At 35.2% G+C, this 214,165-nt stretch overlaps 7 protein-coding genes across 31 annotated transcripts; 2 read left to right on the top strand and 5 right to left on the bottom strand.

Annotated features, from left to right (window-relative positions):
- Positions 1-528: 528 nt before the first annotated feature.
- On the bottom strand, positions 529-33,435 carry LOC106060039 (mucin-17-like). Of its 8 annotated transcripts, XR_008778099.1 has the most exons (11): positions 33,295-33,424; positions 27,246-27,428; positions 17,711-17,862; positions 15,140-15,290; positions 14,339-14,473; positions 10,986-11,101; positions 8,382-8,955; positions 6,944-7,031; positions 3,214-3,361; positions 2,750-3,009; positions 2,063-2,193 (listed from the first exon to the last, which is right to left on the bottom strand). XR_008778099.1 is itself a non-coding variant. In XM_013217804.2 (10 exons), the coding sequence occupies exons 2-10, from the start codon at positions 27,411-27,413 to the stop codon at positions 2,046-2,048; spliced, it is 1,680 nt and encodes a 559-aa protein (XP_013073258.2). In that variant the 5' UTR covers positions 27,414-27,428; positions 33,316-33,435; the 3' UTR covers positions 529-2,045. The 8 variants fall into 8 exon arrangements, 6 of the variants coding, with proteins under 6 accessions (XP_013073258.2, XP_013073284.2, XP_013073233.2 ...); XM_013217804.2 differs by lacking the exon at positions 2,750-3,009 and having other exon boundaries at positions 529-2,193; positions 33,316-33,435; XM_013217830.2 differs by lacking the exon at positions 2,750-3,009 and having other exon boundaries at positions 529-2,193; positions 8,388-8,955.
- A 20,054-nt stretch (positions 33,436-53,489) lies between these two features.
- Positions 53,490-82,734, top strand: LOC106059441 (transcription initiation factor TFIID subunit 12-like). 7 transcript variants are annotated; one of them, XM_013217073.2, is made up of 8 exons: positions 53,490-53,634; positions 62,851-63,031; positions 64,516-64,658; positions 65,211-65,367; positions 66,195-66,353; positions 67,888-68,006; positions 68,661-69,025; positions 81,913-82,734. In XM_013217073.2, exons 2-8 carry the CDS (start codon positions 62,873-62,875, stop codon positions 82,122-82,124), a joined length of 1,314 nt encoding a protein of 437 aa, XP_013072527.2. In that variant the 5' UTR covers positions 53,490-53,634; positions 62,851-62,872; the 3' UTR covers positions 82,125-82,734. The 7 variants fall into 7 exon arrangements, with proteins under 7 accessions (XP_013072527.2, XP_055885832.1, XP_055885834.1 ...); XM_056029857.1 differs by having other exon boundaries at positions 53,554-53,704; XM_056029856.1 differs by lacking the exon at positions 53,490-53,634 and adding an exon at positions 53,717-53,895.
- A 2,004-nt stretch (positions 82,735-84,738) lies between these two features.
- LOC106059977 (uncharacterized) lies at positions 84,739-131,699 on the top strand. Of its 3 annotated transcripts, none has more exons than XM_056029712.1 (9): positions 84,753-84,873; positions 85,422-85,510; positions 96,163-96,334; positions 97,417-97,559; positions 99,205-99,355; positions 103,789-103,947; positions 105,021-105,139; positions 113,275-113,876; positions 117,378-120,109. In XM_056029712.1, the coding sequence occupies exons 2-9, from the start codon at positions 85,446-85,448 to the stop codon at positions 117,425-117,427; spliced, it is 1,461 nt and encodes a 486-aa protein (XP_055885687.1). In that variant the 5' UTR covers positions 84,753-84,873; positions 85,422-85,445; the 3' UTR covers positions 117,428-120,109. The 3 variants fall into 3 exon arrangements, with proteins under 3 accessions (XP_013073170.2, XP_055885687.1, XP_013073155.2); XM_013217701.2 differs by lacking the exon at positions 117,378-120,109 and adding an exon at positions 131,164-131,699 and having other exon boundaries at positions 84,754-84,873; XM_013217716.2 differs by lacking the exons at positions 85,422-85,510; positions 117,378-120,109 and adding an exon at positions 131,164-131,699 and having other exon boundaries at positions 84,739-84,873.
- Positions 131,700-132,667: 968 nt separating this feature from the next.
- Positions 132,668-137,820, bottom strand: LOC106059998 (putative ferric-chelate reductase 1). The gene is made up of 5 exons (XM_056029714.1): positions 137,781-137,820; positions 136,611-136,818; positions 133,860-133,990; positions 133,549-133,640; positions 132,668-133,178 (listed from the first exon to the last, which is right to left on the bottom strand). The coding sequence occupies exons 2-5, from the start codon at positions 136,807-136,809 to the stop codon at positions 132,881-132,883; spliced, it is 720 nt and encodes a 239-aa protein (XP_055885689.1). The 5' UTR covers positions 136,810-136,818; positions 137,781-137,820; the 3' UTR covers positions 132,668-132,880.
- Positions 137,821-143,033: 5,213 nt separating this feature from the next.
- LOC106059952 (putative ferric-chelate reductase 1) lies at positions 143,034-157,076 on the bottom strand. Of its 4 annotated transcripts, none has more exons than XM_013217683.2 (5): positions 156,817-157,076; positions 153,046-153,247; positions 152,826-152,956; positions 146,161-146,252; positions 143,034-144,467 (listed from the first exon to the last, which is right to left on the bottom strand). In XM_013217683.2, the coding sequence occupies exons 2-5, from the start codon at positions 153,236-153,238 to the stop codon at positions 144,158-144,160; spliced, it is 726 nt and encodes a 241-aa protein (XP_013073137.2). In that variant the 5' UTR covers positions 153,239-153,247; positions 156,817-157,076; the 3' UTR covers positions 143,034-144,157. The 4 variants fall into 4 exon arrangements, with proteins under 4 accessions (XP_013073137.2, XP_013073121.2, XP_013073145.2 ...); XM_013217667.2 differs by lacking the exon at positions 156,817-157,076 and adding an exon at positions 154,548-154,677; XM_013217691.2 differs by lacking the exon at positions 156,817-157,076 and adding an exon at positions 154,334-154,619.
- Positions 157,077-158,310: 1,234 nt separating this feature from the next.
- On the bottom strand, positions 158,311-164,345 carry LOC106060150 (putative ferric-chelate reductase 1). Its single transcript, XM_013217947.2, has 5 exons — positions 163,720-164,345; positions 162,605-162,735; positions 161,340-161,431; positions 159,880-160,154; positions 158,311-158,593 (listed from the first exon to the last, which is right to left on the bottom strand). The coding sequence occupies exons 1-5, from the start codon at positions 163,910-163,912 to the stop codon at positions 158,487-158,489; spliced, it is 798 nt and encodes a 265-aa protein (XP_013073401.2). The 5' UTR covers positions 163,913-164,345; the 3' UTR covers positions 158,311-158,486.
- A 1,778-nt stretch (positions 164,346-166,123) lies between these two features.
- On the bottom strand, positions 166,124-196,200 carry LOC106059431 (putative ferric-chelate reductase 1). Of its 7 annotated transcripts, XM_056029864.1 has the most exons (18): positions 195,955-196,200; positions 195,856-195,890; positions 180,514-180,734; positions 179,669-179,808; positions 179,431-179,522; positions 179,134-179,261; positions 178,339-178,583; positions 175,467-175,571; positions 174,412-174,553; positions 174,097-174,225; positions 172,882-172,994; positions 172,568-172,654; positions 171,980-172,057; positions 171,760-171,859; positions 170,607-170,747; positions 170,128-170,163; positions 169,252-169,325; positions 166,124-168,130 (listed from the first exon to the last, which is right to left on the bottom strand). In XM_056029864.1, exons 3-18 carry the CDS (start codon positions 180,713-180,715, stop codon positions 168,020-168,022), a joined length of 1,923 nt encoding a protein of 640 aa, XP_055885839.1. In that variant the 5' UTR covers positions 180,716-180,734; positions 195,856-195,890; positions 195,955-196,200; the 3' UTR covers positions 166,124-168,019. The 7 variants fall into 7 exon arrangements, with proteins under 7 accessions (XP_055885839.1, XP_055885838.1, XP_055885840.1 ...); XM_056029863.1 differs by having other exon boundaries at positions 195,856-196,195; XM_056029865.1 differs by lacking the exons at positions 195,856-195,890; positions 195,955-196,200 and adding an exon at positions 193,317-193,456.
- Between the last annotated feature and the right edge of the window lie 17,965 nt (positions 196,201-214,165).

The following is a 214,165-nucleotide window of genomic DNA, read 5'->3' on the forward strand; positions in this document are numbered from 1 at the left end:
AGCAGTTCACACTTCTTACTTGCATGTGTGTTCCAATGTTGTTGTTTTTTACCATCATATAATTCTCTGGTTTTTACTATAAATTGTTTGGGAAAATATTACACTGACCATGGCAAACAAAATGCTAATATAGGTTACAACGCCTGTGTAGTGTTACAATCCAGGCGCCGTTACATAAATGGCGTGTCCTGCACGGTTAGCCTGGTATAGAAATGGAAAATGGCAGGGGTCCCTGTGCACGCGGTCTCTGGCCGCGAGTCTGACCCCAGCCAGACAGGACAGTGTACACTGTTCTCATTCAGGCCGGTGAAAGGGAGCTCTTGTTCACTTTTGCTGGCCTGGAGTTCCAAGAGCCGAAGCCTCAACTCTACCTGACAGTTTCAAGAAGAAGAAGAAAGTAAGCTATAATAAAATGGTGTCATAAAATATTATGAAAATAAATAAATTCAAATTTAAAAAAAAAAAAAAAAAGGTGCGTGAAGTTAAATATGTAAAAAAACAAACAACAACAACAAAAAACGTCTCTTTATATTGACTATGAGTAAGCATAGCATTGACTGTTTTATTTCAATAAAAATACATTAAAATATCACATATGTTTTAGAAAGCACAGGGTCTATCAAATACATTGAACAACAAGCGTTCAAAAGATGTAAATATATATGATGAGGTTTGGTTGGATAAACATTTCTAATTTATACACAGCAATAAAATGAGAAGTAAATATTTGTAAAATAATTCCTGTTTAATAATCAAATAATATTGTAAAAAAATGCTACATAGTTCTCATAATTTTGTAACAGTGCTAATAAATATAGACAAGGTAAAAATAGACAACTGATAAGAGTACTATAGGAAGCGATTTTTTTCCCTTGCATTTTCAATTTTCCTTTTCATAACATGTCTCTATCATCCATGTATTAAGGACCAAGATGCCTGTGTGTGATCGCTGAATGAACTCTTTATGTTGTGTCTGTTCTATTTATGTTTATGTTTCTGTTGTGTTGTCTTTATATGAGAAAAGAGTCCTTGTAATCACAACAAATTTCCATAAGGATTAATAAAGCAGTCTTAGTCTTAGTCTTCATTGTATTTCTCATTTATCAACATTATGCTTATTTGGTTTTATTGAGTCAGTTGGTACAATTTTATGTAAGTCAGAGATTGTGTATTATTTTACATGTGGTTAAAAGTGAAGACACTCAGTGAGAACGATAGGAAGCGATTCGCAACCTGACCACAACAATTCGCGAAGAAACGCAAGCTTTCTATCAAACCTTTATATTTTGGTAGTTTCCCCAAAAAGGTCTCAGTCTACATAAAGCATAAAAAGAAAAAGCACACAAATTCCACATTTTTAAGGCAATTCTTTTTCCAGATTTTAAAAAATTAAATCTGACGTTAATGAAGTCAAATACATTTTTGGTAAAATAAAGGAAGCGTGCGAATTTGATAAGGTGATATACATTATTAAAAAATTAAATGTGACTTTAATGAGGTCAAATACATTATATTAAAATATTAAATATAGCCTTAATGATGTAAAATTTTTATTTTTATTAAATATGACATTAATGAGAAAATATATTAAATATACTTTAATATTAAATTTACTTTATATTTAAAATATTCAAATTATTAATAACCATTATTAGCTCTATAAACGCAATTTAAATACGAAAAAAAAACAACACTCTATTGTCAGGCATAAGTCAGGACATCCAAGCAGTGAAATGTAAGAAGTAACATTTCAAAAACATTAAGCTTTTCAGCCCTGCGACAGGGGCGTTGAGTTTAGACTTTAAAGATTTGTTTTACTTCGATGCAGGACAAAATGTACATTGCAAAGCTAAAAAATTGCCGTCTTTAATGATCGTACGACTGATTCATCTCTTGGAGGGCGAGATTCTGTTCACGCAAAGCTAGAAGTACATCCTCATTCAGTTTTCCAGTGTCAATATTCGCAGTTTATACATATCTCAAAAGTTGTGCCGCCATTTTGCTTATCTCAGAAAGATGACCTAAATAGAAATGCCTGAACGGGCTCACCGCATCAACTTCTTTGTTGAAGTCGTACTCACTGTTGAGGCTACAGAAATGGTCCTTGGATCGTCTAGCACTAACATGTGATTAACAGGTGGGTAAACTTTGTTGCTTGGAAAGATTCGATCCAAGGTAGACTGGTTTAGTAAGCTGAAATAGTTTTAAATCCATTTCAAAGATTACGTACAGCATTAGAAATAACTACAATATTAAAACATCGACACCAGCATCAGAAACATTAGTAACATCAGAACTTGTATAATAAAATAACAACAACATTGGAAACAATCGCAATAATAAAAAATGCAATAGAAACAAGAACGATCTGTCATTAATATCGTCGCAGACTTGACACCACGAAATAATTACGCAAGACAAAAGAAGATAAATTGGGTCTGGACGCGTGTAGAAATTAGTAACTAAACTTTCTCAACATACGCAGGGCTATTGTCGTATTTTCTGGGACGTTTTTGTTTTAAATATACATATAAGGAAGTTTCGTAGCAGATTTAATCAAATATACTCGGTTCTTTCATTTGAATCGGTAACGTTGCTAGGTGCATACCATACTTGGTGACAACTATCAGGGGTGATCGAAGAAAACAAAAATGCTTTTTAGCTATACAAAACGCTTTTTTTTTTAAAAATGTTGATACGTACATTCATATGTAAAATTTCTACAAAATGTCCAGACTGGCATATCTACCTTCACCTGCAAAACGTACTTTCACCAGGTCTAACATCTGTGTACCAGCGGGCAGGCTTAGCTCTACTACTTGGAAGGTCCGAAGCCAATATTTGAATGTTGTCTTATCGTGCTACTGTCTGTGTAGCATTGAACACGAAGACTGCCGGGATACTTCACAGGTTTTGAAACATGGAAAGCATTGACAGCTGAACGTAAGTAGGAAAGGCATCGACGGACGCCATGCACACATTGCTGTCTCTAGAAAAGCAGATTTCGACCTTGGTAGCGACATTGAAAAAGCGTAAACATTAAATAAAGAGAATTTCCTTTTATTTAAGTTGTTGAAATGTCCCAAATATGAGTAACTTCACAGTAAACGCAACGATTTTCTATCAGAATGAAAAAAAAAGCTTATGAAAATTATTCTGATATCTTAAGAATTCTTTAGATCCTAATGTTTATTATATACACCAAATACATACTTGTTTTTGACAATGCTCTGTTCTGAATTGACTCTGTTACTTCCTGAGCGTTTCCACAGTAACATGACAACAAAGGCTGCTGCTACTACGAAGACGACGCTTCCTGTTGTTGCTGTGCCGATTATGACATTTTTTTCATTGTTCCCACCTGACAAAATAGAAAATCTAAACCAGCATTTTTACTGTAATGATTTAGAGAGACATTGAGAGACTAGGCTCGACAGAAAGGTCGGCGAAAGAAATAGAGACTATAGCGCACGAGAGAGAGAGAGAGTGAAGGTGGAGGAAATAAAGAGCAAAGATATAGAAAGAAAGAGAGAGACAGAGAAACACGGAGAAATTCGGGAGTTAGAAAGAAGTAAAAACTATAGAGAGAGATACTATAGTGAGAGAGAGAAAGAGACACTATAGTGAGAGAGAGAAAGAGACACTATAGTGAGAGAGAGAAAGAGAGCGCTACTAAAGTGTAAGAGAGAAAGTGGGGGAAAGTAACAAGCGAATATATAAAAATAGAGAGAGTGAGAGAAAGAAACTAATTGAAAGTGGGGGAAAGAAAGAAACAAAGAGATGGAGACAATGCGTGAGAAACTGAGAAACCAAATATGCGGAACCATTGTGGAAAAGAAAACAACAAAGTCCCACAATTAAGGCAGGCAGATTACTTTGTTGACAATGAACAACTTTGTGAGTTAAACAAAAGTTTGTTAATTGTCTTTAAAAAAAAAACTTAACAAGATTGTGTTTAGAATCCAGATCTTTATTTCTTCAATTCCCTTGAATCATTACATTACATGCTGAGGTTACAAACACATTTTAGGGTGTTAATAGATATTTTTATTGACCAAACACATATCAAGTATCATGGACACAATGTTGCTTTTTTTTTAAATTTTGATCATCAGATGCTAGTTCCTACAAATGTTCATTTCAACTGTCAGTGGAAATATTTCTTGTAAAAATAACAGCTAGAAATAATTTTTTTTTTATATCAAAGCCGAGATATGCGTAGTTAGCATAAATATTGAATTAGTTTTTAAGCCGACTACGAAAAACGTCGCAGATACAGTTCAGAGGCGTAGTGAGCAAAACGTAAGCCCGGATAAAGTACTTTATTGGCGCCCCCCCCCCTCCCATTTTCCATGAACATCATATAGGATGCGTGTTGCGCCCCCATAAAGGTGGAGCGCGGGGCATCGTGCCCCCTTGCCCTCCCCCCTCACTACGCCTCTGCAGATACTACATTCTTAATACATCAAAGCCGAAAACAAATGGCTGGAAAGGGAAACAAAAAATGTATAAAACACAAACATTAAAGAAAGCAGACAAACACAAACCTTTAAACCATTATAATAACACTTTGTTAATGATACTTTAACAAGTGAGGTCGAAATATTCCCCTCCCGCGGGCGGCGATTTAAATAACCGAAACACTGGCGCCCCCAGCACAAAAAAAAAAATAAATAATCGATATGGCTCGCATGTTGTAGTTCATTACTGCTGCATAAAGATATATTTATACAGCATGGGCGTAGCCAGGTTTTTTTTTCGCGGGAGTGGAGGTGGTGGGATTTTTTTTCTCCCCCCCCCCCAAATATATATATAATATGTGTGTGTGTGCGTATGTGTGTGTACATAATTAATTTTTAATCCATTCTGACTCTTCATTCTTTCGGAAGACGTTTATTGTACACTAGAATAGGTTCTCCCTGGAGTTAGTGGAAAAATTGTAAACTCTCCGCCCTTGCCAGCAAGGGGGTTTGGGGGAGCGTTATTGAAAGCCAACAAAATGCATACTCTGAGGTATCTACAGTGCATTATCCTGCTATTAAAAAGTTTTTTTTTCAAAAACCTAATCTGCTATTCTTACTTAGATCCTCGGGCGCCATTGGGCGCATTGGGCGGCAAGCTGCTTCCACAAAAATCTGTCACTGGTAATGCCTGAGGCCTTTTCCCACCTGCTCTGATGTCCTCCATGAAAGTGTGGGGCCAAGTTATACTAGGAGTTCCATGTTTGCGCTTTCCTCGTAATGGCCTCCATGTCATCGCAACTCTTATTATGCGTAATTCATTTTGTCGGAGAACATGTCTCGCAAACCTCATGCAACGCTCTGCAACCACCATGCTAAGGGGTCGACTTTCAGTTCGTCATATGGTTTTCTTGATTGAGACTCGATCTCTATAACTGACACCTAAAATACGTCTTAGCCATCTTCGTTGAGCCACATTTAGTCTTTTTCAATTTCGACAGATGACTATTCACTTAATTAATGGAGCCCAGCCACTGGTAGAAATTTTTAACCTCTTTTGGCTACGCTCTTGGTGACTGTAGTTTGCTTTAGATTTTATATCGAAAAGGGAAGTTCTATCGTCTAAATCATCTGTTGGGGGGTTTTAAACTAAAATATTTCTTCAATTTTTTTTTTAACTAATTCAAAACCCCCTTAGCTACTCTTATATAGAATTTGGTGAATTTAGTTTGCTTTATTGAAGAGAGAGGTTTTCAACCTTAAAACTCCCTGTAGGAGGATTTTAATCTCATAACCATCTGGAGGGGTTTTAAACTTTAAAAAAAACAAAACCTCTAGAGGAGGGGGCTTTAAACTCACCCCCCAACCCTGGATTGGCTATGCTCATTTTTGAGTGTGTAATTTGCTTTTTTTTTTATATTGAAGAGTTTTTTTTTTAGCACTAAAACCCCGTCTAAACTCAAAACCCCTTTGGCTTCGCTCATAGCATTTTGAGTTTGTAATTTGATTTTTTTTTTATATTGAAGAGGTATTTTTTGTCTTCCAACCCCGCTGAAAGGAGGGAGGGGGTTTAAACTTAAAACCCCTTTGGCTACGCTGATAGAATTTTGAGTGTGTAATTTTCTTTTCTTTTATATTGAAGAGGTATTTTGAATCTTCAAACCCTGCTAAAGGGGGGTTTGAAATACAAAACCCCTCTTGGCTACGCTCATAGAATCTGGTGACTGATGTATGGATGGTCTTATAGTGAAGAAGGGGTGTTTTATCGTAAAATTTCGGAGGGGGTTTAAAATCAAAACCCCCTTTAGCTATGCTCTTGGAATTTGGAAATTGTTGTTTACATTATTATTTTTTGTTTTGTTTTATAGAAGAGGGGGATTTAGCTGCAAAACCCACCTGTTAGGGGTTTTAAACTCAAAACCCCCTTGGCTGCGTTGGGCCAAGTGATGGTTTAGTATTAAAATATCTCCTAAAATAAACAAAATCAAAGCAAAATATCAGTCACTAAATTCCATTTCGGGGGAGGGGGGTTTGAACCCCCCCCCCCAGCTACGCCCATGATATACAAGGCTTTTTTTGTGACGGTACGCACCGGTACGGCGTACCGCACTTTTTGGAAAAAATTATAACTTTTCTTGTATTTTATAAATTTTTAGTAGATAAAAGTTAGGCAATCAACTACTGAGTACCGGCACCTAATCACTGAGTACCGCCACCTATTTTCCTTTTACAAAAAAAAAAAAGCACTGTATATAGATCTATATATTATGTTGTCATTATCAAGATACACTTGCTCTATATTGATGTATTTTGAAGCATTAGTCATAATTATATGAAAGCGAGTTAACACTTCATCAGCATACTATCTAAGATTTGATATGTAAATGTAGACACACAAAAGTATTTAGGCCTTACATTATGAGGATTCATGATATAAATATTGTATTGACTTCAGTATTGTGTGTTTATATATTTCAACCTACCTTGTTTACTATCTGAGTCTGGTGGTGTAATTTCTAGAGAGCTTGATTCTGTCCACGTGACAGGGGAGTAGACCAAAACACTGGATCCCTACGAGGGAAGAAATGTATACAGCCGGCAGAAAATTAATATTTATTATTTCATAGTTGTCAATTCGTTTTATACAAGGAAAGAAGTAAACAGCAGCTCAGTACAGTAATCTTAAAGTAGAGTTTTACATATTAAAATAAAACAATTGTTTCGTACCAATAACTAGATCTACATTTTGACAATACTGGTTCTTACATTTCTGTGTACCACTCATGATTTTGTTGCCGAGGAAACAGTGAAACGATAATTATTGCAAGGCCGGCCTTAAGGATAGGAAAACTAGGCAGCCGCCTAGGACTTGTAATTTGTGGATGCTGGACTAAAAATAAACTTAGAGAAAAAACAGCGAAACTTGGATCAGATCATTTCTCAAACAGAGTAGAGCACTAGGACTCTATGTTGACTAGTCTAACTCTTGTATCTACTATGACTCTATGTTGACTAGTCTAACTCTTGTCTCTACTATGACTCTACGTTGACTAGTCTAACTCTTGTCTCTACTATGACTATATGTTGACTAGTCTAACTCTTGTCTCTACTAGGACTCTATGTTTACTAGTCTAACTCTTGTCTCTACTATGACTCTACGTTGACTAGTCTAACTCTTGTCTCTACTATGACTCTATGTTGACTAGTCTAACTCTTGTCTCTACTATGACTCTATGTTGACTAGTCTAACTCTTGTCTCTACTATGGAAATTGCGATATCTAATGCCGGCCCTGATAATTGTGTGTATATGTGTGTTTAAAGGTATTTTGATAATACCATCATAAGTTAAACTATCAGACTATGGGTTGAAAGATGGCCAATGGTAGTGATCTAGGCCACACACGTATAAACAATATCTCATTATTCAAATGAATAAGAACTGGTTATAGAGTGATTTATTTGAATACATTTAAAATGGGTAAACCCTGTTTTGACAGTAATGGGAAGCCATGCCAATTAAAAAAAAATATATTTTTGAAAGAAACATATTTTAATGTAGGCCTAATTTATAAATTAAAAGTTCAGCGAAATTGAAGGATGTAATACGTTTTTTAATTTAAACATGAGGAAACAAATTTTGTTTTAAATTTTAACAATAGAAAATAAATTTTAAAAAGAATTAGTAATAATTAGGGAATAATTCAAAACTATAAAAAAAAAAAAGGAAAATAAAAAAAAGAAATAAAAATTAGGATACGAATTATTTAAAAATATTAAATGTTATGTAATGCTCATTTTAAAGGAGTCATTAATATACACATATCTTTGAAATCTTCATGAATGTGCAGCAAAGATTAACCTCATCTTGCTCGTAAGTTTACATAAAATTATATTAAATGTTTAATATGTTCACTACTTACGCTCACATCGGTATTGACTAATCCTAATGTACTGAAAGGAGAAGCTTCATTAGCCGTTGACGAAATAGAATTTCCAACTGAGGCTAGATCACTTGTTGCATATGTTGCTCCTGTAAAACTAATGGTCGAGTGTTTGGCTGCATCATTTTCATTTGAACTAAAACTACTTGAAAGCATTAGGCTTGAGTCATTCGTTTGTCCCAAGACTCCCAAAGTAACATCTGTGATTGATGTGAAACTGGTCAAATAGTTTGAAGCTTCAGTAACGACAGAAATAATTGTTGTCGATGTTGACGTAGCTATCAAGCCCGAGCTGTCCAGTAATGACGTCTGTATCAAGCCCGAGCTGTCCAGTAATGACGTCTCTATCAAGCCCGAGCTGTCCAGTAATGACGTCTGCATTGAAACAATGAATATACTGGAAGGTGAACTTGAAGCTGTTTCACTGTAGATGGCGCTGTATGAAGTAGTCTCTAGTTTAAAACCTGCTGAATCGCTGCTAATAACTGTGGACGGTGTATCCGTGATGGGATTCGATTCCAGAAATGTTAGATTTGTTGGGGAAATATCCACCCTGGAAAGGAAAGCAAAATGAATACCCTGAACGAAACAATGCTAACTGGATTGACATACTAGACTCTACCCACAGGCCACAACAAGCCCCAAGATAGTGAGAAATATTTCTTAGGAGTTCCAGAATGTTAGATGGCGGCTACATCAGACATTTTCAACCATTTGAATTTGTAATACTTTGTGTATCAGCAGCGGTGTCAAGCAGGGATGTGTGCTGTTATGACATGATTAGAATTTAGTATTTGTTTCGGGAATAAGGGGAAAGTTTTACTTAGCGACAAGTGACGTGACAGATCTTTAAAAAACAAGAACGCTCTATTCGACACTAGAAACACTACGTCTTTTGAAGATACAGACGGCTAATAACGAAGGACATTGGACGGATCCCTTTTTTCAGTATTAAAAGTGTTTATTTTGTTAACACTCGTGTCGACTACCTAATTTGATTGTTTCGGCCTTTCGCCGGTGTTTACTGAGTTGGTAAAGGTTACCTCCTTCTTTCTTTATTATTTGGATTTGACACGGCGGAAGAGCCATAACAGTGCTCGCACCTAGGCCTACTCTGCTAATACTTTATTTGTTAATAATGCTAATACTTTGTGCGTTGATCAGGCTGTGTGCCGATCATGCTCATACTTGTGTTGATTATTCTAATACTTGTGTTGGTTATTCTAATACTTGTGTTGATTATTCTAATACTTGTGTTGATTATTCTAATACTTGTGTCGATTATTCTAATACTTGTGTCGATTATTCTAATACTTGTGTTGATTATTCTAATACTTGTGTTGGTTATTCTAATACTTGTGTTGATTATTCTAATACTTGTGTTGATTATTCTAATACTTGTGTCGATTATTCTAATACTTGTGTCGATTATTCTAATACTTGTGTTGATTATTCTAATACTTGTGTTGGTTATTCTAATACTTGTGTTGATTATTCTAATACTTGTGTTGATTATTCTAATACTTGTGTCGATTATTCTAATACTTGTGTTGATTATTCTAATACTTGTGTTGATTATTCTAATACTTGTGTTGGTTATTCTAATACTTGTGTTGATTATTCTAATACTTGTGTTGATTATTCTAATACTTGTGTCGATTATTCTAATACTTGTGTTGATTATTCTAATACTTGTGTTGGTTATTCTAATACTTGTGTTGATTATTCTAATACTTGTGTCGATTATTCTAATACTTTATGTTTATTATTCTATTACTTTGTGCTGATTATTCTAATACTTGTGTTGATAATTCTAATACTTGTGTTGATTATTCTAATACTTGTGTTGATTATTCTTATACTTTTGTGTTGATTATGCTAATAGGCCTACTTAGTGTTGGTTATTCTAATACTTGTGCTTATTATTCTAATACTTTTGTGTTGATTATGCTAAGACGCCTACTTAGTGTTGGTTATTATAATACTTTATGTTGATTATTCTAATACTTTTGTGTTGATTCTCAATGATTCTCTTCTGTTTTTGTATTTACCACCTCACAGGTCGTGATGACAGTTCAATAATCTATAACGATAAGTATTGAGTAAAACCATATTTTGCTCTCATAATATATTGTATATTCTCCCCCTTCTGTCATCTCATAGAGCATTTCTTATTTTGATTATACAGTCCGTTATTACAGAGGCATTCTCGCCTGCATTATGCTCTATTAATATATTTAACTGGTATCACTACAGAATATAAAATCTTAGTTATCATTAGGATGAAACGTTTATATGAAATCTAGTTCGATTATAAATGAGTTTATAAACATACTTTATGAAACGACCATACAAGACATGTCAACACAACATTTCAGTATATAAAAACTAGAGTTTACTTTCATATTATTTTGTGGTAAGTACTTTTCAGACCAAAACAACAAATGTACATAAATAGAAACAATGAAGTAGACCTACCTCTTTGGTTTCAACAGAATACATTTTGTAAACCTGATTCAGGCCTATGCATTTTATTGATGGTGTAGATACATTAGCATGGTGCACTAATTTGATTTAAATTACCTGAAAACGTAGAGACCAGGTTTATTGATATTGGAGTCTGTATCTATAGTGAAAAGATCGTGGCTCATTGAAACGGGCAATAGCATCGAGTCACCATTACCTCTGTAGAATCCAACCTGGTTAAAAAAACAACAACCCAGCTTGGTTTATCAATACATAAGTAAATGCAACGTTACAAAAGACTGTTTTATGTAATTATAATGGTAGAAGTAGACAACGTATTAGAGTACAATGTTAAATCAATAAACGGACAATTCTTTGTAACTAGACAGAATTAAAAAAAAAAACATTAATGATTTATTGAAACATTAAAAGTTAAAACAGTTTTTTTTTTGTCTTTTTTAAAGCATTTTAGAATGTTTTAAGTAACTAGAATGTAATAAGTCACTGAGTGTTATAAACTAAAGGAAATTTGAGGAGTAATGGAATATGAACTAGTAGTGACTCATTCAATAACTTATAAAGCAATCAGTTATGCCCCTTGAGGGAATAGGCCACAATATTTTTCTTCCTTCTCTAGATAACTTTACAAAACGTACAAAATGTTACGATTTCTCGTGTAAGATTTATGACCCAGAAAAATAATAGACTTTGTGTATTGTTAACACTTATTGACACCATTCGTGTACCAAATATTTCAAAAAAAAGGCTTCCTCAAAAATCCTCGACTAGTTTGGTAACTAATGTTATAACAGACATTTATTATGAAATGAATTTTCCGATTTCGGGTCTAACAACCGTTAGGCCTTTTATTGTCTCGCGACCTATTGACGTCTGGCAATTTATTTTTTTTTACTTTTTAAGTAACATGGCAATGCAGCAAAACATCAATATCTGTTTTTAAGTTATGATTCTATCAATCTGCGAACTTTGGCATATCATTTAGTTACCGAATTGCGCTTCAAAACAGCATCACTTTATTAAAGGTTAGGTTTCACACACAGGAAAAAGAAAACATGGTTGTAAATGAAAGCCTAAAAAAAAGGTATAAAAATAAGCTAGTGAAAGCAGAGATGTCAACTTACACAGTATTGATTTTAACTTACAAAATACACTAAATGTTTCAGTAGTTTTCAAAGTGGAAACTAACCTGTCAGTAAATACATTATTCCCACGATCAAGAGTAAGACTAAGACTGCTTTATTGATCCTTACGGAAATTTGTTGTGATTACAAGGACTCTTTTCTCATATAAAGACAACACAACAGAAAAATACACATTAATACAACAGACACAACATAAAGAGTTCATTCAGCGACTACACACAGGCATCTTGGTGCCTTACATGTTCCCTGATCAACGAGTGGCGGTGATAAAGTTTGACCTAGTGAGGTACGAACGAGTTTTTGTATCGCTCTGTTCTTGTTTTGATTGACAGCAGTCGCCCACTTCGTGATGACCTGACGTAGTTCTGATGGAGCGGGAGGCCGTTGTCTTCCAAGATTTTTTCGATTTTCCTTAGACACTTTTGTTCAAAAAGTTCCTTTAAATGTGGTAATGTTGTGAGTGTAATTTTTATGCCCTTTTTATGATGTTTTGTAGACATCGCAATAGTTTAGATGAGGCGTTGCCTTGCCAACAAGTTATTCCGTATGTTAGCAGATTGTGTATAGTCGCGCCTTATATAGTTGTTACCAATGATTCTCTTCTGTTTTTGTATTTATGTTAAAGAAAAATGACAATTGTATTAAAGTTAAAAAACGACAGTTCAAGTTAAAGTCATGTGGCTTAGACTACAGATCTTGTCATCGGCGTTTAATACTTATCTCTGGAACTCTGGATGTTATTTTTTTTATTAGCTTTTATCTTATATAATACAGACGTTACTTCAAAAAAAAAAAAAAAAGGAGATGATTACGTTCTACGCGTCATGCATCTAGTCATGCATGTTAACCAATGGCTTAAATTCTGCCAAGTCACTGGTTTTCCTGTCTGGCTCAGGCAATCCATTCCATGTTCTAATAGCACTAGGGATGGTGACGGTAAGGGATAGCTAACTATCTTTGTAAGGATACGTTTTCTATTGTTTGAGCACTGAATACTGTGTACTTTTCGGATTACTGTCAAGTAAAGCCCTTCGCTAGAGTATCTCTGAAGTTAAGAGCCACAAATACAATTCGTTTGTCTCTCCCTATATACATCCTTGTTATGTATTCAAGATTGAACGAAGCCTGATGCACTTTCTTAGTCAGTTTTAGTTCATCACTATAATGTCATGAAAGAAAACATCGAACTGTTTTCCATCAACGTGATTACTGCTGACGAAGCCTTTCTTTTTATTGTAGGCCTACAGGCGACAGCGATTTAAAGAGAAAACTAAAAACAAGTAGAATGAAAAAAAAAATACTTTTAAATAAAAAGCTTATCTAACAGGAAGAATTCTACACTTACAGCCATAAATCCCAATACAGCAAGATTTATTTCTCTTATTGATATCAAACAAAATTAACTAATTACCACTATTAAATTGACTTATTGAATAGTTTTTTTGGGACTGATTCATGATTAGTTAGGAACAATGAATAATTGTTTAAAGTTTCAATTTGATCCGAGAATGGGAAGTGGGAGAAATAATGTGTTCAAAATGTGTACCAGACAAAGTGAGTTGATGGAAACTGGGTACAAACTAATCACACAACGCTCTTTCAAACAGAACGTTGGTACGTTCAAGGCGTGTACACGTTTTAACCAAGTCATTCACAGTCATTAGAGGCAACATTTCGAAAGTCGAAAATTGAAAACTCGATTCTCCTAGAGTAAAGAAAATTGAAAACTCGATTCTCCTAGAGTAAAGAAAATTGAAAACTCGATTCTCCTAGAGTAAAGAAAATTGAAAACTCGATTCTCCTAGAGTAAAGAAAATTGAAAACTCGATTCTCCTAGAGTAAAGAAAATTGAAAACTCGATTCTCCTAGAGTAAAGAAAATTGAAAACTCGATTCTCCTAGAGTAAAGAAAATTGAAAACTTGATTCTCCTAGAGTAAAGAAAATTGAAAACTCGATTCTCCTAGAGTAAAGAAAATTGAAAACTCGATTCTCCTAGAGTAAAGAAAATTGAGCCGCCTTCAGGCGTCACCTGATTAATAAATAGATTGTATACATTAAAACTAATAGATAATTAATCTTTAAAATCACTATAATCACTATATATTTAATGATTTTATATGTACTTGTTTATGTGTGTGTGTGCATACTGTTTATAGTACGATACAAAAGATCAAATTTTACATCACAGGATAGAAGATAGTTTCAGAAATATATTCGCCTTAGTTCTACTTTGATACTGGTAAAAGAATTGAGTTGACAGAGAGAAAGAAAGAGAAAACATTACAGTTATAAGCCTTCTTCTTTACCTTTGTTTTTATATCATAAGTGGGATAGTCGTACATAGAAATAGCGTCATAAAAGACCCACTCAATTTTGCTGTATTCAAAAGTCACCAACGTTTTATCCCCGTCCGTAGCGACGACCAACTGGAAAGTATTTTTCTGCAAGAAAAACAAACTTTTAACAAACTACGAATTAGAAATTGTAATGGAAATGAAGGAAGATACAAACTTTAATGTGTCCATGAATATCAAGGCAAGGGACAGTGAGGAATGGAGAAAGAAGGTTAACAGTTCCAACAGACTAAGGGATAGATGAAGGTGATAAATACCAAGCGCTGATCTACATCGTAGTGGTGTGGCCATACATCTTGAAGACGTTTAATATTGATCTAGTGAGATGTCCTAGCAGTGCTTTTTTTTTTTTGCAAAGCTTATAATAACTCTTTCTATCTTCTTGTCTGGTACAAATTTTTACACTTTATTCTCTACCGCTTCCATTGTCGGATCAAGTTGATATTTTGTACAGTTATTCATAGTCGATGACAATACATAAATCAATCCAGAAGTTGACCATTTAATAAATCAATGAGTGTTGTTGTTCTTTATAAATCTTTTATATAGAAATGGGAGTTAATAAGTGATTTTTGCGGTTATTTCCCTTAGATAAGCTTTTAGAACAAATATGTGTATATTTGCATGTTATATGAATGTAGTAGATCGCTTTCTTATATGAAAACACCACCACCATTTCAATGACAATGTTTACTTAGTTCAATATAACTTTGCCACCAGTTCCTTCAGTAACTTTTAAATGCTAATTTTTACCTTGTTAAAACTATATTCATTGAAAGAATCAGTTCCTACATTGTCCCAGGTGACGATCAGAGCGTAGACCGGTAAGAAGCTATCCGAGAACTCTTGAGATTTCCCCACAAGACTGGATACATCTGACAATATTGTCTCATTACTAGTCATCCTGTGGCAGTGGAAACATGTTCAGAAAAAAATATCTTTTTTTTTTTATTTTAGCTATCACAACATGGCTAGAGTCAATCAACTGTAAGAGTTTTAAAAATATTTAGTACATTTATTACAAAACCAACACTTACAAAAAAACTGACATTTACAACCACTACTTTGTGTAAAGAGTAAAAATATTCTTATGTAGTCTAATTTCTTATTTTTCAAATAAATAGATATTTTGCACTCATAGAAATCTGTGTCACTTGAGACGTTATGATAGAAAGAGTGAGTCTCGAGACCTAGCGCATAGATTCTATTATAATAAGATGACGCAATTGTTAGAGAGACAACATCGGAAAAGAAAGGTAATTAAGTAATTCTTGGGTCATGTTGACTTTCACAGAGCACTGGTGCGTTAAACAAATTGACCAGAGAGGAAAAAAAAGAGAGAAACATGACCTAGATTTGGTAGAGACCAAAGCAAAGACGTGGCAAACTAACATTGTAAACTGTAACCCTAACCTCGGAGGGGCAGTCTCAGTCAACCGGGAAAATAAGAAGATGGTATAAGGATGTGAGACGAAAGGAAAGCATCAATAATACATGATTTAAAAAAAAAAACTATTCAAAGACAGCATGTGGGACTTTCTTTCCACGCTGAGTGGGGGGGGGGGGGGGGGGGAGGGCGTGAAGTGCTGACAAGTGGTAACTTAACGGTCTTTTTTTTTTTTTTTCATCTCAATGTTTAAAAATTAAAAAAAAAGTAAATTTAGCGATTTTCCACCTTCTAATTTGGACCAGTGGGGCTGGGGGTATATGGGAGAAGGTTTTCCTTGCTGCCTTTAGGCAGCTCAGTAAAACACAACTCTGCTTGAGTCGAGTTTCGAGCCTGCAACCCCCTTGCCCCTTGATAGGCAGCCAAGCCAAGCTCAAACGTACTTAGCCTCTCGGCCACACTCCCCGATTCTAGTGTTGTTGTTTTTTTCCAGTCTAATTTCTCCGGAGAGAAACAGAAGTTAAAGTTACCCTTTGAGACCTTGCGATCTCTAGGGCAGTTGATGTTAAGGTCACCTGTTTCTTTGGTCAACGGTTAATTAGCAGGGTGTTATGTGACCAGCACAACGACCAACCGCCTTTACTTTCCCCAACTTAAGTCAGGTACCCAGTCAGGACTCAGCGGCGCCCTAAAAATCCCCAATTTCAATATCCCAGTCTTCACCGAAATTCGAACCCAGGACCCCAGGTTCGGAAGACAAGCGCTTTATCACTCAGCCACTGCCCCCTAACCCTAACCAGTGAGACATACCACCACTCTATTGACGCCTTTTGCTGAACGCGAGGACGATCTCACCCTTGATCAAGTTCATTAAAACATATTATCTTCTGCATTGAATGTCTTTCAGTATCCACCCGTCCAAACCCCATCTCAATTTAACTTTATTTGACCTGCGTTGGAGAAAAAGTCTTTGCAGATTCCAGGAAAATAATTTTTTGATCTGCTCCAAAACCAAAAGGGGGCGGGGGGAGAACACTTTCCAAGATCTATTTGCTGACTACTTGTTTTACTGACAGACGAGAGCACTTGGCTGTATGCGGCTTCGGAAAGAGACAGCTGGAGATCACAGACCGTGGACTACACATTTAAGGCCAAAAAGAAAATCCATTGTCAAAAAAACACATAGACGGTGAAAAGAAGCCTAAATCAACCAGCGGCAGAAAATGTCTGGGATGGGTTCAAATATGTAGATCGCAGCTGGGGCTCACGGGAAATAACTGCTTCCTTTGTGGACCTTTGAACTCGAAGACAAGCCTTAGTATTAGTATGAAAATATATGAAACTGTATAAGCAATATCAGGAAAAAAAATGTTACGTTGCTGCTTGTGGTATATTAGTGAAATTTTTTTGTTTTTTTTCAAAGCTTATTCTACTTACACTCATTCTGTCTGTCTAAATGTTTGTACACATTATTTCTCCGATACCAATCTCCGATCAAGCGAAATTCTGCACAATTATTTCTTTTTCCTGACAACGCAAGAATGAATTTAAAATTTAACCAATTAGTTAATTAAATATTGGTAATAAATTATTTTATTTGGTATCTCAAACAAGGGAAAGAAATTGTACTTGACTGAAGTGGTGGTATTAGTTGAATTAGTCCCCTTTTTATAGATTGCCGTCTAAGGCTTAGTAAGCACATACATGAAATAGAAACATTAGATAACTCTACAATCTTCCATGTTCATAGACTTTTCACTAGTAGAGTGGTTACCGCGTTGGCTTGAGAAGTCTGAGAAGGCTTTAGCCCACATGTTCGAATTCAGGTCGTTGCCTTTTAAAAAAAAAATATTTGTGGATGTAAATGTGAAGTGCTTTGTTTTATTTAAGTTCGTAGTTGATATATAGCTAGCAATTCTATAGCATGAACAACCTACCTGTATGTCACGTCACCTAGATGATCGGTGGATGCCACTATGCGAGACACCCATGGTCCAATCACTGGAATCATAATAACATCAGACTCATCAAAAAAATGACTATCGACGTCTTCTGTAAGATCAAAAGTGATGAAGCCATCTTTGAAAACCTAATTTGAATATATAGATATCACATGATTTAGATTATTTCTTTCTATATCACATTTTGTATATCTAATAAAGGTCATTATGCTGAGCGTATATAATGGGGCGACTAATTTTGATTCGCTCTACTAGTGTTTGCTGCAAAGTCTTTTGTTATCATTGCCGAAAGTAAAAGAAAAGATGAAGATAAAATCATAAAAGCGAGCACATTTCTCCCGATTTGTATGTGGAGTCTAAGAGATACTTAAAGAGAGCTTGTAGACCTAGAGCAAAAATCGCTTGGCAACCTATTAGTTCGAATCCCGACTGGAGCAGAGTTGTGTTTGCCTAAAGGCATCAATAAAACTTTCTCCTAGATACCCCGCCCTCACACTGATCCATAGTGAGAGCTCCGAGAATGCTGTAAAGTTGCGCTATACAAAACCATTAAAAAAAACAAACTCGTCTTGTTCATTGATTCTTGTTTTGTCGGTTTAAATAAATAATTGTACACAATTTTAGTTTGATCCGAGATTGGGTGTCGGAGAAATAACGTCAACAAACTTTTTACCAGACTGACACAGTGAGTTAATATAAGTTTTGTAATAATTAGATTTATGATATGCTTGTATTTTGATTTATTTTTATGTTCTTTATTAAATCTAAAAATTTCAATTATTAAGGAAAAAATACCATAGACAAACAAAACACAATGACACAAAAAATTCTGTAATCGTATTTCTTTTCTAGAGGCGCTACATTCTTAAATTTAGTTAAAACGATGGGGGGAAAAAATTGAATAGAAAATCTTTGCTCGCTGACATCATTAACCAAACGAAAACACGCCATGTCTCGGTAACAGTGAAGGCTTACATTAATATTCTTTTGAAGGATTTATAGCTTCCAAATTGTCTAGTTTGAAGATTGAAATAACCCTCTGACACGCGATTATATTACCCCAGTTTAATGTCTAGCCCCCACCAGGGGAGAATAAAAAAAAAAACCTCAAGCAACTTGGATGGTATTGCACAGAGTATAATATTGCAGTTTATGAATAAAGAGACGAGCGTATCTTTTCTATTGTTACAGATATCTTCAACCAAAAGAAAAGAAAATGTAGCAGGCCCTCTGATCTTTATTAATAAAGCTTTAAGTGACTAAGACATAGCGTGTTAGAAGTGTGTCAGACCCACCAATCAAACAGTCCAACACACAACCCACACACAGACTTACAGGTGAACGCGTGATTAAATGACTTTGAAAGATTAACTGAGTGTGAAGAGATTAGCTTTTATACGAATTTAAACCCTGCTAAGCCCTTTTAACAAATTAAGAAGCAACTTAACTAAAGATTTATTACAGAGGATGTTTTTCATTTTCAGTTTAGAGAACTGTAACATTAATGAATCTTAAATTTTCTATACAAATATTGCCTACGTACCGGAAGAAATTATAAATAATTTAATGTGTATGGTTGGGACAGATCCCTGGTGTGCCTTAGAACTCGCTGAAAACATTTGGATAATTCCAAACACAAAACGTAAATCTACCGAAATGATTCTCAAACAATTTCCAGTCATACAATAAATGGTAACAAAAACTTCCGAAGTCGTTTTTGTTGAGTTCTTCTCAAACAATATTGAGGTCTTTTAGGAAATTATTTTATTTTATATACGTTTACTAGATGTCGCTAATAATAAAACAAGCCCTTTATTTATTTTTTTTTTTTTGGGGGGGGGGGGGTCTTTTACTCCGTTCTACAGGCATTGACTGACAGTGTGAAAATGTTATTTCTCAGGCACCCATCTCGGATTACGTTGACATTTCGCACAACTATTTCTTTTATCTGACAACATAAGAATCCAAGTTTTTTACAAGGCTTACATCAACTCACGGTGTCTGTCTAGCCAAAAGTTTGTACACGTGATTTCTCCAACACCCAACCTCGGATCAAGCTCAAGTTTTGCACAATTGTTGTTTTTTTTTAAATATATATTTTTTTCATTTTGCTTGTTTAACACTTGGGTAGACGTGAACGAGGAATTAATGTAAAAAGCCGCTTCGCTAGAGAAATATGCTTAATATAGCTAGCAGTTTTCTATAGTTTTTTTATTTGCTGACATTTCAACATAAAACGTAATCCGAGTTATTAAAGTTTACATTGTTTTTTTTAATGTCCTCCTTTTCAAGGTTATGTCCTCCTTTTCGTCCTCCTACGGATGTGCTGGTATCCGGTAACCTTAGTTTTATTTACCTGTGATGTTTGATTTGTTCATAATGAACATTTAATTATTAACATTCAATGTCCACAAATCATAATACCGTATTTTCGCACATATAATCCGGGGGTTAAACAAGCTTTAACAGACAAACACCAGTTGTGTGGGGCCACTGTGGGGTATACCAAGGTGAAGGGGTTTACACATTTTATTTTACTCATAAACATAGCATAACGGAAAATAGGGTCCTATCTGTGGGTCTATATACATCCTCTAGTTCGTTGTGTGGTTGTGAAATGTGCATCTCATTGAAACATGGCTAAATTAACTTATTCCCGACACATCAGTAGAGACTGATGCGTTTCTTTTGTACAGATCAGACAGGACAACATATAGTGGCAAAACAAGAGGAGGAGGACTGGTCATTTATGTCAATAAACAGTACTGCTGTGTCAACAATATCTCAATCAAAACTAAAGTGTGCACGACCGATATTGAACTTCTATGTAACAATCTCAGGCTATATTACCTGCCGAGAGAGTTTACACAATTTTACGCCATACTTGTGTATATACAACCCACAGCCAACACAGAGAAAGCAGCAAAACATTTACTAGAAATTGTACATATCCTTTGGATTATAAGTTCTGATGCTGTCCGACTAGTTATGGGAGATTGCAATCATCTTTGGTTAGCTCAACACTTGTCAACTTATAGTCTTAATTGTCCCACAAGGCACGATAAAACATTGGACATGTGTTATGGCAACATAGAAATGGCCTACACATCTCTATCGTCATTTCCCCTCGGAGAGTCGGACCACACAATGATCCATCTTACACCCACGTACAAACCGGTTTTAAAAACAAAACCCGAAGTACAGTCCATCCAGTCACGGTCTGATGACGCTGTTGTCTGGAGCAGATTGGGGCATGTTTGTAAACAACTGCCGAGACAGATGAACTTAACACAACTGTTAATTCGTACATCCAGTTCTGTGAAAATATAATTATATCAAAGAAGAAAATTAAAAACATTTAGCAATAATAGACCCTGGATGACCAACATTAAAAATTAACATTCTGTCTTCATCGAGAAGTACATAGAAGTCTTATAAGCGCTGGTTAGGAGTGTCTGTGTTTTTTTCGTGTGTGAATGTTGTTCGTATGTGCATGTATATCGTGCATCTATACTGTTATTGTACAGGAGTAGTCAAACTGAATTTCCATTTGTTTGGATCAATAAAGTTATCTTATCTTATCTTATATAAGCTCAAGAAAACAAATAGTAACAATGTGTCAGAGAATCTTTCAAATACCAGTAATAAAATGTGACAGCTTCACGGCAAGTCACGATTTGCACAGGCGGGGTATATAAGGGTGCGTGTTGTGCGATTTTATGTCTTATTTCGTAATTTGTGCGGGGTATACACGTGTGCGGGATACAAGCGCGTAAATACGGTAATGATCCGAAGATGAAGAAAGAGTGTAGTAGTTCACACAATCTTTCTTCTGAACATTATAAAATCTATTCTAAGAAGTACATTGAATTACTCATGTCCAATGCTGGTGAAGTGTTTCACAATTTTTGTACAATACCTCTATTCAAGGCAAACCTTTATGAAGGGTTGGCTGTCACTGATCTCAAAAACGAATCTACCAAAAAAAAGAAAAAAAGTATGAATTCCCGCTGGCTGAATTGATAAATGCATACGTTCAGGCATCTGACTGTGTCAGGATCACGGGTTTGAACCAAATTTGTATCTTTATTATCATTATTTTTTTTTTTTTAATTTTAAGACGTTACGTCCTTTTGTTCGTCTTTCACGCTCAGATATTAAAAACTATAAATGATATTGATCAACTCCGATTTTATGATATTTTGCAAAGCTCTGCTGCAACGTTTTAATTTGTATTTTCTAAAAGCGAACAGTTTAATTTTTGAAATGAAATATAAAATTCGTTTTTTTTTCCCACAAAAATATACTATTTTTGAATAAAAAAATTTCAAACTTTTGAAAAAGCATAGGCCCTACTCAAAGAGTGTATTGGCTAAAAAATGCATATAAAGTTACAAAGAAAGAACTATAAATGACTCTATACAAACAATTTGTTGTTAATTAACCAATTTATTCAAAGTATTTTATCCACACATTTGCTTTAGTTATAAGTCCATAAATGGGATTACTTTTTTTTATCACGCAGCCCTGGCCTGTCGATTTGCCTCTGAGCTATGAATGAAGCCAAGATCTAGATTATTAATGAATAATTGGAAAACATAAATATTAAAGAGAGATTTTAAGATGAAGCTTGATAGAGACGCGATATGATGTTGTTATCAATCAGATTATCCATCATCTTTAGATCTAGATCTAGATTAATCTATCTTTATTTCGATCTAGATTCTGATATAAATAAGTCTTTCATCTGTCAACATTTTCAGTCAATTACTCTATGAGTATTATCTTAAGTAGATGAATGCAGATAGACATATCTAGTTTTTTTTTAGTTAAGTATATGAATTGGTAACATTATCACAGATAATTGAAAAATTGAAAACAACAATTAAAATATCAATATTTAATCATATATCTATTAATAATTTAAATCTGTAGGCCTCTATTAGCAGAATACAAATCAATGTAACCTGTAACTAAGCAATATAGTATTGATGCTCGACCCAGGGCACTTTGACCAAGGAAGACTATTTTGACCAACATGTAAATTGGGGTCCTCCTATGAGTTTGAGTGAAACACAATCTCACTTGTTAATCTAGTTATAAGTCTTTATATGAGATACTGGGTATTATCTTATAGTCATCAGAAAAAAGAATAACTCTTTAAATGTGTTTTTTACCTAACTTATATCAACGCCTTAGTTTGTGTATCACTAATCAAGTGGATTGGATTTATATCTATGTCAAACTTATCTAATGTTCCTTTCAAGTTTTTCTCTTTCGCCACGAAAATAAAAGTATTTTTGCGAAAAGGGATTTACCCGTTTAGCCGATACATCCATATATATTAAAAACGAAAGAAGCGCGAGATGAATGGGATATATAGTACAATTAAAACGGGTTTACCCGATTTGTTAAAGGCATGGGATTATAAAGTTCGAAGATATAAGAAACGAACTTATGTAAAAAAGCTATTGAAACACAAATTTAAAGGTTAATTTTAATAAATAATGAAATCAGTAGACTATATTTCATATTTTTATGTGTCAAAGTAAAAACTATCTGTGCGAAGTGTAGTTCTTAAAAATGGATCTAGAATATAGATCTAGATCCTTTCGAGTTTGTCTCATGTAAACATGGCATAGATCCATGATATAGTAATACTTTCATAGAGTTGGGCAACGTTTTTTTAAGGGTCTTAATTTTGTTTTAAGGATACTATACAATACTATACATACGTCACGGTTCCAGGTAGTATCCAAGGAACATTTATGCCAAGTTTTATCAAGATTGGTCAAAAGGTTTTGATTTCTATTAAGGACATACATACACCCATACATGCATAGGCCTTACTTTCTGCTTTATAGTATAGATAGCCGGTCAAACGTGAAATCCGAAGCGCGGAGAAGTTTCCCTCCCCCTAAGCCTCTTTACTAGATATGTAAGCCTCTTTACACCTGTCTCCTCATGTCTCCTCATAATTCATGGTCGAATGAAAGCGTTAAAACCGGTATCACCACCTCTTCAGTTTCCAACGGTAAAAGATTTGCAAGATTTCTTTACCTTTTGTTGAGCTGCTGACTTTTTAGATTGTGGAAACGAAGGAGACCCGATAAAGGATACACATGAAAAAAAAAATATCAAAGAAAAAAAACTAAGAAAAATATATAAAAATAACAAAGCTTATTTAAAGGGCAAGAACTCCGCCCTTCTTAAAACTTTATCTATCAATAATGTACAAGTTATATCCCTTATTCAATATCAAATTAAATAATTTAATTACCATTAGTTAATTGACAAATTGGTTAATCTTTTATTTATTCGTGTTTTGTTTGGTACTCCAAATACTTGTCTTAAGTATCAACTTGATAGGATAATACGTCATGGAGAACTAGCGCTAACAATTATCAAAGAGGACTAAACCCAACAAAATTAGCCATATCTGTGAATACTGAAGGAATAGTTTCCCTTGTTGGTATCAAACAAAATAAGTAGTTACTAATGATTAATTGACTATTAAGTTACTTTTTTTATTGATTCATGTCTTGTCTATACCAATGAATAATTGTGCTAGTTTCAACTTGAGCCGAGAATGGGTGTGGGAGAAATAACGTGTACACACTTTTACCAGACAGACGTAGGGACAGAATGAGTTGATATAAGCTTTGTAAAAAAAAGCTTATACTAGGTGTAGCTGTATCAATTAGTTTGCATCAGTCATGCCATTAAGTTTGCAATAAATCTAGACCAACATCAAAAAATCTGTGCGATTAGAAATATTTTTACCAATTGTTTTTGTTTAGCGCAATTTCATGCTTTTAATTTTCTCAATGCGCTATGATTCCAATGATCCCATCACTTATCTGGACTATTTTGGAAAAGAAGGGGTCAGGGAGAAAGAAAGGGGTATCTGTGTAAATGTTTCTATGATCGCTTTTTAAATGCATTTTATATAAAGAAAACGTTGTACGATGAATTCGAAATCGAGGACTCAAGCCTCCACAAGCCAACACACTAACCACTGTATAAAAGGGAATAATTCAACGTATTCAACGTATTACAAAATAAGTAATTACCAATTAGTTAATTATCTAAGTGTCGTTTTGTTTTATTGATTCTTGTTTTGTCAGGTACAAGAAATAATAGTGCAAAAGTTCAACTTGATCAGACATTGGGTGTGGGGAAAATAACGTGTACAAAAGTTTTACAAGACATAGTGAGTTAATATAAGCAAATAACTAGTATTTATATCTTTTTTTTATCTATATAGACTAAAGCAAGAAAACTCCATAAATCAGACTCCATTTGGTATCTCAAGCCGTCTGAAGGGCCTGGACTTTTGCAGATGATATAGAAGTATTCGGGAACACAAACAAATGTATACAAGGGATGATGGAGAGCCTCGACAGAGGTGCACTTAAAATCGACCGCGTCCTCATGATAAATCTTAATAAGGCCTTATATAGCCCTATATAACTCTATATATAGCATGCATTTTACAGTTCCGTTGTACAGATAAAAAAATGCTGATAAGAATTGACATATTTAATTGTGCAAAGTAATAAGAGGAATTGGACAAACAGTAACTAATTATAATGAAGTTTTTTTGTCTAATTCTGAAGAAGACATACGCTTATTTTTTTTGTATGTCAGCTTTTAGTTTGTAAGGCATAGAAAGACCGCATCACAAATGAAGAGAGTATAACACAGCAATAGGACGATGGCCTGCTAGGCACTATAAAAAAAGGCATACTTAATCTCTCTCTTTCTCTCTCTCTCTCTCTCTCTCTCTTTCTCTCTCTCCAATCTGTCAATTATAAGTTACAACTTTAATTGAAGCCCCCCCCCCCACATTTATATATAACTAAATTTATGCCCCCCTCATTTATATAGAACTAAATTGAATCCCCCCCCCTTTTATATAGAACTAAATTGAAGGCCTCTCCCCCATTTATGTAGAGCTAAATTTAAAACCTCCCTTCTTTTATTTATATAATAATAAGGCTTGTCTTCGAGTCCGAAGATTAGTGAGGAATGCAGTATTTCCCGTGGATGCGCAGCCCCAGCTGTGACCTACATATTTTGCCACATCCAGGGGGATGGCAGCAGGTAGGGTATAAGCCAGGACGACGGGGGATGGCAGCAGGTAGGGTATAAGCCAGGACGACGGGGAATGGCAGCAGGTAGGGTATAAGCCAGGACGACGGGGAATGGCAGCAGGTAGGGTATAAGCCAGGACGACGGGGAATGGCAGCAGGTAGGGTATAAGCCAGGACGACGGGGGATGGCAGCAGGTAGGGTATAAGCCAGGACGACGGGGAATGGCAGCAGGTAGGGTATAAGCCAGGACGACGGGGGATGGCAGCAGGTAGGGTATAAGCCAGGACGACGGGGGATGGCAGCAGGTAGGGTATAAGCCAGGACGACGGGGAATGGCAGCAGGTAGGGTATAAGCCAGGACGACGGGGAATGGCAGCAGGTAGGGTATAAGCCAGGACGACGGGGGATGGCAGCAGGTAGGGTATAAGCCAGGACGACGGGGAATGGCAGCAGGTAGGGTATAAGCCAGGACGACGGGGAATGGCAGCAGGTAGGGTATAAGCCAGGACGACGGGGAATGGCAGCAGGTAGGGTATAAGCCAGGACGACGGGGAATGGCAGCAGGTAGGGTATAAGCCAGGACGACGGGGGATGGCAGCAGGTAGGGTATAAGCCAGGACGACGGGGAATGGCAGCAGGTAGGGTATAAGCCAGGACGACGGGGAATGGCAGCAGGTAGGGTATAAGCCAGGACGACGGGGAATGGCAGCAGGTAGGGTATAAGCCAGGACGACGGGGGATGGCAGCAGGTAGGGTATAAGCCAGGACGACGGGGAATGGCAGCAGGTAGGGTATAAGCCAGGACGACGGGGGATGGCAGCAGGTAGGGTATAAGCCAGGACGACGGGGAATGGCAGCAGGTAGGGTATAAGCCAGGACGACGGGGGATGGCAGCAGGTAGGGTATAAGCCAGGACGACGGGGGATGGCAGCAGGTAGGGTATAAGCCAGGACGACGGGGAATGGCAGCAGGTAGGGTATAAGCCAGGACGACGGGGAATGGCAGCAGGTAGGGTATAAGCCAGGACGACGGGGGATGGCAGCAGGTAGGGTATAAGCCAGGACGACGGGGAATGGCAGCAGGTAGGGTATAAGCCAGGACGACGGGGGATGGCAGCAGGTAGGGTATAAGCCTTTGGCCAATGAGACAACTGAACGACAGTTCAGTGCGCATACCGCACTACCAGGAAGACGTACAGTCCTACAACTTAGATGACAAGCTTTTGATTCTTCATAAACATTCACAAAAACTAGTAATCTGCTCCACTATTGAAGGATGACATATTCTTAACATTTGTTGACTTGATTGGGAGATTGTGACAAAAATTATTATATCAATTTAGTTCTATATGGATCATTCAAAAAGTTCTACAATACTAGTTATCAGATCTAACGTGGCCATGATGAGTACTTACTTTGTACGAGTCTTGATTACTGCCATAGAAAGGTAAAGGAAAGGGGAGTTGGATGCTTTCAGAGCTTGCTCCAGTCAGTGTCGTATCGCCAAATGAAAATCCGTAAGGATATAGGGCGTGTGCAGCATGGACACAAACCATAAACACAATATGCAGTTTATTTTCCATTCTAACAAATGTCTGCTGTAGATTTAAAAAAAACAACACTTTATTTTGTACAACGCTTACATCAACTCACTTTTTCTATCTGTATCTCTGGCCAAAAGTTTGTACACGTTATTTCTCCGACACCGAATCTCGGATTAACCTGAAATTTCTTTTACCTGACAAAACTAGAATCTAAGTTTTAATTAATTTTTTATTTAATTAACTATTGGTAACAAATTATTTTGTTTGGTATCAAACAATAGAAATAAACTGAACTTGACATAAGTGGTGGTTAAGCTGAATTAGTCCCTTTATAGGTCGCCGCTTTAAAGTAAGTTTGAAACAAACAGGTAACTATAGGTAACTATACAATCCTCTTTTTTTCGTATTAACCTCACTAGCAGAGTGTTTAGAATGTCGGTTTTAGGAGGATTCAGCCATGAGTTCAAATTCAGGTCGTTTCCCTTTTTTTTTTGTTTAGGCTATAAACAGTTTTAAAAAGCGATTCCTCTAATATTCACCCAGGTATCCCTTCCTTTCCCCTCCCCTCCCCCATTTTCTCCAACTGGTCCAAACTGTATAAAATTCTTATGATAGCCATTTAGATCTAGACCTAAGAAGACAATGCGCTAAATGTTCCTCAACATTAATTTATTAAACTCTTGAATGAATAATATGCCTATAATGCGAAAATACCATAGGACGTCTAGTCCTACCATAAGACGTCTAGTCCTACCATAAGACGTCTAGTCCGTTCAAGAGAAATAGTTTCTCTTTCTCTTGCCAAACTTACATTTATTTCTTTTTTTACTTTGGAAAAGTGCAACGGTCAAACTAGAGTTTCCCCCTGTGGTCAACAAGCTAGTAATTCTTTTCTCAGCGATATACATCAACTGTTAAATTTCTATAAAAATCGTTAAAGCCGTTTTCGAGATCCGTGTCAAGGTTCCGGGTTTCACGTAAATACGAGTTAAACAGGTATTGTAAAAATTATAACCCATCTTCCTCTCCCCCCAAAAAAAGATAAATAAATCTAGCAACACTATGTGATAAAACCACATCATTAAATAATGACGTCAATATCAAGGGAATAATTAAAACTTATTTATCTGCTTACATGAGTTAAACATATTTCATATCAATCTACCTGCTCATTTTATATGTTAGAGTGAATAAAATATACAAAACTACATTTTATATCTTTTTTTTATGATTAACCCTTGTTGTTGTCATTCAGATGACCACAGAAATACAAAGATTATCTTTTTGTGTTATTTGTGGAAGAGAAGTGAACACATTTGTGTGTGTATACAATTGGACTATATATCTTCGTATTTCTGTGGTCTCTATATTTTGCCCTACACAACTTTTTTTTTGTTGTATTGTATTAAACAAAAATTTGTCAAAGTAGGCTGGCCAAGCTATATTTCTATATCTAGGAGATTATGGATTATAAAATGTCGTTTTCAGCTTATAGCTTATAGATCTAGCTCTCCACCGAGTAATTTTAATGCATTGCTACAGATACGGCAACACTCCAACAAAAGAGATAATCTAACATGCAGCGAAGATCCAATGGCCAAAACCAAATCCAAATGGATTAAATCTAATTGATCTAATTTATTTGTAAAGGATCAATCTCTTATTTAAGATCCTTAAGTAGAAAACATTTCCGTGAAAAAAAAACAACCCTCCTTTAGTTGAGTGTTTCATGGTGGTAGTGTCAATTTTGCATTTCACGCGATAATATGAAAAACTACTTATTAATTGTTGTTTCAAATTATGTCCAACATATATGCGTACTAAATAGATGTTTTCTCTTTTTTAAAAAAAAACAAGGTTACAAAAGACAGTTTGTGTGGAAACACAAACTCAAAATCGGCCCCCGAAGTAAAATGTTTTACATAATTCGGATAATCCTTCAGAGTTGAAGATAGTTTACTTCGTAGTCCAAACCTCCCGCAGGACGACGGGGGATGGGAGCAGGCAGGGTTTGAACCTTCGATCGTCGATAAATCCAAACGACAGTCCAGCGCGCAAACCGCACGATCAGTGGTCCACCCAGGTAGGCTTCAATATTTTCAGAAAGAACATCCGAATGAAATTATATCAAAGACAAATGAGAGATAAGAATGGAGAAAGAAGGTTAACAGATCTTGTGTAGTGCCCCAACCGTCCCGCAGATCAAAGGATACGTGAAAGTGAATGTAAAGTTAGATGTGAACCTGGCCTAACTAGTTTGTGGTCTATAGGGCAGATGATGTAAAGTTCATCTGTCGTTGTGGCCTACGGTTAACGAGGGTGTCATGTAGCCAGCACAACGACCAACCGCCTTTGCTTTTCCCCAACTAATGTCAGGTACCCATTAGAGCTGGGTAGACACAGAAGTTGAAAATCCCAGTCTTCACCAGGATTCGAACCCGGGACCCTCGGTTCGAACTAAATAAGTTAATTTCTTTGAAAAGGCTCAATCTCATTTTCGAATTCTAAAAAAAAAAAAAAAAAAAAAATTCCGCTATATAGAAAAAATGTTCACGAAAATGATGTTTATAAGAATACTATTCGTCTTAAATTAGGTTTAACATATAATGCATACTAATTAGCTTTTTCTTATAAAAAACTTCTTGCATAATTGATTTTTAAAAATTAGAATTTTCGCTTTCAGGAAAAAAAAAAGTAGCCGTTGCATCAGAACTTTAAATGGTCTAAAATATTTTGAAGTCGGATTTTCAATATCTCTTCTAGTTTACGAGATCTAAACGGGACGGACGGACAGACGGACAGACATTTCGCACAAAACTAATAGCGTCTTTTCCCCTTTCGGGGGCCGCTAAAAACAACATTTTTTGTGTGTGTAAATGTAGAAACTAATGTGACAGAACTTACTTAACTTAGCATTAAAAATGCAAAACCCTTTTTTTTACAAAAGAAATCTAAAATCATTTGCATAAATGTGTTCAAAACATCGTTGATAGTCTACCCCCATACTAATCAGCCTCCCGTGTTTGTTACTATTAATAGTGAATAGTTGTAAAAGTGGTGTATATTTATGAATAAACTGCTTGCATAAGTGATTTTAAAAATTAGATTTTTCGCTTTGAGAAAAAAAAGTAGCCGCTGCATCAGAACTTTGAATGGTCTAAAATATTATGATGTCGGATGTTTACTATCTTTTCTAGTTTACGAGATCTAAACGGGACGGACGGACGGACAGACACTCCATACAAACACAAAACTAAAAGCGTCTTTTCCCCTTTCGGAGGCCGGTTAACATGTAAAAAGCCAAGTGTTAGAAGATATGAAGAGCCAGTATAAAATACATCATCATGAAATACCTCCATGGATGAACTAAGACGTCCACCAAGGCATTGCAGTTTATCAAAAGAACTAGATATACATCAAATCACAACATAAAACTAATATTTCTTCTTCTTCTTCGTTCTCATTTTTATGTTGGAGCGTTCAGATGACTAGACTAATATATGAGATGAACTGTGCAGCTCTCCATATAGTTTTCTTTCTATTGGGGTGTTTTTGGGTCAGTGTCTTGTACGGGCCTCTTGGTAAAGAGAGCAGTTTTGGAGGACATGGTCATCACTCTCTGGTGACACTCCACATGGGCAAATTTCACTTGTTCCTATTTTGAGCTTCCGATACATATGTTGTCTCATTCTGTTGTGTCCGGTCCTGAGTCAAAAGATTAGACGTTGATCTTGTCGGGATAGCTTATAAAAGGCGTCATCTTTCTTGTGATTTGGATGAGAGCTTGTCCATTTTTCATTTATTTTATTTACTATTAGTTTCTTCATTTCTTCTGGATAGAGTGCAATGTTTAATTGAAAACAAAATTATTTTTAAACTTTGATGATAGAATATGAATCCTTTATATGCGAATCTCAAAACTCAAGATAGCAGCGAGAAACGAGAACACAGACTAAATAGATACATGAAAATTCTCGCAACTAAGTACTCAAAAGTAACACGATAGCATCGCACGAAAGTAGAGACACTCTCGGACAGACGACTATAAAGTAAATTAACAACAATACATACACAACTAAAACATGTAACCAGCAGAGATGCAACAATAGCATTTAAACACTCAAACATAAGTCATAAAATAATGATAGAAAATAACGGCACATTTCTTATTCTGCACAGAAGTAATATTTCTTTCCACGTATGAAGACCTGTAAGAATCATCGAATAAGTAAAGTTAAAGTCAGTAATTAACAAAAACAATCAAGTGACATGGGTACAATTGCACCCCCCCCACCCCACTCGGCCGACGAATTTTAATAGAAAAATCACACAATTTGTATACGAATTTATTAATAATATGTACTAATTATTTTATCTTTCAACCATTTTAGATAATTTTGCACTTCCTCTCTAGTATGTTACTGATTTGGTGGGATGGGAAGGTGGCGATGGCTCAATCCCGCCCCCCTCCCCCCACCATAAAATTTCGAGTGGGGGAGGTGGTTAAATTTATTTGTAGAAATCACAGCTTATTAAGAGAATCCATTAAATATCTATATAATTAAAAGTTGTTATGGATATTTTTACCGATCTTTATATTATGTCGTTCCCCTGTTAGCCGATTGGGTGGGGAGGTGGTGGCGAGTACATCTACTGCGGTCCTACTTTTATTTAAAAATCATAGTTTGTGGACAAAATTAGTTGAACTACTATATCATTTTTATATTATGTCGCTACACTTCTGATATGTTAGCCGATTCGGTCAGGTGGGGTGGGGCGATAGCTGCTACGGCCCTCCCTACTCTAGCCCTCTGAGTGGGGGGAGAGCGGTTTTATTTTTATGGAAAAATCATAGTTTGTGAACTTCGTTTCTGCAGTGAAGAATGCAAGAAAACGCTTTTGGCTTCGGGGCTTCTAGAATATATATATATATCTTTACGCGCGTTTATGCTTACTGTTAGGGTTTACTGGGCGTTTGGGTTGGGGTTTGGAAAAAAATCGCCCCCTCCCCAACTTCAAAGTTCTAGATCCGCTAATAATTTTTTCTATCTATCTATCTATCTATCTATCTCTCTATCTCTCTCTCTCTCTCTCTCTCTATATATATATATATATATATATATATATATATATATATCATTATCTATCTATCTATCTATCTATCTATCTATCTATCTATCTATCTATCTATCTATCTATCTATCTATCTATCTATCTATCTATCTATCTCTCTCTCTCTCTCTCTCTCTCTCTCTCTATATATATATATATATATATATATATATCATTATCTATCTATGTATCTATCTATCTATGTATCTATCTATCTATCTATCTATCTATCTATCTATCTATCTATCTATCTATCTATCTATCTTTTCCGAATATTTTCCGAAATTAATGTCTCCTCATGACAATATAGTATTGGCCAAGATTTCAAAATTCTAAAACAAATTTTGTCTACAAACTCTTAGATATATCCTAAATAATTTAATTAATTTCTACTTTAAAAAAAATTTTTTAATATTAAGTATAGATAAATTATATGTACAAAGAATTATTATTGAGTATAAATTTGTATTATTTACAGAAATTTACGGAAATGAGATGAAAGCAAGAAATATTTATTGTGGAGAAAAAAAAAAGAACGAACTGAATGAAAACATCCTAATGATAGGTATAGAAATACATTATTCACAAAAATAGCAATAAGCATTTGGGTGGGATACAATAGTACTACTATCAATGAGTAATCAATTATAAACTTGTGAAAAAAAAATGTTATACCTGTGTTTAATAGCCCTTAACAGTGTCTTAATAATAATATAAAAAAGCAACAACAAAAACATAATATAGTTAAATAACAACAACTTAAGTTATAGCTGGTTAAAAAAAACACTCGAAAGATTATTACACTAACTGTATGAAAATGTTTTCCTACTAAGCAGCGCTGTCTCCTGTGGGGCCGAAGTCTAGAATGTCAGGTTAAATGGTTTCCATTCAAAAAGACCACCCTACCAGCAATAAACTGATGCGACTGGAGTTTAGAACACGCAGCACCATGCGATCAGGTTCCAGGCGTAAGGGTGATTGACGGGCGGTAGGCGGCCCTTTGAAATCGGCATGCTTAGAAAAACAGTGGAGAATGCGGGATACCTTTGCACTCAACCGTCGAGTAAGTGCATGTTTGTGGAAGTAGGGCCTCAGTTGTCTTTGTATATCCTTATTCCATTCATACACAATAATCAGAAGAAGATAAGGCTTTCGAGTCTGTTCATATATATAATTAGCACTTCCTTTGCTGAGTCCACTCAATTCTAATGGGTACCTGGCTTTACTTGGGAGTAAAGGCGGTTGGTCGTTGTGCTGGCCACATGATACCTTGCTTGTTAACAGTTGGCGATAGAAAACAGATGCCCTTAATATCATCTGCCCTATAGATTGCAAGGTCTGAAAAGAGAACTTTATTTTTAGGGCGCTCGGTGGCTGAGTGGTTAAACACTTGAAGTCCTGGGTTCGAATCTCAGTGAAGAGTTATGAATTTTGGTATTTTTAAGACGCCCCTGAGTCCAAACTCTAATGGATACCTGACTTTAGTTGGGGAAAGTAAAGGTGATTGGTCGTTGTGCTGGCCACATGACACGCTGCTCGTTAACCATTGGCCAAAGAAAACAGATGCCCTATACATCGAAAGGTCTGAAAAGAGAACTTTACTTTTTACTTTTTGTTTTGCTTTACATTTGGATGCTGTGAGTGTCAATCTCCCACTTCTTTCAATTTATAGAAGACGGCAAAACAAACTGACAGAAGCTTTTCGTATTGTTATAATAAGAGTGGAGACGATAGGCCTAAACGTATTCAAACAGCGCAACACTATTTCCTTGTTTCTCTGTCAGTATGTTTTGTTGTCTTTTGTACGAGAAGTTTAGTGTGCAGATCATAACAAGATGTTCAAGAAAACTTTTAAGTTTAAACATATATTAAAATATGTAGATGTAGAATTCTTTCTTTATGACTCCAAATTCGCAGTTTAAAGTGATTTCTCGATTTAATACAGAATCGTAAATGTAAACAAGGTTAAAAAGACAGTTTGTGTAGAAACATAAACTAAAAATCGGCCCCCGAAGTGGTCCAATAAGGTAGGTAAAAAGGCAGGTTTCAATATTTTCAAAAAGAATATCACAAATTATGAACTATAAACCATCAACAACTACAACCCTATCTCCGTCAATCCAAAAGGAAGAGACTTGCTCGTGTCGTGTTGCCGATACTGTTGTAGTGTTAGTTCGACTAACGACTTGTGCCACAGGATTCGGAGATTTATGAATGTCATTATTATTACATCGTTAAAATTCACATGTATTCAACGAACGGTTAGTTATGAAGATAAAGTTAAATCCTAAGTGTCATTTACAAAGACGGCATCACGAATGAAGAGACTAGAAACAGGATTAATACAGCAATTGGTCCCAAAGATGACCTGCTAAACACTGTCACAAAAGTAAACTCAAACTCTATGGCCACTTCACCAGCTCCTCAGGACTAGCAAAGACCTTCCTTCAGGGAACAGTACCGGGAAGAAGATGAAGAGGAAGACACAGAAAGCCATGGGAAGACAACATCAAAGAATGGACAGGCCTGCCAGTGAATACAATTCTGTCAAAGACAAAGGACAGAGAGGAGTGTAGAAAGACGGTTGACAGATCTTGTGTGGTACCCCAACGAAACAATAGACCATGGTGAAGGTGATAAATACCAAGCGCTGATCTACATCGTTGTGTCGTGGCCACACATCTTGAAGATGCTTAATATTGATCTAGAGAGATTTCCTAGCAGTGCTAATTTGACAAAGCTTATAATAACTCACTCCATCTTCTTGACTGGTACAATTTTTTTGTACACGTTATTTTACACCTCTTCCATTCTCGGATCAAGTGGATATTTTGTACAGTTATTGAAATAGTGCAATCATTGAAATAGTGCAATCTTTTAAATACCTTGGTACTATCCTAGACAATAAACTAAATTTTACTGCAAATAATGATTATATCAGCAAAAAAGGGCAGCAAAGATTACGATTACTGAGAAAACTGTCCTCGATTAATGTTAGCGAAAAGGCCTTGGCTATGTTTTATCACGCTCACATCTGCAATATTTTAAGTTTTAGTATCACTGTCTGGTATAGCAATCTGAGCACTAAAAATAAAAATAAACTTCATAGAATCTTAAATGCTGCTGGTAAAGTCATAGGCAAAAAAAAACAAACCCCATTTGGGCAGATATTTGAGACAAACATCTATTTAAAAAAAAAGCTAAAAAGATTCTAGAAATAAAAATCATCCTTTGGGTCAGGATTTTGTGATTTTACCATCACACAAGAGATACAAGACACACGATAGATAGCAAAGACAAACAGACACAAACACTCTTTTGTTCCCCTGGCAATCAAATCACATAGGAACAATCTGATATAAACTTATCATATGTAAATTATGAGTGAGTCTGGTGTAAACACTGGCGGATCCAGGGGGGGGGTGGTAGGGGCGATCGCCCCCCCCCCCACTCGGCCGACCCCCCCCCCCCGAAAGGGGGGGGGCGGACGAACTTTAGTATAGGATTCACACAATTTGTATACGAATTTATTACTTATGTTAAAAATATATACTAATTATTTATATTTCAAAATATTTTTAGATTATTTCGCCCCCCCCCCTCTAGTATGTTGGCCGATTTGGTGGGGTCGGGAGGGGGCGATGGTATCAATCCCGCCCCCCCCCCCTACACTTTCGAGTGGGGGGGGGCGGTCCAATTTATTGGTAGAAATCACAGCCTGCTAACAAATCAATTAAATATCTATATCCTTGTAACTTGTTATTGATATTTTAACCGATCTTTATATTATGTTGTTCCCTATTTGCCGATTGGTGGGGGAGGGGGACGAATACCTCTTCTGCCCTTCCCACCTAAACCCTTTGAGTGAGGGGGGGGGGGCAGTCCGTTTTTATGGAGAAATCATAGTTGTGAACAAAATTAGTTGAATTAATATATACATTTTATATTATGTCGCTCCCTTTCTGGTATTTTGGCCGATTCGGTGGTGTGATGGGGGGGGGGGGGCGATTGCATGTACTGCCCTCCCCACTCTAGTCCTCTGAGTGCTGGGGGGGGGGGCGGTCCTATTTTTGTGGAGAATCATGTTTTGTGAATACAATTAGTTGAATATCTATATAATATAAACTACGTATTGATATGTGACCCATTGTAAATATGTCGTACCACACTCTAATCTCAAATTGTATCATTAGTAAATTTAAATGAAAAAGGGTTGTACCAGGTGGGAGGGGCGATACATGCAATCGCATTTCCCCCATCGGACAAATCAATACTTTTTCTTTTTGTATTATAGTTAAGAAATTACAAAATTAAAAAAATCTGTCACTAATATAAATTATAAATTATAAATTATAGAAATTAAATTCTTATATCGAGTCGCCCCACCCCTATTCTTTAATGCCAAATGCAATTTTTAGCAGAAATTATTAAAGGAGCTAGGATTAATCGTTTTCCCTCTACCGCCATTCCCATTTCCAGACAGAGTTTTTTGTAATTTCACATGAAGTTATCATAAGTATTTTAAGAAAGATTTTGCATTAGAAAAGTTAGAATTCAAACGAAATTTTTCAGTATAAGAGTCATGATTGAGATGAGTTCTAAACTCAAATAACATTTTCATAGTCACCTTTTCCCAACCTTTACTCAATCTGATATTTTTCTAGCTAAATAAATTTGGGACTATAACTCACAATTTATACCAGAGTTTTCTTGAATACTATTTATCGAATAAGTTTTTTTTCGGCGGCGTTCCTCAAAGCATAAATCTAAATACGTGGGGTATCCTATCTTTTCAAGGAACAAATCGGTTTTATTTGCAATGTATTATGGGCCTATAAATTCAAATTAGAATATTTTTCAAGTACAACATTATTCGAAAGGTCGTTTATTAATAGTATGAATAATGAGCTTCAGGTCAGGAGAATGCGTTTCTGCAGTGAAGAATGCAAGAAAACACTTTTGGCGTCGGGGCTTCGCCCCGAACTTCATTTATGGGTAATGAGTTGTAGATGTCAGGAGAATGCGTTTCTGCAGTGAAAAAAGCAAGAAAACGCTTTTGGTTAACTATTTAATAAATCAATTTAGTGGTAATTCTTTTTACATTTTCTTCTATATAGAAAAGGGAGTTCATGAATGATTTGCGGTTCTTTCCCTAGATAAGCTTTCAGAAAAAATATTTTTATATTTATAGTGTTATTGAATGATTATCAAATTGATCTAATTGTTTTGTAAAGGGCCAGTCTTTCATTCAATGCCTCAACAGATATTGCTTCTCCCTAATAATTTTTTTCTCTTTATTAGGATGAATCAGTTATGTTTATTCTTCATGGTAGGTCACGTGAATAATACGAAACCTCTTATTAATTGTTGTTTTAAATTTTATTAAGCTTATATGCATACTAAATGGATTTTTTTCTCTTTAGAAAAAAAAGTGAAATTTTTTTTGTAAAAGTAGGTAAATAGTAAGACAGAACTTATTTAATTTAGCAATATGATTGTCCAAAAAAAATAATTCTTTTTGACAAAAAATCTAAAACTGTTTGCATAAATCTGTTAATGATATGGCAAAGCAATGATCACTTTACCAAGTAGCCTCCTGTGTATTTTTTACTATGAATAGTGAATAGTTTGTAAAAATGGTCTATTTTTATGAAAAAAAAAAACCTGCTTGCATAGTTTATTTTAAAAATTAATTTTTTCTCTTTCAAAAAAGAAAAACGTAGCCAATGCATCAAGACTTTGAAAGGTCTAAAATATCAAATTTTCAATATCTTTTTTAGTTTACGAGATCTAAACGGCACGTACGGACGAACAGACAGGCCACACAAAACTAAAAGCGGCTATTCCCCATTAATGGGCCGCTAAAAATTTAGGAATAAAAACAATAGTAGAATAAGTCATGTTTATCAATAATAAGTGGAATGATTTTGTGGTGAATTTACAAAAGGTTCTCGACCCGCCATTGTCTTGTACTGGACAGAAGTATTAAATCCCAATATTTGCACCATAACTTTGAACAGAAACATTGGTGTCTACTACATTGTCAGGCATAGTATGATGTCTTGGGTAACTTTGTAATCGATTTTCTAAGGAGTGTCTTCTCAAAGGCATAGCGCGATATCAAAGTCTTTTAAAGCCAGGACATAAGAAGAACCATGTTTTGTTTTGTTTTTTGCTATGGCTATCAAGAAAGAGTCTAATTACTGTTAAAACTATAAAACTATGCTACACAACCCAGGCTTATAAAAACAAACAAAACCCTTAGACAAATAGCATACATTGCCAATCACAAATCAAGCAATAAGATACTCAGAACACTACACTCAAGCATTTTATGTGATAAGGATTTAATACCTTGATCCAACAGGTGTCAACTGATTGTTTAAAACACGTGTCATGTTTTCATGATTTCTCGACCAAAAAAAAAAATTTGGACGAATTCATATGACGTGCAGTAGCTACGTCATAGCTAAACATAACACACAAAGAACACGTGACAATATCAACAAAACACCCGCCATCTTGGAACTTACTAACAAACATAAAACTTGAACTCAACAAAACCCAAGCTGAAAAAGTTCGCCAAAGAACTAAATGATTTGACCTACAAAATAAAAATGTTCAACACTCTGACCAAAGAAAAACAAGAACTCTACGTCAATTTTGTAACTGAAGATGAGATGACCTTATTATTTAAAAGATTAAACGTAACAAAAGCTTGTGGACCAGATAAAATTAGTGGAGGGCTGATCAAGCTATGTGCGGAACAAATATCTTTTATCTTCTCTCACATCTTTAATCACTCGTTGCAAACGTGCTAAATCCCACAAATGTGGAAAACTTTAGAGATCGCACCAGTACCAAAGAAACAAAAAAATAGATAGCTTAAATGATTTCCACCCAGTAGCACTAACATCTACAGTTATGAAATGTTTTGAAAAATATATACTTGTAGCAAAGGTCAATAACAGCCTAGACCCCCACCGATTTGCAAATAAAGCAGCTAGGGGAACTGAGGATGCCGAATTTTATAGAAATGCCCGGGCCGATTTTGACACCCAGCATACAGATAAACAAACTGAGTAACTTAAATGTCAGCCCTTACGTACAAACATGGGTTCTATCTAAACTTTTTAACCCAACGTCCTCAGTATGTTTAAGTCAACAACACCAAATCGTGAACTCGAGTACTATGTACGGGTGCTCAACAAGGTTGTGTACTTTCTCCTGTACTATACACTCTTTACACTAATGACATAAGAAGCATCTATGACTCAGTTAAACTCATTAAATTCGCTGATGATACTGCCATAGTCGGTCTTATTTCAGGAGACGAAAATCAGTATCGAAGCTCTATAGAAGAGTTTACAAACTGATGCACCGACAACTTTCTAGAACTGAATGTCACAAAAACTAAAGAACTTATAATAGATTTCAGAAAGAAAAAACAAACTAAACGTGAACTGCAAATAAACACTTCATCTAAAGAACAAGTGAAGGCATATAAATATCTAGGCGTTATCATTAATAACAATCTCATATGGGAAGACCATCTTGGAACTCTGACAAAGAAAACAGCCATGCGACTTTTTTTGTATACAAACTCAATAGCTTTAAACTAAATAAGAAGATACTAAATACTTTTTACGCGCGACTATACAAAATTTGCTAACATACGGAATAACTTGTTGGCAACGCTTCATCTAACCTGTTGCGCCGTCTAGAAACCATCATAACATTACCACATTTAAAGGAACTGTTTGAACAAAATTGTCTAAGAAAAATCGAAAAAATAACGGAAGATAACGGCCACCCGCTCCATCAGAACTACGTCAGGTCGTCGCCAAGTGGGCGACTGCTGTCAATCAAAACAATAACAGAGCGGTACAAAAACTCGTTCGTACCTCACTTGGTCAACGCCACTCGTTGATCAGGAAACATGAAAAGGACCAAGATGCCTGTGTGTAGTCGCTGAATGAACTTTTTATGTTGTGTCTGTTCTATTTATGTGTATGTTTCTGTTATGTTGTCTTTATATGAGAAAAGAGTCCTTGTAATCACAGCAAATTTCCAAAAGGATCAATAAAGCAGTCTTAGTCTTAGTCTTAGTTTTAGTCTTAGATGAGACATACGGGTTAAGAAAAGAAGAAGACAGGGGGGGGGGGTGCTTAGACTTAATCATCGTAACAGGCAATGGAACAATCAGATGAGTCATGGCACATATAGCTCCAGTACAATGCATGGCACTTAGAGCTCTAAGACACTTCATGGCACTTAGAGCTCCAGGACACTTCATGCCACATAAGCTCAATTACATTTCATGGCAAAGAGGGATACAGGGTATTTCATGGCAAAGAAAGCACCAGGGCACTTCCTGGCACATAGAGCTCCAGGAAATCTTCACAACCCTCCCCATAGTCTTGCTGAGAAAGATTCTTAGGGTACGTCATCTCTCAGTAGTCTTGACTCCCTCTCGATGATAGTGAAGTTTGAAAAGCACAAAGTTTGTATCCAGTGTTGTACCACTGCCAATGGGAACTAGCTTCGGGCTTCATTGAGCCTGAACTGTAGCAAGAGATATGACTATTGCTTGGTTCAACCAACCTTGAGGCTTATCATTAGACCGATGATATTCATTTTTTTAGGTGTTTAGCAAAGAGTTTGGGCCCCGTATTGCTAATGTGTGTATTAGTCTGTCAAGTGCCCAGCCCATCTCCTGTCAAGTGCCCAGCCCATCTCCTGTCAAGTGCCCAGCCCATCTCATAGATTAATTTCTCAAGAGAAAAACAACAACTCTGACATACGACTCCTCACTTGTGCAAGATAAATTTCACATCTAGAGGTTCAAAACAGAGGATTGTTTCTAAAACAACGTTACAATTAGATAAAATGTTTGTTACCAAACATGTCACACTTAGGCCTTTTTACAAAGCTTTTATCAACTCACTCTGTCTAGTAAAAAAGTTTGTACACTTTATTCCTCCCACACCCAATTTCGGATCAAGCTGAAATTATGCACGATTATTTCTTTTATCTGACTACACAAGCATCAATGAAAAAAACTAAACAATTAGTTAATTAACTATTGGTATTATTTTTTATTATCTTGAACAAGGGAAAGAAATTGTACTTGCAGATGTGGTGGTATAAATTGAATTAGTCCCCTTGAATATGCGTAAGTCCTGGGTGAGCACGTTGTTGTTTTTTTTTAATGCGAACCCAATAACATTGACGCAAATACCCCTTTCGCAAACACTCCCCCTACGCTTTTCCCATACGGGTCCAGGCAAATGATAGGATCATAGCGTTTTGAGAAAGCTTAAAGCATGAAATAGTGTTAAACAAAAACAATAGCTAAAACATTTCTAATCGCACAGATTTATTATTGTTAGTCTATATCTAATAATACTAAGGCTTGTCTTCGAGTCCGCAGATTAGTGAGGAATGCAGTATTTCCTGTGGCTGCGCAGCCTCAGCTGTGACCTACATATTTTGCCACCCTCAGGGCAAGCACAACCATTATCCGCAAGTGGTCGATTTAGATTTACTTTTCTGCGTTTGTCCTTGGCAGCGGATTTTCTTTTGGTCTCAAATGTGTATCCCGCGGCCTTTGTGAGTGACCTCCAGCTGTCTCGTTCTGAGGCCGCATGCAACCAGGTGCTCTCTTCTATGTCACCTAATGACGCCTAAGCTGGTCTTTGAAGCGTTTCCGTGGGGCGCCTCTGTTACGTCGACCACCTTTTAGCTCACCAAAAAAGACTGCTTTTGGCATACTTTCGTCTCCCATATGGGATACGTGCCCTACCAGTGTAACTATCGGACCATAAGAAGTCCCTCTATACTGTACATACCGCATTCGCAAGGACATCGCTTTGTGAAGTGCGGTCTTGCCACCGTAAGTCCATGGTGGAGCGCAAGCATCTTTGGTGAAAGCGCTCAAGTAGTCTTAGCTGTTTTCTGTATAGTGTCCATGTCATAGATCCATAAAGAAGGGTTGAGAGAACCACCGCCTCGTAGACATTGTTTTTGTAGGCAGGGGAGCGATCTGTTCCGCCAAACTCTCGCCTGAAGGCGTCCAAAAGCGCTACTGGCCATGGCCAGACGGTTATCAACTTCCCTTGAAAGTGAAGCGTCATTTGATACTATACTAACCAGATATGTGAAGTGGTCTACCTCGTTAAGGGCCTGTCCCTTTACGGCGATCCTTGAGGCTGAGTAGGTTTTATTGGGTGGCTTGTAGAACACGACTTCTGTTTTCCCGAGGTTTATAGATAAACTGAAAGAGGCGGCAGCGTATGCAAATTTGTTGACCACGTTCTGGAGATCATGACCATTGTGAGCTAGCAGGGCGCAATCATCGGCATAGAGGAGCTCCGTTATGACCATCTCCTTTGTTTTTGTATGAGATAGTAGACGTCGAAGATTGAACACATTGCCGTCCGAACGAAACCTAATGTAGATGCCTTCGTGCAAAAAAAAAATACAATAAAAAACACAAAGCATCAGTCCATATCTATAAGAAATTTAATTGTATGACTGATCTAAACTAACTGATACACTGATCCCGTTTAGATCTCAGAAACTAGAAGAGAAAATGAAAATCGGACATCATGATATTTTGAGATCATTCAAAGTTCTGATTCAACGGCTACTTTTTTTCTTTTTAGAAAGTGAACCATTTAATTTTTAAAATTATATATGCAAACAGATTTTACAAAAATTATACCACTTTTCAATGAAAAACTTCAAGGGAGGTAAAGGTTTTTTTTAAAGTTTACAGACTTCTTCTTAATAACTCATAAGCTTCATTCTTAGATTCGCGCATTGTAAGGTAAAAAAATGAAAAAGTATCAATGTATTATTTTTAAAAGCAGACACATTGGAAAAGATAATAATAAAATCTCGAGATATATCTTGGAGCAGTGGCGTCACAAGGAGGAGGGGGTGCTAGGAGTGCGGTCCGCACCAGTCGACACCATTTGGGGGGATGACAACCAAGTTGGAAAAAATATAACTTGGTAAAAGCAGACAAGTGGGAAAAGATAGTAATAAAATCTCGAAATATATGCACAAATATGCCTAGACACATCTAGATGGTAGTTTAAGTGTAAATGATACAGCTTAACGTTATACAATTTCTGTCTTAAAGTATAAAAAAAGAAACCTGTTCATATGATGTTAAATTTGTTTATAATTTAAATTAAATATAATTGTAAAATTTGTAATAACATTTGAATTAATGTAATAATCATTAGGATTTTACATTAGAGTAAAAATCAATAAAAGTAGGTAATCATCTCACTAGCAAAAGTTAATGGGGAGGGGTGACACCCTGAGCTACCGCACTAGGTGCCACCGACGCTGTATCGGGAGGTTTCCATGCTGATCTTATGTAATCACTTAACTCTACTCTGCTTATTTCAGAAGAGTTAGAAGAGTCTTATTAAAAACGTTGTATTGTTCTGTTTGCTTTTATGTGAAAAATAACGCAAAATTTTTTTAATTTCTTTCAATGATCAAAACAAGAAAATGGCTTGAATATATTTTTCGTCCAATTGTGAATTTGATGGGGGCCGCCTCTGAGTTTGTGTGATAACACAATTTCTCTTTGTAATCTTTTTTTTTTCCACTTTGCTTGTTGTGTATTAATATTGTTTAAATACCACCCATGGTTATCACATTGATTTCGACGGATTTTTTTTGTGGTCATGCATGATGTAGAAACACATCAAAACACTATTGCCACACGCTCTATTAAAACGTCAAAGAATCTCGAAGGTTGAGGAGGGAGGGAAACTCCTGTCCCTTATAAAAAGAATTGTGAAACTATCCACACACCGTTCCTCATCGGGCCGTTCTATGTCTGACACCCCCCTCCACTAATGGAGTAGCGAGAAGGAATAAGGGAAGTTTAACCGGTGTTCTCGACCTTCCGCCTCGCCTCTAGCTCTAGAGTCCTTAATGTATCATACGAGCCATTGAAAATAGGAATGCAACAAATGACATCTGCTTGGATCTCTCCGAGACACTTGTTTAGACAGGTGGTGTGGGGCTTCTAAGAGCCCAGTCAATCAATTATCTCTTTATCATGTTTGTTTTCTTTTGTGTGTGGTTTGTGTGTGGTATTTATAAGAATGCTACCCCTTTCATAAAAAAGCTAGTAACATACGTTTTCCAATAGGATCAATAAATCAGTCTTAGTCTTATCTAATCTTATCAAATAAGGACGTTACTTCGAAAAAAAAAAGAAGGTGGTTACATCCTACGCGTGTCCCTAGGACTAACTAGTCATGCATATTAATCAATGACTTAAGCTCTGCCAAGTTTACAGAAAAGCGCATAATAATGAGGCTTGTCTTCGAGTCCGAAGAATAATGACAGTGACTAGGCAGTCACAGCTCCGACCTACATTTTTTGGTTCATCCTACGCAGACATAACCGTTGTCCTGCAGTGGTCAATTTAGGTTCTCTTTTCGTCGTCTACGACTGTCATCAGCAGTTGATTTTCTTTTTGTCTCAGGTGTGTATACCGCAGACTTGGTAAGTGATCTCCATCTGTCACGTTCGGAAGCCGCCTGCTGCCAGGTGTTCTCTTCGTTGTAAGTTAGAGCAAGTTGGCGCCGAAGCTAGTCTTTAAAGAGTTTCCGGGGGGATTCACTGTAACGCCCACCACCTTTCAACTCACCAACAAATATTGGTCGTCCCCCATACGGGATGCGTGCCCTTCCCAGCGTGGCTGTAAAACTATAAGCAGTCCAACTATACCAGGGGTTCTCAGCCTGTGGGTCGCGACCCCTTGAGGGGTCGATTGACGATTTGTCATGGTTTGCCTAAGACCATCGAAAATATGGATTGTATTTAGTGTATTCTTCTATTGCTGTGTATGTCGCGGCAGAGTGGGGGATAGTAAAAAGGGGTCGCTAAGCTTAAAAGGTTGAGAACCGCTGCACTATACTGTCCATACCGAAACTTGCAAAAGTATCGCTGTTTGTGCTGCGGTCTTTCCATCGTACGTTCATGATGGAGCGCAGACAATTTGGTGACAGATGCGCATAGGTGAAATATAAACATACAACAAGAACACCGTTATTTCAAAAGGGAGAAATGAATACGTCAATGATTAAACTTTCATAAGTATTTATTTATGAAATGCAGACTCATGTCCTACTTTGTCTAAAAACGACAGGCCTTCTACAGAATTATCTGTAATATATATATTTCTCTTCATGGCCCAACCATGCCCGACACCACCAAAAGTCATGGAAAGATAACTCTTTTATTTCTGCAAGTCATGTAACTTTTGCGGCGAAAGAGGAGGGGTAACAAGTAATCTTCTCTGTATTCACCCGTCACTAAATAGCAGGGCCGGACTTAAACATTGCGGGGCCCTATGCGAAGCGGATTGCGCAGGGGCCCAGTTTGGGTAGGGATACGGATGATAAGTGAAAATTTAGAGTTTGTATTAAAAAATAAATTCGTCTTTGCATTTTATTCATTCTTTACTACGTACAGAATTAGTCTTAGTCTTAATTATATGTTCGATAAAATTCATAAGCATTAAATGTAATATGGATAAATAGAATGAAAGGAAATGTTCATTACCTAGTTATCTAACTATGGAACATTACTAACCTATACTAACGAGACCAGAGGTCTCTATATTCGGAGCGTTCCATGCCATAGTTATTCAAAACCCAAAAAAAAAAAAAATCTGGGTCTGTAGAAATGAAAGTTGATAATTATAAATGGAGTCGAATGATTTGACATGAATGACAGATTAAACTTTTTTTTAAATAAATATTTCTTTTTTTTTTTTCAACAAACCAGGGAAGAAGCCGTAAAGCCTTCGCAGATTTCCATGATAATTTTCAGAGCCAGGCCGAAACGACGCTTCCCTCAAAGAAGCTCTGGACTATGAAATTGTACTTTATTTTTGGTGATGTCCTGGAAGCCCGTGGTTGTTGGAAAAGAGAGTGGATACAAATCGGAACGTTGTGGGTTACTACAACAAGATAGATAGTAGATGATTAGAGAAGGAAAGGGTATGCGTAGTATCAAGTAGATATCATTTGGTTTTAATGAACTTGTACAAATAAGATCGCGACAACTTTTATTTTGAAAGAAATATGTCCAAATAAATGACAATTAATATAATACTGTAAACAAGAACTTGCAATCCTCAAGTTGAAGAGATCGGTGTAATTTCAATAACAAAAAAAGTGTAAATCGATACGTTTTCAAGCATTAACTTTACATACGAGGATAAAAGTGGAACTACAAGAGCTCTTGGTTCATTGAATGATCTCTGTGTATCGACTTGAATCGCATGGTTCCATTTGGCCTGAACGAATGGCGGTTGTTTAGAAATAGTCTTTCTCCACGCCCTTAGGCTAGTGTTATCAGGCACTTTTAAGAACAAAATAAAAGGGCAAAGCCTTACAAAGAATGACAAAAGAAAATATTCTTTAAAAATAGGCTGTGTTTTATTATTATTATAATATTTCTCAGACCATTATTAACACGAGTTCACCATTTACTCTAAATTAGGCACGACTTTTCAAATTGCACTTAGAAAAGGCCTCTCGCTGGAGAATCTCTCTTTTTCTTTCTCTCTCTCTCTCTCTCTCTCTCTCTCTCTCACACACACACACACACACACACACACTTGCTCAATGTTTACTTTTGATAAGCGAAAACCCTTTTTCAAAATAAATCAACATTAAACGCGGAACTGCTAAAGAAAAAAATATCCTAGAAAAGATTTTGAGGAGAGGTGTTTAAACTTATCCCAATTTGGTCAATGTGTCGTGCGGTAAAGTTTAAATCTGCATACAAGAGTAAGTGTTTGTGTGTTGAAACTAGCTCATTTGAAGGAGAAATTCAGTTGATTATAAAGCCATTTCAGTAAACAACAGGATGCAACAGAGTGAATGCCGGACATTATTACAAGTTAGGCTAATGACTGCTGATTAGTCACACAGTTCCAAAATGGTAATTACAGGACGTTTGAAAATCTTCCTCAGTAAAACACTTTATAGAAGCATTAAAATATTACAACACACATCTGAAATTTATTGTATTTCTGGACAATTTCAAAGTGTAAGGGAGACTAATCGCACAAAAAAGAACAGAATGTAAATTCCTGAGAGAACGCTCCACTAATTAATGAAAAACAAAGAAGCTCTAAAGACCAAACACAAATTTTAATAGACAGACATTTAGAGGAACACAATATCTGCAGGAATATAATACACTAGTCGACCCACGGCTTAGCATATGCCGCTATTTACCGGAAGTATTCATGTAGGCAGCGTAATGTCGAGCAGAGTGTATGACTGTGCTTCTATGAGTAAGAACAACGACAAGGCGACGCCATAGTTATTCCAATGTTCGCAAACAAAGCTTACGGCCATCTTGCGAAATTCAAGAGCAACAGTTTAGTCAATGACATTTTCCCAGAAATATGCGACTGATAGAAATAAACAGTTACCTGATGCAGGAATTTCGACTACATTGAAAGACCTGTTGACTCCACGAAATATATCTAAAGCTGTGGCCATGGTTAGGAGACGAAGGGCAATAAGAAGAGGCAAAATCAAAACAAAGCTACAGAAAAAAAACACGCAACTATTTTAATGACACCAGATATTGACGTGTGTAGAAAATACACACACATAAAAGTAGTCAAATAAATAGAATGTATAAAGAGAAAGAGAACTTGTTTCCATCCCCCCCCCCTTTTTTTTTCTGAGCCGTGCTATCTGTCGCCTCGAAAGTTACCTTCCGGAGTAACTCTACTCCGACTTGCAGAAATAAAAGAGTTATCTTTCCATGACTTTATAGTGAAGTCCCGCATGGTTGGGCCATGCAGAGAATTGTATATAGAGATTACAATTTACTTGAGAAAAACAACTGAATTGGGAGTGTCTACAGTCAAAATGACGAAACCGGATGTACCTGAAGGCCGGTCTGGTTCTGTTTACTTTAGGCCCCATACCTATATCTCATTATGGGGTCCCTCTTGACCGACCCAGTGGCGTCAAAAGGGGGGGGGGTATGGGCCTCACCGGTTGACACCCAAAAGGGGCTGACAACCAAGTGAGAACAAAATTCACTTTTGCAAAATCAAACAATTTTAAAACATAATTGTCACTGCAGTTCAAAGAGGGAGAGAGAGAGAGAGAGAGAGAGAGAGAGAGAGAGAGAGAGAAGAGAGAGAGAGAGAGAGAGAGAGAGAAGGAGAGAGAGAGAGAAAGAAGGTGAGAGAGAGAGAGAGAGAGAGTCTATGTATTTCTTATACTTACTTGTAACTTTTTGTATACAGATTTAATGGGGGGCGTAGCGAGGATATGGGTGGTTTGGAGGGAGACTGTTACTTGACGTTTCATATATTTACTGTATGAATGGAGCCAAACGACTGAACTCAAACTCCCCCTTCCCCCCAGCAACGCCCATGACACATTTCCTTATCTAGCAAGATACACATGATGACGTCTAGAATAAAACGAAACATCAATGCTGTTGCACTCATGTATGCACGTGACTTTGGAGAGTGTGTTCACATCTCGTGCATCGTGCTTACATTCTACCAGATATGTCGCCCAATAACATCCAGCCCGCATTCCTCTCGAGTTAAATGTAACTCTTGCAGCCCTGTGCAATGCAACCTGAGTGCACACCGCCTGTCTTTAATCAATACATACTCTTTGTTCTCAAAATAATCAGTGATCATCTTTGTAGAACAATACAAAGATTAATAACAAGGAAGTGATGAAATTGAAATGTTTTTTCTTTCTTTTTTTTTTTTAATGAATCGTTTGCATACGGGAAGTAACTATATAATATTGACTTACGCTCATCACATAATCATTGTCTCCCTTGATCTCTTTTGATCACTCTGACACTAAAGATATCCACATGACGTTTTATGAGGTAGACTGTCATAGACATTAGGTTTTAAAAAATGGTGTACAGCCGATAAAAGGCAAGACTTTTGAAACAAGACATTACAAGCGAAAACAAATCTTGATATACCTATTTGTACACCTAAAAATCAATAAGTGACAATAAATTACAGTGACAATGACTTTTAATTGATCTGTTGATCTAACTACTTTTCAGTCTATCTGCATCAGATGATTTAGTTAGCATCGTAACGGCGTCCACCCAGCTCTAATGGGTACCTGACATTAGTTGGGGAAAAAGTAAAAGCGGTTGGTCGTTGTGCTGGCCACATGACACCTTCGTTAACCGTAATTCACAGAAGCAGATGACCCTTACAACATCTGCCCTATAGATCACAAGGTCTGAAAGGGGAACTTTACTTACTTTATCTTCTTTTTTGAAGTAACGTCTGTATAATATAAGATAAGATAAGATATCGTAACGTAGAATGAAAGACAAGAGAGCTGATTATGTAATAAAAACTTCTTTAGTTGATTGAATGGATATTATATCTTCGTAAAAGAAAAAAAAAAGAAAACAACTAATACATTATAAGAAAAAAAAAAGTGGTACAATGATAATTGTAGAAAGCCTTATTTTGATAAGCTAAGACCAAAAGCCTTTGATCCAGAACTTTGATGTAGATAAATGTAGGATGAAAAATACAATAATATATGTACTAGACCCACTAAAACAATATGAGCTTCAATAAACACAATGATTGTATTAGTCTCTATTTATGTTCTTTACTCCAGCCACTTGTTCTATAAACTGACCTCCTTTTACACACAGTCCTGACACACTGCTGTTCACTCAACCATGTACACTCAAGGTCCACTGGTCATTTCATACACAGGCACACACACTGCACTACCAGCCACTCAAAACACATTATTATCACAACCATTACTACACTAAATCACACTCAGTTACTTTAAATTTAAGCACCGCTTCTGCTCTGACCCCAAACAAATTTGTCACTACTTCACAACAGCCACAGCTGCACAACAGCTCTGTCACAGCTCCACAAAATATCCATCACAGCGCCACAAGAGCTCAAGAATTCCGTCACAGCGGCACAGCAGCTCTGTCACGGCGACACAACAGCTCTGTCACGGCGGCACAACAGCTCTGTCACGGCGACACAACAGCTCTGTCACGGCGACACAACAGCTCTGTCACGGCGGCACAACATCTCCGTCACTGTTTCACAACAGTTGTCACAGTTTCATAACAGCCACACAACAGCTTTGTCAAGGTGGCTCTGTCTCCGACACAGCTAGACAATGGCTCTGTCTCCGACACAGCTGGACAATGGCTCTGTCTCCGACACAGCTAGACAATGGCTCTGTTATAGCACCACGTCAGCGTGGTCGCGACTCTACAACAGCCACATGTTAAAAAAAACAAAAACAACGTATGACATGGTGTCATATGATTTATATGAAATCTAGTGTGCATTTTTTTTTTTTGCAATTAATTCACCTTTGAACTTGTTGACCTCTCTTTTGATATTGACTCTGAAGCTACTTTAGAAGACTCTCGATACTCTTAATGGATATAATTTATTATTTTATTTCAATGCAACTGAAACACACAATTTGTAAAAAACTATAATTACATTATTATTAATATGTAATATTACTAATTTTTTTTAAACAGGTGCCTTTATAAGCATGATAATTTTAACAAGTCTTAGGTTAATTAAAAATAATAACTTGAGCTTCGTCGTCTATTTGGAAAATGAAGGCCTACAGACTTTCACGTCGCTTCACTAAACTTTGCCTTATCGTTGGTACACAATTTCGTTAACTTACCCACTAATAAAATTTGTAACTGGTGGATTTAATTGGTGAAAAGGTTTAGATTGCTTTCGACGTTTGCAAATAGTTAAATTTAGGAACTCACGAAAATATACAGTGGAGATAATCTTGCTGTCAATCTATTTGTTTATACGACCTGCAGGTCACTTCCGACCTTTGAAATGACTTCTGACCTCTGACATCAGTGTATAATACAGCCGCAGACTATCACTTCCATCGGAATCAACGACTTTTTGCAGTGATTCGACCCATGACAAGAGCGTAAGACATGTCAATCAACGCTTTCCAAAAAGACCTACATGGTTCAACATTGTCCTACATAGTCCCAAATTGTCCTACGTTGTCCTTATTAGTCCTACATTGCCATAAACTTTACTGTATTGTCCTAAATTGTCCTACATTGTCCAGATTTGTACTGAATTGTTCTAAATTGTGCTGCCTTAACCACAATTGTCCTACATAGTCCGACATAGTCCCACATTATCCTAAATTGTCCTACATTGTTCTAAATAGTCCTATATAGTTCAACATTGTCCTACATACTAGTTTAAACGTTCCTCATTCATTCTCTGAGCCTAGAGATGACTAAACTAGAGTATTAAGCCACTGTGTACATTGCACCACAAAAATATTTGTAGACATCTTAAATGCACACAAGCTTTATAATGTACATATCTGAAGGGCTGCTAGGGCTGCTACACTTAGACATCCTTGATAGCATGGGCGTAGCCAGGATTCATATATAAAGGAGTGCGTATGTGTGCGTAAATAATTTTTATTACATTATATTGTAAGACGTTTATTGTACCCGGGAATAGGTTTTTCCTGGAGTGAATGGAAAGACTGTATACACCCCGCCCTTGCCAGCTTGGGGGTCTGGGGGAGCGCTTTGAGCACTATTTCCGGTATTTAAAACAAAAAAAGCATATTCTGAGGTATCTACAATGCATTATCGTGCAATAAAAATCTTCTATTTAATGCACTTTAATAAAGGAGCCCAACGACTGGTTGAAATTTGTAACTCCTCTCGGCTTCGCTCATGGAATTGGTGACTGTAGTAAAAAAGTAAAGTTCCCCTTTCAGACCTTGTGATCTATAGGGCAGATGATGTAAAGGTCATCTGTTTCTGTGGCCTACGATTAACAAGGGTGTCATGTGGCCAGCACAACGACCAAACGCCTTAACTTTTCCCTAACTAATATAAGGTAGCTATTAGAGCTGGGTGGACTCAGAGGCGCCCGACGATCCCGAAATTAAAAATCCCAGTCTTCACCAGGATTCGAACTCCGGTCCCTGGTTTGTAAGCCAAGCGCTTTACCGCTCAGCTTTAGATTTTATATCGAAAAGGGAAGTTTTATCGTCAAATCCATCTGTTCGTGGGCTTTAAACTAAAAAAATCTCTGGAGGTTTTTTTTAAACAAACTCAAAACCCCTTAGCTACACTCATAAGATCTGGTGGCTGTAGTTTGCTTTAGAATAATATTGAAGAAAGGGTTTTTAACAAAAAATTCAAAAACCTTCTAGAGGGGGTTTTAAACTTAAAGCCCTCTGGAGGGGGGAAACTCAAAACCCCATTTTGCTATGCTCATAGAATTTGGTGACTGTAGTTTGCTTTAATGTTGTATTGGAGAGGTGGCTTTTAGCTTCAAATCCCGCTGGAGCCGACTGGAGGGGTTTTTTTTTAACTCAAAATCCTAGGGTTTTAACTTAAAGCCCTCTGGAGGGGTTTTATAAACTCAAAACCCGTCTTAGCTACTCTCATAGAATCAGGTGACTGTTGCATGCCTTGCTATTATATTGAAGAGGGTGTTTTATTATCAACAAAATTTTAGAGGAGATTTTTAACTCTTAGTTAGAGTTCCGCTTGGCTATGCTCATGGAATTAGGTGACTGTCGTTTGTATTATTTTTTTGTTTTAGAGAAAGGGGGGGGTAACCTCAAAACTCCCTGGGAGGGGAGAGATTTTAAACTCAAAAGTCCAATCGGCTGCGCTGAGGCAAGTGATGATTTAACATCAAAATCTCACCTAAAAAAAAGTCTCAAAGCAAAAAATCTGTCACAAAATTGCGGGTGAGAGATTTCCATTCCCCAACCTCCCTTGGCTACGCCAATGCTTGATGGATCTGCAATGTTTCAAGTGGAGAAGACATGGAGAAGATATCGAGATTATGTCATTAAAAAAAAACTTTGAATAGAAAAAAAAACTGTCGAGAGCTTCGTTCCTTTACAAGTGCTTTATTTGCACAAACAAAGAGCCTCCTTGGCTAGCACGCCCTCTTCTATCACGTCTTGCCTAACCTGCAGTTGAGGTGCTATAGTACAGCGAGGCTGTTTCCTGTATTGCTGTGCTATTGTAAAAGATTTGAATCATCTAGATTCAGGTTTTTACTTTTCCTTCACATTTATTAATAGCCGTGTCGTGTTAACTAAAAAAAAGGGGCGTCTGTGTGTGTAAGTATATTTACTAGTTGCTGGTGTTTATTGTAGCGTTAACTGTAATTAGAAAACCAACAGGTGTGTTTTCTTATGGGCGTGTATGTAATTGAACAACTTTCAACAGCTATTTTCTTATGTGTTTCTCTTACATAGCTGTATATATCAAGATAACATTTGTGTTTCTCTAGACATCACAGTAGGATAAGGTAGGCCTAAGTCATAACTAAACTATGTAGGTGAACTAGTGATACTCGAATAGATTGAGGAGATTAAATAAAGCGTGTCTTAGAGGAGTTTGAAGTATTGATTTATATTACCAATAAATTGCTATTTAACGTTTAAGAGACATTTGGGCTTTCTTTTAAAATATTCACAATTTTGAATTATTCAATATACATGTTACTAGATATTACCTAACAATCTTGTTGAGTTTTAGTTTATTTAGTTTATTTATTGGAAACTAGCATTACCCACCGCTAAGACCGAAGATTCGTTCCCATGCTCATTTTTAGCGGTCCCCGAAAGGAGAAAAGACGCTATTAGTTTTGAGTGGCCTGTCTGTCCGTCTGTCCCGTTTAGATCTCGTAAACTAGAAAAGAGTGAAAATCCGACATCATAATATTTTAGACTATTCAAAGTTCTGATGCAACGGCTACTTTTTTCTTTTCTGAAACCGAAAAATCTAATTTTTAAAATCACTTATGCAAGCAGTTTTTTTCATAAAAATACACCACTTTTACAACTATTCCCTATTAATAGTAAAGAACACGTGAGTCTCGTTAGTTGCAGAGCTATAAACAATCCATATATTTAATACATTTATGCGTACGGTTTAAGATTTCTTGTCCAAAAAAATATTTTTATATTCGTATTGCAAAGTTAAATAAGTTCTGTTATTTAATTTACTAGATTTACAAAAAAAAATGTTTAATTTTTTTTCTTTAGAGAAGAAAAACTATTTAGTATGCATATAAGTTGGATATAATTTAAAACAATTAATAAGTAGTTTTTTTTACATTAAATACAGAACCGTAACACTATATACATATGCCAATCTAAAGGAATTTTTTTACTGTCTGTGGACGCTGAGGCATCATACAAGATCCGTCAACCTGCTTTCTCCATTCCTCTCTGTCATTTGTCTTTGATAGAATTTCATTCTGATGTTCTTTCCGAAAATATTGAAACATGCCTTTTTACCTACTTGGGTGGACCAACTCGGGGGCCGATTTTGAGTTTGTGTCTCCACACAAACTATTTTAGTAACCTTGTTTTTTTTTTTTTAAGGGGGGATTTTTGGACATCCCCCTTCTTTTTTTTTTTTTTTTTTTTTTTTTTTTTTTTTGCTTTTTCAATAACCTACTTTTTAGTCCGTGAACTCTAGAATCTCTTATGTTAAAACTGAACGGCCGGTTTTTATCTCTGTCATTCTTCCTCTCTCCGATTCTCTCCTCTTTCTCTCTCTCTCTTGACCTCACGCCCCTACATTTTTTTTTTTTGCACCCTGCATAGTAATCCATTTCCATATCGGTTTTTTACTAATTTGGAAAGGACCCGCTTTAAAACGCCCCTCCCCCAACAAAACTCATAACTTTAGCCCGTGAAGTTTCGTATCACTTTCCTCCCCTGACTACATAACGTGAGTACTCCAAACCAAACCTGGGGATGGGGGCGGAACCATTATTTTTTACTCGACTGTAAATATTAGTATCCCTTTAACCAGTGATGCCACATCAGGGCCGCGACGTGGTTCCATGTACAATGGCCCTCCCCCCTCTGTCAGGTCTTTAGATGAGTGACATTATTACATATTACAAATGTATTAATGTATCTAATTATTAAAACTAATTTATTTGAATTACCATATATACACCATACACACCCAGTTGTGCATAAATTAATAAACGATGTGTATGATGATTTAAATAAAATTTTGAATTTAATACAATGATATTTATACAATGATAGGATATATGAATAATGATAATGATATGAATACAAGTATATATATGATATAGTATAATATATTTTAACTACAATACTAAAATAGTATTTATAAAAAAAACAATATTGACCTCATCGATTCTCCAATTTAAGACAAAGATGCCGTCTACTTCATGTGTAGTTCATACACCAGTGACACACAAGTAGATCTATCTTCTAACCAGTGACACACAAGTAGATCTATCTTCTAACCAGTGACACACAAGTAGATCTATCTTCTAACCAGTGACACACAAGTAGATCTATCTTCTAACCAGTGACACACAAGTAGATCTATCTTCTAACCAGTGGCAACACAAATAGATCTATCTTCTAACCAGTGACACACAAGTAGATCTATCTTCTAACCAAGACAAATGTTCATCACGATGAAGAGTCAAAGTTCAAATCACAACGTCACAACATACAAGTCTGTATTTTGAAACCTACAATCTGGAATCTGGAATCTCAGACTCGAACCTCAGCCCCAACACCTGAGATGAAAGACCTCAGTCCTGTAATCTAAAACTGAGACTGACACTGAAACTTGACTCTGAGACCCTATAAAAAGATAAAGAACAGATTCTTCTAATCTTCTAATCTATATACAAAATACGTATCCAATCGTTATAGTATTATGTTGCTTATAGCTGTAGCAGCCTTGGTTTTGATTGTGCAGCCTTCTTCCTCTTCCATTACTTCTATAATATAAACCTGTGCGTCTTTCTTTCAGTTCATTTTGAGTTTCAACTTAACGCATGTCTATGTCAGCCACCCCATTCAAATGCTATGTCAACATTTCCCCAAATAGTTTCATATCTCTTCACCCTTCACAACCACACAGTCTCCTCTCTCAGATACATGTAAGGCATTATTCAGGCGTAAAGACTTCTTCTTGTGTATCTCGGTTAGTTGAACCTGTCTACAAATACTGCGCCTATTTCTTAAGGGTTGAACTTAAAGCTTGTAGAACCGTCAAGTCCGTCATACTTTTGTTCACATGCAGAACAAAGTTTTAAAACAAGAAACTTTTTTTCCCTACTAACTGAAAGGCTTTTTTTTTGGACGGTGAGGGAGAATGCATATATATATATATATATATATATATATATATATATACAGAGAGAGAGAGAGAAAGAGAAAGAGAGATTGAGTAGGTAAACTGAAAACAATAGTTTGTGTTTTGGTTTTGGTTTTCAAATGATCAGAACATCTAGCGCCTACACTGCCCGTTTTGAACGACGGTCCTACACATTGCGAACCGTATTATTCTTGTTTTCTATATGTTTTCATTTCTGTTAGAAAAAGGGTGGGCAAATCAGGAACCGCCTGTCACATGCGGCCCGCCGGAGCGTTTTGTGGGTCCGCGACACCTACAATTAGATGAATCATCAGATACATAAATGTAAAAAAAAATGCCCTTTAAAAAAAAAATGTTTAGAAAGTTTTTGAAACTTCTGTTTACAGTTTATATACGGTGTTTACTATATTTGATATAAATTGCGATCATGAAGAGGCTAAAGAAAACATTCTCTATAATTCCAAAATGTTTCACGGAAACGGGGACTTCATGTAGGTATTTATAATAACTTGTCAGTTCTCAACGAATGCAATGACCCTTTCTAGCCAGCTCTGTATACGTGATATCTTCTTTGGCCAGAAACAAAAACGTTTTCAATTTCAACAACTTCTCACTGATGTTGAATTTTTGTTACTCAAATTCTAGCAAATAAGAAGCTATGTAGTTTGCTGATTTTATTACTTCAGCTGTTTTTCAGGATCAACCATACTTCGATTGCTCAAAAACAAAATATTTTATTATAATTTGAATTTTGAAATTCATACTGTATAATTGTATTTATTTTTTTAAAAGAATACTTTCTAATTTATTAGGTTAATGGGATAATTTTCCGAACTGAGGGTACACGAATTCGAATCCTGTTTTTTGATCTGATATTTTTAAGGCGTTACTTAATGCATCTAACTTTAATGGTACCTGACATTAGTTTAGAGCAGTACATGTAGTTAGTCACATGAAACATTTGGTAACCGTCGCCATGGAAACAGAGAAGCGAAGCTTTACATCATTCGTCCTTTTAACAGCAAGGTCTGAGAAGTGCGACGTTCAGGCTCACATTGACGTATAACAATGGAGCTACTCGTAGCAACTTAAAAGTGGGGACATAAGTAAATGCAATATTGAAAGCGGTCACATAGGGAACAGGCTATAAAAGGTCATGGCACGAGTAAGGTCGAGAACTGGCAAGTTAATATAAATATCAATATGTTGTCCCCCCCCCCCCAGCCGGTATTTCTTTCTTTTTTTTTTTCTTTAGATTTAATCTCATCTCTTCAATAAGCAAATTTAATGAGTTACATAAACCCCTTCAAGATCTGCCCCACAATAGCCGTGTGTCTGTGTGTGTGCATTGTGTGTGATTCATGTCAATATTGCTTTCGAAGCAAGTGTATTGTAGTAATACATGGCTTAGCATTGACGTGATAGAGGGAGGTCGTAGTTCTGTTAGAAATAATATTTTGTGGCTCATAATTTCGTCATTTTGTGTTTTACTTAACCAAAGTACAAAAAGAGATTAACTATTATTTATTTAATAAAACAAGATTACTTAGTGAGTAATCTGAGTTTTTGAAACACAAACTCAGAAGCGGACCTCACAGTTCCCACCGATAGGTCCACGTTAAAATAATATGTACCATTGACAAGTTAATCTCACAGTTCGGGGCTATACATTAGAGTTAGGGGCTATAAAATAGAGTTAGGGGCTATACATTAGAGTTAGGGGCTATACATTAGAGTTAGGGGCTATACAATAGAGTTAGGGGCTATTCAATAGAGTTAGGGGCTATACAATAGAGTTAGGGGCTATACATTAGAGTTAGGGGCTATACAATAGAGTTAGGGGCTATACATTAGAGTTAGGGGCTATACAATAGAGTAAGGGCTATACAATAGAGTTAGGGGCTATACATTAGAGCAGTGTTTTCCAAACTTTTTCCTCCACGGAACACTTCGCTTATTGTTTAGATGAGATAATTCCCGTGGTGGTCTACTAGTTAATTATTCCAGTAGTTCATGAAACACCTGTTCAGGCCTCACGAAACACTAGGGTTCCTCAGAACACAGTTTGGGAAACACTGCATTAGAAGAATATGAAGGACTACCTCGTGGGACTAGACATGGTAGTGCAGGGAGAAACCGGGCAATGGATCCAGGAGCTGTGATGTATTTTAAACTTCAGACACTGGCCAGTTTTTGGCCTCTAATGCTGACAATAAAAGCCTTGTTCGCTATTGTGCGTTTTTTTTTCCAGTATTTAAAAGCATACCATATGCTGCGGATATCTCTTCACCAAGTCATCTATCTCTACCTGCCCCTGCCTCTAGATCTAACCAAAGGTCATAGATATTTCATTTGTCATTTACATATACATCTAGATCTAGGTCAAAATATTTACAGCACCTTGCGATCTAAAGGCTAGATGATGTAAAGGTCATCTGTTTATGTGACCCACGGTTAACGACAAGCACCACGACCAACCGTCTTTACTTTTCCTCGACTAATGTCAGGTACCAATTGGAGAAGGGTGGACTCAGAGGCGCACAAAAGATCCAGTGGAGGGGCGGTAGCTGAGCGGTAAGGCGCTTGGCTTGCGAACCGGGCGTTCCGGGTTCGAATCCTGGTGAAGACTGAGATTCTTCTTACTTCGTCTAATAGGCCTGCATTATTAAATATAAATATTAAACAGTTTTGCTTTCAATTTATTTTTTTGATGATACCCAGTATAACATAGTATCGCCTTACTAACACGATTTATATTAAAATGATTAAAAGTTAATTGTTCAATATTGTTTTCCATTCTTTTCCAATTATCAATTAACATGGATCTAGATCTGCGAACCATATAGATACATGGTGACCTCAGGTGCAAAGCAATTACAACGTATTAACCAATTAACAGTTGAAACTAAATAGCATTTCTGAATCAAACATGTTTAAAAAAACAACAACAACAAAATGACCGAATTCAAACTCGCCGCTTTTTTTTTTTTTGTAAAGTTTAAAACCCCTCCATATGGTTTTGAGTTATATATATATACTAGTGGATTGGATTTAGATGTATGTTAAACTTAACTAATGATCCTTTCAAGTTTTTTCTCTTTCGCTACGAAAATAAAATTAGATTTGCGAAAATGGGATTACCCGAAGCCGATAAATTCATATCTATTACAAACAAAAAGAGCGATAGCTTTGTTAAATGAATGGGATTATAAAGTGAACAATTAAACGAAATAATGTTTAGTACGCGATTCATGAATGAATATAGATCTAGGCCTTTAACTCGGCTGCGCAGCTTTCGTAAATGAATGTAGCTTTAAAAACCAAATTTGAATGTTTATTTGATCAAAATATGAAATGAATGGACTTTAATTAATATGTTTATGTGTTAAAGTATAAAACTATCTGTGCGAAGAGAAGTTTTATCATCTTAGAGTTGAATTAGAGTTTTAGATCTAGGGATGGGATTATAAAGTAAACAATTAAACGAATTAATATTTAGTACGCGATTCATTACGGAATTGTCTAATGAAAGAATGTTCGTCAGGAAATCTGTAATCACAGATATAAGGAACTAATTAATGTAAAAAATGCTTTTTAAACACAAAATTGAAGGTTAATTTTATTATATAATGAAATCAATGGAACTTCTTTTGTCTTTTCATGTGTCAAAGTAAAAATGTATCTGCGCAAAGTGTATTTCTTAAAATTAGATCTAGGTCTAAATCCTTTCTATCTTTTCTCATGTCAACATTGTAGACATGGCCTAGATCCATAAAATACTATAGCTGTAATAGAGTCGGACAACTTTATTTTTTTTGAGGGTCTTAAGTTTGTTTTAGGGCTACAATACATACACTACGGTCTAAGTTGGTACCCAAGGAACATTCCTGCCTAGTTTTATCAAGATTGGTCAAGCGGTTTTGATGTCTATAAGTAACATACATACATACATACATACATACCCCTCACATTCTACTTTATAATATAGATATATATAAATAATATATATATATATGGCGGGGGGGGGTGGAGAGAAAAAAATACCCCCCATGCTGCCCGCTGCCATCCCCCGAAGTCCTGCGGGAGGTTTGGACTAGGAAGTAGATTCTCTTCAACTCTGAAGGAACATCAAACAAACAAGAAGAATAACTATTTCATAATGAGCCATTAAATGGTTGGAGTTATTCACGTAGGCCCCTATATGTATTTATTTTTTTTACCAACTGTACTATCCAGATATATCTAAAATAACCCCTTTTTATTTAATGTAGATTAACATTTTTTGATTTAGTTATAATGCTTACCATGTTTTCCTATAAGTATTAAAAATGATCTTTTAATCTTTTAAGTATTTAAATAAAAATGGTGTACTTTTAATGAAAATGATACTAAATTTTTTTTTTTCAGAAGATAAAAAGTTACCGTTGCAAGATGCTAAATATGAAATCGAATTTTGAAATCTGTTCTTGTTTTTTTTTGAGATCTAAGCGTAACAGACGGACGAACAGAACGACAGAAAGACAACGCAAAAATAGTAGCAGCTTTTCCACCGTTCGAGGGCCGATAAAAATATTCGTTTTAATTCCTTTCTCAAAATCAGGTTTGAAGGTTTAGAATTAGATGAGTAATCCTGTATCTGAGATGAACTGCGCAGTGATTTTCAGATTTTGCAACTCTTCTTAAACATTTTTTGTGAGTGTTTTAGGGCGAGTCTATTGATGGGGTCTCTCATTACAGTTTGCAGTGCTGAACTACATGGTCGGCATTATCTTATGACACTATGACTTAACCCTGTGCACTCACAGGAGAGCATAGGGCCGTAACCACACCTCTCCACCGAACTCGGTTCTGAGCAGCTTTCTTCATTTGCTCCCATGTCATTCCAGTACCCTCAGCTTTACTGCTGATGACTGAGCATTTCCAGGTTTGCTTGGGTCTGCCCACTTTCCTCTTTCCTCGCGGATTCCAATATACATCGTGTTATGGAGTGTGTGTCTGTTTCTATGGTGATGCGGAGAAGATGTTAGCGATTGGTTGGTGGCTATGCAGTGTGAATGATGAAGTAAGAGCTGATTTGATGCGAGAGGGAGACAATCTAGACATTTCAAACAGTAAGGACGTGGTGTGGTTGGATTTCGTTGAACGAGCGGCTATTGCTACTAGATCTAGTTCTCATTTCAAGTTGAATTTGTCTATATTGTTCATTTGTTTATGTGGTTAGATTTTGTTGAAATAGCGGCTATTGCTACTAGATCTAGTTCTCATTTCAAGTTGAATTTGTCTATATTGTTTAATAAGAGTTATTCAGTTTTTATTTTGAAACCAAAAGAAAATCTGCTACCGAGGACAAACGCAGACGACGAAAAGAAAATCTAAATCGACCACCTGCGGACAATGGTTATGGATGTGGCAAGACATGCAGGTCACAGCTGGGGCTGCGCAGCCTCGAGAAATACTGTATTCCTCATTAATCTTCGGACTCGAAGACAAGCCTTATTATTATTATTTTGAAAAAGAAGTTTTTTCATGTTATTTTCTGTATTAATATATTATAGGCCTACCCGTACATCGGTTTAGTTGTACTAGCGATCCGGTGCTACAAGTCAACGACCAATCAACAACACATGGGCATGTTTCAATGGCTCCAATTTTATTTATTTATTCAATTGTATATATTTTTTTTAGGTTTGCACACAAATAGAAATATAGAAAAGGGGGAAAAAAGCAAATCAGTATTTAAAGAAAATATTTTAAATTTTACTTTTTAATGTGTCTAATATAAAAAGTAAAATAAAATACTTGACCTACTTATTCTAATCGAAGACATAACGATATAATGAAGAAATATTGGCGAGTTTTCTTTCTAATGATCGTACAGCCGAATGGAACTATGACACATGACTCATACTGTACACCTCACGAGCACGTATCTGGAATCCAAGACTTCCAATGTGTTACTCAATTTAACTCAACGGGCAACATTGTTTTGTTTCTTTGATGTACTCCAGTTCATTTTTTGTGTACTTCTACTCACCTATTTGTGTCGAGTACTCACCAACAAAATCAATACGATGTCCACCATGTTTTCATTACACAGCGCAAGCTGCTCAGAAATCAAGATGAAACTCATTCTGTTCACTTTGTGTTTTCACCTGGGCAATGCTTTATTATCTTTTGGGACGTCAGCAGGAGATAACGTCATGAATTTCAATACACCAGCTCTGATCAACTTAAGTCCAGGGTTCCCATATTATGGAAATACATACAATTCATTGACAGTAAGTATTTGTACAACTTCCATAAGCCCTCAGCTAGTATCTGGGTGTGAGTGTTTTACTTAATATATACTATTTCCTTGTAGTGTAAGCTCATAAAAAAACTTGTTTAAAATCAATATCACAACATGATAAATTGTCATTTCCGCTGTGTCAATCTGACGTCATTTCTCTGCAAATTTATAATGCAACCTGACAACATAAAGCGGGTCCAAAGGCAAAGTGCCCCGAAAGGTTCTGCCACATATCTGATAACAATGTCACCAATGTCTTACAAGTGCTGCATTGGAGAGAGTGAAAGTGTTTTGATTTGTTTATAAACTGTTACCCTTATCCTGACATGTGTGCAATGAAATGGACCACTTCAAGGAAATTCATTAACATCATAATCATCGTCAAACTCTGTGATGTGCGAAATTTCAAACGTTTATCGAAAATTTCCATCACAGAGGGCAGCGAAGCGTTTTTATTTGCTACTAGTTCAATAGGTATACTGTAAGTGTCAGAGGCTTGAATGCGAATACACCTATGTATAACGTTTTTTGAGGTATAATATATTTCCATATATTTTTTTTTACTTATAAACAAATTATTTATCACCGTCTGTTATATAAAAATAGTGAAGCCAATGAATTAAAACCTGACAGATTATTTCAATAGGATATACATTTTTACAGTTAATTTTTTTCTAAGATTTTAATTCAAAATCATGAAATATGACAACAGAAAAAAAGCTATACTGGTAAAGCTCTTTAAACAGTGCAAAGTCTGCATTGGGACTGGGATAATCCCTTCTACCATAATGTACAAACATTTAGGCCTCCTCTCAATTAAAAAAATAATAAAAAGGTTTGGCTTTACAATAAGTTTTGTTTGCTTTGTTTAATACTTTTTATTAATATAGAAAAGAAAAGAAATATGTCAAATATAGCTACACACAATTACTTACACCTAACTTTACTATCCTTAAAGTTTGAAGTCGAGTTGTTAGTTACCCCAATTATAAAATCTTCCCCTATCAATGCAAACGTTTCACGTTGAATTTACCTGTATCATCTCCAAAAAGTTTATCGACAACATGTTTCCGTGAAAACGTGACCTTTCAAACATACGTGCTGATAGAAACGTTAAAGGTCGTGGTGTAAAATAGAGCTCAGTGATTCACTATGAGATTGGGGAACAATTTAAAAGTCATGTCCCAAAACTAGAAGATTGCTCGCTTTTACTGCTGCTGTAAGCGAAAGACCGTGCAATTACACAGATCTATTTAATTCTTTATGAGTTTGTTTTTCTAAGCTTACATTTACTGAAGTTCTTAACGAAATTTACCTTTTCATTTTAGTTCTAATCAAAGTTTATTTCGTAATCGCTTAAACTTCAATGGCAATGTCGACTTGACATTAGACAAACATAATTTGGAGAATATTCAAGAAACATGAATAAAAGTTTTTGCATAATTAATTATTTTTTTACCTTTTTTATATCAGATACAGAAAGATGGGTTTGTGGTTTTTGACGAAACAAATGTGAAATCTTACTCCGACTTTTTAAATATCAATGACGTAAAACTTGCATCAATCGGAATCTGGATAGCACATATTGGTACAGTGAATGGGAATATTTTTTACAGGTAATTAGCCTAATATCCATAATAGTAACATCCTGAATCCTAAGTTTTGGCAATCACTTTCAAAATCTTAGTTTTCAATAAGGAGTAAAACATATCGCAGACTTCTGTGTGAAATTTGAAACCCGACTTCCAAATGAAAAGTGTGATCCTACAAGATTTGAGCCAACAGTGTCAGGGCTACGACTTTCAACATTGATATGAAGAGCCAAGCTAGACAAGTTGTGAATAAAATTAATATCTAAGTAAACAAATAAATTTCCATTTCAGACCTTGCGAACTATGGGCATATTATGTAAAGGTCATCTTGATCTGTGGCCAACAGTGAACGAGGGCTCCCTGTGACCAGCACAAAGACCAACCGCCTTTACCTTTCCTCAACTAAAATGTTTGGTAGGGCCTACTCATTAGAGCTGGGTGGACCTTGAGGCTTAAAAATCCCAACCTTCACCAGTACCCGCCCCTTCAGTTTGGAAGCCAAGCTCTTCACCATTCAGCCACCGCGCCTCCAATTAACATTGTACTCTTGTTTTTGTCTGTTTTTTTTTTTCCCAGACTGGTGAACGATCCTATTTCTATTGCTAAGACAAATATCAGCTCGATTGCAAGAAGTCTCTCAAATTTTGCTGCAGACTTTACGCCTAGTTACGTGTTGGTAGTCACGTGGTATGACGTAGGAACAGAACACTTCGGCAGTGAGGGGGACTTCAAGGTAAAACTTGTTGAAAACTCATCACTCTTTATAAGCCATAGGGCAGTTCTATATGAGAACTATGTAGCTTGAGCTTTTACATCGCGACATTTTTTAACTACAGTTCTATTATATGCTATTTAGGCCAAGACAATCCAGACAAATGCTTCACACAGGTATAAAATAGGTATAAGAATAGTGTAAGGTCAACGGTATAGGTTTTCCCCGTCTTTTTTTTTTTTTTTTATTTAAAGAGATTATTAGTCTTGTGATGTCACTCAGTGATTTACGTTGAAGTTTAAGAAACTCAAAGCGTTATCAAAAATCCAATTTTCACTGTCAACAGTCTGGGTCAAAATATTTCAACGACTGCATTTCGGTTTCTGTAAACGAACCTTGTTGTTCTGTAAACTTAGCATGCAGATCTTTTTTTTCCTGTTTTTGTGTGTGTGTACATTTATATGCATTTAAAACAAAATTTCTTATAGTTTTATATTTGTATTCACTAATTCAAACGAAAATTGTATAAATATGCAGCAGCTTGTATATTTAAAATGTATTTTTGACAAGATTTTTGTTTTATTTCGCAGTTTTATTTTGTTACAAAGTTTAACTCAACTCACTCTGTCTATCTGTCTATCTGTTTGTTAAAAAGTTAGATTTTTTTTCTCCCATTTCCCATACCCGGATCAAAAGTTGAAACTTTGCACAATTATTCATTGAACCTGACAAGACATGAATAAAGGATAAAAATTAACCAATTACTTATTTAATTGTTGGTGACTTATTTTGTTTGATTTCGTAATATGACAAATAGTGCTTATAAATATTTGTTTACTTTGAAACAGAAAAACACAATTCAGCTGATTCTCGCAACGGATGGTGTTCAGAGTTTGGCCAGCTTATTCTTTGTCACCATTGGGTGGGTCTTTTTTGAGGATATAACAAATTATGCGGCTTATCCTGACCTTAGTGAATTCCCCCCAGAAATACCCATTTCTACAAAGGTAAACCAATCTACGTTAAAGTCATCTTGTGATGTTCATAAACGGGGCGTATTATTACATTGAACTTGATTTCTGCAAAGCTTATATCAACTCCAGGGGCGGACTGGCCATATCGGCATTCGGGCTAATGCCCGGTGGGCCGGTACCCAAATGGGCTGATAGGGCCACGTAAATGCCGCATGGATGGCATGCATCAAATTGTTAAGTGTTATAAAACTTTATAAAAGGGTCCTTTGAGCGTTGTGTAAACAAAAATCGTTCACAGACTCTACAGTGTAAAACTATTTTTAATCTAACACATTTTCCAAAATACTGTGTTAGCCTACATCCGTAGATAGTGCTACTAGAAGGCTTCATCGTTTTAGGGCCTAGACATTTTGCGATTTAAAAAAAACACAAAATACCAACATATTTCTATAGAGATTTAGAGTTCTATGTATGCATGCATATCGATATATTATCATACTTAATATAAAGATTATGAGGACAGATAGGCCTAGAATTGGATGCCCATCATATGATATACAAGCTATGGACGGGATTGTATAGAAATGCCTGGGCCGATTTGGATACCCAGTCCGCCCCTGATTAACTCACTCTGTCTGTCTGGTATAAATATTGAACATGTTTTTTTCTCCCATTTCCAATTCTCGGATCAAATTAAAACTTTTCATAATTATTCATTGAACCTAACAAGACATGAATCGATAAAAAAAAAATACCAATTAGTTTGTTAATTGTCTGTGAATAAATATTTTGTCTGAAATCGAAATAAGGGGAATGAATGCTACATAAAGATATATATATGGATGTATATATGGATTTAATCCCCTTATTACGTTTTAGCACGTTTTTTTTTCTGCCACTTCCCATTATCGAATCAAGTTGAAATAGTCACAGTCGATGACAATACCAATCCAAAAATTAACCAATTAGTTAATTATTTAGTCTTAATTAATTATTAAGGGGAAGGCGATACTAGTTAAGAATCGATATAGGTTAAGATTCGATGTAGATTAAGAATAGTTACAAGTTAAGAATCGATTCAAAATGTCAATAAGTAGTGTGTATTATATCGATTAGCAATAAATTATATATAAATTATATACAAACATATTCTAATTTCCTTAAAAAAAATTACACCCGTTTCTCTCCTTTGAGATGGGGTGCGAATGATGGGTGGGTTAATCCGCCAGTGACGTTTGGTGAGATCTGTCGTATGTTTTTTTTATTAGAGGGCCAAAATAGCTGAAAAGGAAACACGCAGTTGGGAGGCTACAGTACGTTGTGTCACTTAGAACAAAGACATTTCACCATGTGGAAATATAATAGTATAGCCTTGACAAATCAAATTCGCTTACCTTTTAGTTACATCAAATATGAAAGAAATCCACGGTCATAAAATATATTCTACTTAGAGGCCTACACTTCATCCGCTATTCGTTATATTTCATACCTATATTATATATTAGTAAATAAGTTGAGATACTATATTAAATCTGATAAACTTTGTTTCTGAAACTGTTTCATGAAGGTTGGATTCTTTAAAGGCGATGGTCCCACAAAGTTCATTCTTCCACTTTCAATGACAAAAGAGTTAAAACAAATTGAGAAGTACACCAGCATTGGTGAGCCGGGTCAGTTAATATTCAGGTAAGAATTACATTATTTATTAATGCACATTCCTATATGCTTGCGAATCTTGGACACTGACTGCAGATCTTGAGAATAGGATCCGCAATGGAGCTAAGATACTACAGAATGATCCTAGGTATCACTTACAAAGACCGCATCACAAATGAAAAGATTAGAAATAAGATTAACACAGAAATTGGACCCAACGACGACCTGCTATCCAATGTCAAAAAAACGCAAACTTAAACTCTATGACCACATCACAAGGTGCTCAGGGCTCGCAAAAACCTTCCTTCAGGGAACTGAACCAGGAAAAAGAAGAAGATGCAGACAGAGAAAGCGATGGGAGATATAGCTTTAAATGTGGAGTTCTCTACCTTAAATAAGTGTTGCTGTTTTTTCTAGTTTATTTATTTATTTTTTGCTTCTTTCAATTCTATTATGACACATAGTGTCAAATTTAACAAAAAAAGTGTGCTTTTATTTAAAGAAAAAAAAAAACTACCTTACACTATTTTTATTTTTGTTAATATTTTATATATAAATTTTGAGAAAGAAAGGAAAAACCTGTTTGATCAAGACAAAGTTCGGTGGGCCTGTAAATTTTTTAGGTCAGTCTGTATTTGAACTTCTTTTCAAAATTAATGTAACATTTTTTATTTGTTTTTGCAGAGTTGATAAAACGCCTGAAAATGTGACATTATTGACTACTACTACAACATCCACTACTCCAACCACTGCCCCTACCACTACCACTACTCCAACCACTACCACTACATCAACCACTACCACTAATCCAACCACTAGGCCTACCACTACATCCACCACTATCACTACTCCAACCACTACGTCAACCACTACCACTAATCCAACCACTAGGCCTACCACTACATCAACCACTACCACTAATCCAACCACTAGGCCTACCACTACATCCACCACTATCACTACTCCAACCACTACGTCAACCACTACTTCAACACCAACACCGAGTACTACCGAGTCCAAAAAAGTTGGAATGAGCTCTACAAAGAAAGGTTAGTAATAGTTTATTGTATTCAAGTAAAACACATGTTATCTAGAAATACCACATCTACTTTATAAAGTAGAATGTGAGAATGTGAGGCGTATGTATGTTAGGAATAGAAATAAAAACCGCTTGACCAATCTTGATAAAACTTGGCAGAAATGTTCCTTGGGTACTAACTTAGACTGTAGTGTATTTATGTAGCCCTAAAACAAACTTAAGACCCTCAACAAAAAAAAAGCTGACCGACTCTATTAAAGCTATAGTATTATATGGATTTAGGCTTTGTTTACAATGTTGAAATGAAAAAAGATCGAAAGGATTTAGATCTAGATCTAGTTTTAAGAACTACACTTTGCACATAAAGTTTTTTACTTTGACACATGAAAATACAAAATATAGTCTATTGATTTCACTATTTAGTAAAATTAATCTTCAAATTTGTGTTTCAAAAGCATTTTTACATAAATTCGTTCCATATATCTGCGAATTCAGAACGTCCTGACTTACTTATAATACCATTCATTTCACAAATCGGGTAAACCCGTTTTGATCGTACTTAATATCCTTATTCATCTATCGTTCCTTTCGTTTTTTAATAGATATGAATGTATCGGCTTCGGGTAAACCCATTTTCGCAAAACTAATTTTATTTTCGTGGTGAAAGAGAAAAACTTGAAAGGATCATTAGCTACGTTTAACATACATCTAAATCCAATCCACTAGATTAGTAAACACAAACTAAGACCCGCAAGCCGCGGGTAATGTCAAAATGATTGTAATATAAATATTTAAGTATGCTAACACAATACTTAAGAATAGAAATGTAACTATATAATGGATAATAATAATAATAATAACATTTATATCTTCACTAACACAGTGTACGGTGGTGTAGTAGTTTGATCAAACTTTTCTCAAGTTGTCTACTCTCTTAGCACTGAACTCTAGAGCTTATATCAAAGCTGTGTTTTTATATTAACTAATATTCTCTGCTTTATTACTAGGTAGTGTACGGTGATCTTTTGAGGGACGAGGTGACCGAGTAGTTAAGCGCTTTGCATACGAGTCCCTATAGTCTTGTGTGCGAAGAGGGATTGGTTAAGATTTTCATTATTGAATCTCGAGGAAATCCAACGTGTTTGGGAAAGGTTTTGAACTAGCTCCTTATTGAGCACCACTTTGCTAAAGCAAAACATGAAGACCTATTTGTTTCACAATAGATTTTGTAGCCTCTCCATTGGTTTCGTTTCCTACGTGCACAGCATTATTATTATTATAGCTTTTCTCTAGCGCTACTTTCATGCTTATAGCATGCTCAGAGCGCTTTGGTCCAATCTCATTTGTGGACCAACAGGGGGGGGGGAGAGGGGTATCTAGTAGTTGGTTTTCCGTGCTGCCTTTAGGCGCTCAGTCGTGTGTCGAAGCTCGAGCGCCTTCTAGATAGCCAAGCCAAGCCAAGTTCAGGCGTACTTGGCCTCTCGACCACGCTTCCCAATGTGGTTTTTAAAGGCGCTAATAAAAAATAAAGTCATTATTATATAACAAAAGCAACTGGTCATTGTCTGTTAGACATGCTCGTTAAGCTTGCACACAGAAACATGGTAAATATGAACAAGAGAACTTAATTTCTTCCTCTCTGAGAGCTAAGCTTAAACAGGGGAGATCAATATAAAAAGAAAATAAGACTTAGTTCTTACTGTTTATAACAATTGAGTTATCTACCATGCTTCTACTACCGGGCTATGATTAACATAAGCTATAGATGTAGAGTTATTTTTTAGTGTGAGTGAAAGATGTAGATGGCAGTGATAGAAATATCTCAAGCCGATTCAAGTTAATGTTCTAACGCATTTGTGATATTTTGTTAGGGTGTACTACAATGGAAGTCTCTAGTCTCTATATAATAAACATTTCTTGTTTTTAATTTGGTTATTTTTTCAAGCTACAGGCTGTCGCTTTTGGCACATAATACGAAAATATTATCGACAGCTTTGACAACTGTTCCAACAAGAAATCTGACATTATAGTTGTTTGTTGAAGTCATCGCTTATTGCCATGAAGTGGTGAAGTAAAGAAAAACAAGCGAATAAATTGAAACTTACATTTATTGCGTTTTCTAAGTGCTTTTGTAACATTCATGAATGATTTTCTAAGTTTTTACATTGAACTGGTTAAAAAAGATACCAATTGCTAAAGATATATAGCAGGATATAACATAATTAGATTAGGATTGCATATAGCTTCATTCAATCCTCGGGGACAACGCAAGCGCCCAGATTTAAGGGCACATTTTTGGGCTTTAAGTAAAGTGGCTTGCAGCATGGTCAAAATAATTGTTAAGGCAAAATATGAGACACTTTCTGTATGTAGAGACATGTCTGCGCTTAGAGGATCCTTCTTCAGGGCGCATATGAGCTATAAGGATTACGATTTGGCCTTGCTTGAGTTTCAGCAGCTGCAGGAAGCACTAGTTGGTATTCTCAGTGCCTTAGAGGTTATTCTCCTGATATTTCCTTAAATCAGATCACTACTTTTCCTTGTCGCAGCTCATCAACAATAAGGCTTACAGCTCAGCCGTAAGTATAAAAAGGCTGGCAAGATGAAGAAATTCTGAACTCTATAATGGAATGAATTTCCTTCTGGTTATCTGAATCTGCATAAAATATCCTGATAGGATAATACTCTGCAGACGAAGTTATGTTTCCGCGCTGAATATCTTAGCCCAGTTTTATTTTGCCACGGTATTACAAACCAACCACCTTACTGTCTCTTAACTAAGAAATATAATGAAAGGTTATTCATTTTGCATGTTACCATAATTTTTTTAAAGCTTTATCTAAGTATAACTTTTACAACTCTTTGAAATTATGCTGCGTCACTCATATCGCGTATCACTTTGTTTTAAAACACTTTGGCACTTCTAAAGAAGTTTAGTGTAATAAGACTAAAAAAAGTCTAAATAAATAGATACCACTAATAAATCTAACCATGCAACTAACAACCACTAAGTTATTTTACAGATACTTTTCTCTATAACAGTAATTTTTTTTTCTAAATGGATTCTTTTATGTACTGCTACTATATGTAAAACTTCTGCCACTGGATTTACCTGGCAAGGGGCGAGAGAGTGAGGCTGATGCAGCATCTCTCTCACTTCAATACACTTTCATCGAGCGAGCCACATTCTCATCTCTCATTTTCATCAATCAAAAAGCCCTACGGCGATAGGCAGGTAGCGAAGTGGCAGGTGTGGCTACAGTGGCAGCCATAGCTACAAACCTACACGTAGCCGGCCCATACCATGTAGTCGGAACTCGGTAGCCGTCTGAGCCTCTAAGCAGCTTTGCTTACCTCCTAAGCATGAGTAAGGGGCCAGAAAAGGTGCCCTAAACATTGCCTGTCCCCCATACCCTGGCCAGTCTCCCGCGACTGGCGGGGATACCACTAATGCGGGAAAAATAAAACAAATACAAACCCCAAGAAGAAACAAATCAAAACACATGTAAAACTTATGATGTACATACAAAGTAAAAAGTATATCTGCTATTAGTCACAATCATAAGAGACATTAACATTTTCTTGATTGAATTCGTCGTTATTCATTGCCTTAAAGTAAATGAACACTAAAACAAGGAAGATTATTATTTTTTATTTATTTTTTTTGTAAATTATTCTTTTTGAAGCTAATGACATTTTGTGACAGATCGATTTCGCCCTCAATAAATAATGAATAAAAAATGTTATCCCTTCACTCCCCCTCCCCAATTTTCAAAACAAATTCTTGTTACGCCCATGTATAGATGATCTACTGAAAGATTTTAGTTTGTTGATATAGATCCAAATTTAAAAGACAGTAATCTAGACTAAAATTTTGGATGTACCTAGAGATACAGTATTGATATTGTGTACTGATAAAATATACGTACGCATTTGTCATACATTAATTCTAGCCACTCAACCCAGATCTAGGCGAATTAACGTCAACCATGTAGGTGACCCAGAGAAGTGTGCACTCTTTGGCGAGCTCCTGAACAGTTCAATCCCCTCCTTAAGTGATGAAGAAGACATCTCGATCAGATGGGAGAAATTAAGAGACGTAATCTACAGTTCGGCAATCACCGCCTTTGGGCCTCAAAAACACAAAAATGTAGACTGGTTTGAGGCGAATCTAGCACATATGGAACCTTGCATCGAGAAAAAACGATCTGCACACCTCGCTCACAAGACAAAGCCTAATCCAAAATCTTTGGAGGCCTTCAAAAGTGCTAATAAAGAGGCGAAACAAATGGCTAGAAAATGTGCTAACAACTTTTGGAGGGATACCTGCAACAGAATCCAAGACAGTCTCCACTCAGGAAATAGCAAAGCTCTATTTGATGTCATTAAAGCGGCCCTGGGTCCAACAGTGTCTAAGCCTGCCCCCCTTCTATCCAAATCAGGAGAAAAAAGTACAGATCAAACCAAGCAGCTAGAACGATGGACAGAACACTACCTCGAAGTCTATGCCACACAGAATACGGTAGACGATGTCGCCCTGGCTTCTCTACCAGATCTTCCAGTACTGGAATGCCTAGATGAGCTTCCGAGCCTTAGTGACCTCAAAAAAGCAATTAACTGCTTAAAAATTAGAAAATCTCCTGGGAGCGATGGTATCCCAGTGGAAGTAGTGAAAGTCAACGAATCACTCCTGCTCCCTGAACTCTATACTCTCCTCTGCCGCTGTTGGGAAACAGGTCATGTCCCACAGGACATGCGTGACGCAACTATAGTCACAATATACAAGAACAAAGGGGATCGGAGTGACTGCAACAACTATAGGGGTATCTCTCTCCTCAGTATAGTGGGCAAAATCTTTGCTAGAGTGGCACTATCCAGGCTGCAAGTGATAGCTTCTAGAGTCTACCCAGAGTCTCAGTGTGGATTCAGGAGTGGTAGATCCACTATAGACATGATATCTTCTCTACGACTACTGCAGGAGAAATTCAGAGAGAGAGACAGACCCCTTTACATTGTTTTTGTTGATCTGACTAAAGCTTTTGACATGGTCAGCAGAAGTGGCCTTTTCAAACTCCTGAGGAAAATAGGTTGCCCTCCCAAACTACTGAAGTTAATTGAGTGTTTTCACGAGGAAACTAAATGTACTGTCAAATTCAATGGAGCCCAATCAGCACCTTTTGAGGTTTGCAGTGGTGTCAAGCAGGGATGTGTGCTCGCACCTACTCTGTTTGGCATATTCTTCTCCTGTCTACTGCATTATGCGTACAGCGACATAAACGAAGGTGTGTTTCTCCATACAAGATCCTCTGGAAAACTATTTAATGTATCAAGGCTGCGGGCAAAAACCAAGGTTAGGAAGCTACTTGTCAGAGAACTCCTGTATGCTGATGATGCAGCTATTGTGGCTGATTCTGATATTCAGCTACAGTTCATGGTTGACAAACTATCTGCTGCTTGCCAGAAGTTTGGCTTAAACATCAGTCAAAGCAAGACTAAGATACTTGTCCAAAACACAAACACTGCACCTCAAGTAAGCATTAATGGCCAACCACTAGAAGTTGTTGATCACTTTTGTTACCTTGGCTCCATCATATCCAACAACACTCTACTGGATAAAGACATAAACAACAGGATAGCCAAGGCAATGGCCACCATGTCACGGTTGCAGAAAAGAGTCTGGGACAACATATTGCTGACTAGCAGTACCAAAGCCCTAGTCTACCGGACCTGTGTGTTGAGCACCTTGCTGTACGGAAGTGAAACATGGTCAACCTATTCATGGCAGGAAAAAAAGCTGAATGTCTTCCACCTCCGATGCCTAAGGCGGATCTTTAAAATAAGGTGGCAAGATAAGATAACCAATGAGGAAGTGCTACATAGAGCAGGATGCCAGGACATCCGCTCTGTTATCAGCAGCAGACGCCTTGGCTGGCTTGGCCACGTTCGTAGAATGCCAGTAGGTCGACTTCCACAGGACATCCTGTATGGCGATCTAATAGAAGGCAGGAGAGCCGCTGGTCGCCCACTTTTACGTTATACGGATGTATGCAAACGCGACATGAAGCTCTTCAAAATCGACACTGGCAACTGGGAAGAGGTGGCACTGGACAGATCCACATGGAGAGAGAGCATAAAGGAAGGGTCACAGATTGTCATACACAACAGAAGCAGAAAGAAGGGTGAAAATGCAACGGCGCCTGGTGATTTTATATGCCCAACCTGTGATCGGAGCTGTGTATCAAGGATTGGCCTCTTTAGTCACACAAGAAGTTGCAAAGGGAAAAGATCGTCTCTCGAGACGTAAAATGCCACAGAATTCTAGCCGTCCAGCTAATCATTTCAGATAAGACTTGCGCCAATTTTCATGTACACCACTAGCGGATCCAGAGCTTTGGAGTGGGGGGGGGGGCGATTGTTTTCCAAACCCTAACCCTAACGCCCAGTAAACCCTAACCCTATGCGTTAACGCGCATACAGCATATATATATGTAAGTAAGTATGTATGTATGTATGTATGTATTGTTGTAAACCTGGTGGTGGCACAGATGGGGGTAGAGTGGTGTGTGTGCAGTCAGACAACGTAAATCGCCCCAGGCCAGCGCTAGACGAGCAGTCAACCGTGACGAGTTACGACGGTCAGCCAAGACGAGTGTCTACATGACGGTTCGGGAAGGATCGGCGTCGTGAACAGAGCTCAGGAGCGTTACGAGGGCTGCAGTCATGTGATAACTAGAATGGTCGAGTGATCTTCCGTTCGGTTCTAGAAGGCCAGCAGGGACCCTATATAAAGGGCGAAGGTATCGTAGACCAGGGAGACACAATCTCCCGATCTACGGTTCGTTACGACGGCCCAGTACAAGTCCGAGACGAGACGGAGAGACCAGCGCAAGAGTTGATACGGCGGTACGGCTATTAACAGAGAGATATTTGTACAGTCTTGTGTTACGTGCTGCGAATTGTACAGTGTTGGCTGTTATTTATTGACATTAAACTATTACTTTATTTGGAGCCCTGAGTTGTCAAGTTCTTTCAGTTGGTGGTGTCGTGTGGTGCAGTTTATAGAGAGCCTGGAGAGGGAGACTCGTAACAGTATGTATGTATTTGTGTATGTGTGTGTGTGTGTGTGAATAAAAAAACGGAATATTTCTCAACTTTAGGCGGAAAAAAAAGTCATGCTGAGGCATTCCTCTTGCCAGCAATTGGTCTGGGAGAGCGCTGTAAGTTCTACCAGTGGGGTTAGGGTTAGGACATTTCCTTGCATTCTTCACTGCAGAAATACATTATCCTGACATGTAAAGCTAGTTATTCATCCAATTAAAAAAGGTCCTTTTAAAAAAAAAAAACTAAAAAAAAAAGTCTTGGAAAGGGGAGGGGGGTGGTAGAGTGAAAACGATTAATCCTCGCTCCTTTTTATAATTTCTGCTAATGATTGCATTTGGCATTAAAGAATAGGAGTGGGGCGACTCGATATAAGAATTTAATATATAGCATATTAGTGACAGATTTGTTTTTAATTTTGTAATTTCTTAACCAAAATACATAAAGAAAAAGTATTGGTTTGTCCGATGGGCTGAGGGCGATCTCATTTATCGATCCTCCCACCTGGTAGTACCCTTTTTCATGTTATATTATTATAGATATTATATAGATATCAACTAATTTTGTTTACAAACTATGATTTCTCTATAAAAGTAGGACGTATCCTCCCACTCAAAGGATTTAGGTGGGAAGGGCAGTAGATGTATTCGGCCCACCCCCCACCCAATCGACCAACAGGGGAACGAAATAATAGAAAGATCGGTTAAAATATCAATGACAAGTTTTAATCATTTAGAAAAAAAAATAGATATGTAATTGATTCTGTTAACAAGCTGTGATTTCTAAAAAAAGTAAATTGGACTCCCCCCCACTCAAAAGTTTATGATAAGATTTTAGCCAACACCCCTCCCCACCCAACCAGATCGGCCAACATGCTACAGGGGGGGGGGGCGAAATAATCTAAAAGTAGGTTGAAATATAAATAATTAGTATATATTATTAACATAAGTAAATAAATTCGTATACAAATAGTGTCATTTCTATACTAATATTCTTCCGACCCCCCCCCCCTAAGGGGAGGGGGGGGCGATCGCCCCTACCCCCCATAAGGATCCGCCAGTGATGTACACCTGTAACGTTTATAAGTGTGTTGATGACGTAATCGTTTATGTAATAATAATTATATTCTGTCTCTTTCTGGGTACTACATTACTTTCTGCTGGCGCGAATGTCGTGGTTCTGTGTAGAGCTTTTGACATGAGTAGCACAACAGATCTTACAATTCACGAAGTAACACATTTGTCGGCAGACATTTTTTTAAATAAAAAGACAACTTGGCGGATTATCCAGCCACAAAAGCATAGTGTACATTTTAATGATAACATCAGAAATACATCTCCATGTTCGGAACAACCAGATCGTAATACCAGGTGGGTTTTTTATAAAGAAAATTGACGTTAACAAAATATACGTCCTACCTGTTCAAGGACAGAGTTATGACTGCCTTCCTACCTCGTGGTTTCATCTCAGACCAAGCACCGTCAGAAGAACACACAAAATTGTAAGTGACTTTATGTCACAATGAGTCTCAAAACGAGGCTGTGACAACACCTTTAGTGAATTCAAAAAAAACATTTGAGTGGAGTACTGGAATTCCCCCTGAGGTGTATTTTGATAATTTTTCAAGATGATTATAATTTATAACGGCCACCCAAAGCAGAGTTTTCATTGTGTGGCTAATAAGTTTGTGATTTTTTTTTTAATGATACACACTAAATGTCATATATCTAAGAAAACAGTTAGAGCCGTCCAGTTTCTTTGTTGTTGTTTTTTTTTATTTTTTTTGAAACCATGAAGCTGATAAGAGGAATTGTAATTAGTAAAATATTTTAAAATATTTTTAAAAAAATCTTTTATTGAGTGACATTGCATCAGTTATTTTGAATCAATCATGCAATTAATTTTTAATAGATCTAGACTAACAATAACATAACTATTGGAAATATTTTAATTAATTGTTTTGTTTAGCGCAACTTTCATACTCATAGAATGCTCAGTGCGTTATGGTCCAACCACTTTTGTGGACCAGTTGGGGAGGGGGTAGACAAGTTTCAGTGCTGCTTTTCAAAAGCAATTTAAAAACATTGTTTGAGTCAGAATTAAAACTAAAGGCCTCAAGCATCCTGGATATGGTGGGAAGCGTGGTCGAGAGGCTAAGTGCGCTTGAATTTGGCTTGTCTTGGCTACCTAGAAGGGGTCTCGAGGTTCGACACCCGACTCGGGCAGAGTTGCGTTTACTGAGCGCCTAAAGGCAGCACGGAAAACCAACTACTAGATACCCCTCTCCCCCCCCCCCTGTTGGTCCACAAATGAGATTGGACCAAAGCGCTCTGAGCATCCTATAAGCATGAAAGTTGCGCTATATAAAAGCTATAATAATAATAATATGCTAGCCATTCCTCTACGTATAAAAATAAAAGGTTTTATAGTCGAAAGATAGTTTAGAGTTGTTAGCGAACTAAATCTCCACACACGGCTTGTCATTTTATATTTAAACAAAGTTAATTAATTACGTTTGATTGATTATCAAATTGGTTAATTTATTTTTTGATTATTTCATATGTTGTCATCGACGATTGATAGTTGATTATGTTGATGGCGCCATCGACCGCTTTAATTTGTCAAGAAATTCTGTCCCATGAGTCTGTTATCATTCATGTGTGTTTAATGAAACAACTTTGTAAAAAACAAAAAAATGTTCATTTTCTGTAAATCAACGACTTGAAAGTTTGTATATTTAAAAAGAACGGTCACGTGGGTTTGAAGTTGTTCAATATTTCACCAGACTTGGCCTTTTTCATTTCACTGCTGCAGTATCCCAGATAAGAGGAAGCTCTTTTTCAATGTAAGAACGGAAACAGGTAAAAATGTAGAAAAAAAAAGGAACTTCTGTATTGAAATGTTATATTTACTTCAGCGAAGTGGACATAGTTATATTCAAAACTGTTCAATTTCTTTGTTTTTTTTTTTCTGTATTCCATTAACTCCACCAATGACACACTTCAATGTCCATATGCCCATAATGTCTGCGAGCTCATGAGATAAATAGTGCCCAAGTGGCGAGGCACTGTCTGCTAGCTCATGAGACATATATTAGAAGTTGACTAGATCCACGCGGGAGTGTCGCCAAACTCTCCACAGTCACATGAAAAAGTGTTCGAGATGAACCATAGCCGCTTTACGCTTGAATGAGGTCAACAAGATCCAGATCGACTAATTGTCTACTTTCTAAGAACTGTGTGACGCAATACGTCCTCTCAATACAGAACTGACCAGTGCGGAACTACCCGCCCCCTTTTTACCACTAGTTAGCAATGTATAGCCCCCTCTCGACAATAAACTGACCAGTGTAGAACACAAACATCCTATTACACCAAGGTTAGATCCATAAACACACACACCTCCCAAGTTACGCCCCAAACGCCAAAATAAACGTACGCAGCCATTAAGTCCAGGAACATTAAAATTGAAAGTCACGCCCCAAACGCCAGAACAAACACACGCAGTCGTAAAGTCCAGGGGCATTAAAATTTGGCGTCCACGTACACCACTTTGAGTCGACACTCCTAACGCGCATGGCTATTCAAATCGCTCCCGTCCGCTGTGCCATCGAGCGATGGTCCAGCCTGATAATTGGTGCATGGTTCCGCTTTCACCCTCCTTCGCCACCCCCCTCCAGGTCGCGGGTTAAAGAAGTCAGGTGAGTGAGCCCCAAATGAAAAAAATTGTCAAATTTAACAATTCTAAATTCAAAAGACTCGCTGGCCATTGGATCGTCACTTCTCAAACGTACCGCTCGGGAACCTATAAAAGCCGGAGACGAAAGTTTCAAGTTAATGCAATTCTAGATCAGAACCACTAAGAAGTCAGAAGTCTCTCAAGTCAACGATTCATTTAGGAACTTGTGTGTGAGGCAAAGCGGGTGAGTTGGAAAAACGTTATCATTATTATTTAGTGTGTCTTCGCCTGTAACATTTACGTTCATGTATCATAACAATGTTAACACTTGTTTGTTTCCAAATATTACATTTGTAAATCTCTATGAATATGCGTTCCTCATTTACTCGTCAATGTTGACTGAACTCCCAACTGTGGACATCCACCTTACAATTTAGCTAACCCTATTATCTATTTATCCATATTCATCTGGACCTACTCACGTCTAGATTATTTCATTACCTGTGTATGGGGAGTAAGCCCACCGCGTGGCATCCTCATATTCATCACACTAGTGCCTGCCTACCCGCAGGGCACCAGCAACTGGCTGCCAGCACAACGGAGCGTCATCTCACCCCACCCGGAAGGAGAGTCTTGGATACAGATAAGTGAGAGACAGCCGAATAAGCAAACCATACTCGAGTTCTATGAGCAACATCCCAGTGATGATATTGGCTTATAATTCGTCATAAATCACCTTGTACACCCCCCCCCATCCTCATCGATTGTATTTCTTCTTAGTTATTCTTCATTAAATATTTTTTCTTCCACAAAATCATTAAGCTTTACGTTTTGCTTGTGCCTGTCTATGTGCCTATATAATACCAACAAAATATTTACCACGTTGTGGATGTAAGACTTTACCCCTAAAAGTCGCCGGCCATCATCCCCATCGGAAAGTGCAAACGGACCGATCGGCGGACTTATTCCGCCACAAACGTTCCCGTCTCCTGTTGGTTCTTTTCATTGGGTGAACTTCTCTTTTTCTCTTAAGAAACAAAACAATTAGGCTAGATAATCATGTACTTTTTAGTCCTATATACTGCCAGTAGGCTAGATAATCATGTACTTGTTAGTCCTATATACTGCCAGTAGGCTAGATAAACATGTACTTGTTAGTCCTACGTACTGCCAGTAGGCTAGATAAACATGTACTTGTTAGTCCTATATACTGCCAGTAGGCTAGATAAACATGTACTTGTTAGTCCTACAAACTGCCAGTAGGCTAGATAAACATGTACTTGTTAATCTTATATACTATCAGTAGGCTAGATAAACATGTACTTGTTAATCTTATATACTATCAGTAGGCTAGATAAACATGTACTTGTTAATCTTATATACTATCAGTAGGCTAGATAAACATGTACTTGTTAATCTTATATACTATCAGTAGGCTAGATAAACATGTACTTGTTAATCTTATATACTATCAGTAGGCTAGATAAACATGTACTTGTTAATCTTATATACTATCAGTAGGCTAGATAAACATGTACTTGTTAATCTTATATACTATCAGTAGGCTAGATAAACATGTACTTGTTAGTCCTACATACTATCAGTAGGCTAGATAAACATTTACTTGTTAATCTTATATACTATCAGTAGACTAGATAAACACGTACTTGTTAGTCTTACATACTATCAGTAGGCTAGATAAACATTTACTTGTTAATCTTATATACTATCAGTAGACTAGATAAACACGTACTTGTTAGTCTTACATACTATCAGTAGGCTAGATAAACATGTACTTGTTAATCTTATATACTATCAGTAGACTAGATAAACACGTACTTGTTAGTCTTACATACTATCAGTAGACTAGATAAACACGTACTTGTTAATCTTATATACTATCAGTAGACTAGATAAACACGTACTTGTTAGTCTTACATACTATCAGTAGGCTAGATAAATATGTACTTGTTATATACTAGTTGTTCTAGTCAAAGGGATATAATAATATAATAATAAAATAATGTTCTATGGTCTGGTAAAGGCCATGTTATTTTGTCATACATACACTGTGTAGAACCTGTAATGCTGTATTTGTTTTCTACACTTATATATACATAGAGTCACATCATACGGATAAATCTGACGAAAGCGACAGCAATGAACAAAATCAAAACAATAAATCTGGCAACACCAATTGGAAATCTGACGAAAGCGACTGCAATGAACAAAATCAAAGCAATAAACCTGGCAATCACAAGTTGCAACATAATGGGAATCATAAGCACCAAATGAATAAAATAAAGAAACAGACCTTTCAACACAAGAAATGATATTATATTGGAAATGTCGTTATACAATGTATTATGTTCATACACAACTGCTCTAATGTATGATTAGATTAGGACTTACATTGTGTTTTTCTCCGTCTGTCTGTCCGTCTGTCACATTTAGATTTAAACACACTAAAGTCAGTATTGAAAAAAAAATTGTAACGCACCATCTCACATCGCCAAAAATAATTGCATCAGCTACTTTTTGTCCAATAAAGATGAAACGTTTTCATTAAAAGTAATTATAGTGTGGAATATGAATAAAACATGTTTCAAAATAGATTTAAAAGGCAGGCTCACATGTTTTAAAATACTCAGCAAATATATTTAAATTAAATAACGAAAAACATCACACAAATGTAAATGAGGTGAATGGGGAATGGACAATGGTTCTTCAAGAGCATTCAGAGGATTTAGACTAGACTGTAATAGTTGTAATATTTGAAGGAACTTTGAAACTAACAAGCCAAATCATAATTATATATTAAATGTTTTAGAGTAGATGCCACGTTTTTGTAATTGTATACGTAGGGCCTACGCCTTTGACACAGCTTTCCGTTGCTTATTAATAGTCTATAGTGTTTTTAGACAATAAAAAGTTTCATGAAAACTATTGTTTTATTTTTATTTTGAATATACCATACAGTATACACCTAACTCTATACACTGTACGTGGTGTTTACTATACATTTACTTACGCGCTAAATAGTTAAATCAGTTTCTGTTAATAAGTAAAACAATGAACAAACAAGAAAATATTTTTTAAAATACTTAAAAAAACAATGCTTATAAGAAAATGTAGTTGTATCAATTATTTTGGATTAGTCATATTATTGAATTTGTAATAGATCTAGATTAACAATAATAAATCTGTGCAATTAAAAATACTTTTACCAGTGTTTTTTGTTTAGCGCAATTTCATGCTTTTAGCTTTCACAATACACTATGATCCTATCATTTGTATAGACCATTTGGAAAGGGCTAGTGAGAGAACGAAGAGGGTATCTATGACTATTACCATGATCGCTTTTTAAATGCATTTTTAAAAGAAATTAAATGATTGAACAACTTGGATTCGAACTCCTCAAGCCTTTTCAAGCCAACATTATAACCACTGTGCCAGAGAAGTGCTTATGAAAATAGAAGGTTTTGTACTTATCTATTGTTAGTTTTAAACTTTAAAGCAGAGTATAAAGGGGACTAATTCAACTTATACCACCAAATCAGTCAAGTACAATTCTTTCACTTATTCGATACCAAACAACAAAATATTTAATCACCAATAGTTCATTAATTAATTTTTTTTATTTTTTTCTTGTTTTGTCGAGTAAAAGAAATCCGTTTGCAAAATTTCAGCTTAGTCCTAGATTGGGTGTGGAAGAAATCACGTGTACAAAAACTTGTCACCAGAGTGTCTTGATGTAAGCGTTGTAAACAAAAGTCTTTCCATCCAGAATAAGATCATAAAGAGTAACAAGAAAACTATAATAAATAAGATTACATTTCTTAGTAAACCAACTCATCATGACCTTCCTCTATTCCTTCGTCTGTTGGACCCTTGGGACACCACACAAGATCTGTTGACCGTCTTTCTCCATTCCTCTCTGTGTTGTATTTCTTTGGATAGAATCTCTAAGCCAGTTACCGACTAAAATCTCAAAATATCTGTTATAATGTATGAAAAGAAATGGAATCTTCATAGTGGCGACATTGTTACAAATCAAACAAGAAAGTAAAACTTAAAGGTTATTTAACCTTGGTTGGCAAATATTTGAATTTGCGTCTTCTGTTCGGGGCCCTTTAATTCAAGAAAACACAAAGAAACTAGAACATGGGCAAAAGTGAGCAGTGAGATTTGTTAATTTAGAGACAATTCATGGCAGAAGATTAAAAAGTAAAGTAGCAATATACATTAAACATTAAACTACTTTTTAGTGAACTCAACAACAATATTCAGAAAGACACACCCATGAAGACACACCGATAAAGACACACCGATAAAGACACATTTGTTACTTCATATGCTACGACAATTCTTACATGTAATGGATTATATCTGCGTGCTTATGATGTAACAGTGAAAAAAAGGAGCACGGGCGGTTTTGGTTGTGTAGGCTGAGGAATTTCTGAAGAAACCACGATGTGGTTTGACGCTATTCAAGCGTAATCAAATAAATTGATTGATGTGAAAATTGATCACATCCTGCCCCGTTAACCTTAAAGTAGGAATGAAGCATAAAATGTAACATAAAAGTTATAGTTTTTTTCCTAAGTCGCTTAATATTGAAAAAAGTAAAACATTTAATACGTTTAGACACAGACGGTATAACTATTCTTTTATGACCTGACCCCCCTTTCTAAAAAAAAAAAGTAGAATTAGGTCACAGTATAGATTCATGACAATAGTGACCAAAGCACTGCGTAAGCTAGGTGTTTGAATCAACTTTATTGAGCACGTTTAGCGTATTTTGACTCCAGATTACATTCTTGTTTCTATTGTGTATACTACGCCTATATCTGGGTCAAACGTCACGACAGGGATGGACCACTGCACAAGGTAACCTGTCATTGGTTGGCCGCAGGGCGTCATACAATTAGTATGCATTTAACAAGGACATTTACTGGTTTAGATAGAAGATAGAAGACATAGCCTGGGCTACTTAGTCTGTTGTAAATATTTAGTGGATTACAAAGGATAGAATGTGTTACACTCTACAAGCTCACCCACTCCATGTGTGTACAGTGTCATGTAAGTCTAACTTTAAATGTTTGCTTTCACAAAACGTTTTATAGCACACTAAGTTAAACATTGAGACATTTTCTTCTTCAATTGAATCAAACTTCAAATGATCATTAAGAACAGTTAAAAAAAATAGTTCGTTTCTAGATACAAATTAAACTAAATGTCTGAAAAGTTACTCCACACGCTAAGGTTTATTATAGTTTGAGTTTGTTTTAGTATGGGGTTTCATGGTAACATATTTAGATCACTTTTGTAAATTATAAATTATAAACGAAATGAAGAAAAAAATCCATAGACCGTAACAGTGGAAAGATCACTCACTAATCTAAGTATATATTAACTAAATTCATTTCAAGACGTGTTGTACACAAGTCGGGCGTGACTTTGGTAGCCAAAAGAACAGGGGAACATTCAACTGTTGAGATGGGCTAGAAATATATTAATAGCAATCACTCCCAGGTGTCAAGCAAGATACACAAAGAGAAATGATATATGCGTGTAAATAGTTAAGAGGCAGAAAATATATAAAATAAAACTCATTTTGTGTATGCTAGTTTGTTCATAAGGTGTGATAAACAATGTGTAAATCACAGATGTCTGGGCTCAATCCACATGGCGTCTTGGAATCTAAAGATTTAATAAGGTAAGTAATGTTTAGTATATTATTGGCTAGCATTGCATTTACAACATCTCTCTAATCGAATATGTCGTAACATTGCTCGCTTAAAGCGCTGAATGACCTAATTTACACAATAATGAATGTAATAACTCAGGGTTATATAATAGTTATATTTAAATTTCACAAGGGCTTACAGCTACCTAAATTAATTATAGCGTCAGCCCTAACTGATATTCCTTCTTCCATAGACAACAATGTCTGATACAAAGTCTAAAATGATTCGTTTTAATGAACATTCATTACGTAAATTATGATTCCAAATATAGTGTAAATATATTGGCCGATAAAAATCACTATTGAAGATGCATTTTAGCATGTGTTTTAGTAAATCTCAAAAGTGATACTGTTAGCTTAATTAGCTGGCTGAATTAGCCAGAAAACCAACGATTTAGCAGTGGTTAAGTCAGTTAGTGAGCTGTTACATATATTTGGAGTGGGTGGGGTGGGACGCTCCCTAATGTTTAAATTCAAATAGAAAGTACATTCCTTTCTTGCTACTCGTCTTGGTGTCCCTCGGGTTCAACTGTAAATATAAAAACACAATAACTTGGTCATCACAAACACAGCTTTATTATTACTATTGGCATGTCTCACACACTGGTTGCCCTGTCCTTACCTAAGAACTAACACACTTCCGGTCATTGGCGCATACGTTCTAACTGGCATATAATATATAAGTCAAAATACATTTTAGAGACATACACATAGTCATCCGAGAAAATGTGTATACTCAATCTAAAGACATGCGATATTTGTACTTCAGAGGAAACAGAAGTCATAGCTAATCAAGTTTACGCTTCAAGAAACTGTTAAAGTGACTCTGAAACACAACAGAGAGTCAGAATACTTACAGTTAACGTAGTTGGCTAACAAAAAGTAGAATCTGACTCTAATACCACGAGTTTTTATTGTGTCCATTTCAGCACGAGAAAATCTGGTATTATGTGGAAGTGTGGTTAGGTAGCATCTATTAGCAGATATTTTGAGTTCAGTATTACATTCCAGTGTTGTTGTTTTTGTGTTATATTCTTATTATTATCTATTTATAAAAAAAAGTCAATCACCGGGAGCCACTTATACTCGCTACGCCTCTGACAACTATTTAACACTTAAAGCCCATTCTAAATATATATGCTATGAATAGTGAGAACAAATCCGTCGCACAAATAGAAAGGCTTTGGTGTAACAAAGTTTGAGAAGACTACGATTCGCGGGCTAACTCCTGCCCAATAAAGTTTTGACCAATCACATAATTTATTTTTTTTTAAATCCCAATTATTAATTCAGAATGTAAATATTCAAGTTTTTGTTTTTATAAATTGGGGAATCATTGTGACTTTACATACGCTATTAGCCTATTGGCTTCTTCAGCTGGCTTTAAATAGGCTTAAAATAGACATGTTCATCCTGCCCGCTTAGCTTTTGATTTACCGAACTTCTCCATGTTTGCTTTGGTCTTCCGACTTTCTCTTCTCCTGTACATTTCAGTCTAGTGCCCGTTTTAAACCTGTATTGTGACCATTGTGTTGGTGTGAAGTGTTTCTCTGTGTGAGTAAAACATGTCAATCTAAACAGGTCGAATTAAAAACCACGTAGTATTTTGTGATATAAACAAGTCGTATAAAACAACCACAACGTCAAGTCGACTGAAAATAGTGTAAGTTTTTTTTAAAGGTAGGTGCAAGTCCAAGTACTTTTTTTTTTAATTCTCAAGTCTAATCCCGATGTCTTACTTGTTTTCAAGTCTAATCACGATGTCTCACTTGTTTTCAAGTCTAATCACGATGTCTTACTTTTTTTCAAGTCTAATCACGATGTCTCACTTGTTTTCAAGTCTAATCACGATGTCTTACTTGTCTTCAAGTCTAATCACGATGTCTTACTTGTTTTCAAGTCTAATCACGATGTCTCACTTGTCTTCAAGTCTAATCCCGATGTCTCACTTGTTTTCAAGTCTAATCACGATGTCTCACTTGTTTTCAAGTCTAATCACGATGTCTCACTTGTTTTCAAGTCTAATCACGATGCCTCACTTGTTTTCAAGTCTAATCCCGATGTCTCACTTGTTTTCAAGTCTAATCACGATGTCTCACTTGTCTTCAAGTCTAATCACGATGTCTCACTTGTCTTCAAGTCTAATCACGATGTCTCACTTGTTTTCAAGTCTAATCACGATGTCTCACTTGTTTTCAAGTCTAATCACGATGTCTCACTTGTTTTCAAGTCTAATCACGATGTCTCACTTGTTTTCAAGTCTAATCACGATGCCTCACTTGTTTTCAAGTCTAATCCCGATGTCTCACTTGTTTTCAAGTCTAATCACGATGTCTCACTTGTTTTCAAGTCTAATCACGATGTCTTACTTGTTTTCAAGTCTAATCACGATGTCTCACTTGTCTTCAAGTCTAATCACGATGTCTCACTTGTCTTCAAGTCTAATCACGATGTCTCACTTGTCTTCAAGTCTAATCACGATGTCTTACTTGTTTTCAAGTCTAATCACGATGTCTCACTTGTTTTCAAGTCTAATCCCGATGTCTCACTTGTTTTCAAGTCTAATCACGATGTCTTACTTGTTTTCAAGTCTAATCACGATGTCTTACTTGTTTTCAAGTCTAATCACGATGTCTTACTTTTTTTCAAGTCTAATCACGATGTCTTACTTGTTTTCAAGTCTAATCACGATGTCTCACTTGTTTTCAAGTCTAATCACGATGTCTCACTTGTCTTCAAGTCTAATCACGATGTCTCAATTGTTTTCAAGTCTAATCACGATGTCTTACTTGTCTTCAAGTCTAATCACGATGTCTCACTTGTCTTCAAGTCTAATCACGATGTCTTACTTGTTTTCAAGTCTAATCACGATGTCTCAATTGTTTTCAAGTCTAATCCCGATGTCTCACTTGTTTTCAAGTCTAATCACGATGTCTCACTTGTCTTCAAGTCTAATCACGATGTCTCACTTGTCTTCAAGTCTAATCACGATGTCTCACTTGTTTTCAAGTCTAATCACGATGTCTCACTTGTTTTCAAGTCTAATCCCGATGTCTCACTTGTCTTCAAGTCTAATCACGATGTCTTACTTGTTTTCAAGTCTAATCCCGATGTCTCACTTGTTTTCAAGTCTAATCACGATGTCTCACTTGTTTTCAAGTCTAATCACGATGTCTTACTTGTCTTCAAGTCTAATCACGATGTCTTACTTGTTTTCAAGTCTAATCACGATGTCTCACTTGTCTTCAAGTCTAATCCCGATGTCTCACTTGTTTTCAAGTCTAATCACGATGTCTCACTTGTTTTCAAGTCTAATCACGATGTCTCACTTGTTTTCAAGTCTAATCACGATGTCTTACTTGTCTTCAAGTCTAATCACGATGTCTCACTTGTCTTCAAGTCTAATCACGATGTCTTACTTGTTTTCAAGTCTAATCACGATGTCTCACTTGTTTTCAAGTCTAATCCCGATGTCTCACTTGTTTTCAAGTCTAATCACGATGTCTCACTTGTCTTCAAGTCTAATCACGATGTCTCACTTGTCTTCAAGTCTAATCACGATGTCTCACTTGTTTTCAAGTCTAATCACGATGTCTCACTTGTTTTCAAGTCTAATCCCGATGTCTCACTTGTCTTCAAGTCTAATCACGATGTCTTACTTGTTTTCAAGTCTAATCCCGATGTCTCACTTGTTTTCAAGTCTAATCACGATGTCTCACTTGTTTTCAAGTCTAATCACGATGTCTTACTTGTCTTCAAGTCTAATCACGATGTCTTACTTGTTTTCAAGTCTAATCACGATGTCTCACTTGTCTTCAAGTCTAATCCCGATGTCTCACTTGTTTTCAAGTCTAATCACGATGTCTCACTTGTTTTCAAGTCTAATCACGATGTCTCACTTGTTTTCAAGTCTAATCACGATGCCTCACTTGTTTTCAAGTCTAATCCCGATGTCTCACTTGTTTTCAAGTCTAATCACGATGTCTCACTTGTTTTCAAGTCTAATCACGATGTCTTACTTGTTTTCAAGTCTAATCACGATGTCTCACTTGTCTTCAAGTCTAATCACGATGTCTTACTTGTTTTCAAGTCTAATCACGATGTCTCACTTGTTTTCAAGTCTAATCCCGATGTCTCACTTGTTTTCAAGTCTAATCACGATGTCTTACTTGTTTTCAAGTCTAATCACGATGTCTCACTTGTTTTCAAGTCTAATCACGATGTCTTACTTTTTTTCAAGTCTAATCACGATGTCTTACTTGTTTTCAAGTCTAATCACGATGTCTCACTTGTTTTCAAGTCTAATCACGATGTCTCACTTGTTTTCAAGTCTAATCACGATGTCTTACTTGTTTTCAAGTCTAATCACGATGTCTCACTTGTTTTCAAGTCTAATCACGATGTCTCACTTGTTTTCAAGTCTAATCACGATGTCTCACTTGTTTTCAAGTCTAATCACGATGTCTCACTTGTTTTCAAGTCTAATCACGATGTCTCCCTTGTTTTCAAGTCTAATCACGATGTCTCACTTGTTTTCAAGTCTAAACACGATGTCTCAATTGTTTTCAAGTCTAATCCCGATGTCTCACTTGTTTTCAAGTCTAATCACGATGTCTCACTTGTTTTCAAGTCTAATCACGATGTCTCACTTGTTTTCAAGTCTAATCACGATGTCTCACTTGTTTTCAAGTCTAATCACGATGTCTCACTTGTTTTCAAGTCTAATCACGATGTCTTACTTGTCATCAAGTCTAATCACGATGTCTCCCTTGTTTTCAAGTCTAATCACGATGTCTCACTTGTTTTCAAGTCTAATCACGATGTCTCCCTTGTTTTCAAGTCTAATCACGATGTCTCACTTGTTTTCAAGTCTAATCACGATGTCTCCCTTGTCTTCAAGTCTAATCACGATGTCTCACTTGTTTTCAAGTCTAATCACGATGTCTCACTTGTTTTCAAGTCTAATCACGATGTCTCACTTGTTTTCAAGTCTAATCACGATGTCTCACTTGTTTTCAAGTCTAATCACGATGTCTCACTTGTTTTCAAGTCTAATCACGATGTCTCACTTGTTTTCAAGTCTAATCACGATGTCTCACTTGTTTTCAAGTCTAATCACGATGTCTCACTTGTTTTCAAGTCTAATCACGATGTCTCACTTGTTTTCAAGTCTAATCACGATGTCTCACTTGTCTTCAAGTCTAATCACGATGTCTCACTTGTTTTCAAGTCTAATCACGATGTCTCACTTGTTTTCAAGTCTAATCACGATGTCTCACTTGTTTTCAAGTCTAATCACGATGTCTCACTTGTTTTCAAGTCTAATCACGATGTCTCACTTGTTTTCAAGTCTAATCCCGATGTCTCAATTGTTTTCAAGTCTAATCACGATGTCTCACTTGTTTTCAAGTCTAATCACGATGTCTCACTTGTTTTCAAGTCTAATCACGATGTCTCACTTGTTTTCAAGTCTAATCACGATGTCTCACTTGTTTTCAAGTCTAATCACGATGTCTCACTTGTTTTCAAGTCTAATCACGATGTCTCACTTGTTTTCAAGTCTAATCACGATGTCTCACTTGTTTTCAAGTCTAATCACGATGTCTTACTTGTTTTCAAGTCTAATCACGATGTCTCACTTGTTTTCAAGTCTAATCACGATGTCTCACTTGTTTTCAAGTCTAATCACGATGTCTCACTTGTTTTCAAGTCTTATCACGATGTCTCACTTGTTTTCAAGTCTAATCACGATGTCTTACTTGTTTTCAAGTCTAATCACGATGTCTCACTTGTTTTCAAGTCTAATCACGATGTCTCACTTGTTTTCAAGTCTAATCCCGATGTCTCAATTGTTTTCAAGTCTAATCACGATGTCTCACTTGTTTTCAAGTCTAATCACGATGTCTTACTTGTTTTCAAGTCTAATCACGATGTCTCAATTGTTTTCAAGTCTAATCACGATGTCTCACTTGTTTTCAAGTCTAATCACGATGTCTTACTTGCAATAAAACCAAAGACGTAACAAAGACTAAAATATTTCACGACATTTCACATCTCAACAAAATATTCAAAGTTAAAAGCGAACGCAGTACATTTGAAATCCTTTGTAATATTGTTACTAGAAATAACTAATTTTTAGTTTTCTTTCTTGAGGAATTTATTTTCGTGAGCTAGTCAATTACTTCTGATTCACCTTGTGGGATATCTGTTTAGGCACAGTTTGATAATCCCGCTATAAGACAATCATCCGCTATGAGCCATTTTTAGCAGCACAGCTAACCAGAGAAGTCATGTAAGTATAAACACAGAAAATCAAGCAAGATAACGTTGAATCCTGAGGCAATATGTGTACCATTATTAACTCTCTCGATATGATCTTTGAAAATATGTTTTTAACATTCCGTCCGCAAGAAATTGTTTCATCTGCTTTTTTGTTCTGTAGGAGCTAACATTTAGTTTCAACTTTCACTTTGTCTTACGAGTGAACCTGACATACATGAGAAATACTGTCATAAACCCATGGAGCGATTCTTTTTCTTTTAATAACTATTGAATGTGAGATTGAAAAAACAATGGAACATTTTTTTACCCGCCATTTCCCCTGCCCCTCCCCCGAGAAAGAATCTAGATCTACTAATAGAGCTACTACACTTTATAATATTCCAATGACTTAAGGACGATGCCAAAAACTTTTCTGAACAATCTTGAATCAATAATGCCCTACATTCGGAAATGCCCGAACACGCTAGTCCTTTCAAAACCGTTATTGGATCTAGATCTAAACCTAGTTATTTAGCCGAATTTAATTTTTTTTTTTTTACTTTTGAAAAATGTTATGTTATATTTCTAGGAAAATCGTTAGCGCCATTTTTGAGAATCATGGTCACACACCCACAATTCACGATGATACGAGTTGAATAGAGGTATTTTCAAAAAGCAATGCCAATGTGGGCATGATTGCTTTCTAATGTTCAATTACTAAGATTAACAACATATGTCGACTTGATTTGGTATGTTTCATTTATACTAATCACACTAAATACCTGGGTGCGCGGTGGTTGAGTGGTTAAGCGCTTGGCTTCTGAACCTTGGGATCCTTGTGTTCGAATATCGGTGCGCCCCTGATTCCACCGAACTCTAATAGGTACCTGACTTTAGTTGAGGAAAGTAAAGGCGGTTGGTCGTTGTGCTGGACACATGACACCCTGCTCATTAACCGTTGGCCAAAGAAACAGATGACCTTAACATCATCTGCACTATAGATCACAATGTCTGAAAGGGGAAACTTAACACTAAATTCCAGTAGATGTTGAAGTAAGTTTTGTGGCACCGTTTGGAATCGAAGTTCTTAAAAGACAACATAAAAGTTAGAAACATTAAGTCGGTCAATGCGAATCAGAAATGTTCGTCTAGAGCAGTGGTTCCCAAACTTTTTTGTCTCGTAGACCCCTTGCCATGTTTTCCTGTTTTCGGTAGACCCCCTGCTTAACTTGCTCAACTTGCACATTTTTGCGAATTCATTAACATTTTTTTTAAACAAATTTCTAACTGTAGTGAGTTGAAGAGTGAAAAAGTAATTTAAAACTACACAACTTAGGATATTATGTTTATTATACGAATTTGTCATTCTATGAAGTAGTCTTTCCAACATTAAATATTAATTAATTATTTAATCAATTAATTAATTAATATGCCTTAAGTATCATTGTAAAAGGTTTCGCATAGAGCAGTTTCTCGTGTATTTCTTGATCTTTCACGTGTGGCTCAAATGTTGAATCTGCTGAACTGTTTTCATTAACAGGAGATGGGTCAAAGGCGAGTAACTGGAGCCTAAACCAGTAAACTTCAAACAGGAAGGGCTCATTAGCCTTGGCTTGCTGCCCACCTAGCAGAAGGAAAACTGAATTCAAACCTCTGCTGCCTGGCTACTATACCCAAACATGGGAAAGGTCTCGTGGGTCAACCCTAAGGAAATATAAAGGAGACGGTGACCAATAGCGCCAGTATTTCTCTTTCCTTGGTGGTTCCAGGTTAGGGCTTGCCTTGTTATGTTGAATGCAGGCTTGCGAAGGGTGTGAACTATCCATCTCCAGCGTCTCTGAAGGATATCTACTTCAGTGGGCTGCTGCTTTGTTCTTTGCCACAGTTCCTCATTCAAAATCTTGTCTGGCCAGCGGATCATAAGAATTTTCATCAGGCAGGTATTGATGGATTGCTGGATTTTTTTCATGGTGGTGATGGTGGTTCACCAGGTCTCTGCGATCTGGAAGCAGATGGGCAAGACATGGCGACAGTTGGAGAGACTCGCCCAGAACCGAGATGCCTGGAGGAAGCTGGTTGGTAACCTATGCCCAGAAGGGACAACAGGCATTGATGAGATGGTGACCATTAGACAGTTTGTAGCACACAGCGCTACACCTTGTCAGATCAAACTGTATTTATGTATCTTGTAAAGATTTACATAAGAAGCTTTTAATTTTATAACTCCTGCCACCGAAGCGACCTTGAACTGTATTGTTGCTTAAAAAGAAATTATTTTAATAATAACAGATGTAGGTTTGTGAAAAACGGCTAGTAGAATCAATGTTTGACCTTTGCATTTTTCCGTATTTTGCTATAAGATGTCGAACTATGGTTTTGCAAGTCTATTTTGAACTTTGAGTGTTCGAAAGTTTTTCAAATCTTTATTTTTGTCAGGGTAGCATTGTCTCAGATGATCTTCCAGCGAACCTGGTTCATATCGTCATAAAAAAGTCACTTAGGCTTGTTCGACAAGGAAGGAATGAATCCCAATTTTATTTTTAAATAATTAATGCTGTACTGTCTACATTTCTTTTTTATTAGTTACATGTAGACAAAATTAAGCTATTTAAATAAGTATTGAAATTGATTACAACAATTTTTCATTTGAATAGCAGGATAAATATTTAAAGGATTTATGAAGGTAAAATCATATATTAGTGTATGCAATAATTACATTAGTGGAATGTGAACATTAAATGTGCTTAAATGAAATCTATTATCGTAGACCCCCGTGGGCATCTCATGGACCCCCAATTTAGTTTTTTACTTTCGTAGACCCCTTGGAGGTCTTCGTAGACCCCTGGGGGTCTATATAGACCACTTTGGGAATCACTGGTCTAGAGTCTAGATTACTCTAGATAATAAATAGGTAAATTATCTATTGGGATTGTCCACTTTGGTACAGAGTCTAGTCCTTACACTCGTAGATCAATACATACTAGATCTAGCTTACAAATATAGAATTTGGTGTCATTCCTGACTGTTGTGGTAAAGGAGTAGATAACTCTAGTTACGTTGTCTCTACGCAAAGGCTATTGTCAGATGGTTGTCACGTCAATCAGAACTTGTACACACATGCACAAACACATACAAATACACATACATATATGTGCTGGGCAATAGCAACACGTGTTATATTCGATGTGTTGAAATTTATTGAGAAAACACTCAACTCTGAACTCACTCTGTCAGTCTGTCTGTCTGTCTGGTAAAAAGTTTTGTACTCGTTATTTCTCTCACACCCACATCTCAGATCAAGTGGAAACTTTGTACAATTATTCATTGGCATAGTCAAGACATCAATCAATTAGAAGTACCAATTAGTCATTGAATTACTGGTAATTAATTATTTTGTTTGATACTAATAAGGGAGACGAATTCTTCAGTATTCACAGATATACACAGATAATATCTAGGTTTCGTCCCTTTAGTACACACACATTATTTCTCCCACACCTATTCTCAGATAGAGTTGAAACTTTAAACAATGATTTATTGTATCTAGCAAGACGCGAATCAATTAAAAAAATTAACAAATTATTCAATTAATTATTGCTATATAATTATTTTTGTTTGATATCAACTGAGGGAAATAACTTCTACATTTTTGAGGAATACAGTTTAAGTGCGGAGTTCTTCCCCTTAGATAAGTTTTATTAGTTGTTTTTTTTTAAGATTTTTTTTTCTTGGTTGTAGGCTATTCTTCTATAATGAAGCTTACCACCTACAGGCCCAATATTCCTGCCGGAGATGAAAGTCTGACCGCAAACCACTCGACCAGGCAGACATCCATATGCTAATTGTTTACAGCTTGAGTTTAATTTCATTCTAAATTACGAAGGGCAGTGCAAAAAGTTATAAAATAAAATAGCTTATAAATGATTCCGTATTTAGTTCACAAATTACATCAAAAAGGTTGCTCAAAATGGATTTGTTTCCATTTTATGAAAATCTCTAAAAAGTTTTTTAGAATGTGGAGATTATATTTAAACCAAAAAAATAAAGAAAAACTACATTTCTAACCGGGGACGAAATACGAATAATTGCTAGTTGTTGTTCATTTTTAATTAATGTTGCCTACAAGCTCAAAGTTTTTAAATGAAACCTTGTCCAAAACTACAATTGACGAGAAACATTTTTCCAAAAGGGAAGTGATCGATTATTTTAGACTTGGAGATAGTAGGTGTTGAATTTCACCATTCAATAGTCAGCTCAAGTTTACTTGACAGTGCTTTGGTCTGCATCGCTACAGTGCATAGTGTACAAATACAACCGCTTGATCCAATTGAAATGCACTAACAATATTTATTTGTATACAGATCAGCGATCATGATGAAACTATTTCTGTTCACTTTGTGCCTTCATCTGGGAGGTGCTTTACAGGCTTTTGGAACTTCTGCATTAGATACAACAATGAGTTTTGATACACCAGCTGTCGTTGAGTTGAGCCCAGGATTCCCGTATTATGGAACGACATACTCATCAGTGACAGTAGGTAGCTTTGTAGTAGTCTAGAGATATTTATACTATACTGACAACGCATGAAAAGATTCCTTCTACAGCCTATTTTGTTTAGAGACATTGTGTTGTGCACAATCTCAGCTGTTTTTGTTTGTTTGTTTCTTTGCTTTAGTGGCCCTCGAAATGGGAATAGCCGCTATTAGTTTTGTGTGGTCGGTCTGTCCGTCCGTCCATCTGTCCGTCCCATTTATATCACAGAAACTAGAAAAGAAATTGAAAATTCGACAGTATGATATAATCATGGTGTAAAGGATACTTTTTTTCTTTTCTGAAAGAAAATCGTATAATTTTTCAAATTAAATATCCAAATTCTTTTAATACAATTATTCACTATTAATGGTAAAAAAAAAAAAACCACGGGAGACAATAATACAAATGAATATATGCTCCCTGTATATTTTTTAAAATAGTTATGCAAACACTTTTGTTATTTCCAAAACTATTTCTTTTAAATATGTTTATAACTAAATCCAGTCTGGTCTGTTATGTAAGCTACTTACATTTTTATTTGAAATGTTAACGCTTGTTTTAAATTTGAAAGAATTTATTTAGTATGTATCTATATAAGTTGATTATTATTTTAAACATCATTTAATAAGCAATGTTTCATGGTATGCACTTTCAATGCAATGTGACACAGTATTGCAAAATATAAAAATTTAGAGATTTAATCAAAGGAGAAAGTTTCATGTTTGAGGCACTGCATGAGAGATTGGACTTTTAGAAAACGATCAATTAGATAAGCATTCAATCAGATAAGACACGTTCACATTGAACCATATCTTCTCAATCATCAGATCATTGAATACATATGTAAATTAACAATGTAATAATAATAAAATGAATATACGCTTGTATCTCTGTGTGGGGTCATGTCGTCAGTTAACCCAACATTATGGTGGGTACGTGGAGTATTATTCTGTTTACATGAAACAAGGCCGACCACATACAACATTTCGTCGCATCTTTTTAGAAGACCTAAAATCTGAAAAATACATGTAAAAATCAATAAACTAGAATTTCTTTATCAGCATTTCAAATACAATTTGCAGATTCAGAAAGATGGAGTTCTCGTATTTAACAATCCTGCAAAGGCATCATACAATGATTTTAGCAATGTCAATGATGTGAAACTTGCATCTATAGGAGCATGGATAGCCGATGTAGGTACAGCGCATGGGAATATCTTTTACAGGTTAGTACATATCTAAGTCAAAGAGTCATTGGCTATTTGCTGTTTCTTCTTCTTCGTAATTATCGTAAGATTTGATTTGAAAACTCTGGAACTCTAGGTCCGTAGAAACTCTATTCAATGGGCTTCTTGGACCAACTGTGATGTCTGTCTGTACATCCAAGCAGATGTACATTAGTTGCAGCACTATTTCCATTGGCTCGTATTCCTAGACGCTCGAGTTGGAGGCGAGTCCTTAGACACCCCAATCAGGTTCTGTTTTAGCTCCCTAGTGTTTTAATCGTCTCCTCTAACGACCCGTTTCTCCCGGGCGCCACTTTGAGCATGAGAACTAATGCCCGGGCTGTCTAGGTAGAGTTGACAGGTTCCTCTAGTACCAATTAAACTAAAACACCGCGATTATCTCTTTACTTCAGACAGATGTTACTTTTCAACTAAGTAGCTCATGAACTTTCTTAGATCAGCTGCGAGATATATCACATTTCTACCAAATGTAAAAAAGAATTCTGGTATTTCTTCAAATAAATATCTTCGGCATTCTTTAGGTATATGGTCATAGATTAACTATCTGATATGTGTACACTACATAACAAATCTATTTTCATAGTTACAATAATAATTAGAATATATAAAACAACTTCAAAATTTATACTAATTCAACCAAATAACATTAAGCTTACGTAACCTATCCTAAGGGGTTGACTGTCATTACTGCCACCCAAGTATTCACCCTTAATTAGCGTACAACATCCGACGACAGAAAGACCCCCGCGCATAATGTACAAGTCCTGCACCCTGAGAGGGTCGGCCATGGATGCCTTGGTGACTTAGTGTAACTTATGTTATAAAACTAAGGATTTTTAAATGACTTCAAATAGAATGCAACGCGTTTGTTTCGAAATAAACTCGTCTGAATACCAACTAGAGCACAAATTGACCCTTTCTAAATGTCTCTAAACGAACTTTAATGGTAAATGGTTCATTACTTTGTACATTATATTTTTGAGTATAGAGAAACACGAACAATATACCATAACAATTTTGGCCTAAGGATACACGTGAAACGCATAGAACGGCCATTAGCGACAAAGGAAGTCATCTATATTCTGAGATAAAGACAGAGATACTTCGTCGTTTACGAAACATTAAGGGCAACTACTCTTTCAATGAACTATAAACAGCTCGCTCTACTTCCTCTTCCATTCCCCTCCCCACACACACCGGGAGATGTGACGCGCGTCCCAAAGGGCAAGTTAATACTATTTACCTTATATAGGAGATGCTACAGACAAATTCTAGGTATCAAATTCAAAGACCGCATCACAAGCGAAGAGATTTTTGCAGCGATTTGACTCCTCGAGGACCTGCTAACTACTGCCAAAAAAACTAAAACTCTATGGCCATATTACAAGGTCTTCAGGGCTCGCGTAGACATTCCTTCAGGTAACAGTACCAGGAAGAAGAAGAGGCTGACAAATCTTGTGTGGTGCCCCAGCGGTCCAACAGACTAAGGGATAGGTAAGGTGAAGTTGAAAATGATACTAAGAAAAAAAAACGTTTAAAAGAATTCAATCAGACAGACTGATGGAGCGCGTTAATATAAACTTTGTAAACTCGATCTAGCATGTATGACATATTTGTTTTTCAGATTGAGCAACGCTCCTAGGGAGGTAGATTATGTCACCTCAATTGCACGTAAACTCTCGAATTTCGATCCCAACTTCACGCCACTGAATGTCTTGGTGGTCACGTGGGCTGAAGTAGGCACTGCCCACTATGGCTTTGAGGGGGACTTTAAGGTAAACAAAAAATAAAATGGACTGTGACTTAGATTGAATCGCTGCCTATTATTTTTATTTTTATTTTTTTAATGAATTATTTAATTATTTTAAACTTATTTTTATATTGGGGGCGCGGTGGCTGAGTGGTTAAGCGCTCGGCTCCCTAACCTGGTTTCTTGGGTTCAAATCTCCGTAAAGACTGTGATTTTGAATTTCGGGATTTTTAAGGCGTCCCTGAGTCCATCCAACTTTAATGGGCACCTGACTTAAGTTGGAGAAAGTAAAGGCGGTTGGTCGTTGTGCTGGCCACATGACACCCTGCTTGTTAACCGTTGGCCACAGAAACAGATGCCTTATAAATCTAAGGACTAAAAGGGAAACTTTGCTTTTTTTTTAAATTTTTATGTTGCTTGGCACCCTCACCCCATTCTAAATCGTCAATGTGAATTTAGAAAAATAAAAAAAGAAATAGGTTCGGGGGGGGGGGGGATTTACCATTTTGAAAAGACAGAATGTTGAAAAAACTCGAAGTTTAATATAAGACTATTACTCGCCATGTCAATGAACTGTCTATTCACCTGTGACTAATGACATGACAGAAGAAACAAAACGGAGATAGGAAGTCAACTTGGAGTATTTTCAAATTGTAAGTCTCGCTGTTAACGAGCTGCTCCAGGACTGCCCGCTAGTAAAAGTATACCAGACTCGAAGTACGTTTTGTGGGCTCAGTTCCCTTGTTTGAAAGAGAGCAATAGAAGTACCTTACAACTTAATCAACATAGTGACTTTGATTGGTACATGTCACACCTATTTTGAGCTTACAACTTAATCAACATAGTGACTTTGATTGGTACATGTCACACCTATTTTGAGCTTACAACGTAATCAACATAGTGACTTTGATTGGTACATGTCACACCTATCTTGAGCTTACAACTTAATCAACATAGTGACTTTGATTGGTACATGTCACACCTATTTTGAGCTTACAACTTAATCAACATAGTGACTTTGATTGGTACATGTCACACCTATTTTGAGCTTACAACGTAATCAACATAGTGACTTTGATTGGTACATGTCACACCTATTTTGAGCTTACAACGTAATCAACATAGTGACTTTGATTGGTACATGTCACACCTATCTTGAGCTTACAACTTAATCAACATAGTGACTTTGATTGGTACATGTCACACCTATCTTGAGCTTACAACGTAATCAACATAGTGACTTTGATTGGTACATGTCACACCTATCTTGAGCTTACAACTTAATCAACATAGTGACTTTGATTGGTACATGTCACACCTATTTTGAGCTTACAACTTAATCAACATAGTGACTTTGATTGGTACATGTCACACCTATTTTGAGCTTACAACGTAATCAACATAGTGACTTTGATTGGTACATGTCACACCTATTTTGAGCTTACAACGTAATCAACATAGTGACTTTGATTGGTACATGTCACACCTATTTTGAGCTTACAACGTAATCAACATAGTGACTTTGATTGGTACATGTCACACCTATTTTGAGCTTACAACGTAATCAACATAGTGACTTTGATTGGTACATGTCACACCTATTTTGAGCTTACAACGTAATCAACATAGTGACTTTGATTGGTACATGTCACACCTATTTTGAGCTTACAACGTAATCAACATAGTGACTTTGATTGGTACATTTCACTCCAAACCATCTGACTTATGGTGTTCATAAGTGTATTCTTCTGTTGCATAGTGATATGCTTGGGTCCATATGTGAAGTTAAGATTACTTCTCTTTAGGACAGAACAGTGATGATTAAATCGCAATAAGTACAGCTTACTTTAGCAAAAGTATTACATATAATGAATTAAATATAAGAGTTAGCCGCTGCACATACAAGTAGTTACCACACAAATACAATAATCCAAATATGAACACTGATTGATACTCTGTACTAAATTGCACAGAGTTCAAGATGAATACTAGACCTATATAACACACACGTGATTTGTGCTATCTTCACTGTCCCCATCTCGGAAGCTAAAAGGGATGGAGCGTGTTTGGACAGTCAGTCGTAATGTATAGAGGCTACGAAACATTATGCTATACGGGCCAGTCTGTTGCCAGAGCACTACGGGAGGTTTAGCCCTGCTCTGTTCCCAATCGGAGGTCATCTCAGGTGTTGTGGGAAGTCTGCAGCAGATATTTATTATTATTATTATTATGTTAGAAATGAACGAGTAGTCATTCTCTGGCGCTGCCAGGGTCGAGTTTCGCTAAAGAGAAACAAAATTCATCCTAGTCCCTTTAACAGTTTCCACTGAGGAATTTTCTGGTGATGTGGCAGGTCTGCAGCAGTACCGCCCTCTGACAGACAACGAAGATGTTCCTAGGAATGTTAAGGGCCTTGAAGGTGTCTGTGAGGTCAGTTGTTATTATCCCCTCGGTTGATATAACAATGGGGTATATTGTTATTTTGGACAATTTCCATAGACGCTTAATCTCCAAGCCTAGGTTCCCATATTTTCTTTGTTTTTCTATCTCAGTTTTTCTTAAATTATGAGACAGTGGTACGGCGATATCGATAATGGTAGCGGTTTTTTCTTTTTTATCGATGAACAGCAGATCCGGGCGATTGAAATCTACCGTTTTGTCGGTCAGAATAGGCCTATCCCAGTACAGCAGATGTTCAGTAGACTCGAGAACCTCTTTCGGAGAGTATTTATAATAAGGGGGAGTGTCCTTACCGATCAATTTGTACGTCAAAGCCAGGTGTTGGTGTATTAACTTTGCAACTTGGTTATGGCGACCTAGGTAGGCTGATTCTGATAGGGCTGGACATCCTGCCATAATGTGTTCAATCGACTCGCCCACATTTCCACATTTTCGGCATTTGTCGACAACATTGAGTTTCAGGATATGCTTCTCGTAATTTTTTGTCCTGATTACTCTGTCCTGTATTGCTGTAACAAAGCCTTCTGTTTCAGGGTAGAGATGACCTGCTTTGAGCCATGTTAAGGAAGCAGCCTTGTCGTTGTTGTCCCCATCTAATGAAGCCGGAAATTTTCCGTGGAGTGTTTTTTCTTCCCATTGGCGAATCTCATGCCCTACGTCGTCCAAACCGACATTGACATCAGCATTGTGTAGGTTCAGAGGGGTTGCATCAGAGTCGTATTTCCGTAGGAAGGAAACTAATTTGTTGCTGGAGGCGAGCAGTTTTGATCGTATTTTTAAAACTTGCATCTTACACAATTTGAAGATGTTCTGCAATCCACGACCCCCATCCTTCCTGGACAGGTATAACCTTATGGTGGAGGACTTGGGGTGAAGGCATCGAAACTTGGTTAATAATTTTCTAGTGAGTCTTGCAATGTCATGTAGGTCGGTGTCAGTCCATTTGATCACACCGAACGTGTAAAGGAGCACTGGGACGGCCCAGCTGTTTATTGCAGTGATGAGGTTACTGCCAGACAGTTTGGTGTTGAGGATTTTATTAACCCTTTGCCTATATTTACCAAGAAAGTCCTCTTTTAATTTCTTATGGTTTATCTTGGCATTCTGGTTTATTCCAAGATATTTATAAATAGAGGCGGAGTTCAATTCCTCGATGCCTTCAAATTCAATATTGGTGTTCGTTGCCTTGCCCTTTTTAATGCTTATGATGCCACACTTATCCAGGCCAAAGGACATACAGATATCGTCACTAAAGCATTTTACCGTTTTGATTAAGGTGTGTAATTTTTGCTCGGTTTCTGCGCTTTAGAACATCCATGTATAATAAGTGGGACACACATTTTGTACATTTAGTGTCAACCCTAAAACCGTTTGTAGAGTCTTGGAGTAATGTAGATAGAGGATTAATCGCTAGGCAGAACCAGAGTGGAGATAATGAGTCACCCTGGTATATACCTCTTCTTATGTGCACAGAGCCTAGTTTATCACGATTAAGGTGCAGGTTTATCTTCCAATTATTCATACAGACTTTCAATAGTTGTTTTATTCTTGGGTTGATTCTATGAATATCCAGGGTTTTTAATAGCCAATCATGCGGAACTGAATCGAAAGCTTTTTTGTAGTCGATGTAACACGTGTAAATTTCTCTTTCTTCTATTAGCTTGATGCAATATAATACCATCTATAGTTAGCTGTACTTTACAGCCCATCGACTCTTCAATGCAACCTTGTTGTTCCTCTGCTAGTAGCTTATGGGCAGAACAAAATTTATACATTTTACTTTTTAAAAGTGAAGTTAATAGTTTATACACCACTGACAGACAAGTGTTGAGTATCGTTTAAGAGAAACAAAATTCAATGTACTCTGTTTATCAGTGAATAAAATAAATTCAAAAAGGCGATGAAAAAAACAACATTTTAAACTTTGTGTGTGTGTTTTAACTATATGTAAATCTACTTTATATTAGATTGTAAAAGAAGTTTCCTAATTTTGAACAGAAAAACACAATTCAGCTGCTCCTTGCCACGGACGGGGTTCAAAGTTTTGTCGTTTTAGACTTTGATACCATTGAATGGTGCTATTTCGAGGATCTGACAAATTATTTGGCATACGGGGACCTAACCCAATTCGACATCGCCATACCGATTTCTACAAAGGTACACTCACTTTCGGTTCTTGTGATCTTTCAAAATTTTAACTTCTACACATTGTGTTATCTATTTTTTTAATACAACTAACATATAAATTTATTATTGAAGGCATTACACTCTAATCCTTGTAGTATGTAGCTGTATATGTATTATGTAACTGTATATGCCCTATGTAACTGTATATGTCCTATGTAACTGTATATGTACTATGTAACTGTATATGTACTATGTAACTGTATATGTCCTATGTAGCTGTATATGTCCTATGTAACTGTATATGTCATATGTAACTGTATATGTCCTATGTAACTGTATATGTACTATGTAACTGTATATGTACTATGTAACTGTATATGTCCTATGTAGCTGTATATGTCCTATGTAGCTGTATATGTCCTATGTAACTGTATATGTACTATGTAACTGTATATGTACTATGTAGCTGTATATGTCCTATGTAACTGTATATGTCCTATGTAACTGTATATGTACTATGTAACTGTATATTCATGAAATCACTTGCAAAGGGACCTGTCTGGAATTCCGTTTGTCGGAGCACAATTGGATAGGCACAATAGATCAGGTCATGTCTATTTCTTCTCTTTCTGTTATTGTGCCTTGCAAAAAAAAAAAGCCTTATTAAACCTTTAGCAAAGCCCCTTTTTGTGTCTCGTTGTTTAATTCCTCAAAAAAAATGTTTCTGTTCTATTACGATTTTCCTCATTTTCTTTTTTTTGGTTCTCTACAAGCCATTGCTTTGCAATCTTTCTGACCAGATTAAAATTAATTTTACAAGTAATATGGAAGAAAGAGGAATGGGGAATTTACATAGATCCTAGATATATATCAAATAGAAATTATATTAAAAAACATTTTTTATCTCCATGTCAAGATACTTTAAAATCGTTTTCAGCTTTAACCACTGTGAGAGTATCAACCCAAAGCCCAAGCCAATCAATTGTTATTTGTGGTTAGCTTTGGAAAGATTAATAGTTTTACGTACAATACGTACAACCTATTTCATGGTAGCTCATAACTAGTACAATTCAAGATATTTTGAATTTCAATGTAACTTACAGGCTGGTTTCTTCAAAGGAGATGGACCAACGAAATTCCTTTTTCCTGTTTCAATGAACAGAAATTTGTTCGATATAAAATCGGACTCCAACATTGGCGATCCGGGAGTCTATGTATTTAGGTAAGACTTAATAAGTTAAAGGTAAACATTCAAGTGAACTTATCCATTCCATACCCACAAACTTATTTATTGGCAGGGCCTATATAGGCAATACAAGGTATAGCTTAGGGTGGATCTAGAGCTTCTGTGTTGGGGAGATTTTTTTTTCAAAACCCTAACACGGTGCAAGCCTTAACCATAACCCTAAGCACAAACACACAATCATAAGAAGTTTGTTTAGACAGGCAGAAGGAGGTAAGCCTAGATTTCCAAAAATCTTAAATTCAATTCTAGGACAATTACAAAGACTGAAAAGAATAATATATATAATAGAGAGAGAGAGAGAGAGAAATAGATGTATATACGATGGATCGCTGGGCACATAGGCATTATGAGAAATGAAAAGGCTGATAGATTCTTAAAAGTGGGGGCATCATTCAATGGGCATCAAGAAGCACAGGTAGAGCTGTGTACATAGAAAAGTACAAAGAAATGATCTCACCAAACAAACTGGTTAGTACCAATTTCTAACCCCACATAGATCCATCTGTAACGTTCCAACTAAGAACAGGACTCACATCTAAATTAACAGAATAAATCCAACTTACCCACCCCTCTGTATACACAGCGCCCACCCTTACGAAACTGTAAATCTTAGGAAGGCAGACCTTACTTCCATAATAACCCAACATAACTAACACTCTGAATGGCAGTGCTGAACATCTAAAAAAAATAGGTACCCTTTTTTTTTCATTGGCACAGACTGCAAAAGAGCTTACAGGTCAGTTTAACAAAAAAAAAAACTGGCTAGAAATGTATATGGCTCCTTTTGTCTCGAAAGGCAATGGATGCGCCCAAATGAGTCACTGGTTTTGGCTTAATCTTGAGACGGGGCAGAATCTGGTGTGGCTAATCAAGCCAATTCTAGAACGGCAGACTTTGCCACAATTCGTACATGTGTATGCCTCTGATTTAGGGCTAGCAGACAGGGCAGCTTTCTTTTTATCCCTCTTGATTAAAGCCGCTTCAATTCTTTTGTTCTCAGCAAGGGTTGTCCCAGCACGCACAGTCTGTCTCCATGCACTCCGGTCTTTGGCTATGTTTTCCCACTTACTTTCGCTGATGCCTGAGGCTCTCATGTCTCGCTTGCAGACATCTCTATATGTTAGTCTTGGGCGGCCCTTGGGTCTGACTCCTTCCACAAGCTCAGCATATAAGATATCTTTCGGGATTCTGCCATCTGGCATGCGGGTGACATGTCCGAGCCAGCGTAATCTTCTTTGTTTCAGGAGAGCATACATGCTGTTCATATTGGCCAATCTTAAAACTTCCTGATTGGAGACATGGTCCCTCCAAGAGATGCCCATTATGCGTCTCAGGCAGCGCAAGTGGAAACTATTCAATCTGTGCTCTTGGTACATGTATGTTGACCAGCTCTCACTGCCATAAAGGAGAGTGCTCACAACACAGGCGTTGTAGACTAGGATTTTGGTCGCTGTGGTCAAATTACCATTTTCCCAGACGCGCTTGGAGAGTTTTGCCAATGCTGTGGTAGCTTTTCCTATCCTTTTTGTCAGCTCGATGTCTAAGTCTAGGTTACTGACAATTGTTGAACCCAAGTAGGTAAATTCCTGCACCACTGAAAGGGTGTGGTTCCCAATTTGTATTATAGGTATTTCTGCGACGTCTTGTGCCAGGATTTCGGTTTTGGAGAGACTTATAGTAAGGCTAAACTCTTGACAAGCAGCTGCTAAGGCGTTCACTAGCTTCTGTAGACCTCCTTGTGAGTGAGATACGAGTGCCGCGTCATCGGCAAACAGAGGCTCCCTTATCAAGATACGACGCCTTTTCGTTTTGGCTTTAAGACGTGCCAGGTTAAAGAGCCTTCCATCGGATCTGCTATGGATGTATATTCCGTCTTCCAGGGATTTAAAAGCACTGGATAGTACGACTGAGAAGAAGATGCCAAATAGTATAGGGGCCAGTACACATCCTTGTTTGACACCGCTCTTAATGGAGAATGGCCTGGAGGAAGAACTTTCAAACTGAACGGTGCCCTGCATATTTTCGTGAAAAGCTGACACTAGTTTTCTTAACTTATTTGGGCAGCCGATTCTCTCTAGTACAGCAAACAGACCGCTTCTGCTAACAAGGTCAAAGGCCTTGGTCAAATCAATAAATGCTATGAAGAGGGGCTGCTTTTGTTCTCTGCTCTTCTCCTGTAGCTGCCGAAGAGAGAAAATCATATCTGTTGTAGATCTACCTGCCCTAAAGCCACACTGCGACTCTGGATAAACACGATCTGCAAGGATCTGTAATCGCTTTAGTAATACTCTAGCAAAAGCCTTTCCAACTATGCTAAGCAGTGAGATGCCTCTGTAATTGTTACAATCAGAGCGGTCGCCTTTATTTTTATAAATTGTAACAATGTTGGAGTCTTTCAATTCCTGGGGGACCATTCCTTGTTCCCAGCACAAGCTTAGCAGTTCATGGAGTGGTTTGATTAGGGCATGTTTTCCAGCCTGAATTACTTCAGCAGGAATGCCATCTCCTCCGGGTGTTTTCCCATGTGCAAGCATGTCAATGGCAATGCTCAGCTCCTTTACTGAGGGCGTTTCGTCTAATTTCGTCAAAACTGGAAGTGATGGGAAGTTGGAAACAGCATTTGGTGAGATGGCGTTTTCAATCTGGTAGAGTTCTGCATAGTGTTCAACCCATCGTTCCATTTGCAGCGCACGATCGCTGATGATTGAGCCATCTTTTGACTTGAGCGGAGCACACTTGCTGGTGTGAGGTCCAAAGGCTTTTCTCATGCCCTCATATAGTCCTCTTATGTTACCACAGTCGGCACAAGATTGAATATCTTCGCATAGCTCCTGCCAGTATTTGTTAGCACATTGTCTCGCTACTCTTTGGGCATTGTTACGTGCAGCTCTGAGCCTTTTTAAGTTGCTTGGGGTGGGATCCTTCTTGTAGATTATCATGGCTGCTCTCTTGTTCGTAGTGGCAGTTTCCATTTCTGGTAGTCTAGCTTCAAACCAGTCTTCGCTTTTCTTGGTTTTGTTTCCAAAGACCAGTGATGATGTTTGGTAGATTGTATCACGCTTAAACGTCCAGCTTTTTTCTACCTCAGTCACAGAGAAGTTTTTAAAAGCTTCCTCTAATTTGTTCTCAAATTCGGTGCGAAGATTAGGATTTTTTGTGCTAGTAGTATTCAGGCGTGATTTTCTTTTTCGCTGTGATGTGTGGATCTTAGTTGGCAGCAGTCTTGTCCGGCAGGACACTAAAGTATGATCAGTATCACAATCCGCGCTTTGGTAGCTACGTGTCAGCAGTATATTTCCAATGTCCTTTTTTCGTGTCAGTATCATATCCAGCTGGTGCCAGTGCCCAGACCTAGGGTGCCTCCATGAGACACAGTGCTGTGGTTTTGTTCTGAAGTATGTGTTGGTAATGCAGAGCTTATGGTATGTGCAAAATTCAAGCAGTCTTTGTCCGTTCTCATTCATCTTTCCGATTCCAAAAAGCCCAAGACAGTCTCGCCAGGTAGTGTGATCTGATCCTACTCTGGCATTGAAGTCACCTAGAAGGATCATATGTTCTTTTTTAGGAATGTTTGCAATGGCTTCTTTAAGGTCTTCATAGAACTTGTCTTTGTCCTCCTGAAGCGAGCTTAGTGTGGGGGCATAGGCACTAATTAGAGTGACTTTTCCAGATGATGTCATCATACTTATGCTTAGTAGCCGTTCCGAGCCACCAACTGGAGGGACTATCATGGGAAGAAGACTGTTCTTGACAGCAAAGCCCACACCATGTATTCGAGTCTCATCCTGTGCTTTCCCTTTCCAAAAGAAAGTGTAGTCAGTCTCGCGGAGCATGCCGTTTTCGGCCAGTCGGGTTTCTTGCAGGGCTGCAATGTCGATATGTAGCCTTTTTAGCTCGTTGTTTATAACTGCCGTCTTCCTTGCATCGTCGATCTGCCTTAGATCATCAGTGAGACCAGGACACATTGTTCTGACATTCCAAGTGGCCAGTCGCATGACAGGGATTTTCTTTTTCAGTTTAATTTTTCTTCTTTTGTTGCTTGGTGCAAGTTTCCAGCCTACTTGTCGTTTTAAACTAAGCTCTAAGCACCCATTAGAGCAGGCAGGCTGTGGCGGATCAGCACCTAACTGACTGGGGGCTGCCCAGGTTGAGGCGGGCGGTAGCTGATCAGTGAGGCGCGAAGACCTCTCCCACCGTCAGAGACAACCCGTGGCGTCCATACATTACGCCAATCAAGTTGGACTTATAACCCGTAACTGTTGTCACCCGTGTTGTTTTAGCCGCTTTGCAGCAGCACCAGAGTTTCCTCTCCAGGGCGCATTCCTGGGCCTTGGATAAAGGGGTCATGGGTGGCCCATGCGTCATGATCCCTCTCTCGACCTTGCTAATGTGATCCAAAGGAACGCATCGCTTTACATTTGGCACCAACTCGATTGCAGAAGCTGCCGGAGGGAATTTCGCAGCTGATACTCCAAACGCCTAAGGGGCTTCACTCCTGATTTCTCCTCGAGGTTGTCTCCTGAAGCCTTAGTACAGCAAGGCAGCGGGGGTTTGAAGTCAGAGTACCCCTCTCCTAGATGAACTGCCTTACTAGGCTGACGAGCTCCATCTGCCCGAAGCTCCCGGTTTTGTGGCGCCAGGTATCCGCCTTCACCCCTTCACCTGTTAGTAAGAGCAGTTTCGCCGGGCTTAATATCTAAGCCACACGAGCAGGCCAGGTGCTGGACTTAGTTGTCAGAGGCTATTTGAGACGCATGCCATTAGGAGTATTTTATAGACAATGGGAGCTTAACCCCATTGACACCCCTGGCCATGACAACCTTTGAAACCAAGAAATGTATATATATATATATATAAATGCAAAAGAAATTAAACTGTCCAGTCCTTCCGAAGGGTCAAGGATGGAACGGTAGATGCAATCCCCTTCTTCCCCGTACCACCAAATCGACCTCTGTATCCAAGGGAGGGGGGAGGGGCGACATAATATAAAAATTGGTTCAAATATTGCTATAGTTCAGGCCTCAGAGTTCTAAAAAAAACTCATTAATTCGGCGCTCTTTCTTTGAATACAGCCTGTTCGTAAGAAACAGTCTAGTGTCGTAGTCCAATACAATGAATGAGTAATCATGCAAAAGAATTAACTTATAATAATCTAATAACGAATGTATATATATATCCAATCAATCCTCAATCTCTACAATACAACTTCTCTTCAAAACCGACCCAGAATTCTCTCTTCTTCATACTTCTTGTGTGTATCTGCATGAGTTTTCCAAATAGTTCTCTTTATATTTCTACATTCATCTTCATGAAGTTTTCTACTTCCCCGTCTAGTCATTATAGTTATGTGGGGTAGTGATTGTAAAGAATTCATATGTGTCTTGTTTTAGAGGGTGTAGTCCCGTTGGTAGAGTTGGTCTGTAGACTGGGTATGGTGGGCAGTGTGAGCCCAGATTTGATCTCTAACAGATTGGCCAAGGTGTGCCTTCACGTTACCCTAGTAGATCTAGTTGGTTCTTAATGGGTATACACTCGAATGGATATAATATTGATCTGCTTTTGCAATTCATGGACATTACCTCATATCATTAGACATTTTTTTTAAGTTAACCTATTTGCCTTGCTTGTTGACTTCATTAATTGACTCTTGGGGAGTCATGGCAAACGAGCCAATGCTTAAAAATCCCCCCCCCCCCAACATCATAGTGGCTCTGGGTCAGGATATGAACACTAGGCCATAAATTAATTTCTCTAGAATAGAAGGTTTAATACATGCATATGTGACATTTTTGGCTTGTCTATCTTTTCATCATGGTACCCATCAGTTCATCTGTCTTGCTCAGCATGGTACCCATCAGTTCATCTGTCTTTTCATCATGGTACCCATCAGTTCATCTGTCTTGCTCAGCTTAGTACCCATCAGTTCATCTGTCTTTTCATTATGGTACCCATCAGTTCATCTGTCTTGCTCAGCTTGGTACCTATCAGTTCATCTGTCTTTTCATTATGGTACTTATCAGTTCATCTGTCTTTTCATTATGGTACCCATCAGTTCATCTGTCTTGCTAAGCTTGGTACCCATCAGTTCATCTGTCTTTTCATCATGGTATCCATCAGTTCATCTGTCTTTTCATCATGGTACCCATCGATTCATCTGTCTTGCTCAGCATGGTACACATCAGTTCATCTGTCTTTTCATCATGGTACCCATCAGTTCATCTGTCTTTTCATTATGGTACCCATCAGTTCATCTGTCTTTTCATTATGGTACCCATCAGTTCATCTGTCTTTTCATTATGGTACCCATTAGTTCATCTGTCTTTTCATTATGGTACCCATCAGTTCATCTGTATTGCTAAGCTTGGTACCCATCAGTTCATCTGTCTTTTCATCATGGTATCCATCAGTTCATCTGTCTTTTCTTCATGATACCCATCGATTCATCTGTCTTGCTCAGCATGGTACACATCAGTTCATCTGTCTTTTCATCATGGTACCCATCAGTTCATCTGTCTTGCTCAGCTTGGTACCCATCAGTTCATCTATCTTTTCATTATGGTACCTATCGATTCATCTATCTTGCTCAGCATGGTACCGTACTGTTTAAACAGAACTTCATTAAGCCCCCAACTGTACATGCAAGGAGTTCATCTATTCTGGAGCTCTCTGATATCTACTTGTACTTCGAACAGGCACGAGTCCGAATCTTCATCTTACTCCTACCAAGGCTTGTCGGAGGCGTTATTTAAGAGTTTTCTTATTTCTTTCAAAGCATTTCAGACATCGACATCTGAACTCATGTTTCACGTCTTTTAGATCAAGTTCATCCAGCAGTTTTATAGAAGTCATAGGAAATCCCACTTCTGAAACTCGTGTTATGATCTTCTCTAATCAGGCCCTCTGTAAACATTGGTCAACATAACACATTTAACTCAAGAACTTGACAACAAGAGTTCCAAAATAAACTGACTACAAATTCTTTTCTGTACATTACCGTACGGCCGTACTAGAATCTACTTTCTATCTAATCCTGGACTCATACTGCTTTACTCGAGGACAGAATTAACGGTAGACTAAAAGGCTATAGAATGCCTAAGAAACCGAGAATCATTTCTCACTTTGCCGTTACATATATAAGTTGAATATAATTTAAAACAACATTTAATAAGCATTGTTTCATATTATACAATTGGAATGTAATGTGGTTCATGCTAATAAATGTATACATTTAACCAAATGTAAATGTTAATTTCTTGAGGTTGGCCCATTATAAAGCTATAAATTATAAAAACATTCAATTACACCAGTTAACACAGGTCCACTTTGCACCGCACCCCTATGATCATCAATTCATTCAATACATATGAATATTCACAATGCAATAATAATGCAATAAATGTTCGTATTCTGTGCTATCATGTCGTTATTCGGCCTCACAATACAACAGTATTGGCACTCGTCTCTTGTTTTTTGTATTAGCGGACTGTGATTGTTGATAGTTTGCAGTCCATACCTTCTGATATTCATTATGAACATTGTTTAATCTGCCTTTTTACCTGCCTGAGTGGACAACTCCGGGGCTGATTCTGAGTTTGTGTTTCCTCACAAAACTATATTTTGTAATCCTTGTTGACATTATATTTTAAGTTATGTTATAAAAACATTTTAACAGCTTTTATTTAAATCTAATTCTATTGCAAATCGGACCCAATGTTTGTGAAAATAAAATGATTAACTCTCTCCGTCTGTCTGGTACACATTTTGTACACGGTGTTTCTTCCAATTCCTTTTCTCGGATCAAGTTGAAAATGTTTGCTGTTATTTATAGTCGATGACAATACATGCATCTATTAAAAAAACTATTAGTTAATCAATTAGTGGTAATTGGCTAATTTGTTTTTTGTAGAAAAAAGGAGTTACACCTTTCAGATTTTAAAGATAAGGCAATGATTTTGCGGTTTTCTCCTTAGATAAACTTTTTTTTTAATATACATTTTGCTTTTTTTTAAACTACTGTATTTGCTTGACCAGCGTTCTTTGCGCTCCATTATATTGTAAATTTAAGCGGTGGTTTCAATTGTGCTCATTAATGTGTTTGTTTTTCTTTTTAGAGTAGATGAGACGCCTGTGAATGCCACTTTAATGGTAACTACCACTCCAACCTCTACTACTACTACATCCAGCACGACATCTGAGACTACAACAACATCAACTACTACCACTTCAGAGACCACTACATCAACAACTACCACAACATCAACTACTACCACTTCAGAGACCACTACATCAACAACTACCACAACACCAACTACTACCACTTCAGAGACCACTACATCAACAACTACCACAACACCAACTACTACCACTTCTGAGACCACTACATCAACAACTACCACAACACCAACTACTACCACTTCTGAGACCACTACATCAACAACTACCACAACATCAACTACTACCACTTCAGAGACCACTACATCAACAACTACCACAACACCAACTACTACCACTTCTGAGTCCACTACTTCGACAACTACTACAACACCAACTACTACCACTGTAGCAACTACCACTTCAACATCGACAACAAAGTCGGCTATTGCCAATGTTGCATCTACAACAAGATCAAATTCTAAAGGAAATGGCTATTCTGTAGAAAATGAATATCCTAGAAGACCTGCATATCCTGTACAATATCAATTTCGTGAAATAGGTTTGTATTGTATGTTATTGTTGGTACTGCCTAAGCATTTTTGAAATTAATATTTACAATGGGATTTTGACTGTTTCAATACATGGTTATAGAGTTGAAAAAAAAAAACATTATTTCAAAAATTAAATTAAGCAAAAACTTAAAAACTTAGCTCGAAAAAAACACAATAATACATTAAATTGAAACTACAGATTCAAATATGGAATAATTTGGTACATTAAAGAGAAATTAAATTTTTCGAAGGAAATTCTATACAAAATTGTGTTGCCTATTACCCAAGTGTATCCATGGCTAAAATTTGAATCCTGCAAAATCAGATGATCACATGGGCTTGTGTGTATGTACATAATTAATCTTTATAACATTCTGAGCCTTCATTTTTTCGGAAGACGTTTATTGTACCGTAGAATAGGTTCTTCCTGGAGTTAGTGGGAAATTTGTAGACTCCCCGCCCTTGCCAGCAAGGAGTCTGGGGGAACGCTGAGAGCTTTTCCATTGGAGTTCGGGACGGAGCCCCGCCGCCAAGCACTATTTCCGGTATTGAAAGCCAATAAAATGCATATTCTGAGGTATCCACAGTGCATTATCCTGCTATTAAAAAGCTTTATTTCAAAAACCTAGTCTGCTATTCTTATTTACTTAGATCCTCCCGGCAAGCTGCATCCACAAAAATCTGTCACTGGCAATGTCTGAAGCCTCTTCCCACCTGCTCTAAGGACCTCAGTGAAAGTGTGGCGCCAAATTGTACTAGAATGTCCCTGTTTGCACGTTCCTCGTAATAGCCTCCATGTCATCGCAACTGTTATTATGCGTAACTCATTTTGTTGGAGAACATGTCCCGCAAACCTCATGCGACGCTCTGTCATAACCTTACTAAGGGGTCGACTCCCAGTTCGGCATAGGATTTCCTTGATTGAGACTCGATCTCTATAAATGACTTCTAAAATTCGTCTTAGCCATCTTTGTTGAGCCGCATTTAGTCATTTTCGATTTCGGCAGTTTCACTGCACTTTATTAATGGAGCCCAGCCACTGGTAGAAATGTGTGACCTCTCTTGGCTACGCTATTGGAATTAGGTGACTGTAGTTTGGTTTAGATTTTATTTCGAAAAGGGAAGTTTTGTCGTCAAAATCATCTGTTGGGTTTTTTTAAACTAAAAAATCTCTGGAGTTTTCTTAAGAAATTCAAAACCCTCTTAGCTACGCTCATATAATTTGGTGACTGTAGTTTGCTTCAGAATAATATTGAAGAGAGAGGTTTTCATTCTCAAAACTCTTTATAAGGGGATTGAAACTCAAAACCATCGGGGGGGGGGGAGTTAAACTTTTTAAAAGTTCTCTGGAGGAGGGGGGTTTAAACTCTAAACCCTCATTGGCTTGGCTACGCTCATAGAATTTTGAGTAATTTGCTTTTTTATCTTGAAGAGGTATTTTTTAGCTTTAAACCCCGCTGAATTGATGGGGGTTAAACTCAAAACCCCCTTTGGCTACGCTCATAGCATTTTAAGTTTTAAGAATGTAATTTTTTTTATATTGAAGAGGTATTTTTTTTATTTTAAACCCCGCTGGAGGGAAGTTTAAACTCAAAACCCCCTTAGACTACGATCATAGAATTTTGAGTATGTAATTTGCTTTTTTATAGTGAAGAGGTGGTTTTTAACTGCAAACTCTGCTGGAAGGGGGTTTAAAATCAAAATCCTCCTTAGCTATGCTCTTGGAATTTGGGAATTGTCGTTTGCATTATTATTTTTTTATTTTTGTTTTATAGAAGAGGGGGATTTAACCGCAAAACCCCCTGGTAGGGGTTGTAAACTCAAAACCTCCCTTGGCTGCGCTGGGTCAAGTGATGGTTTAGTATTAAAATCTCACCTAAAATAAATAAAATCAAAGCAAAAATCAGCCACTAAATTTTGAACTCCAACTCCCCCCTGGCTACGCCCATTATCTTCATCTTTATGATTCATACTCGTTCCGTTAACCATTGGACATATCTGTAAGCCTATTATCTGTAAGCCTATCTGATGACATATCAATTTTTAATATGCCAATTTTTTTTTACGATTATAAGTTCATTAACAACTTTTCTGCTTCTTAAAATTACATTATCAAGTACTCTTAGTAAAAATTACATTGTCAATTAATCTTAGTAAAAATTGCATTGTCAAGTACGTTCGGTAAAAAAAAAGTCCATATCAAGTAATCTCGATAAAAATTACAATGTCAGGTACTGTCGGTAAAACTAGATTGCAATTAATGTCAATACAAAATAAATGTGTGAGTATCATTCAATGCTAATGCTACAATGTTTTCAATTATTTTCACCAACTCTAAGGGATATTGATGGATAATGTAAGAATACTTATAGTTTGATATCATTTGTTTTTATAAATGACTATCGACGGAAACATTGTGCTCAGTATAGTTGTCTACAACGTCTAAGGTTTTCAATGTTTCTTTTCTAGCAAGTCTTGATATCAGATACAAACATTTTGGTGGCGCTAGACCACCTTGTAGACCTTCCTACAATCGTATAAGAGAAAGGGCTTATAAAATAAATATCTTCTCTAGCTTAAAATCTTTTCTTTATACATTATCAGTCGTATCTTTATGGTTGACGAATTCGTTTTAAATGACAAATATTTGATCATAAAATGTGCTTCACTTGTTCAGAGTTTCAAATACATATAATTCATTCAAGCAAATGTTACCCACATTCAATAAATGGCATCTTCAGGAATTGAACGCTAGCCATGTACCATCGACACGAATGTTTATGTTTATTTATTTATTCCTATTTGCAAATTTTCCCTTTTTTAATTCTTATTTTTATGATCTTTTTGCTTTTGGAACAGGGGCATTTTAGTAGAAGTGCTTTGACTAATTTCTATTTCTATACAGCTCAAAAGAAAACTAGATGAGTCTATTTTGACAGTTCTTCACAAAGTATAAAGTATATCTCCATATCTCATCGTCTTATTGTCTAAGTCTATGTACTGTTTTTCTTATAGTCCTACTAACACTATTGTTTTTCTTATAGTCCTACTAACACTATGTCTCCCTACATTTCTCTATTTAACTTATCACATTCGCTATTTTAACTTTCAGCTACTTCTTTTTTTTTCTTCCCTCTTTCAAGTTCTCTCTCTCTCTCTTTTTCTCTCTACATCTCTCTCTCTCTCTCTCTCTCTCTATTTTATTTCCCCTTGGTGACGTCATTACGACGATGCCACTATTGAGTGACTATGACTTTTAGCTTTGTAAAGCCTGTTATACGAACCGCTAGGCATACAGTAAAAGGTAATGAAGATGCTATCTTTATTTGTTAAGGAAATAAAAACATCTAGGAACGTAATGAAAAGTAGGACATAATATAAATACGATATAATAAAATATACAGCAAACACTCTAGGCGCCATGAAAACATAACTGGAATAAAAAAGTTGACATGAGCGACTATCATTCTTTAGATTCTGTCAATTATTTATGTTTGTTTGTGTTACAGATTCACAATGGATGTGGCTATACTGTTTTCTGCTCAAGTGTTTGGAATAAAGTCAACGGACTAAAAAGTTTATTATTATATATATAAGTAATAACTGTAAACACGAACAAGCAATTTTACATTGGAAATACATTATTGTGTGAAGTTATCAAACAAGGCAGAATATCCAGGTCTAAACTTAGATTGCCTGGTCGCGTGAATTACTATATTCATCCTTAAACTTGAGCTTGACCAAAAGAACAGTGATATAGAGCTTGAACAAAGAACAGTGATATAGAGCTTGACCAAAGAACAGTGATATAGAGCTTGACCAAAGAACAGTGATATAGAGCCTGACCAAAGAACAGTGATATAGAGCTTGACCCAAGAACAGTGATATAGAGCTTGACCAAAGAACATTGATATAGAGCTTGATCAAAGAACAGTGATATAGAGCTTGACCCAAGAACAGTGATATAGAGCTTGACCAAAGAACAATGATATAGAGCTTGATCAAAGAACATTGATATAGAGCTTGACCCAAGAACAGTGATATAGAGCTTGACCAAAGAACAGGACTTTAAGGGTTCGAGCTTCACATTGTTTGGAGCAAGAATTATAATGAGCTAAATCTAAAGTTTGTAGTTTAGTGAAGACTGATTTTGAGTTATCGTTTTTGTTTTAGTATTAAGCTGTATACATATTTTTAAAGTAATTTTCTTCTTGCTTATATCAACTCTGTCTGTCTGGTAAAAAGTTTTTACACGTTTTTTCTGTCACACCCAATCTCGGATCAAGCTGAAATTGTGCACAATTATTTCTTTTACCTGACAAAACAAGTATCAATAAACAAAGTTAACCAATTACTTAATTAGATATTGGTAATTAATTTTTTAGTTTGGTATCGAACAAGATAAAGAAATTTTACTTTAATGATGTGGGGGTATTAGTTGACTTAGTCCCTTTTATACTTTGCTAAAACTTTAACCTAACGATCGATAAATATAAACCTTCTAATTTCATAAGCACTTCTCTGGTGCAGTGGTTAGTGTGTTGGCTTGAGGATACTAGATCCCTCGAGTTCTAATCTAGGTCGCTTTAAGAAAAAGATCACGGTAATTTTCACCCAGGTACTTTCTTCTTTCTCCCTCACACCTTTTCCAACTGCTCCAGACAAGTGATAGGATCATAATGTATTGAGAAAGCTAAAATCATGAAATTGCGCTAATTATTCAACATTACTTATTAAATATATAAACCAACTTGATAATCCTATATCACATATAATAATCGTACAGAGCGTCTTTAGAATTTCAGTGTCTAATTTCTCATTATGGTGGCGGCTTGTATATTTTTTATGCCAAATAAGTTTCTTTCCTATCTTTTTTATACCTATTATCCCAACAGTTTGGTCTTCATCCGTCACTTTTTGTTTGGTCAACAATTGGTGACATTAATATCTGGTATTATATTTCAGCAAAACCCAAGTAAAAATATTTGTGGGAACAGTGTTTGAGCTTTCAAATTTAAAATTGTTTGCTAATTTATTTTTACTTCAGTTACCAGCACATTTAAATATACGAAAAATAGTTTTATATCATTTAAAATGTCCCTTACATTCTTTCAACATTTGTACGGAAACCATACAATTTGACATCGTCCATACAATATTGAAATATTGTTTCAAATATTGTTGTGCTTTGATCGAAGTTATGACTTTAAAAAAGAAAACAACTTATCTTTCCTCTAAGTAGGCCTATATATAAAAAAAATTCCTTCGGCTTTCTCATTCTCAAGTTGGAGTGCTCCAATAACCAGTCCTTGACCTCCAATAAACTGCGCAGGGGTTTACAGATAAGGATGCTCTTTCTATAAAGGATGTCCAAGCAGGTGGTCCAAATATCGTGTTTTTTGTCTTTTGATAAAGTCAGCAACTTTGAAGCGGTCAGCATTCTGTGGAAACAACCCACGATGAAAAGTGTCGCTATTTCCAGTGTTCAGCTACCATAGCAAGACTAGAAATTATTCGTTGACCGTGTAAGCAAAGCTTGGAGTGTGCATTATTTGTGTCTTAAGTTTGTTTTTCGTCGGAAAAAAATAGTTTCTTTTTTGTTTTGTTTCGAAACTTGTAAATCCAATTTATTATTTTTTACTAACGTTTTGTACGGATCTGTATTTACTAACTTTTCACGCTTGAATAATTTTTTACGTACCTAAAATTTCTAACTTGACATTTTTTTTGTGCTTTTTACGTTTCTATAACAACTGGTCTAAACTTTAAATTCTAAATTAATGAGTTTATAATTTTATACAAATTTGGTTAAATATACAATAAAGAATCTATGAAACAAACATATGAAACTTTAATATTTCTCTAGATAGTTAAGTTCCCTTTTCAAATCTTGCGATCTTTAGGGCAGATGATGTAAAGTTCATTTTTTTGTGGTCTACAGTTAACGAGGGTGTCATGTGGCCAGCATAACAACTAACCGCCTTTATATTTCCCCAACTAATGTTAGGTACGCGAACCTAGAGCTGTGTGAACCTCTGAAGCCAAGCGCTTTGTCACTCAGCCACCTCTTCTCCTATCTATGTAGCTATCCATTAATTATCTCACAATTCTAACAGTCTATTTTATCTCGTAGGCCCACTGATTTTAATCTATTTTATCTCGTAGGCCCACTGATTTTAATCTATTTTATCTCGTAGGCCCACTGATTTTAATCTATTTTATCTCGTAGGCCACTGATTTTAATCCTATTTTATATCTAGACCCACTGATTTTAATCTATTTTATCTCGTAGGCCACTGATTTTAATCCTATTTTATATCTAGACCCACTGATTTTAATCTATTTTATCTCGTAGGCCCACTGATTTTAATCCTATTTTATCTCGTAGGCCCACTGATTTTAATCTATTTTATCTCGTAGGCCCACTGATTTTAATCTATTTTATCTCGTAGGCCCACTGATTTTAATCTATTTTATCTCGTAGGCCCACTGATTTTAATCTATTTTATCTCGTAGGCCCACTGATTTTAATCTATTTTATCTCGTAGGCCCACTGATTTTAATCTATTTTATCTCGTAGGCCACTGATTTTAATCCTATTTTATATCTAGACCCACTGATTTTAATCTATTTTATCTCGTAGGCCCACTGATTTTAATCCTATTTTATATCTAGACCCACTGATTTTAATGTATTTTATCTCGTAGGCCACTGATTTTAATCCTATTTTATATCTAGACCCACTGATTTTAATCTATTTTATCTCGTAGGCCCACTGATTTTAATCCTATTTTATCTCGTAGGCCCACTGATTTTAATCTATTTTATCTCGTAGGCCCACTGATTTTAATCTATTTTATCTCGTAGGCCCACTGATTTTAATCTATTTTATCTCGTAGGCCACTGATTTTAATCTATTTTATCTCGTAGGCCCACTGATTTTAATCTATTTTATTTCGTAGGCCCACTGATTTTAATCTATTTTATATCTAGAACCTCTGATTTTAATCTATTTTATCTCGTAGGCCACTGATTTTAATCTATTTTAACTAGTAGACCCACTGATTTTAATCTATTTTATCTCGTAGGCCCCTGATTTTAATCTATTTTATATCTAGACCCACTGATTTTAATCTATTTTATCTCGTAGGCCCACTGATTTTAATCTATTTTATCTCGTAGGCCCACTGATTTTAATCTATTTTATCTCGTAGGCCACTGATTTTAATCTATTTTATCTCGTAGGCCACTGATTTTAATCTATTTTATCTCGTAGGCCCACTGATTTTAATCTATTTTATCTCGTAGGCCCACTGATTTTAATCTATTTTATCTCGTAGGCCCACTGATTTTAATCTATTTTATCTCGTAGGCCCACTGATTTTAATCTATTTTATCTCGTAGGCCACTGATTTTAATCTATTTTATCTCGTAGGCCACTGATTTTAATCAATTTTATCTCGTAGTCCCACTGATTTTAATCTATTTTATCTCGTAGGCCACTGATTTTAATCTATTTTATATCTAGACCCACTGATTTTAATCTATTTTATCTCGTAGGCCGCTGATTTTAATCTATTTTATCTCGTAGGCCCACTGATTTTATTCTATTTTATCTCGTAGGCCCACTGATTTTAATCTATTTTATCTCGTAGGCCCACTGATTTTAATCTATTTTATCTCGTAGGCCCACTGATTTTAATCTATTTTATCTCGTAGGCCCACTGATTGTAATCTATTTTATCTCGTAGGCCCACTGATTTTAATCTATTTTATCTCGTAGGCCCACTGATTTTAATCTATTTTATCTCGTAGGCCCACTGATTTTAATCTATTTTATCTCGTAGGCCACTAATTTTAATCTATTTTATCTCGTAGGCCCACTGATTTTAATCTATTTTATCTCGTAGGCCCACTGATTTTAATCTATTTTATCTCGTAGGCCCACTGATTTTAATCCTATTTTATCTCGTAGGCCCACTGATTTTAATCTATTTTATCTCGTAGGCCCACTGATTTTAATCTATTTTATCTCGTAGGCCCACTGATTTTAATCTATTTTATCTCATAGGCCACTGATTTTAATCTATTTTATATCTAGACCCACTGATTTTAATCTATTTTATCTCGTAGGCCACTGATTTTAATCTATTTTATATCTAGACCCACTGATTTTAATCTATTTTATATCTAGACCCACTGATTTTAATCTATTTTATCTCGTAGGCCACTGATTTTAATCTATTTTATATCTAGACCCACTGATTTTAATCTATTTTATCTCGTAGGCCACTGATTTTAATCTATTTTATATCTAGACCCACTGATTTTAATCTATTTTATATCTAGACCCACTGATTTTAATCTATTTTATCTCGTAGGCCCACTGATTTTAATCTATTTTATCTCGTAGGCCACTGATTTTAATCTATTTTATATCTAGACCCACTGATTTTAATCTATTTTATCTCGTAGGCCCACTGATTTTAATCTATTTTATCTCGTAGGCCCACTGATTTTAATCTATTTTATCTCGTAGGCCCACTGATTTTAATCTATTTTATTTCGTAGGCCACTGATTTTAATCTATTTTATCTCGTAGGCCACTGATTTTAATCTATTTTATCTCGTAGGCCCACTGATTTTAATCTATTTTATCTCGTAGGCCCACTGATTTTAATCATATTTTATCTCGTAGGCCACTGATTTTAATCTATTTTATCTCGTAGACCACTTATTTTAATCTATTTTATCTCGTAGGCCCACTGATTTTAATCTATTTTATCTCGTAGGCCCACTGATTTTAATCTATTTTATCTCGTAGGCCACTGATTTTAATCTATTTTATCTCGTAGGCCACTGATTTTAATCTATTTTATCTCGTAGGCCCACTGATTTTAATCTATTTTATCTCGTAGGCCCAATGATTTTAATCTATTTTATCTCGTAGGCCCACTGATTTTAATCTATTTTATCTCGTAGTCCCACTGATTTTAATCTATTTTATCTCGTAGGCCACTGATTTTAATCTATTTTATCTCGTAGGCCACTGATTTTAAACTATTTTATCTCGTAGGCCCACTGATTTTAATATATTTTATCTCGTAGGCCCACTGATTTTAATCTATTTTATCTCGTAGGCCCACTGATTTTAATCTATTTTATCTCGTAGGCCCACTGATTTTAATCTATTTTATCTCGTAGGCCACTGATTTTAATCTATTTTATCTCGTAGGCCCACTGATTTTAATCTATTTTACCTCGTAGGCCCACTGATTTTAATCATATTTTATATCTAGACCCACTGATTTTAATTTATTTTATCTCGTAGGCCCACTGATTTTAATCTATTTTATCTCGTAGGCCCACTGATTTTAATCTATTTTATCTCGTAGGCCCACTGATTTTAATCTATTTTATCTCGTAGGCCCACTGATTTTAATCTATTTTATCTCGTAGGCCACTGATTTTAATCTATTTTATCTCGTAGGCCACTGATTATAATCTATTTTATCTCGTAGGCCCACTGATTTTAATCTATTTTATCTCGTAGGCCCACTGATTTTAATCTATTTTATCTCGTAGGCCACTGATTTTAATCTATTTTATCTCGTAGGCCCACTGATTCTAATCTATTTTATCTCGTAGGCCCACTGATTTTAATCTATTTTATCTCGTAGGTCACTGATTTTAATCAATTTTATCTCGTAGGCCCACTGATTTTAATCTATTTTATCTCGTAGGCCCACTGATTTTAATCTATTTTATCTCGTAGGCCCACTGATTTTAATCTATTTTATCTCGTAGAGTCACTGATTTTAATCTATTTTATCTCGTAGGCCCACTGATTTTAATCTATTTTATCTCGTAGGCCCACTGATTTTAATCTATTTTATCTCGTAGGCCCACTGATTTTAATCTATTTTATCTCGTAGGCCACTGATTTTAATCTATTTTATCTCGTAGGCCCACTGATTTTAATCTATTTTATCTCGTAGGCCCACTGATTTTAATCTATTTTATCTCGTAGGCCCACTGATTTTAATCTATTTTATCTCGTAGGCCCACTGATTTTAATCTATTTTATCTCGTAGGCCCACTGATTTTAATCTATTTTATCTCGTAGGCCCACTGATTTTAATCTATTTTATCTCGTAGGCCACTGATTTTAATCTATTTTATCTCGTAGGCCAATGATTTTAATCTATTTTATCTCGTAGGCCCACTGATTTTAATCTATTTTATCTCGTAGGCCACTGATTTTAATCTATTTTATCTCGTAGGCCCACTGGTTTTAATCTATTTTATCTCGTAGGCCCACTGATTTTAATCTATTTTATCTCGTAGGCCACTGATTTTAATCTATTTTATCTCGTAGGCCCACTGATTTTAATCTATTATATCTCGTAGGCCCACTGATTTTAATCATATTTTATATCTAGACCCACTGATTTTAATCTATTTTATCTCGTAGGCCCACTGATTTTAATCTATTTTATCTCGTAGGCCCACTGATTTTAATCTATTTTATCTCGTAGGCCCACTGATTTTAATCTATTTTATCTCGTAGGCCCACTTATTTTAATCTATTTTATCTCGTAGGCCACTGATTTTAATCTATTTTATATCTAGACCCACTGATTTTAATCTATTTTATCTCGTAGGCCACTGATTTTAATCTATTTTATATCTAGACCCACTGATTTTAATCTATTTTATATCTAGACCCACTGATTTTAATCTATTTTATCTCGTAGGCCACTGATTTTAATCTATTTTATATCTAGACCCACTGATTTTAATCTATTTTATCTCGTAGGCCACTGATTTTAATCTATTTTATATCTAGACCCACTGATTTTAATCTATTTTATATCTAGACCCACTGATTTTAATCTATTTTATCTCGTAGGCCCACTGATTTTAATCTATTTTATCTCGTAGGCCACTGATTTTAATCTATTTTATATCTAGACCCACTGATTTTAATCTATTTTATCTCGTAGGCCCACTGATTTTAATCTATTTTATCTCGTAGGCCCACTGATTTTAATCTATTTTATCTCGTAGGCCCACTGATTTTAATCTATTTTATTTCGTAGGCCACTGATTTTAATCTATTTTATCTCGTAGGCCACTGATTTTAATCTATTTTATCTCGTAGGCCCACTGATTTTAATCTATTTTATCTCGTAGGCCCACTGATTTTAATCATATTTTATCTCGTAGGCCACTGATTTTAATCTATTTTATCTCGTAGACCACTTATTTTAATCTATTTTATCTCGTAGGCCCACTGATTTTAATCTATTTTATCTCGTAGGCCCACTGATTTTAATCTATTTTATCTCGTAGGCCACTGATTTTAATCTATTTTATCTCGTAGGCCACTGATTTTAATCTATTTTATCTCGTAGGCCCACTGATTTTAATCTATTTTATCTCGTAGGCCCACTGATTTTAATCTATTTTATCTCGTAGGCCCACTGATTTTAATCTATTTTATCTCGTAGGCCACTGATTTTAATCTATTTTATATCTAGACCCACTGATTTTAATCTATTTTATCTCGTAGGCCACTGATTTTAATCTATTTTATCTCGTAGGCCCACTGATTTTAATCATATTTTATCTCGTAGGCCCACTGATTTTAATCTTTTTTATCTCGTAGGCCACTGATTTTAATCATATTTTATATCTATACCCACTGATTTTAATCTATTTTATCTTGTAGGCCCACTGATTTTAATCTATTTTATCTCGTAGGCCAGTGATTTTAATCCTATTTTATCTCGTAGGCCCACTGATTTTAATCTATTTTATCTCGTAGGCCCACTGATTTTAATCCTATTTTATCTCGTAGGCCCACTGATTTTAATCTATTTTATATCTAGGCCCACTGATTTTAATCTATTTTATCTCGTAGGCCCACTGATTTTAATCTATTTTATCTCGTAGGCCACTGATTTTAATCTATTTTATATCTAGACCCACTGATTTTAATCTATTTTATCTCGTAGGCCCACTGATTTTAATCTATTTTATCTCGTAGGCCCACTGATTTTAATCCTATTTTATCTCGTAGGCCCACTGATTTTAATCTATTTTATATCTAGGCCCACTGATTTTAATCTATTTTATCTCGTAGGCCCACTGATTTTAATCTATTTTATCTCGTAGGCCCACTGATTTTAATCTATTTTATCTCGTAGGCCCACTGATTTTAATCTATTTTATCTCTTAGGCCCACTGATTTTAATCTATTTTATCTCGTAGGCTCACTGATTTTAATCTATTTTATCTCGTAGGCCACTGATTTTAATCATATTTCATATCTAGGCCCACTGATTTTAATCTATTTTATCTCGTAAGCCACTGATTTTAATCTATTTTATCTCGTAGGCCACTGATTTTAATCCTATTTTATCTCGTAGGCCACTGATTTTAATCTATTTTATCTCGTAGGCCCACTGATTTTAATCTATTTTATCTTGTAGGCCCACTGATTTTAATCCTATTTTATCTCGTAGGCCCACTGATTTTAATCTATTTTATATCTAGGCCCACTGATTTTAATCTATTTTATCTCGTAGGCCCACTGATTTTAATCTATTTTATCTCGTAGGCCACTGATTTTAATCTATTTTATCTCGTAGGCCCACTGATTTTAATCATATTTTATATCTAGACCCACTGATTTTAATCATATTTTTTATCTAGACCCACTGATTTTAATCTATTTTATCTCGTAGGCCCACTGATTTTAATCTATTTTATCTCGTAGGCCCACTGATTTTAATCATATTTTATATCTAGACCCACTGATTTTAATCTATTTTATCTCGTAGGCCCACTGATTTTAATCTATTTTATCTCGTAGGCCCACTGATTTTAATCTATTTTATCTCGTAGGCCCACTGATTTTAATCTATTTTATCTCGTAGGCCACTGATTTTAATCTATTTTATCTCGTAGGCCCACTGATTTTAATCTATTTTATCTCGTAGGCCCACTGATTTTAATCTATTTTATCTCGTAGGTCACTGATTTTAATCAATTTTATCTCGTAGGCCCACTGATTTTAATCTATTTTATCTCGTAGGCCCACTGATTTTAATCTATTTTATCTCGTAGGCCCACTGATTTTAATCTATTTTATCTCGTAGAGTCACTGATTTTAATCTATTTTATCTCGTAGGCCCACTGATTTTAATCTATTTTATCTCGTAGGCCCACTGATTTTAATCTATTTTATCTCGTAGGCCCACTGATTTTAATCTATTTTATCTCGTAGGCCACTGATTTTAATCTATTTTATCTCGTAGGCCCACTGATTTTAATCTATTTTATCTCGTAGGCCCACTGATTTTAATCTATTTTATCTCGTAGGCCCACTGATTTTAATCCTATTTTATCTCGTAGGCCCACTGATTTTAATCTATTTTATCTCGTAGGCCCACTGATTTTAATCCTATTTTATCTCGTAGGCCCACTGATTTTAATCTATTTTATCTCGTAGGCCCACTGATTTTAATCTATTTTATCTCGTAGGCCCACTGATTTTAATCTATTTTATCTCGTAGGCCACTGATTTTAATCTATTTTATCTCGTAGGCCACTGATTTTAATCTATTTTATCTCGTAGGCCCACTGATTTTAATCTATTTTATCTCGTAGGCCACTGATTTTAATCTATTTTATCTCGTAGGCCCACTGGTTTTAATCTATTTTATCTCGTAGGCCCACTGATTTTAATCTATTTTATCTCGTAGGCCACTGATTTTAATCTATTTTATCTCGTAGGCCCACTGATTTTAATCTATTTTATCTCGTAGGCCCACTGATTTTAATCATATTTTATATCTAGACCCACTGATTTTAATCTATTTTATCTCGTAGGCCCACTGATTTTAATCTATTTTATCTCGTAGGCCCACTGATTTTAATCTATTTTATCTCGTAGGCCCACTGATTTTAATCTATTTTATCTCGTAGGCCCACTGATTTTAATCTATTTTATCTCGTAGGCCACTGATTTTAATCTATTTTATCTCGTAGGCCACTGATTTTAATCTATTTTATCTCGTAGGCCACTGATTTTAATCTATTTTATCTCGTAGGCCCACTGATTTTAATCTATTTTATCTCGTAGGCCCACTGATTTTAATCTATTTTATCTCGTAGGCTACTGATTTTAATCATATTTTATATCTAGACCCACTGATTTTAATCTATTTTATCTCGTAGGCCCACTGATTTTAATCTATTTTATCTCGTAGGCCCACTGATTTTAATCATATTTTATATCTAGACCCACTGATTTTAATCTATTTTATCTCGTAGGCCCACTGATTTTAATCTATTTTATCTCGTAGGCCCACTGATTTTAATCTATTTTATCTCGTAGCCCAGTGATTTTAATCATATTTTATCTCGTAGGCCCACTGATTTTAATCTATTTTATATCTAGACCCACTGATTTTAATCTATTTTATCTCGTAGGCCCACTGATTTTAATCTATTTTATCTCGTAGGCCCACTGATTTTAATCTATTTTATCTCGTAGGCCCACTGATTTTAATCTATTTTATCTCGTAGGCCACTGATTTTAATCTATTTTATCTCGTAGGCCCACTGATTTTAATCTATTTTATCTCGTAGGCCCACTGATTTTAATCTATTTTATCTCGTAGGCCACTGATTTTAATCTATTTTATATCTAGACCCACTGATTTTAATCTATTTTATCTCGTAGGCCACTGATTTTAATCTATTTTATCTCGTAGGCCACTGATTTTAATCTATTTTATCTCGTAGACCCACTGATTTTAATCTATTTTATCTCGTAGACCCACTGATTTTAATCTATTTTATCTCATAGGCCACTGATTTTAATCATATTTTTTATCTAGACCCACTGATTTTAATCTATTTTATCTCGTAGGCCCACTGATTTTAATCTATTTTATCTCGTAGGCCCACTGATTTTAATCTATTTTATCTCGTAGCCCAGTGATTTTAATCTATTTTATCTCGTAGGCCCACTGATTTTAATCTATTTTATCTCGTAGGCCCACTGATTTTAATCTATTTTATCTCGTAGGCCCACTGATTTTAATCTATTTTATATCTAGACCCACTGATTTTAATCTATTTTATCTCGTAGGCCACTGATTTTAATCCATTTTATCTCGTAGGCCCACTGATTTTAATCTATTTTATCTCGTAGGCCACTGATTTTAATCTATTTTATCTCGTAGGCCCACTGATTTTAATCTATTTTATCTCGTAGGCCCACTGATTTTAATCTATTTTATCTCGTAGGCCACTGATTTTAATCATATTTTATATCTAGACCCACTGATTTTAATCTATTTTATCTCGTAGGCCCACTGATTTTAATCTATTTTATCTCGTAGGCCCACTGATTTTAATCATATTTTATATCTAGACCCACTGATTTTAATCTATTTTATCTCGTAGGCCTACTGATTTTAATCTATTTTATCTCGTAGGCCCACTGATTTTAATCTATTTTATCTCGTAGCCCAGTGATTTTAATCATATTTTATCTCGTAGGCCCACTGATTTTAATCTATTTTATATCTAGACCCACTGATTTTAATCTATTTTATCTCGTAGGCCCACTGATTTTAATCTATTTTATCTTGTAGGCCCACTGATTTTAATCTATTTTATCTCGTAGGCCCACTGATTTTAATCTATTTTATCTCGTAGGCCACTGATTTTAATCTATTTTATATCTAGACCCACTGATTTTAATCTATTTTATCTCGTAGGCCACTGATTTTAATCTATTTTATCTCGTAGGCCACTGGTTTTAATCTATTTTTTCTCGTAGGCCCACTGATTTTAATCTATTTTATCTCGTAGACCCACTGATTTTAATCTATTTTATCTCGTAGGCCACTGATTTTAATCATATTTTATATCTAAACCCACTGATTTTAATCTATTTTATCTCGTAGGCCCACTGATTTTAATCTATTTTATCTCGTAGGCCCACTGATTTTAATCTATTTTTTCTCGTAGCCCAGTGATTTTAATCTATTTTATCTCGTAGGCCCACTGATTTTAATCTATTTTATCTCGTAGGCCCACTGATTTTAATCTATTTTATCTCGTAGCCCAGTGATTTTAATCTATTTTTTCTCGTAGGCCCACTGATTTTAATCTATTTTATATCTAGACCCACTGATTTTAATCTATTTTATCTCGTAGGCCACTGATTTTAATCTATTTTATCTCGTAGCCCAGTGATTTTAATCTATTTTATCACGAAAATAAAACTAGCTTGAAACGTCCAATTTCCAGGATTACTTGAGTTTAGAACCTTTGCTTCGTTGTGAAGTCCTAGACGCCAAACCTCTGCCTCAATATTAGTAGGTTCATTTCTCAGGGTTATTGGACATTTTTTTGCCTAAAGTAGGTTTGGTATTTAAAATGTAATTATGAAACTTTAGGTACCCTCCCCCCGTATGACAATCAGCTCACGCTCTATTTTGCCATGACTGACATAGGATAAAGTGTAAGGCAGCAGATGGCCTCTGAGATAGACAGTTGGTGGTCTCTCACGAAGGTTGCGGGCCAAACGTTTGAGGCCCAAAGAAAAGTCAGCCCCCACCCCCGGCGGCTTGTTTCTGCTTCAGAAATAGAAAAAAAAAAGGTCCCAACTTGGTTTGCGTAGTCATGTGAAACACTGCACTCATCCTTCATCTTACATGACCTATATAATTACTTGGGTCATTTAATTATGTAGCTAATTTTAAAATAATGCGTCATAATCAGCGTATAAATAGTCTGACGAGGGTCTACATAGTCAAGCTAAGAAGAGAAACAAAATCAACAAACAGAAATAACTTGTAAGCAGTGGCTTTGAGAGGCACGATTTTGAGTTATTTCGCATGGTTTACCTGTACTTGGTTTTACAAAGGTTATATCAACTCTGTCTGTCTGTCTGTCTGTCTGGTAAAAGGTTTGAGATTTCTTCCAAGCCATTCTCGGATCAAGTGGAAACGTTAAACAATTATTTATTGTACCTAACAAAACATGAATCAAATACAAATTTGCCAATTATTCAATTAATTATCGGTAATTAATTGTGTTGCTTATCATCAAAAAATGGAAATAGCTTCTACATTATTGAGATATATAGTTGTAAGTGTGGCGTTCTTCCCGTTTGATAAAATATTAAACAGTACAATAATTTACCTTTTAGTGACACATTGCTGGCATTATATAATTGTGGATTTTTTTTGTTTGCTCTTCATTTAGGATGGTGTAAACGTTTCTGCGTCTATCGTTTGGCTATATGGTGCCAATATGGGATTCGGTACAAGTATTACATCAGAGAGTGTTATTGAATTGCATTTCTTGCCTTCCATCTGTGATCCTCTATATTCGACCTGAACATTTTGGTTTATTGGTATGGAAGCTAATAATAAAGCATACTACATTATTTATCTACCTTATAACGATGCTATACAGTAAACACAAAGGAAACAAACTTCAATGACATATAATATTTTGTTCAGATGCAGGCCTAGAGTTGAAAGGCTGCCTATTGTTTCCTTCGTAAATAGAATTATTTGAAGAAAATTTGTAAAATAAATTCTACAAGAGCTATGAGAGGGGAGGCCACTTCTTATTTGAGCCAGTTCAGTTTCTTTATTTGTTATTTGCTTTTTAATTTATGTATTTCTGCTTCTATCTCCATAAATATTTTTTTTAATGTCTCATTGAAATAATAAATTGGGCTACTGTAATATGTCTTTATTTTATGTAAATAAAATAACTAGCATTACACACAGGTTATGCCCGTTGATTTGTTTTCTGGGCTTTATATTGTTAATATGGCTGTGTACGAAATGCGATTTAGATCCGAATAACACTCAAAGAAATCCCTTGATCAATTAGCGGTAATTTTGGAGTATATATAGTAGATACTAATAATAAACTAAAGTCCTAAATGACTTGAAGTTTATTGCTCAATGTAAGCACTTGTTGTGTACAATCCACACGGCGGTGTACTTCCGACTAGTAGTTAAGATTGTAGTGGATCTTGTCTTTGAAGGTAGACTTGCGCGTCGTTTATTATAATTAATACAAAGCCCAAGGGGAAAAAAAGTAAAAGATTGCACAGCAACTAATGCTAGAAGCAGTGAAGCTAAAAATAATATAGCCAAATACATAGCCAAATACATAGCTAAATACATAGCCAAATTCATAGCCACATCTGGCAGTCATAGTATAACAGAAATTAAAACTCTTTTGAAAAACTGCAGATTTTGTTTTTACAATTCAGAATGATAATTTAAACATAAATATAGAAGAAAAACACAAAAAGCAAAAAAATAATAATCCTAATAAAAACGTCTCGTAATGAATATAACACCTCTGATGGTCATAAATTGTAGGTTTTACATTTTGAATTTAAGGTTTCATTTGGAATGTTTCAATTTACTTGCAGATTGCAAACAAACAGAAAACGTGAATACACTTTATAATATTCAATACTCAAGCCTGATTTATTTCGACCACCAGCTTTAAAACTGGTTGATTTTTCCAAAAGATGTGTCAAAAAGAAAAATAGTGAGATTTAAACTATGAGATTAAACTTAGACCAAAACACATTTCATTAGGAAAAAAAAAAGAATCATTTTAATTGAAACAAACATTCACGAGGTCTTACATTATTAAATCAATTGAAAACAAACATTCACGAGGTCTTACATTATTAAATCAATTGAAACAAAAGACTTCAGCCAACAAATCGAGGTACAAACGTTATTTCAATTTTGTTTATTCTAAAATGATAACAAAACCATGATTTTTTTAAAATCTAACTTTCTTCAGTTGTGGTGTCTCATATAGCCATCGTCTTTTCCAGTCCTTTCAGTTGCACACTTTTAAAATTCTATTCCTTATTCTCCCGATATCTTTGAGCTATGACCAGGAGATCCAGTCCTTTTGTTTCCACATATCTACAGATTTAATCGCGTATCAACGTATAGGCTAACAACAGACCTGCTATCACAATCATGTCCGAAGAAACTAATGGTACACTACCGCTGCCGGTTTTCACCGTGGTAATTTTTGTTGATGTAGTAGTTACTGTTGATGTCGTAGCTACTGTTGATTTTGTAGATACTGTTGATGTTGTACTTACTGTTGATGTTGTGATTACTGTTGGTGTTGTACTTACTGTTGATGTTGTGATTACTGATTCCATTAAAACATTGGAAACTATTTTTGTCCAGAACATTGTTTTACCCTGGACAAAAGTAACTCTGTCGAAATGTAAAAAAAAAAAATATTCACTTGATACATGCTATAAAAAGTGTTTCCCCCTTTCTCTCTCTCACACACACACACATAGGCCTATGAAAACATATATATATATATATATACATAGAAAATGTTAATAACGGCAAGTTCGTTCAATTTTTTAGTTTTTTGACTTTTTAAGCCTTTCAGATAGGTCAATCTAAGACTCATGGACAAATCGAGTGAATAATAACGATTTGAAAACAACAAAAAATTAAGAAAACCTTAACTTTCTATATTTGGACATAGCTATAATATCAGTAAAACTTTACCTTGAGATTTCGACCTAGAAAAAAAAACACAAGAAACTTCAATTGTGACACTCATGTTTACCTGAAGCTAACATCCCCGACTGATGTCACTGGTGCTGTCCAGTTGAACGCTAAACTCTGTTTAACTGTATTACTTGAATGCACTAAAGCTTTCTAAAAAAAAAACAAAGAAATTCGGTTGTGGCCTGCTTTTATAGCGTTTTATTACTTAAAAATTTTAAGAGGGGAAATACTTATATTTCAATGAACAGGCAACCCTTCAATTAAGAAGATATGTATCTCTATTCCAATATTATCTACTTGCAGACTGCATTAAGATTTTTAAAGAATGTACATTTACAATAGTTATTACAATACCGTCAAGGTTCTTACCCCAGCACAAGCTTGAATTGTGTTTGCTACAACAGAAAAAGAGCCCAAATATTCTTGATTTTGAGAAATGTTAGCTCTTCGTGCCTGGATCATGAAACCTTTGAAACCTGTACCTTGTGACGTTAGCGTTACTGTGGAAATACAAAGGATATTGTCAACGTTAAGTCAGGTCGATTATCTATTTGTTAACAACTGCTTTTACAAGGGAGGGGCTGTAAAACTGAAGCATACAGTTCATAGGTCACATTTCAGCGATGCCTTCTTGATATTGCGTCATAAGGTTTGTAAAGGAGCTTTTTAAGGTAGTACATATTTTTAACATTGAACGTAAGAGACAAAAAAGGAGTGACTTTGCTTATGGAAAAAAATGGCAACTCTTGATAATCTGCAATGTACAGTGGCTAAAAACAGATCCCACAAGAAATAATTAATTTCTAACACTAATACAGGATACAGGATACTAATGCATGATATTTTAGAGAAGAATGGGATCGCAAATGACATTTTGTAATTTTAAGATTGATTAAGTCCCTCCGATCTTTAAAATCATGTATTTCCAACATACAGAGCTCACTATGATAGACTAATTGTGCTATAAGAAATAAGTAGCAAATCTTTGTCACAAAACAAGTAACATGGAAAGTGTTTTTTTAGAGACAATTCCTCTTATAATTCTAATGACTGTTTGTAAGAGCGATTACTTTACTTTTAATAATAAATGAATGATAATTTTTTTTAATGTCCCCCCTCCCGACCATCCCGAAAAGAATCATGGCTACAGCCATTTGTAAATATACTCAGAGTATAGAAAATTCTAGTTTGGTGATATAGATCGAGACTTTTAACTATTTAAAGACAGCAGTCTAGACTAGAATACTTGATCTAGTAAGAAATATAGCATTGATTTTGTGTGTTAATATATTTTATAAGTATTAAATACATATGTTAATTGTCACAGATCTCTTACAAAAGCCTTGGACTACACAGTTGAGACCAAAACAAAAAATCTACTGCCTAAGACAGACGTAGACGTTGAAAAAAAATCCAAAATCGACCACAAGCTGACAACGGTTATGTCTGTGCTGCAGATGGCGAAATATGTTGGTCAGGACTGCAGGGACTGCGTTACCATGTAAAATACAGCACTCCTTGTTAATCTTCGGACTCGAAAACAAGCCTAATATAATTCTATTGTCACAAATTACTTAATGGTGTCAACATAAGTGAAGACAATGATCTTGAACCTCTAGTGAACGTCTACATGTTGGGATTCCCACTGACGCATGTTCGAAATAGACACAATCTAATTTTAAGATGATTATATTTAAAAAAAAAATGTTCCCTAAAATATATGTAAACATTAAAATTTCTAGGAAATCTTTAGAGCCGTTTTCGAAATCCGTGTCCAGGTTCCAGGTATATTTCACGCTTGACCTACTAAGAGGAACTGTACAAATGATTTAAATCATAAAGAAAGGGAAAGAATAAAACTACGTTTGAAAATAACGTTATTTAGATATGAAATAGGCTATGTCGACATGCCAACCATTACTTAGAATAATCTTCGAGAGAAATATAGATTTAGTTAGTCACTAAGTCACAAAACGTTTCCCCAAGGTAATATTATCTTGAAGTTAGCGTCACTATCGCTACCGCCTATTTGTTCAGTAGTCTGCCCTCGTGTAGAGACACATTGTGAAATAGACATCTCATAGCTACTCCCTGCAATCCCCGTCCGTGGCCATTTTTTGTTTTTAATGTTATCTAGAAAAGCCTAAACCGGTTACTTCGCATAAAGATAGATAGATAGATAGATAGATAGATAGATAGATAGATAGATAGATAGATAGATAGATAGATACATACATAGATAGATAGATAGATAGGACTTTAAAAAAGGACATTTAAATGAATTTAACTTCGATAAAATCTACTGTTAAGGAATTTTTGGAATAACTAAATTTTTTGTTTATTCTTCACTACTGCAATGATAAGTGTACGATTTAGTAATTTCAACAGATTTATTCTACAAATATTTGTACACTACAACTCCAACTTCTACAAACTTTCTACTATCTGTTCTACAGACTCTCACTTCTCACTACAAATTCTAACTCTACCTTCGGTCTCCAAATTCTAACTAACACTAACTAAAATCGGGCTTTCAATACCCTTTTGATTCATCTTTTTTTTTTTACCTTTTCCGCATGTACCTGTTCAAACACACCACGTAGACACTTTTATGGCCTCGAGTCATACAGTCACCCGCCCGTATCGTATCAACAAACATCCTTCTCTCATCTAGACATTGACACGTTCGCACTTTCGTATCTCCAGTCCTCACAAGGAGGCAAATAGGAATTTTGGTCGACTACAATAAAAGAAGTATGTCAATTCTGGGGGGAGACCAGATGTTATTAATATATCGTGACACAACACGAACTAATTTTTGTTGTTGTTTTTTTATCCCCATCTCTGTTTTAAATATTACTTTGAACGCATTTGCATGCGATATTTAATTATTAAAAACAAATTTGATTAACAATAGTAGCAGTTCCACGATGAGGTATCATTGGCACCTTAAAACTTTGAAATGTAAAGATGACAATCAAACAAAATGATGGACAGCGTGAAACATTGTTAATAGCTGACTAAAAAAATGTCTTAAATAACTAGTCGGCCATGCGATGTAAAGATAAGCTAGGGTCTTTCTTTAAGAAGTTACTTTCAAACACAAATCTAAACACTTACCTGTTACAGATTGACCAGGTGCAAAATTTGATGGGTTAAATGCAATATTGTATGGTGGTTGAGTGGTTTGTGCAGCATAACCATGAATTGGCATAAGTTCTGAGCAAGCAGAATCGATGCTCGCTCCAGTAGGGTTAGGATAACTGTCAACGCTCAACAAAAACGAGGCCAAACATATGAGTTGGAAGACGTGTAACATGATTGGAATCTGGACAGACGTGGAAATAAAGCCTTGTAAAACTCTGTCTACACTAAAAAAAAAGAAGTTTTATTTAAAAAGAAGCAAAATTTTGTTTTAAAAAAAGTGTATATTTCTCGTTGTTATAGCTAAAACGTTACTCCAGCGTTAATCCAGCAGCTCTCAAAAAAGAGATATACATTGCCCAGAGAGAAGGGTATAAAAAGAATGTTAACACTACAACAAAGACATGTTAATATTATTAACTAATGCTAGTGTAGATACCCCTTTGAGCCCCTGCGATCTATGGGGGCTGATGATGTAAAGCATATCATTTTCTATGGAAGACTGTTAACGAGGGTGTCATGTGACCAATGCAACAATTAGCCACCTTTTCTTCCCCAATGTAAGTCTGTTATCCGAGTTGGGTGGTCTCGGGGCGTCCTAAAAATGCTGCGAATCAAGTCTCAGTGTCACTTAGATTTGAACCCGAAACCCTTTGGTTTGGAAGCCATGCGCTTTATCACTCGGATACCTCGCCCCACATAAGGCTGAGAAAAAACTCAATAACTCCTTATGTTTATATATTAAAGAAAAAAAGAAAGAGAGGGTAGCGTACTTGGAAATGTTTGGTCAACTCTAGAGAAACTACTTCACAAAACTTTTCCTTTGCCATCAGTTATCTCTCCAACCTTCTTTCTAGTCCAACCAAAATGACTTAATTGACACTTTTATTTTGTAAATCAAGTTCAAAATGTAACCAAAAAAAAATATCTTTTTTTAAAATAAATAACTATTCTTAATTATTTACAGATAACAAATGGATTTATTTTTTTTAAAAACTTACATGAAACAGGCCTACATGAATATAGATGCGCAATTAGGAAAGCGACTTAAGAAACATTTGAAAATAATAACGGCTAACCTTAGTAATTAGAATAAAACAATTAAAAACAGTTTATCCAGGAGTTAAAAATTATTGTTTAACATACAGAATACAAGTAACTGGTTCTTCTTCTGCTCAGCACAAGAACTTACAATGACTACGCTTAGGTCACATAATTTATTCTACGCAAAGTTTGCCTGGAGTAAATATACCCTTCTAGATTTCATTTAAGAAGCATTGATTAGTTATTGAATATTTCGACCACTTACCTATTATTGTCTGTTTTAATTAATTTAGATCTAATGTTGTTTAAAATTCGCTGTTGTGTTGGTCCTCGCTCAATAAGGTTGCGCACGTTATTTCTCCCACACCTGTTCTCGGATCAAATTGAAACTTTGCACAATTATTCATTGGCATAGATAAGACAGGAACTAAAATTAAAAAATAACAGTTAGTTAATTAATTACTGGTAATTAATTTTTTTGTTTCATACCAACAAGTGAAATTATTCTTTCAGTATTCACAGATATAGCTAAATATGCAGGGTTTGGTCCCATCGGATAATTGTACACGTAATTTCTCCCACACTCGTTCTCGAATCAAGTTGAGGCCTTAAGCAATTATTTATTATACCTAAAACAATAAGAATTAATACAAATATTAACCAATTAGTATATTAATTATTGGGTTGTTTTTTTTTAATAAGGAAAATACATTATTGAGAGATATAGTTTAAGTGCGGAGTTCTTCCTCTTTAGATAATTTTTTTTTATTTAAAAAAAAAAGGATTCTCTATTTTTTTATTCTTTTTTTTTAATTATTATTTTTTTTATATGCGCCAGAGTGATTTCGAATGAGATGTTTCATTGAGTGAGACGCAGTGATGCGTGACATAGATGTCATGTAATGTTGCACGTACTGTCATCAATCCTTTCTTTTGCCTTAGAACCTGAGTCCAAAACTCTAGTAAACTTGTTCTATATCCTAACTCCTAGTGGACGCTAGTAAACTTGTTCTATCTCCTAACTCCTAGTGGACACTAGTAAACTTGTTCTATCTCCTAACTCCTAGTGGACGCTAGTAAACTTGTTCTATCTCCTTACTCCTAGTGGACACTAGTAAACTTGTTCGATCTCCTAACTCTTAGTGGACGCTAGTAAACTTGTTCGATCTCCTAACTCCTAGTGGACGCTAGTAAACTTGTTCTATCCTCCTAACTCCTAGTGGACACTAGTAAACTTGTTCTATCTCCTAACTCCTAGTGGACACTAGTAAACTTGTTCGATCTCCTAACTCTTAGTGGACGCTAGTAAACTTGTTCTATCTCCTAACTCTTAGAGGACGCTAGTAAACTTGTTCGATCTCCTAACTCTTAGTGGACGCTAGTAAACTTGTTCTATCTCCTAACTCTTAGAGGACGCTAGTAAACTTGTTCTATCTCCTAACTCCTAGTGGACACTAGTAAACTTGTTCTATCTCCTAACTCCTAGTGGACACTAGTAAACTTGTTCTATCTCCTAACTCCTAGTGGACACTAGTAAACTTGTTCTATCTCCTAACTCTTAGAGGACGCTAGTAAACTTGTTCTATCCTCCTAACTCCTAGTGGACACTAGTAAACTTGTTCTATCTCCTAACTCCTAGTGGACACTAGTAAACTTGTTCTATCTCCTAACTCCTAGTGGACACTAGTAAACTTGTTCTATCTCCTAACTCTTAGAGGACGCTAGTAAACTTGTTCTATCTCCTAACTCCTAGTGGACACTAGTAAACTTGTTCTATCTCCTAACTCTTAGTGGACGCTAGTAAACTTGTTCTATCTCCTAACTCTTAGAGGACGCTAGTAAACTTGTTCTATCTCCTAACTCCTAGTGGACACTAGTAAACTTGTTCTATCTCCTAACTCCTAGTGGACGATAGTAAACTTGTTCTATCTCCTAACTCCTAGTGGACACTAGTAAACTTGTTCTATCTCCTTACTCCTAGTGAACGCTAGTAAACTTGTTCTATCTGCTGTAGAGCGTGGTTTATAGGAGAGTCTCAAAAAATTATAAGGAGTTTTTTTTAAGAGATTCAAAGGCCCATAAAAATTGCCTTTTTGACGGTTTAGTTGTGAGGCAAGCTTAAAGTTTTATATACACAGATCCTGTTTCTTGAGATGTTGAAATGTTTACTCTATGGGAATTGTTTTCACATGGCTAGGTTTTGATTGGTGGGTACAGTCTGGTCTGAACCTACTTAACTAGAACATTGCACACATGCAGACGTTTTTTTACTTAGATTTGATAAATAGCTATTTATTTCAAGAGTAGTTAATCTTAGCGCTATCATAGTTTGACCGAATCTTTGTCTTAAAGCATTAATGAGAGATGCGATCAATGTATTAAAAGAAAGTAGAAATTCTAAACTTAGTTATTCAGTTTTTATTTAATATCTACCGCTCTATGAGGCTCACATTATAATAGGTCATCTTCTTGGTGGCTAAGTTTTGACGGCGAACACAAATTGCAATATTTACTTATATATCAATTAGATCTACCAATTAACGCTTTTCGGCCTGGTGAAAGTTAATTTAAACTCGATATCAAAACTGGACAAGACGCCACGTGTTTGTTATGATATATAGCTATTGATTGCATTTATACCAAACGTTAAAGGGAACTACATCGATGTCATGCTATAGTTTTACAGTTCATTGAGTATGTACAAATATATGACCTCTGTTTTGGGTGACGCGAACTTTTTGTTTTGGTGTTTCGTTGCTATTTAAAATTGAAGTAAAATTTAGATTTTCATCGAAGTTCTTATTAGCATTGAACATCCCGTGTGTCTTACTTGCTGTAGACTAGCTCCTCGAACACAGGGTTATCAGACACCAGCACACCTAGGGCAGGACCAAAAAAAGAGGCAAAGCCTTGCAAATGAAATTTTAATTACTCGGTTTACGATGCATAATGTGTGCTTATATCAAAAGTTGTAACACTCTTTTTTCCTTTAATAAAGTGTTATATGGTAACAGAGCAGCCCTGCAGTGTTCACCCGACAATATGAAAAACTAACCCCTTTGAATAAGAAATTGACCCTTTACAAAACAATTAGATAATCATTATATGTCATCAGTAAGGCCAGGTTCACATTTAACTTCACTTTTACCTATTCCTTGGTCTGCTGGGCACCACACAAGATCTGACAACAATCTTTCTCCATTCTTCTCTGTCATTTGCCTTTGATAAAATTTCATTTCTGCCTTTTTACCTGCCTGGGTGGACCACTTCGAGGGCCGATTTTGAGTTTATGTTTTTTACATTCTTTAGCCAATAAAATACACAAGCAAAGAAAAAGAAGACAACACGATTTAGGTAAAAATTAAATACGGTGTAATGAAACCTAATTAAAATGAATATAGCTAAATTGAGAGCGATTTTTAAATTAATAGACAAACTAAACAATGTCAAACTCAAAAGAGCATTGTTGCCAAGTAGCAATAATAACAAGGTTACATGGAGGGCTTGAAATATCACAAACTCAGAGCTGTATCCGCAATTTTATTTCGACCTTAAGAAAGAAAAATATAGCCAATTATATCAGTATTTATTGCACAAACGTAAATTTGTTGTGTTTAGATTTTTTAAAATAGCTTTTGTGCAGCGTAGCTTTCATTCTTATAGCAATGCTCCTATTTGCCTTTGTGGACCAGGGGGGAGGGTATCGAAGAAGATTTCAGTGCTTCATTTGCATAAGCAATTTAAAGAAAAATATAAAAAAATTAGATATATTTCTGCTCGACTCTAGACTCAAACTAGCCCCTTTGATAAGCAGCATTTTCTTTTTAATTACCTCCCCATAATTTTTTCATTAGAAAGTGGTGTATCAAAAACAAATTGCATATTTAATTTACAAATAAAATAGTTCTCTTACAGTTCTCTTACAGTTCTCTTACAGTTCTCTTACAGTTCTCTTACAGAAAGCAAAAATGTAGCCGTTGCACAAGAACGTTGCAAGATCTAACATATCCTATAATATCGGATTTTCACTATCTTTTCTAGTTTCTGCGATCTAAACGGGACGGACGGACAAACAGACAACACAAACAAATACTAGCTTTTCCCCTTTATTGGGCTGCTAAAAAAAAGCGATAATGTGGGATATAATAATTCTACAATGCTAAAAAGTGTACAAAATAAGAATGCATATGTTACATGGTCAAAAGGATTTAACTGCATTTATTGAAGTTACGAGGTAGAGATACAGTTATCTATAAATCTATAGCATTATTAAATTATGTTTATATTTATCATTAATTATAATTAGGATCAAAGGTCTTTGACGAAAATGTGTAAGCGAGACTAAAGAAAGAATTCTTATCTTATATAATACAGACGTTTCTTCAAAAAAAAAAAAAAGATAATTACGTCTTACGCGTCATGCATTTAGTCATGCAGATTAACCAATAGCCTAAATTCTGCTAAGTCACTGGTTTTCCAGGCTAGCTCAGGCAACCCATTTCATGCTCTAATATACTAAAAGCACTAGGGAAGAAGGAGTATTTGTACAAATTTGTCCTAGCATGTGGAACGACAAATGTGCCTTTATCTTTTGTGTCTTTCTGGGTATTTTATTACATTTGTTTTTTGTATTTGAAGATTATGGCTCAGTGTTTTATGTATAATTGCTACTTTACTTTGGAGTCTTCTATCCTGAAGGCTTTCTTAACGGGTCTTCACATCCGGTAGTTTGTTTTCGTCAGCTAATAGCAGCCGATATGGAAGTAAGGTGTCAACTATAGCCCATTATTCAAAATAGTAAAAATGAAGTATATTGTGTGTAATTGTATGTATGAATATTTTCGAAAATTGTCATAGGATCATCATATCTCTACATAATAAATACTTGTGCCTGACTTTTGTATACCACTCCTGAAGAGTAGGTCAAAGTGTGTGAGAAGAGCTGAAGAGATTAAGAATAATTAATAAGCTGGAAGGCATTGTGGAAGATAGTGAAAGTAAAGACTATTATCTTACTTCTGACACCAATGTATGTATGGACATAGTTGGTTTCCGCTTGCAGAAGTGTTTAAAAATGTATGACTAAATCATTACAGTTTTTATTTTGCTTGATTGTGTATATCTCTAGTTGCTATGATAGATTTCACAAGGCTCTTTGTCCTCTCATAACGTAACATAGCTCATGTGATTTAGCAGTTCTTGAGCTAAATATTGCCACTAACATTTAGATGTGCACAACTAAATGAAGATTTAGGAAATATTGTAGGCCTTTGCAAATAACCTTCCAATTTTTTTATAATGTTTGTTGTTGTTGTGTAACCATAAAATAATGTAAACAAAAACAAAAAAGTAATATTAAATTGAGAGATTTTATTTGTTACATATAGCTTTCTATATTCCTACTTTAAAAAAAACATGATATCAATAATAAACAGAAAAAGACATTGTATATATAAGTTACAAACAAGAGCGTAGGAGTTATAACAGACAAGGAGTTATAACAGACAACAAGAATTACAATTTAAGAAGCTAAACAAATGAGAACTACTTTACCCATTAGAAACAGAAGTACATAAAACCTGTTTGTGTCTTAGTGTTACCTAATACATACATCAGGGTCAAAGAAATTAGAGCTTATGAAGATGCTACTATTTAGACCAGTTTAAATAGGTTCATACATGTATTTAGCAATGTAGACTAGGCTATTAACGTAACTTTTGTTCAAACAACATGATAGATTCATGTCTTCATATCTTGTGGTGTATATAAAAAATGTCTTTAATATATCATTTCCACAGGATAGACAAAACGACAATATCTATGAATAAAAGACCATACATACATAAATACATTAATACATTAACTTTAAAAGGGATGAATGGGGAATAATTAAGAAATCTTAATTTAAAATAAATATTTAGAAAGTACAGTAAATATTAGTGAATGGAATGGGTTGCATGAATTAGCCCAGAAAACCAACAACTTAGCAGAGTTTAAATTTAACATGCATGACTAGATTAACACATGAAATGCGTAGGACATAAGTGTCTTCCCTTTTGAAGTAACGTTTGTAATTTGTGATTAAAAGAAAACATAAAAAATTGGAAACAATGGAGTTATGTCCCCTTATTGAAGTACATTTTTTATGGTTTCCAGTTTTTGTTTTTCAATGTAGAAAATACAAAGAAAATAAATCAATGTTCAAGTGCATTGAAATAAACAGTTTCTACAACTGAAATGAGTTCATCGTTATTATAATCTTTTTAAGTTGACTTTCTTTGCTCTGTTTATTAGTTTTGTTGGGCTTTGTTCATATTCATTTTTAATCATTATTTTTAAAATTATTTACCTATCATGACGTTTTCGTATTCATTAACGTTACGTGCCAATGTGTCTAGGCGATCATCATGTCTCAAACACTTTAAGAAAAAAAAAAAAAGAAATGAAAATATGCGTGAGTTTTGATTTCACTCCCAGCTCTAAATAGAACTCACTGTGAACAACAGACCTGAAACCAAGGCTATCAGGTAAGGTTCCACATTTAACATGGTACAACTGTTTTTAGGCGTGGTTGCGTTAGCATAGACTCTGGTTACAGTTGTAAGAGATGCTGTTGTGCTAGTTGTGGAAAAAGCTGTCGAGGATAGAGCCGTTGAAGCTGAGGAAGTTGAAACTGCAGTTGTTGAGCCTGTAGTGGAGGCGGCTGTTGTAGATGCTGAGCTTGCCTCCACCAAAACGTTCGACACAATATTAGACCAAAATATCCGTTCCGATTGCACGAACGTGACTCTGTTTTCAGATACAAGCAAAGAAAATCATATTAGTACAACACCCACAACAGATTGTAGCTACACAACGGCCAGGGCCATCCCCTTTCCCTACTTCTAGTTTACTTTCAGAAATACACTTGATGTCTGATCAATAGAACTGTTCTGGTTTTGATTTTTTTTTAAATATCTTTCTAGATTAATAATTTACAGTTTACAAAGGGATGCCTACAATGAAAACTCTCACTATCAAATGTGTCTATGAAAGATTTAAAGACATGTATTAAGAAAGACCTCTATGGAAATCTTGAGCAAATATTAAAAAGTAGCTTGCACAAATGGCATTGAACAAAGGAAAAGTATGAAGGGTTACAAGATACTTTGTGTTGGCAATGTTAGGGCAATGTACACAGATTGGGCACATTTACTCTAAATAAAGCCGTGATAGAGTTAATGTAGAATACAAAGGTTAAAGTTGAAACCACTATTTGCTCTTCTTGTAGCTGACAATTAGATCTGAATGGATCGTACACGACAGAGACTGGTGAGGCTAATACTTCACACACACAGTTAGCAATAATACGACCTCTCTCAAACCTAAAACAGAATAAATAAGACAGACCGATGATTTAATCTACCTGGAGCTTGTGTATCTTTGGAAAATACACGTTGTCCAATGCTTTTAATCACGGTTTCTGGTGGATACTTTGTTTTTACAAAGCTTCTATCAACTCCACCCGTCTGTCTGTCTGCGTGGTATCTTGGACACGTTCCTTCTCCCGCTTCCCATCCCCGATCAAGTTGAAACCTTGCACAATTATTCATAGCCCCTAACAAAACATGAATATCGAAAAAATGGACCAATTAGTCATAATTAATCAATTTCATTTTATATAGAGACAGTATTGGCTAAGGTGAGATAAGCATTGTGTAGAGAATTAGATCGTCACCTAAAAATTTGAAACTATAGATAACTATAAAACCTTCCATTTTCTTAAGCACTTGGCTGGGTGAGGGGCTAGAATGTCAGCCTGATGAGGCTTCAGCCCTCGAGTTCAAATTCTAATAAAACAACTTTTTTGTTTATTAAATTGCCTTTAAAAAGCCATGACGGAAACCTTCTCACAGTTACCCCCCTTTCTCCCCACCCCTATGATAGCCCATCCCCACCCAAACAAGTGATTTCTAAGAAGCATGAAAATGCTCTAAACAAAAACGAATGGTAAAAATATTTTCAATCACCTATATTCATTATTATTAGTCTATTTTAGATCTATTACAAGTTAATTAAGCTATGTTCCAATCTGGATCACTGGGGGAGTTTGGTTTCCGCCTTTAGGCGCTGAGCTAACTCAACTCAGACCGAGTCAGGTTTCCAGCTCCTTTGTCTTTCATCCTCACATGCACCACTTTAAAAAACGTTCTCTTGATAATGTAATCCATGAACTTTTTCATTCTATGAAACTCTCTTTGTATAAACATACAAAACAATTAGACTTTCAACATATAGAATAGTAAAATAGTAAATGCTATTCATAGTCCTTGATGACACACATGAACTGAAATTGGTTAGCTGCCTGGTAGGGTGGTATGTGCTTCAGACCGTCGTGACGATGGTCTTGAGTTCGAATCGTCCTGCATGAGGTTTAGGCAAGAAGAAACGTATAGACCAAACGTAATGCTCTGCTACACATCTCTCAAGATTGGCTGCTTACCTGAAATTGACGTTTCCAATGGAGGCTGCTGGAGCAGTCCAGATTAATGTCAGACTGGACTTTACATCACTAGAGGAATGAACCATCGCTTTCTATACAATAGAATAGGAATACACGTTTATATGAGATTTGTTTACTACAGAATAAAATGTTTGAACGAAATAGAAATAACAACGCGCCAGCTTCATTTTAGTTTGTATCGTTCATTTTTTGTATATCATCTTCACCTGACCCGTAGTCTGTTGCACCTTTGGATCAGCGTACACGGTGTATGATGTAGTGCACAGACCTAAATAGACAGATATTATATCTATATAGACATGGGCTCTAACAGACCTAAGACTGATATCATATTGTTATAAACCTGGTGGTGGCACAGATGGGGGTTGTGGTGTGTGTGTAGTCAGCCGACGCAAATCGCCCCAGGCCAACGGTTGACGAGCGGTCAACCGTGACGAGCTACGACGGTCAACCGAGACGAGTTAACAACATGAAGGTTCGAGTAGGATCGGCGTCGTGAACAGAGCTCAGGAGCGTCCCAGAATGGTCGAGCGACGTTCTGCCCGGTTCTAGAAGGCCAGCAGGGACCCTATATAAAGAGCGAAGGTATCAGAGACGAGTCAGTTACAACTTCCCAATCTACGGTTCGTTACTACGGCTCAGTACAAGTCCGAGACGAGACAGAGACCAGTGCAAGAGTTGATACGGCGGCACGGTTGTTAACTTGAGAGAGATATTTGTACAGACTTTACGTGCTGCCAATTGTACAGTATTGGCTGTTATTTTATTGACATTAAACTATTACGTTATTTGGAGCCCTGAGTTGTCAAGTTCTTTCAGTTGGTGGTGTAAGGCCGGGGTCGGCAACCTGCGGCTCGCGAGCCACATGCGGCTCTTTGGATGTGAAGCTGCGGCTCTTTCGTTCCATACGCAAATATTATTTATGTTATCGAATTTTTTTTTTTCAAAAAGTTCTGAATCGTTTAACGAGGATTAGGCACTGATTCTATCTTCAGCCAATTGTACTCGCTTTTCACCACACCCCTCCCCCATTACACGCGTCGTAACTGTAATCAGTCCGTCGGAAGCTCTTGAATGACGTCGTCGTCTGATGCTTCTATGTACGCTTTAATTCGCTTTTGGCTGTGACGTATAGTTTATTGTTTCAGGTAAATGAGTAAGAAGCGAATTATCTTCTCAAAGTTAGAAGCAATCTACAAGTAATGCTGATCTGGCAAACCTTGGGGTACCAGGACGTACCACTAGAAACTGCACAAAAAGGCAAACCATTTACATATGGCATGTCCAAGATTGCTTTATACGTGCATCTGGAAAACATTTTCATGATTTCGAAAAAAAAAATCAAAGCTAAAACAGTATAAGGGAATAGCTAAAATGTCTTTAAATGTAACAAATTTGCAGGTTGAAGATATTCAATATTCTTCTATCTTGTCACTTGCTATTGATAAATTGGCAACATAAAAGACAGGATAAGTTGACCCTTTTGTCATGTATGTCTTCCCAAGTTCCAAAAGAAGAACTTGGATTGCTACCGCTCTGTAGACAAACTAGAGGGAATGATAGAGCGTATGCCGAGCAAAAATACCTTGAAGACATTAAAATCGTTTAAATAACAGACAGGAAAAAATAAAGGAACTACGATTCTTCGAAGCAAAATAAATTGCAAAATTCCTACGTTTCACCGAATAATACACCAAGAAGCGCTTTTTGACCAAACGATTCAGGCCAAAATAGTTGAGGTCATAAGTTCGGTAATCAAGATTGTTAACAGCATCTTGTCAAAAGCACTTAACCATCGTCAGGTTAAAGAATTCTTAAGCGAAATGGAAACACTGTATTACGATCTCCTTCACAATAAAGTGTGACGGCTTTCCAAAGGTAAGGTGTTGAAACGTTTTGGCTTGTGCTTGAATGAATTAAATACATTCCTAAATAGAAAATATATTTATCACCCTGAATTAGAGAACAGCAAAAGGTTGCAAAAATGTTAACTTTACATAATAGCGAAATTAAATGAGCTGAATGTTAAACCACAAGGAAATGGAAACCCAGCCGATGTTAGGGTAGAAGATTAGGCTTCTTTTGAAAAAAAAAATTATTGCAGAAGATAGGTAATTTACTTTTTTATTTAATGTCTAAAGAACTATCGCGATAATATCAGTGCAACTGTTGACACGAATTACTTCAGCACAGTTAGAAAAAATAAATAATTCAAAGATGAATTTGTTGACAGTTTTCTATGACAGTTATAAAGAATTACAAACTAACAAATCATTCTAGCATTACTAGTAACTCAACACATATAGTAACGAAATCCACATTGATCGATTTGAAATTGATAATGGATTTCTAGAAATGCCATTGATTGAAAGTAAAACTTTGAGGATTTGAAAATTTAAAGAGTTGAAAAGCAATTTTGAAGAGTTGAAAGTCCAGAAATGCATTTACGTAACGCAACAAGTGGACATCTTTAAAAAAAATGCCGCGAGTTGATTCGGCGCAAGGAATAATCTTCCAGTTTGCAACATTGAGGTGAAGATGTTGACATTTCGAGTGCTATATTCGGATCTACATATTCGTCCTAGCAAGCGTTCTCTTGTATGATATTATTTAAAGTAAGAAGTCAACAAACAAATGAAAATGTAGAGTCGTGTTTGAAACTAAAAAACAAGTTATGAGCCAAATGTATACACAATTTCAATAACCAAAGCCATCGCTCCCATTGAATTTGTTTGCTTAATTGCTTGTTATTGAAGTACAAGTTAGTGTTGCAAATAAATGTTTAACTGCTTAATTTATTTGCTACCAACATAAACAAAACAATTATCTAATAATGCCATATATATATATATTATCTACTTTTAGTGTGATAACACTACTTAGGCCTTTACGTGAATAAATAAATATTTTGTCTTATGAAAAGATTCTTTTTTTTTTTTTCATTAAACAAACAGTAATGTGAGTACTACGTAGTGTTGGCAAGGGAAAAAAACGTTGTGGCTCTTTAAAATTTAAACATTTTGTAAATTGTAATTTTTGGCTCTTTCGACTCAAAAGGTTGCCGACCCCTGGTGTAAGGTGCAGTTTGCAGAGAGCCTGGATAGTGAGATTCGTAACAATATTTATATAGTCATTACTGATGGGAACTAAACTAATTTTTTTTAGTTAAACTAAAACTAAGTTTGAACTAAAAAAAAAGTAATTAAACTTTTAGTTAATCACAAATTGAAAAAATTAGTTAAACTAAACTAAGAAACTTTAGTTAAACTTTTACTAACTATTTTGACCTTTTTTAAGGACGAAACAGCCAAAAATGAAAAATATAAACAACAACCAATCTCTTTAACAAAATGTAATAAACATTTATTTGTGCACATGAAAAAAGATTTAAATGTCTTTATGGGATAGATGTAGATCTTAATAGAATCACTAGATTAGACTAGAATGATACTATTATAGAAAGAAATTAGAAGTAATTGTCCAAGTTCTAATATAAGTTACCGTTTTAGAAGTAATGATAAAACTGCATGTTGACTCGCTAACTAACTCTAGATTCTAGAATATTCTGGATCTAATATCTTCTACAAACGAAATGATCAGAAATATAATCTGGATCTAGAATTAGATCTAGCTACTAGACCAAGATCAAATAATTAATATTTTAATCTAAAAATAATTTAAGAAATACTAGTTACTACTACTACTACTAGATCTAAATAGAGTCTAGTAGATATCTTAGTAACTCTAGATCTGTCTAGAGATTTTAGATTATTATAATTATGATTATAACAAGATATGGGTATTTAGATCTATAATATACTATAATATAATATACTCTAGTAGATAATACTAGATCTAGATCTAATAGATCTAGATAGTAGATATAAGTATAATTATAATAGAAGTAGATGTAGATCTAGTCTAGATTTAGTTAATTTAGTATTAGATCTAGTATAGTGACGACTATTATTAGTAGGCCTATTATAGTCATTAATATTATAGATTTATCATCTTTGCATCTTAGGTCTTAGTATAGGCCTAATAAGTAATCTAGAATTTTCTAGATCTAATCTAGACTCTAATTCTAGAATAGTAGAATCTCTAAGCTAATAGATCTATATTATTGACTTATAATTTTAAATTTACATTTAGATCTAAGACTAAGACTACTAAGAGTTAGACTCTACTTAAGACTATAAGAGACTAAAATAATTAAATATAGACTATTATGACTATAGATCTAATAGTAATAGTAGTAATAGACTAATACTAATAGACTAAACGTCACTAGACTCTAACTTTAGATCTATCTAGTAAAAAGTTTTAAAATAAAAAGAGTCGACATTTCTTTTAGATCTATAGTAAAGCAAAATTCTTTGCCTGCAGCTATACAGGTGTATAATAAAAAGCAGCAAAATGTAGATCTATAGAAGCAAGGAATTATCAGGATTTATCAAGCAGCGAAACTTGCTAGAAATATAATGAACACGTGTATTATTTTTAAAAGGCGGGAATAGTGGCCATTATAGGGTAAATGTCAAAAGGCTTTCTAGTGACCTGTGCACCATCTAGTTTATTCTCCTCTCTATCGTTCATTATATATATTCTCCGAATTACATATATCTAAATATTTATTGGTATGACCGTATGTATGTTAAAAAAGTTTGTAAAATTTGTAATTAAACTTTTTAGTTTGTAACTAAAAAAAATTAATTAAACTAGGATTTTAACTAAACTATTTTTTTTTTAATTAAACTTTGGCCTTAACTAATTTTTTTTAGTTAAACTAAAAGTTAGCAACTTTTTAGTTAACTTTTGCCCATCACTAATAGTCATGTGATTATAGATATAATGTATCTATATATGGTTATGTCTGGGCTTAATGATGTGAAATATGTTGATTGTAGCTAGGACTCCGTATGGAATGGAAATATTGAAATACCTGTACTGAACTGTTACATCTTGGAGACCAGCATGTATGTATGTATATATGTATGTATGTATGTATGCATGGGCGTAGCCAGGATTTTTTTTCGGGAGGGAGTTTTTTTTTGGGAGGGGGATTCCTCCCCCCCCCCCCCCGCGGAAAAAAATTATATATGTGTGTGTGTGTGTGTACATAATTAATCTTTATTACATTCTGACCCTTTCGGAAGACGTTTATTGTGCCTTAGAATAGGTTCTTCCTGGAATTAGTGGAAATCTTGTAGACTCCCCGCCCTTGCTAGCAAGGGGGCCTGGGGGAGCTCGCAGTGCTCCCCCAGTTCGGGGCGAAGCCCCGCCGCCGAGCACTATTTCTGGTATTGAAAGCCAACAAAATGCATATTCTGAGGTATCTACAGTGCATTATCTTGCTATTAAAAAGTAATGTGCTATTCTTACTGACTTAGACCCTCTCACGCCGTTCGGCGCATTTTCCGGCAAGCTGTTTCGCAACTCTTATTATGCGTAATTTATTTTGTTGGAGAACATGTCCTGCAAAACCTCATGCGACGCTCTGTCACAACCTTACTAAGGGTTCGACTCCCAGTTCGGCTTATGATTTCTTTGATTTAGACCCGATCTCTATAACTGACTCCGAAAATCTGTCTTAGCCATCTTTGTTGAGCCACATTTAGTGTTTTTCAATTTCGGCAGATGACTATTCACACTTTATTAATGGAGCCCAGCCACTGGTAGAAATTTATAACCTCTCTTAACTACGCTCTTGGAATTACATGCCTGTGTTTTGATTTAGATTTTATATCGAAAAGGAAAGTTTTATCGTCAAAATCATCTCATGAGGGGTATTAAATAAAAAAAAACTCCAGAGATTTTTTATTATTTTTTTTAATTCAAAACCCCATTTAGCTACGGTCATAGAATATGGTAACTGTAGTTTGCTTTAAAATAATATTGAAGAGAGAGGTTTTCAACTCAAAACTCTCTGTAGGGGAATTTTAAACTCAAAACCATCTGAAAGGGTTTTAAATTTAAAAAAAAAGCCATCTGGAGGAGGGGGATTTAAACTCAAAACCCCTCATTAGCTTAGCTACGCTCAAAAGATTTTAGTGTGTAATTTGCTTCTTTTATATTGAAGAGGTATTTTTTAGAATCAAAACCCTCTGAAGGGGGATTTAAACTCAAACCCCCCTTTGACTACGCTCAAAACCCCTTTGGCTACGCTCGTAGAATTTTGAGTGTGTAATTTGCTTTTTTTTTATATTGAGAGGGCGTTTATCGTAATTTTTGGAGGCGGTTTTAAAGTCGAAATCTTCCTTAGCTGTTTTCTTGGAATTTGGGATTGTCGTTTGCATTTTTTTTAGTTTTGTTGATAGAAGAGGGGGATTTAACTGCAAAACCCCTGGTAGGGGATTTTAAACTCTAAACACATGTAGGGGGTTTTAAACTCAAAACCCCCTGGTAGAGGGTTTTAAACTCAAAACCCCTTCGGCTGTGCTGTGGTAAGTGATGATTTAGTATTAAAATCTCACCTAAAATAAACAAAATGAAAGCAAAAAATCAGTCACTGAATTCCGTTCCCCCTCCCTGCGCCCATGTATGTATGTATATATGTGTGTGTGAGGGTGAGAGAGAGAGAGAGAGAGAGAGAGAGAGATTGAGAGATTAAGACAGATTACAAAAAAATTCAGACTATCTCTTACTCCAAAACATGCCAGTTGAGAGTTTGAACCAATGTAAAATGATCCCATTGGGTCTTGATTTTGGTTGGTGTCAGCTCTTCTTGCTTGGATCATAAACCCTTTAAACCCCGTGCTTGTTGACGTCAGAGCAACTATTTAGATATGAAAAAAAAATTAACTTTTGACTTTAAAAATTAAACAAAATAATTTGGGTTTTAAAAATAAGAAAGAACTTCATTACCTGTCACATTCTGACCAGGTGTAAATGACGTGGGACTAAAAGAAATGGAGTAAGGCGGGGGACTATTCTGTGATCCAAAGCCATGTTGAGGGATTAGATCGGAGCAGGCTCCATCCACATTAGTACCTGAAGCATGACTGTCCACTTGGTAGATAAATGTCAAAAGTATCAGAACTTGATAAAGAAGAGACATGGTTGCCTTCTGTAGTATAGTAGTAAGATAAAACATTAGTGGTATGTGGTTAGGTAAAATATTAGGTAAACAACGTAGTAAGTGGCGAGATATAACATTAGGTAAACAACGTAGTAAGTGGTGAGATATAACATTAGGTAAACAACATAGTAAGTGGTGAGATATAACATTAGGTAAACAACGTAGTAAGTGGTAAGATATAACATTAGGTAAACAACGTAGTAAGTGGCGAGATATAACATTAGGTAAACAACGTAGTAAGTGGTGAGATATAACATTAGGTAAACAACGTAGTAAGTGGTGAGATATAACATTAGGTAAACAACGTAGTAAGTGGTGAGATATAACATTAGGTAAACAACGTGGTAAGTGGTGAGATATAACATTAGGTAAACAACGTAGTAAGTGGTGAGATATAACATTAGGTAAACAACGTAGTAAGTGGCGAGATATAACATTAGGTAAACAACGTAGTAAGTGGTGAGATATAACATTAGGTAAACAACGTAGTAAGTGGTAAGATATAACATTAGGTAAACAACGTAGTAAGTGGTGAGATATAACATTAGGTAAACAACGTAGTAAGTGGTGAGATATAACATTAGGTAAACAACGTAGTAAGTGGTAAGATATAACATTAGGCAAACAACGTAGTAAGTGGTAAGATATAACATTAGATAAACAACGTAGTAAGTGGTAAGATATAACATTAGGTAAACAACGTAGTAAGTGGTAAGATATAACATTAGGCAAACAACGTAGTAAGTGGTAAGATATAACATTAGGTAAACAACGTAGTAAGTGGTAAGATATAACATTAGGTAAACAACGTAGTAAGTGGTAAGATATAACATTAGGTAAACAACGTAGTAAGTGGTAAGATATAACATTAGGTAAACAACGTAGTAAGTGGTAAGATATAACATTAGGTAAACTACGTAGTAAGTGGTAAGATATAACATTAGGTAAACAACGTAGTAAGTTAATTTGGTGATAACGTTATGATAAAGTTCTATACCTTAATATTTTTAAACTACTTACTAAGACGAACATTTTAATGAAAGCGTTTAAATGATTAAATTGAACAAGAAATACTTAGTATAGTCCTTCTTTGTAAACAATATAACAAATATTGCCTTTTTTCTTCCTTTTTTTTCTAACTAGCTATTAAATTAGTTTTTTCCACGCAATTTTAAATATATGCAAATAACCAAATGAGTTGCATAATATTCTTGTGTGGATATGATATTTCTCTTTACATTAAATCCTTGAATCACTACAAAATTAGTCTTCTGCTCTTCTATCTTACATATTGACGCCCATTCATAGCAGTAACCAACTTTTTTATTTCTGTTAAACTGTTGAACTGTACATTGTCTTTTTCAAACATTTTTATCTTTTCATTTAGGCGGGTCTATTTTCTATCCCCTAAGGCAACTGTATTTTATCTCTTGTCCCATCTTAGCACATACAGCTCCACCTCTCTTCTAAAAGTCAATGACAAATACAATTATAGCTACACATTTCACAGCAAGACTTTGTTTAGGTTTTTATTTTTTTGACACTATTCAATATCAATCTTCCAACCAAATGCAGTTTGCAATGTTAGCAATGAAGGTGAAAAATTTGTTAACAAAATGTCAAAAAGGTAATTTAAAAAGCAGAAGAGGGAGAGGTGTGTATAGATAGTTAAAAGAGTCAGAGAGAGGGAAAAAAACAGAAAAGTTATGGAGAGAATAAAAGTCACAATGTTGATGTTTACCTTATCTTATCTTATATAATACAGACGTTACTTCAAAAAAAGAAGATGATTACGTCCTACGCGTCATGCATTTAGTCATGCATATTGTAATGACACAAGATGCGTAGAAGTTGATGTGAATCGGGTTTTTCCTAAGTAATGTGACGAGTAAGAACAGAGTAGGATGATGAACAAGAAGAATAACGGACAAGACGCCTTAGAGGACGACGCTAGGCTAGCGACGACAGAGGACTGTGCCCTTTTTATTGTTTATTAAATTGTTGAAGTTATCAGCCTGCGTTATTAAGTATATTCTTGATTCATTCTGTTGTTGTGTCATATGGACTCGCATGCACCAGTAACATATATATACTCATCAACAAAATAGACCATCAACAGATGTGGCGACCCCGCATTGGTACAAAAAAGTTAGGTAGAATAATTTGGAAAGCTGTTTTGACACAAATATTACGTTTTGTCTGACAGGAAAGGTTTGGTGTGATGTGAGGCAATCAACAATACACATATAACCAATGACAGCATTTACTCTGAAAAACTCTGTTTTATGCCTATGGAGTCAGCAAAGGCATCTTCGTATGTGGACTATATACATGTGTATTTATTCTGAAAAACTCTGTTTTATGTCTGTGGAATCGACAAAGGCATCGTCATATGGGGACTGTATACATGTCTTGATGGACTTAGTACTATTGGTTGGTGAAACTATTACACTGTACTATACTATTTTATCGTCAATGAGTGATGATTAGAACACCGCATACCAGATATTTTCTTACTAATAACTGTATTGGAACTGTATTGTTTTCTTGGTGTCAACATTCAACTACAGTGTGAACTTTGTGACATAGGAACATGGACAATTTTACCAGGGAACTGATGAAGATGGGAAACATTATGATGTCCATCAAGATCTAGATATATGTTTGTTTTGTCTTTCCCCAAAATTTTGGCCATATATATTGTACAGACATGACAGTAGGGATAGTGTTTTAGACTGAAAAAAAAAATTGACAAAATTTTTTTTTTTGATAAAGGGGGGAGGAAATATGTAATGACACAAGATGCGTAGAAGTTGATGTGAATCGGGTTTTTCCTAAGTAATGTGACGAGTAAGAACAGAGTAGGATGATGAACAAGAAGAATAACGGACAAGACGCCTTAGAGGACGACGCTAGGCTAGCGACGACAGAGGACTGTGCCCTTTTTATTGTTTATTAAATTGTTGAAGTTATCAGCCTGCGTTATTAAGTATATTCTTGATTCATTCTGTTGTTGTGTCATATGGACTCGCATGCACCAGTAACATATATATACTCATCAACAAAATAGACCATCAACAATATGACTTAAATTCTGCCAAGTCATTGGTTTTCCTGGCTAGCTCAGGCAACCCATTCCATGCTCTAATGGCAATAGGGAAGAAGGAGCATTTGTACACATTTGTCCTAGCATATGGGACGAGGAATGTACCTTTATCTTTGTGTCTTTCAGAGTATTTTATTAATTTTTTTTTATTTGAAGATTATGGTTCAGCGTTTTATGTATAATCGCTACTTTACTTTTGAGTCTTCTGTCCTGAAAGCTTTCTAAATTTAGTGATTTTAGTGAATATTCGTTTGTTATGAATCTCACTGCTCTATTTTGTGTCTGTTCCAGTTTCTTAATGTTTTTTTGAGTTGAGGTGTCCCAAACGCCAGTAAAACTTTAACGAAATAGGTTCAAAACAAGAAATATCGTATGATCAGTCTGCCCACACGATCAAACATCAATTCTCCTTTAAAAACAAAACACTAGGAAAAGAAACAAGAAAACTTACATCAAAGCAGATGATAGAACTTTGAAATGCTCCAGGCACACTGTGCAATCTTGAATGTCAAATCACTTAAAATGGTTTAAGTTTGTGCCTGTCATCAAGCGTGGCCCAAAACAAAGCGTCGTTGATAATTCAGTAAAAATGGAATAATTTATAAATCATCCAGAATAGCCTTTAGTTCGTTGTGAAATGTTTGTGTATTGTACGCCTGAGTGATTGGATGGGTCTCAAAAGTTCAAACAAGCTGTGCGGGTTTTGTTTTAACGAAAGCTGTGCAGCGCCTAGAGACTACATTTTAATGGAACGCCTTGGTGAGAAGGATCTATATTTAGAATCTAGATAAGCTGCAGTCTGCCATTATTTGCGTTGAACAGATGCATAAGAAAAGAAAAGATAAGATAAGATACATTGATAATTTGAGAGTTAGGTGAAAGGAAAGACGCCCGAGAGATACTCGAATAACGCGAGAGAGAGAGACGGAGAGACAGAGAGAAAAGAGAGAGATGGATTGAAGATAAAGAAAATAAGTATCAGCGAGACGTAATCAGTCCTTCTGTCTCTCTTTCTGTAGGGAGTTACATAAAATAGTCACACAAGGCCGAATCCTTCACTGGTCTATACAAATACACTGCTTCAGCTCAGCTAATCTCTCGGTCAAAAGTTATCCTCGGAAACGACACACAAGTTTGATTTCCCATCTCTTTTCATGGCAAATGTCTCTCTTTAAGATAATCTTTAGTTTAATCTTTAGGATAATCTTATCCAGAAACGTGAGTCACAGAAAAGTCCAAGTTTTTCATATTATCGCGTGAACTGCAAAACTCCAGTTTCACCACAAGACACCTAACTAAGGATTTTTTAATATATTTTTGTTTGTTGTTTACGAAATGTTTTTTCTTTGATTGAGGCTTTGAATAAGAGATTGACCTTATACAAAACAATAAGATCATTAGATAATCATTATATGAAATCAGTTAGGCCAGGTTGACATCTAACTTCACCTTCACTTTCAAATATCCCTTGGTCTGCTGGACCGTTGGGGCACCACACAAGATCTGTCAACCTTCTTTCTCCATTCTTCTCTGCCATTTGCCTTTGATAGAATTTCATACTGATAATCTTTCTGAAAATATTAAAACCGGCCTTTTTAGCTGCCTGGGTGGACCACTTCCACACAAACTGTCTTTGTAAACTTGTTATGATTATAATTTTGTTAAATAGGGAGTGTATTAATTAGTGTGTACCACGCCGTGTTTTGTTAATAATAATAATAAATAATATCTGCAAACAGTCGCTTGTTATCTAGTTTCTGTCACAAATAAACTCAATGTTGTAACATCTAGTGTTGGCAGTTCCTTGACCCGACCAAAGCGTTATTATATTTCATTCATGTGAACGTTACTACTGCATATATTTGTGTAACATTGAACTAGAACACATTCTCACATTGCCTCCAAATATAATAATTGTACTTTAATTATAAATTTCATTCTGGTTCAATTCATTTCTTGGCATCAATACTCATAAGAAAAGCATTGGGCATTGAAAACACTCCGTAATGATATTTAAAAGCAAATTTAATTTTTTGTGAAATCGTAATGAATTTTACATTTGAATTTTGAGTTATCTTTGTGTAATCTCTGGTGTTGATGTGTAAAGGTAGATAAACGTGATTACACAAGATTGTTAAGTAATAAGAGTTCTAAGCCCAGAGTTATCATGCACTGATAGAACGATAGTACTGTCATGTAAGCGCTTCCTGTCTGGTGGGAATCTTCATCTGAAAGTTCAAAGAAAAAAATAATTATCAGAAATAGTTTAGTTAATAAATGATTACCGGTACTTTAATCTGAGATTGTGTTATGAAGTGTGTGTGTGTGTGTTCATATGGTGACGGTGGGAAGAGGTTAGCGGTTGATTGTGATGAATGATACAACATAGGTGGCATTGTCTTTATTGGTCTTAGGGGAGACGACTCCATAACGTAGGACTGGTTGTGTGTATTGTAGTGAGTTAGATTTTGTTAAAGGATATTATTACTAAAGTCTAGTTCATTTATTTGGTTTCATATTAACTTAATGTTGCCTATGTTATAAATAAAGTGCCATTTAGTTTGTTCACAAAAGCAAGTTATTTATTTTTTCTTTGAAATTTTATTAGTTAAGATACGCCTACACCGGCATAGTCTACCAGCAGTTTGGTGCTACAAGTCAACGACCAGTAACAAGAGATTGGTCGATTTATAGGCCTCAATATCCTTTAGTATATTTTAAATAAAATCAATTATTTCGTTTCTTTTAATATTTATAACAGCTTTTTCCTCCTTTTAAGCGGCTCCTAAAATGGGGAAAGCCGCTATTAGTTTTGTGTGGTCTGTCCGTCGACCGTCCGTCAGTCACGCTTAGATCGCAAGAAAAGATATTGAAAATACAATTTCATATTATTTTTATAGACCTCCAAACTTATGTTGCAACAGTAATCTTTTATCATCTGAAAGCAACCCCTTTTACAACGCTTATATTTTGTAATTAATAGGCCATTTTGAGATTGTTTACTTTTTATAGTACAAAAAAAAAATAGGGGAGGCTATATTAGGCCTATATATTTTTATAATATTTGTGCAGACGCCGTAGACTGTTTTATGATTTCCCCAAAATAATGTTTTTAAAATATGTATAATATTCAACTATGTGCTTTCTGTTATTCGAGCTAATAGACACTTGACCGAAGTGAATGAGATCGTCAAATAATGTTAGGCCAGTGGCTAGGTAACTGTAACATTGAAAAAAAAATCAGTTTATTGAATACAATACATATTAACATTTACATTATACGTGCACTACTAATAATAGCATCATTTATATATTTCCGTATTCTCCGTATCAATCATATCGGCAAAACTTTCTATCAGCAGACGTCTATTTTGTTTGACAAGAGTTAGGGTTGTAGCTGTTGCTAAAAAATATTGAAGCCTATTGAATTTTTTTCTTCCAGAAGTGACTAATGATGTTATTATGTTTTTATTAGAATGATTGACTCCACACCAAACCTATGAAAATATCATACCTCTGTAAGAGCTATTGTTTGATAATGATGTACTTTCAAATGTTGAATCAGCGTGTGTTGATATAGATTCGGATGAAGGCATAGTCATAGATGTTGAAACAACAACAGTTGTTGATAAATCCTCAGGTGAAGTTGCTGATGTTGCATTGCCTACTGCTGTAGTTAAAAACATTACAGGTGAGGTCAGCGGTGTCACAGGTTGGGAGCTGATGTCTATCAAAGTGCTGGACTGTTTGTTGGTCCAGAAAAGTTTCTCTTTTTGTATATAAGTTACTCTGAAAAAAAAACCCAATAAAAACATTTTTTACTGTATTGCGATACAACGGTAATTAAATACAGAGATGAATTGCATCATTGTAACAAAATGACTCCTTTGGATATATTGTAGCCTTTCTCACGTCATCAAAACTGTTGGGTTTTTTTTTTTCAAATGCCTTGAACAAGTAACAAAATAAAATACAAAGCTAATACTTCTTTGTAAATGCGATTACTTTGCTATCAATAAGTAATGAATGATAGATTTTAAAAAAAGGAAAAAATTTTACCCGCCATAATTTTCTCCCTTCCCAACTCCCCCCCCCCCTCCTGTTGTTGACGGTCGTTGACTTGGAGTACCAGGCTGCTGGTAGACAACTAAACCGCTGTAGGCGTATTGTATCTTAACTTATAAAACTTGAAATCACTTGAAATCACTTCTTTGTGAACGAAACTAAATAGAAATTGTTTTACAATACCTTTATTCAAGACCGAACTTCAGGGAGCCTGAAACCAAGAATTTGGAACCTGCAACGCTGATCTCAAAAACGGCTCTAACGATTTTCCTATAAATTTAACAGTTGATGTATATCGCTGAGAAAAGGATTTCTAGCTTTAGTTTGACATAATTTTTCAAAGTAAAAAATAAATAAAATCCAACACTACATAACACGTCTTTTTCAGTCTAGCCATATGGAATCGTCTGTTCTACCTAAAACCGCTGACGACATTTCCGCTTATCTTGCATCATTCACACAACACAGCTAACCTCTTCCAACCGTCACACACACGCCATAACATCTAGAAATTATTGTTTAGTTAGGTACAAATCTTCTTCGAGTAGCCTATATAAAATTCTAGTATGGCGATACAGATCCAGATATGGCTACATTACAGTAGTCTAGACCAGATAAATGGTCCAATTATCTATTAATGTTTTCCCATTAACTGTCCAATTCTTAGGAAAATCATTAGAGCCGTTTATGAGATCTGTGTTCAGACAGATTTTGCTTCCATTTTTTCTTTTTGTTTCTCCTAATGAAGAATTTGTAGGCCTACAAAGAGTTAAGCACTATCTACACTGTTTGTTTTGGTCAAATTGTGGACGTTTCTCAGCTTTAAAACGTGTATGTATTTTACTCTTCTTTCGTTCTTACCAAAATATGAAATTACCTAAATATAACATTGCCTAAATATGACATTACCTAAATATGACATTACCGACTGTTATATCTGGCGCAATCCAGCTAAATGTTATAGTTTGCTTTAAGGTTTTACTTGATTGCACCAAGGCTTTCTGAAAAGTGAAAGTCAGTTCACATCACATCACCAGTTTAGTTACCAATAATTACATAGGATAGGATACATTCTCTTTATTTCAACTTACAGACATTTCACTAAGATAGGAAATTATCTATCTATCTATCTATCTATCCTATCTATCTATCCTATCTATCTATCCTATCTATCTAATCTATCTATCTAATCTATCTATCTATCTAACTAAGTAACTAACTAACTATCTATCTCTTAGCCTATATCTCTTTATATATTGGACTATAATTTCCGTCAAAGCCTTTTAAATATTAAGATATTTTGATTTAATAAAATGAGGCCTTAAACCAGTGGAATCGATGTTGATTATTGGTACTCCTACTAGATCGCACTATTTGGTGAGATATAGTAACAAAGAAAGCTATAAACACTTAATAAGCTATATAGTAACAAAGAAAGCTATAAACACTTAATAAGCTATATAGTAACAAAGAAAACTATAAACACTTAATAAGCTATATAGTAACAAAGAAAGCTATAAACACTTAATAAGCTATATAGTAACAAAGAAAGCTATAAACACTTAATAAGCTATATAGTAACAAAGAAAGCTATAAACACTTAATAAGCTATATAGTAACAAAGAAAGCTATAAACACTTAATAAGCTATATAGTAACAAAGAAAGCTATAAACACTTAATAAGCTATATAGTAACAAAGAAAACTACAAACACTTAATAAGCTATATAGTAACAAAGAAAGCTACAAACACTTAGGCCTAATAAGCTATGTCCTCTGCAGTGGAAAAAAAGCGAGTTAAACGAAAAAAAGGCTTGTTCCTCTTCCACCAAAACTATTGCCACCTTTAACTGCGTTTATGTGCACGGCAATGTTTCCAGAATAAGACTCTAGCTGCTTGTCCTACATGAGATGAATCATTGTCATTCTAAGACTGAAGGAGGCCAAAAACACTATATACATTATAAAACTTGACAAGTCTGTGTTCCAAAGTCCAGGCTATGTTGAATACTTGATTGTCAGTGCTATTGAAAGAAAACATTTTGTTCCTTCTCTTATTTTAAAGAGGACGTTTGCGAGACTTTTTGAAATACATTTTTATAAACTGAATTTGTCATTTTACATAAACCAATGTTGTTATCAACGACCTTCAAATTTCACCTTGAGCTATCTTACCCCGTAACAAGCTTGTCTTGTTAGAAAGTTCCCACTAAAAGCGCCAAACATTTCTTGACTTTGGTCTGTTTCAGATTTTCTCGCTTGTATCATGAATCCTAGAAATCCAGTACTTAGACCAGTAAGAGTGACTACAAATGTAATAGACAAATATGTTGTTATTATCTGTTGACAAATATGTTGTTGTTATTAATCGACAAATGTGTTGTTGTTGTATATAGACAAATATGTTGCTGTTTTTTTTTAATCAATATCAAGAAGAATGGCTACGCAGTCCTAGATGTGGTCAAAAATGTTTATCACATTCAGCGCAGACCTAGCCGTTGACGGACGGTGGACAGGTTGTTTTTTTCTTTGACTACCTTTGTCTATTTTTAATTTTTAAGAAAACAAAATGCAAATAAATGTGTATTGCGATCGTACTGCCACCAGCACACATGACAGTAAAATAAAGTTGTTATAACTCTAGTGTGATACTTTTAATGATAAATAGTAAATAATATTTAAACAATATGAATTTTCACTGCTTCAATATGCAACAACTTGTTCAATCAAGTCTTGTATCTAAAACTACTCCTTTAAAATGCTAAAAAAAAATAACACCTCATAATTATTTATACTAATGAAATGTCATGACCACTTATTGTGCAAGAATCTTCAAAATTATCTTAAAATATTTTAGCTAGTTGTTTATCCTCTTTCAGACCTTACGATCTGTGGGGCAGATAGTGTTAAGGTCATCTGTTTTTTTTTTTTGGCCACGGTTAACGAGCAGGGTGTCATGCGGCCAGCAAAACGATAAACCGCCTTTACTTTCCCCAACTTATGTCAGGTACCCATTAGAGTTGGGCGGACTCTATGGCCCCCTAAAAATCCAGAAATTCAAAATACCAGTCTTCACTGAGATTCGAACCCAGGACCCCAAGTTCGGAAGCCAGGCGCTTAACCACTGCGCCACCTAATTTTTCTGAGACATTCATTTTATTTCAGATGTTGTCATTGTGGCGTGAGAAAGTTTATCCCTGGAAGCGATATATTAATTAACAACAAATAAACGGTAATAAAAATAATTAGAGATTGGCACATAGTGATAAGAGCACTACAAGAAGACTTACCTGCCACAGTTTGCCCTGGTGAGAATGTAGTCGGACTAAATGTTAGGCTATAAGGGGGTGTGCTCTTCTGTGAGCTAACACCATGTAGAGGTGTTAGATCCGAACAAGAACTATCTACACTGAGTCCATTCGGATAGCAGAGTCCATGGGATGTTAGTACGGAGATAAACCCGATGTAAATATTGATATTCATTATATAAAAATGCAACAATCACAGAACTTCTAAATATACAATTTATATAACTTTCCTGGAAATACAAGAGTAATGGAATGCGTGGTCTGAAGCTAGCGTCCATAAAACATCTTTTTTAAGACAAGTTTTCAAATTCTGTAATTTTTTAAACCTAATCCTAAATCACTCATTATAGTAATTCATTATATTAAGGTAGTATTAAAATTAATGAAATATATGTATATATAAGATACAATGGTATGTTGTGATATGGTATGTCTAACGTTGTAAAAGTTCCGACACATGACACTAGTCACACCAACAATGCAAGAAATCTGCTCTTGCTAAGGAACAGGGAAAAGAATTTGATTTGAAGAAGAGCTTGATCTCTCTCCTGTTTATTTAAACCAAATTTCGTTTTCTAACTCAACCACTTTCTTTCTGTCCCTCATTTGCACTCTCTAAGCATTTACTCCGAACACCCGCATACCTCTCTGTCATACACACACACACACACACACACACACACACACACACACAAACGTAGTCCATCGTTAAAGAATAGAGTTGCCAAGTGCAAAGACTTGATACAGCTTGCAGTCCTGGAATGACAACTCTCTGGATACTCTGAAGAGGCGATCACTTACCATATTCTCCAAACCAAATAGAACATCAAGTGTACTGCTAGCTAAGGTATCGCTATTCTGACATGACCATAACGTTTCTGTTCACAAACCTAGATCTGGGTATTTTTGTTTTTTAATTTTTGTTACAGTTTAGTGTCGGAGCAGAAAAATATGTGCAACAAAGGGAAAAAATGGGAGCATGAATATATTTATTTTGTTAACACCTAATTTCACCTATTATGTCTCTCAACATATATTTTGTTGCTAGCCTAACCTCGCCTAATAATGTCTCTGTGAAGTCTACTTCCCAAATGACTATTCTATTTTGTTGCTAGCCTAACCTCGCCTAATAATGTCTCTGTGAAGTCTACTTCCCAAATGACTATTCTATTTGGTTGCTAGCCTAACCTCGCCTAATATTGTCTCTGTGAAGTCTAGTTCCCAACTGACTATTCTATTTGGTTGCTAGCCTAACCTCGCCTAATATTGTCTCTGTGAAGTCTAGTTCCCAACTGACTATTCTATTTGGTTGCTAACCTAACCTCGCCTAATATTGTCTCTGTGAAGTCTAGTTCCCAACTGACTATTCTATTTGGTTGCTAGCCTAACCTCGCCTAATATTGTCTCTGTGAAGTCTAGTTCCCAACTGACTATTCTATTTGGTTGCTAACCTAACCTCGCCTAATATTGTCTCTGTGAAGTCTAGTTCCCAACTGACTATTCTATTTGGTTGCTAGCCTAACCTCGCCTAATATTGTCTCTGTGAAGTCTAGTTCCCAACTGACTATTCTATTTGGTTGCTAACCTAACCTCGCCTAATATTGTCTCTGTGAAGTCTAGTTCCCAACTGACTATTCTATTTGGTTGCTAGCCTAACCTCGCCTAATATTGTCTCTGTGAAGTCTAGTTCCCAACTGACTATTCTATTTGGTTGCTAACCTAACCTAGCCTAACATTCTTTCGTCATAGTTTGTGTTTTGTTCATTACTGGTTTCTCTGATGGTGTGGTACTAACTTATATATCATGTTTAGCGGAAGGGGAATGGCCGCTATTAGTTTTTGTGTAGTCTGTTTGTTTGTTTCTCCATCAGTCCGGTTCAGAACTCATAAACTAGGAAATATATTGAAAATTGGTTCTAAGATATTTTAGATCTTTCAATGCTCTGATGCAACTACTACTTTTTCTTTTCTAAAAGCGCAAAATTATTTTTTTTAATCATCTATTCAATCAGTTTTTTCAGAAAATTAAAACATTTTTACAACTATTCACTCTTAATAGTAAACAAAAACACAATTGACACAATTATTCTTCATATAAGCTTTTTTTTAAAGTATATTTTCTTCTAATCTAAGATTTGTTTTTGTTACTTTATCTTCTGTTGCCTACTAGATTCTACATAGAATAATGTTGAAATTATTTCACATCTTTGTCAAATAACACTTGGGCTATTAAAGAAATTCTTTTGCTAACAGCAAGAAAGATAGCACTTAGTAAACAATTTCTAATTCATCAGTCATCCTAGAAATAAGATGTTGACTACAGTAAAATAACCCAGTAGAAAAATGGCCATGTTAGCTACTTTAAAAAAGAAAATCAATTAAACAATTATAAATTGACTGTAATTTATTTAACTTATAAATTTATTCCATTAAAGAGCCATTCACAAAGTAGACATCAATGTTCATAGTATGTCACCAAAAAAAAGAATCATCCAAAATAAAGTAACTAAACTAGTGTACATTATATCTAAGCACATAAGATTTTAAAATAAAAACAAACATCATAGATGCATGAATAAAAATGTAAGCTTTAGAATGTTTGAAATTATGATACATGAAAAAGTACAAAGTGAAATAAATAAGTTCTACAAGTTTCTAAAACTAAAAAAAAAATAGAAAGATTTTAGACACAGCTTATAATAAAATGCCAATCATTCTAAAGATCATGTTTAGGCTACACACAATATGTTCAAATCACACAGATTTTCATTCTGAAAGAATATGTTTTAAAAGTATCTACTTTCATAAATACATTCTTATTAAAAACATACATTCATCAAATATTACTGTACAAGTCAAATTACATTTTTACAAATCTTTACATGTTTAGAAACTAGCATAAAAGAAATCAAGAAAATCAATAGACTATTATGTAGTCATACTGGTACAAGAAACCTGTATTACTGGCAAATTTTATTTTTTTTTAAAGTCATAATTGAGCATTGCAATAGAACAGAGAACTTTAAACATTTGCAAAGAGATTCTCATTTAACTTTTATTTTGTTACAATAGATTTAAATTTTAAGTACCTAAGCTCTTCCAATGACAAGACAAGCACATTATAGATAAGAACAAAACTTATCATTGGTATCGCAAAAGTTTTAGGTTTAGTATATACAAAGAAATAATGAGACCAGGAAGATGAATGGCACCCCCTCTCTTAACAAACTTGTGACATATGCAAAATAAACTAATTTTAGCCCCTAGTAAATATCCAGTCAATCCACAAATACTAAAAGCATTTAGTTAGACTACAGGGTAAAATGTATATTAAGATAATAAATGACAGAAGGTTAAAAACATTAAAATCTTTAACTTAATAGAAATTTATACTTAACCAAATACCTTTATAATTCTTCAAATATTCTTGAATATTTTTCTTTTTTTTTTTTTTTTGGCTTTTTAATTGCTACTTACCATTCAAATTAGACCAGGAAAAAATTTTATTCACTATTTCATTTAGCCCAAAGTTACATTTACTTTGGCCTTATGTGGTAATTATTTTATTTAAATCTGGCTCATCAAATATTATCACTACTATCCACTTTGAAGAGATTGATGCAAAACATGAACTTGAGCTCCAAGTTGACATTCACTAGGACTAGAAAACTACAAGAGCACTATTGAGAAACTGTAACTACAGGAATGACAGACCAAAATACAATTAGTCATCTAATAATGAGAAATAAAAAGTTCCTTTGGTGCCAGTAAATATTTTTAATGAAAGACACAATGTCATAAACTGACCATTGGTCAGGCATTCACTTGTGTGTCAAGTCATTTTTTTTAAATAATAGTTGCTCATTTCCCAAATTAATCACACTTACTTTAACTTTAAAAAGTTAGCACCTAAAAATATCTGTCTCAAAAATCCATTTTAAATCTTATTTTTTGTTTCTTTTTTTTATTATTTTGTAAATGGGCATTAGGAAAAAAGGAAAACATTTAAGAAGAAATAAATTTAAAAAAAAACAAATATAAAGGACAAATGTTAAAAATATGCAATCCAATAATATATTATTTATCTAAATTTTTTGTTTATCTAAACAAAAAACTTTTCAGTAGAAGAAATGAACATTTTGTTTTAGTCTATTTCTTTTTACATGTTATACTTCAATTTGCATAGATGTGTTTTAGCTTATGAATAACAAGCTTATTCCAGCAAATGTAGGATTCATTTTACACATTATATTACAAATACTTAGATAATATCTGTTATATCTTAGTCTTCCAATTCTTTTTCTCCTATTGCTATAATTGCAATTACAGCCGCAGATAAAGCTCCAACAATAATGATATGAAGTACTAAGATAACAAGTTTCACTATTGCAACCTGTCAAACAAAAAACAAAAAAAAATCACAATAAGCAAAACATTTTTTTTTACATCATTAGACTTATTAATTGATTAATTATATTTTTTAATTACAATTTTGGATTGGATAGGGTTCATTATGTAAAAATATTTTAATTTTCAAATAACCTAAACTTTTTTAAGTATACTATAGACCAAACAATCAGCATATTTTTGCTTATGTTAATCTGGAACGGCAAATGGGACATATCACTAAACTAGATAATAAGAGCTTTTAAATGTTTTTTTTTAAATGTATTGATGGTTGAAAAATATGGCCCTTGGAAAAGAAAATATAATCAAATAAAAAACAAATCAGTAAAGTGCATAACTCTATCTAGTCACAACAATTTACATTGATTCATAAAATAACCGTCTAGAAAAATATTTGTATTTTTCAGTAAAATCGTTCTTTAGGTCAACCAGATTTAAGGAATTTGCCTTGAATTCATTTTCAATAGAATTCCTTGCAATTTGTCTATCAAAACTCTATATAAGAGGTTTTTAGTTATATTTAGAATATAATGTGTTGTTTATTTTTCATTTTCATAACATATATCTATTAGAAGTGATACTGAAATACTTCCACTTGATCTGACTTAAAAAATCCTAAACAATAAATGGCAAAAAAAACAACAAATGCAGTGGGCAGGCCACATATACAGAATGAATAGCTCCAACATCCTGAAGAAGCAACTTTGTGGCCAGCTAACAAAACAGGAATGAAGAGTAGATAAAGGTAATGATTCAATCTCATGCTCAAAGCAACTTTGGGAGCTTTCAACATAAAATCTTGTCTTTTGGGAGACTAGAGCAAACTATACCACCATGATATAAGCAGTGGCACAAAATAGCAGAAGATGCCAAAACAGTCATAGACAAGCATATAGGGCTATCCACACCGCTCCCAGCAAGCCCAGAATGCAGTAGAACAGTCCAGACTCAAATTTACTTCAATAGCCACAAGAGCCACATGCAGATGCCTAAAAATGCAGTTCTCAGCTTCTTGATGAAAGTCATCACTGAATTAGATGCACGAACAATATATATTTTTAAATATACTCTGGACTTAACTAAATGCTAGATTATTAGCTAATTTACCTTATTGCTTTCAGTGTATGCAATGGCTTTAGGTGGATCTCCACCACCATTTAGTTCATAAGATTCACTTCTGTCTGTTAAAAAAAAAGTATTTTAAAATTGTCAGCCAATAACACACATCTTTAAAAGTAAAATTGTTGGATTGTTTTAACTAGAATGTTTTCTTAAGGTTTGAGATATTTATAAAAAGAGGTGATATTTCAAGTCCTTATCAACAGGTGTGTTATTCATTATATATGACATAACAGATATAGTAAACTAATTTAAATATGTATTTTAAACATGTGTAATATTGGAAATGGTTGTTAAATTGATTTGTTTCTTAATTTATTATAAGACTACCCTTACAATTTCATTATTCAAAAGACTTGTAAAGCATTGTCAACACAACGATTAGGCCTATATGCCTCTCTAGATTTTCTTACCAACTAAACCTGTGCCTATACCAAAATGAAGTGTTAATTGTAAAGTTTAAGGTAATATACAAAAGAAATGTCAAATATAGTTAAGCAGTGCAAAAATGTGATGTAAAAAAAAATAAAAATGGATAAAAATATCTTTTAGAAAATAGCTACCAAGATACTCCCCTATGTATAATGTCAGGAAACTGCTTTGAAATCATTACATAAGTAAATATTGTTAAGTCTTGCCTGTCTTTTTCTATTGCTAAGCTCATTGTGATATAATGAGAGTTTATGCAGTGCAAAATCATGAGAAGCAATTGAAAAACTACAAACGTTTTGTTGAGCATACATTTGTTAGAAAGTGTCAAAATTTATTCTAAAAGTTTTTTTTCTACAATAAAGTTTGAAAAAGCATTAAAATATTCCTAATTAACCAATTTTTATCCCCTAAAAGTTCATTGAATTGTTTTACCAATATTGGAAAAAACTCCTTTCTGAACTCCTCCAACTAAAGAAATAAAATGACTAGAGCAAACCAGAAAAAGAGTCATAATAGAAAGTCAAAGTTTATTCACTTATTGAAAGGAGCAAAGTTTACAACTCAGTAAAAAAAATTTATCCACAACACATCCAGAAACAACTAAACACTAAAGAGATGTCTAGACATTTTCTTTTGAAATGATAAGAATTTACAGAAACTTCTTCATTCTAACCAACTAGGAAATTAAAATGAATCTCTAAATTGAACATGACTTCTTTTCCAACAAAATAAAACAAAATTCATAAGACTTTGAATATTCATTATTAACTTGAAAGCTATTGTTATCTATCATCAAGATGAACAAAATGTTTAGGATTGTAATTCATTTTTTTTTAATTTGAAGATGGTTTCTAAATTTATTAGTTAATATATGTAACCTTACTATATGAAAATAGAATTGGTAGACCTACCTCTTTTGCGCCCTATGCATGTGATGAGTTCAAGAAGAATTTCAACAAACAACTGCCATGCCACAAATGCAGCCAAAATGTAGACAGTGTAATATGGAACTTGAGAATCTGGTATTTGCACTCCAAAGAAAACACCAATCACTTTAAAAAAAATGAAATACAAATATATATAATTTCAAATGTAACATTTGTGGATATAACTAAATATATATTTATTAATAATAATAATATATTGTTACAAATGAGCTAGCTGCACAGGCAAAGGTCACCATGTGTGACCTCGATGGCTGACAAGTCAGCGAGTGTTCCAGAATGTACATGTTTAAACAAGTTGACTTGTGAAATCATGATCATGTGATTTTTCAGAATCTGAAACAATTGAGAAGTGACTAGGAACCTGTTATAAACCAGAGTGAGAATGTGCAAGGTCAGTTGACTTAAGTAGTAGAATTGTACAACTCGGAAAAATTGAGAAGATTTGAGGGCAGAAAAGAACAGTGAAGTGCAGATATTGTACAGTTTTCTATGCTACTTGTGTGCAGTGACAAATGGCTATATTTTTAATAGTAAATGAAGTTATCAGAAACTGAAACTGGAGTTGTCAAATTCTTCGCATTGGTTTTATTTGTATACCTGCATGTACATTAAACCAGAAAGAGAGAAATATGTAACAATATATCTCATGATGAATGATAGCATTATTAACACTTGAAAAGATCTCTCCACGGGTTGAATTGTAGTATGTTTACATTTTTTTAAGCAAAACATTGCATTAAAATATGTTGCAATATGTTATGTTGACAGATATTTTGTGCAAATTAAAGCTAGTTTAGATATTCCTTCCATTCAATGTAAGATTTTCTTAAGACTTTTGTGTTACTATGTCAATACTTAAATAAAACCAATATTTGTAAACATGCTGTTGCACTTTCTTTCCTATAAATAAATTCTATTTCATTAGCTTTAAAGACCATATAGCCTAGATAATTATTAAGCAGAGAAAATGTTTTCTGCTTTTTTTGCTAATAATGTATTTCTTGCTGCAAAAGAAATGTGAAAGAAAGATCATGTTTACTACTAAACTAATTTTTTGTTTAATGTACATATTGACGTCACACAAATATTCATACTACTAGTATATAGCTAGTCTTACCTGCTAAAATATGTGCAGCTGTTCCAACAAACCAGTGAGCCCAATTGAATATTGGACGATTGGTTGTTCCAGGGTGGGGGCGGAATAGAGCCATAATAGGCTGCAGAAAATCAGGCAATTTTTTAGTGGTATTAATAAATCACAACTGTAATTTAATTTTCCTTATTTTATACAATGAATGAAAAAGAGATTTGGTGGGCTTTCATTAATAGCAACTTACATTTATAACTGTTAAGGCCATGACAATAACACCAATAATTGGATGTCCAACTAAAAATTGTTTTCCTTCAACATCTATCTGTGAAAAAAAAAAAAAAGAAAAAAAAGTTATATATTTACATAGTAATTTGCTTAATACCATGACATTAATTAATTTAAAGTTAGTGTTAGTTATTATTGGTTCCAACAGTCTAATAAGATTATTTCCATGATGTAGCCACAAAAAAATATTTACATGAAAGGGTATATCCTTAAATCAATTAAATTCATATTAAACCAAATGAAGGAATATAAATGAGATAAACGAATTCATAAGCTTAAATTTTAAAGGCATGTCTGTTAATTATTTCAATCAGTTATCCAGAAAAAATGTTTAATCTCATATTAACTTTAAAAGGACTGCAAGGAGCTCTATTAATACCATCAATGTAATCAAAATTATCAAATTTTAGTAAAAAGTCTATCTACTGGCAGCCCCTAATTCTTTGTAAATATTTAAGCTTTTATTTTATAACGATTCAACTATTATAGGATAGAGTTTGCATGTTTAAATAATTATTTCCCTTTGTATTGTTCTGAAAAGTGTTACCTCACTCCATTCTTTCTCTTCCACAAAGATAATGATAAATCCTGCTGCTGTGGCACAAAACACCAAAACCATGCAGAGCCTGTGAATCTGTATTATTATAATAGTATGTATATAATTTATAACAACACTTAATCTAACCATTAAAGAGACAGTCTACTTTTATATCAGACTTTCATACATTGAAATCATTAAAGAATTATATTGAAAAGTTCAGACAATATATTTTATTTTTCACAATTAAAAAGTAATTGTTGGTGTAACAGTCAAAGAAATATAACTCAGCTATGGAGGAAATTGAGAGAAGCGAGCATTACCTGGAACCAAACTTTCTGAGAACACAAGGTTACTTCCCACACTGGCTTGTAATACCTGGCCACAACTATGCCAACACTTGCTAAGAAGATCCAAGCTCCAACCATTAGACAACCTGACAAATGCAAAATAGTTTATATTTAAACAAGATGACACTAGAGAAGTTTAATAGGCATCCCCCAGACTGACAGAAATCATACTTTCTTTTTCTACTTCTCCTGTTGACTCTTTTGCAGTCTGTGCCAAGTAAAAATAGTGTTGTTTTTTTTTTAGAACTGCCTTACAGAGTGTCGGGTTGTAGTGGTAATAGGCTCTGCCTAATTGTGAATTAAGATGGAGTATATTTCATAAGAGTGGGCACATTGTCTACAGAGGGGTGGGTATATGGGGCTGAGTCTGTTAAGATCATAGCTCAGCCTGTGATTCCTGAGGCCCTACTGGTTGAATCAATCCACTTTGTGATTACTGGTTAACATTGACATGAGAGTATAGTAGTTAACTGCTTTGTCTGGTTGTTCCATGTATGACCCCACCTTGATATTTCCCATGATGCCTGTGTGCCTATGGATCCATTGTAATGTGACTGTGATATTAAATTTTGACATTATTTGATTGGTTTAATAACAGCAGTGATTTAAATAAATAAATAAATTTTTAGCTTTTATATAGCGCTACTTTCATGCTTATAGCATGCTCAGAGCCCAATGGTCCAATCTCATTTGTGGACTATTGGGGGGGGGGTATCTGGAAGAAGGTTTTTCCGTGCTGCGTTTAGGCATTCAGTAAACACAGCTCTGCTAGAGTTGGGTGTCGAACCTTGAGCCCCCTTCATAGGTAACCAAGCCAAGCTAAGTTCAAGTGTACTTAGCCTCTTTACCAAGCATCCCATTTAGAATTAATCAATATGAAACCATGTATTATTAACAGAGTTGCAGGAGCAAAATGAGTATCTTTGCTGACTTCTTTTGAAAACATGTTGAAGTTTCAACACTCTTAACAAGAAAAATGTAAGTTCACTATAGTTCTTTCAATCAAAATATGTGAATAATATCTCCCAATTATGTAATTGTATTTGTTTTAGATCTGTCCATATAAGCTTACTAATTCTCGTTACCAATATATACATGCTATAACTATAAATTGATCAATAGCAGCATATAGAATGATTGGCAAATTATATTTTTAATTTTAATTTATATATATGTATATAGACATACCATGAGCTTTAATCATTGGATTGCCTGAAGTATCTGAACCAAGATCAACAATGGAGTTAGCAGTTACTTGTTCTTCTGAGATAAATTTTCTTTCTTTATGACTGGTTAAAAAAGGAACACCTGTATTAGCTGCAGACCAATAAAAAAAGATTCAAGATTATTTAAAAAAAAACTGCTTTATCAATAAAATGTGAATGTTGTTCGTGTTTGCAACTATATTTTTTTTGTTATAGTAGTTATACTGAGGTGGACAATTGTAATCCAACTGAATTTACTTTTGTTTGGAGCAACAAAATTATCTTATCAAATACTTACCATCAGTAACAGTATTCCCTTGAGCCAGAAGCAATGTCCAGGGTTTAGTGATGTCATATCTATTACTTTTTTCGGATACTGGCCGACTTATGGTACAAGACAGAACTCCATCAACAGTAGAGCTATTCAGAAGTTGAACTTCCTGCAAATTTTGGAAATAAAATTAAATTTTGCTCTACATTATAGAGTATATTTGTAATGTAGTCTTCAATGTTCTGATGGAGGCCAGTGTCGACAGTATAGAAGCACTAATTACTATTTAACAGCTGTGCTAGGTTGGACACTTATTTGCATGGAAGACGATTGCATGCCAAAGGTCATCTTCTTTGGCAAGCTTAAAGGAGGACGGAAAAAATCATTTGAAACACTGCAATCATCCTTAATCTTCAGAATCAAAGACATTGCCATAATAGCATATATTAAGTCTAAAATGCATAGCACAAAGAAAGGTCATTTGCCTATATAAAAGAACAAATAGACAAAATTAATTATACAATATGTGAGAATGTAATCATAATAATAATTTTATTTATAAAGCGCTGTTAACAAACAAAATGTAGGCTCAAGGCGCTGTAATAACATTACAAAAACAAACACGACAGCTAAAATGACAATTAATCTAAAAAAGTTTAAAACAGATAGGTCTTAATGTTCTTCTTAAAAGTGGTGTAGCATGTTGTCTGTCTGAGATCAATGGGGAGTGAGTTCCAAACCTCTGGTCGGTGCACTGAAAAAGCCCGCAGACCATAGCTTTTGAGGGAGAAACGTGGCACCACTAAAAGCGTTGAGTCCATTGAAGGCAGGGCTCTCTGGGGGACATATGGAGTAATCAGTTCACTAAGGTACAAGGGCATCTCATTGTTATATATACACTGATGACAAAATGTCGCTTTCACTGGAAGCCAATGGAGCGTGCGCAAGAGTGTAGTAGCAGAATCTCGTCTTGTTTTTCTAAGGACTATTCATGCTGCATTGTTCTGAATATGTTGCAGCTTGGCTATTTACATGTACATGAAGAATCAAATTTATGCTTTCATTTCATTTTTTATACTAACCGAGTCAGTAAATATTTCAGGACCATTTTTATCCCTGTTGACTCCAAGCACTAGAAAAACATTACCAGAACTGTTCATAGCACAAGCCATTACACTGTCATCTCCCTGTTGGCAAAATAAGTATTTAAGATAATTTTAATTAATATATTTCCTTGGTATGCTATTGATGCTCGCATTTTCATTTGCAGCTTGCTGGTTCTAATAAAAGAATTCATTGATAGAAATGTTACCAGATATTTTAAGTTTCAATATCACTGCCTGGTATGGCAATCTGAGCATTAAAAATAAAAATAAACTTTATAGAATCCTAAATGCTGCTGGCAAAATCATTGGCAAAAAACAGTTGTTTGAGACAAACATCTCTAAAAAAGCTAACAAGATCCTCAAAATAAAGAATCACCCTTTGTGTCAGGATTTTGTGATTTTACCATCACAAAAGAGATACAAGACACCGATAGCAAAGACAAACAGACACAAACACTCTTTTGTTCCCCTGGCAATCAAATCATTAAATAAGAACAATCTGGTATAAACTTTGTCACATGTAAATTATGAGTGAGTCTGGTGTGAATGTACACTTTGGTTTCTTACAGTTATAATGTTTTTTGTTTGGTGTAATGCACAAATTGTAAGACAAATTTCCTTACGGATAATAAAGATTATTATTATTATTATTATTATAAGCTAAATTCTGTTAAAGGGTAGAGCTTATTTTTCCAAAACAAAGATGAACGGTATTTGTTTCCAGTAGAGTTTACCCAAAATGAATCATAAAGTTTGACATCATGGTTCACTAGAAAGCTTCCTAAAGGAGAAATTTGCAACTGATCTTGGCTCCTCTCTCTATATCATCAGAAAAGACATCTAGTGCATTGAGCAAACCTGGAGTTGATTTCACTAAATGGAAGAAACCTGAAAGACTGAAAGAACATGAAGAAGGAGTCTACCACAGACAAGCTCTTTTGAAGAGAAAGATGAAGAAAAAGCTTAAGGCAGAACCAGATGAACTGACATGTGTTTCATGTGCAAATTTTGAAAAATCAGCATTATTGGAGAGATATACTGAGGCGTGTATGCAGCAGCTATTAAGTACTTAGCAAAAAAAAACTCAGCTTATGTGATCACAACAAAAAACTTAATTCACCTAATCCTGGGAACTTCCTAGCATCTTTGAAATTTCTTGCAGAATTTGATGAAATTACAAAATGAGCTCATTAACTTGATGGGCTATGAAGTTGGGGAATCAATAGTTGGAAAAGTAAAGCAAGTTTGTTACTTTTCTCTGATGCTTGATTCTACTCCAAATTTTATCAAGAACAGGTATCTCTAATACTCTTTACTTGGGTGTTGATAATTTCAAAATAAAAGAGTTATTCATTGGTTACTTTGAAATTTTGAAACCTGATGGACAATATTATGGAGAACTTGTTCTGAAAACTCTTAAAGACATTGGACTGGACTTTGATCTGTGCAGAGGTCAAACCTATGATAATGCAGTCACACTGAGTGGCCATCTGTCAACATTTCTGAACTGTGATAATCACTCACTGAACCTGGCAGCTCTTCATTCTGCTGAGATATATCTAGCAAATGTCACTTTTTTTGCAACTGTACATGAATAGTTCAACTTTTTTTCCAATTCAACCCAGAGATGGACCAAACTGAAAGAAGCTGTAGCATGGAGTTTAAAAAAGGAGAGTAATACAAGGTGGTCCACAAAAAAGCTGTTGGAGAAACTTTCTGAATCAACAACTGAAAGAATGGACACTAGAAGCAATGCACAGAATCTTTTTCATGCAGTGGAAAATTATGAATAATTTGCTAATCTGGAATTCTGTTCAAATCTCAAGGGCCCAATTAATATAGTTCAGAAGAAACTACAAATAGTCTAGACTGCACATATTGGAAGCTTCTGAAGAAATTAAAACCCTTTCTCATGCTTTCTGCTAAATGATGAGAAACAGACGAAACTGATCACCCAATCCATCGAGAAAGCAAAAGAAGGTAGCGAATACTATGGATTTCCTGTATTCAAAATAACCAGAAGAAAGAAAAGACTTGATGGGGAGTTGCATTCTGATGTAGGACTGTTAATAGAACTGAAATTTAAACGTGTTTCGACAGAAGTTCTGGACAGACTTCATCTGGAGATGAAGGACAGATTCCAAAGGCTGGAAAACCATGTGGTCACTTTTGAGTTTCTTCTTGAAACAAGACACCTCTTGGGAATCTATGGATAATGACATGCTGCTGAAAAACTGTGTTACTTTTTCCTGTTTGATGAATACAGGAAAATCGCTTGTTCAATGATGTCATTGATGCACGAGCACTTTTCATCAACAAACCAGTGCCACAATCACTAATTGACATGGCTTTAATGTCAGTGGAGCCACTAATACTAGACAGTATTGATGTAGATGAAGTTATAGATGCCTTTGCTGCACAGAAAGCATGAGTGAAGCAATATGAATTGAGATTTGTCTCTTGTGATTATTTCGCCAATAAACAACGGTATTATTCATTAAAAGATTCTTAATGATTATTTCTTGTTAATTTTACTGTACCAATTAGAATGTAGGCTTATATATTTATTTAGTACATTATCTCGTGTCATGATGTAGAATGTCAAAATGCAAGGGGCCCCCAAAGAGGTCAATCCCCCCAACTCCCTAGCTACTCCCCTGTTACAAGCTAATTTCACTAAAACCAAAATGAGAGCCTTTTTAAAATCTCTGTCCTTACACCCTGGACATAAAATAACTAACAACTTTTGTAATATTAAATTTTTAAGAAGTAACTAATTTTGTATTGAAATCAAATTAAACTTGGTATTTTAAGTCAAGTAAAAATATTAATACAAAAGTTCTGTTACCATTTCACTATCAGATGAAAAGCCAAGAGCAATGTAAGTTTTTCCTTGATTCAAAATCTCAGTGGATAAAACAAAAATGGATATGTTGGCAGATGTTGCCCAGGACACAATAAAAGTGCAGCCACGGCCACTACATGATGAAAAGCATCCTTTAGTCTGACCACAGCTAGCATCTTTAGTTACATTTGTCTTACTTGTGTCACTGGTAGCAGCAGTAGTTGTAATGCTTGTTATCTGTTGCCCTCCTTAGAAATAAACAAAAGAATGTTTTTTTAATAATCAAAAACTGAACATGGCTAATACATTCATGTCAAAATATCATGTAAGCTCATTTTGTTTGTTTACAGTAGATTCAATGATAAGATTTCTAGTTTCCTTAGACCTTCATCACATCACATATTATAATGAAAGGTTTAGTAATAGCTAACAGTAGAATATTTATGATGGACTAGGGAATAGAAAGGGACAGTTATCCAAGGTGAATGTTTAAAATATTAAGTTCAAGGAAATTATTTCCTTATAAATTTAGGGGATTCGCTTACATGTTTTGGATGCTCCTTTTAAGAGTAGGCCTAGAAGATAATCTAATTCCCAGGCAGGGTGTGAACCTGGGACCATCGAGATGACCCAACAACAGTCCATCAGGCATGTTGCACAACCAGGCAGCCAATCTTATCCACTAGATGGTAAAGCTATTCTTAGTTTAAAAACAAATTCCAACTATTGATAATTTGTTTAGTATTTAATCTTATGAAGTGTTCATATTTTGTGAAACTGTTGTAACTAAGCTTCTACCTGAACACACTGGATCTACATCAGTTTTATTTTGAAGTGCTCCACTTGTTGAGTTTAAACTTGCATCATATAAAACATCTGAACGAATGTTAGCCCAAAACATGCTGAACTCCTGTACATATGTCACTCTGTCAAAGAGTTTTAAAAATGCATAAAAAATTAAATGTATGGTTGCTACAAAATTTTTTATGCACTTAGAATCATAAAATAATTGTTATATTTAACATTTTTATCTTGGGGATCTTTTCTGTGTAAAATTATGACATTTGGTTCTTAATTATAGGCCTTATAATTTACCTAAATATTATGTGACCAACAGAAAGTTGAGGAGGAATCCATTGAATGTTCACTGTAGTCTTTGGGTTATTATTTGAATGAACTAAGGCTGACTGGAAAAGAAAATGTGGTGAATCTAGAATCTATTTATGTAGAACTAGAGATGAAAAAAATGTGGACTTATGATGAATTAGATTTGTGAACAGAAATATAGTTTAAATATACAAAATATAGATTTATAGATGTAACTTCAGCTTACTCCATTGTCCCCTTTACAAGCTGGGTTGCTTTCATTTGCTGTAAATGTACCATACAATTCTGACTGATTCTTGCTTGTATCAGCAAGACGAGCTTGTATCATGTAACCTTTGAATGCACCATTGCAAGCTAACAGTGTAACTGAAATTTAAAAAACAAACGTGTGTCAAAAAATTCTTGATCATCAAGAAAAACATCATTTCATCACATACATATTTACGTTCACATAAATTACACATGTGAGGCTATTTTATTGATCTAGTAGGTTGTTAAAACTAGATATCTAAATCTAAGAATATATGATATAATTTAAGTACAGATCTAGTCTAAATCTAAAATTCCATTGTGAAAAAAAAATAGCGTCAAAATGACTAAGTTCAAGAAATGAAGGAGTCTAGTTCTAAATTGTCAAGATTTATGGAGATGTAGATCTAGTTTTGCTACAAGATTTGACAGGCATTTGGACATTCCCTTAATAGTTATCTACCTTTTTCCAACAAAACAGACTCAATCATGGATTCTATGTTATTACCCTTGACTTGACATTATTGACAAGAAAGACAAAGCTATAGATCTACATCAATGTATAATTTTTAAAAAAATGCGTATCGTGAACCGAGCAACGCCCTGCCAATATTCTAAATATTATAGACGGTCCAATCTTTCATCCTTGAATGCTATTTTTAAAGTACGTCAGCACAACTGCTCAAAAGAGATCTGTGAAGACTTCAGAGAGACATCGAACAGAATCGACGCTTTATGAGCAACAATGCTAAGATGCAACATAAGAGGCTTATTTTTTTAAATAGGAAATCCTTAGTACAAACAAAAAAAAGCACGCTTTACTTGATACTGGTGTTCCGGGTGTATAACTGGTGGCATTCAATGTTATCTTGTAAGGGGGCGGTGTACTTTGGCTGGTTGGTCCATGTCCAGGTACAAGGTTTGGACATGCGCTATCCACTTGTAGTCCGTTAGGGTAACCATCCACATTCGTTGAAAATATTAAGCCTAGTAGCAGCAGAAATATTGGACATGTATATGTCATCCTTTCCTTTCGTTACAATCTGTCAAAGAAAGAAATGAACACAATTATTGACTTTCTCCCTTCTCTTCCCATTCGTACCCTCTCCTCTTTTAGGAAAGCTCTTAACGGATACAAATGCTGTGTCGGAAATAAAACACACACACGCACGCACACACACATATACATATATATATATATATATAGGCCCTATATATATATATATATATAGGCCCTATATATATATATATATATATAGGCCCTATATATATATATATATATATATATATATATATATATATATATATATATATATATATATATATATATATATATGTATGTATGTATATATATGTATGTATGTATATATGTGTGTGTGTGTGTATGTGTGTGTGTGTGTGTGTGTGTGTGTGTGTGTGTGTATACACACACTTATCAACAGCTCACTATTATTATAAATAGAGAAAAATATTTAAACATTTGTCAAGTTATACAAGTTCTTCCGTTTGGCAAGTTATTTTTATGTTCTTCAACCAAGTTATGCTTTTCTTCTGTTTGTCAAGTTATGTATGCTCTTCAGAACAGTACATTTCTTCCTTCTGTTGCTAAAATTGTGTTACAGACACAACAAAAGAAAAGGAGAATATTACAATTTGAGTATGTTTGACATGTTTCGGATGTTCCTCCAGAGTTAAAGATAATCTACTTCCAAGTCCAAACCTCCTGCAGGACGACGGCGTATGGCAGTATGCAGAGTATGAACCCGGGGCCATCGAGAAGGCACGACCAGGCAGCCGTCCAAAGTAGTTATAATCATAAAGATATTTTTGTTAACACACAAAAAGATTTTTGTAATGTACATTCTTTCTCCCCTGTTAGTGTGTTAGTGTTGATTGATTAGGATCATTAAAGACGTCTAGATCACAGATTGGTAGGTCTGTGGTCTAAATCTACTTGCTTTGGGAGAAAGATATTTATCTCCCTTTTGCTACTATTTGTACTTCGCTTATTTCCAAACGATCTTTAGTTTCTATATTTCTTAAAACAAATCTACTTTCAAATGGCAACAGTTTAATTTTGTCCTGAGTTTGAAATATCTGACATTATGAAAAAAAAAATCAATGGTTGATTTAAATACAATTTTCAAATTTAGGACATAGCCAAGAGTAGATATTTTTAAAAAGAAATTATCGGATTTTCATATTTAAAAAGTATAAACGACAACGACTAGTTATGTAAATAACACAAGAATAGTAACCTACTTAGACTTAGTCCAGTGGTCTGCAACCTTTTTTGGCCTAGCACCCCCATTTCGTATTTTTTCTTTAAAAAAATCCGCCAGCGCCCCTCTGTAAGAAAAACACTTATAAAAAAGCGTGAGAAGGCAAATTTGAAAAAAAAAAGGTCATTTATTTATTCATTTTTATGCTGTTAATATACATGGGAAACGACCGCATGTCAAAGACGATCTTCTTTGGCCAGCTTAAAGGAGGACGACGTTACATTGGTACCCTCCGTCAGCGCTATAAAAATCCACTCAAGCGCCATTTCGACGTCACTAGCATAGAGGAAAGTACCTGGCAGCAGAAAGCCTCTGAGAAAGACAGTTGGAGAGCTCTCACAAAAGCTGTGGGACAAACAATTAAGACTCAAAGAAAAGCCATTATTGAAGACAGGCACAAAAGACGGAAAGAAAACTTTAATAGAACGCCAGCGGACAACAGCTTTGGGAAAATATGCAGGTCGCAACTGGGTTTGTATAGTTATGTGAAACACTGTAATCAGTCTTAATCTTCGGAATCGAAGACATTTCCATTATTATCATTATGCAAAAATTATGTCAAATAATTTGCAGTGATCACACACACAAATTAATCTCATTGTCATGACTTTCTTTCAAATCCTAAGAATAGTCCCCTTTTTAAATATTTTGAATATTAGGGCCTACTGTTTTTAGGTTTAATTCTAAATTTAGTTTAATTTTTAATATAAACATTATAATAGCTGAATTCACTACAAAATGAAATTTAGCTAATGGGAACCCTGTGCCCCCAAAGCAAGGCGAAGGTCTCCTCTATTGGCTACATCCAGTATATTTATTTGCTTATTAAGTTTGTTACGCACTAAATTTAGGATAACCATGTATGTTGATGGAAAGCTAAAAAATAAATCCATTTTCGTCCACAGCTTTGGAATTTTATTGAAACATTTAAGTGCAGCCATATCTCTGTTGTGCCTCCTATAGTAACTTTCTTTTTACTGAAGACATAATTTTGTAAATCTATTTTTTTCCTGCAACTCAATTTGAACATCAGTAACAGATGTTTAATAATTGTCATTTATATATAATTCTTTTATTTATTTACATCCCAGAAGCGAATCGTCATTTCTTCATAGAGCATTTTTAGGTGAATGGCATAGATATCGATGTCCTTAGGTAGTAATTCATTTATCAACAAACAAGTTATGTGAGATTGCAAAACTCTTTAAAATAGATTTAATATCTCGATAAAAGAGAAAATTATATAATCAATGAAAGTCAATTTCTTTCCTTGCAGTCGGAGGTTGGTTTTATTCATTTGCGTTAGATGCCTACCATGTAAAACAATTCTTTTTTTTGTTTGTTTGTTTAAGGCTGCATTAGGTCATCGCCAACCGTTGAATCTTCCTGTTTCTTAATTACAAAATTGTATTTAAGAGCTGAACAAAACGAGCAATAACAAACACCTTTCGAAATCCAGCGAACTTAGTTTACAACAAGAGATTAACATTTTGCTCATCATTTGTTTCACAAAGATAAGCTTATTTTCGGCATGGGTTTGTATTTTATTTACTCTTTTTATAATAAGATTGAAATAGAAATGAAATTACGGGCTAGAATTTTAACAAGATGTTGCCCGTGTATCATAACAGATTTGTTGTTGTTTTTTTTTCTATATTACTTATGAAGCCATTGTAGCGTCCAACCACTGTCGTCATAAGCTACATAACTAGACAATTTTAAAATAATAGTTAATCACTAACGAAAAAAAAATTGTGTCAAAGATATGTTTTGAAAAATTTTAGTTTTAACAAATTTTCAAACAATATTATAAGACTTAAAAAAAAAAGCTATGCATTTTTTTAAGAGGTCTCTAAAATATATATCCTGCTTTACCGTTTTTTGTTTTTAATATTGTTTGAATAGTAGATTTTTATAATTGTTCATGAATATTCTTAAATTATTTGTGGATATTGCTATATGTTTGTGAACCTGACTTAGTTTCGAATAGGAACATTGGAATACTTTTTATCTTCTGGCAATTCACTAAAACTCTGGGTACATGTCCTTTACATACCAGCGAGTTTTCGTAACAACACTTTGCCAATGTTTTTGTTTAAAAAAAAAGGTTAAATTATTCTATTTGAATGTTAGCTTTAACGTTTTTTTCAATTAACATTTACATATCAATATATTAATATATGTAGATAAAATAAACTATAATCTAAAAGGCTTAATACCTAATTTGTTTATCAATTCAAAAACGTTTACTCGCGCAATATCTAAGGACAATAGATCACCTCCGATTATAGCAACGGAGTAAGAATTTCAAAATAGAAAATGGGATTCCCGAACTCAATTTCTAACATTGTTTATGTTCTTCAATTAGAACCAAGATAACTATAACTTGTCTATATTTAGTTTCCCAGCTTTAATTTTGAAGAATTTTTTTGTTTTGTTTTGTCTCAGTGCACCTTTAGTTTCTTCTTTCCCCTACCGCCCCTTTGGCTACCAGCGACCCCCAATTTCACGAAAACGCCCCCATGAAGACCACTGACTTAGTCTTTTCAGACAGCTGAACGACTGCTTTAGATTATTAAAAAGATAGATGCCAATTTTATATGCTTACCGTGAGAATAACACATTTTGGATAGGTTGTTAATTTGTTGTAATTTTCTAACGTGCTAAAATGTATTTTAAAGAGCGATATGCACGCCCGATGAAAAAAAAATGGTTGATATGTCTAATTAAAACATATTGTGGTTTACCTTCCATTCCTGTTACATGCATATCAAGATGATTGCTGAAGGTTGTGCAGAGACATCTCTTAGTAATATTTTTACAAATTATTAAATAATCTATAAGTTAGCTACTTTATTTGTCTTTGAGATGAAATTCTTTTAAATATTGACAGGATAGTACATTGTTACAATCCTGCATCAATGGCCATCTTCCAACATTGTGACATTGTGTTTAGTCAAAAAGATGAACACAAGGATACAAGTAGGATGTAAATATCATTACCTTTTTTTTTTTCAAAGTACGTCTGTAATTTATAAGTAGAAAATAAAGTGTGTGTTTTTCTGAAAGAGCACAGTAGGCCTACCAGGTGTTAGAAAGAGATGTGAGGCCATCAAAGAGTGGGCGAGTGGGCAGACTTGCTTTCTGAGACCGAGCCGAGATTTTAGTGACATTCTGAAGTGGTTCCCCCCCCCCCACGGCTCTTCCTCCTCTATAAGCACATGGACTTACAATGGATGGAAGAGCCCAAGACGATAATATACACTATCTGAATAGCACTGTCATTTTCTTGCAGTATCATCTACAAATCTACACTGTTAATTGCGCCATGAAAAATTACTGACATGATACCACATAATACGGAGATCTGAACGTATATTAATATTAGTATTAATACGTAGCTAATATTAATAAGAATTAAATGGTCTAATAGATTCTGTAATTTCATTATTAGCTTATCTAATATTGTTAATAATATAAATTAACTGGTCTAATGGAACTCTTATTTCATTATTAGCTTAAATGATTATAGTGACAGGCCTGAAATAAGTCTAATAATGTGTAGTGTAATTTTCTCTTTTTCCCCCAACATATTTAATGACCTGAAGGCGGCAGCGTCTGCGGTACAAACAATAGATTTCATATGTAAATGTGTCTGCCTTATGACCCACTTATATCATGGACATTTGTCACTGCCACTCGGTGGACCGGGCGAACCTGACGAGCCGCATTGCTGAAGTTAAGACATACATGTGTGCTTGTACTAGTGCTTCTGCTTGTGTTTGTATATGTGCTTGTATGTGTCCCAAACGGAAAAAAGCAGGTCTGACTATTTTGTTTTTATTTTTTAAAAAATTTTATAAATGCCAACAAATATTAAATGTGTACCGTCAAGAATAGATGTGTTGAACAAAAAGGGTATCAATCATTGGCGCGTTGAAATTCAATAGCAACGCTAGAATCGAAGTTTGTTATCATTGGTATTATTGTAAGGTATTACTTATATCATATTATAATGAAACGACTTAACAAATAAATTAAAATGAATACCGGTACTTCGAAAATTAAAAAGTGTTTTCTGAAAAGGCTTTAAAATTAATTATGTTAGGTATAGTTCACACACACACAAAGATGCTTTACCAGTGCGTTTTTGTGACTGTACGCACCGGTACGGCGTATCGGCATCTTTTTCAATGTGGGGAAAAATATTTTCATTTATTTTAACGTTTATTATTAATTTATTAGTAGTTAAAAGCTAGGCAATCCATCACTGAGTACCGGCACTTATTTTTGTACAAAAAAAAGCACTGTGCTTTACTATAATGCAATGTTTTAATTATGCCAAGTGCTCTTTAAAAAAAAAAGACAACTATCGTCCTTGTCATGAGCTCAGTACGGACGTGCCTATCAAGTCTTAAGTTTGAACTGGCGTTTGCTTGTAAATACAAAAAACTCATTTTTAAATTGTATTTTTAAAAAATGAATTCACGCATTAATGATTATCTTTATAAAAATCATACACTAACTCTATTTTTGTAAAATGTGTACGGAATGAATTCACATGAAGTTGAATGAGACACAGATGTTAATAGTTAATGTTGGTATCGTAGAGCGACAAAGGTCCTCTCCACATCGAGCAGTCTAGGACTGTACAGTGATACCTATTTTTCTGTGGTGTATGCGTTCCAAATCACCCGTGAACAATGAAATTCCGAGAAGTAGAGGAAAGATATTTTGAATGTATTTAGCGAGTATTTAAACTTTGAAACCCCCCCCCTCCGTACTGTTCATACCCCACCCTTTGCATAAACAGTCTTTCTAAAGTTTTTTTCATCTAGAACTGTGATATTCTACAAGGTTTCTTTAATAGCGTTATTCTTAAGTTGTGAGTTTGGGGGTAGTCTATGTGACTTTCACTCGGATGTGGACATGAACAATACATGTACTCTACGTAAGAAACATTTCCAAATGAGATATTTTGTCACCTATACACCTAGTCAAATATTTTTTTTCATTCTTTTAATTTACAAACATTAAGAAAAGGATAATTTTAGACAGTCTAGTGAATGCTTTACAAGTACACTAATAAAAGAAAAGAATTTCATGTAGAGACTTTTTTATTAACAAGAGGGTTTACAATATTATTCAAATTAATAACAAGTAGAATAATAATGAATTTCTAGGAAAAGACTAAAGATTTGAGAACAGGTTAACTAATAATAGGTAAAATATAGAAGAATTTTAAGAAACTTTAATGGATTCAATGAAATATTTTAGCTATTCATCCTTACTTTAGATTTCACTCAATATTCGCGATATAGCGGCCATAAACCCTCATGAAAAAAATCCTACAAAGTAGTAGTACGAAAGATGAACCGCCAAGTAGCGAATAATAACATCCTCATATCGGAGATAGGGACGACCACTATACAATCTGTTAATGAGATCGATCCAGTTGTCGAAGTAGAAAAAAAAAGGTTACAAAAGCTTGGGAGGAAACATAAACTCAGAATTATCAGCCCCCCCCCCCCCCCCCCCTAAGTGGTCGACTCAGGCAGGTAAAGAGACAGCTTTCAATATTTTCAGCAAGAATATCAGTAGTTAGGAAATAGAAAATATCAAAAACCACAACCCTATGTACGCCACTATAACAAGAAGACATCTGTACGTATCGAAAAGCTTTGCCGATATTATTATATTGTTAGGCCAACGGACGAAATGATGCCACATAATACGGAGATACGAACGTATATTAATTTTATTATTATTACATTGTCAATATTAATATGAATTAAATGGTCTAATGATTGAGACGATATGGTTCTTATCTAATGTTATTGAATGATTATCTAATTAATCGTTTTCTTAAAGGCCAATATCTCATTTAAGGCCTTAAGAAACTTTTCACTTTGGTTAAAGGTTTAAATGTGTTATTATAATGAAGTTTCACTTGAGTAATATGAAACACTGCTTTTTAAATGACGTTATAAATTAGGTTCGACTTATGTACATACTTAATATATTTTTCCACTTTTAAAACTAAAGTAGGCCTAAACGTTATAATTAATAATAAAATTGCTTACACAACAGAACACACACAATTTAGTAATATAAAGAAAATATTTTAAAACACTTTTTTTTAGGAAATTTAGAAAATTGCATAAACAATTTTATACAGTATGATAATAAAGTCTCCAGTGTTGTTGTTGTTTTGTTTTTTTACCATTAATAGTAAATAGTTGTAAAAATGGTGTATTTTATGAAAAAAAAATGCATATAATATAATATAATATAATATAATAAAACATCTTCAATGAAAATGGTTAGCAAAAAGTTAATTGAAAAGTGAAAACTTTAATCACAGCCCTTGATCTATATCACCATTAATACAAGTGTTATCGATCCATTTCTGTGTTAACTATTGACATCTAGGTCTGTAGGTCGATGTCTCAATATCTGAAGCACATCATTAGATTCTGATCACATGTTGCAAGTATACACTAATCCTTATTTCTAAACATCAAGATTAATTGAATATTTTTAAACTATCTCTACCTGACTTTATTGCTTATAAAACGGATATTTAATTGGTATAAATATTAGCCTACTATCAGTGGCGTCACTAGGGTCGGTGTCACTCGGTGCGGTAAGCTCGGGGTGTCACCCTACCACCCAAAAGGAAAAAAAAATTCCCCATAAAAAAACAAACAACTTTCTTTGTGTTGAACAATAAAACTGTAAGATATTTAATTTTTAGGTTACACCCGAGAATAATTTTCGATTTTATTTTAAAATGTCAGTCTTTGACATTTTATCAAAAGTTTTTACATAAAATTTACAATTAAAGAATTGAGAAACCTTTAGTTGAAAGTATTATTGATTAGAGATTATTTAAGAGCTTCTTACAGAAATGTTTTAAATTATAACCAGTGTTTCTCAAGCAAATCAAGCAATGAACAGGTTTACGTCTGCGAAACATCGTCGAGACTGGACTACCAACAAAGGATGTTGATCTGTTTTGTAGATTAAAAAAAAAGTTTGATAGCGTCCATCAGAATCACTCTGGAAAAATAGCAAGAAAATAAGGTATTTCCCAAGAATTTATCCAGATTCAGCGACATACCTAAAGTAAATCAAGCTGTTGTGTCACAACAGACGCTGGAACTCTTCAACAGCGAGATTGATATGAGATTAAGGTGTATCGTATCCCCATTTCTCTTTCTTGTAGCCCTAGCCAATGTCATAGAAATACATTAAACAGGCTGCATTCAAGTTCCCTTGGCGTAAAGCAAATCGAGTTGGATAATTCAGACGACATAGCATTACTTTAAAATACAATTAAATGTGTACACGAGAAGACGGATAAAGACGCCCTCAAAGTTATGTATATTGGATGCAAGTAAACCAGTAGCCGATCATCATTGGTTATACAGATCTTGAATAAATAGAAAATTTAACCTATTTCAGCAGTGTTATCTCAAGCGATTGAGATGCATATCATGGTGTTGCATGACGGATTGGAAAGCAGGAGCCGTCTTTCAAAAAGTATGGCCTACCTGAACAAACAAATCATTAAAACTGGAGATTAAAATCCACATACACAGTACCATCATTGTCCCAATGGCCACATACGCTTCCAGACGTTGAAGTCAGCCTTAACATGAAAACTGAAAAGAGGAACGCAAATACAAGGCCATCCACTCTAACATGGCGTCACACTTTTTTAGAAGTCCTGAATTTCGTGGCACCAGATGGGAAGTGGCTATGAAAGTCGCCTTGGACTAATTTCTGTGCGTTGAATGGCTTGAGAGACACTTAAGTCTTTGTGTTTCTCAACATTTTACAATTTTAAAAAAAATGTTACTGTCACCACTCAAAAGGTCAGATAAGATGTTTGGGGCAGCGCCTTTAGGTCACTCAGTGTTGTCCGTGGAGAATCTTACCTGGAGGTAGTATTAATTGTCACATACTTTCCTGAACATAAAATAAATGCTTTCTGTTGTCAGGTTTGGTCATTCAAGTAAAAAAAAAAGTATTAATCATTAAATATTTTAGTGTGATTAGTAGTCCACAGAAAAAAAAATGGGTAAGAGGTAAATATCGACATGTAATCATATGCGCAGACGTCATTAAATGAATGATCTCTTTTTAAAAATACAACGTAGTTGAGACGTGTAGGTGATTATAAACAAGAATGACGCATTGTGAGTGAACTCCCTTTGTGTATTTTAAGTTCGTTGACTTTAAATCGATCTGAATAAACTTAAAGTCATGCCTTTAATTTACCACAATGGAGGGACTAAGGTGTGTAAATAGACACTAGAGGAGGAAAGGTTGGATACAAAACAAATATTTTCAGTTGAAGTGTACGTACATGTACAAGGAATATATCTAATAAAAAATGCATTGAACATAATAACAATCTAAAATATAAGGTAGAGAGTCGGGATATCTTAGAAAAAAAATATCAAGATGTATCTGTATAGGCCTACAGTGTTTATTCTTTTTTTTTTTTTTTTTTTTTGTAGGATTATAAGGGGCATAATGGCATATACATATATTTTTTTAAGTGCACGGACCAAAGGTTTGGAACTCACTATCCCATTGATCTCAGCCAGACAACATGCTTCACTACATTCAAGAAGAACATTAAGACCTATTTGTTTAAAACGTTTTTAGATTAGTTTGTCATATTAGCTTTCGTGTTTATGTTTGTAATATTATCACAGCACCTTGAGTCTACATTTTGTTTGTTAACAGCGCCTTGAGTCTACATTTTGTTTGTTAATAGCGCTCATAAATTGAATTATTATAATTGCATCACAATTTCACCGCAAATGTAAAGTTGTATTTGTTTAGCAGGCTATGTTTTATTATCCGCACATTCCAACTCTAAAATTCACACAAGAGAAAAAGTCTACAAAAAAAAAAAAGGAAGATTCATTTATAAGCAAATTTTTAGAGCAAAGAAGAAAGGGGCCACAGTAAGGATTTAAGTTTCAACGGCCATTCATCTCTCACCAGTAAACTAATATGAATATTGAGACATCCTTAAGCGTGCAATATGGCCTGGAGGGGAGTATAATACTATAACAAAATCAACTTCAATACTATTTCGTGTCGTGTAACCCATACTGCTGGTCACTCATACTCACACATGACATAAAACACAAATACAGACTTAATCGGAATAGTTGAAGTTAACTCCCCACCAAATAAAAGTCGTTGGGCTATATTAATAAATTAAATGTAAGAAAATTCAAGCAACAGTCTGAGCAACCTATTTTCTAGGTGGGTGATGTTCACCCCACTCGCGAAAAAAAAAAACTAAGCAAAACTAGTTACCATATAACACTCCCTCCCCCACCCAATGAAATAGTCTACAAATGGATCTATTTGTCTACCAGTCGTAAATCTACGAGAATTCAATCAACAGCCTGAGAAAAACTAAAACTAACTATAGTCATCAAATTCCAGAGCCTTATCTTATCTTATATAATACAGACATCACTTCAAAAAAGAAGATGATTACGTCCTACGCGTCATGCATTTAGTCATGCATATTAACCAATGACTTAAATTCCTGGCTATCTCAGGCAACCCATTCCATGCTCTAATAGCACTAGGGAAGAAGGAGTATTTGTACAAATTTGTCCTAGCATATGGGACAAGGAATGTGCCTTTATCTTTGTGTCTTTCAGAGTATTTTATTAAATTTTGTTTTTGTATTTGAAGATTATGGTTCAGTGTTTTATGTATAATTGGTACTTTACTTTTGAGTCTTCTGTCCTGAAGGCTTTCTAAATTTAGTGATTTTACTAAAGGTGTTACTCTAGTCAAATGTGAATATTCGTTTGTTATGAATCTCACTGCTCTATTTTGTGTCTGTTCCAGTTTCTTAATGTTTTCTTGAGTTGAGGGGTCCCAAACGGAGGATGCATATTCTATTATTGGCCTAACCAAGGTTAAATAACATTTTAGTTTTATGTTCTTATTTGATTTATAGAAATTTCTTTTAATAAATCCTAATGCTTTGTTTGATTTTTTTTTTAGTTTCATCAATATGTGGATTTCATGACAGTTTTTCATTTATTATAACACCTAGGTATTTTGCGTTTTTAGTCTGTGTTACTGGTTTGCCATGAATAAGATAAGTGGAATTAATTTGTTTTAGTTTTTTTTGTTGCTCTTAACAACTGACATTTTTCTGGGTGGAAAGACATGCTCCAATTTGATTCCCATTTCTGTAATTCATCTAATTCTCTTTGTAAAATATCTGTGTCTTGTGTTGTTTTTATTGTTCTATATATTATGCAATCGTCTGCAAATAGCCAAGCCAAGAGCCATAGCCAAGAGTGGTCTAAGGTTCAACCCTCCCACAAAAAAACACACTTCACACACTGATCTCAAATAAAGTACATTGACTAATATTTGACTTGCTCTTTTCTATAACAACAGCAGGATTTTTTGCTGTAAACACCTCGGAAAATACATTTTAGGAAAAACAGGTATTTAGTATCATTCCATTAGCACAGGAAGAATCTAGACTTTTAAAACAGGATACATCGGTGATAAAATCAAGACCTTTTTTTTATAGCCTAGCGCTTTTATTTAATGACATCTACAATCTTTTTTTTTTAATTGCGTTTATACAGCGCATCCTTCCTGCTTATAGCATGCTCAGTGCGCTATGGTCTAGTCTCTTATGTAGACCAGTGGGGACGGGGTTGAAAAGGTTTCCGTGCTTCCTTTAGATGCTCAGCGAACACAATTCAGATCGAGTTGGGATTTGAACTCAAGCCCCCTCGTTATGTGATTGACACAAGCCACAGAAGCTAGAATGCATTTTAAAAAAGGTTGATGCATAAAAGATCTTTTCTGATATCAACTAAATTAGCATACTCTCGGCCCATGAACATTAAGGGGTTATATCATAAGTATAAAAAATAAATAAACAAAAAAAGGTTTTAATCTATGCGTAAAATGTACCAAAAATAAACAAAAAGAGGTTTTAATCTATGCGTAAAATGTACCAAAAATAAACAAAAAGAGGTTGTAATCTAGGTGTAAACGTACCAAAAATATTTCTTATTCATGATTTGTTTTGTTTTTTTAATTGTGTACAGCAAGAGGAATATGACAAACAAAGAGAAAAGTAAAAGAGTGTTGTAGACTTACAGTGTAAGAGTGTTGTAGACTTACAGTGTAAGAGTGTTGTAGACTTACAGTGTAAGAGTGTTGTAGACTTACAGTGTAAGAGTGTTGTAGACTTACAGTGTAAGAGTGTTGAAGACTTATGTACGAGTGTTGTAGACTTACAGTGTAAGAGTGTTGTAGACTTACATTACTGACAAGCTTGATTTTAGAAATATGCTAATACGTCGTCGTATTCTAACCAAAGTTCTGAACCTGTTCTCCAAGCAAACAAACTCTTAGGTTTACGATCAATGTTCCCCAATAGTGACTTCAGTGAACGCAATTCTGCAGCCCGATTATCGACCGGTTCCATTCAATAATTCACGTATTGCATGGTCTGATGAATAGCTGATACTTGTTGCCGAAATAAAGAATACATAGAGAGGTAGGACTATAATTCAAAAGTGTACACAAAAGCTGAGCTGTGTTGAGGGTGGGCTAAATATACAAGACCTGGAATAAGTCAAATTATATAAGACTTATATAGATACATTCACCAGTGAGAATTTCTTTTACAACCTGATGGAATTTGGAATGTCATTATTTAATACAAATTAGATACATATATTATTTTTAAAAATGAAATCTACTTAATCGCAAAAAAAAGACTGTCTTAAAAGACGGTCAAAAATAATTTGGAACTTTGAAACCAAAGAAACTATAGGATACACGCACGTGCTTCTTTTCAGATGATAGTTGAAATGCATTTAGTTTTTTTGTTTGTTTTTTTACCCTATGTATTAGTTTACGATTTTGTATATACAGGAAAAAAAACACGGAGGGCGTACTTACATATTTTGGGACAAAATGATTAAATCAGCTCAACGGAATCTACATAAATATATGTCATTCGATATATTAATTTGATTGAAGAGAGTAAACGGTTTAAACGCCTGAGATTGATGGATTGGTGGGAATATTTACCAAAAAGAGGCAAGATAATGAGTCGGTTGTAAAGCTAGCTACAGTATTGCTCATATTTTAAGTCTACAGAGAAATGGAGCCATTTACTGACGCGTGAAAAAAAGGGTACATATCCCATTAACTCTTTCTCTCCGTAATTATTTGCCACATTCTGGTGGAATCAACGCTGGTATCGTCAAATAATTTCAGGATAATTTCATTTGGTTGTTGTACCTTTTGGTTCTTGTGGCCCTCAACACGAGTTTCGGAAATTAAAATGACCCCCGTGTCAAACTAGCTTGGGCAGCACTGATTTAAATTGTCGTTTATATTTCAAGAAATGTCTCATCAAGAGGTTTGTCACTCTTTAGTTGAAAAACTCGTTCGTCGTCACTAAAAGGAAATACCAACCTGTGGTATAACTCTTTTGACGAAATAGTTTGTGTTCTCTAAAGTCAAGAGTGCAGTAGCTTAGGTAAACGTCTATAAAAGACGTGAAGGAACTATTGTCCATAAGTCATTTGACAAAACTGATTGATGTTGAGTATGTACCAGGATATCAATAAGTCATGAAAAAAAAAACATAGCTTTGAAAACAAAACTAAAGCCTACTTCTCGTGGTTGTTTTTACATCCTATTTATTTAACTGGTCGTAGTGACTGGTAGTAAAACAGATTATTCTGTGAAATATTTTTTTAGGCGGGGTTGAATTTCAAGCCACCCCTCTCCAGCTACGGTCATGAAATTTGTAACTATAGTTTTGATTAAGTTTTTTATATGGGAGGAGGGAGACCACAACCCCACCCCATGAAATTCGTGACTGTACTTTTTTTTAAAACTTTTCCCTGGCTTTGCCCATATTTTATAATGTATATTTGTAATTTATAATTACATATTAGAATTATTATTGTAGATAATAAAATTTAACAGTAATCTGACACAGAGACAAACAAAGGATCCATTATCCTCAACGAAATTAACCTTATGACAAAAGTCGATGAACTCAGGTAAGTAGACAATAAAGAATCTCATACTGAACTTTTAAATACTAAACTGAACTTCTAAACCTTTGTATTTTATTTTCGGTATTTCCCCCAAAAGGCCGCAGACTACATAGAAAGCATTTTTAAAAATCACGAACTCCGTATTTTTAAAGCCATTTTTTTTCCGTAAGTCCATGGTAAGTCTACTTATTTTTAATATGCATTGTGTCATTTTCACTTTCTTTACAAAATAGACTCAAAAACACTGCATAAATTTTATTTTACAAATCTTACAAAAAAATAGTCAATAGTGATAGTGATTTCATGTTAACATATTAACATATTGTAATAATTAACAAGATTAAAAAATGTTACTATAAACTATTAATAAAATGATGAGCATAACCAACAAAAGTGATTTCATTACGAGGGAATTCGAAATATAATCTGGTCAGAAAGAAATCTGTTGACGTTGAATAAACTCTGGAACTCTAAATAAGAATTGCAGAAAAAAAAAACTTTTTATTAGCCCTAGGGGGGCTACACTGATTTTATATTAAATGGAATACAGAGGGTCACTAGGCATGGTTCGAAAGCTTGAAAGCCAACTTTTCTTTTATTGAGTCCAGACTATAAAGCAAACATTCAGGTTGATATAGGTCATTTCAGACTTATAAAGACAAATGATATCAGATCTACTAGGCTAGCAGGCTAGTTATATGGGACGTACACTAGGGAGTTGTAATTGTTGATCTTTAAATACAATTTTCATTTTGAAAAATAAAACTAATGTTACTTACGCTGCCTAATGTGTCTAATAATCCGTTCGAAAGAGTATAACAGTAGAGTCCAATCTTCTCTTACAGGAATGTTCGTTTGCTAAACAAACTATTCAATGTTATAACAGTAGAGTCCAATCTTCTCTTACAGGAATGTTCGTTTGCTAAACAAACTATTCAATGTACTGGCCAACCTTGAAAACTAGATCTAGATTCTTGTTTTATAAAAAGTAGTGGCAAAGTTTGGTCAATTCTACCTGGTGTGTCCCGCCTTGTCAAACGCACCACGCCAAGACAGTAGAGAGTAAGAGAGAGAAGAGAGAGTGTCGGGGACTGGTAGGGCTGGGTATGGCAAAGTCCTGGTATTTTCTTTCATCTTTGACACGTCGGTCAGACAACAATAGATTGACCAGGGAGTCCCCTTTCCCCCCCCCCATCCCAACTGCGTTTTGGCCAGCTTAAGGTTTGTTTTGGTTTACGTAGCGTGCGAGCTTGTGTGTTTGTGTACATGTGTACTTTTCTTAAGCATTCTCACACACACACACACGCACACACAAATTGAGTTGAAACCCCGCCCATTATAAGCATGAATGAAGATCTTTATGGGAGGTGGGTAAGAGAGAGAACAGATCATGAGTCGGATATTTGGAACAGGATAGAAAAGTGTAAGATTAAGGTGAACAGATATGTGAAGCCTATCTCTGTTTATATCCTGTTTGCTTCTAAACATATCTCCCAAAAGCTAAGATTGTACTTTCTTTTAAAGAATTATAGACTATCCTCTTAGTTCGACTACACCGTGTCTAAATGTACACATTCTACCCAGCAAACACGTGTATTAAACATCATTCAGCACGTTCCAGATGCTTAGCGCGCACATTTCAAGAAACATCTGGGGTGCGTAGAGTTGTAGACACACACATATATATATATATATATTATATACAGTGCAAGGAGGCGGAAGCGAAGCTTGAAAACAACCATCAGAACCAGAGGCGGACACAGAACTTAAGGAGGGGGAAAGATGATGAGAGTGTAATGAGGCCTACGTAGACCTACTTATAGACCTACTTATAGCTTTGACACACAAATATGTTACAAATTAGAAATTACAGATATTTAAAAGAGAAGCTTTTAAATACAGCAACTGGACACCACAGTAAAAAAAAAAACGCAAACTTAAACTCTATGGCCATATCACAAGATCCTGAGGGCTCGCAAAGACCTTCCTTCGGGGAACAGTACCAGGAAAAAGAAGAAGATGCAGACAGAAAAAGCAATGGCAATATAAAAGAATGGACAAGCCTGTCATTGAAAAAACAATTATCCAAGGCAAAAAACAGAGAAATGTAGAAATGACAGCCAACAGATCTTGTGTGGTGCCCCAACGGTTCAATAGACTAAAAGATAGGTGAAAGTGAAGCTACTGTAACTTGCGAGCCGGGATTGCGTTAGTGAAAACGTGAATGAAAAACTCATGTTAATAGGCCAAATAGAAGTATTAGAAATAAGGAGCAGACTTCTGAAAAGGCAATACAAAAAATATTTGTGTTGAAATCTCATATTTCATGTGTTCATTTCATTCATTTCCATTGAAAATCCTAATAAGGCTTCTACAAATATTACATTTTTTAATTATTTTTTTTACACCTGACAAAGGAATAATGTAAAACCCAAGAAATATTTTTACAAAGTTGTCCCCCTACTATGTGTTCCGCAGTTCTTCTTTTATGGACAAAGGGCCATGGGTGGTCTGTAGGACTTTCTAGAGTTTGGCTTTTAAAACCTTTTCGGGAATTATTTTCTTAAACCTTCATCAGTGTCCATATTGTTACCAGGGAGCCCTATAAGATAGATCTAGGACCTACACTACCGTGAGAGCCGCTGTTAGCGCACTGCTCCCGTGAAGAACGGATCAGTGAAAAGAGAGCAGGGGGGTAAAGAGTCTTACCTACTCATTACTGCGGCAGCCCATGTGAGATTTAAAATAGTTTTTCTTTTTAATCTCCAACCCATTTCCTCTTTACGGACACAAGGGTAACAACCTTCAAGAAAACTTGATCCCTCGTCCAGCACATTCATCAGTGTATTTTATTACTTGAAAGTTGTTACGTATTATTCAAGTCACATAAAACCATATTTAGCATAAAACATATAACACTTAGGCAGAAAAAAACATAAAAGAGGCATTGTTACATATTCTTTTCTACCTAATTAATTAGTCAACGCTTTGAGTAATGATAAATCTGACCAGGACGACCAGAAACAAGGACACGGAGACACGTGTTAGACCTAAAGCAGTGTCGTAAGTAATTTGTCAGCAAGAAATCGCAGTTGGTCTTTTGATTTAATAATGTACTTGAGATGGTACTTATAGTAGACATGGTATGAATAATTTCCTGTGTGTAAGTCACAACTCTGCAAATATTTTGTGCCAAAGACGTTACGTCTATTTTAAGTTCGTTCCCCCCCCCCACCTGAAAATACGAGTTGACAGTGGGTGAAGCCGGCGCCTTCGACATACGGAGGTCACGGTGAAGCGCGACCCAGTAAATATACCGGTAGCCTACACAAACTTTCAGCCCTACACTTTTCCATGGGTTAACAAGGTCAAATCGAAGAATTCAATGAGCGTGGGGTGTGAGGTAATCCCATTCAAGGCAATCCAACTGAAGAAGGGGAGAGAAAGAGAGGAAAACGTTTAACAAATTGACAGGGCACTAGAACTGTATAGTTAACATTGATTAATGTAATGTTTACAATATCACAATTACAAGATAAAACCGTCAATATTTATGTTATTTGTATATAACATCCTCTAAATAAACCCTAGGAAAAAAAAGATTTTTGTTCCAATTTAGCCTATATATGAACGATTAAAATATACAATTCTATGACCTATTTCCTTTGTAGTTCATATATATATATATATATATATATATATATATACTAGACATATGTTACCCGCGACCCGCGGGTCTTTATTTGCGCATTAATGTCGATATAGTCACTGAGAGTGTTTTGTAAACAATTAAACGAAATAATAATGTAATAAGTAAAGCGAATGTAAAAATAGTGTGAATGAAGCTATCAAATCAAAATAGCTAATAGGCTTAATTAAATCCATTTTTTTTTCAAATTAAAACATTTGCTTGTAGGCCTACATATATTTGATTAAAATGTGAGATGAATAGACTAAATTTTGTATGTTCATAAGTATAAAGTAGATCTTGAGGTAGACGTAGATCTAAATCTACACTAATCTAGAGTTCTGTGCTGCGCATGCGTGAACTTTTTTTCATGAATGAATCTCAACACGGCTACGCAGCTTTAGCGAATAGCGAACGAATGTATTAAAAATGCTTTAGAAAAACAAATTTGAAAGTTAATTTGATTAAAATATCAAATGAATGGACAATAATTAGTATGTTTATGTGTTAAAGCATAAAACTATCTTTGCGAAAAGAAGTTTTATCATCTTAGAGTTCAGTAAGAGTTTTAGACCTAGGCCTAGGAATAGACTCAGTAGAGAGATGTGTTAATGTGTTATATTGTGTAACCATTTGGTAATGTGTAATGAAAGAATGTTCGCCAGGAAATCTGTAGATATCAGGAACTAATTTATGTAAAAAATGCTTTTGAATAATCTAGTGGATTGGATTTATATGTATGTTAAACGTAGCTAATGATCCTTTCACGTTATTTCTGTTTCGCTACGAAAATAAAATTAGTTTTGAGAAAATGGGTTTACCCGAAGGAAGTCGATACATTCTTATCTATTAAAAACGAAAAGAGCGATAGCTTTGTTAAATGAATGGGGTTATAAAGTGAACAATTAAACGAAATAATGTTTAGTACGCGATTCATGAATGAATATAGATCTAGGCCTATCTCAACTCGGCTTCGCAGCTTTCGTATAGAATGTAGCTTTAGAAAACCAAATTTGAATGTTTATTTGATCAAAATATGAAATGAATGGACTTTAATTGATATGTTTATGCGTTAAAGTATAAAACTATCTGTTCGAAGAGAAGTTTTATCATCTTAGAGTTGAATTAGAGTTTTAGATCTAGGGATGGGATTATAAAGTAAACAATTAAACGAATTAATATTTATAGGAAAGGCCCATCAGCGAAATGGCATATAAAGCGAACACCTCCCCGTAATTTTTATCCATTCTTATTTATTTCAAAAGTAACTGCAGAACTAATAAAATGGTATTACAAAGACTCCATTTTTCTACATTTCTCAAATATTCACTTTCGTTTTCCCTCATAAAATAAAGCATAGCTGAAGGTCAAAGTTGACATGCATGGAAATTTCATTCTCAAAACGTTTCCGGATAAACGAGAATAGGTCCGAACTTAAGGCGATTTTAAAGCACCAATGGACATCGGCCGAAAAAAAATCGCCTATTATGCTTCTAAATAGATGAGGAAATAGTTAGCTAGAATAGCTAAGGCTATTCATTTCGTTGAAAAAAAATATTATGGGGTGTTCGCTCAAAATGACCTTTTTAACTGAAAACCTATTCAGCGAAACCCCTATTATAAGCTTAAAAAGCCATTAAAAATAATTTAGTTACTGAGTTAATCTGTTTTTCTTTTTGTCTTATCTATCGTTATTGTTTGTAAACTGAAATATTAAAATAATAGGCCTATTTTTAACCTTAACCCAATGTCTTCGATTTTGAAGATTAAGGATGGGTGCAGTAGCCTACATGTTTCACATGTCTACGCCCAGTTGTGGCCAGCATATTTTCCCGCATTTTCTTTCCGTCTAAAATGTTTGACTCGCAGCTCTCCAACAGTCTCTTAGAAGTCATATGCTGGCAGTTACTTTCCTCTGTGCCAGTGAGGGTAAAATGACGCATCATTTGAAACAGCGCTTAGGCCTATACGGTTTATACGGAGGGGGGGGGACCTCTGCTGTTTTGCCGTCCTCCTTTTTTTGTAACTGGCTGGTTAACCTCTTGTTACTAATTAATGATATCAATATGTGTATAGATGTTTAAAAGAAGATCAGAATTCATTTTCACTGGGTTCCCCCACCATTAGGATTAGGATTTCCAAGAGTTTTCCAGGAGAAAATATTCGATTTCAGGAGCGGAAAAAACGCTAACTATATATTTAGTAATAAATATAAGAATTACCATATAATATACATGTATATACATATAATATACATGCCTTTCGTCTCCATGCCCGAAACCCAAGTTGTTGAAGATCTACCTCCCATACATCATCAATCCATCGCATTCGGGATCTGCCTTTGGGTCAATCAGCGAGGGCGCGCGTGTGTGTGTGGGGGGGGGGTCGAGTTGATGTTGATTAAATTAAGTGCACTGAACATGTGTTCTTAAAAAAAATAGTCACAGTAACGAGAGTTTATGAAATGGGGAGCAAAATGACGTGGACTAGCCAATAGGGAGGAGGCAAAATAGAATTTTGTAGTTTCTTTCTTTCTCTAAAAGAAAAATATTTGATCGCAAGTTTCGTAGGCTATATAGACATCAGTTCCAAGCAGAGAAAAGAGATATGGAGCACGAGAAAAGTGAAAACAAATTTAGGCCTAATGTCACAAGGAGGACAATAGTTATAATGCTTCATGGAAGAAGTTACATGATAGAACTAATTGAAGCATAATTTCCTATATTTTAACATGCTATTTCGCTATTTTTTACGGCCTTTCGCTCATTATGACTCCTGCGAAAATTGCGTTCGCTGATTAGGTCCAACCCCTACCGCAAGTTGACTTGAATTATATATTTAATAGCTGATATGGAAAAAAGATTCAAATTTAGTTTTATCGCCCAATAGCTGAGGAGTCCGCAGATGTTTTCATTTTTTTAATAAGTTTAACCATTGCGGAGTTATAAATTCTAAACTAAAAACTGGCACAAAAGCGTTCGCCATTGGTCCTTTCCCATAGTACGCGATTCATTACGGAATTGTCTAATGAAAGAATGTTCGTCAGGAAATCTGTAATCACAGATATAAGGAACTAATTAATGTAAAAAATGCTTTTGAAACACAAAATTGAAGGTTAATTTTATTATATAATGAAATCAATGGATCTTCTTTTGTATTTTCATGTGTCAAAGTAAAAAACTATCTGCGCAAAGTGTATTTCTTAAAATTAGATCTAGGTCTAAATCCTTTCTATTTTTTTCAGGTCAACATTGTAGACATGGCCTAGATCCATAAAATACTATAGCTGTAATAGAGTCGGACAACTTTATTTTTTTTGAGGGTCTTAAGTTTGTTTTAGGGCTACAATACATACACTACGGTCTAAGTTGGTACCCAAGGAACATTCCTGCCTAGTTTTCTCAAGATTGGTCAAGCGGTTTTGATGTCTATAAGTAACATACATACATACATACCCCTCACATTCTACTTTATAATATAGACTAGACATATGTTACCCGCGACCCGCGGGTCTTTATTTGCGCATTACTGTCGATATAGTCACTGAGAGTGTTTTGTAAACAATTAAACGAAATAATAATGTAATAAGTAAAGCGAATGTGTCAATGTAAAAATAGCTAATAGGATTAAATCCATTTTTTTTTAAATTAAAACATTTGCTTTTGAATAATCTAGTGGATTGGATTTAGATGTATGTTAAACGTAGCTAATGATCCTTTCACGTTATTTCTCTTTCCCTACGAAAATAAAATTAGTTTTGCGAAAATGGTTTACCCGAAGTCGATACATTCTTATCTATTAAAAACGAAAAGAGCGATAGCTTTGTTAAATAAATGGGATTATAAAGTGAACAATTAAACGAAATAATTTTTAGTACGCGATTCATGAATGAATATAGATCTAGGCCTATCTCAACTCGGCTTCGCAGCTTTCGTGAGCGAATGTAGCTTTAGAAAACCAAATTTTAATATTTATTTGATCCAAAAATGAAATGAATGGACTTTAATTAATATATTTATGTGTTAAAGTATAAAACTATCTGTGCGAAGAGAATTTTTATCATCTTAGAGTTGGATTAGAGTTTTAGATCTAGGGATGGTATTATAAAGTTAACAATTAAACGAAATTATATTTAGTACGCGATTCATGAATGAATATAGATCTAGGCCTATCTCAACTCGGTTTCGCAGCTTTCGTAGGCGAATGTAGCTTTAGAAAACCAAATTTGAATGTTTATTTGATCAAAATATGAAATGAATGGACTTTAATTAATATGTTTATGTGTTAAAGTATAAAACTATATGTGCGAAGAGAAGTTTTATCATCTTAGAGTTGAATTAGAGTTTTAGATCTAGGGATGGGATTATAAAGTAAACAATTAAACGAATTAATATTTAGTACGCGATTCATTACTGAATTGTCTAATGAAAGAATGTTCGTCAGGAAATCTGTAATCACAGATATAAGGAACTAATTAATGTAAAAAATGCTTTTGAAACACAAAATTGAAGGTTAATTTTATTATATAATGAAATCAATGGATCTTCTTTTGTCTTTTCATGTGTCAAAGTAAAAAACTATATGCGCAAAGTGTATTTCTTAAAATTAGATCTAGGTCTAAATCCTTTCTATCTTTTCTCATGTCAACATTGTAGACATGGCCTAGATCCATAAAATACTATAGCTGTAATAGAGTCGGACAACTTTATTTTTTTTGAGGGTCTTACATTTGTTTTAGGGCTACAATACATTCACTAAGGTCTAAGTTGGTACCCAAGGAACATTCCTGCCTAGTTTTATCAAGATTGGTCAAGCGGTTTTGATGTCTATAAGTAACATACATACATACATACCCCTCACATTCTACTTTATAATATAGACTAGACATATGTTACCCGCGACCCGCGGGTCTTTATTTGCGCATTACTGTCGATATAGTCACTGAGAGTGTTTTGTAAACAATTAAACGAAATAATAATGTAATAAGTAAAGCGAATGTGTCAATGTAAAAATAGTGTGAATGAAGCTATCAAATCAAAATAGCTAATAGGCTTAAATCCATTTTTTTTCTTCAAATTAAAACATTTGCTTGTAGGCCTACATATATTTGATTAAAATTTGAGATGAATAGACTAAATTTTGTATGTTCATGTGTATAAAGTATATATTGAGGTAGACATAGATCTAAATCTACACTAATCTAGAGTTAAACATTGGCTTTTATAGAGTTCATTCTGTGCTGTGCATGCGTGACCTTTTTTCATGAATGAATATAGGCCTATCTCAACACGGCTACGCAGCTTTAGCGAACAGCAAACGAATGTATTAAAATGCTTTAGAAAAACAAATTTGAATGTTAATTTGATTAAAATATGAAATGAATGGACAATAATTAGTATATTTATGTGTTAAAGCACAAAACTATCTTTGCGAAAAGAAGTTTTATCATCTTAGAGTTCAATAAGAGTTTTAGACCTAGGCCTAGGAATAGACTCAGTAGAGAGATGTGTTAATGTGTAACCATTGGTAATGTCTAATGAAATAATGTTCGCCAGGAAATCTGTAGTCACAGATATCAGGAACTAATTTATGTAAAAAATGCTTTTGAATAATCTAGTGGATTGGATTTAGATGTAGGCCTATGTTAAACTTAACTAATGATCCTTTCAAGTTTTTTCTCTTTCGCTACGAAAATAAAATTAGGTTTGCGAAAATGGGATTACCCGAAGCCGATTCATTCATATCTATTAAAAAACAAAAAGAGCGATAGCTTTGCTAAATGAATGGGATTATAAAGTGAACAATTAAACGACATAATTTTTAGTACGCGATTCATGAATGAATATAGATCTAGGCCTTTAACTCGGCTTCGCAGCTTTCGTAGATGAATGTAGCTTTAGAAAACCAAATTTGAATGTTTATTTGATCAAAATATGAAATGAATGGACTTTAATTAATATGTTTATGTGTTAAAGTATAAAACTATCTGTTCGAAGAGAAGTTTTATCATCTTAGAGTTGAATTAGAGTTTTAGATCTAGGGATGGGATTATTAAGTAAACAATTAAACGAATTAATATTTAGTACGCGATTCATTACGGTATTGTCTAATGAAAGAATGTTCGTCAGGAAATCTGTAGTCACAGATATCAGGAACTAATTTATGTAAAAAATGCTTTTGAAACACAAAATTGAAGGTTAATTTAATTATTTAATGAAATCAATGGATCTTCGTTTGTCTTTTCATGTGTCAAAGTAAAAAACTATCTGCGCAAAGTGTATTTCTTAAAATTAGATCTAGGTCTAAATCCTTTCTATCTTTTCTCATGTCAACATTGTAGACATGGCCTAGATCCATAAAATACAATAGCTGTAATAGAGTCGGACAACTTTATTTTTTTTGAGGGTCTTACATTTGTTTTAGGGCTACAATACATTCACTAAGGTCTAAGTTGGTACCCAAGGAACATTCCTGCCTAGTTTTATCAAGATTGGTCAAGCGGTTTTGATGTCTATAAGTAACATACATACATACATACCCCTCACATTCTACTTTATAATATAGATATATATATATATATATATATATATATATATATATATATATATATATATATATATATATATATATATATATATATATATATATATATTATATATATTAACTATGGTATATTTATATAGAAAATATTTATTAAAATAGACAAACACTCCATGCATGATTAGCAAAGTAATGTTTCTAAACTTTGTCCAAAATGATCTACCGTCTATCTATAATCTATAAGGGATAAGCACTCCAGTGGAACAATTTAGTAACAAAAGACTCAAAACAAATTTAGTTGATGAGATCTGATGTAAGCTCCACGTGCTTATGATAGTATGGGAAACAGTTTGATTTTAAATAACGAAGACATTGAGCTTAACCCCACCCCTCCTCTTGATAGCCTGAGAGATTAATCATTCCCATCTTAGGACTAGAGCTCTTCTGGCAAGCCCCAAGTGGGCCACTGACTCAACAAATACAAACAGTCCTAATTTCACGTTTTAAAGTTTATTCACTGGATTCATGCTTTTAAAGTGTTAACTTAATGGCGCTGTGCTAAATATAGCGAAAGGCGGGATAGCGAGCCAGATAGAACAGATTTAAAATGTAGGCCTAGATTGAAGAATTTTTTTTTCGGTTTATGTCGGTAACGTGTGACAGTGTCTTGTATCAGTGACATGCTGCTGTGTCACATCACATGCTGATGCTGCTGGCTTGGCAGACAGACCGACGTTGTCGCACTTATTTGAACTGATCCAGCTATAAAAGTCTCATTCAAGCGCTTCTTTTTTTTTTTTTCAATATCAGATTCAGCTAATGTTTATACAGTTTGAAAAGTTTATTTTGATTAATGGACTCAATATGCTATATGTTTTGCTCAATTAGTAATTTAAAACATTTAATGATAAAAAGTCACCTGTAAAAAATACAGAAGAATAAACTGCAAACATCACACATAGATCAAGTTGGCAATCATCCCAGGGCCGGCCAGCCTAAGGCAAAGACAAACTAGGCATGGATCGAATCTCAAAGATAGCATAACTCTATGTCTCCTAGCCTAGCTCTAAGTCTCACTATAACTCAAGGTTTATTCGCGAATGTTTAGATCTAGCCTACTTGTTGCGCAACATATAATGTTAGAAGACCATTAATTGTTTCTTCCTTTTGGACTATTTAAACTGTAAATAGACCTTGTTTTTAATGATCTAACTGTATGGAATTCAGCTCTTGTAAAAGAGAGTGTTTCTTGAGGGATTACGGGCACGACATGGCCTAAATTGTGCCGATGTGCAAAAAACTCAAAACTCTTCTTCCTTCTGGTGAAATATCGAAACGCTTTTTCTAGTCTGGTGATCATGAATCGTCCATGAAGCACAGTCCGTATGAATAGAACTTATTTGTTGATTTAATATAGATACGGAAAGTTTTTTTTTAATTCATTGCGTATTTTTCGGTCTTATTTTTTATTTGTTTTTCTATATCACTTGGGACCACCCTAAGACCGACCCTGGCGGCAAATGGAAACAACAGGCATAGCGCCATTAAAAGATGAACATAACATAATACATAATGATAATGAAACTAAAGCAAACATCCTAAACAAATACTTTGCATCCGCATTCTCAGCCCCAGGAGACAAAGACATATTACTTAATTTGAACCAAGTAGACAACATAGAAGATATAGTAGTACAAGAAAATGGAATTCAAAAACTATTAGCCAACACCAAACGAAATAAAGCGTCTGGACCTGATGGTATTCCAGCTAGATTACTCAAAGAACTAAGCAATGAGCTAGCCCCAGTGTTCAAAATACTCTTTCAGGCATCGCTTAACCAGGGCAGAGTACCAAAGGACTGGAAAGAAGCTAATGTCACCCCCTATTTAAAAAAGGAGAAAAATCTGACCCAGGAAACTACAGACCAGTATCAATTACCAGCATCACATGTAAAATCCTAGAACACATAATATGTAGCAACATCATAAACCACTTAGACAAACATAATGTCTTCACCCCATACCAACATGGCTTTAGGAAATATAGATCATGTGAAACACAACTAGATTTTTCTAAGGTCACCACCATAGTTTGCTTAAAAAATTAAAATATTTCGGCATTAATGGTCCACTGCATCAGTGGATTAAAGATTTTCTGATAGGGAGAGAACAAACTGTAATAATAAATGGCTCTAAATCAACACCGATAACAGTAAACTCAGGTGTACCTCAAGGAACAGTCTTGGGTCCACTACTATTTTTAATTTACATAAATGATTTACCAAATTGCATTACTTCAGGAACAAAAGTTAGATTATTTGCAGATGATTGCATAATATATAGAACAATAAAAACAACACAAGACACAGATATTTTACAAAGAGAATTAGATGAATTACAGAAATGGGAATCAAATTGGAGCATGTCTTTCCACCCAGAAAAAAATGTCAGTTGTTAAGAGTAACAAAAAAACTAAAACAAATTAATTCCACTTATCTTATTCATGGCAAACCAATAACACAGACTAAAAACGCAAAATACCTAGGTGTTATAATAAATGAAAAACTGTCATGGAATCCACATATTGATGAAACTACAAAAAAATCAAACAAAGCATTAGGATTTATTAAAAGAAATTTCTATAAATCAAATAAGAACATATAACTAAAATGTTATTTAACCTTGGTTATGCCAATAATAGAATATGCATCCTCTGTTTGGGACCCCTCAACTCAAGAAAACATTAAGAAACTGGAACAGATACAAAATAGAGCAGTGAGATTCATAACAAACGAATATTCACTTTTGACTAGAGTAACACCTTTAGTAAAATCACTAAATTTAGAAAGCCTTCAGGACGGAAGACTCAAAAGTAAATTAGCAATTATACATAAAACACTGAACTATAATCTTCAAATACAAAAACAAAATTTAATAAAATACTCTGAAAGACACAAAGATAAAGGCACATTCGTTGTCCCATATACTAGGACAAATTTGTACAAATACTCCTTCTTCCCTAGTGCTATTAGAGCATGGAATGGGTTGCCTGAGCTAGCCAGGAAAACCAGTGACTTGGCAGAATTTAAGTCATTGGTTAATATGCATGACTAAATGCATGACGCGTAGGACGTAATCATCTTCTTTTTTGAAGTAACGTCTGTATTATATAAGATAAGATAAGATAAGATAAGTTTGGTACGTTTACTATAAATTTCAGTGCACTTTGAAGCAATGTAAAATCAAAGCCGCATGTCAGATCACTTTCGCTTGTAACAATTCTAATCTATCTATCTATCTATCTATCTATCTATCTATCTATCTATCTATCTATCTATCTATCTATCTATCTATCTCTCTATCTATCTATCTATCTATCTATCTATCTATCTATCTATCTATCTATCTGTCTATCTATCTATCTATCTATCTAATCTATCTATCTTTACATTTTTATTACTAGTATCTTAACCTGCAAGATGTCTACGCGATAGAAATTCGACTACATAAACAAAAGTAATATAGTTTAGACATTATAAAGATACCGGTATGGATTTTTAATGAAAAATTGAAGGTGTTTATGGACTGACCCAGCTGTCACCACGTGTAGCATTGCGTTTGCTTACAAGATAGGTGTATCTGTTAAGTCAACGGTAGATCGGTGTGTTAACCAATTAAGCTAAAAAAAAAAATCAATACAACGCCGCAATAACGGCTGTTTACAGAGCTTAGCTAGAAAACAATATCATCCATCATTTAAGAATAATGTATTTCCCTTGTTTGTTGTACATTAATCTATTTAAAACGTTTAAAGTTGTATTTGGGATCCAGAGAGTTTAGAAATCCATTTAGATATCATCTGGAAATTTTTACCAATTAGTGTGGTGAATCTATTTTCAGAAAAAAAAAATTTGGTGTGATTGAGATCTCTTTGAATCCAGTCTATGTATCGATTTCTTCAATAAATAAAGATGTGATGGCAAAGAGTGTAGTCATGTTCAAGTTTAGTCTTGTACACACTTCTGCTGATGAATGTACTATTTTAAAGTGACACACATTCGATGACTCATTTAGAAGAGCAAATTGGATTAAACACAAACTTAATCTCCGTGTCGTTATCAATCCAACTATACAACCATTCCACTATATGTCAATCACACCATCTTGCTAATCATTTTGTTTCTATGGCGTTATTGCAGTTATAGCCTAATCTCAAAAGCTACATAGAACATTCGTGCCATTGTAATTTCCTCTTTCCATTCGTTTTGCTTCCAACATAGTCATGTCTTAGTATTTGACAAGCACAAAGTAGCCTTGTTTTCATCACTGAAACAGAAGATAATCATCTTATCATCGTTAGATTCAGAACTAGGTCGCGAAGAAAATTAGTCTTAGCTGTTGTGTAGTATGCGTTTGGGGGATTCATGATTTAAATAATGTATTCTATTCTGTTTAACATTAGTGTACTTCCCTCTTTTATCTTTTTCTCAATTACTGATATACATTTTTTATCCCTCATGGAGTGTGTATGTGTGTGTGAGTTTCTGTTGTGACTTTGTAACCATGAGTAAATCTTTGGTATATTTAGTTTGTTTCTATTAACTCAATAAATTCTGATGTAACCACGAAGAAGTCTGTCGTAGATGAGGTGATAAATTAAATAAAAGTCATTTCTTTACAAATAAAATAAAAATAAAGAAATAAAAAAAAATTTGAAAACAAAGAGAAGAGATTCCTACGTGTATCTGTTACCTTTCAAATAAAGAAACATTTGTGAAACAAAGAGAAGAGACTCCTACGTGTATCTGTTACCTTTCAAATAAAGAGACATTTGTGAAACAAAGAGAAGAGACTCCTACGTGTATCTGTTACCTTTCAAATAAAGAAACATTTGGAAAACAAAGAGAAGAGACTCCCACGTGTATCTGTTACCTTTCAAATAAAGAAACATTTGGAAAACAAAGAGAAGAGACTCCCACGTGTATCTGTTACCTTTCAAATAAAGAAACATTTGGAAAACAAAGAGAAGAGACTCCCACGTGTATCTGTTACCTTTCAAATAAAGAAACATTTGGAAAACAAAGAGAAGAGACTCCCACGTGTATCTGTTACCTTTCAAATAAAGAAACATTTGGAAAACAAAGAGAAGAGACTCCCACGTGTATCTGTTACCTTTCAAATAAAGAAACATTTGGAAAACAAAGAGAAGAGACTCCCACGTGTATCTGTTACCTTTCAAATAAAGAAACATTTGGAAAACAAAAAGAAGAGACTCCCACGTGTATCTGTTACCTTTCAAATAAAGAAACATTTGGAAAACAAAGAGAAGAGACTCCCACGTGTAGGCTATCTGTTACTTTTCAAATAAAGAAACACTTGGAAAACAAAGAGAAGAGACTCCCACGTGTATCTGTTACTTTTCAAATAAAGAAACATTTGGAAAACAAAGAGAAGAGACTCCCACGTGTATCTGTTACCTTTCAAGACAGCGGATTATCGTACTTTACATCGTGGAGTGTCACGGTTCTCGTTTGTCGTCCCACATCCTACTGTCTTACCTAGCATGTCACTTCAGCTCTACTAATCAAACCCAACCCAACCTAACATTCATTTAGATCTATATATATATTGGCTGTCAGAACGAGACACCCTTTTGTCGTTAAAACAATGGTTCTCATACTTAAGCCCTAACCTCCTCGTTTAGTTTCTATTTCAGTATCGCCTTTATAATATATGTAGGCCCTATATAGGTGTTAGAACCAAGTATAGACTAGACATCTAAGCAGCCAGTCTCACTTACACATGTGTTGATTAGATGTGAATGCACAGACTATAGATATTCAGCTTGTACGTGCCTTAGATTTCAAACAGATTCATGCCTTCATATGTGTAGGTATTTTAATTTACAATACATTTTAATTTACAATAATTTGATGAGATACAGATCGATAGAGAAAGACTGGGTGGAGGGGGTGGAGTGGAGAAAGATAAGGTGACGAGCAAGCAATTTAATGAGAAAGAAAGAGAGAGAGAGAGAATGCATTATTTTCTTAAGCTCTTGTCCCGTGAAACAATAACCTTTGTAGATTTCAAATTGTGTGTGTAGATGTGTGTTAATGTGTAGAGAGTGTGTATGGACTCTCGTCTGCTCTACAGCTATCAATATTTCTAAATCTGTAGATAGCCATCTCAGTTAAGCCTTGAGCTAAATAGACAAATCTAGAAAATTGAATGACTTGCTATTCTGAAACAAATATTGTTTAATCCTCTTTAGTGCACTGGTAATCTGTTAAAATGACGTCTTATAACACAGTTATAGTATTTTAGGTGCAGCTTGGGCAGGCGAGAAGAAAATATTGTGTATTCAATACTAACATTTAATGGTAACTGAATGTAAAGGTTATGCACTTAGCGATTTATATAAGTTAATTAGTTTTTAAAAAAAAGGGAAACTTATCTTGTAATTATTAATTTACCTATAGGCTAATATTAAGGACAAGAGAAAGTTGTATATTTATTGAGAGAGTAAGGTAAAGTTCTCCATTCAAATCTTGCAATCTAAAGGGAAGATGTAAAGGTCATCTGTTTCTGTGGCACATGATTAACGAGGGTGTCGTGGCCAGCACAACGACCAACCGCCTTTATTTTCCCCAACTAATGTCAGGTACCAATTAGAGCTGGGTGGACTCAGAGGCGTTCAAAGATACTAAAGTTAAAAATCCCAGTCTTCACCAGGATTCGAGCCGAGGACTTGGTTCGGAAGCCAAGCGCTTTACCTTTCAGCCCAGCGCCTCCTGTATAGTAGGCCTAATTAGTTATTACTAAAAGAATGGACGAGTTAGCAAGAGAAGGTAAACATCTATTTTAACGTCTGTTCTCTGGGAGATTTAAGAACACTGGCGGATCCAGAGGGGGGGGGCGGTAGGGGCGATCGCCCCCCCCCCCATTCGTCCGCCCCCCCCCCACGAATTTATTACTTCTGTTAATAATATATACTAATTATTTATATTTTTAACATATTTTTAGATTGTTTCGCCCCCCCCCTCTAGTATGTTGGCCGATTTGGTGGGGTCGGGAGGGGGCGATGACATCAATCCGCCCCCCCCCCACAATAAACTTTTGAGTGGGGGGCGGTCCAATTTATTTGTAGAAATCACAGCTTGCTAACAGAATCAATTAAATATCTATATGATTAAAAATTTTAACCGATCTTTATATTATGTCGTTCCCCTGTTGACCGATTGGGGGGGGGGGGGCGAATACCTCTACTGCCCTTCCCACCTAAACCCTTTGAGTGGGGGGAGCGGTCCTACTTTTATCGACAAATCATAGTTTGTGAACAAAATTATTTGAATTAATATATAAATTTTATATTATGTCGCTCCCCTTCTGGTATTTTGGCCGATTCGGTGGGGTAGGGGGTATACGATTGCCTGTACTGCCCTCCCCACTCTAGCCCTCTTAGTGGGGGGGGGCGGTCCTATTTTTATTGAGAAGTCATTGTTTGTGAACACAATTAGTTGAATATCTATATAATTTAAACTACGTATTGATATGTGAACCCATTGTATATTATGTCGCACCACACTCTAATCTCAAATTTTATGATTATTAAATATAAAATGAAAAAGGGTTGTACCAGGTGGGAGGGGCGATACATGCAATCGCCTTCCCTCCCATCGACAAACCAATACTTTTTCTTTTTGTATTATAGTTAAGAAATTACTAAATTAAAAAAAATATGTCACTGATATAATTTATATATGCTATAAATTAAATTCTTATATCGAGTCGCCCCACCCCTATTCTTTAATGCCAAATGCAATCTTTAACAGAAATTATAAAAAGGAGCGAGGATTAATCGTTTTCACTCTATCGCCCCTCCCCTTTACAGACAGAGTTTATGTAATTTCATATAAATTTATCATAATTATTTTAAGAAAGTTAGAATTCAAACGAAATTTTTCAGTACAAGAGTCGCGATTGAGATGAGTTCTAAACCAAAACTATAGTTTCTTAGTTGCCTTTTCCAACCTTTGCTCAATCTGTTATCTTGTAGTTAAATAATTTTGGGACTATAACTCACAATTTACGGTTGAATTATATTGAATATTATTTATCGAATAATTTTTTCTTCGGCGACGATCCTCAAACTTTAATCTAAATATGTGGGGCATCTTATCTTTTCAAGGAACAAATCGGTTTTATTTGCAATGTATTAAGGGCCTATAAATTCATATTAGAATAGTTTACAACACTATTCAAAAGGTCCTTTTTTTAATAGGGAGCTTTAGGTCAGGAGAATGCGTTTCTTCAGTGAAGAATGCAAGAAAACAATTATGTCGTTGGGGCTCCACTGATGAGTAATGAACTGTAGATGTCAGCAGAATGCGTTTCGGAAGTGAAGAATGCAAGAAAACGCTTTTGGCGTCGGGGCTTCGCCCCCAAACTCAATTGATTGATAATGAGCTGTAGATGTCAGGAGAATGCGTTTCTGCAGTGAAGAATGCAAGAAAACACTTATGTCGTCGGGGCTTCGCCCCGAACTCCACTGATGAATAATGAGCTGTAGATGTCAGGAGAATGCGTTTCTGTAGTGAAAAATGCAAGAAAACACTTTTGGCGTCGGGGCTTCGCCCCGAACTCGTTTGATGAATAATGAGCTGTAGATGAGAATGCGTTTCTGCAGTGAAGATTGCAAGGAAACGCTTTTGGAGTCGGGGCTTCGCCCCGAACTCCATTGATTAATAATGTGCTGTAGATGTCAGGAGAATACTTTTCTTCAGTGAAGAATGAAAGAAAACGATTTTGGCGGCGGGGCTTCGCCTCGAACCTCACTGGAGAAGCATACAGCGTTCCACC

Source organism: Biomphalaria glabrata, chromosome 5 (genome assembly GCF_947242115.1).
Source record: "Biomphalaria glabrata chromosome 5, xgBioGlab47.1, whole genome shotgun sequence".
NCBI classification, from domain to species: Eukaryota; Metazoa; Mollusca; class Gastropoda; family Planorbidae; genus Biomphalaria; species Biomphalaria glabrata.

Bases quoted from the DNA above. Each gene is read 5' to 3' on its own strand.
- LOC106059431 (XM_056029864.1), bottom strand. From the start codon at position 180,715: ATGACATATACATGTCCAATATTTCTGCTGCTACTAGGCTTAATATTT. The intron at 172,995-174,096 runs GTATGTCTATAT...TGCATTTGTCAG, and splicing joins TCCAATGATTAAAGCTCATG to GTTGTCTAATGGTTGGAGCT. The intron at 172,655-172,881 runs GTAATGCTCGCT...ATAATAATACAG, and splicing joins CTCAGAAAGTTTGGTTCCAG to ATTCACAGGCTCTGCATGGT.
- LOC106060150 (XM_013217947.2), bottom strand. From the start codon at position 163,912: ATGAATATCAATATTTACATCGGGTTTATCTCCGTACTAACATCCCAT. The intron at 162,736-163,719 runs GTAAGTCTTCTT...TTACATTTGTAG, and splicing joins ACCAGGGCAAACTGTGGCAG to TCACTCTTACTGGTCTAAGT. The intron at 161,432-162,604 runs GTAAGATAGCTC...TTCACTTTTCAG, and splicing joins CAAGACAAGCTTGTTACGGG to AAAGCCTTGGTGCAATCAAG.
- LOC106059998 (XM_056029714.1), bottom strand. From the start codon at position 136,809: ATGTTACACGTCTTCCAACTCATATGTTTGGCCTCGTTTTTGTTGAGC. The intron at 133,641-133,859 runs GTAAGAACCTTG...TTTTTTTTTTAG, and splicing joins CAATTCAAGCTTGTGCTGGG to AAAGCTTTAGTGCATTCAAG. The intron at 133,179-133,548 runs GTAAACATGAGT...ACATTTCGACAG, and splicing joins GTCGGGGATGTTAGCTTCAG to AGTTACTTTTGTCCAGGGTA.
- LOC106059952 (XM_013217667.2), bottom strand. From the start codon at position 154,628: ATGTTTGAAAAAGACAATGTACAGTTCAACAGTTTAACAGAAATAAAA. The intron at 153,248-154,547 runs GTAAGATAGAAG...ACTATACTACAG, and splicing joins CTATGAATGGGCGTCAATAT to AAGGCAACCATGTCTCTTCT. The intron at 152,957-153,045 runs GTAATGAAGTTC...ATATCTAAATAG, and splicing joins ACCTGGTCAGAATGTGACAG to TTGCTCTGACGTCAACAAGC.
- LOC106060039 (XM_013217804.2), bottom strand. From the start codon at position 27,413: ATGGAAAATAAACTGCATATTGTGTTTATGGTTTGTGTCCATGCTGCA. The intron at 17,863-27,245 runs GTAAGTACTCAT...TATTCAAATTAG, and splicing joins GTAATCAAGACTCGTACAAA to GTTTTCAAAGATGGCTTCAT. The intron at 3,362-6,943 runs GTAGGTTGAAAT...CTATTTTGTCAG, and splicing joins AGACTCAGATAGTAAACAAG to GTGGGAACAATGAAAAAAAT.
- LOC106059977 (XM_013217701.2), top strand. From the start codon at position 85,446: ATGTGTAAATCACAGATGTCTGGGCTCAATCCACATGGCGTCTTGGAA. The intron at 85,511-96,162 runs GTAAGTAATGTT...ATTTGTATACAG, and splicing joins GAATCTAAAGATTTAATAAG to ATCAGCGATCATGATGAAAC. The intron at 99,356-103,788 runs GTAAACAAAAAA...AATTTTGAACAG, and splicing joins GCTTTGAGGGGGACTTTAAG to AAAAACACAATTCAGCTGCT.
- LOC106059441 (XM_013217073.2), top strand. From the start codon at position 62,873: ATGAAACTCATTCTGTTCACTTTGTGTTTTCACCTGGGCAATGCTTTA. The intron at 65,368-66,194 runs GTAAAACTTGTT...ACTTTGAAACAG, and splicing joins GCAGTGAGGGGGACTTCAAG to AAAAACACAATTCAGCTGAT. The intron at 68,007-68,660 runs GTAAGAATTACA...TTGTTTTTGCAG, and splicing joins CCGGGTCAGTTAATATTCAG to AGTTGATAAAACGCCTGAAA.